We start from the raw sequence: 288,358 nt of genomic DNA, 5'->3' as shown, positions 1-288,358 counted from the left end.
AAAATTTTGGCCAAGCTGCCAATGCATACGTGCACACGCGCGCACACCCGCACGCCCGCGTGGGCATCCACCTATGCGCATGCGCACCTACGCACACCACACTGCCACCGCATGCATACGCCCGTGCATCTGTGCAAACGCCCAGCCACTAGCACTGTAACGACCCAGATTTTCAAGACTCAATAATGCGGAAATATAAATGTTTTCATTTAACAAAAAGTCTCAAAAACTCGTATAAAAAAACTTTTTTAAAAAGTCGTATGACCATACTTAACATTTAATCATCATATTTTATAACGAGTAGAGTGAGCTTAGCATAGGAAAATTACACAACATTTCCAAAAATAAAACAACTTCCCGAAAGATCGGTCCACATGTACATTCGCAAGGTAGACTCCAGCGCTCTCTGCTCTGCCTTGCCGTTGCTCTTTCCTACAACAAGAAACAACTAAGTAAGCAAAAACACTTAGTAAGTTCAATCTTAAAACAAAAGCATGCAGAGAATTAGGGTTCCGGATCCATCCGGACCCTACATAATAAATTTCAAGAATGCAAAGCGTCCTGACAAACTTATGGTCATGCCTGATAACCAATGATAAATTATTTCATATAACCAGATAAATTCCTGCACTTAGAAAATCCCAGAACAACCAGATATATTATACCACAACTATATCTTATCAACAATTATATATCCCTGCACTCAGAAAATCCCTGATCAAACAGATATAATATATCACAATATAATTCGAGACCAACGCTCGACAATTTCCAACAATTCGGGCATAACATGCCCTCCCACATAAATGCTAATCTGTAAGAGAGAACCGAGTCTCAACACTAAGATCTTGTCAATAAATATCCCCATCAAGGGTAATTATCATGTTACCTAGTGCATCACTACTTATTCAAGAATAAATCCCTCACAAGGGAAACCATCAAGTTACCAAGGGCATCACTACTTATCCAAGAGTGTAATCGAATTTACACGGTCTTACAGAGACTTCTATGTTAATCAGTGGTGCTAGTGAGCAATTGCCCCTAGGGTGTTCAACCTCACTCAAACTTGGCAACCCCAAGTATCTCTAGGCACTCTCACTGAATGGCCAATATTCACGGCTGCTATCCGAGAATAACTTATCTAAGCTTTACACTTTTTTTATTGAATTTCTTTTTAAGTTTTGATGTTCTTGAGCTTTGAGGTTAAAGGTTGTGAATTGGAGTTTTGGGTAGAGTTTTGAGTGTGTTGAGCTGGGGTTTTGTTGCTGGTATTATGCTGAATCTGTTATGGGGCTTGAATTGTGGTTCTAGGATGGATTTGGGGTGGTTTTGATTGAGTTTGGCTGAAGAGAAGAACAGAGAATTCTGGGTTCTTAGGGTCAGGTCGCGACCCTGTTCTTGGGGCGCTGTGACCTAAACGAACCCAGGGCCTTTGGGGGCTTGTGTCTGGGAGGTGCACTGTAACCCTCAATGGCAAGTCGTGGCCCATGTCCTGGTTCCAGGCAGGAGGGGCCTCTAACTTGGGAGGTGCGCCGCGACCCTTAGGGGCAATTCGTGGCCTGCCTGGGCTATTTTGACCATCATAGGTTTCGAGTGTCGGGAATTTAAATCTAAGGGCTCGGGATCGATTCTACTACCCAATTTAGTAGAATTCGAGGTCCCGAAGGCTAGGACTCGGTCCCGAAGCCTTTATTTGCTAGTTATTGAAAAAATCCTATATTATGGTTGGGACTTGGTTATCGATAGGGGCTCAGAATCGGGATCATGCTCGAGGGTCGTCCTTATTTTACGCTATACTCAGACCTGAGCTAAAAAAACTACACCCAATACGTGATATATGTGATTTGGCCTTAGACCGATTGTTGATTATAATTATGAATAAGGCTTGGGCCCCTGAGAATGTACGTGTTTGAGTTATGATTTCGCTTTTTGATTAAACATACTTTAATATTCTATTCCTGATTAAGTGTTATATGACTGTTCGCATGGTTTGCGTAGCTAGAGCTTGGCCCTGTTAAGTAACACTATTATTACTAAGTTTGCATTTAATTTATGGTGTTATATGATTAATATGTATGCATGCTTGTATTGTCTGAAGTATGCTTATTTGCATATGTATCTGAACACCTGGTTTAGGGCTTGATTTATTAGTCAAGGGTGCTAATAACGCGCCGCGCGCTGGTCAAAAGGCTTAGGCCCAAATCAGCAACGTACTATTACATTGGCCAACCCTATGGTCATAGGAAAACGAAGTGTTTGGCTAGCTCTATTTCTAGTTACTCAGAGCTATGGCCAAGGGCCCCAAATGACTCTATGGTCACATAACTAGGGCATAGGGCCCCGGGTTGACTTTATGGTCAACAAATCAGGGCAGCCGCCCAAATTGATCTAGTAATCATTTATTTGTAATTGTATGCATGGATGAGTGGGTTATCACTACTTGGCATGCTAGACATGTATATAGAATCTGTACTTAGTATTCATGCACGTGTTTAGGTTTCTTGCTGAGCCTTGGCTCACGGGTGCTATTTGGTGCAGGTAAGAGGAAAGGAAAGCTTGACAATCCATGAGTTGGAGAGCTTTGTGATTGATTGGAGTGTCTAGGGCACCTTATAGGATGGCTCCAGCTGAGCTGAAGGAACTAAAGGTTCAACTACAAGAGTTACTAGTTTTTAGTTTTATCAGGTCCAGCTTCTCGCCATGGGGCGCACCAGTTCTCTTCATGAAGAAGAAAGATGGTTCTCTGTGGATGTGTATTGATTATAGAGAACTGAACAAGTTGACTATCAAGAACAGGTGTCCTTTTCCAAGGATTGATGATCTGTTTGATCAGAGTCAGGGTAGGATGGTATTCTCCAAAATAAATCTTGGATCTAGTTATCAGCAGTTGAGGATCAGGGAGGAGGATATACCGCAGACAGCTTTTCTCACCAAGTATGGGCATTGTGAGTTTTTGGTGATGTCATTTGGACTAACTAATGCCCCATCGGTATTTATGGATTTGATGAACAGGGTGTTCAAAGATTACCTGGAACAGTTTGTGAACGTCTTTATCGACGATATGTTGATATACTCCTAGTCAAAGGCAGAACAAGAGCAGCCCTCAGATTGGTTCTACAGAGGTTGAGAGAACACAGGCTGTATGCAAAATTTAAGAAATGCGAGTTCTGGTTGCCATAGGTGAGTTTATTAGGTCACATAGTCAGTAAGGATGGAATTATGGTGGATCCAACGAAGATTGAAGCGATCAGAGATTGGAAAAGACCGAAGAACGCTTCAGAGATTAGAAGTTTCTTGGGATTGGAAGGTTATTATAGACGCTTTATGGAGGGGTTTTCCAAGATTGCATCATCACTGACAGAATTGACATGCAAGAATCAGAGATTCATATGGTCAGAAAAGTGTAAAGGCAGCTTCCAGAAGCTAAAGAAGAGTTTCATCATCGCTTTAGTTCTGAGTCTTCCTATAGATCAGGACAAGTTTGTGGTTTATTGTGATGCCTCGAGGTAGGGCCTAGGTTTTGTCCTTATGCAGACAGGGAAGGTGATTGCCTATGCATCACGTTAGCTGAAGGAGTATGAGAAGAGGTACCCCACACATGATTGAGAACTTGCAGCACTGGTTTTTGCACTGAAGGTGTGGTAACACTACTTATATGGTGAGAAGTGTGAGATATACACTGACCACAAGAGTTTAAAATACTTCTTCACCCAGAAGGATCTAAATATGAGGCAAAGACATTGTTTAGAGCTGGTAAAGGATTAGGATTATGAGATCCTCTATCAACCTGGGAAAGCCAACGTTGTAGCAGATGCCTGAAGCCGGAAGGCTCCAGGACAATTCTATAGTGGTAGGCAGATATCCAGGGAGTTGGCTAATGATATGACCAGAGTATGATTTGAGTTAGTGGTGGGCCAGTTAGCCAACATCACCCTGTAGTCTACTCTTTTCGAGAGAATTAAGGAAAAGCAGTTAGGTGACCCATAGTTGGGGAAAATCAGTGGGGACGTCCTAGCCGGAGTAGCTAAGTACTATATAGTGTAAAGCATGGGCATGTGGAGATACAAAGATCGGATCTACGTTTCGATGGACACTGGGATTAGAAAGAAGATTCTGGATGAATCTCATACTACCCCTTATTCTCAACATCTGGGCAGCATGAAGATGTACCAAGATCTGAAAGTTTTATATTGGTGGCATGGGATGAAGTAGGATGTGACTGAGTACGTGGCAAGGTGTCTGACCTGTCAGTAGGTCAAGGTAGAGCATCAAAGGCTAGCAGGGTTGTTGCAGCCTCTGGATATCCCAGAGTGGAAGTGGGAGGACATCATGATGGATTTCGTGGTAGGATTGCCCAGGACAGTGGGCCAGCATGATTCAATTTGGGTCATCGTGGATCGGTATACAAAATCAGCTCACTTTCTTCCAGTGAGGATGAATTATACGGTTGACCAGTATGCAGATCTCTATGTGAGAGAGATAGTTCCCCTTCATGGACTCTGAGGTCTATCGTGTCTACTAGGGACCCTATCTTTACTTCCAAGTTTTGGGGAAGTTTACAGAGGGCGATGGGTACACAGCTGAAGTTTAGTATAGCTTATCATCCTCAGACTGATGGTCAGTTTGAGAGGACTATCCACATATTGGAGGACATGTTCACAGCATATGTATTGGACTACGAGGGGTCTTGGATTAAATATTTTTCCTCTAATAGAGTTTTCCTATAACAACAGCTACCAGTCAACTATTGGAGTGGCACTTTATGGATGTTGTATGGTAGGAAGTACAGATCGCCAATTCACTAGGATGAGATGGGTGAGAGAAAATATTTGGGCCCTGAGGCATTTCAGAGGATCACTGAGGTTATTGAAAAGATTAGAGCTTAGATGCTCGCGTCTCAGAGTAGACAGAAGAGTTACTTAGACCCATAGCGAAAGAGGGTGGAGCTCCAGGTGGGAGGCCATGTCTTCCTTAGGATTTCGCCACTGAGAGGGGTTAAGAGATTCGGGAAGAAGGGCAAGTTGAGCCCTAGGTTTGTGGGACCATTTGAGATCCTGGAGAGGATCAGTCAGGTGGCCTAGAGGTTGGCCTTACCCCCTTCACTATCTAGTGTGCACAACATATTTCATATTTCCATGCTGAGGAAGTATGTATCAGATGGGACTCATGGATTGAGTTATGATGATATGGAACTGGAGGCAAATTTGTCCTATGAGGAGCAGCCAGTTTAGATTTAAGACAGGAAGGACAAGGTCCTGAGGAATAATACTATACTTTTAGTTAAGATATTATGGAGGAACAACAAGGTTGAGGAAGCGACCTGGGAGCTGGAGGTAGATATGCAGACTCAATATCCCAAGTTGTTCAGGTAAAATTTCGAGAACGAAATTTCTGTAAGAAGGGCTTAGTTGTAACGTACCAAATTACCTAATAAGGCTTAGGGTCTTGATTAGGGGGGCAAGATAGCAATATGTGGAATTATATGCTTACATGAGTTATATTTGTGTAATTATGTGATTATGTAAGTCTTATAATAATATGACTAGATATTCATATTTAGGAGTATTAAATATGCATGTCCCCAAGTTTTTTATTAGAAGAGCAATTTTCGTAATATGGCTCATTGTGGGCATAATTTTATATATGTACATATATGTGATATAGGTGAGAGACAACATTATTATGTGGGTTTATTTGGGTTATTCGGTACGAGACGATCCTAGGGAGCAAGTTAGCGGGAAAGTCACAACGAGACCCAATACCCGACTCGAGGCGAGTCAAGGGGCATTGTGGGTAATTGATACACTATTGGGTTATCGGGGTAACGGGAATAAGTATTCGAGGATATATTTGGAGTTAGTGAGATTTGGAGGGGATGTCAAGGATTTTGACCATTTTGCCATCGGGGACGTTTTTGGTACCCCGAGCCTCGGGATTAGCTTAAGTGACTTAACCCTTAAGGAAACAAAACATAAACACAACAAACACCTGTAGCAGCTCACTCAACCGACTCTCTCTCTCTCTCTCCCTCATTTTATTTCATTTTTCTAAGTGAATTGCATGAAGAAACCAAGGGATTTTCTAAGTGAATTATTACATTTGGTTCATCAATTAGAGCTGGTCAAGGATTACCGTTTTACCCTTCTAATTACCTCTTGTTTTGTAAGTACCATTAATCAACTAGTGAATAATTAATCTATAATCATATTACAGATTTGAGCTCAATAACTATTCAGTCCCAGAATTAATCCTTAAGGGAACTAATATTCGATTTGTCACGAAAGGATGGATTCCACTATTGTAAAATCATGTTCCCAGCAATTCAAATTATTGAATCTCCAAAAAAAATCTCACTAGCCTCATTATATTAAGAGACCTTAACGAATGAATCAAAAGATCTAATAGACATGAATAGGAGTTCATGACTACACATGATTTAGACTGATCTACAAATGATCATCTTTCATGATATGAATTAAATATTTATGGCAAACGGTAAGTTTATAAGGAAATTAATTCACATCAATCCTTTCATAGATAATTTTAATTATATAAATGACATTTACTAAGATGTCTATTTACGTCAGTAATCCAAATCTAGATTACTTGCATCCATCTATATGCTTAGTAAACCATACTAGCAACAATTGATTAAAGATTCCGTACTTTTATATGTTGTTGACTATTTTATTCATTATATATGATCTTAATTCTCTCATATGCATACAAGATCATATTCACATAAATGAATATAGAATTTTCTAATATTTATGTATAAATTATTCAAACAATTATTTCGATAATTAAATATAATAAAAATTGTACTTTTATTTAAATCAATAAAAATGTCTTTTAGGACACTAACCTTAACAATCTGCCACTTGCCCTTAAAGCAAGTAAGGCATCTCTCTCAATCCCATATTTCGTACATGACCCATAAAAGACTTTGCAGGAAGTGTCTTGGTAAACGAGCCTGCCCGATTTCGCTCCAACACTGTCTTCATAATTGTCACATCATTTTTGTGCACGGTCTCTCTTACCAGATGGTATTTTCTTTCTATATGCTTTCCTCTCTTGTGGCTTCTAGGTTCTTTTTAATTAGCTATTGTTCTACTTTTGTCACAATACATGATTAGTGGTTTCTTCATATCTGGAATTACTTCAAGATCAGTGTTGAACTTCCTTAGCTAAACCATTTCCTTAGCTGCTTTAGAAATTGATATATATTCCGCTTCCATGGTTGAATCTGCAATACTAGATTGTTTGATACATCTTCAGACTACTGCTCCTCCACAGAGAGTGAAAACTGACCCAGACATTGATTTTTGAATGTCTTTGTTTGATTCAAAATCAGAATCAGTGTATCAAGTAGGGTTTAACTCACCCCCTGAATAAACAAGCATATAATCTCTCAGTCTCTGAATATACTTGAGTATGTGCTTTACCACAATCCAGTGTTCTAAACCAGGATTTGATTGATAATGACTGGAAATTCTCACTGCATAGCATATGTCAGGCTTGTACACAACATAACATACATCAGACTCCCAACTACTGAAGCAAAGGGATACTTTCTCATGTCCTCTTTTTCCTGAGGTGTCTTTGGACACTGCTCCTTGGAAAGAATAATTCCATGTTTGGTCAGTAACTGGCCTTTCTTGGAATTCTCCATTGAGAAACTTTCCAACACTTTATCTACCAAATTTGCTTGAGAAAGTGCCAAAAGCTTGTTATTCCTATCTCTTAGGATTTAGATTCCAAGAACATAGCTCGCTTCGCCCAAACCTTTCATTTGGAACTTTTTAGATATCCACTTCTTTACATTTAACAGTGTCTCTACATCATTACCAATGAGTAGTCATCAACGTATAGAACTAAGAAAACTACTACTTTCCCTTTGATATATTTATATACACATACTTCGTCGACATTATGTTTGAAGCCATATGTTTTAATTGTCCAATGAAAGGTAATGTTCCAAGATCTAGATGCTTGCTTCAATCCATAAATGGATTTTAGCAATTTACACATCTTATGATCTTCCCCTTTTTGCACAAGCCCTTCTGGTTATACCATATAGATACTTTCATCAAGGTATCCATTTAGAAATGATATCTTGACGCCCATCTGCCATATCTCATAGTCTTAAGTGGTTGCTATGAATAAAAGAATGCGTATGGATTTTAGCATGGAAACAGGAGAAAATGTTTGTTCATAATCGACACCCTCTCTCTGTGTATAGCCTTTGGCTACAAGTCTTGCCTTGAAAGTCTCTACTTTCCCATCAGCACCACTTTTCTTCTTGAAGATCCATTTGCACCCAATGCACATAACTTCTTTAAGCGAGTCTACAAGTTCCCAGACAAAATTGGAAAAAATAGATTCCAGTTTTTGGTTCATGGATTTTTTCCATTTCTCCTTTTCATGGTATTCCATTACCTTTAACGGTCAATAACTCGTCCTTGTCAGGGTCAGAAACAAGGACGTATGCTTCATGTACATAGCGAATAAGTTGTCTCACGGCCCTCCCACTACGACATTGCACCGGGGTTTCTTTTTTCAGGAACTGTGGTTTCTTTGGTTTGTCATTTATCATTTAATGATGATGATGATGATGATGATGATGGAATTTGATCAATAGTGAGTGTATGCCCTAAACATCCATGGGCTATTAGCAAGCAGAGAAAGGGCATAATTATATCAGCCACGTGGATGCCACGTATCCGGAGCTGCTGTTACAGGTCCTACCTCTTTAGCTCGAGGTAACCAATGGCTTAACGAGATTACTAAGGAGTCAGGTCAGAAGTATGGACACCACGAGCTGAGGGTACATCAAGCTCGAGGTGCGAGCTTAAGTTTTCACCTCTGACCCCTTATAAAGTCAACCACGCGATGTAAACGTGCATGTATCAGACATCACGTGTTTGATCCATCCCCGAATTCTTGGACACGCAGCATAAACGTGCGTGTTCAGGCACCCACGACTGGGTTGGGTCGTGCGGCCCATTATCCCCCTTTCCTATTGATTAGACCACACTTCATTGTCAGGTCTTAGGAATTAATCATGAATGTCACAGAAGTGACATGATGGGTAAGAAGGTCACGGGATGACCTCCCTTGCCAACCCCCAGATGTCCTCTCCCTATAAATATGGAGATCCTGGGAGTTGCAAAGGGTTGGATTCTATTTTGTAAGGAAATAGCCCGTAAAGAATATCAGAGAGATATCAATAATATTGGCTGGTGGACTAGAAGGATTTTAACTTTTGAACCACCTAAAAAAGTATTCGTGTTATCATTTTATTTTGAGATCCTTCATCTATTACGATTCATTATTTAGCACTAATCCCGTTCTTTATTCTATTAATTATCTGTTGCCGAAGAACCGCGTCAACAGTGAGTTCCTCAAAAACTACTTTGCTCAGAGGTTTATAGTTAGTCGTATAGTCATGCTCACAGAAGGTTGCAATTGTAGACACAAATACCTTTTGGTCATTTTGACTATAGAAATAATCAACTCGTGTCTCTAATGTTGGTAACTAGTTTACCTTGTGCGCAGCGGAAAGCACGGGGTGTTGGGCCCAAGATTTCAAAAAAATTTATTTAAACAAACTTTAAATAATTGGATCCATTAACATGCAATGCATTAATCATAGAGAAAAAAAAAAGATGAGGATTTATCAGCTGAAGAACTATCAAGAATCCTTGTTATCTTTTTGTATTTCCAAAAAACATCCAATCCAAAGCAATTCTTCAAAATACTTAGACCAAAATCTTCCAAGATGTATCTCCACACCTCAATACGTGTGTGGGCATGTAGCGTAATGGTAGGAAAATTTTTCTAATTCAAAAGATATTCTCAACACATGAGATCTTCGAATATTAGGTCTGAGACAGTTTTCAGGGATAGATAAAATAATACAATCTATTTTATTTCTTTCAAAAGTCTTATGTTAAAAATTATTTCCACTGATAAATTTATAAAAGAATTAATTAACTTTTTGAAATTCAAAATTCAAAAAATTCAAAATGAAAATTATAAATCAATTATTAAACAATTAAATAAAAAAAAAAGAAATCTCCAAGACCAATTCTTGGACTCTCTTACATGCCAACTACAATGCATGCACTATAGTTGGCGTGTAACACATCCTTGTTTTTAGGGATGTGTTCCAATCATTTTCTTTTAATTATTATTTAATAATTAATTATTAAAAAAATATCTAAACCTCATAAATATTTATTAGATTAATTAAAGAATAAATACCATTTCAAATTCAAATCCAATTTGAATTATCAAAATATTCTTTTTCACTTTATTTAAATAAATAAAGCTAATTAATTCTAAATTAATTATCTTAATTATTTAAATGTTATTTTAAAAAATGCCATCTCAAATAAAAAATAATTTTTGAAAATATAATTAATTAATTTATTACTTTCAAAAATAAATATATTAATAAATCAATTTGTCTCGATTACATTTTTGACCCTGAAGAACAAGTTTGTTCCAAATATGTCATTTTCCTAATTTTTTCCAATTTCAACTCTTACCTTGAATAGTGTTGACAGATTCATCTTGGGACCTATGGACCTATAATTTCAAGCTCTAATTAATTTAAATTATTGATAAAAACTCTTTAATATAATAAACTTAATTTATTAATCTCAATATTTTTCCACTAAAAATATAAGATTGGACTCTTGTAATTATAGACATTTATTTATTGAGTACTTTTAAAACATAAAATTATCCATCAATTTAATCACTACATACAATTCAATCCTCTATTAATTTTTCATAATTAAAGTAGGAATTAGTTACCGTTTGACCTCTTTAATTATATCTTGTTTCCTTATGTACCATTAACATTACTAGTGAAGGTTAATTCAAAAAATAATTTATGAATTTGAGCTCAATAACCTTTCAGTTCCAAAAGTCAACCCTTAAGAGAACCATTATTCAATTCCTCTCGGAAAGGAATAGAATTCATATATGTATATTATTTCCCCAACCATTTACATTAAAGAATTCCCATAACAAATTTTTTTAGCCTGATCATTTTGCCAAACCATAACGAGTGAATCAAAGAAATTAAGATCAATTTGTATATGATCATCTTATGAATATAATTAATTAATACTTATAAAGTAAACAATTTATTAAGTATTAATAACACGTTGAGTCCCGTTCATGTATAACCACTTTATACAAAGTACATCTACTAAGATGTCCTACTACATCCGTAATCCGGATCTAGATTACATATATTCATAATACTAGTGAACTGTAGTTACAATATTTAATCCAAAGATTCTATATAATTTTGTTTTACTGAAAACTGTTTAAATTTGTTCCCTACAATCTTAATCCACTCGTACCAATACAAGATTGTAGTCACAATAAGGAATTTGAAATTTTCTGATATTTATATAATATTATTCTAATAATAATAATAAACAAAGAATATATGGACAAATTCATTTCATCAATATTTTTCAAAACATGTACTTTAAAGGGAACTAATCCCAACAGTGGTAGTGGGCACCTCAGAACATTCATCGGTGAGGAAAAATTTATGGTTCTCACAAATCAAAATCAGATTTAAATTTGATTTCTATCTTACAAAATTATCACCATTAAGTTTTTCAAGTGAATGTTTTTCCTGATGCTTTCGGGCCTACCATCCACGTCAGCATCTGACGACACATGGCGGTACATGTGGCACACTTCTTGAGACAATCTCGGAGGAGGAATACCAGGTCGACAAGTGAATAGTGTATAAGCTAATGAACCCTTGAGGAGGGGTCTCAGGACCCTTCGTATATTCTTGAAGCATAACTCCTCGAGAAGTCCCCGAGATCACGTCTATGGAAAGCATTTTCACGTTGACTTCTCGAAGACCCTAAGAAGTCCCCATAACTGCCTAGCAATATTTTCAGAGATTTCCAGCACAGTACGTCCTCAAGACTCAAAAGTAATTGGCCTTCGAAACTAGATGGTAGCGCAACAAGCAGAGTTGGAAACCGAGCGGACCAACATGGCCACCATGATGGAAAGCCTTAACGCCATGCGAGTCGCGCAGGCTCCATGAGGACTCCCCATGAATCTTCCGGCTCCAGAGGTGCCACAAGTCCAACAGGTACCCTTGGCGATCCCTCTGCTACCTAGTGCCAGAGGGAGTGGTGCTCAAAGGGCCCAAGAATGTGTCCAACAACCAATGCAAGAGCCCAAAAACCCTCAGCCACGGGCAAGGCATCAGCATAGAGTGAACAGGGTGGTGAGTGTGCAATCAGAAGCTCGGGTACGTCCGACACGTGGTCATCAGTTACCTAAGGAAAACCTAGTAATAGCAGCCCGCAGGAACGACCGAGTTCCCCCACACCATCCAAACACTAGTATTTTTGTCAACAATTATTTCATGCATGATGAGAACTTAGATGCGGAAGAACATTACGCAGCTCCCGAAAACCCAGACCTCCGAGAAGGATTGAATACTAGTTGAAGATGTGCTCGTCCACCTAGTCAAAATGGGTACGAGCAGCCTTGCCTGCGAGAGAGCTTGATCGCTCGTAGGGGAGGGGTCAAGCCCGACAATGACCTAGGTGGCAGGCCCGAGAACCCCAATCTATGAGACAATTAAAATGCTCGAAGGCAAGCTCAATAGCCTAAGTGGCCCGGGAACATGACATATAATCCAATTTTCACTAAACTCGTAAGAATGCAACAACAAATGGATAAGCTCTTGAAATGCCAAGGACGGGACACAGACTCCGATGAAGGATGAGGCGAGCCTTGTGCTCGCCACCTAGTCGAGGTGCCTATGCCTTTTGGATTTAGGATGCCCGTAATGGAGTCCTACAATGGGACTACGGATCCTACCGAGCAAATGGAAAGATTCAGCAGACAAATGATGGTACACAAGTGTCAAAGGAGGCCTGATGAACATGTTTTTCATTAACTCTCACCGGAGTAGCAAATGAGTGGTTTAAGAAGTATAAGCTTGGAACCATACATTCTTGGTCCCAGCTGTCCTCAGAATTCAGAAGACAATTCGTGGCCGCAAGGAAAGACAACTTTGAAGTTAATGCGCTAGCCTGGTGAAACCTTGAAACAATACATCAACCGCTTCAACTAGGAGGTTGCTAGAACTAAACTGGTAGATGGTAGACAACAGTTGATGGCCTTAGAGGCAAAAATCCTCCCCCGACTCCTCTGTGGGATGACTTGCGAAGAGAATGTTGTCATCCACTAGAACATTTTGCTAGGCGAGTCCAAGCATTTTTTAACAAGGAAGATGCTTTATTAGAGTTTTCAGGAGGGTATAGCACTATCCCAGGGTCCTCGACTCCCAGCCTGGGGTACTTTGCAGACCACTAGTATAGCCAAATCCTGACACCAAGTTTTGGGGGGGTCCTTAATTCCCAGTACAGCTTTTCTGCCCGTCAGGCCAGTTTTAGCGCCATACCAATGGCCTAAACTCAACCAACTATACAAAGAAATAACCAGGAGAGAGGGAAAAGGGGCAACAAAAACCAGTCTCAAGGAGGAAACAATAGGGGTAAAAAGAATCAGGAAGACAAATATACCCCTCAGTATGATGAATACACCAAATTGGTGGACACTCGCAAGAACATTTTTGTGGAAACAGAAAGGCAAATCATATATTGGAAGCCTCAACCACGTAGGAGAGATTGGGAGATGAGAGATCACTCCAAGTTTTGAAAATACCATAATGACATTAAACATAACACAAACGATTGTCGACAACTCAGAGCTGAGATCGAGAACCTCCTAAAGTTGGGGAACCTCTGACACTATGATCAGGGGCAACAACAAGGAGCTCCAGTTAGTCCGTACCAAGGACCACCTGTTGCTGAAGGGGTGCAGTTGTCGCCACCTTCTTTGGTAGCGCCTTAGCACCTTGTAGCAAACAATCCTTTACTAGTAGGGGACCAGGGACAGCTGCCTCTGATCCATCCAAGACGTAATGGTTGAGTGAATACCATATCTGGAGGACCGCTTTTGGGAGGTCAGTCAAGTTCTACACATAACAGGTATGCCCAGGCCCTCAATCATGATGAGGAAATCCATGCCCTTGGGCGATATCCCGTATAGATGCTAAAGATGGCTGACCAAGCAATCACCTTTACTTAAGAGGATGAACGAAAAGTTCACTTTCCTCACCATGATCCATTGGTAATTGAGCCTCAAATAGCCATAAATAAAGTGACGCAAATCCTCATTGATAATGGAAGCTCAGTGCACATATTGTTTAAGTGGGCTTTCAACAAGATAGGGCTCGAGGCCAAGGACTTGCAACCATGTACTTCTACATTATTTGGCTTCTTGAGAAAATGGACGGTTCCTGGTGGGCAAATCAAGCTGTCGGTTATATTAGGCGAGGCCCCAAGGAAACCCTTTAAGTATTGAACTTTCATAGTGGTCGAATACCCCTGGGCATACAATTTAATCTTAGGTCGACCAGTCCTCGTAGAGTTCAGAGCCATTAACTCTATTAGACATCTGTGTATGAAGTTCTCGACTGATGCGGGGGTTGGATTGGTCTGACGAGACCAGAAAGAGGCCCGACAATGTTATAATATGTCAATATGACTTCCAAACCAGCCTAGTCCCTCAGTCATGTTAACTAAAGAGATACATGACATGTAGGCGCCCCGCCCCAATGACCAAGTCCCTGAGATTCATGGAGAAGAGGAGGATCTAGACCCCCATATGGGAGATGATTATTTGGCTGTGGATCCAGGGGAATAGCTAGAGGAAATACAACTAGATGAAAACTATCCCTGCAGAGTGGACAAAATTTGAAGGGGTCTAAGTTGGGATCACATGAAGACATCCTTGGGCGAGGACCTTGTCTCTTTCCTTCGTGAGAACAAGGATGTCTTCATGTGATCCCATGCTGATACGGTCGTCACCAATCCACATGTGATCATTCACGCCCTCAATATTGACAAGAACGCCTCCCCCATCCAACAAAATAGAAGGTTGATCAATACCGACCAGTTCAAGGCCTTAAATGCCGAAGTACAGAAGCTTTTGGCCAATAATTTCATCTGTGAGGCCTTGTATCATTTCTGGGTAGCAAATCCAGTCCTATAAAAACATCCAAATGGGACTTCGAGAACCTGCATAGATTTCACGGATGTCAACAAGGCATGTCTGAAGGAATGTTTTCCTCTGCCACACATCGACCAGTTGGTAGATGCCACCTCAGGGCATGAACTATTAACCTTCATGGATGCCTACTCTGACTACAACCAGATCACCATGCATATCCCCGGTCATTGGAACACTAGTTTCTTCATAGATAAAAGAGTGTACTGTTATAAAGTGATGTCTTTCAAGTAGAAAAATGGAAGCGCGACCTAGTAGAGGTTGGTCAACAAAATGTTTAAAGATCTGCTCAAACGCAACATGGAGGTGTTTCTCAATGACATGTTGATAAAGTCGAAGACCTTAAGGGAACACGTCCTAGACATGAAAGAAGTTCAACCTTCAGAAGTGTACTTTTGGAGTAGCTTCAGGAAAAGTTTTGGGTTTCATTGTGAGTTTGCGAGGCATAGAAGTGAGCCCTAAGAAGATTAAAACACTCATTGACATGTTTTCCCTTCAAAAACGAAAAAGACGTCTAGAGTCTAACTAGAATAATTACCGCCTTGAGTGCTACCATTTTTTAATTTCCTTTGAGGAGGTCAACAGTTCGAGTGGCCCAAGAAGTGCATGGAGGCTTTTAAGGCCCTTAAAGCTCACAGTTTTCAGCCACCAATCCTCTCGAAACCAATAGACAGAGAGGTATAATTTTTTATTTGGCCATCTCCAAGCATGCAATTAGCATAGCCTTGGTACGCGCTGAAAGGAAAATGTAACATCCCGTCTACTACATTAGCAAAAGACTGCTAGGGATTGAATCTCGATACCCTCTGATGGAAAATTTGACCTTTTTCCTAGTGGTGGCTTCTCGGAAGCTCCATCCTTATTTCCATGCAAATGATATAAAGGTTCTGACCAACCTTCCCTTGTGACAAGTTTTGCAAAAGACAGATGCCTCAGGAAGGCTACTGAAGTGGGAAATAGAGCTCAGCCAATAAGATATAGCATAATGCTCGAGAACAACAATTAAAGGCCAGGTCCAAGTTGAATTTATTGCCGAGTACACAAGCATATGTGACAAGTCAGAGGCAAGTGGAATAAAGGGGCCTATATGCCTTCTGGGGCTAGCCTTATTTTGGTATCACCTGCTGGCCATCAAGTCCACAGTCCACAGTGGAACCGAGTAATGATTTCAATCTACACTATGGAAGCCTGAGAGTGTCGCAAAGCCTCAGTGCCAAAATTATGTGTGCGGAAATCATAAAAAGAAATTGTCTAAGTTGAAGGGAACAAACATGCAAATTAAAAGAGTTGTATATTACGTTACAAATTATATACAACTTATGAGCAATTTTAAGTTTGAGCTCAAAAGGCCCGAAGACCTGTAAAAAAAATTATATACACAAAGAAAAATTTATAAGACTACCGTGGAGGAAGCCCATCACAACTGGTGGGAGCATTCAAGGACCTGGGGGGTAGCTCGACAGAAAGGACAAGTACATTCTCGAAGCCAGTAGGCCCGGGACTAGTCAAAACACTGTTCTCAAGAGCCTCCCCGACTTTCAAGTGTTCTTCGCAGCGGCCTCGAACATAGGCTTCGTCATCCCCAAGGTAGCTTACGTCCGGGTCTAGATTACAAAGCCACACATTGAAAATAGCATCCATACCGAATGAATTGGATTACTCACGATGCTTGGCCACCACACATTGAAACACTTATTGTTAGGGTTTTATGCCCTAATTAAAACCCAATTTCTTTGTAATCTCATTTGTTATCAAAAAAAGAATAGAAGTCATTTTTTAACTTTGTCAATCACTTTGCTCACATATTTTATTTTCATGATTATTTGTTTAATATAAACTTCTATTAAATCCCGAGCATATAGCTAATCGTATTTATAGTGACGTAATCACAGTGGAATATAAATATGATTATATGTTCAAAATAAGTTAGTCCTAAGATTAGTTAGTGCACAGAATTTACACTGACTTGCCAATCAACGATATGATCTACTTACACATTGTAGTGTTATGTTCTTTCCAGAACATTAGCACAGTATATAAGATCAGATGTATTTGTTACATCAAACTGGATCGATATTGACAATTAATAGGATAACTAAACATACCGTTATTATCTATTCTAGTCAATTCAATCTCAATTTTGAGTGGTTAGTATTCTAACTGATTGTTGTTGACGGTGAGAACTCGTCAACGAAATTAAGTTGGAAAAATTATCAAATCAATATCACTGATCTGAAAACTATAAAAACTTGAACAATAACTCAAGAACAATGATAGAACAATAATGGAGAATTCAGTCTTTCATTCACACTCAAACCTCTGCTACAGTCAAATTTCCAACCCCCTTTCAGGTGGTTTTAGAGTTCATTTTATAGTAGGCTCTAATGGCCTTAGGTACATAGTGGTCCAGGGGACCAAGTGGTACATACGTACTGTGTCAGGGGAGTGGCTCCAGAGGCTGTGGTCGTACACCCCGTACAGGAGCAGGTGTCAGGAGGATGTCTCCACTACTTGTCTGTATCCATGTCTGATGCGTGGTGGCAGGCGTAGTGGCGCAGGAGGTAGTGGTGTCGGCTCTGACCTATGGCCGTAGACGTACGAACCATAACTCCTATCCTTGCATACCCACTCCTGGCATTCCCACTACTTGTCTGGTAGGGGTACTATATCCGTACTCTGACTTCTTTAGGTTTGTAGGCACATTCCATATTCATGCATGTACCTTGCCCCTTGTGAGTATTCTCACCACCAAGGCCATGGACGAGGCCGTGGGCGAGGCCGTGGGCGAGGCCGTGGGCGAGGCCGTGGGCGAGGCCACGGGCGAGGCCACGGGCGAGGCCACGGGCGAGGCCACGGGCGAGGCCACGGGCGAGGCCACGGGCGAGGCCACGGGCGAGGCCGTGGGCGAGGCCACGGGCGAAGCCATGAGCGAGGCCACGGGCGAAGCCATGAGCGAGGCCATGGGCGAGGCCATGGGCGAAGCCATGGGCGAGGCCATGGGCGAAGCCATGGGCGAAACCATGGACGCATCTCGCGAGGCCACTTGGGTGGCATGGCCTAGGCATCTCGCGAGGCCACTTGGGAGGTGCGGCCTAGGCGTCTCGCGAGGCCACTTGGGTGGCGTGGCCTAGGCATCTCGCGAGGCCACTTGGGAGGCGCGGCCTAGGCGTCTCGCGAGGCCACTTGGGTGGCGTGGCCTAGGCATCTCGCGAGGCCACTTGGGAGGTGCGGCCTAGGCATCTCGCGAGGCCACTTGGGAGGCGCGGCCTAGGCATCTCGCGAGGCCACTTGGGTGGCGTGGCCTAGGCATCTCGCGAGGCCACTTGGGAGGTGCGGCCTAGGCGTCTCGCGAGGCCACTTGGGTGGCGTGGCCTAGGCATCTCGCGAGGCCACTGGGGAGTTATGGCCTAGGCATCTCGCGAGGCCCTTTGGGAGGCACGGCCTAGGCGTCTCGCAAGGCCACTTGGGTGGCGTGGGCTGGCGGGGCCAAGCGAGGCCATGTCGCCTCATGCCTAAGCATCCGAGCGGGGCCGTGCGAGGCCATGACATCTTAGCACCCACACCTTGTAAACCGCGTGTTTTCCCTTGATGAGATTTTGAGCATCAACAATTGTATTATTTGAGTTCTTTGACTTGTTTGTTACTAGCTTACCCTACGGACTAGCCCATACTTACATCTTGGGAGCTCGGTAGTATAATTGAGTGGGAGTGTTAATCATAGATATGAAAATCTATAGCTTCTGATGAAGAAGTGAAATGATGGTTTCCTTTTAGTTTGGTTCAAGGTGTTAAATGATAGGATCTCATTTCAGTAATTAAATTAGTTTACTGAAGTATCATTTACAAGGAACTAAGTGTTTTAAGGATAAAATACAATGAAGGGTAAAACAGTATTTTAGTCCCATCTCATTGTAGACCGTTTATAGAGGATTGAGTGACAATTATGGTTGTAATAATTGATAATTAATAGCGTATCTATATTTTTTATAGAGCGTTCTATGAATTCATGAGTGCAATTCTGAGTCTTTATTGGAGTCACGAGGAATTAATAAGTTAGTAAATTTATTTGTTAGATTTATGATAACTTATTGGAGCTTGATTTCATAGGCCCATGGTCCTCACTGTACCTTGGATAAAATCATCTAGATAGTCTCAATTAATTGATTTAATTATCAATTAGAATTATCAAAGTTGACCAAGTCAATTTTTGATAGTTTCATAAAGTTATACAATTTTAAGAAGAAAAGAGAAATAAGGGCAGATTTATTAATTAAGATAAATTGGTATCTAAATTAATAAATAAGTTTAAATCAAGATTCCAATTATAAATAATTAATTTGATAAAAGAATTAAACAATTATTTAATTAATTAAATCAATAGAAAATAATACATGCCTTGATTTTAAGCCCAATGGGCTTATAATCAAATGGGAAATTTCACGAACCTAAAGCCCATGATAATTTTGACCTAGGGCTATTAATTGGTTGTTATTTTATTGCTTTTTTAATTAAATAAATAACCTAATTGAGTCTATAAAATGAGTGTTAAGAGAGAAGTCAAAGAAAAGTTGAAACGCAAGTTTCTAATAGGTTTTAGATTCTCTCTAAATATAAGTCATTTCTAAGCCTCAATTTTTCTCTTCTATTCTTCTTCTCTCTTTATCTATCTCATGTGTTGAGAATTGCCCACTCTAGTCTAGGTGATTCTAAGGATACTTTGGATGGCTTTGAAGAAAATTGAAGATCGGTTCAGTTTCTTGGTAATACTCTACAAGAGAAAGGATACAAGGGTTAGAGAAACTGAAGGAATGACTCATTCATTCCGCTGAGTATAATGTAAGTATTCTTATCATATTAACTTTCTCTTTAAATTCAATTTTAGAAACACGTTCTGGGTTGTCTCATATTAACTTTTTTAATATTAGATCTACATGAAAATAAATAAAGAACATGTATAAGTTTTCCCAACAGAACGACGCCATCACCTTTTAGTTTTGGCAACTCTGCTTCAGACTTGTTCAGTAGGGCGGTATAGTTTTTGAGCTCCTTATGATGGTGATGGGTGTCCCACATCAACCTCACTTTCTTGAATAGTGAGGAGGGCCATCTACAGAAAGGATGAGCATCGAAAGTCAGTAATATGTGGGTAAAATTAAGAACTAGGATACCGTTTAAATTGAAGACAACTTACCTTAACGAAAGTCACCGATTGGCATTAAGAAAGATAGGCAATGTTCTGCTCCCTTAGTTGGCCCGTCGGCGAGGGGTATACTCCCCATCATATCTCCCACCATTACCAGTAGGCCTGTGACCAAGGGGGAGACCTCCTCCTCAAGGTCCCGGAGGTATTCTTTGAAGCAAGCATGAGTCAAAGCCTCAGCGTCATCCTGGTTCTACTTAGTAGAAACTATGCTCGGCACCCTCGTCAAGGGGGCACGACACAAAGAAGCTGCCAGGGATGGTGCAGACTCCTCAGTAATTGCCTTGCCATGTTGCGCTACCAGTTTGAAGGCCTCTTTGGCCACAGGGAGCCTCCCCACATCTGCTAGACGTAGTCCGAGAGGAGCAGCCACGTCCTGGCAAGGACCCGCCATCAAGGCCAAACTCATTATTGTGGATGGAACCTCGCTGACAAAGACGGTCACTCAGTCAGCCCAAGCAGCCGTGGGGGCATCAACGATTGTAACTCTTTGTGTTTTTATGCATCTTCGAGGGCTTGCCAGCCTGTTTCCTTTTTCAGGCCTCCATAGCCGCTTTCTTCTTGTCGATAATGAGGGGTGCAAAGTACATTTGGCCTAAAACACAATAAAAGGTAAGAGCTATTCGACGAAGAGCAAGGAAAAAGAAAAAAATATAGGGACACAGCCTAGCTTGGGGAATGTCATCATACCATCAAAGACCTCCTCGATGACAGGGGACCTCTCGGAGAGAGGATTTCTTTGCAAGTCATCCAAGTCCGCCTCACTCCCCGAAGAGACCAGTTCCTCGGCCGTCCTCTTCGTGGCATCAAGAAGTAGACTCTGATTCAGGCCTGCATTGGTGTTGTATTCGTCAAATCCTCTGGCCCATATTGCCAAGATTTGGTCCACAACAGTTCTCCCTATGAGATCCCCAGGATGGTGGTGATGAACCACCTCATCGATACGGTCGAGGTAGTCAGCATAATGCTGCCTCGACCAATGTCCATCGACATACCCATACGAACGTAAAGTATGTGTAAAAAAGGAATGTCCCAGACTGTGACCCTCGTCAATAGTTCAGGGATCAAAGATAGAAATCTCCTCACCATAGTTCTCAACTTCAAGCTTCCTCAAGGTACACAGGTGACGGGTAGTGCGTTGGACGCGGATGACTTCGAAGACCTCCTCAACCTCGTCCTCTAGCTTGATCTGGGGCTCAGGAGCTAAATGGCAAGGACAACCATCCTCGGATTGAAAGCCTCCTCATCGACAATCTTCAAGGGAAATTATCGAGAGTTCTCGGCAGCCTCATCAATATCCTCCTCTAGGGGCCCAAGTTCTGGTGCGTCCAAGTCAGCAAGCTCGTCAACCACAATCATAGGGAAGATACGCCTTTCACTACAATGCAAGTTAACTATCCCCATCATGTCAAGACAATCAACTCTTTTCTTGGCCTCGATAAGTTTTGTTTCTCTCAGCCAGGCAGTTGTGGTCAACAGTTGAATATCCCTCTCTTTGTGAGAGAGGGCATGAATGGCTTGTGCCCACACCAAGTACTCGTCTTTCTATTGGGGGCTCGAGGAGTGACCTACAGAAGAAGAGGCTACAGTTGGGTGAGACAAAGAATGGACCAATGGACCACAGAAAGGAGGAGTATAACAGTACAATCACTTACTGGCTTGGTTGAAGGCCAAGCGAAGTAAGTCGTTATTGTGGGTGTTGAAGCTTGTTGAGAAGAATAATTTTTTTTTGGATTCTCAGGGTTTTTTCTCATTGTGATGGAGATTCAGTAAGGTGACACCCACTTTTTCAGCTGGTAAAAGTTGTCCTCCCGACCGCCCTTTTTAGGAACCGCTTTGCGTTGAAAGTTGTAATGAAGCTCTTCGAGGCTCGGGAGGACCCAGTTCCTCTTCTTGCACAAAACATAGAATGCCTCAAGTCTTCGATAGGCATTGAGAATAAGTTGAAAGGTCAAGATCCGTATCCACAACACAAAATTCATGAAATAATGGTGGAGTGGAAGGGTCACCCCTGCTTCCAACGGGCCTTGCTCCATGCGGAGAAAACCTGTTGTAAGAATTACAGGCCCTCTATGTCCTATTAGTGATCATGTTAATGAATTTGAGGGAGGAGATTCCATAATGCTCTTTGATAACTTCGAGCACATCCACAGATGTTAACTTAGAGACTGTGTTCACTGATTCGAAGTGTGTGGCTCTAGGAGGAGGTGCTCGGGGGTTTAACACAAGGCCTGGGGATTGTAAGGAAGCTGAGGGTCTTGGTCAGTCTTGTGAATATTGAGCCATTAGACCAGGAAGTGCCACAATAGTTCTACCAGATGAAGAGGGTGGACCGATCCGTTTAATGAACCCCCGATGCCTTCCTTCGCGGAGCCATTAGACCAGGAAGTGCCACAATAGTTCTACCAGATGAAGAGGGTGGACCGATCTGTTTAATGAACCCCCGATGCCTTCCTTCGCGGAGTTCTCTAAACTTGTGAGTTGTGTTCTCCCTTGATATAGATAAGTCTTCCCACTCTCGATTCTCCCTCTATAAGTGTAGATTCCTCGATAAAGGATAATCATGGACAAATTTTTCTTCTGGAACATCATGGAGCAGGGACAAAAATCTAGAATCGAAGGAGTGATATCCATCTACACGCAATTCTTCGAGTTCGGAGTCATGGGATATCTGAAACAAAAATGAGTTGTTAAGTACTTGGCCAAAGAAGGGAAAAGAAAGATACTCTGACTAACATAAAAAAGGAAGACACTGTTCACAGAGGGCAAAGAGAAAAAGTGGAAAGGGCCCAGAAAGGAAAAGTAAACCCTAGAAATCCCTAACTTCAAAAATCACAAAAAACTATCGTGTAGGGACTAAACCTAAGGCAAGCCCACAAATCATGGACCATGTAAAAAACATTGAAAGAGGAATCTCAGGGAAAATAAACTTATGTTATAAGGAGCGCCAGTATGTCTAGTATGTAGTCCTTACACAAATAAATCGACGTCCTTTGACTTCAAATATCATTGTCTTACTGTTGGGGTGATTGATTGGATCCAGGGCGAACAGTAGGTGAAGGTTGGGGAGTCTTTTGATGAGAAAAGATGGAGGGAGTTTGCAACTCAAAGGAAAATTGAAATGGCAAAAAAATTCGGATGAAGGTGGAAAGAAGAAGAATCTCGGGTTTTAAATAGGCTTTTTCTAAATATTGAATCAATGACCAGATCGTTATTGCAGGTACTTGAGTACCATACGACGGCTCTCCTTGAAAAGTACAGTCTTAAGATGCCTGACCAGTCGAAATGTGACATATGCACCCAAATTTAATGCATTCGCAATAGTCCGTTCTCTCAGCTAACGCTAGGTGTCTCATCATTTAAGGCAATCACAGAGGTTCCACCACTAGAAAGCCTACACGTGTCCTATAGTTAGTCCACGACACAACCTCCAAAATGAATCTCATTCTTGACATGCGTCTAGCAAAGAACAGGGTTGCCGACCAAGTGCCTAAGTAGTTTTTACCATGTGTCGACTGGCGATAAGTCTCCACCGCATGAAATACGCTAGAGACTTGTAGGGGAAATGGCTCCAAAATATTTATGGTTCTCACAAATAAAAACCAGATTTAGTTTTGATTTACATCTTATAAAATTATCACCATTGAGTTTTTAAAGTGAAAGTTGTTCCAGGCCTTTTTCGGCCTACCATCCATGTCAGCATCTGACGACACGTGGTGATACATGTGGCATACTACTCAAGAAGATCTCAGAGGAGGACTACCAAGTTGACAAGTGAATGGTGTATAAGCTACAAAACCTTCAAGGAGGGGTCTCGGACCCTCTGTGAATTCTTGAAGTGTACCTCCTTGGGAGGTCCCCGAGATTAGGTCTACGGAGGTCCCCATAACTGCCTAGCGAGATTTTTAAAGATTTGGGGGACCGCATATTGAATGAGTGGTCCCAAGTGCCTTTTTCATTAGGATTTTGGGACCACCCCCTTTTTAGGCTACGGAGCCGCCCAAATAGGCCTATGGCCAGGTGACATGTGTAATATACCTAATATGTAATGAATAATTTCTAAAGAATTTGAGAATAGAATGTAAATGTATCTTTCATTAAGAGTTGACAACCCTTTTATCTGAAACCTGAGATTTTGGACTCTCATTTTACCTTGGAGCAAGACTATCCTCTGCCTAAGCTGTAAACCCTAAAAAACTCGTGATTTCGGTGAGCTTTCCTTTATACAAGTGACTCGTGGACTAGACCTTGTTAATAGTCGAACCATATAAAAACATGTGTGTTGTGATTCATTTTGTTTGAAGTGCATAACCCCAGAATGTGAGAGGAAGAGATGAGTTGCTTAACACAGACCTGACCATGTTCAACAAGGTCCTATTTCTTCTCTTTGAAATACCATTTTGTTGTGGTGTACCATGTACTGTGAGTTGGAATAGAATGCCATGCGCGAGCATGAAATTTTGAATCTAAATCCAAATATTCTCTACCTTGATTTGATCAAAGTGTCTTAAGAGATTTACCTAATTGCTTCTTAACTTAAGCATTGAAGTCTTTAAACTTGCCAAAAGTTTCTGACTTCCTAAGTTTGGATGCCAAAAATCCACTAAAGAAAAACTCTCTAGTCCCCGGTCGGAACACATGGATAAAGGTAGCTTAGTCATGTTATTGGGCTTGAGCTTGTAGGCCTTTCGAAAATGGGAGGTTGCCTCAAGGGAAGAAACACATTATGAGTCATGGGGTTTGGCCCTACTAAGCTAAGGGGCCAAAATAAACATTGCAAAAGAATAGGTGTACAAGGCACTCAGATAATGAGGTCTGGAGTGCCCGAGCGAGGTTGACATGCTCATAGGTCAAGATGTACTCACATACGTGAGAGTTGACAAAGGCACCTAAGGCATGTGCCTACCTATGTGCAAAGGACACTCAAGCCATGTATGGCGAAGGCACCCAAGTCATATGCCTCGGCCATGCTAGCATCCCGCGCGGCAAGACATGCCACACCATAGCTCCGTGCGCGTCTCGCGAGGTATGGCCTCGCGACGGAGCCTCGTACAGCGAGGCACAACCCATCTCGCCTACGCGCATCTCGCGGGGGACAGCCTACCAAGAAGCCTCGCACAGCAAGGCACAACCCATCTTGTTCACGCGCGTCTCGCGAGGTACAACCTTGCCAAAGAGCCTCGCGCAGCAAGGCACGACCCTCCTCACACCGCGCGCATCTCGTGAGGTCCGATAGCACCCAGGAGTCGCGCACCATCCCTCAGACAGCCTCGCATAGCGAGGATGAATGCTACGCCCCTTCCATTGAACAGCCTCGCATAGCGAGGATGTGTGCCTTGTGCCTTGTATCTCGTCCCAAGCCTCGCGCCTAGCATCTCGACGGAGCACCCCTCGGCCATGCACCTTGGGCCTCGTGCCAAGCACCCCTCGCCCATGCATTAGGGCCTCGCACCACCATGGTCTTGCGCCACCAGCCTCGCACACCTGGGCATCAAGTCCTCGCGCACCCATGTGCAAGGGCCTCGTACCACCATGGTCTCGTGGCCCCCTAAGGCGTCTCGCGCTACCAACCTCGCGCACCTGGGCGTCAAGGCCTCGCGCACCCATGTGCAAGGGCCTCGCACCACCATGGTATCGCGGCCCCTAAGGCGTCTCGCGCCTGCATCCTCGCGCACCTAGGCGTCAAGGCCTCGCGCACCCATGTCCAAGGGCCTCGCACCACCATGGTCCCACGGCCCCCTAAGGCATCTCGCGCCACCAGCCTCACGCACCCATGTGGAAGGGCCTCGCACCACCATGGTCCCGCGGCCCTCTAAGGCATCTCGCACCACCAGCCTCGCACACCTAGGCATCATGGCCTCACGCACCCATGTGCAATGGCCTCACACCACCATGGTCCCGCGGCCCCCCATGGTGCCTCGCACCAACATAACCATCAGGTACAAAGTACCCGTACGTGTATGGGTGTAGGACGTACGACCATGAGGAGGACAGAAGTGTGACCCTGACATTGGTATCATGCAGGTAGTGGAGGTACAGATTTGTCCTGAAAGTGGAAGCACTATGTGTATGCCTCTGACCACGTACCAGGCCGACACCATGACTTTCTGCTCCACCACGACATGTGCCATTACCCAGACAATGTACCTATGTACAGTCTTGTCCCCTGGGACCACAATGTATGAGGAGCCATTAGAGCTCCAGTATAAATAGATCATTACCCCTCCAGAAAAGGAGTTGGAAAATTCATTGTATGCAGAGGCTATTAAGCAATATACATTTTTTTACTCCATTGTTGATATGTGTTTATCCTTCTATAAGTTCATTCTAAGTTCTTATCTAAACATCGCCACACTTACCTTTGAGTTTTTCGATCTAATTTTTGTGACGAGATTTCACCGTCGACACTAAGCATTAGGTATGACCATATCTTGAGCAGTCATCAATTAAAGTTGCGAAATACTCATAACTACCTCTAGCTTGTATATTAATTGGACCACACACAACGTGGTGTACAAGCTCTGATGGTTCTTTGGCTCTATTACCTTTCACTGCGAAAGGGCATTTAGTCATTTTGCCTTCTAGACAGAATTCACAAACCAGAAGAGGTCGTTTAGTTAGTTCCTTCAATGTTCCATCTTTTGTTAACCAGTTTATTCTATCTAGACTAATATGACCTAGACTTAGATCCCATAGATATGTGTCATCGTCTTTATAAACTTTTTGTCTTTTGTTACCTTTTGGTTTAGCTACTTTAAATAACTCATACATATTAATTGATCATTCATTTGGCTTGAGCATATACATTTCGTTTGTTTGTTTAGCCTCACAAATATTGAAACTGTTGACGCGGTTCTTCGGCAACAGGTAATTAAGAGAAGAAGAGAAAGAGATTAGTACTTAAAAGTAGAACCACCGCAGATATGAAATCTTTGTGAGAAGAACTAGGTGACCCTAAACACGTTTTTTAAGTGGTTCGAAGGTTAAAATCCTTCTACTCCACTAGTCAATATTATTGATCTTTTCTGGGTAATTGGTTTACAAAATATATAGTTCTTACAAGACTATTTTTTCCAACCCCTATCAATTCCCAGGGTCTCCATATTTATAGGAGAAGGCACCTGGAAATTGGTAGGGAGGTCATCCCGTGACCTTACCATTTGTCATATCAAGTCTGTGATATTCATGATTACTTCCTAAACCTGACACACAAGTGTGGTCTAATCAGTATGGAAGGAGATAATGGGCCGCACGGCCCAACCCATCCGTGGGTGTCTGAATACGCACGTTCCTGCGGCGTGTCCGAGAAGTCAGGGGGATATCGGACACGTGATGGCAGGATTATGCACGTTTATCTTGCGTGTTGACCTCCCATAGGGTCAGAGCTTCCTGAGAAGCTCGCTACCGGAGCAATCCATAACCCGAGCTGATCCTTCAGTGGTCGTCGGATGTTGTTCCAGCTCCTGGAACAACAAGAAGGAGCAGGAAACTCCATCCCCTCGAGCTAGAAAGGGCCCGTCCTGAAGATAAAGCCTCTGGCCTGTGGGAGCCTCGGGCTAAATCATGTTTAGTCCGAGGATCGTCCTGTTAAACAGCCTGTGGGAAATCCAGGGCGTACATCTGCCCCCCAAGCTCCTGCTCGTGGTTCATGACGTCAGACATGGGAGACCACAGTTGGAGCTTTTAGACTTCTCCCACAACCCTTCGCATTCCATGATTTTCGCATGCGTCTGATACGTGGAACGCCGCGGGTGGCGACGGTACATTCTACGAGAACCGCATTAAATGGCCTAGCCTACTGTCCAGCCGTCGTTTCACATTTCGAGTGGAGGGTCTCCCAGGAGCCTTTTACACGTGATCCCCCCTTGTATAAAAAGGGGGTGGTCATCCCACGCACGGACCACCTTACTATTCAGAACCTCTCAAATTTCCTTCTTTTCTCTCTGACCTTCCGAAGAGCAAAACCCTCATTTCCATTGCTCTCATCTTCTCCGTTCACGAAGCTTAAGCGTGCGAGTTCCTTCAAGGCCTTGGAGACTACTGTGCCAACGAAGCCCCTACCCGCGCAGCAACCTCGCTCACCATCCAACCCTACACTGTAAGTCTTCTGTCCCCATTTATTTTTGAAAGCATGCCACTGTAGCCTAGGTAAAAAATTTTACTGTAGCCACATGCAGAGGTTTTCTGGGTCGCGCGGATATGGAGGGTGATGGCCCTTCTTTGATTAGGGCACATTTGCCATGGGACATCGCCTTAGAACATGGGTTCCATGATTCTTTCTTAGGAACAATTTCTGGTAGGATCCGTAGGAACTTTGGGTGCAAAAACCGGGTAGCTTAGGGAATACGCCTTAAAAGCGGTTTTGCCACGCCTTGCCTGTTGAAACTTTCCCCCCAAGGCAAAATTTTTTTTTTCTTACTCTGAGCCATCTGACACACGAATTCCGAGTAATCTGGGATCTGTTGAGGGCATAGGCGCGTGTTCCTTGGAACGCGTGGCACCACTCTCCACGGGCTGGGCTTACCCCAGCTCGTGTACTTAATGCTTGCCTCACTCTCCTGCTTGGGTCACCTTTTCTAAAGTGTTTTCTTTTGTTCGATAGGCGACCAGATGGCTCCAAAGAGAAATCTGCCACAGAAGAATGTGGGAAGTTCGGCCTCCCAGAAGGATAAAGGAAAGGCGGTGGTGACCAGCTCGCCAATTCCTCACTTTGGACCGGCGGTGGAGAAGCAGGCCGAGGTGGCTCCTGACGCGTTTTTCGAGGCGGAGAGAATCATCTCGAAGATAACCAGCCAGGCAAAGATCACCAAAATCTTCCTTAACCACAACATTCCTCTGGGGAAGACCTCCGTGATCGCCCGACCTGCTGCGGATGGGGAGAGGAGCTGTACGCCGCTCGACGAGTCTTTCGCGGCCTGGAGCGGGGAACACTTCAAGGCAGGGGCCTTCCTCCCCCTGGATCAGTATTTTGCTGATTTTCTGAACTACGTGGGGTTGGCCCCATTTCAGCTCCCCCCCAATTCCTACCGTCTGCTGGCGGGACTGAGGTATTTGTTCCAAAAGCATGAGTGGGAGGTCCCCACTCCTGCTGATATCTTGTATTTCTTCTGCCTCAAAGCCAGCCCGGACCAGCGGGGGCGAGGCGACGGGTTCTATTACTTAACCCGCTTCCCTAACACAGCAGCAGTGATCGAGCTGCCGAGCCATCCAAACGACTTCAAAGACCAGTTTTTTATGTCTACTGGGTTCCGAAACTGCGATCATCATTATTTCAACCGCCCTCGTAAGTAATCCTCCATTTAGCTCGCCTTTTAACGGTTATCTTATTTTAGCCCGTCCCTTATTCCAATTCTGATTTCGACCAACCTTGCAGCCATCTACTCGAGGACCGAAAAGTCCGTGACCCTCGGGGGTCAATACGATACACTGGCGAACCTGCCTCCCAGTGAGAAAGACTACCGCGTGCTCGTGACGGACGAGACGATGGTATTCTGCAAGCTGATTTTCCCAAATCAGACTTTGAATTTGAAAAGGCCCCGGGGGCCTCCCCCAGCCCGCGACAACAGGCCGATCGTCGCGGAGGAGGTCGCAGATGACGAAGGCGAGGAAGAAGGTGAGGAAGTTCCTCTGGTGAGGAACAGGAAGCGGAGCTTGGAGGTCGCCCAGGGGATGATCGAGGAGAGGGCCCAATCCGGAGCAGCCGCGGGTCCTTCCGGTCAAGGTAACTTTTACTTATTTAAGAACGTAGATAGGGCCACTGCAGACCCCCGGCTGGTTAGGTTCAACCCTAGGCAGCTCGTCCATCGTCACCCAAGGAATCCGGACCTGGACACGCTTCTGCTCCACTGCGTTGACCAGCTCGTGCTGGACAACCAAGAGAGTCGGCCCAAGGGTACCGTAGTAGTAGATAATACCCTAGCCTTTAGGTCGGCCATTTTTGTGGAGTATGGGACCAATTTACGCACGTGGCCTGCGCTCCAGAGGGGCGTCTACGCTCCGGGGATTAGGCAGTACGTAGAAGAGTCCAGCCCTGATTCAGAACCGGACCTAGAACCTTCGCCAGTTCGTGAGATAATCGTCCTAGGCTCTTCCAGCTCGGGGGGTAGGGCTCCCTTAGTATTTGCTTTCTTATTGCCTTTATTTCTGTATGATTGCTGATAACCGTGTTTTTTGCTCTTTGGCAGAAGAGATGTCTCAGCCCGGGAATAGTCTGCGGGGCGTTGTGTTTGGTGGGAATCCCCCAGCGGGGCCGAGGTTAAAGAGGCTTCGCGAGTCCAAGAGCTCGACCGGGGTCTCCACCAAATCCCCAGCTACGGAGAAGGGGAGAGACCCGTCATCCCAGGTCGCGGGGGCGAACCTCCCTGTCGCCAGGACAGGACTCATGCATCCGCCACCCCAGCGATCTCCACTGGCCGCCCAGGACGGGGTAATAGAGGTCGGGAATCTGGCCGCGGTAGCCCCGGACGTGCGTATCCCGGTCGACCCCCGGGCTCTGGAGAAGATGCCCGAAGCATTCCGGGGTACGGTGTACGAGTCGGCCAGCTACGCCGTCAGCCACTATTACAATATCAGGGAGAAGGAGCTCCGGGCCATCGAAACAACGAGCCCGGTCCGAGTTATAGAGTCCGCTATGGACATGACTTTAACGGTAAAGTGCCCCCTTCCTTCAAGGCTTTGACACACACACGCCGCCTTTCTCCTTCCAGTTTGCTAATTTATCACTCTTTTCTTGCAGGGCATGGCTGCCGCCTATAGAGGCATCGTTAGGACCAAGGCCCAGCTCGAGGGTTTGGAAGCAGATCGCCAGACTGCCCTCCAGGAGTCTCAGGAGGCGAGAGACGCCTTGGCGGCCTCAAAAGCCGAGCTAGAGAAGGTCCGCTCGGAGAACCAAGAGCTTAAACGCTTCCTGGCCGCATCCGAGCTAGAGAAGCTTCGCTCCGAGAACCTAGAGCTTAAAAACTCCCTGGCCGCATCGCGGGCAGACCTTGAGGTGGCGAAGGCCGAAGTCCAGACCTCCCAGACAGCCCTGAAAGACGAGCGGGCCGTGTCGGAGCAGTCCTTACAGGACCTATTCTATCACTGCTGGTCCCACAATCCGGACGCGGACTTCTCCTTCATGCCGCCGGACCTCTGGGCATTCCTGTTGCCGCGGCTTCAAGCCCGTCTGAATAAGGAGGCTCCTCCATCGGAGACTGGAGAGGCCTCTGCCGCGGCGGAGCAGGGTGAGACCGCGACCTCCAAAGGGCCAGCTGATGGGGCTTAGGATGCTTCTTGTTTTCGTATTTTGAACTCTTTTTTTTTTTTTATTGTAATTCTCTTTTTTATGTGAGGCGTTTCCGCCTCGAGACAATTTGCTCAACCAGTTTTACATATATATTTTCATGTATTTGGTCATAATTTATCTCTTTATTTTTATGAACGTAGTTCGAGTTAACTTTATCCGTATCCCGGGCTCTTTAAATAAGATCCGCGTTCAACAATTTTCTAGTTCACTCCTAAGTTTTCTGACCTGGTTAAGACCAGGAGCTTATTTTGAAAAAACTCAGATCGCGTCAACTTTTATCCGTATCCCGGGATCTTTAAAGAAGAACCTCGGTCAACAAATTTTAGCTAACTTCTAAGTTTTATGACCTGGTTAAGACCAGGAACTTATTTTGAAAAAACTTAGTTCGTGTCAACTTTTATCCGTATCCCGGGCTCTTTAAAGAAGAACCTCGGTCAACAAATTTTAGCTAACTTCTAAGTTTTATGACCTGGTTAAGACCAGGAACTTATTTTGAAAAAACTTAGTTCGTGTCAACTTTTATCCGTATCCCGAGCTCTTTAATGAAGAACCTCGGTCAACAAATTTTAGCTGACTTCTAAGTTTTATGACCTGGTTAAGACCAGGAACTTATTTTGAAAAAACTTAGTTCGTGTCAACTTTTATCCGTATCCCGGGCTCTTTAAAGAAGAACCTCGGTCAACAAATTTTAGCTGACTTCTAAGTTTTATGACCTGGTTAAGACCAGGAACTTATTTTGAAAAAACTTAGTTCGTGTCAACTTTTATCCGTATCCCGAGCTCTTTAATGAAGAACCTCGGTCAACAAATTTTAGCTGACTTCTAAGTTTTATGACCTGGTTAAGACCAGGATAGGACTTAGTTTGTGATAACTCTTATCCATAGATAAAAATTAACACCTAAGTCGTTAAGGAGACCTGGATATATCCGGGTACCATATGCCCCCCAAGTAACTGGGAAAGGGTCTTTCGTTGTTACTTTAAAATTACCCTTGCAAATAACGAGAAACATTTGATTTTTATTTATACATGGGAGGTGACCTTCTAGGTCTTACACATGTTTATTGATAATATTTATTTAGGTGGATTGCATTCCAAGTCCGCGGGACCGCCCCTCCACCAAGTCGAGCTAATTTATACGTCCCTTCTTTGATGACTTCGATGACCTGGTATGGTCCTTCCCAGCTTGGTCCCAGAACCCCATCTTTGGGATCTTTCCCGGCCAGGAAAACTCTCCTCAAGACCAAATCGCCGACGCTAAAGGCACGTCTTTTGACCTTAGCGTTGAAGTAGCGAGTGATTTTCTGTTGATAATGGGCGAGCTGGAGTTGTGAATCCTCTCGCCTCTCATCCATCAAGTCTAAGGAGTGGCATAGGAGCTCGTGGTTCTTGTCCTGTTCGTAGGACCGGACCCTGTGCGACAGGACCTTTACCTCCACGGGGAGGACCGCTTCACTTCCAAAGGTTAGGGAGAAAGGAGTGTGACCCGTGGGAGTCCGATGTGAGGTCCTATAGGCCCACAGAACTTGGGGGAGCTGTTCTGGCCAGATCCCCTTTGCCTCATCTAGCCTCTTCTTGAGGCTTGCCTTCAGAGTTTTATTGACAGCTTCGACCTGGCCGTTCGCCTGGGGATAGGCCACGGATGAGAAACTTTTCACAATTCCGTTCTTTTCGCAAAATTCGGTGAACAGGTCGCTGTCAAATTGAGTGCCATTGTCGGAAACGATCTTTTTGGGTAGGCCGAAGCGACAAACGATGCTTTTAACCACGAAGTCTAGCACCTTTTTCGATGTTATTGTCGCCAACGGCTCTGCTTCGGCCCACTTTGTGAAGTAGTCAATGGCTACCACGGCGTAACGGACCCCGCCCTTTCCGGTGGGCAGGGCGCCTATTAGATCTATGCCCCAAATGGCGAAGGGCCAGGGAGACGATATCATTTTTAGCTCGGTCGGGGGTGCTCGTGCAACCGCGGCGAACCGCTGACATTTGTCGCACTTTTTTACGTATGAGATCAAGTCTTTGGACAGAGTCGGCCAGTAAAAACCCTGCCGAAGGATCTTCAAGGCCAGGCTTTGCCCCCCAGTGTGATCTCCGCAGAATCCGTCATGAACTTCCTGCAGGATGGCCTTCGCCTCACTTGGAAGAACACACCGGAGGAGAGGTAATGAATGCCCACGTCGGTACAACACCCCCTCGACTAGCGTATATCTCGGAGCTTGATAAAGGACTCGCCGTACGTCGTTGCGCCCTTCTGGTAACTTGCCCTCGACGAGGTACTCAACAATGGGAGTCATCCAGGTCGGCCTGATGTCAATCATCTCAATATCCGCTCGATCTCCGTCTATGCTTGGTTTGTCCAAGAACTCAATTGGCACCAACCCCAGGGTTTCTGCCTCCCCCGAGGTGGCGAGCTTGGCGAGAGCATCTGCATTGGCGTTCTGCTCCCGAGGTATCTGCTCGATCGACCCTTGCCCAAACGTAGATAATTCAGATTTTACCTTAGCCAAATAAGAGGCCATCTTGGGACCCCGCGCCTGATACTCGCCTAAGACCTGATTCACCACGAGCTGGGAGTCACTGAAGCACTGGACAGAGCTTGCCTTTAGCTCGCTAGCTATCCTAAGTCCGGCTAACAAGGCCTCGTACTCTGCCTCGTTGTTGGACGCCTTGAACCCGAATCTCAGCGCCGAATGGAATCTATGTCCTTCTGGGGATATCAGAATAATTCCGGCCCCGGAGCCGTTCTCGTTAGATGAGCCATCAACGAAGATCCTCCACGATGAGCCTGAGGATGTGAGCTGCTGTGAATCTTCCGATGGGATCTCACGGAATCCCGCGCATTCTGCCACGAAGTCGGCCAAGGCTTGACTTTTTATGGTAGTTCGGGGAGTATAGAAAATCTCGAACTGACTGAGTTCGACCGCCCACTTTAGCAAGCGTCCCGAGGCTTCAGGCTTTTGCAAAACCTGCCTTAGAGGCTGATCGGTCATGACGTGTACAGAGTGGGACTGGAAGTACGGCCTGAGTTTTCGCGAGGCCGTGATTAGGCAGAACGCCAGCTTTTCCATCAACGGATACCTTGACTCAGCTCCGAGGAGTCTCTTGCTGATGTAATAAACCGGTTTCTGAGCCCGGTCCTCTTCTCGCACCAGAACGGCACTAGCTGCGTCCTCAGTCACGGCCATGTAGAGGAAAAGAGGTTCTCCTACCCTGGGCTTTGATAGCACAGGTGGCTCAGCCAGGTGCATTTTTAGGTCGAGGAATGCGCCCTCGCACTCTACTGTCCATTCGAACTTCTTGTTTCCGCGGAGCAGGTTGTAGAAAGGCAGGCACTTGTCGGTCGATTTGGAAATGAACCGGTTCAGTGCCGCCACCCTTCCTGTGAGTCCTTGGACATCTTTCCGCGACCTGGGGGATGGAAGCTCGAGCAGTGACCTGATCTTGTCGGGATTTGCCTCGATTCCTCGGGTATTGACTATGAAACCCAAGAACTTCCCCGATGCGACACCGAAAGTGCATTTCTGAGGATTGAGCCTCATGCCATATTCTCGCAGTATGTTAAAACATTCTTCCAGGTCGGCAACGTGGTTGGTGGCAGTCTTTGACTTGACAAGCATATCATCGACGTACACTTCCATGTTCTTCCCGATCTGATCTGCGAACATTCTATTTACCAGCCTTTGGTAGGTAGCTCCGGCGTTCTTTAGAACGAACGGCATCACCTTATAGCAATAGACATTAGTCGGGGTCATGAAGCTGGTGTGATCCTGGTCTGCTGGATTCATCGCGATCTGATTGTAGCCCGAGTACGCGTCCATGAAGGACATGAGCTCGTGCCCCGCCGTGGCATCCACTAGTTGATCGATCCTCGACAACGGAAAGCAATCCTTGGGGCAGGCTTTATTCAGGTCGGAAAAATCAATACAGGTCCGCCACTTGCCATTGGGCTTTGGAACTAACACGGGATTGGCAACCCAAATGGGAAATCTGGCTTCGCGGATAAAGCCACATTTCTTGAGCCGGGCCACTTCTTCTTCAAGGGCCTCGGCTCGGGTTGTCCCTAAACGCCTCTGCTTTTGAGACTTTGCAGGGACGCTTTTGTCTAGGTGGAGCGTGTGCATGATTACGCTCGGACTGATCCCTATCATGTCCTCGTGCGACCATGCGAATACGTCTAGGTTCTTTTTCAGAAACGCGGTCAGATCCGCCTTTCTTCTATCGCAGAGGTTCTTTCCGAGCTTCACCGTCCGTGAAGGGTTTTGTTCATCGATGCCTACCTCCTCGAGATCTTCAATAGCTTGGAAACCCGAGGTTTTTCAATCTCAGGGGGTCAATGTCCTCGCTTAAGGCGAGCCTTTCGTCTTCGGAAACCCGAGGTTTTTCAATCTCAGGGGCCGCCTTGGGTCCCTGCGATTCCTCTTCATCCTGAATGGCCATCGCCACCTGCCCGGGTTTAGATTTTCCCTTCATGGAAATGCTGTAGTATTCCCTGGCAGCGAGCTGATCGCCCTTGATAGTGCAAACCCCTGTCGAAGTAGGGAACTTCATGGCGAGGTGCCGGACGGATGTGATGGCTTCGAAAGCAACGAGCGTTGGTCGGCCCAAAATTGCATTGTAGGCAGCGGAGCAGTCAATGACTACGAATTCGAGCAGTTTGGACACTGTTCGGGACTCGTCGCCTAGGGTGATCACCAGCTCGATCGTTCCTATCGCTGCTGACCCTTCGCCTGAAAAACCATATAGCATCATCGAGGTTGCCTTTAGCTCGGAGACGGTCAGACCCATTTTTTCTAAGGTTGAACGGAATAGGAGATTCACCGAGCTCCCATTGTCCACTAACACCCTCCTTACTCTCCGGTTGGCGAGCTGGACTGCTACGACCAAGGGATCGTTATGAGGGAATTGGACATGGCCCGCGTCCTCCTCCGTGAAAGTGACTGGTTGTTTCTCTAACCTTTGTTGTTTTGATTGACGCTGTTCCGGGACGAACTCCCCTCCATTGTGGGCCTTCAACTCATTTATGTACCTCTTCTGGGCGCCTCTGCTCGTGCCAGCCATGTGTGGCCCTCCAGAGATGGTGGAAATCTCTCCCTCGACCACGGGGGGAGGGACGTCCTGATCTACTCGAGGTCCAGGTTGACTGGCTGGGATCTCCGGAGCGGGTCGACCTGTGGGGACCCTGTTCCGCGAGTATTGCGCCAACGGACCTGCTCGGATGAGAGTCTCGATTTCATCTTTGAGGTGCCTGCAGTCGTCGGTATTGTGCCCGACGTCGTTATGAAAACGGCAGAATTTGGAAGCGTCTCTCTTTCCCTTAGGGTGCTTTATTGGCTCCGGTCTTTTCCAGGGGACTCGCGTAGCGTTGGCCAGGAAAATATTCTCTCTGGTTTGGGTGAGCTCGGTATACGCTGTGAACACGGGCTTGAATTTATCCACGGACTTATTCTTCTTTTGACCGTGCTGGACGTTTTCACCATTTCCTTTTCTTTTTCCGCCACCGGGCTGGTTGCTCTGCGTGACGTCGGGAGTCGCTACTACGATCTCTGTTCCCGCCCCAGCGGGCTTCTCGAGGACCTGGCTGGTCCCCGCGGCTGAAGCTTCAGCTTCCTCCAAGTTTATCCATTCTTGGGCTCTGTTGAGGAATTCACTAACTGAGCTGACCCCCCTCCTTTGAATATCCTTCCACAGATCTCCGCCTACTAGGATCCCGGTCCTCATAGCCATGAGTTTGGAGCTGTCGTCGGCATCTCTGGCTCGAGCAGCGACATTTGCAAATCTGCTCAAGTAGGCTTTTAGCGTTTCTCCAGGTTGCTGTCTCACGTTAGCTAGGGAGTCGGCCTGGACCCTGGCGGCCTGAGAGGCGCGGAATGCCCTCTTGAAGTCAGCCGAAAAGGTCTTCCAGGAGCTGATTGACTGCCTTTTACTTTGTTTGAACCACTGCCTGGCAGGTCCAGTTAGGGTGGAAGGAAAGATCAAGCAACGAAGCTCTGGCCCGATGTTATGAGCCATCATTAGGGTGTTGAACATCCCTAAGTGGTCAGATGGGTCTCCATCCCCGTTGAACTTTGACAAGTGAGGCATACGAAAGCCAGAAGGGTATGCCGTTGCTGCTATGTTGGGGGCGAAGAGCTCCATCTCATCCCCTGAATCATATTCGTCTTTTTCTTTCTCTGACAGGAGCTTCTTCATCAGCTCCTCCATTTGAGTTAAGCGCTCTAAGGTTTTGTCCTGAGATCCTGGGTTATTCCGGGGCTGTTCAACAGCTCCGGACCCGTTGTACATATTAGGCGGGTTATTGCCCCTCCTATCTGGAGATAGGTCATTTGGGGCATTCCCGCCATTACGTACTTCGGATTGGACCCCAACTGAGCGGGCCTGGCTACCATCCCTAACTGGACCCTCTCTGTGAGAGTTGAGGCGATCTCGAAGGTCGCCTCCATGGGAATTATGGTGACTTTGTGCTGAACTTAGTCGCTGTCGCAGGTCCCCTCCTGAAAGATCACTCCGTGCGCTACCGGTCCAGTGACTCCTGCTGGACAGGCTCGATGTGCGTCTTTGGCGGCTCCGACCTGCTCCTCCTCCCGGCGCCCTGCTGCGGCGGGAAGGCCCGGCCGATGGCGGGTCTCTCCTACTATTTCCGTAGGTCGGGATGTCTCGGATGGTTTGAGGAGACGGATATCTGATGGGAGAGGGAGGATGTCTGACCGGAGAGGCGATCCTAGTGCCGTCTGGACGGACTAAATTTGGTGGGGGCCTCTCGGCCCTGCCAGCTTGATGGTTTCGCGCTGGGCGATCTGGACGAGGAACTGGACGCTCTTCGGGGACGGGCTGACGTCTCCGGATCTCCTCGGCCCTCCTTTGGGAATTTCCCCTATCTCTTCTGGGTGTCCTCGAGGAAGGCTGAGAGCTAGGGGTTGATGTCCTAACCGAACGGCTGTACTTCTGCGGTTCGGTCTGAGGCATTTCCCTGGAGTTCGCCTCTTGATGGCGTGATGAAGGGGTGGAGTTGGCTGCAGGGAGTCTACCCGAACGGCTATACCTGGATCGATTACTCCGGCGAGACTGAGGAGCCTCGCCTTGCCTCTCTCCAACGTTACCGTTGGTTGTGAGAGGGGGTAGTCGACTCAGAATATCCTGGATTTGCTGACCAGCTGCTGCTAGCTGGCTCCTCAGTTGAGCATTCTCCATCTCCACCGCAGTATAATAACCTGGATTCGGATTAGGCGGCCGGGGCGTCGAACTACCAGTATCGTCTTGGCCGGCCGGCTGCTTTCCTGGCCTTTGCTGGACTTCAGGAACTTGCTCCTCGGGGAGGGCAACATGGCGGGCCTCCTGCCCATCATGCTGTTCTGTCTCGTTGCCATGTTTGGATCGAGTGGTCACCATAGTTGTATGTTTGTGGTAGTACTAATTGGATTCGCTCTCAATGAAAGCACCAAACTGTTGACGCGGTTCTTCGGCAACAGGTAATTAAGAGAAGAAGAGAAAGAGATTAGTACTTAAAAGTAGAACCGCCACAGATATGAAATCTTTGTGAGAAGAACTAGGTGACCCTAAACACGTTTTTTAAGTGGTTCGAAGGTTAAAATCCTTCTACTCCACTAGTCAATATTATTGATCTTTTCTGGGTAATTGGTTTACAAAATATATAGTTCTTACAAGACTATTTTTTCCAACCCCTATCAATTCCCAGGGTCTCCATATTTATAGGAGAAGGCACCTGGAAATTGGTAGGGAGGTCATCCCGTGACCTTACCATTTGTCATATCAAGTCTGTGATATTCATGATTACTTCCTAAACCTGACACACAAGTGTGGTCTAATCAGTATGGAAGGAGATAATGGGCCGCACGGCCCAACCCATCCGTGGGTGTCTGAATACGCACGTTCCTGCGGCGTGTCCGAGAAGTCAGGGGGATATCGGACACGTGATGGCAGGATTATGCACGTTTATCTTGCGTGTTGACCTCCCATAGGGTCAGAGCTTCCTGAGAAGCTCGCTACCGGAGCAATCCATAACCCGAGCTGATCCTTCAGTGGTCGTCGGATGTTGTTCCAGCTCCTGGAACAACAAGAAGGAGCAGGAAACTCCATCCCCTCGAGCTAGAAAGGGCCCGTCCTGAAGATAAAGCCTCTGGCCTGTGGGAGCCTCGGGCTAAATCATGTTTAGTCCGAGGATCGTCCTGCTAAACAGCCCGTGGGAAATCCAGGGCGTACAGAAACCATTCTTTGAAATAACAATCACATTATAATCAAAAGAAATATCGAAATTTTGTTCAAGCAGCATAGATAAAGAAACTAAGTTTCTAGTAAATTTAGTAATAAAATAAACATTATTCAAAATAAGAAAATTATTCCCAATGCTCTTTCTGACATGAGCGCTCCACTTCTAATTCGCATAGTCACCTCGCCGTCAGTAAGTTCCCTTGACGACTCAAGTATATGGATAGAAGAACAAATGTGGTTAGTGGCTCCTGAATCAATGATCCAGGATGACATATCATCTTCCATTATTCAAGCTTCAAGTACAAGTAAATAAGATTTACTTTTCTTTTTCAGCTCAACGAGATACTTGTTACAATTTTTCTTCCGGTGACCTACAACTATGCAGTGGAAACACTTTCCTTTCAGTCCCTTCTTTTTGGATTTATTATCATTCTTGTTCTCCCATAGCCTTTGGTGCCTTCTTGCCTTTCTTGGACTTCTTTCCCTTACTCTTGTCTTTGTCATTATTTTTCTTTCTCTTCTTGGTTTTATCGTCAAAGGATGGAGGTTAATCTTTAGTGACATTTTCCTCTGCCTCGTAAGTTATAGTTTTGTTAAGAGACTTAATTGCCTGCAGTTCATTCAACAGTTGTGTAACGCCCTAAAATCACTAATAAGACTTAAGGGCCTTGATTAGTGTGACGGGAGGGCACAATTGGTTTATGCGTGAATTAAGTAGTTTAATGCATGATTTTGTGATAAGCATGCTTGTATGATTATATGAATATATATGAAATGCATGTCTACGAGTATTAGTATGCTTGTAGGCCCCGCTTAGCTCAGAGGGGGTATATTTATAATTTTAGCCCATTGAGGGCGTAAATGTGATTATATGTTTTAATTGTGGGGACCACATTATTATGTGGGTGAATTTTCAGCATGCGACTTGAGGCGATCCTAGGGAGCTAGTTAGCGGGAAAATCACAACGGGACCTAATACTTGACTTGGGGCAAGTCAAGGGGTATTTCAGGAATTAGATGGTTATTTGGGTTATCGGGTTATGGAAATAAATAATTGGAGATATATTTGAGGTTAGGAAGCTTAGGTGGGAATACTAGAGAATTTTACCATTTTGCCCTAGGGGAGGCTTCCGGTACCCCGAGCCTTGGGATTGACTTAATTGCTTAAGGATGGACTAAGTAAACTTTAGAAAATAGTAGAACAAGAGCTAAACCGACCCTTCTCTCTCTCTCTCATTCTCTCTCAAGGAAAACTATAGAAAATTAACGGAACTTGGCTAGAATTCAAAGAATTGGAGCTGTGATTTGGGAGATTAGCTCAAGGATTAGCAAAGGATTCAATCAAGAGTTAAGGTAAGCCATAAGTTTATTGCATGGTGGTTAAATTCTGTGATTATGGCTGAGTTTTAAAAGTGTTTATGGGTTTTGGCATTAAAGGTTGAATTTGGGCAGAAAGCTTGGGAGTTAGCTCAGTGAGTGTTTGGAGGATTGATTCTTCAGTGAAGGTAAGCTCCAATTTATGATATAGTGTTTGAATTCTGAGTTTGTATCACTAGTTTTAGTGTTCTTGAGTGTGTAAGTTTTAGAAATTAAAATGGTGTTTTGATGAGTTCTTAGATTAGGTTTCTACTGGCCTATGCTTTTGAAATCATGCATCAAAGTTTATGACAATTGAGGTATATTATTAGGATGGTTATGGTTGTTTTTGAGTGAGGTTTGGGTGTTAAAAATGGTGGTTTTTCTGGGTTCGAAGGGGTCGGGCTGCGGCATAGATTTTGGTGTGCCGCGGCCCTCTGAAGCTGATGAGTACTGGAGATGGAGGGCGGGCCGCGGCATGGGGCATGTAGGGCCGCGACCCGTGTCAGTTTTTGGCCGAGGTTGAGCCTCTGGTTGGGGCCATGCCACAGCATAGGGGGCTTAAGGACATTTGTGGCCTTTTGGAGTTTTTAAGTGTGGGAACCTAACCTAGGATGCTCGGGATCGATTCTACTACCGTGTTTGGTGGAATTTGATGTCCCGGAGGATAGAACTTTATTTGGAAACCTTTTTAGAATTATTAATGGTATCCCTTATCTTGGTTGTGACTTGGTATAAGCTAGGGCTCGGGAAACGGATCGTGCTTAAGAGGCATCTCTCGTAATCAATACACTTGGAAACTAAAGGTAAGAAAACTGCACTCGGTTGTGAATTTATAATGGGACTAAGGTTTCCCTATTTTGTATGCTTTATGAAGGATGGTATTATGCCATGTAAATAATAATCAAACGACCTAAGAGTGCCGGAGTTTACATTGGCGCACAGGGCGCGGCTCAGGCACTGGTAACTGAGGATAGCTTATTATTCACTGGGCTCGGTTTAAGCGGACCGGAGTCAGTGGGGTAAACAGAGGGTGCGACCTAAGGGTGTCGACCCTGATTATCATGTGATTTGATTGTTATTAATGATTGAAGGATTTTTCGTGCTGAATAGTTGAGTGTTGATTTGTTGATTCTCTGGTTATGTATGTAGACTATGTTCTTAATGTGGTATGCCAAGTATATGAACATGCTTTAAGAATTATTCAATTGTTTCATTGTTTGTACTATAACGTTATGTTTTCTTGCTGAGTCTTGGCTCACGGGTGCTACGTGGTGCAGGTAAAGGCAAGGGCAAACTTGATCAGCCCTGAATCGGAGAGCTCTGAAGGCAGAATGTACATGATCAGCTGCTCGACTGCCACGGTTGAGGGGAGACAGGAACAGGAGAACCATAAACGTTGGTTTTGCCTTTAGAGTGGCTAGTGGTTGTTTGTACTCTGGAAATTTTGTAAACTGACTTTCAAACATTGTTTCTTTTGGGATCCCTTGTGTAAAACGTTTAACCATATGAAATGTTTATTTTATGACCAAAACCTTTTAACCCTAGTTCATTGGTGATGTTGGTGACACGTTTTTAACTAAATGACTTGATTAGCAAGTCTTGCACCTTTATAAATACACAGTGTAAAGGTCTTGGCTATCCAGGGCGTTACAAGTTGGGTCTTGTTGAATACCAACTTATTCATAATATATTTAGTTGTGAATGCAGAGAAAACACGAGTGAGCGGTTCAAGTATGATCCTTACTTGAGTACGCTCATCAATGACAGCCCCATGTTTTCTACTTCATGCATCACGCTAATCATGCTCAAGACATGTTCACGCACAGAAACACCTTTCTTCATCTTAGTATTCATGTAGGTTCTAGTAGCCTCATGTCGACTTTGATCATTTTGCTGCACAAACATGGCCTATAGAGTCTCCATGGGTTCATGCTTTGTTCTCAGAACATCATTCATGCTCACAAGCATGTAACACTTGGCCTTGTTGTTGGATTGAATCCAAGCATCATATTTGTCCCGAACATTTTTCAAAGCAGTGGCAGCAGACTCTTCAGGACATTCCTCAGTGAGGACAAATTTATGGTTCTCACAAATCAAAATCAGATTTAGATTTGATTTCCATCATTTAAAATTATCACCATTAAGTTTTTCAGGTGAAAGTAAAGCAGTAAACGAATTGCCTATGTTTGACTTTACTGAAACAAATAAAAAAATTACAAAATATTATAATTTGAAAAATAAATATCTAAAACTTTGAAGAAAGTAAACATGCTGCATGAATGCAACAATTAAAATACATAATTTTAACATTTATTATTCAACGATAAAACTACCCGACAATTATAGTGTCGCCATAGGGTCAGTCAAGTTAATTTTAGACAGTCTATAAGACGATCTTATCTTTATTATTTAAAACTCAAAATAACTCATATTTTCTCTTTTAAAAATAAAGTACCGTTTGTTTTGTCAAGATACAATTACCCACTACAAAAGCTTAATTGTATTTTTGTGAGTGTAACCCATTATTTTGTAATCTATGACTTAACTTAGAAAGTATCGCCTTAGGGTCTATCAAATCTAAAAAACATCACTCTTTTCTATCTTCGTAAGAAGTCAACCATGATATTAATATGACTAGAAACCTTCCTTAGGGGGACAGACATAAAGCCGCCTTGAGACCCTAATTATATTTCAAGGTGTTGTAGTAATAATGGAAACCATAGGTCACATTGAGATGTCAACCTTCTCCCACTCACTATTTTAGAATGCATGTGTTTATTAAACTTATCAATTAATTATAAATTAATTACTAGTTGATTTATAACCCTATGAATGCAATTAATTATAAAATCATTCAGTTATAAAAGAGCTTGTTTATATAATTTAAGTTATCTAGAATAATTACCCATTACATTTATCAAGCATTACTAAAATATTTTTAAAATAAAGTTGATTATCCTAAAATGACTATTTTAATTATTGCATTTATTATGGTGTTATTTACAAAGTTTTAACTAGATTAAGACTTAGTAGTTTACATGAAATTGGTTTAACTAAAACAATACACATAAACATATAGGAAAATCCTAGATAATCATGTTTCTACAAACGAGATACAAGATTAATTAAAATTGTGTGGGGTTTCATGTATGGCATGTAATGGACTAATGCATGACCATGTTATCAATCCACATTAATTAATATTTATTTAAATAAATACAACAAATAAATAAATAAAAAATAAATGATGAACCGAATAGCTATTGGGTATTAAATTTGCAACCTTTGAAAAAATTAAAATTACAAAGTGGGCTTCTAGTTGATTACAAAACTCTAATCTTGCTTCTACTTCTCTTAGGCCCATTTTTATAATCTTTAAGTATTGAGAAGGCCCCTTACCTAATTAGATACTTTTTTTAATTATTTATATAATTAAAACTAATTTTTAATTAAATAACCTTTTATTATCTTTTAAGTTTATTTGAATTTAAATAATTAAAAAAATAATTATTTAAACTTAAGATCTTTAAAATCTTAACAAACTAAAATATATATTTTTTGAATAAAAATAAAATAAGACAATTAATATTTCAAATTCAAATAATTTAAAAAACCAATTAAATAAAAGATATTTTGCAAAAATATAGGGATTTGATTGAGCACCTAACTTGGTGCTCAAGTGTAGCATCCCAAATTTCCTAATAAGGCTTAGGGCCTTGATTATGTGGCAAGGATGGCAAATTATGGAATTATGTGATTATGTAAGTTATATTATAATAAGACTTGATATGCATGTTTAGGTGAATTAGATATACATGTGGGCCCATTCCTGTGTAATTGTGCAATTTTCATAATTTGGCCCGTTTTAAGAATATTTGGCATATATGTGATATATGTGTGTGAGACCATATTATTATGTGAGTATGTTTAGGTTACTCAGCACGAGACGATCCTAGGGAGCAAGCTAGTGGGATAGTCACAACGGGACCCATACTTGACTCGGAGTGCGCCAAGGGGTATTTTGGGTATTTAGCACAATACAGGGATATTGGGTATTGGGAATGGTTATTTGATGATATATTAGGAGTTAGTGAGATCGGGAGGGAATTATGGGAATTTTGACTATTTTACCCCCAGGGGCGTTTTTGGGATCCCAAGCATTAGGATTTTCTTGAGGTTACTTAAGCTCAAAGTAACCTATCAGAAATAAAAAGAATGTTCAGAACGTTCTTTCTCTCTCTCACGTTCCCTTTATGACACCGATCACATTTTCAAAGGAGACTCGAGTTTTAGGACTCGAATTTAGGCAAGGATCGATGTATATCAATTCTAGGGAAGATTAGAAGCTTATTAGCCAGAAGATTTAGTTGGGAAACGACTCAATCAGAGGTAATCTGAGTTTTAAGTTTTAAGTTTTAAAGTTTTTAAGCTTTGATTGGATTTTATGTTTTGATGAATTTTTGGATGGTTTGAGATTTGGGTTTTAATGGTTTTGGATCATTGGGATGTTTGGTAACTTTGATTTTGGGATTTGGATATTTTCGATAGGTTTTTGGAAGGTTTTAAATGGGAGAAAACATAGAAAATGGCTGGGTTCATGGTCAAGTCGTGACTTGAGTGAACCCAGAACCAGGAGGAGTCTGCCTGGGGGGCATTCCAAGACTCTAGAGGGCCAAGTCGCGTCCTGCACCCTGAAGCCCAGGTAGAGGCTCTTTGTCAGGGAGGCAAGTTGTGAACCTCAGGGCCAAGTTGCGACCCACCTTTGCATTTTTGGCCAGATTTCATTTTTAATCGTGGGAACTTGACTCTAAGGGGGTGTTTGGTATGGGGTAAAGTGAAGATAGGAATGGGAATCTAAAACACTTCCCATGTTTGGTTCAAATTTTTAGGGGGTAAAGTTAATCATTTTTGTGGGCCCCACATGTATTTTAAGGGTAAAGTAAACCATTTTAATACACTTGAGTTTAACATTACCTTCATCATAAGCCCCTCTACACTTTCCAATGTGCCTCAACTACTCAAAACAAATACCCTGTAAGGGCTTGGGATTGGCCCTACAACCCAGTTGGGTAGGATTCGACATCCCAGAGGCTAGGACTCGGTTCGTAAGTATTTATTTACTCATTTTTTATGGGATTATATATTATGGTTGTGACTAGGTGATCGCTATGGGATTGGAAACAAGATCGTGCTTGAGGATCGTTTATTGGTAACCTGTGCTTGGACCAAAGGTAAGAAAAATGCACCCAGTCTGTGATGCATGTGATACATGTGGTTATGGCATGGCATGAATGTTGAATATGGAATTGATCATAGCTTGAGTCTCTGTAATTGTGCATGATTATGATTATGCTTGTGATTATTGATTAAGCATGTTGAATGCCTTATATATGGATATTTGACATATGATATATGTCTCTTCGCATTACCTCATTGAGGAAGCACTAACTTATTAGTAAAGAAATGACAATGGTGTTTAGTATTGGTTGTGAAGCTCTTACTTATCAGTCATGATCAGCAATTGTACTGAGCGTTGGTCGTATGGAATCGACTTATGAGTCAAGAGCGGCATTAGAGTTTTTAACACATGCCGAAATGATTAGATCTAATCAACATGAGCATTAAATTCTTAACCAGCCTATTGTTCGAAGAAAACTAAGCGCTTGGCTTGCCTAAGGCTATTTACTCAAATCCAAGGCTAAAAGGCTCAAGCGATTGGAAAGTCACATGCCTTAGGGTGCAGGACTCCAGAGAGAATTACTAGTCATCTATTCAGGGTGCAGGACCTCAGAGAGACTTATTAGTCATCTATTCAGGGAGCAGGACCCCAAAGAGACTTATTAGTCATCTATTCCGGGCGCAAGTCCCTATAGAGACTTATTAATCATCTGTTCAAGGCGCAGGTCTCCAGAGAGACTTATTAGTCATATAATCAGGGCACAGGACTCCATACACACTTACTTGTACTTTCCTGCATGCATGAATAGGGTTATTACTTCTAGGCATGGTTGTAACGATTTGGTGACATGTTATTGTTTGATTTTGAGCATGTTTGAGTTTTCTTGCTGAGCCTACCTCACGGGTGCTGTGTGGTGCAGATAAAGGTAAAAGAAAGCTTGACCATCCTTGAGTTAGAAAGCTTAGGCGACGATGTGTAGTGTCCCAGAATATTTACTTAGCTAGCTAGATAGTAGTAGTAGTTAGTATTAGTTTGTAGTATGTTAGATTCCGTGAATTTTGGTTCAAGCCGGGACTTAGTTAGAAACTCATAGCAACAGTTATGGATTTTATAAGTTTAACCTATAGTTTAAGAATATTAATTATAACATAAGGTTTGATTAATATTGTTGGTTCTAGAAATATATTTATTATAACCTAAGGTTTAGATAGAACCATTAAGAGCATGACACTTGTCATAATCATGTTTATTAAGGATTTAAGTATTTTGATTAAATGAAAGATATAGAAGCTCTAGAACCTTCCAGAAACTGTTAGGAAAGTATTATGACTTAGTCAAAGTTGTTTACTCAATTCAAAATATGATGAAAAAGTGCAATTACGTGTTTGATATATCAACGTATGCCGATATATCGCAGCTATAGGGGTCGATATATCGCCTACGAGAGATACGGAAAACACGTCGACTTTGCACGAACATTCGAACAGGGCTCGGGAGAATGTTCTAGGCGATATGTCGCCCCTGGTGATGTATTTTTGAATTTTGAGGATTTTTTTAATTTTAAAAATAGCCTTAACCACTTAGACCTGCCTTTGAACGATTTTGACTGAGTTTTGGGTGTCTGTTGAACAAAAATTCAAATATTTTTCATTTTATATTCATTTATTTATTCAAATTAAAAAGAGGTTAGTTTCTGTAACGCCCTGGTTACCCTAGAACAGTTACGGTGAACGTTGGGCCGGAAATTTGACTCGCTACTCGAGTCCTTTGGTCAAAAACATGCTCTAAGTGTAATTAATAGGTTAAGGTATGAAAGCAGTAAAAAGGAAATGGAGATTTTCATTACAAACTGCTCTGTAGAGCTAAACAAAACGTTTACAAGTTGTTCTCAGTACAAAATGGTCACCACTATTTCAAATTTACAATCCCGCTGACCTAAGCGGCAAAAGTAGGGTAAACCCCCTAGTTCCTCTGAGAACTCCTTGGCCGTGGTGGTCAAGCGGCCGCATATGTACACATCACCACATCAGCTCTCCACTCAAGGCTAGGTGAGCTTTTCTTTCCCTTTACCTGCACCACATAGCACCCATGAGCCAAAGCCCAGCAAGAAAACATTACACTTTGCATAAACATTATCAAATGATTATCATTATAATCACACTGAGCATAAAGCTTTCAAACAAATGAGCGAACAACACATGAGGTCCTGATAAACCATACTGGGTGACTAACAAGCAAGTCACTAACTCAAGTGGGAGCGTGGCTGCTTGGTAAGCCACTAGCCTCCAACAGGTTCTGGTAAACCATACTGAGTGACTGGCAAGCATGTCACTGTTTCAAGTGGGAGAGTGGCTGCTAGGTAAGCCACTAGCCTCCAAGCGCTTATTTCAATCATCGACCCTCGGGGTCGGTCTGGCATTAATGCTCTTTGAGTCACTCAATGCTGATAGTCGATTAGATCTAATCTTGTTGGCTTGCGTTAACACGCTAAGGCCGTCCTGACTAATGAGTCAGCTCAATGTGACCAGTGCCCAGTATCACTGGCGAACCTGACTAATAAGTCACAGCTTCACAGTTGACACTAGCACCTTTGCCAAATCTGACTAATGAGTCAGTGCCATGCACAAGTGAGCAACATATGCTAAGCATTCTATATTCAATCCATGTCCATATTCTCACAATCAACATGCCCCATGAATATCCATGCATGTCACACTTGGGGTGCAGTTTCCTTACCTCTGGTTCGAGCGAGGATGAATAAAAGAACGAACCTGAGAACGATCAAGCTTTTGGTCCTTTAGCGGTTACCTGGTCATAACCAATTATGGGATTCCATCAATAAAATGAATAATAAAAGGTTCCCAAACCAAAACCTAACCTCCGGGACATCAAACACTACTCAATCGGGTAGTAGGTTCAACCCCGAGGCCTTAGGCTTGAATCCCCATGCTAAAAACACTTTTCTAGCCAAAATTTCCCTGATGGGCCACGACTCACCCTCCTGACAGAGTCGTTTCCACCTCTGAAGCCAACTTAGGCCGCGGCTCAATATGCTAAATAACCCAGAATTCAGCAACGCACCAGCAAACTCCCCTGCGTTTTCCCTTTCAAACCAGCTCTTCAAACCAACTCAAAACCTCTCCCAAACACCCATTTAAACCACTAGGCATCACCCATAACTTCCCCTCATCAAAACCCAACCTAAACTTCAATTAAAACCTCCTCAAATCCATATTTCCATCAAGAAATCAAAAGCTAAAAGCTTAAAACTAAAACAGAGATAAACCAGAAAGTTATGGCTGAAACTCACCTCAAATTTGAAATCAAACCCTCTTCAATGGCTGAATTAAGTCTATAACCTTAGCCCCTTGATCTCCTAGCTTAATTCCACACCTTGAGCTCAAAAACTCCAAAGAAGAAAATGAGAGAGATGGACATACGGGAAGGAAGAGGAATGCCTTGTTTTTGCTCTGTTTCGGTACGGTTTCTACAGCCCTCCTAAGTCATATATATCCAAACCCCAAATGACCAAAATACCCTTAAGTCACCTTAAGCCTCTAAAACCACTTCAAGGGTAAAATTGGTACTTTCCACTAATCCCGTTAATCATAATTAACGCTTCCCAATACCCGCTAAACTCAATATTCTCAAACACCAATATTTCACATCTCGTTACCCTTTAATGCCCGGCAACACTCTAATCATTAAAACACCCCGAGACTCACTCCGAGCCCCGAGCTTAAGCCTGTTATGACCAAACCGATATTAAATTCACCATGATCGTCTCATGCCGAATGGCTCGAACAAACCCACATCATAATGTGGTCTCAAAATATATCACCAACATGCATTCAAATAAATAATTTACCCTAAACGGGTCAAATTACCATCACACCCCTGTAATTAAAAATATGGACTGACATGCATGCATTTTACATCATATTATAATATAATCAACATATACATGCATTTTATCAATTAATAACATAATTAAGCAAGTATGGCCCTCGCGGCCTACTATTCACGCCGTTAAACACATCGGAGAATTCGGGGCATTACAGTTTCACTCCTTGAACTCTATAAATAGGACCTAGTACTCAGCCATTTTCTTCATTCTTCAAGCAATTTTTTAGAGCCTCCAAGTTGCTAGTGTTACTATAGAGAGAAACACATGGGTTTTGGGTTAAAATCTTTATCATTCTAAGCTTTTCTAAACACTTGGGAAGTGAGATATAGTGAGATTTTGGTATTGAGGTTTAGATCAATTCATAAGATCATTCAAGGTATTCTTATCCTTAAGTTTAGTTCTTTATGGTTCTTTAGTTTTCTTTATTTTCTTTCTTTCAGATCCTAACTCTTGTTTATGATTCTTAGTAAGGTGTTTAAGTTTCTGGAAACTTAAGGTTCTTCATGGTAAGTTTCTTCTTGATGGTTTAGTTCTCTTTTCATCTATATTCTTTAGATATACTCATTGTTTTATTGTTGGTTTTTAGGAGTGTTACAATCCCATTCTTGTCTTCATATCCCGGTTTGTGGTAAGGAAAATAGGATAGATTATATGTGTTTATATGTTTGTGCTATGACATGTTTTATGTATATGTTGTAGTCCTTGGGCATATGACTTGCTTAGATAGCAAGCCCCAAGGATTTTTATCATTTTCATGGTTTAGAGTTATGATTTACCCTACTTCGATTAGTAGACAGAGGACCTAGATGGGTTATTGTAACGCCCTGGATAGCCAAGACCGCTACACTGTGTACTTATAAAGGTGCAAGACTTGCTAATCAAGTCATTAATTTAAAACGTGTCACTAAAAATGAATGAGCTAGACATAAAAAGTTTTTGGTCTCAAAAGTTTCATTTTATATAATTAAAAAGTTATATGCATGGGATCCCACAAGAAACAGAGTTTAAAAGTTGGATTACAGACTCCCCAAAATACAGATAACTGTCAGCCATACTACGGCAAAATGAGCATTTTTGAGTCTTGCGTCCCTGCCTAAATCTCAACCGGGGCGGCTGAGCAACCGGTCATGTACATTCAGCTCGCGGAGCTCTCCAAATCAGGGCTGATCGAGCTTGTCCTTGCCTTTACTTGCACCACGCAGCACCCGTGAGCCAAGGGCCAGCAAGAAAACACAATACACATCATATACAATATTAGCAAACAAGTAATATTTTAAGCATGTTAAATCACTCAATATTCATATCAACTCTATGGCATGTAATCATAATCCAAGATACAAGTAAACACCATTAATAATCAGGTTACTCAATAGCCACAATAATGATCATTAATAGCCAAAATACACAATAATCAGGGCCGACGACTTAGGCCGCACCCTCTGTTTAACCCACTGACTCCAACCCACTTAAACCGAGCTCAGTGCATAATAAGATGTCCTCGGCTACCAGTGGCCGAGCCACGCCCTGTGCGCTAGTTTAACCTTGGCACGCTTAGGCCTTTAGTTTACTATTTACATGGCATAATACCATTCTTTCAAATACACATATTAGGGAGCCCTTAGTCCCGTTTCAAATGTACAACCGGGTGTAGTTTTCTTACCTTTAACTTCTTCGTTTATTAACTACAAGCGACGTCCCTCGAGCACGATCCTATCCCAAGCCCTAGCTTTAGCACCTAATCACAACCAAGGTATCGGGTTCCATTAATATCCAAATATAGGTTTTTGGGTACCAAACTATCCTCCGGGAGATCAAATCCCACCAAGCATGGTAGTGAAATTGATCCCAAGCACACTAGGCTCGACTCCCGCGCTTAAAAACCCTAAACGTTCAAGTAAGCATCTAAGGGTTGCATCCCTTGAAGCCTAGCTATGGCCCTGTCCTTAAAATAGAACCAAGGGCATGCTTGAAAGAAGACACGCACCGCGACCCTTGCTTTGGGCACCGCGACGCTCACCCTAGGCCAAGCCCTCCTGGCTCACCTTCATCCTAGGGCCGCAGCCCTCTAGAACAAAGCTGCGACCCTTCCCTTCGAACCCAGAAATCCCTCCATTTCCAAGCTTAAAACCTTACCCAAAATCACCCTAAAGCTTCCTAATTCAAAACCAATTAATCCCATCACTTTTAGAGTGACTTAGACAACATAATTCAACTAAAAACTCAACCTAAAACTCATGGAAATCCCATCTTCAATGCCCGAAACTCAAGAACTTCAAACACTAAAACCAGCCATGTAAAGCTCGAATTCAAGCCTCTAAATCATGAATTATAACTTACCTCTTCAGCTGAACTCCTTTTCTAAGCAGAATCCCTGTTAATTCCCAAGTTTTCCAGCTCTAATTCAACCTTAAACATCAATATCACAATCATCTCATTACTCAGCCAAAAGCTCAAAGTTTCTAACTTCAAAACACAGTTTAATTCTTACCTTAGCCTTGATTAAATGTTCCCTCGATATTCCTTGAGCTAGCCTCTAATTTCCCCTCTGAATTCTTCTGAAATCCCAGCTCAAACTCCAGCAATTTCTCCAAAATTCTCAGTGTCCCTTGAGTTTTCTTCTTAGTTTTCTTGAGAGAAAGAAAAGAGTTGAGAAGGAAAAAGGGTCGGTTTATTTCTTTCTACTGTTTTCTATTTTTTTGCAAGTTTAACCTTATCATTTAGGTCAAACCCGAGGCTCAGGGCGCCGGAACCGTCCCCGAGGCAAAACGGTAAAATTCCCCAATATTCTCGCCTAGACTTCCTAACCTCAAATATATCTCCATATATTTATTTTCGTAACCCGATAATCTAAATAACTACCCGATACCTAAAATACCCCTAATGTAACGTCCTGGATAGCCAAGACTGCTACACTGTGTACATATAAAGGTGCAAGGCTTGCTAATCAAGTCATTAATTTAAAAACGTGTCACTAAACATGTATGAGCTAGGGTTAAAAAGGTTTTGGTCTCAAAAGTTTCATTTTATATAATTAAACTATTATATACACGGGATCCCAAAAGAAACAGAGTTAGAAGTAGGCTTACAGACTTCCAAAAGTACATAAACAATCATTAGCCATACTAAGGCAAAATAGACAATCTTTAGGTCTCGCGTCCCTGCCTAAACCTCAACCGTGGCGACTGAGCAGCTGGCCAAGTACATTCCGCTCGCAGAGCCCTCCAATGAAGGCTGATCAAGCATGCCCTTGCCTTTACCTGCACCACGTAGCACCCGTGAGCCAAGGCCCAGCAAGAAAACATGTGCAACACAAACAGTAATAACAGATAGCAAACTCACTAAGTTTGAACTCTCATCAAGTAATCCACATAATATCATTCAGCATATATTCAGAATCATGGATGCAATCAAACACTTATAACATTCATATCACATAATAATCAGGGCCAACACTTAGGCCGCACCCTCTGTTTACCACACTGACTCCGGCCCGCTTAAACCGAGCTCGGTGCATATTAAGCTGTCCTTGGCTACCAATGGCCAAGCCGCGCCCTGTGCGCTAGTTTAACCCTTGGCACCCTTAGGCCGTTGGTTCACTACTTAGCTTGCATGGCATAATACCATCTTTTCAAGCATACATAATAGGGAACCCTTAGTCCCGTCATAGATATTCAACCAGGTGCAGTTTTCTTACCTTTAATCTTTGCAGTTATTGTTTACGAGCAACACTCCTCAAGCACGATCCGTTCCCGAGCCTAAGCATTTATCACCTAGTCACAACCAAAGTATTAGGTTTCATTAATATCCAAATATAGGTTTTCGGGTACAAAACTAACTTCTGGGAAATTGAATCCCACCAAGCACGGTGGTGAAATCCATCCAGAGCAATCTAGACCACATTCCCATGCCTAAAATCCTCAAATATTCAAGTGTGCACCCAAGGGCTGCGACCCTGCCCTCAAAACAGAACCAAGGGCTTGCCTAGAAGGAGACACGCGTCGCGGCCCTTGCCTTGGGCGCCGCGGCATCTACCCTTGGCCGAGACTCCTTGGCTAACCGTCATCCTAGGGCCGCAGCGCTCTAGAACAGAGCCACGGCCCTTCGCTTCGTGCCCAGAAAACCCACCATTTCCAACATCTAAACCTTATCTAAAGCCATCCCAAAGCTCCCCAATTCAAAACCAATTAATCCCATCACCTTTAGCATGACTTAAACAACATAATTCCACAGAAAACCCTGCCTAACACACACTATAATTCTCTTTTCAATTTCTGAAACTCAGGAGCTATAAACACCCAAACCAGCCATTCAAACTTCTAAATCACGAATTGAGACTTACCTCTTCTGCTGAATCACTTCACCAAGCCAACTCCAAGCCAATTCCCAAGCTTTCCTCCTTGATTCTGCCCTTAAACATCAAAACCATATTTACCTCAAAACCCAACTAAAACCCAGAATTTCTAACCACAGAAAAGGAAATTCAGTGCTTACCTTAGTCCTGATTAATTCCTGAGTTAATCCTCTAAATCATTCTTTCAAGCCACCAAGCTTCAGCTAAATGCTAGCAAATTCCCTTAGGATTTCAGAGTTTCTTTTCCTTTGTGGTTTTTCACCTAGTTTTCCTTGAGAGAAAAGGGAACAAGCTGAGAAATAAAGTTAGTTTATTTCTTTCTATGGGTTTCCTTAAGTTTGTCTTATTCATTAAGTTAATCCCAAGGCTCGGGGTGCCAAAAACGTCCCCAAGGGCAAAACGGTAAAATCCCCCAATATTCCCGCCTAGACTTCCTAACCTCAAAAATATCTCCATATATTTATTTTCATAACCCGATAGTCCAACTAGCTACCCGATATCTAGAATACCCCTGACTTATCCAAAGTCAACTGTTAAGCCCTGTTGTGACTTTTCCCCGCCAACTAGCCCTAGGATCGCCTTGAGTCGTGCTCTGCAGACCCGCCCACATAATAATGTGGTTCTCACAATTACCATGTACACATATCACATTAATACCAACATCGTCATACAAGCATTATTAATCATATAATTATGCATTTAAGTCAATATATTCATGCAAACCACATTTAACCCAATAATGCCCTCCCGGCACACTAATCAAGGCCCTTAAGCCTCATTAGCGAATTTGGGGTCATTACAACTATCCCCTCCTAATGAGAATTTTGTCCTCGAAATTTACCTGAATAGCTGGGGATATTGATCCCGCATCGCTGTCTCTAATTCCTAGGTCGCCTCCTCGACCTTGCTGTTTCTCCACAATACTTTCACTAACGGGATTTTCTTATTCCGTAAGACTTTGTCCTTCTGATTAAAAATCTGAACTGGTCGCTCCTCATAGGACAAATCTGTCTGCAACTCTTAGTCCTCATACTTCAACACATGTGATGCATCCGAAACATACTTCCGCAACATGGAGACATGGAACACATTATGAACTCCTGATAGCGACGTTGGCAAGGCCAGTCTATAAGCCACTTGTCCAATCCTCTCTAGGATCTCAAAAGGTCCAACAAACCGAGGGCTCAGCTTGCCCATCACTCCAAACCTCCTCACTCCTCTCAATGGTGAAACTCGCAGAAACACATGGTCCCCAACCTGGAACTCCATGTTCCTACGCTTAGGATCAGCGTAGATTTTCTGTCTACTCTGCGAAGCAAGCATTCTAGCTCGAATCTTCTCAATTTCCTCATTGGTCTTCTGAACCATGTCTGGCCCCAAATACCTTCTCTCACCCATCTCATCCCAGTGAATAGGTGATCTGCACTTTCTTCCATATAACATCTCATAAGGAGCCACTCTAATCGTGGACTGATAACTGTTGTTATATGAAAATTCAATCAACGGTAAATACTTACTCCAAGACCACTCGAAATCAATCACACACGCCCTAAGCATGTCCTCCAATACCTGAATCGTCTTCTCAGACTGTCCATCAGTCTGAGGATGAAAAGCTGTGCTAAACTTCAGCTAAGTCCCCATGGCTCTCTGCAAAGCTCCCCAAAACTTGGAGGTAAAGATAGGGTCTCGATCAGATACAATAGACTTTGGAACCCCATGGAGATGAACTATCTCCCTCACATATAACTCTGCATACTGTTCCACTGTATAGGTCGACCTCACTGGTAGAAAATGAGCTAACTTGGTGTATCTTTCCACTATCACCCACACTGAGTCATGAAGTCCAACTGTCCTGGGTAATCCTCCCACGAAATCCATCGTAATATCCTCCCACTTCAACTCTGGGATACCCAAGGGCTGAAGCAATCCCGCTGGTCGCTGATGCTCAGCCTTAACCTGCTGACATGTCAAACATATAGACACATACTCTACCACATCCTTCTTCATCCCGGGCCACCAATATAACGTCCGTAGATCCTGATACATCTTCGTGGTACCCGGATGAAGTGAGTATGGCATAGTGTGAGACTTCTCTAGTATCTCTCGTCTGATCCCTTCATTTGTTGGAACACAAATCCATCCCGGATACCGAAGCAAACCTGTCCCAGAAATAGAATAATCCTTAGCTGCCCCCGCTAAGACATGCTGTCTAACTTCATGCAACTGCGTGTCCACTAACTGACCCTCCTTGACCCGCTCTAACAGGGTCAACTGCAAGGTGATATTAGCTAATTGGCCTACCACCAGTTCTATCCTTGCCCTGGTCATCTCAACAACTAATTCCCTCGAGAGCTGGGTGGAACAAAACAACTGCCCTGGGCCCCTCCGGCTCAACGCATCTACCACCACATTGGCCTTCCCAGGGTGGTAAAGGATATCACAATCATATTTCTTAATCAACTCCAACCAGCGTCTCTGTCTCATATTCAGATCCTTCTGAGTGAAGAAATACTTCAAACTCTTATGATCAGTGTATATCTCGCACTTCTCCCCATACAAATAATGACGTCACACCTTCAGTGCGAATACCACTGCTGCTAGCTCCAAATCATGAGTCGGATACCGCTTCTCATACTCCTTCAGCTGCCGAAATGCATAGGCTATAACCTTCTCATTCTGCATCAACACACAGCCTAAACCCATCCTCGATGCATCACAATAGACCACAAACTTTCCTTCCTCCAAAGGAAGACTCAACATAGGTGCAGAAATAAGTCGTCGCTTCAACTCTTGGAAACTGTTCTCACACTTCTCTGACCAAACGAACTTCTGATTCTTCCTTGTCAACTCTGTCATTGGTGAAGAAATCTTTGAGAACCCCTCTACGAACCGTATGTAATAACTGGCCAACCCAAGGAAACTTCGCACCTCCGAGGCGTTCCTTGGCCTCGGCCAATCCTTTACTGCTTCTACCTTGGTCGAATCAACCTTAATCCCTTCTGCCCCAACTATGTGTCCAAGGAAAGTCACCTTTGGCAACCAAAACTCACACTTCTTAAACTTAGCGTACAATTAATGCTCCCTCAACCTCTGCAAAACCTGTCGAAGATGCTACTCATGCTCTGCCTCTGAACTAGAGTATACCAAAATGTCGTCGATGAGACAATGAAGAACTGATCCAAGAAGTCCTTGAACACCCTGTTCATCAGATCCATGAAAGTCGCTGGGGCATTGGTCAAACCAAAAGACATGACCAAGAACACATAATGTCCCTACCATGTCCGGAAGGCTGTCTTCAGTATATCCTCACCCTTGATCCTCAGCTGGTGATAACCAGATCGAAGATCAATCTTTAAGACCACCGTCTTTCCCTGCAGTTGATCGAACAAGTCATCAATCCTTGGTAGAGGGTACTTATTCTTGATGGTAAACTTGTTCAATTCTCTATAATCTATGCACATCCTCAGAGTCCCATCCTTTTACTTAACAAACAACACTGGAGCGCCTCATGGAGAATAACTAGGCCTGATGAATCCCAAATCCAGAAGTTCTTGCAACTGTATCTTCAACTCTTTCAATTCTGCTAGTGCCATTCTGTACGGTGTCCTGGATACTGGTTCTGTCCCCGGTGCTAACTCAATCTCAAACTGAATCTCCCTGCGCGGCGGCAACCCTAGTAAGTCCTCAGGAAATACGTCTAAGAACTCACACACCAATCTGGTCTCTCCCGGCCCTGCCAACATAACTCTAGTAATATCCACAACACTAGCTAGAAAACCTATGCATCCCCCCTGCAACAAGTCTCTGGCTCTCAATGCTGAAATCATGGGTACGCGGGTTCCACATACTGCACCCACAAAGACAAAAGGGGTCGTGCCTTCAAGCTCAAAGGTAACCATCTTCTTCCTACAGTTAATCGTAGCCCCATATCTAACCAACCAGTCCATCCCCAGAATCATATCAAAATCCTCCATATCTAACTCAATCAGATCCACCGAGAGTTCCCTACTATCAATCATCACTGGCAGAGCCCTAATCCATCTCCTAGAAACTACCAGTTCCCCTGTAGGAAATAAAGTCCCAAACCCTGCAGTCCAATATTCACTAGGTCTACACAATCTATCAATCACTGTACTAGAAACAAAAGAATGTGTAGCACCAGAATCAATCAATACTGTAAAAGGAAAGCCAGCACTAGAAAGTTGACCTGTCACTACTGAGGCACTAGCCTCGGCCTCTGCCTGGCTCAAGGTGAATACTCGAGCTGGAGTCAAGCTATCCACCTTTCCTACTTTACCTTTCTTCACCGTTGGGCAGTCTTTCCTAAGATGCTCTACTGCCCCACACACAAAGCATGCCTTGGCCCGATACTCACCCAGTTGTCGTCTTTTACACCTCAGGCAATCTGGATAGGTCCACCATGCCTCACCGCCACCCTGGCGGCCAGCCTAACCACCCCAACCTCTCCTATCAGGACCAGCAGCGGTCGAAGTGTCAGGAGCCTTTCTCTTGAAGTCACTGGGGCCTCCGCCCCTACCTGTCCCCGAATAAGGAGGCACCGCTCTGTGGCCCTCGCGCCTCACCACACTTTCCCTCCATGTATTGTTCTCTGCTTCCTCAGCAATAAGAGCCTTCTCAACGGCCTGGGCATAAGTTGTTCCTTCAGGTACCGTTGTGATCCTAACATTCCGGGCTATCATAGCATTAAGCCCTCTGATAAATGGATCTTTCCTAGCAGCATCGGTAGGCACAAGTTCCGGTGCAAACTTTGCAAGCCTATCAAATTTTAGGGCATATTCAGTAACAGTCATATTGCCCTGCAAAAGACTCACAAACTCATTAACCTTTGCTGCTCTGACAACAACATTGTAGTACTTCTAACTGAACAAGTCTCTGAAACCTTCCCAACTCAAAGTAGTAACATCCCTGGTCCGCAATGCCACTTCCCACCAAATACGAGCATCCTCTTTCAACATATAAGTGGCACAGGCCACCCTATCATGCCCCTCTATCCTCATAAAATCCAGAATTGTGGTGATCATAGTTAGCCATTGCTCGGCATTCAGTGGATCCGGTCCACCCTCAAAGATTGGGGGTTGTTGTTTCGTGAACTGCTCATATAACGGCTCCCATCTGTTACCAACCTCCTCAGACTACACAACTGATACCACTGCAGGTGGTACAATAGGGGCAGCACTCCCTGATGGAGCCTGCTGTCGCAGAATACGGATCTGCTCGTCCTGACTCTGTAATCAAGCCTGCATATCTACCATTAACTACTGCCAGTTCTCAGGGATTGGGGGAGGATTCTGGCCCTGATCATCACTCCCGGTCCCAGACCTAGTGCTGGCTAGTCGTGTAGATTTTCTAGGACGCATAGATATCCAAGTAAATCTACAAATAATGACTCGTCAGTCGGACCATGATGACAGGGTAAAAAACTTCTCCAAGATTTATCAATAGAGCATAGGCAATCACAAACAACATATAAGCATCCATCCCCATGCACTGGCTGCTAATAAGCATGCCTCCAATCTCATTATACAATTGCAATAAAACAGGCATTCACCCATACACTATATACAATTAATCATCCATATATTCATTTACATGCACTGCAATGCTAATAAACATGCCCCAATATTCTCACATAACAGTCAAGGGCCAGGCCCTATTAGTATCTCATGCTTCCTAATAATCCAATAAATAACAGCATTCATAGCTCATTTCAGGCACATAAGCACATAAACACATATACACATTATCGAACCATGATTTGAGCTTGTCTCTAGCAGCGAATGTACATGTCCAGCATGTCTTCAGGAACCCTTAAACCTAGGATGCTCTGATACCAAGTTGTAATGCCCTGGATAGCGAAGACCGCTACACTTTGTACATATAAAGGTGCAAGGCTTGCTAATCAAGTCATTAATTTAAAAATGTGTCACTAAACATGTATGAGCTAGGGTTAAAAAGGTTTTGGTCTCAAAAGTTTCATTTTATATAATTAAACTATTATATACACGGGATCCCAAAAGAAACAGAGTTAAAAGTAGGTTTACAGACCTCCAAAAGTACATAAACAATCATTATCCATACTAAGGAAAAATAGACAATCTTTAGGTCTCGCGTCCCTGCCTAAACCTCAACCGTGGTGGCTGAGCAGCTGGCCATGTAAATTCCGCTCGTAGAGCCCTCCAATCAAGGCTGATCAAGCTTGCCCTTGCCTTTACCTGCACCATGTAGCACCCGTGAGCCAAGGCCCAGCAAGAAAACATGTGCAACACAAACAATAATAACAGATAGCAAACTCACTAAGTTTGAACTCTCATCAAGTAATCCACATAATATCATTCAGCATATATTCAGAATCATGGATGCAATCAAACACTTATAACATTCATATCACATAATAATCAGGGCCAACACTTAGGCCGCACCCTCTGTTTACCACACTGACTCCGGCCCGCTTAAACCGAGCTCAGTGCATATTAAGTTGTCCTTGGCTACCAATGGCCAAGTCCCGCCCTGTGCGCTAGTGTAACCCTTGGCACCCTTAGGCCGTTGGTTCACTAATTAGCTTGCATGGCATAATAGCATCTTTTCAAGCATACATAATAGGGGACCCTTAGTCCCATCACAGATATTCAACCAGGTGCAGTTTTCTTACCTTTAATCTTTGCAGTTATTGTTTACGAGCAACACTCCTCAAGCACGATCCGTTCCCGAGCCTAAGCATTTATCACCTAGTCACAACCAAAGTATTAGGTTTCATTAATATCCAAATATAGGTTTTCGAGTACAAAACTAACTTCTGGGAAATTGAATCCCACCAAGCACGGTGGTGAAATCGATCCAGAGCATTCTAGACCACATTCCCATGCCTAAAATCCTCAAATATTCAAGTGTGCACCCAAGGGCTGCGACCCTGCCCTCAAAACAGAACCAAGGGCTTGCCTAGAAGGAGACACGCGTCGCGGCCCTTGCCTTGGGCGCCACGGCATCTACCCTTGGCCGAGACTCCTTGGCTAACCGTCATCCTAGGGCCGCAGCGCTCTAGAACAGAGCCGCGGCCCTTCACTTCGTGCCCAGAAAACCCACCATTTCCAACATCTAAACCTTATCTAAAGCCATCCCAAAGCTCCCCAATTCAAAACCAATTAATCCCAACACCTTTAGCATGACTTAAACAACATAATTCCACAGAAAACCCAGCCTAACACACACTAGAATTCTCTTTTCAATTTCTGAAACTCAGGAGCTATAAACACCCAAACCAGCCATTCAAACTCACATTATTACTTCTAAATCACGAATTGAGACTTACCTCTTCTGTTGAACCACTTCACCAAGCCAATTCCCAAGCTTTCCTCCTTGATTCTGCCCTTAAACATCAAAACCATATTTACCTCAAAACCTAACTAAAACCCAGAATTTCTAACCACAGAAAAAGAAATTCAGTGCTTACCTTAGTCTTGATTAGGTTCCTGATTAATTCCTGAGCTAAGCCTCTAAATCATTCTTTCAATCCACCAAGCTTCAGCTAAATTCTAGCAAATTCCCTTAGGATTTCAGAGTTTCTTTTCCTTTGTGGTTTTTCACCTAGTTTTCCTTGAGAGAGAAGAGAACAAGCTGAGAAATAAAGTCGGTTTATTTCTTTCTCTGGGTTTCCTTAAGTTTGTCTTATTCATTAAGTTAATCCCAAGGCTCGGGGTGCTGAAAACGTCCCTGAGGGAAAAACGATAAAATCCCCCAGTATTCCCGCCTAGACCTCCTAACCTCAAAAATATCTCCATATATTTATTTTCATAACCCGATAGTCCAACTAGCTACCCGATATCTAGAATACCCCTAACTTATCCAAAGTCAACTGTTAAGCCCTGTTGTGACTTTTCCCCGCTAACTAGCCCTAGGATCGCCTTGAGTCGTGCTCTGCAAACCCACCCACATAATAATGTGGTTATCACAATTACCATATACACATATCACATTAATACCAACATAGTCATACAAGCATTATTAATCATATAATTATGCATTAAAGTCAATATATTCATGCAAACCACATTTAACCCAATAATGCCCTCCCGGCACACTAATCAAGGCCCTTAAGCCTCATTAGCGAATTTGGGGTCGTTACGCCTGACTTATCCAAAGTCAACTGCTAAGCCCCGTTGTGATTTTTCCCGCTATCTAGCTCCCTAGGATCGCCTCAGGTCGTGCTTTACAAACCTACCCACATAATAATGTGGTTCTCACATATACCATATATATATCACATTAACATCAATATAATCATACAAGCATTACTAATCATATAAGTATGCATTCAAATCAATAAACTGACTCAAATCACATTTAACTCAACTATGCCCTCCCGGCACACTAATCAAGGCCTTAAGCCATATTAGTGAATTTGTGTCGTTACAGTTATCATATACTACCATGTGATTTAACCTACCCCGATTAGTAGACAGAGGACCTAGATGGTTTAACATATTCCATGTTAATGAGTTAATGGCCATTAATATTGTAGTCATATATGATATATATTTGTATAGTCATATGTTTTGTTTATGATTTAGTCTTATGTTTATGATTTATGTGTTAGTAGATTTTCCTTGATGGGCATTAGGTTCATTCCTTTATTTTTAGCTTGATGCAGGGAAATGATTTATGGAAGGCAGAAAGGTTCATGGCAGCTTGGCTTGTGTGTTGAGGAGGAATGGATTGAATGGACTATGTAACGATCGAGGCTGACGTTGTTTTTAAGTCTTTTTATTTATGTTTTTATGTTCGCATTTAGTATTTAAACAAACTAAAGTTATGTTTTTATGTTTTGTAAACAATGGGATCCCATACCATATCACATTTTATTTTATATTATTATGTATTGGTACAATATTTTGGGTTTTAAATAAAGTTATGTTATTCCTTATGTATATTTTTCCCAAAATAGTTGCTATGTCTAGTAGTTTTAATGGTCCAAGGTCTTAGAAATAGTTGGGTCATTACACGATGTGTACATATGCGGCTGCCGACCACCACGACCGAGGGTTTAAAGAGGAACTAGGGTTAAACCCTATTTTGCCGCTTAGGTTGGCTGGTTGTAACTCTTTTATTGTAATTAACCTTTAAAATGTATTTTGGGATCCCAATGTATACAGTTTAAGTTTTAGTGAAACGTTGTATCTTTGACCAAAATTTTTAACCATAAACTGTTAATCACATTTAGTTACACATTTATGGCCAAATGACTCAGTTAGTGAGTTTAGCATTATTTAAAATACACAGCATAACGATCTCTGGGTAGTAGGGTGTTACAACTTGGTATCAAAGCAAGCCAAGGTTAAGGGTTCCTGTAGACAAGCTGGGCATGTACACTCATCACTAAAGAGAAGCTTCACTCAGGGTATGGTAACTATATATGTGGTTATATGCTTAACTACTTAAATAGAATGTAAATGCTTTACCTGCATGCCTTATTAAGGAGCATAAGATTCCGTTAGGGCTTAGCCCTTGACTATCGATATGATTATATGATTACTTGCTCAGTGATAATATGAATATGTTATTTGTATGCTGGAGTTAAGAGCATGGTATGTATGTTGGAAGAGCAGGGATTATGATTGATGTATGAATGTTGTGGTCGTGTTTTTAGCACTGCAGTGGTTTGTGAATGTGGTGTTGTGTGATTGTTCCTATGGGAGAAGGCTTTTGAATATGCTAATCATGTTTAATGGAAGAAGTTATTGATTGCAGATTCAATCAGAGGTTATGTACCCAAGGTAATTAATGAGACCTGGTCGTGGTTATACCAAGGTTGGGAATTAGAGCCAGGGCAAGAGTTCTTCACCTTCCCCTCATAATTTGCAGTAGGTGTTTACAGATATGCAATTAAGATTGCAGAGGCAAGAGGATGAGATCAAGTGTTTAAAACAGCAGCAGGTTCTGTCAGGGAACACCTCTTCCTTTGTTATGCCAGGAGTGGCACCGATATTGGCTCAACCTAGGGTTGAGAACAGGTGGGAATTTCTTAGTGGTAGATTCTAGGAATATTACCCTCTAGTTTTTGAAGGAGTCATAGATCCATTTAGAGCTAAGCAATGGGTGGGCATGATCAGTTCCATCCTTGATAGTATGGGGGTGGTAGGTCATGATAAGGTGATCTATGTGACATATGTGTTGCAGGAAGATGCTTGGACATGGTGGGAAGTGGTATCCCAGAGACGAGATACAACTGCGATGGACTGGAAAAAGAATTTAGGTAGTTGTTTAATGAAAGATATTACTGTGATGCAGTTAAGATTGTTAAGACAAATGACTTTCTGAACCTGGTTCGGGGAAATGCAACAGTAACCGAGTATGTTAATAGATTCGATGAGTTGGCCAAGTTTGCTTTTGATATGGTACCCACGGATGTAGCTCGAAAGGAAAGGTTTATCTAGGGATTGAATCCAATAATAACTCAGGATGTTAGAGTCACCCCAGTACATGAAATCTCTACCTACGCTTAAGTGGTAGGGAAGGCTCTTGCTTTTGAGAGCACAGGAAATGAGAATGTGAAGGAGAGTGCTGGAGAGCATAGTGCTCAAGTAGTGATACCTCCATTGGTTGGATCAGGTAGGGGCAAAGATCCCAGCGATCAAGAAAGAAGACTTATCAATGTATTCAATACCTCTGGTTTAGGAAAAGGGTTCCAAAATGCTGTGGTACACCACCAGGACAAGGACAAAAATTCGAAATTTTACCTGAAATGCACTCAATGCAAGAGGCATCATCTGAAGGAATTCCGAGCAAAGGCATGTTTCTTTTGTAGAATGGTTGGGCACCACATTAAGGATTGCCCAAGACTGCGGACAGATGAGGAAAAGGGGGCGGACAGCTCGACTCCAGCTCGAGTGTTCGCTCTGACACAGTCAGAGTCTGAGACTGAGACTGAGACTGAGGCTGGTTCCTCAGTAGTGGCATGTCACCTTCCTAGTTCTGTTTTTTGTATTATGCTGACTAGTTTTGGTGCCATGCTGTTCTTTGCTTGTTGCATCTAGAGAGGTATAGACTTGATATGCAGATTACATGGTTATGTTGTGATGAGAATGTGATACTTTATTGGTAATTTTAAGAGATGGGTTAGGTTATGGTGAGAAGGACTCATTAGTTGATTTGATAGAGTTGGTTATGACTGACTTCGATATGATCCTGGATATGGATTGGTTAACCAAGTATGGGGCAATAATAGATTGCAAGGAAAGGATCGTAACCCTTGGACTTGAGGGTGAAAACCCCTTGTACTTGTTGGCACTATGCATGGACCCCGTATGCTTATGACATCTGTACTTAGAGCTAGAGACCTATTGCAGGAGGATACATAGGACTCTTAGCTAGTGTGGTGGATACCACTTAGGTCGTGCCAGTGAGACCAGGACAGACTAGATTAGTTTGTGAGTTTATGGATATGTTCTAGAGGATTTTCCAGGGTTACCTTTACACAAAAAGATAAAATGGTTATTAGATTGGTGTCAGGAACAGAACCAAGTCTAGGACACCATATTTGATGGCTTCAACAGAGCTGTAAGAACTAAAGGTTCAGTTATTGAGTAAGACGATATTCTTTAAGGTGGATCTTTGATCAGGTTATTACCAACTAAAGATCAGGGAGAAGGATATCCAAAAGACTGCTTTTTATATTAGATATCGACACTAGGAGTGGTGAGTTATGTTTTGTGGATTTGATTAATGTCGAGTTTTTTTATGGATTAGATGAAAAGAGTATTCAAAGATTATCTTAATTGGATTTTTGATCGTCTTGATCGACGGTATTGTGGTATACTCTAAGTTGGAGATTTTCCGAGGTCAAGGAATGCCTCAAAGGACAGGAGTTTCCTTAGACGGGCAGGATATTACATGTGCTTTGGGGAAGAGTTCCGATTCTTTCTACAGATCAGAACCAGTTTATAGATTATTATGATATCTCATTGACAGAAAAGGTGATTGCCTAAGCAACATGTTAGTTGATGGATATGACCAGAACTAAAGCAGAGTTACTGGTGGGCCAAGTGGCCAACATTATGCTTAAGTTTACTCTTGTAGAGAGGATCAAAGGAAAACAGTTGAGAGAACCACAAATTGAAAGAATTGAGTGGAATGTCTTAGCTAGATTAGCTAAGGATTATGAAGTGCTAGGTATGAGTTTATTGAGGTATAGGCATCAGACTTGGGATCTGGTGGACACTGGAATTAAACGGGGGATTCTAGATGAATCTCATACTACCTCTTATTCTCTTCATCCAGGCATCATGAAGATGTACTAGGATCTGAAAGCTTTATATTGGTGGACCGGGATGGAGAGGGACGTGACTGAATACGTGGCAAAGTTCCTAACCTGTTAGCAGGTCAAGATTGAGTACTAGAAACCAGTAGGGAAATAACAACCTTTGTGTATTCCATAGTAGAAGTAAGGAAACATCACGATGGATTTCGCGGTGGGGCTGTCTAGGATAGTGGGCCAGCATGATTCGGTTCAGGTCATTATGGACAAGTATACAAAGTCAGCTCACTTTTATCAGTAAGGACGAGCAATACAGTTGATCAGTATACAAGTCTCTATGAGAGAGGGATAGTATGCCTTCATGGAATTTGAGGTCTGTCTTATTAGATGAGGACCCTGCTTTTACTTCCAATCCTTGGGGAAAGTTATAGAAGGCGATGAGTATACAGTTGGAGTTTAGTATAGTTTATTATCCTTAAATTGATGGTGAATCAGAGGGAGTTATCTAATTATTGGAGGGGTACCTTATGAGATATTGTATGGTAGGGAATGTATATTGCCCATTCATTAGGATGAGATGGGTGAGATGTTATATTTTGGTTCTGAGGTAGTTTAGGGGACCACTGAGGCTATTGAAAAGGTTAGAGCTCGGATGCTTGCTTCTCAGAGTAAACGGGAAAGTTATGTTAATTTGAAGTGAAGGAATGTGAAGTTCCAAGTGAAAGACTATATCTTCCTTAGAGCCTCACCATGGAAAGGGGTGAGGAGATAAAGGCAAGTTGAGCCCTAGATTAGTAGAACAGTTGGAAATCCAGGATAAGATCGGTCAAGTTGCCTATGGATTGGCCTTAGCTTTGGCACTATCGGCTGTATACAGTGTATTTCATATTTGCATGTTGTGGAAACGTGTGTTAGAAGAGACTCATGTGTTGAGTTATGAGAATCTGGAATTAGAGGCTAAGTTATCCTGTGAGGAATAGGCAACTCAGATATGAGACAGAAAGAACAAGGTTCTGAGAAACAAAGTTGTACCTTTGGTTAAGGTATTATACAAAACAGTAAGGTCAAAGGAGTGACCTGGGAATTGGAATCAGATATGTGGGATTGATATTCCGGGTTAATCAGATAAAATTTCAAGGACAAAATTTCGATAAGGAGGGGATAGTTGTAACGTCCCAAATTTCCTAATAAGGTTTAGGGCCTTGATTAGGGGGCCAGGATGGCAAATTATGGAATTATGTGAATATGTGATATTTATGTGCATCATTATGTGATTATGTGAGTTATATTATAATATGACTTGACATGCATGTTTAGGTGTATTAAATATGCATGTAGGCCCATTCTTTTTTAATAGGGCAATATTCATAATTTGGCCCGTTTTGGGAATATTTAGAATATATGTGATATATGTGTGTGTGAGACTACATTATTATGTGAGTATGTTTAGGTTACTTGGCACAAGATGATCCTAGGGAGCAAGCTAGTGGGAAAGTCACAACGGGACCCATACTTGACTCGGAGTGAGTCAAGGGGTATTTTGGGTATTTAGCACATTACCGGGATATAGGGTAATGAGAATGATTATTTGATGATATATTGGGAGTTAGTGAGATCAGGAGGGAATTCTGAGAATTTTGACTATTTTACCCCGGGGGTGTTTTTGGGACCCCTAGCATTAGGATTTGCTTGAGGTTACTCAAGCTCGAAGTAACCCGTCAGAAATAAAAAGAACGTTTAGAACGTTCTTTCTCTCTCTCGTTCCCTTTTTGACACCGATCACATTTTCTAAGGAAACTCGAGTTTTAGGACTCGAATTCAGGAAAGGATCGATACATAGAAATTCTAGGGAAGATTAGAAGCTTATTATTTGGAGGATTTAGTTAAGAAATGACTTAATCAGAGGTAATCCGAGTTTTAAGTTATCTAGTTTTTAAGCTTTTATTGGATTTTATGTTTTGATGAGATTTTGGATGGTTTGAGACTTGGGTTTTGAAGGTTTTGGATCATTGGGATGTTTGGGAACTTTGATTTTGGAATTTGGATATGTTTAGATAGGTTTTTGGAAGGTTTTAAATGGGAGAAAATAGAGAAAACGGTTGGGCTCATGGTCAAGTCGCAACCTTGTTCTACGAAGTTGGGACCTGAGTGAACCCAGAACCAAGAGGAGTCTGCCTAGGGGGCACACTGCGACTCTATAGGGCCAAGTCATGGCCAGCACCCTGAAGACCAGGAAAAAGGCTCTCTGTCAAGGAGGCAAGTCGCGACCCGCCTGTGCATTTTTAGCCAGATTTGGTTTTTAGTAGTGGGAACTTAACTCTAAGGGCTTGGGATCGACCCTACTACCAAGTTGGGAATCATTCGACATCCTGGAGGCTAGGACTCAGTCCGAAAGTATTTATTTACTCATTTTTTATGGGATTTTATTTTAGGGTTGTGAATAGGTGATTGCTAAGGGCTTGGAAACAGGATCATGCTTAAGGGTCGTTTATTGGTAATCTGTGCTTGGACCAAAGGTAAGAAAATTGCACCCAGTCTGTGATGCATGTGATGCATATACATTTGGTTATGGCATGGCATGAATGTTGAATATGGATTGATCAGAGCTTGAGTCTCTGTAATTGTGCATGATTATGATTATGCTTGTGATTATTGATTAAGCATGCTGAATGCCTTATATCTGGATATTTGACATAAGATATATGTCTATTCACATTACCTCATTGAGGAAGCACTGACTTATTAGTTAAGAAATGGCAATGGTGTTTAGTACTGGTCGTGAAGCGCTGACTTATGAGTCATGATTGGCAATAGTATTGAGCACTGGTCGTATGGAATTGACTTATGAGTCAAGAGCGGCATTAGCATTTTTAATGGAGGACGAAATAATTGGATCTAATCAACATGAGCATTAAATTCTTGACCGACCTATTGATTGAAGAAAACTAAGCGCTTGGCTAGCCTAAGGCTAGTTACTCAGAGCCAGGGCTAAAAGGCTCAGGTGACTGGAAAGTCACATGGCTTAGGGCGCAGGACCTCAAAGAGACTTATTAGTCATCTATTCAGGGTGCAGGGCCCCAGAGAGACTTATTATTCATCTATTTAGGGAGCAAGACCCCATAGAGACTTGTTAGTCATCTATTCAGGGTGTAGGTCCCCAGAGAGACTTATTAGTCATCTGTTCAGGGCATAGGTCCCCAGAGAGACTTATTAGTCATCTACTCATGGCGCAGGACTCCATAAACATTTATTTTTACTTGCTTGCATGCATGAATAGGGTTATTACTGCTTGGCATGCTTATTACGATTTGGTGACATGTTATTGTCTGCTTATGAGCATGTTTGAGTGTTCTTTCTAAGCCTTGACTCACGGGTGCTATGTGGTGCAGGTAAAGTTAAAAGAAAGCTTGACGATCCTTGAGTTGGAGAGCTTAGGTGACGATGTGTACATATGAGGCTGCTCGACCACCACAACCGAGGGTTTAAAGAGGAACTAGGGTTAAACCCTATTTTGCCGCTTAGCTCGGCTGGTTGTAACTCTTTTATTGTAATTAACCTTTAAAATAGATTTTGGGATCCCAATGTATACAGTAAACGTTTTAGTGAAACGTTGTATCTTTGACCTAAATTTTTAACCCTAAATCATTAATCACATTTAGTTACACAATTATGGCCAAATGACTCAGTTAGGGAGCGCATCGTGCATGGGCACGTGGCGCATTGGCGAAGAGTGCATAGGCGCATGGGCTCGGGCTTTGTGCCTTAGGTGGTGCATGGCTCAAGTCCCTTTTCTTTATTTTCTCCTTGTGACTAGAATTTTTACAAAAATAGTTCACAAATAAAATTACAAAAATTTATGTGCCCCAAAATGGCTTACATAAGATCTAAGAAAAATTAAAATTCAATTCCTAACCCAATAGTACCATATTATTAATGACTCATCATTCGAATATGCATTCATAAAACAAAATCATCCATTCAATAAACATATATATATATATATATCATCATCATACATATAAAAAATGCAAGAAACTCATGCAACATTTAATGTATACATATATATAGATCACTTTGGTACCAATTGTTTGTGTTAAATTAGAAAAAACAAGGTCGTAGCGAAAGGGGTGGTGATTTAAAAATCATAAATATTGAGTCAGGATCAATACATATATTTTTACATTAATTCAATACACATAAAAAGAATAGAAGAATACCTCTCGAAACCATTAAGAATCCTTGAGTCTTTTCGTAATATCAAATGATCTTCCTACCCATGTGTAGATCTTATTGAGACTCGCACAAAAGTCTTCCAAGGCGATCATCTAACACACAAGTACGTGTGTGGGCACATGAGATTTAAAGATTTGATTATTTAGGCTCTCTAGATATTCTCAACACATGAGATCTAGAGAGTTTGGAGAAGAGAACGCTTAGAGAGTTTAGAAAATTTTCAAGCTTAGAAAATTTCTATTGACAAATTGCTTCTGGCTTAAGACTTGTCACTTGTTTTTAACCTAGAGATAATAATAATATTTATATCTCTAATTCAAAATGGATACTTTATGATATTTTGATTAATTATTTATTTTAACCAAAATAAATAAACAAATAACTTTTGAATTTAAACAATTCAAAATCAAACCACAGGCACATGGCAGTGCCTGTGTGGAGCCACTCACTGTGCATGCATAGTGACTGGCATGTGGCACACTACACTGCCCCTAAGTTTTCTTATTTGTTTGTTTAGTTAAAATTAAAATAATATATTTATTAAAAATAATGTAAAAATTATTTCAAAATTAAATATCAGTTATGTTAACGCGGATTTTCACCAATAGTAGATTAAGAAATCTGAACAAAAGTGATTAGGCTTTTGTAAACCCTAAATTAAGAACACAAACAATATTATCCTGGTTCAGTGGTTAAAATCCATCTAGTCCACAAGTCAAGACTATTCTGTCTGAACACTCTTGGAGAAATTATTTAAAACAATTTCTACAGAGTTCTTGCATACAAAATTCGGTCCCTTTTATTATCAATTCCATCTGCATTTATATGGGGGTTGATGGACAATGTTGAGTAACCGAACAATATTTGGTAACTTACAAGAATGGGTAAATTCACAAATACATAAATTCCTTAACCTTGATATCGAGCAATTATTAGATAAAGGTTACAAATACTAATTGCGCATATCAATCACTGAGGCTGCCGCGAGCTGAATGTGTTCCTTGAACTGGAGGTTATAAGCCAGGTGATCTGACCCGAGTGATGCTCGAAGCTTAATGAGGGCGATTTAGAGGGTCTCTAAATAGCCAAACCCAATGACGTACCCTTGAGCTAGTTAGTCTGGAGTTAATAATACATCTTGAGAGTCCAGTAACCTTCATTTATTGCTAACTGGTTGTACCCAAACAAGACGATTGAGCTCGTATTTTTAGGGTACAAAATTTTCCCACTAAGCCCCTACTCGTGTATGACATTGTTGACTGTATGAACTCATCAACAGAGATAAGTCAAAGAATTCGTAAGTTTCCAATAAGATGAAGAGCTTAAGAATAAAACTTAAAGTAAATGGTAGAAGAAGAATATAGAGAAACGCTTGTATTGCTCTACAATCTCAATTTAGAAGTGAATTTTCCAACCCCTTGCTAAGCTCCCCCCCCCCCCCAGGTCACCCCAGGCTGAGCTCACCCCCAGGTCACCCCCCTGGGTGAGCTTGCTCGTAGGGTCCTTGTGGGTGTGGGCTATGTCTTCCTGTCTTTCCTATCCTCTCACAGAATCTCTTGGACGCTTGATTCTTGTTTGGCTTCCCTTGTCATTTTTGAAGGCTCACAGATGTCACTTCTTACAGGCACAGTATGGGCTTTTCTACTTCTGTTGTGGGAAAACATGCCCACCTACAAACTCAAGTGTAGAACATGTGTCTGTTTGATATAGGCATCTATTCGGGTTTCGAGTACTATGACATGTGTCTTGTACACCTTTCATTGTCGTTTGGTTCATTTAATATTAGCCCTTAGATCTTGAACTACCTTGATTGTGTGGCTCTGGTTCTTTCCCATGTTTATATATATGGGTATAGAACCTAATTTTCACCACCTTTTCAGTTCTAACTTTCTTCTTTCTTTCTTCTCTTTGAAAAACCCTTAATTTTTCCAGCACACTTTGGTGATTTCTTCCCAGAAGCTCTTTGTATTCATAACATTACTTAACCTTCCAAGCTTCGATCAAGAACCAAATCGTAAGTATATATTTCTTCTCTATTCTAAACTTCTTTTATGCGTTTATGCACGAGTTTATGAAGTTTTCTTTTTCAATTTTTCTTTTCTCATTTTGTTCTGTCAGGCTTGATTTGAGTTTGGTATGCCAAAATAGATTGGTCATCTATAAGACCCAAAATGTCTGAATGAATGTATAAAAATAGGTCGAATCCAGGGTGGTTTCAGGGTTTTGAGAATGTTTGGATAGCAATTTAGGCTATTAGTTTAGGGATTTCAGGTCTGAAACTAGGTAGCTTAAGAGAAACAGTTCTGGGGTAGTTTTGTATTAAAACCACCATTCAAAACCATTGTTCTGACACGCAATTTTTGAGGTGAGAGTACTTCCTGAGATTCAGGCGTGTGAACTAGGGGCACCTGTGGATACACGTATTAGGACTTTAGATACGCTTTTAGTTCGCGTAGTATAGTTTTCCATCCTTAGGTCGAGCTTTTCTTGCCCTATATTACATAATCCCTAGGTCGTCTTAAACGCTCGGTTTGTAACTATACGAACTAAACCATTTAAAAATGAGCAACCAAAAAGGAAAAGTTGTTGTCAGATCCTCTTCCCGGGACAAGCAAGTCTCCAAAACCCTCATTCCCCACTTCAGACTAGTGGTGGAGCAGGAGGTCGAGGTAAATCCAGGCAGCTTTTAAAAGGCTGAAAGGATCATGTCTCGTATAATCTCGATGACCCAAGTAAAAAAAATAATGAGGAGCCATGGGATCGAGACGGACTCCAAGTTTTACGCCCGGCCTGCAATGGACAGTGAGCGGAGCTGCACTCCCCTAGAGGATAACTTTGGGGCATGGAGCAATGAACACCTGAAAGCAAGGGCGTTCCTCCCTCTAAGTTTGTATTTCATGAACTTTCTAAAGCTAGCTCTATTCTAGCTTCCCCCAAACACTTTTTGTCTCCTCGCGGGGCTTAGGTATTTATTCTTCAAGAACGAGTGGGACGACCCCACTCAAGAGGATATTCTTTATTTTTCTGCCTAAAGGCCATTTGGACACTAGAATTGGAGGTGATGGTTTTGACTACCTCACCCAGTTTCCCAAGACCGCCGCATCATCAACCGCCAGAACCATCCAAACGATTATAAGGACCAGTTCTTTATGTTGAATGGGTTTCAGATCTGTGACTACCGCTACTTCAATCGACCTTGTAAGTATCCTTGCCTATAACCTTGTCTTAGTTTTCTTTTGCTAAGTCTCTTGTAGATTCTAATCGATTTATTTCCTTGTACAACTATCTATAAGAGGTTTGGGGCATCTCAGGTCCGCTTGGGCTAGTACCAATCCCTTGCTTCTACTCCTACTGCTAAAAAGGAATGCCAAGTAGTTGTAAACGATATCACCATGGTGGCTTGTGTTCTAATCAAGGAGGGTCAGACTTTAGCCATAAAACCCCGAGGATCTAAGAGGCTTATGGCTGCTATTGAGGATGAAGAAGAAGTCGCACCCCTGGTGCACAGATAGAATGTCCAGGGCAACCAGGATAATAATCAAGGTTGAGCAAATTCGGGGGCAGCAGCCAGCACTCCGGCAAAGATAACATTAAAAGTGAAATTAATCGAGCTGCTACAAGTTTTGTACTAACCCGACATGATTCAAGGAAGGTTGTTACTAGGCACCATGAGGATCTCGACAAGGACGTCACTATGCAACAATATGCCGACCTCCTGGTCCTTCACTACGATTTTAGCCACCCAAAGTGTACAGTAGTTGTAGGGCCCACCCTTCCATTTTAGGCCCACCCTTTTTAAATAACATGGAAAAAACATGATTCATGGGTACTCCTTAGAATACAACGCTTTTACCCCGTTTTTTAGGCAGCTTGAATAAGATCCTAGCTCGAATGAAGAGATCGAGCCAAAAAAAGTTTCCTAATAAAATTTTGATAAAGTCCCCCCCCCCCCACCCCCCTATAGTTTAGGAGTAAGAGGTTCCCACTATAGCTAGCCCGGCCCCCAATCCGGAGCTAGCCATTGTTGTTTCCTCCTCTTCGGGGGGTAAGACTATTCTACTTTTTCTTCTTGTTGTTTACTTAATTAGAATTTTCTAACTCTTCTGATCGTTTTGCAGAAGACGACATGAACCTCGAGAATGCCTTCACCATCTCTAGCCCCATTATTAAGAGAAACAGGTCTTGAAAAAGGTCATTCTCGAGGCTGAATTTTTTACGAGAACTCCGGCCAAGGCTAACAATCCCAATAACCCTGAGCTTCGATGCTAACAATCAAGGATACTCCCCTACATGATCCCCACTTAATCGAGTCCTCAGCTCCGCAGGCTATCCAAATAGCTCATCCTGTCACAATGCCACCTCCCCACATCGAGATGGGCAAGCATCCAGAGCACCTGCGAGTTCTGCTCCAAAGTATTACCAGCCACATGGTTAGGCACATCAACCAGCTCACCTCAAAGGAGCTGGAGGCCATTGCAGGAAATCCTGCCATGTCTGTCCTCGACTCTCCACAGGGGATATCTTTGATCGTGAGTTCTCTTACTGTCTTTAAAGTTCCCAATATTTTTTCGTAAACTAACTCTTCATTTAAATTTCAATGTAGTCCTGCTTAACCTAGATATAGGCGGGAGAGAGGATTCGCTCTACCCTCGAAGAGGTCAAGTCAGACCAGGAGACCTCTCAAAACAATAAACAAATTTCCAAGGCACAGGGCATACAGCTGATCCAAAATGTCGATCAAGTTCAAAGGGAGGTTGAGAGGCTTCAATTGAAGGCCACAAAGGACGCTACCCAAATCGAAAAACTTCAGGCGAAGGCCAAGGAAGATGTCGCTCAAATCGAGGAGCTTACATTGATAATGAAGAGAGCTGACGCCGAGTTGGAGGAGGCATTGCAAAAGATCTTTAACCGTGTCTGATGTTTCAACTAGGATGGGGACTTCTCTTTCCTGTACACCGAGCTCTGGGGGCATTACCTCGCTAAATTTCAAGATTTGCTGGAGAAGGAGCCGACTGAGACCATCGACACGACCTTAGGAGCTGAAAGAGAAGGCGAGGAGGATGAGGTCTCATCTTAAGAGAAAGTTGTCGAAGCTCAAAGTTGAGAGGCTCGTCTTTCAATTATATTACTTCTTGTTTTTTTTAGATATTTTTTATCCCTTGTAATCAAGCCTTATAGGCCGAGACAATTTCCTTTGGGCTTACATCGAGGTTAATTACCATTGTTTTAAATATATATTGTTTAACCACAATCTTTACACTTTTTCCCTTCTATTTATTTATTATTGTGCTTTTAAACTTTCTAAGTTTTTATACACTTGCATAGTTATAGGGATTGTGTTTAGATCGAGGAATATGCCTGATGGCTGACCAGTTAATTTTAGGTCACGGGCTTGGTTTTATCCAGTGTTTTTATTTCCTAATCGCATGTACTTGTTATTATTCAGCCCTCATACCTGGTTTAGTCCATGGTTTTTGTACCTGGTTTAGTTCAAGGATTTTTGCTTTGAATTTTCTTAACTTTGTTTATGTTCGAATTACTTTGAAAACTTGAGCTTTATAAAGCCACAAGATTTCCAAATTTCCAAATTCCAAGTTGCAAAAATTTTCCTTGAATTTGCTGAATTTTTCAAACACTAAATTAATGGTTATATGCCCCCCAAGCGATCAAAATTTATGAATATTCCAGATTGTTTTAAAAAAATGAACTCGTACAAAACAAGATTTAATGAAAAATTCAGGTACTGTGTTTAAACTACACAACCACCTCTTTATTAATTCAAAAGTAAATTAAAAGAAATGGCTTTTATAATCAAGTCGTACAAAATGATAACATAAGTTTAAAATTAGAAGAAAACAATATTACTGGTAGTATTTCTTAAAATGCAAGGCGTTCCAAGTTCGCGGAGTTGCCCCTCTATTTAGCCCAGCTAATCTGAAAGCCCCTTCTCGCAAAATTTCCACAATCTATTATGGTCCTTCCCAATTTGGTCCTAAAACACCATCTTTATGGTCCTTGTTGGCTAGGAACACCCTTCTAGGCACCAAGTCTCCTAGTTCAAACCTTCATTCTTTGACCCTTGAATTGAAGTATCGTGTTACCCTTTGCAGATAATGGGCTAGCTGTATTTTTTATTCTTCTCACTATTCTTCAATTAGGTCCAAGGATGCATTCAACACGTCGTGATTTCGTTCCTGGTCAAAGGTTCCTTGCCTATGTGAGGTCACTAAGGTCTTGACTGGGAGCATGGAATCACTTCCAAAGGTTAATGAGAAGGGTGTATGTCCAGTAGAGGTGCGATATGAAGTTCTATAAGCCCAAAACACTTGTGGGAGCTGTTCAAACCACAATCATTTAGCATCCTCCAATCATTTCTTTAAGTTGGTCTTGAGTGTTTTATTCACTACATCGACATGTCCATTAGCCTGAGGGTATGCTACAGAAGATAAACTCTTGATTATGTTGTATTTCTCACAAAAGTTTGTGAAAAATCGCTATCAATTGAGTCCTATTATCTGACACGATCTTCTTCGGTAGTCCAAAATTACATATTATGCCCTTTATCATGAATTCAAGTACTCTCTTCGAGGTTATAGTTTCCAATGGTTCGAGCTCAACCCACTTTGTAAAATAGTCAGTCGAAACTATAGCATAGCAAACTTCTCCTTTGTCGGTTGGTAATGAACTAACTAAATCTATTCCCCAGATGGCAAACAACCAAGGCAAGGAAATCATGGTAAGCTCCATAGGCACAGCTCAAGCAATCATTGAAAATTGTTGGCATTTATCACATTTCTGAACATATGACATCGATTCTTACTTAAGAGTGGGCCAGAAATAATCCTGTCTCAACACCTTTAGGGCCAAGCTTTGCCCCCCAGCGTGGTCTCCAAAGAATCCTTCATGGATTTATTTGAGGATAGCCTGTGCTTCTTCAGGCAGAACACATCTAAGGAGAGGCATGTAATGACCCTACTTGTAAAGAACTCCCTCGACCAGAACATACCTTGGGACCTAGTACAATAATTTTCGAGCAACCTTGCAGTCTTCGGGCAGTCTTCCAAAGGTGAGATATTCAAAGATGAGGGTCATCGAGGTTGGGCCAACATGGATCGTCTCGATCTATTTTGATCCTTCCCTTATACTGGGCTTGTCCATAAACTCAACTAGGACTGCAATGTGTCTGCCTCTTTAGTGGTGGCAAGTAGGGCGAGAGTGTCTCCATATGTATTTTGCTTGCATGAGACCTGTTCGATGGAGTAGAATTCAAATTTGGACAATTCCCTTTTTACTTTAGCTAGATAAGTTGCCATCTTGCTTCCACGAGCTTGATATTTTCCTAACACCTAATTCACCATGAGCTGATAATTACTGAAACACGCCATTTCTTTTAACTCCTTATAGAACCAGATTTCGACAAATAACGCCTCGTACTCAGCCTCATTATTGGAGGCATCAAACCCAAATCTAAGTGTTTTGTGAAATCGATGTCCTTCATGTTTGATTAGTATTATTCTATCTCCAGATCTGTGTTGGATTGATGATCCATTGGAGAAGAGCTTCCACAATTCTTGAACCAGTTCTCTCATTGGCTCATTCTGGAATCTAGTACACTTGGTCACGAAATCAGCGAGAGCTTGACCCTTTATAGTACTTCGTGGCTTGTATAAATTCTCGAATAGACTGAGTAACGTTCCAAATCATCTAATGAGGCTTAGCGCCTTGATTAGTGTGCCTAGAAGGGCATAATTGAATTTTATGTGTATTAAATATGCTTATGAACCCATTTCAGTCAGAAAGAGCGAATTCATAATTTTGGCCCGCTGAGGGAATATCTGTAATTTTATATGATATGTGATTAAGACCACATTATTATGTGGTTATATTTGATACATTCGGCACGAGGTGGTCCTAGTGAGCAATTTAGCAAAAGTCACAACGGGGTTAAATACTCGGCTCGAGTTGAGCTTAGTGGTATATTGGTAATTTGGAAAATTACTGGGGTTTATTGGTTAATTGGGAATTAATTTCGTGAGTATTTGAGTTTAATGGATTTAATTGGGAATTTGAGGTTAGTCGGAATTTCGGGAAAATACTAAAATACCCTTGGTTTGGACAAAGGGCATTTGAGTGCATAGGGGGAAAATTAGTCATTTTGATCATTTGACTAAGCCAAGCTTAGTGGTATGCTGAACACCTTAGGGGATTGCACGTTACTCTCTCTCTTTCTCTCCATCGGGAATTGTCTTGAAACATTAGAAACAAGCCAAGGCCTGGAAGTTTGGAAGCTAAGACCAATCTCTACAACATTGAGGATTCTAGAAGATTTTTGGGCTCAAGGAGTAGGGATAGTTCCAGGTAGAATCATCTGTAGTCAAGGGAAATTTGAATTCTATCTCAGAGGTAAACATTTCTCTATTGTTCTTGGTAGTTTCTTAGTGTTCTTGAGAAGGGGTGGTTTTTTATTTTGGTTTCAATTTGTATTTGGTGACCTTAGGGTGGTTTAAAGGTTGGATTGATTATGGAAATTGGTTTATAAACTGATTTAAAAGCTTGTATTAGCTATTGGTTCTTGGTTTGGGCTTTGAATTCATGAATTGGAGAAAATTTTGAGTTTCAAGAACTCGAATTGTGATTTTTTTCATTTCTTGATTTTCTGAGTGCTTTGTGGTTGTTTGTGAGTTCTTGGACACTTGGGTAACCTATTTAGGGTCAAGGTTTAGCTAGAATTTAGTCAGGAAACTTGGATTGATGAGTCTTGAGGGTCTTGGGTCGATTTTTGGCAATTGGGGTCGGTGAAATCGCAGAAAACACAACCCAAAATTATGGGTTCGCGTTGTAGTGCCCTTGCGCTTGTTTTGGGTGCCCCTGCACTATGCAGGGGAAGTTTGGGGGCTCGGCCTGACCTATCCTCCAAATGGGCAAACCATGTGGGCGGCCCTGGCCTAGGGGGGTGGCGGCCCTGCCATATGCCCATTTCAACATATGTTATTTTTAGGGCTTGGAAAGAGCTTGGGGGCTCGGGGGAGGATTCCAACACCCCGTTTTGTGGAATTGGAGGTCCCGAGAGCACGGGATTGGTCCCAGAATCTATTTTTGGAGTTGAATCTTAACGAGAGTACCGTTTATGGTTATGACTAGGTTTACCGCAAGGCTCAGGGAAGGATCGTGCTTAGGGTCGTACTAGTTCTTCTTCACAGGACCATAGGTAAGAAAACTAGTCTAAGAACATAGACATAAACGGTTGGTATGCTCATTAGCATTGAGAATTATGAACATCAATACCCTACTCATGATTTGGAGTTAGCATCAGTGGTTTCAAACTGAAGGTGTGGCGACACTATTTATATGGAGAGAAGGGTAAGATATACACTGATCACAAGAGTTTGAATTACTTCTTCACACAGAAGGATCTGAACATGAGACAGAGGCATTGGCTGGAGTTGGTGAAGGATTATGATTTTGAGATCTTGTATCATCTAGGGAAAGCCAACATGGTAGTTGATGCTCTGAGTCAGATAGGTCCGGGACAGTTATTCAGTTCGAAGCAGATATCCAAAGAGTTGGTAGAGGATATGACCAAAGCACGGATAGAGTTAGTAGTGGGCCAGTTGGCCAATATTACCTTACAATCCACCCTTCCAGAAAGGATAAAGGAAGGTCAGATGAGTGATCCCCAGTTGTTGAAGCATTGAGGGGACATCCTAGCTAGAGTGGCTAAGGACTATATAGTCTTTGAGATGGATCTAATAAGATATAAGGATCGGATTTGTGTTCTGATAGACGCTACTATAAGATGGGAGATTCTAGATGAATCTCGCACTACACCGTACTCGCTATATCCGGGCACCACAAAGATGTGTCAGGATTTAAAGACTCTATATTGGTGGCCTGGGGTAAAGAAAGATATCATTGATTATGTGGCTAAGTGCTTAACATGTCAGTAAGTCAAAGTTAAACACCAAAGACTGGCAGGGTTATTACAGCCTTTGGGTATCCCTGAATGGAAGTGGGAGGACATCACCATGGACTTCATGGTTGGGTATCCTAAGATAGTGGGTCGGCATGATTAAGTATGGTAATTGTGGAAAAATCAGCTCACTGCTACCGGTGAGGATGAACTTTACAGTTGATCAGTATGCAGAGTTGCATGTGAAGGAGATTATGTGCCTTCATAGGGCTCCATAGTCTATAGTGTCAGATCAGGATCCCATTTTTACTTCCAAGTTTTGGGAATGTCTACAGAAACCTATGGGTACACAGTTGAAATTTAGTACAACTTACCATCCCCCGACAGATGGTCAGTTTAAGAGGACGATTCAGATACTAGAAGACATGCTTCGGGCGTGTGTACTGGACTTTGAAGGGTCCTGGAGTAATTATCTACCTTTGATAGAGTTTTTCTACAACAACAGCTATCAATAGACCATTGGAGTGGCTCCATATGATATTGTGTATTGTAGGAAGTGTAGATCACCCATTCATTGGGACAAGATGGGTGAGAGGAAATACTGAGGTCCTGAAGCAGTTTAGAGGACCACTGGGGCCATTGAGAAGATTAGATGTAGCATCCCAAATTTGCTAATAAGGCTTAGGGCCTTGATTAGTGTGTCGAGAGGGAAATAATTTATTTAATTTTGTTAATATGTGAATTTGGTGATTATATGATTAGAAATGCATGTTTAGGTGAATTAAACATGCATGTGGGCCCCATTTGGTTATTAGGGGCATATTTGTAATTTTAGCTGTTGAGGGGATAAATGTGATATATGTGTATATTGTGATCGATACCACGAGTGAATGGTGATATATTTGTGATGCACGATCTGTGATGGTCCTAGGGACCAGTTTAGCTAAATAGTCACAACGGGGTCGAATACTGGCTCGGGAGGAGCCTAGGGTATTTTGGAAACATAGTTGGTGTTCAGGATTTACCGAGTAATAGGTAGTAATTTAGCAATTATTTGGACATGTCGAGATTTAACGGGGAATTCTAGGAACACTCGAGGACTTAGTGGGATGTGGCATACGACGAAACTGCCCTTGGTGGCACTTGAAGATTAAGATAGACTTAAGGGGGTATTTTGGACTTTTTGGCTAAGGGATAGGCTTAAGCTTAGGCTGCTGAGATTCTAGGAGGTGTAGAAGGAACGGAAGGAAGACTCTCTGTTATCCAGATTTCCGGATAGCGTTTAGATTGATGTCCTCGGGGAAGAAGAATTATCGATGTCTTTCACGGTAGGTGACCAGAGCTCGCAGATGGACAGAAAGGCTTCGCCTCTCCTGTTTAGTGTCCGAATTACACTTCCAAGCAAACACAACACGGAAACTCATCAACTCTCCCGGACTCCCGAAGAGGTATCCTTCGGGGAAGCCCCTTCCAGGAGAAGCTCTTCGAGTGGTCTCCGCGGAAACAGTTCCGTGCCTCGCACGGAACAAAACCAAACGGTCGAGTCCTGGAGGAGGCATATTTGGAATGATATCCGCCTGACACAGGATCCCGCCTGACACACCCGTCAGGTCAAAGCCGCACACATCCCAGCACGCCTAAGGGTACCTTTTCGCCTACTGTTCCGCTGACAACTTGGAAAAGACGGCTAACTTTGTGTGTTCCCCATACTTTCACGTAAGTATACCCACATAGAGTTTTGTAGCCATGCTACGACAGTAATTGTATCCCCTATTTATGGCTGGTGTAATTAAGACTCATATACGTAGAGAAAAACCCTAATCCGAAACCCTAGCTATAAAGACCCCTTCATTTTACAAGAAGAGGGGGAGCAAACAGATCACATAGCAAAAACTCTACTAAAATCTCTCTAGCTTCATCTTCTTCAAGAGAACCCGAGAGAAACACTATGAGTGTGTGAAGTTCTTGTACACCAGCCATCTTACTGTAACCTTTTCCAAGTATAATAACATCGACTCGTGGACTAGGGCTTGTTAACGCCTGAACCACGTAAAAACACTGTTTGTTTAGTTACATTTCAGCACTTCTACAGTTCTTGTCTTTTTATTATTCTGTTTGTATTCGTTTCCGAAAAACTCGGTAAACATTTTGGTGCTTTCATTGAGAGCTGTAGGAAGTTGTTAGTCAGCTCTTTTTCTGTGTACGTTTTTTGTATTCACTTCGTGCTAAAGAGATGGTGACTACGAGAAAATCCGCTGTTGATAAAAATGCTACGGTCAACCCCGATACTGCGATGGAAGATGTGGTGCAAAGCGAACCCTTGGACTACCAAGGTGAAGACCCGACATCCCGCCAGGATCGGGTCAGTACCGAAGATACAACATACTTAGAAGACGAAGAAGAGTATGTCCAAGACGGCTATTACAAGGACGGCTGCTACTATGAGAAGGACCCAGAATTGGTCCAAGTAGCCGAAGAACTGGAGGTCACCAAAGCCAAGCTTGCTGAGCAGGAGCGCCTCTCCGAAAAAATGCAGCGCATGATGGAGCGCCTCCAAAGCAAGTTCGGAGACCTAGGCGACTCGGACGAGGACGCCTCTGTTTTAGGTGGTGCTGATGCCGCTATGCCGGATCCAGCCGCTGCTGGACCATCCAAAGCCGCCCCTAACAAGGGCAAAGAAAAAGTTGGAGAGCCTGTGCGCGCTGACGCCCCTGCACCTCCTAAAGGCGTGAATCACAAGGCCGACTGCCCCCCCCGCGCGCAGAAGGTCTCTGGCGCTCCTAAGCCCAGACGTCCTTCAGCCCCAAGGGGGCACTCCGTGCCTAAAGGGCCCGGTGCTAAGGCACCCGGGCCTAGGGGAAGGAACAACCGCCCCAGTGATTCCGTCAACCAGGACGGTCAGGCTGCGAACTCGCACTCCGAAGATAGCTGGTCCACGGTGGACCTAAGAAGAAGGTTGGAGGCCAAGTATGAAAAGGCCAAAGGAGAAAAGGCCCGGCCTCGCGGAGATGACCTCCGAAATCATATTAATGACAAGCTCCGGGGACGTGACCTCCCGGAGAGTGATACGAAGAGGCTCGAGGAACAGATTGCTGCCTTGACCAAGCTGGTCCGGAAGCAAAGTGGGGCCCTGTCAGACTCTAAGGAGGAAGACCCGGAACCATGTATTCGGAGGATCGCAGAAACGTCCCTCCCGGATAACTTCAAAATGCCCCACATAGAATTATATGATGGGAGGACAGACCCGCGTACCCACCTAGCTAAATACAACAAAATGATGCAAGTGGCGCGTGTCAGTGAGGACGCCAAATGCATGTGCTTCTCACTCACCCTTACCAAGTCCGCGGAGGACTGGTGGAAAAGATTAGCTCCCGGATCAATCCACAGTTGGAAGGAGCTACAGTCCGCATTCAGGAGGCAGTTTATTGCTGCCCGCGACCACGACATGGAGGTTGGTTCCTTAACCAACATCAAGCAGCAACCCACTGAGAACCTCAAAGCTTTCATTCAGAGAATGATGGAAGCTGCTGCAAAGACCAAGGTCAGCGATGACATGAAGCTGATCGCCCTCCAATCGGGCCTTACTGTCGGCTCCCTGCTATGGGGGGAAATGCAGAGGAGACGGGCAGAAACGCTGTCCGAATTCATGTCAAAGGCTCAGGGAATCATCAACCTTGAGGATGCCTACCAGCAGGCCTTTGGAGTTCCCCCAGCTCCAACGCCTTCCGTGACTGCGCCGAGCTTTGCTTCGCAAGTTCCCGCACCAGCCCTCATGCTTCCAAGAGCCCAATTCACTCCAAGTGTGTATGGGCCTTCCGCGTCTGCTCAGACGCCGAGTCAAACCCATTTCTCTGGGTACGGAGCTGTACAAACCGGATGTAGTATCGCTCCTGGCATGCCACAGCCGCAAGCGGAAGCCCCAGAACGAAATTTGAGCCAATCGCGGAGCAAACGAAGCGGAAGAAACTCCAACCGGGGAGACCATTCAAAGAAGCCCCGGAAGGACTATGAGCCCAAGTTCACGGAATATACCAGTTTGATAGACTCGCGAGAGAATGTCTATCGGGCGACCTGTAATATGGTCAACTACAGGAAGCCCCCGAAAGTGTCTCACGGAGGAAGACGTCCGCGAGACTCCAATAAAATGTGTGAGTTCCACGGAGACGTGGGGCACACCACGAACGAGTGCCTTCAGCTGAAGGATGAGATCGAGTCCCTGGCAAGAGCGGGACACCTCGGTCAGTGGGTGAGGATACCCATTATCTATCCCAGACAGGGGGTAGTTCACGGAGCTGCATATTCCCCGGGACAGAGGGGGACCGCTAGCGCTCCTGGAGCCGGTCACCCCCAAGCTCCCAGGTCTCAGTTCCCAGCGCTTCCTGCTCCAGCCGCTCCAGCACCCATTGCCTTGTTGGCTCCAGGGCCTGGCAACCCATACCCACCCGGCCTTGCTCCGCCATCCGTTGATGGACACGTAGCCACCATTTTCGGAGGACCGCACCTTGCCGGAGGCACCCGCAACTCCCAGAAGAGGTACTTGAGGGAGTTAGAACACACCGGGGAGATGTGCGCCTTGGTTCAATCACCTGCTCAACGTCCCCGAATGATGGATCTTCCCATCACCTTCATGGAGGACGATGCTCGACATGTGCACTTCCCCCACAACGATCCCCTCGTGGTGGAAGCCCAGATTGCCAATAAGAAGGTCTCACGGATCTTGGTCGATAACGAAAGCTCCGTAAACATCCTCTTCAAAGCGGCTTTCCACGCGATCGGATTGACCGAGACAGACCTGGCCCCATGCCCCATCCAGCTTCAAGGGTTCAATGGGGACGCACTCATGCCATTAGGCAAAATTCAACTTCCAGTCACCCTCAGAGGAGAAAGCGACGCTTGTGCCTTCAAGCATAGCACATTCGTGGTGGTCGACTGCCCCACGGCGTATAATGCCATCTTAGGCCGACCGGTCCTAATCGATTGTGGGGCCATAACCTCGATACGCCACTTATGTTTGAAGTTTCCATGCGATGATGGGCGTATTGGCACCCTCCGAGGAGACCAAAGAAGTGCACGGAGCTGTTATAACGTCTCCGTCCGATCTGTCTACACGGTCCAAGAGACGTTTGCTGCCATTCCTTTGGCGGAAGAATTACCAGAAACTGGGGGTGCTCAGGAGGCATACTTTGACGAACTCGACCCAAGAGTGGGAATCGAGAAAGCAATAGAGCCGATGGAGGAAGTCGAAGAGGTGATCCTCAACCCGGGAGAACCCACCAAAGTCATTCAGGTGGGGAAAAACCTGCCGTCGGCCATTCGAGATAAGATCGTGGCCACTGTGAAGGATAATCAGGATATCCTGGCATGGTGCCACGCTGATATGACGGGGATTAATCCCAATGTTGCGTGCCACGCACTCAACATAGACCCATCTGCAACTCCAATTCGCCAAAAGAGGAGGCCGTTGGACCCAGTGAGAGCGAAAGCCGTCAAAGCTGAAGTGGACAAATTGATGTCCATAGGCTTTCTCCAGGAGTCGCACTATCCCGTGTGGTAGGCCAACCCAGTTCTGGTCCCGAAACCCGATGGGTCCTGGAGAATGTGCATTGACTTCACGGACCTAAATAAGGCCTGCCCGAAAGATTGTTTCCCTCTTCCGCGAATCGATCAGATGGTAGACGCTACTTCCGGGTACGAACTCTTATCCTTCATGGATGCGTACTCCGGATACAACCAGATCAAGATGCATGTCGCGGACCAGGAACACACCAGCTTCCTCATGGACAAGGGTGTCTACTGTTACGTGGTCATGCCTTTCGGTTTGAAGAATGCTGGGGCGACGTACCAGCGTCTAGTAAACAGAATGTTCAAGGACCAACTGGGGAGGAACATGGAGGTGTACGTGGACGACATGTTGGTAAAGTCCAAGACCTCCGGGGACCACAGTGATGACCTTGAGGAAGCTTTCGCCGTGATCCGAAAGTACGGGATGAAACTAAATCCAAAGAAATGTACTTTCGGGGTCTCGTCTGGAAAGTTCCTCGGTTTCATTGTCAGCTCCCGCGGAGTGGAAGCCAACCCTGAGAAAATAAAGGCGTTCATAGATATGCCTTCCCCCCGGAAACATAAGGATGTCCAGAGCGTTACCGGAAGGATAGCTGCTCTCAGCCGCTTCGTATCCAAGGCCACTGACAAGTGTATCCCCTTCTTCAATGTGTTGCGAGGAAACAAGAAGTTCGAGTGGACCCCCGAATGCGAAGCAGCCTTCCAACACCTCAAAGAACATTTAACCCGAGCTCCCATTCTGTCCAAACCTGTCGAAGGAGAGGCGTTGTTCTTATACTTAGCTGTGACTGAGCACGCAGTGAGTGCCGCTCTCGTCCGGGAAGATGGCCGTATCCAGCTCCCTGTGTATTACGTAAGCAAGAGGTTATTGGACGCCGAGTCCAGATATTCAATGATCGAGAAACTCTCCCTCTGCTTGCTAATTGCTTCACGGAAGCTGAGGCCATATTTCCAGGCGCACACCATCAAAGTACTCACCAACCACCCTCTCCGACAAGTCCTGCAGAAGCCCAAGTCTTCTGGCAGATTGCTTAAGTGGGCCATGGAACTGAGCCAGTTCGACGTCCACTACCAACCACGTGTTTCCATAAAAGGTCAAGCTCTCGCGGACTTTATTGTGGAATGCTCGGGAATGAATGACCTCCCGGAAGATCCTGTCCCGGAACTTCCCACATGGAAGGTCTATGTAGACGGAGCCTCAAATGAAAAAGGAGCTGGAGCGGGGGTCATCCTAATATCTCCCCAAGGGCATTAGCTCCAGAGCGCCATCCGTTTCGCGTTCCCAGCATCCAACAACGAGGCAGAACACGAAGCCATGTTAGTTGGGTTACGACTGGCCAGAGAAGTCGGAGCCCAAAAAATCGAAGTATACAGCGACTCCCTACTTGTGGTAAACCAAATATCCGGGGAATACCAGACGAAAGGCGAAAGGATGGCTGCCTACGTGTCTCTCTCCCGCGACCTACTGCAGCATTTCAAAGGCTACCAAATCCGCCAGGTCCCCCGAGACCATAACTCACTCGCGGACACGCTGGCCAAGCTTGCAACGGACCCGGAGATTGAACAGTATGGCTTAGTCCCCATCGGGCACTTAGAAGCCCCCAGTACTGAGACACGAAGGATAAACGCCATCATCGACCATTCCCACTCCTGGATAGGACCCATCCTCAGATTTCTCACCACCGGAGAGCTCCCCACTGATAAAGCTGACGCAAGGAAGCTCCAATATCAAGTTCCCCGATACGTGGTTATGGATGGAAAGCTATACCGCAGGGGGTTGTCCATACCCTTCCTTAGGTGTGTTGCCGGAACCGAAGTCAGCACCATCATCCATGAGGTTCACGGAGGCTTCTGTGGCGATCATACCTCTGGGCTGAGCCTCTCCAAAAAGATCCTTCGACAAGGATACTTCTGGCCCACCATGAAGAAGGATTGTGTGGATTATGTCAGGAAATGTGAGCAGTGCCAGAGGTACGCCAAGGTTCCGCGAGCGCCGCCTACAGAAATTACCCTAATGACCAGCCCCTGGCCGTTCGCCGTTTGGGGCATTGACCTAGTAGGTTCCCTCCCAACTGGAAAGGGTGGAGTGAAGTATGCCATAGTCGCGGTAGACTACTTCACCAAATGGGCTGAAGCTGAACCTATGAACACGGTCACATCTAAAAAAGCACTGGACTTTGTCATCAGGAATATAGTGTGTCGTTTTGGGCTTCCACGAAAAATTGTGTCCGACAACGGAAAGCAATTTGACAGTGAACACTTCACGAACTTCTGTGCTTCGCATGGAATTATCAAAAGCTTTTCCGCAGTCGCCAGACCACAGGCTAATGGGCAAGTGGAAGCTGTAAACAAAATATTAAAGACCACGTTGAAGAAAAAACTCCAAGCCTGCAAGGCTCACTGGCCGGAAGAACTTCCGCGAGTACTTTGGGCCTATCGCACAACAGAGAGAACTTCGACGGGGCACACGGCTTATTCCATGACCTTCGGTTGCGAGGCCATCATCCCAGTAGAAACTATGATCCCCTCTCACAGGCAAGATACCTACGACCCTACCCAGAACCATGCCCTTCTCCAGGAGTCCTTGGACATGATCGAAGAGCTCCGGGAGCAGTCGCAGGTCCAACTAAAAATGTACCAAGGCAAGATAGCCCGACACTTTAACACGAGAGTCAAGAGCCGTACATTCGAAGTTGGGGATCTTGTCCTACGGAGAGTATTTCCTGCAACGCAGGATCCGGGAGTAGGAGTCCTCGGACCCAACTGGGAAGGCCCCTACGAACTCCAAGAAAAAGTGGGCCATGGGACGTATCACTTAAAGAGACTCGACGGATCTAAAGTCCCGCGCGCCTGGAACGCGGAGCACCTCCGCCGTTACTACCAGTAAGCCCCGGACCATCCAGTCGGAAGTCCTTGGTGAAATTAGCAAAAGTGAAAAATGTGGAAATAGTCCTCCCTGTTGTAAAACTCACGCCTAGCAGGCTAATTTAATGAAACACGGAGAGATTCACTCCGCTTTTACTGCACTTTTTATCCCTGTGTTCAAAGCTGCGTTTAAACAAGTGACCACGCGGTCCGGAGACGTCCGGACCCCACGCTCACTTGGGGGGGTATACATGGCTAAGGCATAGCCATACGCCCCTTGAACAAAACGTACCCAGAACACCACTTATGTGCTAGCATTGTGTTTGAAATTTTTAAATTGTTTGAAATGTTTAAATTGTTAAGCTTAGGTTTATTTGTTGCCATGAACATGCTTGCATTACGTGTCATATGTGCATTATGTGCTTATGTGAAAATTGCCATGGAAATGCCTGCCAGTATGTATCATGAAAATTATCTCCTGTGTAGCCCAGCGATGGACAGGACTGGGGGTTGAGGGACGTTCATAGAGCTACGCCAAAACACCCCCAACTCCCTGACAAGTCCTTTGTAGAATACCCCGCGATCGCTATAGAGCTTTGCTTCGCAAGCTCCAGCTCCGGGTCCCGCAAGGCGAAAGATGGCAAGATCCGTGATCACTGTAGAGCTCTGCTTCGCAAGCTCCAGCTCCGGGTCCCGCAAGGCGAAAGATGGCAAGATCCGTGATCACTGTAGAGCTCTGCTTCGCAAGCTCCAGCTCCGGATCCCGCAAGGCGAAAGATGACAAGATCCGCGACCGTTGTAAGCCTTGCTTCGCAGGCTCCAGCTCCGGATCTCACAAAATAATGCATGGCGAGCTCCTCGACCATTGCAAGATTCAGCTCCAGGAGTAGATATGGTCGATCCCCCACTCACAGCAGGCCTTGCTTCGCAAAGCCCCTGCTCCAGGATCACACCTGGTGGGCGTGGCAATTTCCCCGACAGCAACGAGCCTTGCCTCGCAGGGCTCCATGCCAGGTCCCTGAAGTCAGCCACCATGAGGTTCGCAACAACAGTTAGTTTTGCTTCGCAAAGATCTAACCTTAAGTCTAGCGACGCTCACCAAAAGAACTCCCGTTCCAAACCATGGAACGGCTCACCTTAGCAATCCCAGCGAACAGTATAACTACAAGTCCCTTGATTGGCTATTTGCCTTAGGAAAGCTAAAATACGGTGAAAGGAGCCTGGCCGTTGGAACCAGGAAACCTTCATAACCTAGAAACTACGTGGGAAAAGACATCATCCGTTAGAGCTTCAAGTGGGAAGTGCATAGGTTTTGGCCGTTGGAACCAAAACCTCATGCGCCCCTACAACAGTTTCTACCGTATAAAAGTCTACCCTAAGCGCAAAGATAAATAAAGAACTCGGCAGAAAAGAAAGGAGAATGCTATAATTATGGCAAATATGTCCGCAATGAAAAACTCAAAATGAAAAATAATTAAAGATAAAACCCCTTCAAGCATTGGGGGTAGCTGCAGCTTCCACGACCGCGGCTTCGGGGGCATCGGCTTCAACTGAGGCTGGCAGAGTCGGCTCATTGGAAGGCGGAACTTTGTCACGGGAAGGGTCAGAGGTCCCCGCCTCTCCGGGATCTCCCACCTCAGGGGCTACAGCGCGTTCGTCAATGTTGAAAGTTTGGACGTACGCCTCTGGGCCTTGATCCCACACGAGTAGCTTCTCCCTCATGGCTTCGACATCATCTCCCAGATAGCCTAATACCTCTGGGTTCACTTTCCAGAGTTGATGCATGAGGACCACATGCGATATATTAATCGTCCTGTTCAGTATCACCTCAGTATCCTCCTTCTCCTTCAAGCGCTCCGCCTCGGAGGTTGCTAGCTGTGCCTCCGCGACAGTTAGTTGAGCCCTCAATTTTTCCATTTCGGCCTGGGAGGCATCCCGCTCCCCCTTAAGAGAATCAATCTCCTTGCGCTGCTCCCTATTTTGGTTCAGCACGGATTGCTTCTCGGTCACATGCCCCCTGGCAGTGAATTGCAAGGCCCCGATCTCTTTATCCTTCTCGGCGAGCCCCAACTGCAGCATAGACACGAGATCCCTGCTCCTCTTATGGAGTTGCTCCTCCTCGTGCAGCTTACTCGAAAGAGTGGAATATTCCTCTTGTTTCTTAAGGAGGAGATCATTTTTTGACTGCAAGCGAGCTTCCAAGGTGTCCTTCTCCACCCTGGCTTGGGAAAGCTCTTCCCGGAGCTTGGAGTTTTCGGCCTTCATCCCATCCGACCGCTGTCTAAACTCATTCTCTGCCTTGGCTCGGTACTCTTGATATTTGGCAAGATATTTCTTGTCCGCCTCTTCTTCAGCCGTGCGCCGGGCCTGATCAATCTTCTCCGAGGCCCCCAAGGCCTGTTGGGCCAGTTTCTGCTTCTCCGCCTCCAAGGCCTGGCGAGCCAGCTGGCTCTCCTCCAGCTGAACCAGAACTGCACCAACCTCCCGGAACGAGCGTTCCGCGATCATAGAGGCCTGCAAGGAAAGACAACAGAATGAGTTAAGCCGGACCAAAAGACAGATGATTCCAAAACACAACAACTGACGGCTTACCCCGGACAGTTGCTGCTTCACAGCGTGTGTCAGCAACAGCGGATCCTTACTGCTACTGATGGCCCATTTCTCATAATTGAACTCGTACAAGCTCAGGGCCATGTCCTCCATCATCTCAGCTCCGAACGGCGCCAATGCACGTCCGAGCCTAGGCACCAGCCTCTTCTCCAAGGCTGGGCCATCCAAAACCGCTCCGGCCGGGTGAAGGGATCTCACCCCCTCGGCCAGCTCAGCCCTCTTCACGGCAGACAAGTTATCTGCCCTTCCCTGCATAACAGCCTTCTCCGCCTCTAACCGCCTCTTCAAAAAACTATCGGCCCGTCTTACACCCTCCAGGAGGGCAGCGGGGAAACTGGTTGGCTTCCGAGGGAAGTGGAATTTCAAGCCAGGCAGAGGAAGGTTTGTTGGCTGAGAAGAAGGAGACCCCGAAAGGGTGGACTCCCTTTGGGCCGGAGGAGGAGGCAGACGGGGTATTAAAGCCCCAGTCTGTTGCTTTTGCTGCTGCGGCAGCAGAAGTAATTGCCCTTGTTGCGGCTGCTGGTTTGGATGTTGTGGTTGCTGCAGCTGTGACGTTGGTGATTGTCTCTGTTGTTCTTGTTGCTGCTGTTGTTGTAGTTGTGCTTGCTGTCGTTGCTGTTGTTGTTGCCTTCGACCAGGAGAAGAGTGTCTAAGGCATTTCTTCTTAGCGCCCTCAGCATCTTCTCCGGGACGCTTGCTCACCCCAGTTGTCTTCACGGGGAACACAAGCCCTTCCCCATCGCTGCTGCTACTCGAGACCATCATAGTCTCGGAAGGCCCGTCGGCAGGAGACTTCTCTGCCCTCGGAGACACTTGCGCCTCGCCACTTGTCTTCTTGGGGGAGGCAGTTTTACCTCCCCTACCAGCCTTGGTCTTCCGTCCTTTCCCCGTGGACGGGTCTTGGCTAGTGGCAGCCTTCTTAATGAGCAAAGTAACCCTCCCCAACATCTTGGCTTCTGGATACTCTGCAAGAAACGTACAAAGCAAGGTTAACGAACCAACAAGCAATGAGAAAGAAGATAAACGGAAGACAAGACAATCAACAACATAAAAGCACAAGCAAGCCCGCCAGCAGGGAACAAGAAACAAGAAAAAGAAAACTTTGAAAGGGACGACCATGCACGAGAAACGTGGATGGCCTTCCCCGAGCAAAACAAAACACCGCTTCCTGCTCCAGGAAGCTCCCGTACTCCTTGAAGTCCGGGAATGACATGCTGAGGGAAGAAGGGTCAACCATGATGACACCTTCTGGCAGACTACCGTCACTCAGACACCCGAGAAGCTCATCTACCCTATCGCAATATCTGTCAAAAGGTATCCTACGCGGATCTAGCCTAAGGAAGCGGGGATCTAACCCCATCTGAGAGGTCCGGGAAACCTCAGACATGCTGGGGGTGTGGATCAATCGAAAACTAGTCTTACCTCTCCCGGAGGTACTAGCCCCCGGAGCCCCTTCGTTAGGGTAAGTCGCGGCGTGGCGAGCCTCGATCTCCTCTTCCTCTGGCTGGGGGTCAGGGAACCTCTCCGCCCAACTAGGAGATAAAGTATTTTCGTCCCGAGCTGCTTGGGTGATCACCTTGGACAGCTCCAGGGCAATCTGCTCCCGGATGTCAGCTCACACCTGACTTTGCCCCCTGCCACTCACTGGCTCGATGTTTTGGAAAGAGGAGAGTAGCCCATACTCCCTCAGCGATTCGGAGGTCACAAGTCCCTCCACTTTCAATTCTTCCTCAGAAAGCCCTTCGTAGAACTTGGACCTCCTTATCATCTCCGCGCAGCGAGGTGTCCGCGGAACGACTTCTGCAAAATTCAAATACAAGCATTAGAGATCCTCCCAAAAGGCAAATCAAACGCAAAGAAACAAAGTTGAAAAGGAGAGGAAGGAGCACTTACCAGGGATTTTGAAGTCCAAGGATAGGGCTGGCACCCTCTTCAGCGGGAAGCCGGTCGTCAGGAACCAGTATTCCCGGAGGTCTGGAACCCTCGCAGTATGACAAGTGGGGCACATCACGTCCGGGTGCCTTTCCAGCCTGTAAAACCCCACCTTGTCTGAATGACCCCTCATAGGCTGAGACTTCAACCCGTAGAAGTACAGCACCTCCTCCGGGGTAGGAGCTTCCAGTTTCCGGGACTTGCAAAAGTTGAACCACCCTGCTAGGAGCTTGTAGCTGGGAGGAATCAACTGGAAGGGGGCAATCCCTGCCTTCACACAGAAATTAGCAAAGTAACTCCTTAGGGGCAAGTGCGCCCCACACACTATGTGTGCCCAGCTCCAGGCACCAAAGCCCTCGTGACTCTGGCTAGCCGACTCGCCCAGCACCGACAGACGGTGCCACATCAGACCTGGGATGTTCTTCAGGCCTGCCTCGGAGGAATACAGCTCCAGCATGCCATAATTCCTGAAAAGGTTCGGCTTTTGGTCCATCTCCCAGATTGAACTATTGGAAGTCGGTGGGCTAGCCGCGACCACTTTCGCCTTTCCTTTCCCCTTTGCACCAGCGACAGGGGAACCCTTCTCCTGGGCAGAATCAGCCTCCCCCACAGCAAGAAGTTGTTCCTTTGAGATGTTCGTCACTGGACAAAAGAAAGAAAGAAGAAAACACTCTAAGCAGTCAGCACCCTTGTCATACCCTAGTGGTATCAAAGGCGTCGGGGAGACCCTCCCCGAAAACTGCTTGGAGAGGCTCCCACCGAGCTTACCGAGGGATTGGCACCATGCCACCCGAAGGGCAGCAAGGAACCAGACTCAGACTCCGAGCCTAAGCCCACCAAAAGAAGTGTTTTTCCAGAGAAAGACACCCTAAAGGCGTTCATGCTTATGCCCTAAAACAGCAAAACAAGGAACGACTTTCCAAACGCAAATCGCCAAAGCATGCAAAAAAAGGCTACTTATCGACTCACATCAATCAAATGCCTACCAAAGCCCTATTCACGCATGCACATAAGAGATAATGGCAGAAACCTCTACTCTAACAACTACCAACAACCTAAGGTTTGGGAGGAAAGAGCAAAGTAGAAATACTTACTGATATTCGGGTAGTTGGAGGTTGAAGGAGTAACTGGATCACTGCACAGCACGATCGCGAGAAGTAAGAGCTGAAAAGACGAACGGCGATTCAAACCAAGAACTTCGGCGAATAAACCCACTGCCAAATCAAAAGAAAAAGTTTCCAGATCCTTACCAAAAGAAGTGGCAAGTTCGGAGGAACGGAAGCTGGGAAGCCTGAGAGTTCGAAGGTTTGGAAATCTGAAAATCCGAAAGATAGAGAATTTGAAAGCGTAAAGAGGAAGAAAGGTCCTTTCCCTCGTTTTTATAGCAGGGAAGAAGTCGTTTCGAATTCCTCAAATGGACGGTCCCGATCTTCCCATTCCGTGTGCATCAGATCCAACGGCTGGAGATGAAGCGACGATCCTATTTATGACTCCTCGGATGGGAATAAAGTATTTATTTCCCATCATTACACCACCTCGGGCCCGGAGTACCATTAAAAATCGTCAAATCATTACTCAGATGACTGACGCACGCATACTCAACCAGTCGCCTCACGCACACGTCTTGGTCGCAGAACCATTCCCAGAATGACACGTGGTCCTTGCCGCACTTGAGTACTTGAGTTCAAACAGAAGAAATTCCCTTTCTTTTTCATACTAACACTCAGGCGGGAAAAAGGAACCCTTCCGGGAACACAGAAGGTGGCCCCTCGCCTAATCTAAGAGACCGAAATACCCGGAGGACTGTACAAGCTCCCGGATCTCTCAAAGCTCCGTGACCTTGGGGGGTAAATGTTATCCAGATTTCCGGATAGCGTTTAGATTGATGTCCTCGGGGAAGAAGAATTATCGATGTCTTTCACGGTAGGTGACCAGAGCTCGCAGATGGACAGAAATGCTTTGCCTCTCCTGTTTAGTGTCCGGATTACTCTTCCAAGCAAACACAACACGGAAACTCGTCAACTCTCCCGGACTCCCGAAGGGGTATCCTTCGGGGAAGCCCCTTCCAGGAGAAGCTCTTCGAGTGGTCTCCGCGGAAACAGTTCCGTGCCTCGCACGGAACAAAACCAAACGGTCGAGTCCTGGAGGAGGCATATTTGGAATGATATCCGCCTGACACAGGATCCCGCCTGACACGCCCGTCAGGTCAAAGCCGCACACATCCCAGCACGCCTAAGGGTACCTTTTCGCCTACTGTTCCGCTGACAACTTGGAAAAGACGGCTGACTTTGTGTGTTCCCCATACTTTCACGTAAGTATACCCACATAGAGTTTTGTAGCCATGCTACGACAGTAATTGTATCCCCTATTTATGGCTGGTGTAATTAAGACTCATATACGTAGAGAAAAACCCTAATCCGAAACCCTAGCTATAAAGACCCCTTCATTTTACAAGAAGAGGGGGAGCGAACAGATCACATAGCAAAAACTCTACTAAAATCTCTCTAGCTTCATCTTCTTCAAGAGAACCCGAGAGAAACACTGTGAGTGTGTGAAGTTCTTGTACACCAGCCATCTTACTGTAACCTTTTCCAAGTATAATAACATCGACTCGTGGACTAGGGCTTGTTAACGCCTGAACCACGTAAAAACACTGTTTTTTTAGTTACATTTCAGCACTTCTACAGTTCTTGTCTTTTTATTATTCTGTTTGTATTCGTTTCCGAAAAACTCGGTAAACACTCTCAGCTCTCTCTTTCTCTCTCCCTCCCTCCCTCCCTTAAACTTTGTGAAGCTATGAAACTGTGGAGAGTTCAAGCCTAGGAATTTGAAGCTAGAGGTTTGTTAAGCTTGGGGAGAATTAAAGGCTGTGGCAACTGGAATTTAGCTCAGCCGAAGCTAACATAGAGGTAAGGGATGTTTTTTGTTTAACTTTCTCTGGTTTGTTAGAGTTTATGGAATTGGAACTTGGGTGATAGAATTTAGGCTATGATGAAGCTTTTTGTTGGATTTCTAGATGTTAAAACTAGTCATGTTATTTGGATATGAATCCTAGGCGGAATTTTAGGATTAAGGCTCGAAATTAGTAAATTTCAGGGAGGTTAGCTCGTAAAAATGAATGGGAATTCTGGGGTTTAGAGGCTCAAGTCGCAGCCCTGTTCATCAGGCGCCGCAGCCCACTTGAACATTTAGGCCAGGGGGCCTCAGAAAATTGTCCAGGCACCGCGGTGCAATGTGTAGTGCACCGCAGCCCGCGTCCCTCAGCAGAGAGGCATTTTTCCTCTGACTTGAGCATGCCGCGGCCCTTAAAGGGTATGCTTGCGGCTCAAATGCAAAATTATTGTTGTTTGAGGGTTTTAAGCTCGGGAACCCGAATGTTGAGGCTTGGGAAGGGTTCTACTACCTGGTTTGGTAGGATCCAAGGTCCTAGAGGATAAATTGATATTCCAAAGTTATTTATTGCTTTGTAACTTGATGGATGGTTATTATGAATGCATTGTGACTAGGTTTTCAACGAGGCTCGGGTTAGAGGACTATACTCGGGATCGCGGTATTCAGATAGCTCAAGACACAGGTAAGAAAATTGTTGTACCCGTCGAGCAGGGTGTGGCCCTATTGTTTGTATTGCAGGGCGCGTCCCTATTGTTTTTGCTTAATATGCGTTTAAATATCTGTGAATATTATGCTATGTGATGCATGTTTGTGAGTGATCGGTGAAGGCCGAGAACGGCAAGAAGCTGGGTACGCGAAGGGGTCGGGATCGATGTTGATCCCGCAGAGTGCAGGCCGTTAGCACGAGACCCTCCTAGGATGCTGGAGCCACCCTCTCGGTGAAGACCACGAACCCAGGGCCTGATAAAACACCTGGGACTATGTTGGCCAATATGTGTTTAGCCTGTTGGCTACTTGTTGTATTTTGTGGATTGTTATGCATATGTTATATGTTTTGTGTTGAGTTGTCTTGGTGGGCTTCGGCTCACGAGTGCTCTTTGGTGCGGGTAAGGGCAAAGGAAAGGTCGACTAACCATGAGTATGTAGAGCGTTGAGCGATGGGTACATGTTTGGCCTACCCGGCTACCACGGCCAGGGTTATTTTGGGGAAAAGCACTATAATGGTTGTTTTGTCTCCTAGGTCGACCCTGAATGTAACTTTGAGTTGTAATGAATTTTTTAAACAGTATTTTGGGATCCCAAATGTATAACTCTTTATGATTTTAATGAATGACCATTTTTTTTACTTAATGTCTTTAAATGACTTTTATTTCAGTTTAGTCACACTTTTTACCTAAAACCTTGATTAGCAAGGTAAAGGCACATTTTTAACCCACATAGTAACGTCTCTAAGGATGTAGGGCGTTACATTAGAGCTCGGATGCTCATATCATAGAGTAGACAGAAGAGTTATTCAGATTTGAGGCATAGGAATGTAGAGTTCCAAGTAGAAGACTATCTTCCTTAGAGTTTAACTGCGGAAAAGGGTGAAAAGGTTTGGGAAGAAGGGCAAGTTGAGCCCTCGGTTTGTAGGACCTTTTGAGAGCTTGGAGAGGATTGGATAGGTGGCTTATAGGTTGGTCGTACCTCCATCATTTTCAGGTGTTCACAATGTGTTTCACATATTGATGCTTCAGAAATATGTATAAGATGAGACTCATGTGCTGAGTTATGAGGATCTGGAGTTACAGACAGGCTTGTCTTATGAGTAGCAGCCAATCCAGATATTACACAAGAAGGACAAGGTCTTGTGGAACAGACTATATCGTTGGTTTAGGTATTATGGAGGAACAACAAGGTTGAGGAAGAGACTTGGGAGTTAGAGTCCAATATGCATGATCAATTTCCCGAGTTTTTTAGATAAATTTTGAGGACAAAATTTCTATAAGGAGGGAATAGTTGTAACTTCCCAAAACCTCTAATGAGGCTTAGTGCCTTGATTAGTGTGCTGGGAAGGGCATAATTTAATTTTATGTGTATTGAATATGCTTATGAACCCATTTCTGCCAGAAAGGGAAAATTCGTAATTTTGACATGCTGAGGGTATATTTGTAATTTTATATGTTATGTGATTGAGACCACATTATTATGTGGATATATTTGAGATAATCGGCACGAGGCGGTGCTAGTGAGCAATTTAGGGGAAAAGTCAAAACGAAGTTAAATACCCAGCTCGGGTTGAGCTTAGGGGTTTGTTGGTAATTTGGAAAATTACTGGGGTTTATTGGTTAATTGAGAATTAATTTGGTGAGTGTTTGAGTTTAATGGATTTAATTGGGAACTTATGGTATGATTTGATGTTAGTGGGAATTTCTTGAAAAGACTAAAATGCCCTTGGTTTGGACAAAGGGAATTTGAGTTGATAAAGGGCAAATTAATGATTTTGACCATTTGAATAAGTCAAGCTTTGTGGTATGTTGAACACCTTAGGGGATTACACGTTACTTTCTCTCTCTCTCCTTTGGGAATTGTCTTGAAACATTAGAAACAAGCCAAGGCTTTGCAGTTTGGAAGCTAAGACCAATCTCTAGCACTTTGAGAATTCTAAGAGGATTTTTGGGCTCAAGGAGAAGGGATAGCTGCAGCTAGAATCATCTGTGGTCAAGGGAAATTTGAATTCCATCTTATAGTTAAACCTTTTACTAGTGTTCTTGGTAGTTTCTTTGTATTCCTGAGAATGGATTGTAATGACACAAAAATGCTAATAAGGTTTAGTGCCTTGATTAGCTTGTCGGGAGGGCATAACTGGATATGTGTGTGATTATTTGATTTAAATGCATGACTATGTGGCATGCATGATATATATGTGATGATGTGAATATACTATATGCATGTTTTTTAGTATTAGATATGCATGTGGGCCCTTTATTGTTTATAAGGGCATATTTGTAATTTTGGCCCGTTAAGGGCATAAATGTGATTATATGTGTTAAATGGTTGAGACTACATTATTATGTGGATATATTTGTAGTATACGGCTCGAGACGATCCTAATGAGCGGATTGGCAGAATAGTTACAGCGGTGAATAATACCCGACTCGGGGTGAGCTTAGGGTATTTTGGGAAGTTCAGTGTATATTTGAGATTTATTGAGTAAATAGTAAGTATTTGGCAATTAGTTGTCATTGATGGGATTAACTGGTAATTTTCAGGATGACTTGAGGAATTAGCGGGAATTAGGAAAAAGACCATTTTACCCTTAGAGCAATTAGAGGGTTGAGTTGTCTTGAGGGGTATTTTAGTCTTTCGGTTAAGAAGTATGATCATCTAAGGTTTTAGGAAACCACCAGAGTTATTAGGAATACACTTAATCTCTCTCACATATACGATTTCTCTCTCTTTCTAGAACCTAAGGGAAACTTGAAGCTTGAAGAAGGAAAACTCAAGGAAATTATGCTAGGATTTGAGCTGGAAACCAGGGGGAATCAAAGCTAGGATAAGTCAAGAAGTTTTGAAGAGATTAGGCTATCAATTGGGGTAAGATTCTAACTTGTAATTGCTTAATTTTTCTAAATTATGGTTAGGACTTAGAGCTTGCATGAAAGTGGTTTCCAAAACTGATTTTGGGTGTTTGATGAGTGTAAGGTTAATAGGTTGGTTATGATGGTTAGGCTATAAGGTTAAGGATACTGGACTTAAATCTAAGTTTGGCTGATGTTTGAGGCTGAATTTTGAGGTTTAGGCTCGAGGAAAAATGCAGGAAACCGTGGCTCGTATGGTCGAAGAGGCTGGAAGGCCTCTGTTCTGTCTATGCGCGCCGCAACGCAAAGTGTAGTGCGCCACGACACGTGTCCTTCACCAAAGAGGCATTTTTCCTCTGACTTGAGTGCTTCGCAACCCTTAAGGGGCCAGCCGCGACTCAAATGCAAAACCAAGGTTGTTTGAGGGTTTTAAGCTCGGGAACCCAAATGTTAAGGCTCGGGTATGATCCTACCACCCAGTCTGGTAGAATCCAAGGTCCCAGACGCTGGATTAATATTCCAAAGTTTATTATTGGATTGAGATTTGATAGTTATCTATACTTCTTGTGACCAGGGTTACCGTTATGGCTCAGGACTGAGGATCGTGCTCAGACCGTTGTTTATCTATCGCTCGGGACTCGAGGTAAGAAACATGCACCCATGTGGTTGTGTTTGGGACTAAGATTCCCTGTAATTGAACATAGGTATTGTGTAATTGTATGGATGTTGTATGCGATATGAAAGTACGACCTAATAGTGTCAGGGCTGATGATAAACGTACTGAACACAGCTCGGCCTAAGCAAGCCAGGATCAACTAAATAATCCAAGGGCTCAGTCTAAGGGCGCCGATACCTAATTGCTTGTATTACTGACCAGAATATATGTTGAAAGTATATGTTTATCATTCTCGAGCTTTATATCTGTATTATGCAGATTAGTTGAACTAATTGGATTGAAATTGATTATAGGCTCTTGTTCTATCTATGCTTGTTGTTTATGATTTTCTTGCTGGGCCTTGGCTCACGGGTGCTACGTGGTGCAAGTAAAGGCAAAGGAAAGTTGACCAACCATGAGTTTGAGAGCTCTGGGGGCAGAGTGTACATCGTCAGCTGCTCAACCACCACGGTCGAGGGAATTTACAGGAATTAGAGCTCTAAACTGTATTTTGCCATTTAGACTGGCTTTTTGTTGTACCAACTTTTGGTGGTTGTCTTTCCACCATGTAAATACTATTTTTGGGATCCCATGTATCAAACAGTTGGGATGCCCGTATTTGGTGGGAGGTGGCATCACGGACGCGAGATATTTCTGCTATGAGTTGGGATGGGTTCAGAGATCTGTTCAAACAGAAATATTATAATGTTGTCGTCAGGGTGGCGAAGGTGAATGAGTTCATTGGGTTGGTGCAGGGCAGCATGACAGTTACTGAGTATGCCTTGAAGTTTGATAGGCTAGCAAAGTATGCACCAGACTTAGTGCCTACAGATGCGGCCAGACAGGACATGTTTATTCGAGGGCTTAATGCTATGATAGCCCGAGATAAGGATCACATCAGTTCCTGGGCAAATGACTTATGCTCAGGTGGTTGAGAAGGCCCTCATTGTCGAGGAAGCAGGGAACAAGATCTGGAGGGAGAACGCTGCAAGACGAGATGTTTGCAGGGCAGTGCCTCCATATACAGGGTCTGGTAGGGGCAGAGGCCCCAGCGATCAGAAGAGAAAGTCCCCTAATACTTGGACCACTGTTGATCATGATAGGAGGCACCGGATGGCCGCCAGGGAGGCGGTGAGTCATGGAGGAGCAATCCAGAGTGCACTAGATGCAGGAAGCATTGTAACGCCCTGGATATCCAAGACCGCTACGCTATGTATTTATAAAGGTGCAGGACTTGCTAATCAAGTCAACTAGTTAAAAACGTGTTGCTAAAACTATTAATGAGCTAGGGTTAAAAGGTTTTGGTCTCAAAAGATACTTTTCATATAATCCAACATTTTACACAAGGGATCCCAAAAGAAACAACATTTAAAAAGTTAGTTTACAAAATTTCCAGAGTACAATCAACCACTGGCCCTCTGAGGGAAAAACAGACATTCTGCTCTAAGAGCTCTCCGAATCAGGGCTGATCAAGCTTTCCCTTGCCTTTACCTTCACCACAAAGCACCCGTGAGCCAAGGCCCAGCAAGAAAACATAACATTATATAACAAATGATGATAACAATTGAATAACCCTTTTAGCATGATCATACACTTATCATACCACACTAATCACATAGCACGTAGATATAACCAAAGATTCAACCAATCAACACTCAGTTATTCAGCATGACAAATCCACCAATCAATGATAACAATCAAATCACATGATAATCAGGGTCGACACCTTAACCGCACCCTCTATTTACCCCACTGACTCCGGCCCTCTTAAACCGTGCTCAATGCATAATAAGCTGTCCTCAGCTACCAGTGGCCGAGCCGCGCCCTATGCACTAATGTAAACTCCGGCACTCTTAGGCCGTTTGTTTATTATTTGCATGGCATAATACCATCCTCTATAAAGCAAAAAAAATAGGGAACCCTTAGTCCTATTATAAATCCACAACCGAGTGCAGTTTTCTTACCTTTAGTTTCCAAGTGTACTGGTTACGCGAGATGCCTCTTGAGCACGATCCGTTTCCCAAGCCCCTAGCTTATACCTAGTCACAACCAAAATAAGGGATGCAATTAATAATTGTAAAAGGGCTTCTAGATAAGGTTCTAGTCTTCAGAACACCGAATTCCACCAAGCACGTTAGTAGATTCGATCCCGAACACCCTAGGTTAAATTCCCGTGCTTAAAGTCCCAAAAACCCAAATTCCCTTAAGGGTCGCAGCTTAAGCTTCCTATGCTGCAGCATGGCCCCTGTAACGACCCCAAATTCGGTATTAAGGCTTAGGGCCTGAGATAGCGTGCCTGGAGGGCATAATGGAATTCTGTGTGGGTCTTAATGGGTTTTATGCATGATTATGATTTAGTGCACGTTTATGATTATGTGATTAATTGTGGTGCATGATTATGAGAATTAATATGCATGTAGACCTGATTGAGCATATTTGTAATTTGGCCATGTTGGGCATGTTTATGTTGATACCTGTGATCTATGACTCGAGACGATTCTAGAACGAGCGGGTTAGCGGAAAGTCAAAGCGGGAACCTGTACCAGGCTTGGGTTAAGCCTGGGGAGTTAATCGAGAATTTGGGAATGTATTTGGTGATTTATTAGGCATTGGGTAGCGAACGGGAATAATTAGGAACACTTGAGGAATTAGTGGGAATTTGGGTATTATGACTAAAATGCCCTTTATGGACATAAAGGCTTAGAATTTGTAAGAGAGGGTATTTTGGTCATTAGGCTTGCAAGAGATAAAATAAAGAAGGCCTTTATACTTAGTGGATTTAGTAGAGAAAATTATAAGCTGAAAAGAAAGAAAGAAAGAAAGAAGAGAAAAGGAAGAGAGGGAAAGCTGAAGGGTTGGCTTGGAAGATTTGGTTTGTGGTTCTCCCACCCTTCTTCTTTGATTTTTCTTGAGGTGAAGCTCAGTGGTAAGCTAGGTTTGTGGATTTGCAAGGGATTAGCAAGATCAAATCTGAGATTGAGGTAAGTTCTTGAGGTTTTCGGTTTTAGGGTTTTTCTGGTTTTGAACTGTGTTTTTGAGCTAAATGGATGGGGTTTTTGGGGAAAACAGGTCAAGGTTGTGAAGGTGCAAGCCAAGGAGGTCTAGGGTTCAGTTCAAGGTCGAAATTCCACCCACGGTATGATTTCTAAGACCCTATCCTTGTTGTTTGATTGATTTTTCTGGTTTTGGGGTTCATTGGGTTAGATTTTGAGTTGTGGGTTGCTTGAGCTTGGGATTGAGTTCTTGGGGTGCTTGGGATGAGTGTGTGGTGTATATATGTTTGTTTTTGGGCTTGGGAAAGAGTTGGACAAGTTTGGGTTCGAAATGGGGGAAGAAAATCGCAAGATGCGATTTTTGGTTTTTCTGTGCTGCAACTAGCGCTACAGCGCTAGGTGTCACGGGCCGGCTATTTGGGGATTCCAACTAGACGGAACGTGCGGCACTTGCAGACTCTTCAAGCTAGCAAGTCAGCCTACAACACACACCTACAGGCAAACAAACTCAGCGGTTAGCCACATACACATCTCGGACATGCAACGGGCAATAACGAAGTATGAGCAAGCACAAAGCAAGTCATTCCTAGGAACGTCCACACAACACAAAGCACACAACAAGGAAAGTGGCACACAAAGGCCCAACGAAGGTAACAAACAAGTAACACATAAGCAACAAGGAAGTACACAGGGGCAAGTATGGATAAATGTTATTTCATTAATATATAGCCTTGATAGGGCAAGGGAGTACACAGCTTTGGCCCCTATCTGCTGATGGCCATGGTGCTTCCCTAAGTCACCAGGTCACCTCCCCCTAAGGAGCCTTCTAGGGAAATAAAGTCTTCCCAGGAACATATATGATTTTTGTCTGGGAGACATATGCAATATTACAAAACTGCCACTACCCTATCCCATGAGGTTGCTTGGTGCAAGACTTGACTAATGATCAAGCACCAAGGCATGCTCATTACAAAATGGCCCCATGTGGGTGTGCCAAAGGGGCAGCACGCCACACTCTCCCCCACTTAATCTTTCGGCGCCCTCGACGAAGTAGCTTGTAGATCTTCAATCTTCTGCGTGAGCTTCTTCAAGTCTTCCGCCCTTTCCCAGCTGATTTCGTCATCAGCGAGCCCCTTCCATTTTACCAGATATTCCTTATGCTTTTTACGGTCAGTGGTGACCGTTCTTTCCGCCAGGATTTCTTCAGGTTGACGCTTGCTCCTTGGCTGAACACTGACTCCTCCTCTGGTTGACTGGTTGCGCTCTGGATTGGCTGGATCTTCATGATACGGCTTCAAGTTGCTGACGTGAAGGACCGGGTGTATCTTCATCCAAGCGGGTAGGTCGACTTTGTATGAAGTTAGGCCAACTTTTGAGATGACTGAGACCGGACCCTCGTACTTGCGGACGAGTCTGATGTCTTTGTCCCCTCGGAATCTCAACTGTTCGGGCCGCAACTTGATTAACACTAAGTCACCTGCTTTGAACTCCAGTGGTCTACGCTTCTGATCTGCCCACTTCTTCATTCTTCTTGAGGCTTTCTCTAGATAAGCTCGGGCAATCTCTGTTGTCTTCTTCCAGTCTTTGGTGAAGTGAAAGGCTCGCGGGTTCCGACCGCGATATTCGTCCACTGTGTGGGGTAACAGTGGTTGCTGTCCATTAACAACTTCAAAAGGGCTCTTATTCGACGAAGAACTCTTTTGAGAGTTGAAACAAAATTGAGCTACATCGAGTAGTTGCGGCCAATTCTTCTGATTGGCATTGACAAAGTGGCGCAAGTACTCTTCCAACATCCCGTTGAATCTTTCTGTCTGCCCATCTGTCTGCGGATGGTAGCTCGAGGAAATATTCAGTTGTGACCCCAAGAGATTGAATAATTCGGACCAAAACGTCCCCGTGAATCTTCCATCTCGGTCACTGACTATGTTCTGGGGCACTCCCCAATATTTGACAATATGTTTGAAAAATTGTCTGGCTGTCTCTTCTGCCGAACAGTACTTCGACACTGGGATGAATGTTGCATACTTCGAGAATCTATCCACGACCACCAAGATCGCACTTAAATCTCCTGTCTTCGGAAGACTGGTGATAAAGTCAAGCGACACGCTCTCCCACGGTCGGCTTGGGACTCGCAAGGGCTCCAACAACCCAGGTGTCTTGTTCCTATCGACCTTGTCTTGCTGGCAGACCAGACATGTCTTGGTGTACTCCACTACATCGTCCCACATTTGTGGCCAGTAGTATCCCTGCTTCAAGAGGGCATGGGTTCTCTGCCACCCTGGATGACCTGCCCACAGAGTGTCATGACACTCGCTTAGTAATGTCCTTCGCAAATCTCCAGCTTTTGGAACATACAAGCGTCCCCCTTTAGCCCACAGAAGGTCATCCTCAACCCAGAACTGGCGAGTCTTGCCTTCTTTTACGAGCTTCAGGATGGTCCTGACAACTGGGTCTTTTTATAGGTTTTCTTTAATGCGTTCCTTGAGTGGAGTGTTCACCACGCTAGCCGATAAACTAGCCATGATCTTTAGAGTCGCCAACTCCGCTTTACGACTCAAGGCGTCAGCTGCCTGGTTCAAGCGTCCTGCCCTGTGCTCAAAACGGAAGTCGAATTCCGCCACAAACTCCTGCCATCGAGCCTGCTTAGGGGTCAGTTTCGGCTGAGTAAGGAAATGACTCACAGCTGCATTATCCGTCTTCACCACGAACTTTGACCCCAGCAAGTAATGCCTCCACACTCGCAAGCAATGTATAACTGCGAGGAGCTCCTTCTCCTGGGCAGTATACCTCCTCTCAGCTTCAGACAGCTTGCGACTTTCGTATGCGACTGGGTGGTCCTCTTGTACTAGTACCCCTCCCAGAGCATAATCTGATGCATCTGTCTGTACTTCGAAGGGCTTGCTAATAGTTGGCAAGGCAATAACAGGATCCTTCATCATGGCTTCTTTCAAACTTCTGAACGCTTCAGCACACTTGTCAGTCCACGCCCAAATCACACCCTTTTTCAGAAGCTCGGTCAAGGGTGTCGCCCTTCTTGAGTAGCCGTCCACAAATCTTCTATAGTAGTTGGCTAGGCCCAAGAAGGAGCGGAGTTCTTTCACGTTTGTGGGGGCTTTCCATTCCTGGATTGCCCTCACCTTCTCCAGATCCATACGAATACGGCCACGTTCCACCACGTGGCCTAAGAACTTGATGCTCTCCTGTGCAAACGAGCATTTCTCTCGCTTCACATATAGCTGGTTCTCTCTCAACTTCTGAAACACTTGAGCCAAGTGTTCTTGATGCTCTTCTATCGTGGCGCTATAAACCACGATGTCATCCAAGTACACCACCACGAACTTATCTAGATACTCGTGGAATACTTGGTTCATTAGTGTACAGAAGGTAGCAGGTGCATTTGTCAACCCAAACGGCATTACTCGAAACTCAAATGCTCCGTATCGAGTAACACACGTAGTCTTTGGTTCATCCCCATCTGCAATCCTCACCTGATAATAGCCCGATCTCAAGTCCAACTTTGTGAAGTATTTAGCTCCACTTAGCTGGTCGAACAAATCAGCGATTAGAGGAATGGGGTATGTGTTGCGAACTGTCACCTTATTGAGAGCCCTATAGTCGATGCACAGTCTCAAGCTCCCATCGTGCTTCTTCTGGAATAGCACCGGTGCGCCATATGGCGCCTTCGACGGTCTGATGAAGCCTGCCTCCAATAGCTCTTTTAATTGCTTCCTCAATTCTTCTAGCTCAGGGGGTGCCATTCTGTATGGCGCTTTTGTTGGAGGTTTCGCTCCAGGCACCAGCTCTATCTGGTGATCAATCCCCCTCTTTGGTGGCAAGGCTTTGGGGAGTTTATCTGGCATCACATCCCCATACACCTTCAAGACCCTCGTAATTTCTAGTGGAACAATTTCTTCCACTACTTCTTCGAACACGGTGGGCACAGCTACATAAGTCGGCTCCTGCTTCCTCACACCCTTCTTGAACTGTAAAGCTGATAGAAGCTTCACAGCAGGGGGTGGCTTCACCTTTGCAGGTACCATTGAAGGAGTCTCTCCCATTATGAGTAAGCTTCCAGTGGCAGGAATTGGAATGGCACCTTTCTCGGTTAGAAAGTCCATTCCCAAAACTACATCGAAGTCGTCCATATGGACGACCACCAAATCAGTCTGCCCTTCCCACGTGTCGATCTTCACTTTTACCCCTTTAGCCACGCCAGATGTGGCCAAGGCTTTGGAGTTGACCGCCTTCATGCGGCCTGCATCTTTCTCCAGCTTTAGTCCCAGTCGCTTTGCTTCGAGTTCAGAGATGAAGTTGTGGGTGGCGCCAGTATCAATCATCACGCTTTTGGCAGGCTTGCCATTGATAGCGGCATCCACGAACATTAGCCCTTTCCCCAGGGTCTTCTTCCCTTTCTCGCCATGCTTCTTGAGAGCGTTCAACAGGCGGACAGCGCCCATGTGCGCGTACTCTTCTTCTTCCTCTTCTCCTTCACCCTGTTGTTCTTGGCCAATGAGGGCATTTATCTGGCCCCGGAATTTGCATACTGCCGACTTGTGTGGGCCTTTGCAAATCCAACAAGCTAGTGGCTTCTTCCCTACAGCAGCATCTGTCCCACTGGAAGAATTGGACTCAGCTGTCCTCTTCTCTCCCCCACTCTTGCCCTGCCAGGACTTCCCAAACTTCTTACTCCCGACGCTACTTGAGCTGGCTGGAGGGGTAGCCTTTTTCGGCAGGCTACTCTCCGGAGTGTAGTCTGTTAAGCGTTCGGCAGCAGCTTGAGCGGTGGCTAGATCAGTCACCCGCTGTCTTTGAAGTTCTTGCTTGGCCCACGGTTTCAGTCCCTCGAGGAAGCAGAAGAGCCTGTCCACTTCGGACATGTCTTTAATATCGAGCATCAGTCCCGAAAATCTCTTTACATACTCTTGGACTGTCCCGACTTGTTTAAGCTCTCGTAACTGGCGACGAGCTATGTAAGCTACATTTTCTGGCAGAAACTGCATCTTTAATTCCCTCTTCAGGTCCGCCCAAGATGTGATGGTACACCTGCCATTCTCTATATCATCATATTTGGTCCTCCACCACACTTTGGCATCCCCCGACAAATACATGGTAGCCATGGCGACCTTTCCATCTTCCGAATCGGCCCGCACGACTCTAAAGTAATGTTCCATGTCAAAGAGGAAATTCTCCAAATCCTTTGCATCTCTGGCCCCATTATAGGGCCTCGGCTCGGGTACTTTGGCTCGGCCATATTCCATACCTATCGGCCCTGTTGCAGGGGCATTCCCAACCGCTCGCATGGTCAGGTTTACCTTGGCAGTTAGCTCAGCCATTTCTTCTCTGAGCACACCGACTGCCTCCCTGCAATCTTCCGTCGTGTCATTTATTGAAACTTCTTGTTCCTTTAGCATGCGCTCCACTGCCGCGATGCGTTCTTCCCACCGCGGGGAAACAGAAGTACTTGTTGGAGTGTTTCTTTTCTCCAACGCGATAATTCTGGATAGAAGAACATCATTCTCCTTCTCCAACGCAGCTATGCGATTGTATGCATCAGACGAACCCGAGTCCTGACTTGCAAAGGAAAGATCCCTGACCCTCTCGTCCAGGCCATCCAGTTCCCCAACTCGCTTCTCAAGAGCTTCGATCCTCTGAGTGTGGTTCACCATAGTGTGTTTTTGCCAAGCGCTTTCTAACTTGGCTCTGATACCAACTGTCACGGGCCGGCTATTTGGGGATTCCAACTAGACGGAACGTGCGGCACTTGCAGACTCTTCAAGCTAGCAAGTCAGCCTACAACACACACCTACAGGCAAACAAACTCAGCGGTTAGCCACATACACATCTCGGACATGCAACGGGCAATAACGAAGTATGAGCAAGCACAAAGCAAGTCATTCCTAGGAACGTCCACACAACACAAAGCACACAACAAGGCAAGTGGCACACAAAGGCCCAACGAAGGTAACAAACAAGTAACACATAAGCAACAAGGAAGTACACAGGGGCAAGTATGGATAAATGTTATTTCATTAATATATAGCCTTGATAGGGCAAGGGAGTACACAGCTTTGGCCCCTATCTGCTGATGGCCATGGTGCTTCCCTAAGTCACCAGGTCACCTCCCCCTAAGGAGCCTTCTAGGGAAATAAAGTCTTCCCAGGAACATATATGATTTTTGTCTGGGAGATATATGCAATATTACAAAACTGCCACTACCCTATCCCATGAGGTTGCTTGGTGCAAGACTTGACTAATGATCAAGCACCAAGGCATGCTCATTACAAAATGGCCCCATGTGGGTGTGCCAAAGGGGCAGCACGCCACACTAGGCAGGGGGCGCTGTAGCGCTAGCCCCTGTCTGGTGTGGCTGGTTCTGCTTGTAGCGCTACAGCGCTACCTTTTGAGCGCTGTAGCGCTGCACTGTTCACAGAGGGGATTTTTGGGCTTTTGTGAAGGGATTTTGACCTAGGGTTCGGGGCTCAATTCCGCCACTTTGTTTTGGGGATCTAGGACTTCCCGGGGGCTTGGGATTAGTCCCGAGACTAGGTTTTGGACTTGAGGATTGGTGATGACTTTGACTTGTAGATTTTGCTTAGGTAAGCGCTAGGGCTCGGGTAGGATCGTGCTCAAGGAGTCCGGTTGATCAAGGCTGCTGAATCTAAAGGTAAGAATACCGTAACACCCGAGTTTAGGGCATGGCCCCACTGTGTGATTGTTGGGCACGGCCCTAGTTTGTATTGTGTGCAAATGTGTAATCTTAGATAAACTATTGTATGTTTGAATGGTTATTTCATAATGTATGATATGTGTGATTGTAATTGAATGAACGGCAAGGCCGAGAGCGGCAAGGGCCGGGTACGGCAGTGGGGCCGGAAGCAACGCTCAGCACATGGGATGCTAAAGCGAGGGTGGGACCCAAGGGATACATGAGTTATCCTACGGTAATGACCGAGACCCCAAGCTTTGGTAAGGCCTCTGGGGCGGCATGGCCGTGCTTGTTTAAATTGATGATTTTCTTATTTATCAGTGAATTATGCCAGCGATATTATTTGCATATGTTATGTGCTATTTGGGTTTTCTTGCTGGGCTTCGGCTCACGGGTGCTCCGTGTGGCAGGTAAGAGCAAGGAGTCAGTCAACCGGCCATGAGTATGGAGAGCGTGGGAGCGGCGCGTACATGTTCGGCCTGCCCGACTGCTTTGGTTGGGGGCATTTTGTATATGGCTGTATTAAATCATTCTTTTGATAACTGATCAAGTGTAAACCTATTTTTGAGTTGTAAATATTTTGTAAACCTTATTTTGGGATCCCAGATGCTTTATATTTAACGTTTTAATGAAGTTAAACATTTTCAAAGAGTATAGCCTTAAATTCTGATTTATCCACACTTTTGGTTTTAGAAACCACTTAGAGTCAGTCAAAAGCACAATTTCTAATTTAAACTCACTAAGTAACGGCTCTAAGGTAGTAGGGCGTTACAACTTGGTATCAGAGCGAGCCAAGGTTTATTGGTTCTGGAGATTGACCGAACATGTACACACGCTGCCATTGAAAAGCTCGACTCAGGGTGGTTTGGTATGGTCGATTGATATATTCTTGAATATGTGATTGAATGCTTTGTATGCCTGCTTGAATTATTAGGAGCATGATGATTGTAATAACATATGCATGATGCTAGGGCATGGCCCGTTGTATGCTGTATGATAATTGTATGTCATTTTGGTCGATTGAACATGGTTGTTGTTGAGATTGAGAGGTGGAAATTGGACCTTGTCATCATGCCTAATGAGCGGTGTCACTGATTGCAGGCATTTAGTGCAATGCCTCGCCAATCATCGAGACTCCGCGGCATTCAGGCCGAGGATGATAACCAGGGGCAGGACCCTCCACCTGCTCCTCAAAACTGGCAGCAGATCTTAGCAGAGATGGAGGCTAGGTTGAAGAAAACAGAGGATGAGCTTAGTCAGTACAGGCAACCAGCTCCTCCATCGGCCCCTGTGATACCACCGCCTAGTGTGGTACCGGCTCCGGTTCAACCTGTGACTGGGAACAGGTTGGAACCTCTATATGAAAGATTCAGAAAACAACAGCCTCCTACCTTTGAGGGGGGAGCAGACCCACTGCAGGCTGAGCAATGGATGAGTACAATGTCAGTAATCCTGGACTTCATGAGGGTTGAAGGAAGGGATAGGGTTGATTGTGCCAGTTATATGCTTAGACATGATGCACGAATATGGTGGGAGGTAGTAGGGCAGCGAAGGGATACTGCTACTATGACTTGGTAAGAGTTCAAGGGCATTTTTAACGAGAAATACTACAGCGTAGCCGTCCGAGCTGCGAAGGCGGATGAGTTCAACAACCTGACTCAGTGCAGGTTATCCGTCACCGAGTACGCCCTGGTATTCGACAGATTGGCGAAGTTTGCGCCAGAGCTAGTGCCGACTGATGCGGCCAGAAGGGACAGATTTATACGGGGATTAAATGTAATGATCGCCCGTGACGTGAGTATCACAATGACTCCAGAGTCTACCTATGCACAAGTGGTAGACAAGGCCCTCACTGCTGAGAGGGCTGAGGATCAGATCTGGAAGGAGGGCGCTGCTAGGCGTGATACCAGGAGAGTAGTGCCTTCTTCTTCTGGGCCTAGTCGGGGTAGCGGCCCCAGTGAGCAGAAGAGGAGAGTACCCGACTCATTTGCTCCTTATGGTTCTGACCGGAGGGTTCGCGGTTCTGTGGGTGGCCGCCAGAGCGGAAATGACAGCTGGAGAAGCCTTCCGATGTGTCCTCGATGCAGGCGACGCCATCAGGGCGAGTGCCGGACCAGGGCCTGCTTTGTTTGTGGGAGCACCAGTCACTTGAAGAAAGATTGCCCGCAGGCTAAGAAGGAGGAGCCTAGGCAGGGGGACAGCCTCGCACCTGCTAGGGTTTTCACCTTGACTCAGACTGAGGCTGAGGCCAGTCCTTCAGTGGTCACAGGTCAGATTTTTAGCGCTGGATCCTTGTTTACTGCATTGATTGATTCTGGTGCTACGCACTCATTTGTTTCTGTTAGGGTGATTGATCAGCTGTGTAGACCTAGTATTTTGTATGCTAGGGGTTTTCAGACTATATTGCCTACAGGAGAGCTGGTAGTCTCTAGGAGGTGGGTTAGAGCCTTACCAGTAGTGGTAGACGGTAGAGAATTGTTTGTTGACCTGATTGAACTAGATATGGACGATTTTGATATAATACTAGGGATGGATTGGTTGACGCGGTATGGAGCAACAATTGATTGTAGGCGACGAATGGTGACCTTCGAACCGGAGGGCGAGGCACCCTTTGTGTTCGTGGGAACGGTGGACCGCGGGTACCTGTGATCTCGGCACTAAAGGCTAGAGACCTGATGCAAGAGGGTTGCATAGGATTCCTAGCAAGTATAGTGGATTCCTCTAAGGTGGCAGCAGTGGGACCGAATGAAACCAGAGTCGTCTGCGAGTTTTCAGACTTGTTTCCAACAGATCTACCGGGGTTGCCGCCACAGCGGGAGATTGAGTTCGTCATAGAGTTGGCTCCGGGAGCAGAGCCAGTTTCCAAGGCACCTTACAGAATGGCCCCAGCAGAATTAAAGGAATTGAAGATTCAGCTGCAGGAACTACTTAATTTGGGGTTTGTCAGACCGAGTTTCTCGCCATGGGGTGCTCCAGTTTTATTTGTTAAGAAAAAGGATGGATCGCTCAGGATGTGCATCGATTACCGAGAGTTGAATAAGTTGACCATCAAGAACAAATATCCATTGCCTAGGATCGACGATTTATTTGATCAGCTTCAAGGGAGTACAGTGTTTTCGAAGATTGATCTCCGATCAGGCTACTATCAGTTGAGGATCAGAGATGAGGACATACCAAAGACTGCATTTCGGACACGGTATGGGCATTATGAATTTCTGGTTATGTCCTTTGGATTAACCAATGCCCCAGCAGCATTTATGGATTTGATGAACAGAATTTTCAAGGATTACTTGGATAAGTTCATGATTGTGTTTATTGATGATATCCTAGTATACTCCCAGTCAGAGTCAGAACATGAGCATCATCTGCGCCTGGTGTTGCATCGGTTAAGAGAGCATAAGTTATATGCTAAGTTTAGCAAATGCGAGTTCTGGTTATCGCAAGTTTCATTTCTAGGCCACATTATCAGTAAGGATGGGTTACTAGTCGACCCAAGCAAGACGGAAGCAGTAAGAGATTGGCCTAGACCCAGCAATGTTCCTGAAGTTAGAAGTTTCCTTGGACTAGCAGGTTACTACCGGCGGTTTGTAGAGGGGTTCTCCAGAATTGCTACTCCGTTGACAGAATTGACAAGGAAGAAAACCAAGTTTGTGTGGACAGATCGATGCGAGAATAGCTTCAAAGAGCTGAAGCGGCGGTTGATTACTGCACCAGTGCTGAGCCTGCCAACAGATAATGAGAAGTTTGTGGTCTACTGTGACGCTTCCAGACAGGGTCTGGGATGCGTGTTGATGCAGGCTGGGAAAGTGATAGCGTACGCATCAAGGCAATTAAAGGAGTACGAGCAGAGGTATCCCACGCATGACCTGGAATTAGCTGCAGTGGTATTCGCACTTAAGATTTGGAGACACTATCTGTATGGAGAGAGGTGCGAGATATACACTGATCACAAGAGTCTAAAGTATTTCTTTACCCAGAAGGACTTGAACATGCGCCAGAGACGGTGGCTAGAGCTGGTAAAGGATTACGATTGTGATATCCTATACCATCCTGGGAAGGCTAATGTGGTGGCTGATGCATTGAGCCGGAGGGGCCCAGGACAGTTGTATAGTTCGAGGCAGATATCTGACAGACTAGCAGGAGAGATGACCAGAGCGGGTATAGAGCTAGTGGTTGGTAGGTTAGCCAACATTACTCTTCAGTCCACGCTCCTCGAGAGGATTAAGGAAGCACAGGGAAAGGACCCTCAGTTAGTTGAACGTAGAGAGAATGTCCTATCGGGTGCAGCTAAGGACTTCTCTATTTCTGAGATGGGTTTGTTGAAGTACAAAGGACGGATTTGTGTTCCGATTGATCCAGACATTCGGCGAGAGATTCTGGACGAGTCTCATACCACTCCTTACTCCTTACACCCAGGTTCTACGAAGATGTACCATGACCTGAAGGTATTGTATTGGTGGTCAGGCATGAAGAGGGACGTGGTGGATTATGTGGCTAGATGCCTAACCTGTCAGCAGAACACCAGAGGCCAGCAGGATTATTACAGCCTCTTGGGATTCCCGAGTGGAAATGGGAAGATATTGCCATGGACTTTGTGGTAGGATTGCCAAAGACCGTGGGTCAGCATGACTCGGTATGGGTGATTGTGGACAGGTATACGAAGTCCGCCCACTTCTTACCTATGAAGATGACTTATACTGTGGAGCAGTATGCAGAGCTTTATGTTAAGGAGATTGTTCGACTTCATGGGGCTCCGAGGTCGATAGTATCCGACAGAGACCCCACTTTCACTTCCAAGTTTTGGAAGAGCCTGCAGAAGGCTATGGGCACGCAGCTTCGGTTTAGTACCGCTTATCATCCTCAGACGGATGGGCAGTCTGAGAGGACAATTCAGATACTGGAGGACATGTTACGGGCTTGTGTGTTGGATTTTGAGGGATCTTGGAGTAGGTATCTCCCTCTGATTGAGTTCTCGTACAACAATAGCTATCAGGCGACTATCGGGGTGGCTCCGTATGAGATGCTGTATGGAAGAAAGTGCAGATCGCCGATTCACTGGGATGAGGCAGGTGAGAGAAGGTATTTAGGTCCTGAGATGGTTCAGAGGACCAATGAGGCACTTGAAAAGATTAGAGCTCGTATGCTCGCCTCCCAGAGTCGCCAGAAGAGTTATTCAGATCTGAAACGCAGGAACGTGGAATTTCAGGTTGGTGACCATGTATTCCTCAGGGTTTCACCCCTGAGAGGAGTAAAACGATTTGGCGTTCGGGGCAAGCTGAGTCCCAGGTTTGTTGGTCCATTCGAAGTTCTAGAGCGAGTTGGGGAGGTGGATTACAGGTTAGCAATGCCTCCAGCTCTATCAGGGGTTCATGACGTGTTTCATGTATCCATGCTTCGGAAGTATGTTTCGGACACTACTCATGTGTTGAGCTATGAGAACTTGGAGTTGGATCGGGATTTATCGTACAAAGAAAAGCCTGTTCAGATCCTTGATAGGAAGGACAAGGTCTTGAGGAGCAAGACAATCGCCTTGGTTAAAGTATTGTGGAGGAATAGCAAGGTCGAAGAGGCGACATGGGAACTGGAATCGGATATGCGGGAGCGGTATCCCGAGTTGTTCAGGTAAATTTCGAGGACGAAATTTTCATGAGGAGGGGATAGTTGTAACGACCCCAAATTCGGTATTAAGGCTTAGGGCCTGAGATAGCGTGCCTGGAGGGCATAATGGAATTCTGTGTGAGTCTTAATGGGTTTTATGCATGATTATGATTTAGTGCACGTTTATGATTATGTGATTAATTGTGGTGCATGATTATGAGAATTAATATGCATGTAGACCTGATTGAGCATATTTGTAATTTGGCCATGTTGGGCATGTTTATGTTGATACCTGTGATCTATGACTCGAGACGATCCTAGAACGAGCGGGTTAGCGGAAAGTCAAAGCGGGAACCTGTACCAGGCTTGGGTTAAGCCTGGGGAGTTAATCGAGAATTTGGGAATGTATTTGGTGATTTATTAGGCATTGGGTAGCGAACGGGAATAATTAGGAACACTTGAGGAATTAGTGGGAATTTGGGTATTATGACTAAAATGCCCTTTATGGACATAAAGGCTTAGAATTTGTAAGAGAGGGTATTTTGGTCATTAGGCTTGCAAGAGATAAAATAAAGAAGGCCTTTATACTTAGTGGATTTAGTAGAGAAAATTATAAGCTGAAAAGAAAGAAAGAAAGAAAGAAGAGAAAAGGAAGAGAGGGAAAGCTGAAGGGTTGGCTTGGAAGATTTGGTTTGTGGTTCTCCCACCCTTCTTCTTTGATTTTTCTTGAGGTGAAGCTCAGTGGTAAGCTAGGTTTGTGGATTTGCAAGGGATTAGCAAGATCAAATCTGAGATTGAGGTAAGTTCTTGAGGTTTTCGGTTTTAGGGTTTTTCTGGTTTTGAACTGTGTTTTTGAGCTAAATGGATGGGGTTTTTGGGGAAAACAGGTCAAGGTTGTGAAGGTGCAAGCCAAGGAGGTCTAGGGTTCAGTTCAAGGTCGAAATTCCACCCACGGTATGATTTCTAAGACCCTATCCTTGTTGTTTGATTGATTTTTCTGGTTTTGGGGTTCATTGGGTTAGATTTTGAGTTGTGGGTTGCTTGAGCTTGGGATTGAGTTCTTGGGGTGCTTGGGATGAGTGTGTGGTGTATATATGTTTGTTTTTGGGCTTGGGAAAGAGTTGGACAAGTTTGGGTTCGAAATGGGGGAAGAAAATCGCAAGATGCGATTTTTGGTTTTTCTGTGCTGCAACTAGCGCTACAGCGCTAGGCAGGGGGCGCTGTAGCGCTAGCCCCTGTCTGGTGTGGCTGGTTCTGCTTGTAGCGCTACAGCGCTACCTTTTGAGCGCTGTAGCGCTGCACTGTTCACAGAGAGGATTTTTGGGCTTTTGTGAAGGGATTTTGACCTAGGGTTCGGGGCTCGATTCCGCCACTTTGTTTTGGGGATCTAGGACTTCCCGAGGGCTTGGGATTAGTCCCGAGACTAGGTTTTGGACTTGAGGATTGGTGATGACTTTGACTTGTAGATTTTGCTTAGGTAAGCGCTAGGGCTCGGGTAGGATCGTGCTCAAGGAGTCCGGTTGATCAAGGCTGCTGAATCTAAAGGTAAGAATACCGTAACACCCGAGTTTAGGGCATGGCCCCACTGTGTGATTGTTGGGCACGGCCCTAGTTTGTATTGTGTGCAAATGTGTAATCTTAGATAAACTATTGTATGTTTGAATGGTTATTTCATAATGTATGATATGTGTGATTGTAATTGAATGAACGGCAAGGCCGAGAGCGGCAAGGGCCGGGTACGGCAGTGGGGCCGGAAGCAACGCTCAGCACATGGGATGCTAAAGCGAGGGTGGGACCCAAGGTATACATGAGTTATCCTACGGTAATGACCGAGACCCCAAGCTTTGGTAAGGCCTCTGGGGCGGCATGGCCGTGCTTGTTTAAATTGATGATTTTCTTATTTATCAGTGAATTATGCCAGCGATATTATTTGCATATGTTATGTGCTATTTGGGTTTTCTTGCTGGGCTTCGGCTCACGGGTGCTCCGTGTGGCAGGTAAGAGCAAGGAGTCAGTCAACCGGCCATGAGTATGGAGAGCGTGGGAGCGGCGCGTACATGTTCGGCCTGCCCGACTGCTTTGGTTGGGGGCATTTTGTATATGGCTGTATTAAATCATTCTTTTGATAACTGATCAAGTGTAAACCTATTTTTGAGTTGTAAATATTTTGTAAACCTTATTTTGGGATCCCAGATGCTTTATATTTAACGTTTTAATGAAGTTAAACATTTTCAAAGAGTACAGCCTTAAATTCTGATTTATCCACACTTTTGGTTTTAGAAACCATTTAGAGTTAGTCAAAAGCACGATTTCTAATTTAAACTCACTAAGTAACGGCTCTAAGGTAGTAGGGCGTTACAGCCCCCAAACAGAACCCATCCACGCTTAGAACTAGCACGGGTCGCGACCCTACATAGCCCATGTCACGGCCCGCCCTCCCTCTCCAACATTCATCAACTTCAAAGGGCCGCGACTCACCAAGAACTATGCCGCGGCCCGAGCCCTTCGAACCCAGAAAAACCTCCATTTTTAACTCCAAATCCTCACTCAAAACAATTCAAAACCATCCCAATAACATACCACAATTATCACAAACATCCCTGCATAATTTCAAAGGCACAAGCCAGCAAAAACCTAATCTAAATACTCATCAAAACACCTTTTCAATTTCTGAAACTCTCACACTCAAGAACACTAAAACCAGTCATAAAACTCATAATTCAAGCATTAAAACTTGAATTGGAGCTTACCTTGATTAAAGACTCAATCCTCCAAGCAATTACTGAGCTAACATCCAAGCTTTCTTCCTCAATTCAAACTTGAAGTTAAGAACCTAGAAACTCTTAGAAACCAGCCCCAAAATTATATAATCAACTGATCAATAATGCATTTCAGTGCTTACCTTAGTTCCTAGTTAGGTTCTTTAGCTTCCACTGAGTTAATCCACCAAATCCTCCACCCAAATCTCTGTGTTCCAGCCTAATTTCCTTTAGTGTTTCTGAAATTTCCTTGAGAGAGAAAGAGAGAGAAAGGGAAGGATCGATTTAGCCTTTTGATTCTATTGTTTTCTAAAGTTTCCTAGTCTATCCTTAAGCAATTAAATCAATCCCGAGGCTTGGGGTGCCGGAAACGTCCCCGAGGGCAAAATGGTAAAATTCCTTAGTATTCCCACCTAAGCTTCCTAACCTAAAATATATCTCCAATTATTTATTTCAATAACCCGATAACCTAAATAACCATCCAATACCTGAAATACCCCTTGACTTGCCAAAAGTCAAGTATTAAGCCCCGTTGTGACTTTCCCGCTAACTAGCTCCCTAGGATCGCCTTAAGTCACATGCGGCAGATTTACCCACATAATAATGTGGTTCTCACAATTATAGCATATAATCACATTTACATTCATATAACCATACATGCATGCTTATTATATAATCACGAATTAAATTAATAAATTCACACATAAACCAATCATGCCCTCCCGGCACACTAATCAAGGCCCTTACGCCATATTAGTGATTTTGGGTCGTTATAACTATCCCCTCCTACTGAGAATTTCATCCTCAAAATTTACCTGAATAGCTCGGGATACTGATCCCCCATCACTGTCTCTAACTCCCTGGTCGCTTCCTCGACCTTGCTATTTCTCCACAATACTTTAACTAACGGAATCATCTTATTCCGTAGAACTTTGTCCTTCCGATCCAAAATTTGAACCGGTCGCTCCTCATCGGACAAATCTGTTTGCAGTTCTAAGTCCTCATATTTCAGTACATGCATTGGATCTGAGACATACTTTCACAACATAGAGACATGGAATAGGTCATGAACTCCCGACAACGACGCTGGCAAGGCCAATCTACAAGCCACCTGTCCAACCCTTTCTAGAATCTCGAAAGGTCCAACAAACCGAGGGCTCAACTTTCCTTTTACTCCAAACCTCCTCACCCCTCTCAGTGGTGAGACTAGCAGAAACACGTGGTCCCCAACCTGGAACTCCACGTTTCTACGCTTAAGATCAGAGTAGCTTTTCTGTCTACTCTGCGAAGCAAGCATTCTGGCTCGGATCTTCTCAATAGCTTCATTTGTCTTCTGAACCATATCTGGCCCCAAATACTTTCTCTCCCCCATCTCATCCCAATGAATGGGCGACCTACACTTCCTTCCATATAGCATCTCATAAGGGGCCACTCCAATCGTGGACTGATAACTGTTGCTATTCAAAAATTCAATCAATGGGAGATACCTACTCCAAGAACCCACGAAGTCAATCACACACGCCTTAAGCATATCTTCCAACACCTGAATTGTCCCCTTAGACTTTCGATCAGTCTGAGGATGAAAGGCTGTGCTAAACTTCAACTTGGTCCCCATGGCTCTCTGGAAAGCTCCCCAAAACATGGAGGTAAAGATAGGGTCTTGATCAGATACAATAGACTTAGGAACCCCATAGAGACGAACTATCTCCCGCACATACAACTCTGCATACTGTTCCATTGTGTAAGTCGACTTTACTGGCAGAAAATTAGCTGACTTGGTGTATCTATCCACTATCACCCACACCGAGTCATAAAGTCCCACTGTCCTGGGTAGACCTCCCACAAAATCCATGGTAATGTCCTCCCACTTCCACTCCAGAATACCCGAAGGCGGAAGCAATCCCGCTGGTTGCTGATGCTCAACCTTCACTTTCTGACATGTCAAACATCTGGCCACGTACTCCACCACATCCTTCTTCATCCCGGGCCTCCAATATAATGTCCGTAGATCCTGATATATCATCATGGTACCCGGATGATGTGAGTATGGCGTAGTGTGAGACTCATCAAGTATCTCTCATCTGATCCCTTCATCTGCCGGAACACAAATCCGCCCCTGATATCTAAGAATACCAGTCTCAGAAACAGAAAAGTCCTTAGCTGTCCCTGCTAAGACATGATGTCTAACTTCCTATAACTGTGCGTCTCCTAATTGACCATCCTTGATCCGCTCTAGCAGGGTCAACTGCAGGGTAACATTGGCTAACCAACCCACCACCATCTCTATCCTTGCCCTGGTCTTCTCATCAGCTAACTCTCTGGAAATTTGAACCGAACTAAATAACTGTCCCGAGCCCCTCCGACTCAATGTATCTGCCACAACATTGGCTTTCCCTGGGTGGTAAAGAATGTCACAATCATAATCCTTAAATGACTCCAACCAATGCCTCTGTCTCATGTTCAGATCCTTCTGGGTGAAGAAATATTTCAAACTCTTATGATCAGTGTATATCTCGCACTTCTCCCCATACAAATAATGTCGCCACACCTTCAGTGTGAATACCACTGCCGCTAGTTCCAGATCATGGGTAGGATACCGCTGCTCATACTCCTTTAGTTGTCGCGATGCATAAGCTATAACTTTCTCATTATGCATCAATACACATCCTCGACGCATCACAGTATACCACAAACTTTCCTTTTTCTGAAGGAAGACTTAACACAGGTGCAGTAATAAGTTGTTGCTTCAACTCTTAGAAATTGTGCTCATACTTCTCTGACCAAACGAACCTCTGATTCTTTCGTGTTAACTATGTCATCGGTGAAGCAATATTTGAGAATCCTTCTACAAACTGCCTGTAGTAACCCGCTAACCCGAGGAAACTCCGCACCTCCGAGGCGTTCCTTGGCCTCGGCCAATCTCTCAATGCTTCCACCTTGGATGGGTCCACCTTAATCCCCTCTACGCCAACTATATGCCCAAGGAAAGTCACCTCTGGCAACCAAAATTCACACTTCTTAAACTTTGCAAATAACTGATGCTCCCTTAACCTCTGTAAGACCTGTCGAAGATGTCGCTTGTGCTTTGCCTCTGAACTGGAGTACACTAAGATGTCATCGATGAAGACAATGACAAACTAATCCAAGAAGTCTTTGAACACCCTGTTCATCAAATCCATGAAAGCTGCCGGGGCATTGGTCAAACCAACAGATATGACCAAGAACTCATAGTGCCCATACCGTGTTCGGAAGGCCGTCTTCGGTATGTCCTTGTCCTTGATCCTCAGCTGGTGATAACCAAATTGAAGATCAATCTTTGAGAACACCGTCTTTCCCTGCAACTAATCGAACAAATCATCAATCCTTGGTAGAGGGTACTTATTCTTGATAGTCAACTTGTTCAATTCCCTGTAGTCTATACACATTCTCATAGTCCCGTCTTTCTTCTTAACAAACAAAACTGGAGCGCCCCAAGGAGAGTAACTAGGCCTGATGAATCCCAAATCCAGAAGTTCTTGTAGTTGTATCTTCAATTCCTTCAACTCTGCTGACGCCATCTTGTATGGTGTTCTTGATACTGGTTCTGTCCCCAGTGCTAACTCAATAATAAACTGAATCTCCCTGCGTGGCGCCAATCCTGGTATCTCCTTAGGAAATACATCTAAAAACTCACAAACCACCCTGGTCTCTCCCGGCCCCGCTGGAAACACCCTGCTAGTGTCCACCACACTAGCCAGAAAACCTATACATCCACCCTGTAACAAGTCTCTGGCCCTCAATGTTGATATCATGGGTACGTGGGGTCCACACGTCGCACCCACGAAGACAAAAGGATCTTCGCCCTTAGGCACAAAAGTCACCATCTTCTTCTTGTAGTCAATAGTAGCCTCATACCTGACCAGCCAATCCATCCCTAAGATCATGTCATAATCCTTCATATCTAGCTCAATCAAGTCAACTGAAAGCTCCCTACTATCAACCATCACTGGCAGCGCCCTGATCTACCTCCTAGAAACTACCAGTTCCCCAGTAGGCAATAAAATCTTAAACCACGCAGTCTGATACTCACTAGGTCTACACAGTCTATCAATCACTTTACTAGAAACAAATGAATGTGTAGCACCAGAGTCAATCAATACAGTAAAAGGAGAGCCAGCACTAGAAAGTTGACCTATCACAACTGAGGGACTAGCCTCAGCCTCTACCTGTGTCAAAGTGAATACTCGAGCTGGAGTCAAGCTATCCACCTTTCCTTCTTCCCCTTTCTTCACTGTTGGGCAGTCTTTCTTGAGGTGCCCCACTGTTCCTCGCACATTGCAAACCTTGGCCCGACATTCACCCTGATGGCGTCTTCTACACCTCGGGCACTCCGGATAGGTCCGCCACGCCTCGTCGCCACCCTGACGGCCACCCTGACTACCCCGACCCCTCCAATCAGAACCAGCAGTGGTCGAAGTGTCAGGAGTCTTCCTCTTCGCATCACTGGGGCCTCCACCCCTACCTGACCTAGAATAAGGCAGCACCACTTTGCAACCCTCCCACCTCGCTACACTTTCCTTCCAAATCTTGTTCTTCGCTTCCTCAGCGGTAAGAGCCTTCTCAATGGCCTGGGCATAAGTTGTTCCCCCAGCTACCGTTGTGATTCTTACATCCCAGGCTACCATAGCATTAAGCCCCTTAATGAATATGTCTTGCCTAGCAGCATCAGTAGGCACAAGGTCTGGTGCAAATTTTGCAAGTCTATCAAATTTTAGGGCATACTTAGTAACTGTCATGTTACCCTGCACCAACCCCACAAACTCATTAACCTTTGCCGCCCGGATGGCAACATTGTAGTATTTCTGGCTAAACAAGTCTTTAAATCCTTCCCAACTCAAAGCAGTCACATCCCTGATCTGTGATGCCACTTCCCACCAGATGCGGGCATCCTCTCTCAACATATATGTGGCATAGGCCACTCTGTCATATCCCTCTATCCTCATAAAGTCAAAAGTAGAAGTAATCATAGTCAGCTATTGCTCGGCCTTCAGTGGGTCAGGTCCTCCCTCAAAAGTTGGGGGATACTGCTTTCAGAACCGCTCATACAATGGCTCTCACCTGTTCCTAACCTCTGCTGACTGAATAACTGGTGCCAGTACTGGTGGCACAATAGGGGTAGCACTCCCTGATGGAGCCTGTTGTCGCAGAATACGGATCTGCTCATCCTGGCTCTGTAGCCGTGCTAGCATATCTGCCATAAGTTACTGCCAGTTCTCTGGGACTGGCGGAGGAATCTGGCCCTGGTCACCACCCCCGGTCCCAGACCTAGTGCCAGCTAGTCGTGTAGATTTTCTTGGACGCATAATATCCAAGTCAATCTGCAATCAACGACTTTGCAGTCAGACCATGAGGACAGGGTAAAAGCTTCTCCAAAATCCACCAATGAATCGTAATCAATCACTAACAACCAAGATATAAACATTTATCCACATGCACCAACATTGCTAATAAGAATGCCCCAGCATCACCATGCAACAATTAAGATATAAACATCCATCCATACACAATATGCAGTTAATCATTCAAATATTCATTTACATGCACGGCGATGCTAATAAGCATGCCTCAATATTTTCACACAGCAGTCAAGGGCCAGGCCCTATCAATGTCTCATGCTTCCTATTAATCCAAAAGATAACAACAATCACATTTCTTTCCAAGCATTCAAGCATATAAGAATATATACACATACCAAACCCTGAATCGATCTTGTCTCTAGCAGCGAATGTACATGTCCAGCCGGTCTTCAGGAATCCTTAAACCTAGGATGCTTTGATACTAAGTTACAATGCCATGGATAGCCAAGACTGCTACACTGTGTATTTATAAAGGTGCAGGACTTGCTAATCAAGTCAACTAGTTAAAAACGTGTTGCTAAAACTATTAATGAGCTAGGGTTAAAAAGTTTTCGTCTCAAAAGATACTTCTCATATAATCCAACATTTTACACATGGGATCCCAAAAGAAAAAATGTTTAAAAAGTTAGTTTACAAAATTTCCAGAGTACAATCAACCACTGGCCACTCTAACAGCAAAACAGACATTTATGGTTCTCCTGTTCCTGTCTCCTCCTCAACCATGGCGGTTGAGCAGCTGATCATGTACATTATGCTTTCAGAGCTCTAGGAATCAGGGCTGATCAAGCTTGCCCTTGCCTTTACCTTCACCACAAAGCACCCGTGAGCCAAGGCCCAACAAGAAAACATAACATTATATAACAAACGATGATAACAATTGAATAACCCTTTTAGCATGATCATACACTTATCATACCACACTAATCACATAGCACGTAGATATAACGAAAGATTCAACAAATCAACACTCAGTTATTCAGCATGACAAATCCATCAATCAATGATAACAATCAAATCACATGATAATCAGGGTCGACACCTTAGGTCGCACCCTCTATTTACCCCATTGACTCCGACCCGCTTAAACCAAGTTCAATGCATAATAAGTTGTCCTCAACTACCAGTGGCCGAGTCGCGCCCTCTGCGCTAATGTAAACTCCAGCACTCTTAGGCCGTTTGTTTATTATTTGCATGGCATAATACCATCCTCTATAAAGCATACAAAACAGGGAACCCTTAGTCCCATTATAAATCCACAACTGGGTGCAGTTTTCTTACCTTTAGTTTCCAAGTGTACTGGTTACGCGAGATGCCTCTTGAGCACGATCCGTTTCCCAAGCCCCTAGCTTATCCCTAGTCACAACCAAGATAAGGGATGCAATTAATAATTGTAAAAGGGCTTCTAGATAAGGTTCTAGTCTTCAGAATACCGAATTCCACCAAGCACGGTAGTAGATTCGATCCCGAGCACCCTAGGTTAAATTCCCGTGCTTAAAGTCCCAAAAACCCAAATTCCCTTAAGGGCCGCGGCTCAAGCTTCCTATGCTGCAGCATGGCCCCTAAATAGAACCCATCCACGCTCATAACCAGACACGGGCCGCGGCCCTACATAGCCCATGTCGCGGCCCACCCTCCCTCTCCAACATTCTTCAACTTCAAGGGGTCACGACTCACCAAGAACTATGTCGCAGCCCGAGCCCTTCGAACCCAGAAAAACCTCCATTTTTAACTCCAAATCCTCACTCAAAACCATTCAAAACCATCCCAATAACATACCACAATTATCACAAACATCCCTGCATGATTTCAAAGGCACAAGCCAGCAGAAACCTAATCTAAAAACTCATCAAAACGCCTTTTCAATTTCTGAAACTCTCACACTCAAGAACACTAAAACCAGTCATAAAACTCAAAATTCAAGCATTAAAACATGAATTGGAGCTTACCTTTATTGAAGACTCAATCCTCCAAGCAATTACTGAGCTAACACCCAAGCTTTCTTCCTCAATTCAACCTTGAAGTTAAGAACCTAGAAACTCTTAGAAACCAGCCCCAAAATTATATAACCAACTGGTCAATAATTCATTTCAATGCTTACCTCAGTTCTTAGTTAGGTTCTTTAGCTTCCACTGAGTTAATCCACCAAATCCTCCACCCAAATCTCTGTGTTCCAGCCTAATTTCCTTTAGTGTTTCTGAAATTTCCTTGAGAGGGAAAGAGAGAGAAAGGGAAGAGTCAATTTAGCCTTTTGATTCTACTGTTTTCTAAAGTTTCCTAGTCTATCCTTAAGCAATTAAATCAATCCCGAGGCTTGGGGTGTCGGAAACGTCCTCGAGGGCAAAATGGTAAAATTCATTAGTATTCCCACCTAAGCTTCCTAACCTCAAATATATCTCCAATTATTTATTTCCATAACCTGATAACCAAAATAACCATCCAATACCTGAAATACCCCTTGACTTGCCCAAAGTCAAGTATTAAGCCCCGTTGTGACTTTCCCGCTAACTAGCTCCCTAGGATCGCCTCAAGTCGCATGCTGTAGATTTACCCACATAATAATGTGGTTCTCACAATTATAGCATATAATCACATTTACATTCATATATCCATACAAGCATGCTTATTATATAATCACGCATTAAATTAATAAATTAATACATAAACCAATTATGCCCTCCCAGCACACTAATCAAGACCCTTAAGCCATATTAGTGATTTTGGGTCGTTACAAGTGCCATCTGGGCGAATGCTGGGCAAAGGCTTGTTACTTGTGTGGGGTGGTTGGATACCTAAAGAAATATTGCCCGACATTGAAGAAAGAAGAACCAGGGAAGGTGGACAACTTGATTCCAGCTCAAGTGTTCACCCTGACACAGGCAGAGGCTGAGGCTAGTCCCTTGTTAGTGATAGGTCAACTTAAGAGCACCGACTCTTCATATACTATATTGATTGACTCTAGGCAAGACATTCATTTGTTTATAGTAATGTGATTGATAGATTCTGTAGGCAGAATTACACAAAATCAGCTCACTTTCTACCAGTGAGGACGAATTACACAGTTGACCAGTATGCAGATCTCTATGTGATAGAGAGAGTTCGCCTTCATGGGACGCCGAGGTCTATCGTGTCTGATAGGGACTCTATCTTTACTTCCAAGATTTGGGGGAGTTTGCAGAGGGCAATGGGTATACAACTGAAGTTCAACACAGCTTATCATCCTCAGACCGATGGTCAGTCTGAGAGGACTATCCAGATACTTGAGGACATGCTGAGAGCATGTGTGTTGGACTTTGAAAGATCTTGGAGTAAGTATTTTCCTTTGATAGAATTTTCTTATAATAACAGTTATCAGTCTACCGTCGGAGTGGCACCTTATGAGATGTTATATGGCCATAAGTACAGATTACCCATTCACTGGGATGAGATGGGTGAGAGGAAATATCTAGGTCCGAATGTAGTCCAGAGGACCACTGATGCTTTCGAGAAGATTAGAGATCAGACGCTCACTTCTCAGAGTAGGCAGAAGAGTTATTCTGACCTGAGGCGGAGGAACGTGGAGTTCCGGGTGGGAGACTATGTCTTCCTTAGGGTTTCACCATTGAGAGGGGTGAAGAGGTTCGGGAAGAAGGGTAAGCTCAGTCCTAGGTTTGTGGGACCGTTTAAGATCCTGGAAAGGATCGGGCAGGTGGCCTACGGGTTGGCCTTACCCCCTGCACCGTCTATTGTGCATAATGTATTCCATATTTCCATGTTGAGGAAGTATGTGTCAGATGGAACTCACGTACTGAGTTATGAGGATTTGGAATTGGCGACAGACTTTTCTTATGAAGAACAACCAGCTCAGATTCTTGACAGGAAGGACAAGGTCCTGAGGAACAAGACCATACCTTTGGTTAAGGTATTATGGAGGAACAATAGGGTCGAGGAAGTGACCTGGGAGCTGGAGGCAGATATGCAAGCTCAGTTTCCCGAGCTGTTCAAGTAAAATTTCGAGGACGAAATTTCTGTAAGGAGGGGATAGTTGTAACGTCCCAAAATTACCTAATAAGGCTTAGGGCCTTGATTAAGGGGCCGGGATGGAAATATGTGAAAATATGTGATTAATTGCTATGTTAATTTTAATTATGTGAATTACGTGATAATATTACTAGATGTGCATATTTAGGGATATTAAATATGCATGTGGGCCCGCTTCTTATTAGAAGGGCGACTTTAGTAATTTGGCCCGTTGCGGGCATAATGGTGTATTTATGTGCATATATGTGATATATGTGAGATACCACATTATTATGTGGGTTAATTTGCATTGCTCGGCACAAGGTGATCCTAGGGAGCAAGTTAGTTAGAAAGTCACAACGGGACCCGATACTCGACTTGGGGCGAGTCAAGGGGTATTTTGGGTAATAGACATTTATTTGGGTTATTGGGTTATGAAAATAAATATTTGGAGATATATTTGGAGTTAGAGTGTTTAGGAGGGAATATTGGGGAAATTTACCATTTTGCCCTCGGGGACATTTTTGGTACCCCTAGCCTTGGGATTAACTTAAGTAACTTAAGTTAGATAAGACAAAACAAAAAGAAACACTTAGAACTCTGCCCCAAAACGACCCTATCTAACTCTTGTTTTCTCTAGATACTTTCCAAGTGAACCATTGAAGCTAGAGAATTTTGGGCTAGAAACACAAGGATTTGGGAAAGAACTTAGTAGCAACTTGGTGGATTCATTCTTCAGTAGAGGTAAGCTTTTAACTAAGGTTTAGCATTTAAATTCTGAGTTTTCATGGCTGGGTTTTAATGTTCTTGAGCCCTTGAAGTTCAAAGATTGAAGGTGGGATTTTGATGAGTTTTGAGTCTAGTTTTCTGTTGGGTTTTGCTACTGGGGACATATTAGAGTGTTTGTGATGATTTAGTGGTGTTGTTGGGATGATTTTGGGTTAAATTGGATAGGATTTGGCTGCTGAAAGTGGAGAAATTTCTGGGTTCAACTGGCCAACTCACGACCTTGTTCTTAACAAGTCGCGACTTAGCTTTAACTAGGTGCCTTGGGAGGTTTCTGCCTGGGGGGCGTGCCACAACTTGATAGGCCAAGTCGCGGCCCGTGCCTTTGGACATAGAGGAGGATGAGGCTAGACAAGGGGTGCGCCGCGACCCACAAGGGGGCAAGTCGCGGCCCGCCTCGGCAATTTTTCCTTGGGGAGTTTCTTTTAGAATGAAACTTTTTCCTTAGGGCTCGGGATTGTTTTTACTACCCGGTTTGGTGGAACCTGAGGCCCCGAAGGCCCCGGAGGCTAGGATTTGGACCGGAAGCCTTTGATCGCTCGATATTAATAGAATCATATTTTATGGTTGTGGCTTAGGGTATCGCTAAGGGCTCGGAACTGGGATCATGCTCGAGGGTCATTCTTAGTTACGCTTGCTTAGACCTAAGGTAAGAAAACTGCACCCAGAACGTGTTGTATGTGATTAGGGCTTGGCCTGTTTGTTATATATTAATATAATTAGGGCTTGGGCCCCAGGATTGGTTATGTTAGGTTATTGCTCTAAATGCTTGTTGATAAATGCTTAAGTGCTTATATTCATTACATGAATTCTATGGATAGGGCATGTGGCCCCGTTATGTGAATATGTTTAGTGTTGTGGAAATGGTTATTCAATGGGATTATATGATTAGCATGAATATGTTCTTAGTTTTTTGGGATGTGCCTATCCACAACTGTTCCTTATAAGTAAGGTATGAAATCCTGGTTCAGGGCTTGACTTATGAGTCAAGGACGGCAATTGCGCGATGTGCGCTGGTTGAAAGGCATTGGCCTAAACCAGCATCGTATTATTACGTTGATCGACTCTAAGGTCGAAGGTGAACCACGAGGGTTAAGCTAGCTCTATGGCTAGTGAGACAGAGCTAAGGACGAGGCCTCAAGTGACTCTATTCTCACATAGCTAGGGCATAGGCCCGGGAAGTGGCTTAAAATCCAACTGAATAGGGCAGCGGCCCCAGGTTGATCCAATGATCATGTGATTGAACTTAAGTGATATTGGATATGAATTAATGTTACAGATTTTTATTGAGTGATTATTTTATAGTTATGTTTTCTGTTGTCGCGTGTTCTGTTTTCTTACTGAGCCTCGGCTCACGGGTGCTTTGTGGTGTAGGTAAGGGAAAGGGAAAGCTTGACCAGCCATGAGTTGGAGAGCTTCAGTGCTGGCATGTACATATGCAGCTGCTCAACCATCACGGCCGAGGTTTATCTCAGAGGAACTAGGATTGTAGCCCAGTATTGCCGCTTAGGCCGGCTAATGTAACTTTTGATATGTGTCTATCCTTTTTAACAGTTGAGTGGTAATATTTTGGGATCCCATGTTATATAAAACTTTTGGAATAAAATTCAATGGTTCTTTAATCAAAATTTGTAACCCTAACCCTTGTCACTAAACTTAGTTACACGTTTTAAGCCAACTGATCTGATTAGCAGGTCTGACACAATTTTAAGTTCACAGTGTAACGGTCCTTGATTAGGAGGGCGTTACACCATATTTCTATGATATTAGCGTTGAGGGCTAGGGACCTATTACAAGGAGGTTGTATAGGTTTTCTTGGTAGTCTGGTGGATGTTAGGAACGAGTTTCCTAATACGCAGCGGAATGGTGGTGGGGTTGGCCAAGTGTACAACAAAATTTTTGTAACATATTTAAACTACCTTTAAATATGCGGATCCATTAATATACATGCATTAATCATAAGCAAGTTAAGAATATAATTCATACCTCTTGAAGCCTATCAAGTGTCCTTGCCATACTTTCGTAATAAGAACGATCTTCCTATCCAAGCTGCTCCCAGGTACTCACACCAAGATCTTCCAAAGCGTTCTCTACACCTCAAGAAGTGTGTGGGCACTTAGAGAATGAAGGATAGTTTATTTGTGATTCTACTTGATGTACTCAACATATGAGATCAAGAGAATAGGCCTGAGAATTGGTTCTTTATTTTTCAGGGAGAGAAAACTATCATTCTATTTTTCACAAAGCAAATCTTCTCAGTTTTCTGAGATTGGTTGGTTATTTTTAATTATCTTCTGATAAGTCATACTTAAAAGAAAATATTCAAATTTAAAAAATAAATATGTAACCAACTTACAATTTACTTTTTAATTTAATTAATTATTTTATTAATGAAAATATCCAAAAACTAATTTTTGAATTATCCATTAATTAATTAATTAAATAAAAATAAAAATCATATCCCTGAAAATAGCAGTACACACCGGACTGTGTGTGCACGTGTAGCATCCCTATTTTTAGGGATGTTAGTTTTTTTCAATTTTTATTTAATTATTTATTCAAACTTCTTTGTCAGATAAGATCTAAAAACCTGATAACTAATTCAAATTTAAATTAAATATCTTTTTAACTAATTATCAAATATAATTAATTATTTGAATAAATATTAATTTTTTAAATTCAAATCAAATTTGAACTTATCAGATTATTATCTCCCACTCAAATAAAGATATTTAATTAATTCTACCAATTAATTAAATCCAATATTTTTTAAAATAAATATTTAATATAATTTCGAAAATTATACAATAATTAAATATTAATTAATTTTGTTAAATACAACTAATTTGTAATTAATTAATTAATCATTATTATCATATAATTGCATATTTGGCCTGAAGAACAAATTTCTTCTTAAATATGTCTTTAAACTATTTTTCTCTTCATATCAACTCTTACCTCGAATAGTGTTGATAGAGTCGCTATGGGGACCTATGGACCTATAATTCCAAGCTCCAATAAATTTGAGATTATTAATTAAACTCTTTAATTAAATAATATTAATTTATTAATCTCATGATTATTCCACTATAAATATGAGACTGTACTCTTGTAATTATAGACATTTCATTTACTGAGTACTTTATAATTATAAAGCATCCATTGATATAATCATTGCATACAAATTGACCCTCTAATAATGGTTCATAACTAATCGGGAATAAAATTACCGTTTTACCCTTTTAATTATCTCTTGTTTTCTTAAGTACCATTGACTTTGCTAGTGAAGGTTAATTCATAACTAAATTATGAATTTGAGCTCAATAACCTTTCAGTCCCAAAAGTCAACCCTTAAGAGAACCATCATTCAATCTCTTGCGGGAAGGCATAGATTCCATATCTGTATACTATGTCCTAAGCCATCTACATTAATGAGTTCCCAAAACAAAAGTTTCTAGTCTGATCATTCTGACACACCCTAACGAGTGAATCAAAGAACTCATACAACATAAACAGGAGTTCATAGTAACTTCAGGATTAAGATCTATTTGTATATGATCATCAGTTGATATATTTAATTAATACTTTGAAACGGTATTTCACTAAGTATTAATAAACATATCCACTAAGTATTATTATGTGGATATATTTTCAGTATACAGCTCGAGACGATCCTAGTGAGCAAATTGGTAGAATAGTCACAGCGGTGAATAATACCCGACTCGGGGTGAGCTTAGGGGTATTTTGGGAAGTTCAGTGTATATTTGGGATTTATTGAGTAACGAGTAAGTATTTGGTAATTAGTTGTTCATGAAGGGATTAACTGGTAATTAGCAGGATGACTTGAGGAATTAGCGGGAATTGGAAAAAAGACCATTTTACCCTTAGAGCAATTGTATGGCTATTTTATGCGATATGAAAGTACGGCCTAAGGGTGTCGGGGCTGATGATAAGCGTAATGAATGCAAGTCGGCCTAAGCGATCCAGGATTAGTTAAATAATCAGAGGGCTCGGCCTAAGGGTGCCAATACCTAATTTCTTGTATTACTGACCGAAATATATGTTCAAAGTATATATTTATCGTTGTCAAGCTTTATATTTGTATTATGCTGATTAGTTGAACTGATTGGATTGAAATTGATTATATGTTCTTGTTGATATCTATGCTTGTTGTTTATGATTTTCTTGTTGGGCCTTGGCTCATGGGTGCTACATGGTGCAGGTACATGCAAAGGAAAGTTGGACCAACCATGAGTTAGAGAGCTCTGGGGGCGGAGTGTACATCGTCAGCTGCTCGACCACCACGGACGAGGGAATTTACAGGAATTAGAGCTCTAAATTGTATTATGCCATTTAGACTGGCTTTTTGCTGTACCAACTTTTGAGGGTTGTTTTTCCGCCATGTAAATACTATTTTTGGGATCCCATGTATCAAACACATGTTTTAATGAAACATAACCGTTTATGATCAAAATCTTTTAATCCTAACATGTCAGTTGACTTTAGAAAACACATTTATGTTCAAACGACTTGATTAGCAAGTCTTGCACTTTTTTAAACACAGAGTGTCACGATCTTGGTTATCTAGGGCGTTACATGGACGATTTTTTTTTAGTTTCAATTTGTAGTTGGTGCCCTTAGGGTGGTTTAAGGGTTAGATTGATGATGGAAATTGGTTTATAAACTGATATAGAAGCTTGTATTAGGTCTAGGTTTGGGTTTGGGCTTTGAATTCATGAATTGGAGAAAAGTTTGAGTTTGAAGAACTCAAAGTGTGAATTTTGGCATCTCTGATTTTCTTAGTGCTTTGAGGTTGTTTGTGAGTTCTTGGGCAATTGGGTATCCTACTTGGGGACAATGTTTCACTAGAATTGAGTCAGGAAACATATATTGATGTCTCTTGAGGGTCTTGGGTTGATTTTTGGCAATTGGAGTTGGAGATATCGCAAAAACCACAACCCAGAATTCTGGATTTTGTCGTAGTGCCCAAACACTTGTTTTCGGAGCCCCTGTGCTATGCACGGGAAGTTTGGGGAGTGTCTTCCCATTTGTGCGCCCCTGCCTTATGCCCATTTGAGTTTGTTGTTTTTAGGTCTTGGGAAGAGCTTGGGGGCTCGGGGGTCGATTCCACCACCCATTTTGGTGGAATAGAAGGTCTCGGGAGCACGGGATTGGTCCCAGAATCTGTTTTTGGAGTTGAATCCTAACGGGAGTACCATTTATGGTTGTGACTAGGTTTACTGCAAGGTTCAGGGTAGGATCATGCTCAGGTTCGTACTAGTTCTTCTGCATAGGAACTTTGGTAAGAAAACTAGTCTAAGCACAATGACCTAATTGGTTGGTATGGTCATTAACATTGAATTATCTATGAATATGTGGTTTAATTGATATTCAACCATTGTGTTGAACATGGGGTCGGACGACCATTGCATTGAGTGTGGGGCTGGTTAGTAAAGCGTGTGGAACGCAGGTCGTGAAGGCGAGTCCATTATAAGGGTGCAGTCCCTACTCACCCCGCCTGAACCGTGAGTTGAGTGCTTGAGAATGCATCTCGCTCAGTTAGGCCAATCGGCAGGACTATTTTCCTAGGCTGTGTAATTAAGGGCAAGTTGAATTTGAGGGTGCGGTCCCCACTCGCCCGGCATGAACTGTGAGTTGAATTCCTGTGTATGCTTCTTGCTCTATTGGGCGGTTCGGCAAGGCTATTTTCCTGGGCCTTGTAATTGATTATTCAATTAAAATGAATACTTTTGTAAACTATTGAACATGTTTACAGGTTATATGATTTGAATGGATGTATCTGATATATGTGAAGCATGTGTTTGTTGCTTTTGAATATTTGAATTGTTCTTATACTTTGTGGGGTTTTCTTACTGGGCCTCAGCTCACGGGTGCTCTATGGTGCAGGTAAGGGCAAGGGTAAGCTGGACCAGAGGTAAAAAAACTGGTCTAAGCATATAGAGTTAATCAGTTTGTATGCTCATTAGCGTTGAATTATCTGTGAATATGTGGTATAACTTATATTTGGCCATCGTGTTGAATGTGGGGTCGGACGACCATCGCATTTAGCATGGGGCTTGTCAGTAAAGCCTATGGAACGAAGGTCATGAAGGTGAGTCTAGTATGAGGGTGCAGTCCACACTTGCACGACATGAATAGTGAGCTTAGTGCCTGTGTACGCATCTTTCTTGGTTGGGCCGCTCGGCAGGTTTTTTATCCTGGGTCGTGTAGTTGCGGACATGTTCAATTTGAGGGTGTGGTCTCCACTCACCTGCCACGAATTGTGAGCTAAATGATTGTGTAGGCATCTCACTCGGTTGGGTCGTTCAGCAAGGCTGGTTTCCTGGGCCTTGTAATTTATTATATTATTAAAATGAATATTTTTGTAAACGGTGGAACGTGTTTATAGGTTATATGATTGGAATGAATGTATCTGATATATGTGAAGTATGTGTGTATTGCTTTTGAATATTTGAATTATTGTTGTACTTTGTGGGGTTTTCTTACTGGGCCTCGACTCATGGGTGCTCTATAGTGCATGTAAGGGCAAGGGTAAGCTGGACCAGCCATGAGTTGGAGAGCTTCAGGGGTGATGTGTACATATGCAGCCTGCTCGATCACCTCAATCGGGATCTTTTATGGATCTGTAACTACTAATCATTTTGCCGCTTAGGACGGCTATTTTGTATATTGTTTGTCTTGTATCAGTTTATAAACTCTTTTCTAGGATCACATGTAATTATTAAACTCTTTTTAATGAAAAATATTACTCTTTTGGCTTAACTTTTTAATAACTAAACCAATAGTTAACTTTAATTACACGTTTAAGTACAAATGACTCGCTTAACGAGTCCAACACTATAACACAGTGTAATGGTCCTGGATTAGTAGGGCATTACAAACAGAGTTCGATGGCACACTTTGAAAAATGTCCTGATGCTTCAAACTTTTTCAAGACCTACCTTAAAGGTTGCTCGGTTAAGACGTGTATGGCGTGGGACTAGAAATACGGCCTAAGCTTCCTTGAGGCCAAAATAAGATAGAACATGAGCTTCTCGATCAAGGGATATCGGGATTCGGCTCCCATAAGCCTTTTGTTTATATAGTATATTGGATTTTGTGCCCAAATTTTCTCCCCAACTAATACATCACTGATTGCGTTCTCGGTTATTGCCAAGTAGAGGTATAAATTTTCCCCAACAGCATGCTTTGACAGGAAGAGGGGTTCAGCTAGATGCCTTTTTAAGTCCTGAAATGTCTGTTCGCACTCTTCAGTCCATTCAAATCGTTTATTTCCCCTGAGCAAATTGTAGAAGGGAAAACAGTTATCAGTAGACTTTGACTCAAACTGATTAAGAGATACAACTTTCCCAATTAGGCTTTGGACCTCTTTTCACAACCTGGGTGATGACATCACCAACAACGATCTAATTTTCTCAAGATTAACTTCAATCCTCCTTGAATTGACAATGAAGTTAGGAACTTCCCCGACGAGAACCTAAAGTTACATTTTTGGGGATTTAACTTCATGTCATAGTTCCTTAATACGCTGAAACATTCTTCCAGGTCGAATACATGGTTGTTGGCATTTTTTGACATGATAAGCATGTCTTCAACAAACACTTCCACATTTTTCCCGATTTGGTCAACGAACATCATGTTCACCAATCTCTGATAGGTTGCTCCATCATTCTTAGCCTGAACGACATGACTTTGTAACAGTAGATGTTGTGCTCTTGGTCCACAGGTTCTTCGCGATCTGGTTATATCCAGAATACGCATCCATGAAGGACATGAGCTCATGACCTGATGTGGCATTGACTAGCTGATCAATTCTTGGCAGAGGAAAACAGTCCTTCGGGCAGACCTTATTGAGGTTGGAGAAGTCGATGCAGGTCCTCCATTTTCTCTTTGGCTTTGTAACCAGGACGGGGTTGGCTATGCAAGTCAGGTACTCTGCCTCCCTGATGAATCCACATTTTAAGAGCCGAGCTACCTCTTCCTCCAAAGCTTCTCCTTTTTTCTTTCCCAATAGACTTCCTTTCCACTGCTTTGCAGATACATTCTTGTCCAAATTCAGTGTGTGCATGATCACACTCGGACTGATTCCTACCATATCCGTATGTGACCAGGCGAAGACGTCGACATTTTTCCTTAAAACTATATCAGATTCCTTTTGTGTTCAGCACTAAGATTCTTTCCAATTTTTATGATTTTTGAAGTTGTTTCTGGATCGAGAATCACCTCTTCTAGCACCTCCAAAGCTTGGAGCTCAGAACAATCTTTGCCTATCCTCAAGTCATTTTCTTCATGTTTGGTGACCCCATTTACTGCCACTTGATGCTCTTCTACCTCCTCAGCAACTACCATTTCCTGAGGCTCCTCGACTTCTTCAACTACCACCATGGCCTGTTGCCCGGGTTGTAATTTTCTCTTCATGGAAATGTTGTAGCATTCTCTGACAGTGAGTTTGTCCCCCTTTACCATGCATATCCCTGAGGGCGAGGGGAACTTCATGAATAAATGGCGAACAGAAGTTATGGCTTCAAACATCATTAATGATGGTTGCCCCAAAATGTTTTTATAGGCAGTCAGACAATCTATTACAACAAATTCGAGCATCTTCGCTACAGCCCATTCTTCATCGCAATGGTTAATACAAGCTTGAGCATTTTGATTGTTGCCATTCCTTCTCCCGAAAACCCATATAAAGTTGTACAGATCGGCTATTGATAGCCCCATCTTCTCTAGAGTGGATATGAATAGAAAATTCACTAAGCGACCATTATCGATCAAAATCCTACTAATTCATTGGTAAGCAAGTTGAATGGTTATTACAAGCATATCATTATAAGGGAATTGGACGTGGTTAGTGTCTTCTTCCATAAAAATGATGGTTGTTTGTCCATTCGCTGTTGATTTGAGAATCGCTACTCCAGGGTGAAAACTACGCCATCGTGGGTTTTTAATTCCTAGATATATCTTTTCTGGGCCGCATTGCTCGTGCCGGCCAAACGAGGTCCACATGTGATCATGGTTGTCTCTTCCCTCGACAAGAGGAGGTATGAGTTGGGTTTCTGGAGCTAGGAGAGCTGGCGGTGAATTCACTTTATGTCCCAATTTCGATTGTATTGTTCTAACGATCCAACTCGGGTGAGTGTTTTGATCTCATCCTTGAGTTGAAAACAATCGTCTGTATTGTGGCTGATGTCATTGTGATAACGATAAAACTTGGCTGGACCTCTTTTTGCCTGCTGATTTCTCAGATGTTCAGGTTTCTTGCAGGGAAGGCAGGCATAATTTGCCAGGTATATGTGTTCCCGTGTATCTGTTAGGTCAGTATAAATGATGAATTTTGAAGTGTACTTCTCTCCGGCCTTGTTTTTCTTTGACTATGCCTGGTCACCTTCATTGTTTCCCTTTCTCTTGTTATTATTCCTTGCATGGTTGTTATGGGTAGCGAACTGAGCCATGTCTGCAGTATTCGCTACCACTCTAGTGGGCTAAGTGGGAATTTGGTTAGTCCCTTCCATTGCAGATTCTGCCTGCTCGAGGTTTATCAATTCTTAAGCTTGGGCCAAGAACTCATCTGTATTCTTCACTCCCTTCCTTTGGAGCTCTTACCACAATTCACCTCCCACGGTGATTCCTGATTGCATGGCCATGAGCTTGGAGTTGTCATCAGCATCCCTAGCTCGAGCTGCTATATTCGTGAACTGGTTGATGTAAGCCTTGAGATTCAACTAGTTGGTGATTTATATTGGACAAGGAATTGTATTCTACTAACACTTCTTTGGCAGCTCGTAACTATTTTTTGAACTCGTTCGACAGATGTTTCCAGTAAGTGATTGAGTTCATTTTAAATTTATTAAACCACAACTTTGGTTGGTCCTGTCAGTGTAGCTGGGAACATGACACATCACATATCGATGTTAACATTATGGGCTCTCATGAAAGTATTGAAAATCCCAATGTGGTTCAATGGGTTGGTAGCCCGATCGTAGGAGGTCATGTTCGGCATTTTAAATCCTATCGAATACGGAGCTGAAGAAATGTGAGGAACGAAGGGCTCGAGATCCTCGTCAAAATCACAATCGTCTTGATTTTTTCTTGACAGGAGATGCTTCATTTGCTCTTCCATCAGAGCTAGCCGCTTAAGGGTTTGATCCTTCACTTCTAGGTTATTTGGGAGCTGATTATTAGCTCCCATCCCGTTATGCACGTTGTTTGGGTTATTGTTCCTCCAATCTTGAGCATGGATAATCAGGATGTTCCCATTTTCACGCCTGATAATAATTCAAATCGTTACCACGAGCTTGTTGTCCCCATTGGGTGTTCAAATGATCATGCAAGTAGGACTAATGGTTAGAGCAAAAAATTCTGAGTTGAATTTAAATAACTCCTAAGGTCAGTTTTCTACCTTCGAGACTGTACTTCTTACACTTTCTGACCTACCCTCATGACAGATTTCCATCCAGTATTTGTCTTCAATGAAGCTTACCATTCACGGATGAGGTCGCGGTGCTTGGTTGCTCATGCGAACTCGGATCCCAGTATCTTGAGATCACGAAACATATGTATCTTCTCTAGGAATAGAGTTTCTTCAGTTTTTTCCGCGAGCTGATGTGTTACCTTGTGCCCGCGGAGGTGTTGGATGATTAATTGGTGATGGTGGGTGCCTTATTGGCAAGGCATTTCTTGGGTTGGTGATGGTAGGTCACCCGTTATCCACTCCAATATCTCGGGTTGGTAGTAAAGTTTCCTCATTTCTTTGTACCTGACTAGCTGGTTGGGCAGGTGCTGGAGGATTCATGGGGACTTCTGCTCGCCTATATATAGTCCCTGCTCATCTCGTCTCATTGGGCTGATTTCTAGCAACGTGAGTTATCTACTCATTTCTGTGATTGTGAGCAGGCTGGTTTTTTTGGGAGTCCGTTCAGATGGCATGGAGCTCGGAGTTGTGGTCCGAACAGTGCGGCTCACAGTAGGATGGTTACGTTTGTGGGATCTAGTCCTATGGGACCCACTTTCTCTCCGTCCAACATTATTGTTGGTTGTAGGAAGGGGTAATCGTGCCATAATTTCATAAATTCACCTGTTAGCTTGGGCGAGGTGGCTTCTAAGTTGAGCATTATCCATCTCTATAGTAGTGAGATAACCTAGGTTATGGTTGTGGTGGGGCAAAGCTGAGCTGCCAGTATCACCGTGGTCGCTGTCCTGGTTTTGGGGTTGTTTCCCAGCATGTTGAGGTACAGAGGTGCCCTCTCTAGCAGGGTCAACCATACTAGATTCTCCTTGATCTCCAAGTCTCTCAAACTCATTTGTCGCGCATTGATCGTGTCACCACCATACTAATACTGGGATGAAAATTTCTTGAAGAATTGTCAGCAAGCCTAATCTACCTCTCAATGAAAGCACCAATCTATTGACGCAATTTTTTTTGCTAACAGTAGATTAAGAAATATGAACAAAGGTGATTAGGCTTTTGTAAACCGTAAATAAAGAACACAAAATTTTTTACGTGGTTCAGTATTTAAAACCTACCTAGTCCACAAGTCAATATTATTTTGTCTGAGCACTCTTGGAGAACAATTTCTGCAGAGTTCTTGCATACAAAATTCGATCCTATTTACTGTCAATTTCCTCTGCATTTATAGGGGTTGATGGATAATGTTTGTAACGACCCGAATTTGCTAATAAGGCTTAGGGCCTTTATTAGTGTGCCTGGAGGGCAATAAATGGATTATTATGTTAATATATGAATTAATGTGAATATATGATAATGATGCATGTTTAGTTGAGTTAAATGTGCATGTGGGCCCCATCTGGATATTAGGGGCATAAATGTGGTAAATGTGATAAATGCTATATATATGTGATATGTCTGTGCAGCACGATCCGAGACAGTCCTGGGGAGCGGTTAGCCAGGAAGTCATAACACGGTTGAGATTCCGACTCGGGGCGAGTCGAGGGGTAGTTCGGCTTTTAGATGTGTTATGGGGTTATCGGGTTGTGAAAATAAATATTTGGAGATATATTTGAGGATAGAATGTCTAGGAGGGAATATTGGGGAAATTTACCATTTTGCCCTCGGGGACGTTTTGGTACCCCGAGCCTTGAGGTAACCACATAGACTAAGTTAAATAAAACAAAGGAAGGAAACATTTAGAAGCCTAAGAAACCGACATTTACTTCCTCCCAGCTGAAGATAGTTTTTATCTCTTTCTCTCTTTCACTCCCTAAGACAAAACTCAAGGAAAATTTTGGTGGAAGCTAGTTAAAGCAAGGAATTGGGCTGAGAAATCTTAGGAGCTAAAAGCTTGAGGATTAAGGTTCAAACTCAGGGACTAAGCTCAGCAAAGGTAAGCTTTAATTATAAAGATTATGTTTAGATTTGCTGCTGGTTTGTTAGAGTTTGCATGTTGGTTAAGTTTGATATGTTCTTGAGTGTCTTAGTTGAGTTTTGGAGCAGATTTTGATGGGTTTTGATGTTGATACTGAGCTGGATGTTTGTGATGATTATCTGGGACTGTTAGATAAGTTTTAGTGTGAATTGGCTTGAGGAAAATATAGAAAGTTGGTGAATAATTCTGGGTTTGGAGGAGAGGGTTGCGGCCCTAGGTGGGGCGCGCCGCGACTCGTGTGCGCGCGCGGCCATGGGAGGCCGAGAAGTTCATGCGTGCCGCGGCCCGTGTGGGTGTTGGTGGGATGCTAGCCTCTATTTTGAGGCTAGCCGCAGCGCTTGTGGGCAGGGTCGTGGCTCTTAGTGCCAGTTTGTGTTTTTAAGGGTGTTTAGGTTTGGGAACTCAATGGTTAAGGCTCGAGATGGATTTTATCACCCGGATTAATAGAATTCAAGGTCCCGGAGGTTAGACTTATGGCTTGAAGTTATTTAATGGATTAGAACTTGATGGATGGATATGGTTAATGTGCTGTGACTAAGGTTTCGGCGAGGCTCAAGTTAGAGGATTGTGCTCGGGGCATCGGTGATCGGAAAGCTCGGGACTCAGGTAAGGAAACCCTTATTCCCATAGAGCTTGTATGCAGGGCTGAGCCCAATGTGTTTTAATAGAATCGGTATGCATGGTTGAGCCCAAGGTGTTTTAATTACAGGGCGTAGCCCTTTGATTGTATTTGCTAGTATACCGTATTTGTTTAATATGCTATGAGTGCAATTATGTGAATGATCGGCAAGAGCTAGGAACGGTGTAGGCCGAGGTCGGCAGGTGCCGGAAACGGCAAAGGGTCGGGAACGGCATTAGGCACGATGAGTGCAAGGCCGAGTATGGCAAGGGGCCGGGAGCAGCGTTGAGCACGTGGAGTGCGAGTTGCCAGGGCGAGTCCCTGAAAGGATACCTGAGATATCCTCGCGGTGTGGACCGCGAACCCAGGGCTTGGTAAACACTTGGGACGGCTAGGCCGTAGGTGTTTAGCCCATTGGTGGCCTGTTTATATGCTTGATATATGTGTTGCATATGTTATCTATTTGTGGGTTTTCTTGCTGGGCTTCGGCTCACAGATGCTCTGTGGTGCAGGTAAGGGTAAGGAGAAAGCCAACCGACCATGAGTGTAGCAGGCGTGAGGCGGCGTGTACATGTTTGGCCAGCCTGGCTGCCACAACCAGTGGATTTTGGGAGATGTTTATAAATAAACCTAGATTTTGTCGTTTAGTCGACTTGGTTCAATTTATAAGTTATAAACATTTCTAAACTGTATTTTGGATCCCAAGTGTTAAACTTTTATGATTTACATTGAAATGGAATTATTTCTAAAGTTTTTCTCTATTTATGGCTTAATTACACTGTTTGACTTAAAACCTCGATTAGCGAGTTGTAAGCACGGTTTTTTAAACTCACTTAGTAACAGCGCTAAAGAGGTAGGGCGTTACAATGTTGGGTAACCGTACAATATTTTGTAACTTACAAGAATAGGTATCTTTCCAGATACATAAATTCCTTAAATATGCTAGTTCCCTTAATATCGAGCATTTATTAGATAAAGGTTACAAATACTAATTTCGCATATCAATCTTTGATGCTGTTCTGAGCTAAATGTGTTCCTCGAATTGGAGGTTATACGCTAGGGCAATCTGACCCGAGTGATGCTCGAAGCCTGATGAGGGCGATCTGGAGGATCTCTAAATAGCCAAACTTGTTGACGTACCCTCGAGCAATTTAGTCTGGAGTTAACAAGACATCTGAAGAATCCAGTAACCTTCATTCATTAGTCTCCTGCTATACCTCTAACAAGATGATTGAACTCGTACTTTTAGGGTTCAACAAGTTAATTCAAAATCAACTTTATCTTAAATTATCTTATTTGAATAATTTTCTTATACTAAGATAATATTAATCCAAAAACTTATTAATATTAATTTCAACTAATATACAATTTTTCAAATAAAAACTAATTACTCAAATAATTAATGAATTCACAATAAATTAATACACATAATTATCACTATGCCCCGGAAAATTAATTCCTTTGCAATTTAGTCATCTTCTCCATTAATCTTGCCTATGACATCTTTACCCTTGACAGTGTAGTACAGAAGTGACTCGGAGACCATGGACCTATAATACTAAGCTTCAATAAACTAGCCTATTAATTAAACTCTTTAATTAGATAATCTTATTTATTAATTCTATTATTACTCAATAATAAATATGGAATTGCACTCTTAGTTATTATAGAATTATATTTATAGAGAAATCTCTTATAGTCCGTTGATATAATCAATACGTGTAGTTATGTCCTCCCATTATTGGTAAGTTAATTAAAGTTGATCAAGGATTACCATTTGACTCTTCTAATTACCCCTTGTTCCTTAAGTACCATTAATTCACCAGTGAATAATTAATCTATAATAATTTGAGCTCAATAACTATTCAGTCCCAGAATTAACCCTTAAGGGAACCAATATTCGATCTATCAGGAAAGCATGGATTACATTATTATAAAATCATGTTCCTAGTCATTCATGTTATTGAAACTCCAAAACAAAAGTCACTAGCCTCATTATAATAAGAGACCTTAACAAATGAATCGAAAGATCCAATAGACATGAACAGAATTTCATGACTACTCAGGAACTCTTTATGGCAAACGGTAAGTTTATATTTAAATTAATTCACATCGTCATGTCATATATAATTTTAATTATATAAAGCACATTTACTAAGATGTCTATCCACATCACTAATTTGAATCTAGATTACTTGGATCCATCTATATGCTTAAAATCCGTACTAGCCACCATTGACTAAAGATTCTATAATTTAATATGTTGCTGACTATTTTAGTCATTATATATTATCTTAATTCTCTCGTACGCATAGATGATCATATTCTCGTAAATGAATATGGAATTTTCTTATATTTATGTATAACTTATTCAAACAATAATTTCGATTTCAAATATAATAAAAATTGTACTTTTATTTAAATCAATAAAAATGCTTTTTCACATGCTTTTAGGGCACTAACCCTAACATAAATTACATGTCTGTACGAACAAGTCAAGCGATGCATAGCATGACTATAGGCCAGGCGATGTGTCGCCTACTAGCAGACGATGCATCGCCTACTACGTCTCGCCCAAACCTTAAGGCTTTAGGCGATGTAGCCAAATGGGCCGGTCTAACTTCTCAAAAGTGATCTTAAACACATCCAAATGCTCCCAAAAATTTTGGCCATCCTTAGATACCTCAGTGTATCACTTTGGACCTAAAAAATAAAATTTTTAATTTCTTACAACAAAATGTCCAATTTCACATTTTCACTATGTGAAACTGTTTAAGGTTTTACACCTAGCTTGTGTAAGACCACTTGAACTTTGTATTTTAACTAATCCTAACGATAATTGCTTCATTTAGGAGACTCATTTGGGATCAAGTTCTTGGCCGTCCAGTGTTTCCTTTATGGTTATATAAAGGTTTATTGTCTAAAATTTTTAGAACATCTCTTTCTCATGTTGTTTGCTTTGTTTACAAAGAAACCCATGGTTTAGTATGCCCTTAGGTTAGACAATCATACTTTTTAGTTGAAAAAATTTCCTCTAAATTTTCTTTTCAATCATAATAGTGATACAGTCTATTTCATTAAAAAAAAAAAAAGGTTAGCACTAAAATTTAAAATTGACCTTAATTAAATTAGGTCATATATACAAACATGGGAACATTGTACCATCTTGAACAAATCAATATCCCATACCATTTTAACAATAAATGTAATAGTATTGCTAAGGGGCACTAGTAGTGCCCAACAACATATAATGTGTACGCCCTGATTTTCCCACAGGCTGATTAGCAGGACGAGCCTCGGACTAAACCTGATTTAGCCCGAGGTGCCCGCAGGCCGAAGGTCCTATTTCCAGGACGGATCTTCTCAGCTCGAGAGGGGGCATCAGAAGGCCACGCCAGGAGAACAGCTCGTAATACTAGCTGTTCGTGTCACGAGGAGCCCAGGAAGCTCTGAGCCTTTATGAAGTCAACGCACGCAAGATAAACGTGCATATATCTGACATCACGTGTCTGATATCCCCCTGACTTCTCGAACACGCAGCAGGAACGTGCGTGTCAGACACCCACGGATGGGTTGGGCCGTGCGGCCCATTATCTCCTTCCATGCTGATTTGACCACACTTATGTGTCAGGTTTAGGAATTAATCATGAATGCCACAGAGTTGATATGACAAATGGTAAGGTCACGGGATGACCTCCCTACCAACTTCCAGGTGCCTTCTCCTATAAATATGGAGACCCTGGGAGTTGATAGGGGTTGGGAAAAATAGTCTTTGAAGAACTATATACTTTGTAAACCAAATACCCTGAGAGGATGAATAATATTGACTAGTGGAATAGAAGGATTTTAACCTTCGAACCACTTAAAAACGTGTCTTGAGTCACCTAGTTCATTATATAAGATTTCATATCTGTGACGGTTCTACCTTGAGTGCTAATCTCTTTCTCTTCTTCTCTTAATTGCCTGTTGCCGAAGAACCGCGTCAACATAATGTATCATACTGTTGGTAATATTTAATATCAGGTCCCACATTCTGACAAAAAAATATTGGGTCCCACATATTTTAAATTAATAAGAAATATTTAAAACTGCTAACCACTCGTATGGTGTCATCTCAAATGGTGTTGGACATCTTAAGTGTTATATTATTTCAGATAATATAGTGTTAGATTAAATAATGTGACAAAATGTGATTTGTCACACAAATGTGATTTGTCCCACCTTGTAACATATTATTGAAAGTCACAAAATTAGACACATGTATGTGCCCAAATGTGACATATTTTGGAGTTACAAAATCAGTTACAAATTTGTAACTCCCAAATATTATCCAATAATGTGTATATTATATGTTACATATTTGATATTGGATTTCACAAAGCCATGATGAAATATGGTTGTTGGAGACATGTTTTTAACTCCCAATAGGTATTTGGAGGTTACAAAATCATGTGGGAAATGATTTGGGACATTTTGGAACGTTTTGGAAAAATGACTTTTTTGTGCTGAAAATGGCCTGTGGCCGCAACCTGAGGGACAGAAGCCAGTGGCTGCGACCACTGAAAATTCCTGGCCGCGGCCAGTGAGGCTGACAGCCTATATGATTTTTCAGTTTTTTCCAAATTGAACGGTTCTAAAATCCCAAATAACTCACAAATCTCCATTTTAATTCGATAAACATCCAATTAAACATTGGTAACAACCATGGGGGTTGGTGGAATTTGAAATTCAAAGGGTTATCTCAAACTCTATAAATAGGAGCCTAATGCTCACTTGTAAGACACACCATTTTCCATCCACAAAGCACTTGGCTGGAAAATACACCTTGAGGCTTGATTATTCCAGAAAGCATTTCTAAAAATTTGTGTGAAATCTCTTAGTGCTTGAGTTAGGGGGAAATAAGCTTTTAGACAAAGGTTTTATACCTTGTTCAAGTTGGTGATCCCTAACCCTCTTCACTTAGATTGTGTAAGTGAGAGTTTACTAATGTTTTGTTCTTACATTTTTTCTCTATTGCTTTTCTTCTTATTTTCATTTTCTATTTACTTGTAACTTTTGTTTAGAGTTGTAATCTTCTTTTCTTTTGTTTCAAACACCTTTCTTTTACTTGTAATCTTTTGTTTAGAGTTGTATCTTTCACCATTCTCTTCTTCTCCTTCTTCCTCTTCCTTTCTTTGTTTGTTTGTATTTTCAGTTATAGAGTTGTAACACTCTTTTTAATCAATCATTATTTATTTGTAATATTTTGCATAGAATTGTATTATCTTACCTTTTCCATTGAGGCAATAACATATATTCTCTAACATTAAGGTGTCAAACAACAACACTCTAAATATACAACTCACCATCTCATTTGATGTTGTGTTACCTTTTGTAATTATTATCCTATAATGTTTTAAATAAGTTCCATATAAATGTATATATATATATATATATTAAATTGTGAATAAAATCACAATTAAGTGATTTGAAACTCAACACAGATGCAACTATCAATATTAGTGAATAGAAAGTTGGCTTCTAGGCCATAATACAGGATAACTCAACACCGTCGTGGCTTCTGACATATGGTCGTTAGTTGCTACTTATCAACTAAACATCGTTGAATCCCTTTGCTATTCTTTATGCTCTTTGCCTTGCCTATATGCTACAACCATCTCTTTGTAGAGTCGGATTGTTTATTAGCTATTAATGCAAATAAACAGCATTGTTTGCCTTCTTCTTATTTAGGTATTATTGTTAGAGATCATTTCCCTATGCAAGAATTTTATTACTTTATCCTTTGATCATTGTCCTAGAATTGCTAATAGTATTGCTCACTCTTTAGCAAAACTAGTTTTGTCACTACTACCAAAAAATGGTCATTTGTGACAATTCTTAGCTGCCACAATTGATTTTTTGCGTTAGTTTTAACAGTGACGCAGAATCTCATGACACAAACCTGCTTGATATTTGCGTCAGTACCCAACTGTTACAAACGTGGCATTTGTGGCATTTTGGAACTTACGCAAATGCTTAGCATTTGCGTGAGTGAGAAACTGACACAAATATAACATTTGTGGCAGTGCTCCACTGCAAACCACCTTAACATTTGTGGCATCCTTTGTGTCAGTTTTGCACTGACATGAATATTATTAAAAAAAATAAAAATAAACTCAAAAACCGAATTTGAATTAAAAAAATCATTTCACCAAAATATAGTTCAAGGAAATTCAGAAACTCACAAATATTAGTCCAATAATATAACATATTTGAATTTAATATTCCCATAATACAATATTTAAAACATTATACACAAAATTTACAAATAACAATCTAATTCGCATAAAGTCTAAAACAGAATAAACAAATAACTTTTATCTTCATTCTACATTTTTCTCTTTTTCAATTTCTTGGTCTTCAATGAAACATTCCATGTCATGTAAAGAAAACCAAATTAAAGGTCAATAACATAACCATAAAAAGAATATAATTTACAAAATAAAACTTAATTATCATTTCAGACTCCAATTTAAATCAAACAATAGTAAAAAATGATCTACAATCACAAAATAAAATTAATGTCATACAACCCCAACCTAGAAAATTGCTTACAACTCCAACCCTGAAACCCCTGACCTAGAAAATTGCTACAAAAAATTCCCAAACCCCGAACCCTCCCCACCTCATTGTTCACAGCCCCAACCTCGAAACTCCCTAACCTCACAGCCCCAAACTCATGCCCCATGGACCACCCACAATCCTGATCCCCCTAACCTTAAACAACACAGTGAGAGAGAGAGAGAGAGAGAGAGAGAGTCACCCTTTTGTTCGAAGAAGACCCACGAGCCCTCGTCGTTTGCCTAAGACCCACGAGCCCCCGCTGTTTGCCCAAGACCTGAGTCCGTCGTTTGTGCTGTTTTCCAAGCCCCTTGAGCCCCTTACCTTAAACAATACATAGAGAAGGAGAGAGAGAGAGAGTTACATGCCATTTGCCCAATACCCACGAACCCCCGAGCACGTTTTCCCAAGACCTCGAGCCCTTGTTATTTGAGTCGTTGGTCCATGACCCCCGAGCCCTTGCCGTTCGCCACCGTGAGTGAGAGAATGACCGTGAGGGAGAGAATGTGTGTGAGAGAGATAGGCTGAGAAAGAGATGAGAGAATGACTGAGAAGAGAAAGAGATGAAAATGGGAAAATTAGGTTAAATTGAAATGGGTTTCGACAAAGTTTTTTTTTTAATATGGGATTTAGTGTCAGTAGCCCACTAACGCAAATAAGCATATTTGTGACAATGCAAAACTAGCGCAAACTAGAAAAATAAATATTGTCAGTTTTAGTACTGACGTCGTTACTGCTTTTTTTGTGCCACCTCCCAACAAACGCAAATACCAATATTTGGTTAACGGCGTTAGCCGACTCTGTTGACTGACACGTTTGACCGACACAAAATGTCTTTTTTGTAGTAGTGTGTTTATGAACAATATTATGTATGATGACTTGGCCATCCCCCTTGTATTGATTTTCTCTTAACGGATGATGCACAATATCAACCTTTTAAGCTTTTTCCTATTGGGTTTTGCTCTTGGGGCTTTAACAATGCCAAAATTCTTTAAAAAAAGCGGTTGCGGTGTCATACATCAAAAATAGACATAGGAAGTTTTTATCCAAATAAATTCACATCCATGTGCAACTAACATAAAGTGAAACTACCCAAAAAAAATTAAAGTAGACAATATAAAAATTAGATATCAAAAACCAAAGCACTAAAAAAATACAATTTCTAAACCAATAAAATTGGAAAAAAAATATATTAACTTGTCTTAACCAATACTAGTGTGGCAATAACTACTACAGTACTGCATAAGTATACTTAAATTATTATTATTTTAATACTATTTCTTAACGTACAATTTAAGCCATTTAAATTCTTTCACTTCCCTTCAAAGCTAACCATCTCATTACTTTCTTATACTTTATATACATAAAATAAATAAATAAATCTCTACGCGTCACTAGCTACTTTAGAGAAAAACCAGCAAAAACGTAATAATGTGTACCCTATTCTTATTGGGGCATCTCATGGTTGGAATGTTAATATCAACCCAGTCCAAATTCGCATAATTGTATATTTTTTTACAATCTTATTTATCTCGTTATCTGTTTGAATTTTATGTTTTGATAAATTATTTTTTGAATTTTATATTTTGTAAAATAGTTTAAATAGACCTTTAAATCTAATTTTGATAAAAAAATATATATAACAATACAGTTATTAAGTAAAATAATTTTATTTTTGTTTTAAATTATTAATTTGATGAATTATTTATAATTTTAGTTCAGAATTTTTTTATCAAAATCAAATTTAAGATTCTATTTAAATTATTTTATAAAAATATCTATCTAAAAATTTATTTATCAAAATACGTAATTATAAATCATTCTATTATATATAATTGAGAGCTCTTTATAATTGAAAAAAAAAACGAAGAAGATATTTTCAAGTTCAGAATATTACACCCATACATCATTTTAGATTATAAAGGGTGATAATTGCTTTTTTTTTGGGGCTGTATTACGTATGATGATACCCGTTCCATGTAAATTTACATTACATAATATTCTCGTCTACTAATGTTATTTTATTTTTCACTATTTCGAGTGTTTTAAATGAATGGATATCAAATCACATTAAACACAATTTATTATTACAATAGCCAATAAAAATAATGTTATGTTTTAGAGCGTTCATAAGTAATAATAATTGTTCAAGTACTTTTTTTCAATTATTATATTTTTTCAATAAAATTCTTTACAAAAATTTCGTGAAAAAATTACTTAATTCTCACGTTAGTTTGTTTCATATCCCTTCAAAGGTTAACCATCTCGTTACCTTTATTTTATATATTCTTTAGAATAAGTAAAAAAGAAAAATCTAAACTTTTAATGGATATCAGGTAAAAGCAACTTGCAATGGACGCTTGCTTGTAAATATTGTCTATAATTTTAATAAAAATCAGTTCATTATTTTTTTTAAATATAATAGAATGAATTATAGTTTTATAAAATATATATAAATATTTATATAATTAATCTGTACATATATGATATATAAACACAACGTTGACATAGATATATATTTAAATAACTACATGACATATATATAAAATATAATAATATATTTAAAAATAAATTAATAATTGAAATAAAATAATAATAGAAAAAGTCATAGTGTAATTTATGCATCAACTATTTTTAGTTTATAATATATCTCTCAATGTCCTTTGGTGAATTTGATAAAGGAAAAAAACTCCAATACAAACAAAGTATCATATAAATTTATAAGATAAAAAAATGATATGTATGCATTTATTATTTTTAAATAAATATGATTTAATTATTTAAATTATCATAAAATATATTTAAAATGTCATATTTTAATTATTTAATTTTTGTTTAAGTTTATATTTGTTCTAATTTTTTAATTTGACGGTGTACGTCCTAAATATCCACGAGTTATTAGCGAGCTGGAAAATGGCATAATTCAGTCCGCCACGTGAAAACCGTCTACCCGGAGCTGCTATTACGAGTCTCCACCTCTTTAGCCCGAGCTAATCAAAGGGCTAGCAAGTATACTCGAAGGCATCGGGTCAGCAGTATAGCTATCACGAGCTAGCGCTACATCAAGCTCGAGGTGCGACATAGATCTGGCACCCCCGACCATTTGTGAAGTCAACCACGCAATGTAAACATGCGCATGTCAAACATCACGTGTCTGCTCCATTCCTAAATTCTCGGACACGCAGCATAAACGTGCGTGTTCAGGCACCCCATGACTGGTTTGGGCCATGCGGCCCATTATCCCCCTTACCTATTGATTAGACAACACTTCATTGTCAGGTTTTAGGAATTAATCATAAGTGTCATAGAGGTGACATGATGGGTAAGAAGGTCACAGGATGACCCCCTTTACCAACACACAGATATCCTCTCCCTATAAATAAGGAGACCCTGGGCTTTGCAAGGGGTGGGCATTTTGATTGTAAAGAAACACCCTGTAAGGAATACTCAAGAGATATCAATAATATTGACTGGTGGACTAGAGGGATTTTAACCTTCGAACCACCTAAAAAAGAAGGAGTGATAACCTTCCCACCATACTAATTTCGCCAGTTTGGAATATAATTATTTACACGTTACGGTTCACTATTTAGCACTAATCCATCCCGTTTATTTGTATAATTACCTGTTGGCGAAGAACCGCGTCAACAGTTTGGTGCTTTCATTGAGAGGATTTAGATTGGTGCTATTGCAGAAGCCTAACCATGATGGTTACTCGTTCGAGGCATGGTAATGAAGCGGATCAACGTGATGGGCAGGAGGCCCACCATGCCGCCATATCCGATGAACAAAACCCTGAGGTTCAGCAGCAACTGGGAAAGCAGCCAATGGGCCAGGGAGACACCGGAAGTTCGGCTCCCCGGCCGCCAAATCTGAACCCGGATTTCTACAAGGCGATAGAGATGGAAAACGCACAGTTGATAAGTCAGCTGTCGAAAGCAAACAAGCAAATCGAAGAGGTCTTGGCCCAATTGCCCCTCTTACAACTGACGTTAACGTCGGAAAGAGGCATAGTGGGACTCATAAGTCCCGCCGGGCTAACTGGTCCTGACCCAGCCGGTTGGTCAGAACCTCGACTCCGAATTCTGCTCCCACGTCACACCACCAGGAAACTATGTTTGAGGAACTTCCTAGGGTCGATCAGCAATTCAGCCGATTGGTCCGGACCTCAACCCCTAGCTCGGTTCCACCCTCGAATGCACCCAGGAGGGCCCGAGGCAGCTCGCGAAGGAGATCCGGGGAGGGCTCGCGACGAAAGTCTGCCCCGTCCAGCCGTCCTGCACCACGGTCAGACCGCCAAGCGCAGGACGCGGGGAATGGTAGAGCGGAGTGGCCGTGACCTAGCTTAATCCGCCCTGACAGGACTAGGATCGCGTCACCAGATAGGCATTCCTCATCACCAATAAGATACCCATCTCCTCCCCGTCCAGTCCGAGACATTCCGGCTCATGGGAGCAGCAAGAGAAATCCTCCTTCCGCCGGTCCTTCCCATCGCAGCCGGGCACACGAGGAAATCCCGAATCCTCACCCTCAACGGCGGGCTCCGAGTTGTTCAAACGGAAGTTACTGGACCGGAAGTCACCGAAGTGGCATGTCCGGCGAAGACATGCGCCATCGTTTGAGTTCAGCTCAAAGCCTTCGGTCCACCCCGAGGGCCGACCTCCGAGATCGCCTCAACTCTCAAAGAGGAGATCAAGCTAGAAATGGTAGTCGTGCTCACCAAGGGGAGGGTCTGTCGGAAGTACGTGACAGCGGGAATGTCCCGCCTAACCTAGCTCAAGCTTGGAGGGACAATAACCCGCCTAACACTTACAATGGAACTGGAGCTGTTGAACAGCCCCAGAACAACCAAGGAAATAAGGACCAAACCCTAGAGTGTCTAGCTCAAATGGAGGAGCTGATGAGGAAGCTCTTATCGGAAAAGGAAAAAGATGAGTACAACTCGGGGGGACGAACTCGAGATTTTTGCCCCTAGCATAGCAACCACGACATATCCACCAGGTTTCCGTATGCCCCACTTGTCCAAATTCGATGGAGACGGAGACCCGTCATATCATTTGGGTATGTTCAACACCCTGATGATGGCCCACAACATCGGTCCCGAGCTAAGGTGTTTGATATTTCCTTCCACCTTAACTGGTCCAGCCAGGCAATGGTTCAAGCAGAATAAAAAGCAGTCCATTAGCTCGTGGAAAACCTTTTCTGCCGACTTCAAGAGGGCATTCCGAGCTTCTGAGGATGCCCACATCAAAGTCGACACCCTGGCAAACGTAAAGCAGCAGCTCGAGGAACCTTTGAAAGCTTACCTAAGCAGATTCGCAAACGTCGCGACTCGAGCCAGGGACGCAGATGATAGCTCCAAGCTTATGGCCTTGAGGACTGGGATCCTCATTGGAGGCAAACTCTGGGAAGAGATACAGAGAAAAGGTGTCAACACTGTGAACGAATTCTTAAATAAGGCCCAGGGATGGATAAACCTGGAGGAGGCGCGAGCATCGGCCGCGGGAACCAGCCAAGCCCCTGATCAGCCCGCTGGAGTGGGAACGGATGTCGTGAAAACGACCCAAACCGTTACACAGAATAACCAATTGGGTGGAGGCAAGAGAAAAGGGACCAGCGAGGGCGGCTAGCACGGCCCAAAGAAGAACAAAGCCGTGGAAAAATTTAAACCAGTCTACGCGACTTGCACCAAGCTCACAAACACTAGGGAGAACATTTTCCTAGCAAATTCTGCTCGCCTTCCCTGGAAGAAGCCGGAGCCTTTGAAGCACCAGAAGGCTAAGCGGGACCCCTCCAAAATTTGTCGATTCCACAACCACATTGGCTACAACACTGATGATTGTAGGCATTTGAAGGATGAGATCAAGACTCTCATCAGAGCCAAACCCTTGGCTCAGTATGCGCGGAATAGGATTCCCGCCGGTCAGCCAACTCCAGAAGCTCCGATAGGTCAGCCCGGGCCCCGGATAAATCAGTACACCCCTCCTCCTGAGGAGAGATCTCCATGATCTCCGGAGGCCCCCATCTGGCCTGCACGAGCAGAGGTGCCCAGAAGAGATATGTCAATGAATTGAAGGCTCATAACGAAGTGGAGTTCATCCCAGAGTAGCATCTACCCAAACAGCAACAACTGGAGAGGCAACCAATCATATTCACTGAGGAAGATGCCAGTCACGTCCAGTTCCCCCATAACGACCCTCTGGTCATAGCCGCCCAGCTCGCCAACCGGAGAGTTAGGAGGATACTGGTCGATAATGGGAGCTCGGTGAACCTGCTGTTCCGGTCTACGCTGGAAAAGATGGGTTTATCTGTCACCGAGTTGAAAGCCACCTCCATGATGCTATATGGATTTTCTGGAGAAGGGTCAGCAGTAATAGGAACAATCGAGCTGGTGATTACCTTGGAAGAGGGACCCCGGACTATCTCAAAACTCCTCGAGTTTGTGGTCATCGATTGTCCCGCTGCGTACAATGCTATTTTGGGCCGACCTACATTGATAGCGTTTGAAGCCATAACCTCCATCCGCCACCTCGCACTAAAATTCCCCTCTTCCACGGGTATATGCACAGTCCGAGGTGATCAGCTCGCTACCAGGGAATGCTATAGCATTTCTATGAAGGGGAAATCAAGACCCGGGCAGCAGACGATGACCATCCAGGGCAGGAGTGAGGAATCTCAGGAAATTGTACCTATTCCTGAGATAGAAAAACCTTAGAATGCCAGAGGGAAAGGTATCATCTTAAATAATGATATCGACCCCAGAATAGGCGATGATAGATCCGAGCTCCAGGCCATCGAAGAGCTCGAGGAGGTGAATATCGACCCACAAGACCCCTCGAAGGCGGTAAAGCTCGGGAAAAACCTATGTAACAAAAGGAAGGCGGAGCTGATTAGGTTTCTACAAGAAAATCTAGATGTGTTCGCCTGGTCTCATGGAGACATGGTAGGGATCAGCCTGAGCGTCATCATGCACACCCTCCACTTGGATAAAAACGTGCCTGCAAAGTCCCAGAAACAAAGGCGCCTAGGAACGGCCCGAGCTGAGGCCCTAGAGGAGGAAGTAGCCCGGCTCTTAAAGTGCGGCTTTATCTGTGAGGCAAAGTTCCCGATCTGGGTCAATCCTGTGTTGGTCCCGAAGCCCAACGGGAAATGGCAGATCTGCATCGAATTTTTCAATCTGAACAAAGCCTGCCCAAAAGATTGCTTCCCTTTGCCAAGGATTGACCAATTGGTAGATGCCACAGCGGGGCACGAGCTCATGTCTTTTATGGATGCGTACTCGGGCTATAACCAGATCGCCATGAATCCGCCAGACCAGGAGCACACTAGCTTCATGACCCCAACTAACATTTATTATTACAAGGTCATGCCTTTCGGGCTGAAAAATGCAGGAGCTACATACCAGAGGTTGGTAAACAGGATGTTTAGCAATCAAATCGGGAAAAATATGGAAGTGTATGTTGACGACATGTTGGTCAAGTCAAAAACTGCTGATAACCATGTCTCCGATCTGGAGGAATGCTTTAAGATTTTAAGAGAATACGGCATGAGGCTAAACCCCCAAAAGTGTACTTTCGGGGTTGCGTCAGGAAAATTCCTCGGTTTCATTGTCAATACCAGAGGAATAAAAGCGAACCCCGATAAGATCAGGTCGCTACTCGAGATGCCCTCGCCCCGGTCGTAAAAAGACGTTCAAAGTCTGACAGGAAGGGTGGCGGCCCTTAATCGGTTTATTTCTAAATCTACCGACAAGTGTTTGCCATTCTACAACCTGCTCCGGGGAAATAAAAAATTCGAGTGGACTGAGGAATGCGAACGTGCCTTCCTCGACCTGAAAGCACATTTAGCCGAGCCGCCCGTATTATCCAAACCAACAGCAGGAGAACCTCTTTTCCTTTACCTAGCTGTCACGGAAGATGCGGCTAGCGCCGTACTGGTCCGAGAAGAAGACCGGTCTCAAAAGCCAGTCTATTACATCAGCCAGAGGCTTCTCGGAGCTGAATCCCGGTATCCGTTGATGGAAAAGATGGCCTTCTGCCTTATTACGGCCTCCCAAAAGCTCAGACCATATTTCCAGTCCCACTCAATACACGTCATAACCGATCAGCCTTTAAGGCAGGTTTTGCAGAAACCTGAAGCATCAGGACGTCTGTTGAAGTGGGCTATCGAGCTCATCCAATTTGAGATATTGTACATGCCGTGAACTGCTATAAAAAGCCAAGCCCTGGCTGATTTTGTGGCAGAATGCACTAGATTCCAAGAAGACCCGGTAAAAGAATCAACTCAAACCTCATGGAAAGTCTTCGTGGATGGCTCGTCTAACAAGAACGGCTCCAGGTCCGGAATCATATTGATATCCCCAGAGGGACATCGATTCCACTCGGCGTTACGATTCAAATTCAAAGCGTCCAACAACGAGGCTGAATACGAAGCTTTATTGGCTGGGCTAAGGGTGGCCTAGGAGCTGAAGACCAGCTCCGTCCAGTGTTACAGCGATTCCCAGCTCGTGGTAAACCAAGTGTTAGGAGAATACCAAGCACGGGGAACCAAGATGGCTGCTTACCTGGCCAAGGTAAAGAAAGAGCTATGCGCATTTGAGCACGGCTTAATCAAGCAGATACCCCGGGAGCAGAACGCCAACGTTGACGCTCTGGCGAAGCTCGCCACCTCCGGGGAGGCAGAGACTTTGGGCCTGGTGCCGGTAGAGTTCTTGGAAAGACCAAGCATAGAGGAAATCGGGGCGGAGGTCGAGATGATTGGCACCAAACCGACTTGGATGACTCCCATCCTCGAGTATCTCACAGCAGGGAAGTTACCCGAGGAGCGAAATGACGCAAGGAGGGTACTTTACTAGGCTCCGAGGTATATAGTGATAGATGGGATATTGTACCGGCGTGGCCTCTCTTTACCTCTCCTACGGTGTGTTCTGCCAAGCGAGGCGAAGACCATTTTGCAGGAGGTGCACAAGGGCTTTTGCGAAGATCACACTGGGGGGCAAAACCTGGCCTTGAAGATTTTGAGGCAAGGGTATTATTGGCCCACTCTGTCAAAGGACTCGATTTCCTACGTCCGAAAATGTAACAAGTGCCAGCGATTCGCCATAATTTCCCGGGCTCCTCCGGTCGAGCTGAAGATGATCTCGTCCCCATGGCCGTTCGTGGTCTGGGGGATTGACCTGGTTAGTGCCCTCCCCACTAGAAAAGGAGGAGTTTGCTACGCGGTGGTGGCTATCGACTACTTCACAAAGTGGGTAGAAGTAGAGCCCCTGGCGACGATCACTTCAAAGAGGGTCCTCGACTTCGTGGTCAAGAATATTGTTTGCCGATTCGGGCTACCAAAGAAGATCGTGTCAGATAACAGAATGCAGTTTGATAGCGATCTCTTCACTGAATTCTGTGAGAGGCACGACATTGTTAAAAGCTTCTCCTCCGTGGCCTATCCCCAGGCCAATGGGCAGGTCGAGGCTGTCAACAAGACGTTAAAAGCAAGCCTCAAGAAGAGACTGGATGAAGCCAAGGGAGTTTGGCCCGAACAGCTCCCCCAGGTACTGTGGGCATACCGGACCTCGCACCAAACTTCGATGGGTCACACACCCTTCTCCCTGGCTTTCGGGAGTGAGGTCATCCTTCCTGTCGAGGTAAAGGTAGCCTCGCACAGAGTCCAAACATTTGACCAAGATTGGAACGACAAATTGCTCTGCGCGTCCCTCGACCTAATTGACGAAAAACGAGAAGCTTCACAGCTGCAGCTCGCGAATTATCAACAAAAGATCACTCGTTATTTCAACTCAAAGGTCAAGAAACGAGTCTTTGGCATAGGCGACCTGGTACTCAGAAGAGTCTTCTTAGCCGGTAAGGATCCCAAGGACGGAGTGTTGGGACCAAACTAGGAAGGGCCCTATCAAATAACAGAGGTCGTGAAAGAAGGAACCTTCAAGCTAGCTCGACTTAATGGAGAAGTAGTCCCACGGACTTGGAACGTGATACATCTGAAGAAATATTATCAGTAATACTTTTGTAAGGCTTAATTAGAAAAGCCACCTTTGTTTATAAATAATGAGAGATATTCTTTTCGCGTTGTCATATATGTTTGTGAATGTAATGTCAAAAAAAAAGGGGGATACATTTCAAGTAACCACAAAAGGTCCTTTCCTGATTACTCGGGGGGCATATATCCTGGATACAACCAGGTCATAAAACTTAGAAGTTGGTTCAAATTGATTAATCGATGTTTTTCTTAAAAAGCACAAGATATCAATAAAGGATTAACGCGAACTAAGTTTTAAAGTTAATGTCCTGGATACGACCAGGTCCTCAAACTTAGAAGTTGGTTCAAATTGATTAATCGATGTTTTTCTTAAAAAGCACGAGATATCAATAAAGGATTAACGCGAACTAAGTTTTTAAAGTTAATGTCCTGGATACGACCAGGTCCTAAAACTTAGAAGTTGGTTCAAATTGATTAATCGATGTTTTTCTTAAAAAGCATGAGATATCAATAAAGGATTAACGTGAACTAAGTTTTTTAAGTTAATGTCCTAGATACGACCAGGTCCTAAAACTTAGAAGTTGGATCAAATTGATTAATCGATGTTTTTCTTAAAAATCACATGATATCAATAAAGGATTAATGCGAACTAAGTTTTTAAAGTTAATGTCCTGAATACGACCAGGTCCTAAAACTTAGAAGTTGGTTCAAATTGATTAATCGATGTTTTTCTTAAAAAGCACGAGATATAAATAAATGATTAACGCGAACTAAGTTTTTAAAGTTAAATTGATTGACCAAAATTTTTATAAAAACACTAACAGAAACTAAGTTCTTACCAAATGCGTTGATAATGAGTAACGATAAAGGTAAAAAATAGATTAAAATGAAATCCGAGAAAACCAATTGTCTCGAGGAGAAAAAACCTCGTGGCAGAAGATTACAAATAAAAAATAAAAAAAGGGATCAAAAGTCCTAGGCCCCTTCAGGCCGCTCCGACGAAGTCACCCCCTCGGCATCCTGCTCGGCTGCAGTGGAAGTCTCCCCAGTCTCAGAGGGCGCCTCTTGTTGAAGTCGAGCCTTAAACTTCTCAAGGAAGGGCTCCCACACCTCCGGTCCCAGGAAGGAAAAATCACCATCCTGGTTGAAGGCCCAGCAATGATACAGCATGGCCTCCATAGAGGAGCTAGAAGATGCCCTCTCTGCCACAAGGGTGGCCTTGGCCTCCTCAAGTTCGACCTTCGCAGCATCCAAGGCGACCTGTGTAGCCTCGGCCTCCAGTAGCTTAGCCCGGTTTGCCTCCAGATTAGCCTGCGCAGCGGCCAAGGCGGTCTGCGTGACCTTCTCGCTTTCCCTGGCAGTCGTCAGGGTAGCCTTGGCATCTCACTCTTGTTGTTGAGCAGACACAAGAGCGGCCTTAGCAGTCTGGAACTCGCCCCTAACCTCGTCAAACCTGGCCTGAGACCGAGCTATGCTTCAGTGTAGGGCCAAAGCCGCCTGCAAGGTCAAAAGATGATAAGGCATGTGCTTTAGAAAAAGCAAAGAGAACCATTGATTAAGCAAACTTACCGTGAGGGTCATCCCCAGTGAAGACTCCATAACGTTCTCGGGGCTCCTCGTCTCAATCTCCCGCAAATCCCTTGGGGTGGCATTGTTGCAGTGATCCACCATATCGGTCGCGGTTTCATAAACCGTCCCTCGAAAGGCCTTGAGGATTTTCTCCAGGGCCTGAGTGTTGACTGGGATGCGCACGGTGGGAACCGGAGCTGGCAAGGTCCCAGTTGGTACCTCCAGTTCCCGGTTAAAGACTGGAGGTCGCGGGGGAGGTGGGGGCATTTTCTTTACGGCAGGAGGATCCTGGCCCTTCCCCTTGGCGGGAGACTTGGAGGTGGTCCCGGGAGGGGGAGTTTTCTTGGTCAGCCGGAGCTTCTTTACGAATGGTCCAAACGGCCCGGAGGAAGGATTCCCCCCTAGAACATGGATCGCAGAACGTTGTCCCCGGGCTGTGACATCTCCTCGCCAGAAACAAAACTGAGGAAGCGTTAGTAGACATATAAAAATACTTGATAAAAGTCTAAAGAATCTAAAGAATGTATTGAAAAGGTCCTACCCTCCGAGCTAGAGGAGGAATCTATTGCCACGACCTCCGGCCGCGGAGCTTCTACGGGGGAGTCTAAGGTTATAACTTCACGAATGAGAGGGGGCTCTGGGTCCGGATTCGCCTCAGGACTGGACTCCTCTACATACTGCCTAAGCCCCGGAGCTACTACACCCTCCATAAGGGAGGGCCACGACATAAGGTTGGTCTCGTACTCCTCAAAAAAGGCTGACCTAAAGGTCAGGGTATTGTCTACTACTATAGTGCCCCTAGGGCGGCCCATGTCATAGCGCAACACTAGTTGATGAACGCACTGGAGTAGAGTTATGTTACGATCTGGGTCATTTTGATGACGATGTATGAGTTGGTTGGGGTTAAACGTAGCAAGCCGTAGGTCTGCGGCAGCCCTGTCTAACTCCTTAAACAAGTATGGGTTACCTTGGCCAGAGGGGCCGGCTGCTGCCCCGAACTGGATCCGCTCTGCATTGACCCCTTGGGCGATCTCAAGAGCCCGCTTCCGACGCACGAGCGGCACCTCGTCTTCCTCGTCCTGATCCTCTACATCCGCAGCACCCCCCTCGGGGATGGGCGCCATCTCGCGAGCTGCTGGGACGGTTCGTGGCCTCCTCAAGGCCAGGGTTTGGCCCAGAGAAATTAACTTACACGCCAGCATCGTCTCATCAGACACGAGTTGGCGGTAACTTACGAGGATGGTTGAAGTAGTGGTGGTCGCAGTTGCGAAACCTCGTCGACATAAAGAACTGGTCCTTGAAGTCGTTGGGGTGGCTGGGTAGCTCGATGACTGCGGCCGAATTGGGAAAACGGGTCAAGTAATAGAACCCGTCGCCTCACCCCCGTTGATCTGGGCTGACTTTGAGGCAGAAGAAGTAGAGAATGTCCGCCGGTGTAGGGACCTCCAACTCCTGCTTCAGGAACAGGTACCTCAGCCCCGCTAACAGGCAGTAGGAGTTAGGGGGGAGTTGAAAGGGGCCAGCTTCACGAAGTTCAGGAAGTCCGTGAAGTACTGGTCCAGAGGAAGAAAGGCCCCGGCCTTAAGGTGTTCATCGCTCTAGGCCGCGAAGTCCTCGTCGAGCGGTGTGCAGCTCCGCTCGCCTTCGAGGGGAGGTCGGGCAACAAGAGCACCTGTCCCTATTTCGATGTTGTGGGATAGCGGGATCTTGTTGACCTTCCCCTGAGTTGAAACCTTTGAGACAATCCTCTCGGCCTCGAAGAAGGCGTCAGGTCCCTCCTCGACCTCTTTCTCCACGGTGGGACCGAAGTGGGGGATAAGGGATTCTGCTTCCACCTCCTTCCCCTTGCTGGCCTGCTGAGATGACGAGCCGGCGGTGCTCTTTTTGTGCATGTTCTTCCTGGGTCCCATCTGGTCGCCTAACGAACAAAGATGAAGAAAGTTTAGAAAGGCGACCTAAAATTAGGAAAGGGAATCTAGCGCGAGAAATGATTTTCCTTACACGGGCTGAGGTAATCTCAGCCCGCAATGCGTGAGGCCACGCGGTTCTATGTACACGCGCCTGCGTTCCCAACGGGTCCTCGATTGCTCGGGATCCGTGTGTCAGGAGGATCAGGATAATGCTTGCCTTGGAGGGAAAGTTTCAAAAAGAAAAACCGCCTGGGAAGCGTGACCCCTAAGCTACCCGGTTTTGCACCGTAGAAACCTATCACCTTCCCCTCCCCAAACAGGCATTTCAGAAGATTACCCAGAAAAATTACCCGAGAAATATCTTGTCCTATGCATCACATTCCTAAACATATTCTCATATGGTCGATACCCCTAGGATAAAAACCTACGCACAAAACACCAGCCAAAAAGAAAAAACAACATACAATGGGCGACTAAGAAAGAAGTTTACCTAAACAAGAGAAACGAAAACATCTAAACGTACAACAGGCAGAGGACTTACAGAGTTTTTTGCTATGTGAAAATCGAAAAAGGCATAGGAGTCGGAATCCTAGTGGATCCTTTAGAACCGGAAGTCACGGAGAAACCCTTGTGTCTGGAATGCAGAGACTTCTGGAATGATAACCGGAAGGAAAAAGGCTTCTGAGGCTAAGAAGAGAGGAGATGAGGAAAAAATTTCAAATAAAGGGTGGCTCATGCGAAAGGTGGCCAACCTTATATATACGTAAAAGGCAAAGGAGCGAGGGTCGTTCGATCGTCTTAATGCGAGATACGAGGATCACAACTCGAAAGATGAAACGACGGTCGAAGATAGGCTAGGCCATTTAATGCGATTCTCAAAAGACGGACCGTCACCAACCACGATGCTCCACGTATCCGATACCAGCGCAATAGGCGGGACATGAAGAGTCGAAAAAGAAGCCTAAAATCCCCCACTGTGGCCACAGGTGACGTCACATGTCACGAGAAAGGGCTTGGGGGGCAAATGTATGCCCTAAATATCCACGAGTTATTAGCGAGCTGGAAAAGGGTATAATTTAGTCCGCCACGTGAAAACCGTCTACCCGGAGCTGCTGTTACGAGTCTCCACCTCTTTAGCCCGAGCTAATCAAAGGGCTAGCAAGTATGCTCGAAGGCATCGGGTCAGCAGTATAGCTATTACGAGCTAACGCTACATCAAGCTCGAGGTGCGACATAGATCTGGCACCCCCGACCATTTGTGAAGTCAACCACACAATGTAAATGTGCGCATGTCAAACATCACGTGTCTGCTCCATTCCTGAATTCTCGGACACGCAGCATAAACGTGCATGTTCAGGCACCCCACGACTGGTTTGGGCCATGCGGCCCATTATCCCCCTTACCTATTGATTAGACAACACTTCATTGTCAGGTTTTAGGAATTAATCATAAGTGTCACAGATGTGACATGATGGGTAAGAAGGTCACGGGATGACCCCCTTTACCAACACCTACATATCCTCTCCCTATAAATAGGGAGACCCTGGGCTTTGCAAGGGGTGGGCGTTTTGATTGTAAAGAAACACCCTGTAAGGAATACTCAAGAGATATCAATAATATTGACTGGTGGACTAGAGAGATTTTAACCTTCGAACCACCTAAAAAAAAAAGAGTGATAACCTTCCCACCATACTAATTTCGCCAGTTTGGAATATAATTATTTACACGTTACGGTTCACTATTTAGCACTAATCCATCCAGTTTATTCGTATAATTACCTGTTGGCAAAAAACCGCGTCAACAGACGGTAACAATAAAAGATTATATATTATATGTTTAATATAATATTAAGTTTAATTAAATTTTATTTAAGTTATAAAATGTATAGTTTTATTATTTTTAAATATTTATCATTATAAAATATCTCAAAAATATCATATTTTAATTTGTTTAATTATTTATTTAATTAATTTTATTTAATTTTAAATCAAGTTTTTTTGTTAAAATTAATTGAAAAATAATAAAAAAACCGTCAAAATAAAAAAAATTCGTCATCTACACAATTATTTTTTATATTGAAGAAATATCTTGCACATAACAATATCTATCAGTTATAAAAATAATAAAATACGCCGCAATAAGTTATGAATAAAAACACATAAACTTTATGTAATTCAACAATTTATCTATGTCGATGGCAAATATTATTAATAAAGATTGAGAAAATATACAAATGATAACAAATTTAACACAGATAGCATAACTCTCAAACTCTCTCTCAAATAACGCTTTTTCTTTCTTTTCCCCCTACTTTCTAATATTTCTTTAACATACAAATCTTTTATTTATAAAAGAAGAGTTTGAGAGGAGCTACAAAATAACAGGTATTTATTCTTTATTAACCTTCACCAAACCAAGTAATAACTCTTCTTACCAAATTAATATCCTGTTGAACTTTTAATTATTACTAGTTAGATGATTAATTGTTACTTTAATATTAATTATTAAATTAATTAAGATAAATAATTCATATTTATAATTATTAATTAATATTTATAAAAATAAAATTTGATTTTACTAAATTTTGAGAAAGATTATCTGATAAAATATATATTTATTATGAAAATATAATATTAATTTTTTTTTATTTTTTAAATGTATGTCAATTTCTAAATAAAATTAGTGTCTTTTTATGGATGAAAACAATATTAATTATATGACAAAAAAAAACTAAATTTCAAATTAATATAAAAAAAAAATATTTACCCACAAGTTTCTATACCAAATTCCATATACCATATAGAATAGTAACCGTTAAGAAATCTTAAGTCTATTTAGAAATCATCATGTATATATAAATATGTCATTTTGGTGAAAAGTACAGCCAAAATAAAATAATAATGCATACTCTAATTTTGTGGCTCATAGTTGGCATCCTACTCGACCCGGGCACAAGGAGGTGGGCCGGTTCCGGTTCAACCACAGTCGCCATGGTGCCGCCAGATCCAATTCAATGCAAGGACCAGACCGGCTGCATTCTCTCCAACTCCTACGGTATCTGGGGAGACCGAAAGGACTGCCATGTTCTAAACGTCACGTACCCAAAAACCGAAGAGGAGATTCGGTTGGCCGTGGCCCATGCAAACAGGAACAAACTCAAGGTCAAAGTGGTGTCCAAATTCTCACACACCATACCAAAACTGGCCTGCCCGGCCGCCGGACCAAATTCCCTCAACTCTTTTCTTATTAGTACCCAAAACTATGATTCCGGGATCGAAATCGACACGAAGAATCTGGCGGTCACGGTGGAGTCCGGCGTCGGACTGCGGCGGCTGATAGATGAAGTTGAGCGAGTTGGACTGAGTTTGGTGGCTTCACCGTACTGGGAAGGCGTTAGTGTTGGTGGGCTTATTAGTACTGGGGCACATGGGAGCTCTTGGTGGGGAAAAGGTGGGGCCGTACATGACCATGTTATTGGGGTTAGTATGGTTGTTCCAGCCAAACCATCAGAAGGGTACGCAAAGATCATCAAAATAGAAGCCAGTGATCCACTCCTTGATGCAGCCAAAGTTTCTTTGGGATTGTTGGGTGTTATCTCTAAGGTAATAATTATTATTAATTGCTACCTTAAATAATGTTCTTTTCATACATAGTAATTTTGGTAAATTAATTATCAGCACATAGATAGAATTATTGCTTATTATTTTCTTAATTTATTCATGTTAAATGTTTCGACCACCATTTTCGAGCCAAAAGAATTAATTTAAATAGTGAATGTTACTCTTTCATAATTAGTAGTGGATGCATTTTTATAATAGCTCCCTCAATTATTGAACATATCTTTTTCTTTTTCTTTCGCCGTGTTTCTTTTTCTTTTTAACTTATTATAACATGGAGCCAGCTACTATTTCGTGGAGAGTTGTTTTAATATTATTAGGTATTTTTATTTAAAAGATGTATATAACATGTAATTCTAATTAAAGAAGATTTGTTAGTAACTTCACATTATACACTAATTAATTTTTTGAATAATTAATTTAATTATCATTGTACGTGTGTATACAATAATTGGGAAAGATTAATTCATATCAATGTTAATATTTGATTGATAAGTCTTAATAATAATAATAATAATAATAGAAGTTGAATCAAATAACAGGTAAAGTTCTCCCTAGAGAAGGGGTTTAAAAGAAGCATAAGCTATAACTTCACGGACGATGGTGGCATTGAGGACACATTGTTGGACCATGCAAAGAAATATGAATTTGCAGACATAACTTGGTATCCATCAAGGCATATAGCTGTATACAGATACGACAATAGAGTTCCTTTAAATGCCTCTGGAGACGGCACCTTCGATTTCATAGGTTTCCAGCCTAATTCTGTCGTTATCTCCAAAACCATTAGAGCAACAGGTAATAATACGTACGTTTCTTTTATTTTACATTAATTATTTATAACAGTTAGATCAAATTTAATTATCTAATGTTAAAAATTATATATATATTATGTTCAAGCTAGTTCCATGTGTACATCACTATAATGATCACTATATATGTGTTTTTTCAATTACTAGGCATGTCTGGTGTGTAAAAATGAGAAAAAGTTAAAGAAATGAAAGGGGTAAAAAAGGGCCAGGTGCGGAAAATGAAACTTCAAGCCAATAAAAAAAATATGAAAACAAAATTGGAGATGAATATAATTATTTTGGCTGCCAGAAAAAGGAATAAAATTAATTTGTACGTATCCATTTTGGAGGGATAAAAAGCTATTATATGGCCCCACATCATGTACATTTACCCTCTTAATTTATTTTCCCCAAGGAAGGAAGTATCTTTCCATAAAAAAAAAAAAAAAAAAACTAGCTATGTTGAGCATTTTTCTATATTCTCTTTACAAAAAGAAGAACCCAAATGTCATCAAGTCACCATATCAGAATCTATTGATATATGTATATCCAATTAATTATAGCATGTAATAATCTATATTATATATATATTTATATATATATGTGAATATGCATGTCATATATATATATAATACTAAAGTACTTTTGAAATAAGGAGTAATTAATATTTATATATATATATATATGCATGCAGAAAAAACACTAGAAAATTCTGGAAACTCAAAGGGAAAATGCACAATGGCAACGACGGTGGTGGGTTACAAAAAACTTGTGGCTAATGGTTTGAAGAACGGATTAATCTTCACGGGCTACCCCGTAGTGGGTCCTCATGCCAAAATGCAAACCTCCGGCTCATGCCTCTACTCCACGCGAAACGACATCTCATGTGCTTGGGATCCAAGAATAAACGGCCTCTTCTTCTACGAAACGACAGCCATTTTCCCTGCTTCGGTCTTCAGAGGCTTCATAAACGACGTCAAAAAACTGAGGGACCTAAACCCAGTAGAAAACTTTTGCGGGGTCGACGTTTACAACGGTTTTCTCATACGCTTCATTAAGGCATCAACGGCTTACCTCGGTCAACCCGTTGACTCCGTTGTCGTTGACTTCAACTACTACCGGGCGAACGAGGCGTTGACTCCGAGGCTTAACCAAGACGTGTGGGAAGAGGTTGAACAAATGGCCTTCTTTAAGTATGGAGCGAAGCCCCATTGGGCTAAGAATCGGAACTTGGCGTTTCTTGGTGTAAAGGATAAGTACCCGAGTTTTGGTAAGTTTACTGGGAGAAAAAAGGAGTTGGACCCTGGGAACATTTTCTCGAGTGAGTTTTCTGATGAGCTGTTGTTTAGGAGCCGAGAAAGTAGTACTGAGAAAAGAGATGGGTGTGCTTTGGAGGGACAGTGTGTATGTACTCAAGATCGCCATTGTAGACCTGATAAAGGGTATTTTTGTCAACCAGGGCTCGTTTATAAGGAGGCTAGAGTTTGTAGGTTTGCTCACTCGTCTGTGTTCTAACACGAACGATCTATATATATATATATATATATATATATATATATTTATGACCTCAATAATAATTATTTTTCTTTTTTCCATCGAAAGACCATTCTCATTAATAAAGTACAAAAAGTGTGTATACACAAGGAAGAAATTATTAGTTAAACTCATTAAGGAAGGAAGTAAATTTGAATTATTTTATCATTGTGAAGCTGATAATATATCTTATAAAATGTATAAATACGAATAATAATTAATATAAATATTTTAGAATATGAGTAACTACTACACATACATATAGAAATATGTTTAAGGAAATTAATTTTCACTCACGGTTAAATGAAGTATAGTCATGCTCAAAATAAACCACACAAATCTCACAAAAGACATAATCAAATAAAAGTTAACCAAACTGAATACAATAATAGAGCAGATCAACCTAAGACCTTAGTTCATCACTAATAAAGACAGACACAGACTCAAAATAATAATAGGTAAAACAAATTAAGTCCATCACCCAAATACATAGAACAATAATACATTTTTAAAGATCGTGCAATTGAGTGATGGTGTTCAAAACCAATCAACAACACCACCCCAAATGTGATCTTAATCGATCACACAAAATTAGAACAAGCAAAAGTTCTCCGAGTAAAACACCATTATTTCCAAAGTAACCCAAACAAAAACAAAACAAACTGAAAACCATAAACAAGACTAATGAAACGAAACCTAGCACAACAACATCACAGACTATAGAAGGATTCACCGTGACTAGTGAACTCATCCCGACCAAGGCCGAGACCCACACTGGCCCCAGAAAAACACCGCAATCCCAGGGCTACCAAGACAACGTCGCACTCCGAAGCCGTTTGGAAGCCCACAATCTACCAAAATTCGTCGACCGTCCAACCCCGAAACCACTGTAGTATAGGACAAACGTCAGCCACTAGATATGGAGACTGGAGAGGACCCCACTGACGGAGAACCCATGTAAAGGAGGGTTATGCAGAGCCGAGCGCCACACGAACAAAGCCAACATGAACGAAGATGTTAAATTACTAAATCCTAAAAAAAATTGCAGAGTTTCATTTATTTATTCAACATATTCCAATTTCAAAATAACTTACAAATTCAACACAAATAAACACAACAATCAAATATGCATAATATTTCATTATTATATCACTGCAACATTCAATTTTCCACAACTTATTTTACTAATCTTCAATCCTAATTTACACTAAATGATTTTAACTCAAATTCTATAGGTAAATATTGCAATATTAATAAATAAAATTAACAAATTCACTTACCGCCAATTTATAATCTTCAAGATAGTTATCACCAATGAAAAGCAAAATACCACCAAAATAGCAGCCCTGCTCAAAATTTAAAAAAGAAAACAATCAAACTTAGTTACATATATAATTATTATAAATTATAATTACGTACAATTTTTAGTGTACACAACAAAGTTTCTATAATAAAGTAAGCATCAAATTTAAACGAGAAGAAATTTTACAATTTAATTAACAAGCAAAAATTAACATGTAACAGTGATAAACACACATGATTTAAGACAAAACTTATTATAAATTATTAAATTTTTATAGAATAATATAATGAATAAAGAAATGAGAAAATTACTAACAAATTATAAATAAATTCAAAATAATATATAAAATAAAAAAAACTCAAATTTTTTTAATGCTCAAAAACACTTCTAAATCAGGATTAGAAATTTATAAATCCTATAGTTGATAAACTCATTATATATTAAAGAAATTACAAATCAATTAGGAATAATGTAAAAAAAAATCAAACAAATAAACAAAAATTTAGTGATCCATAACTATCATGAAGTTCAAGAACACCTTTGAATGCTCAAAATCCAGTCAAATCCGACAAAATCACCCATGGCTGGCCATCTTTTAAACACATGGCCAAACTCCACTTTTTTCTCTAAAAAATGAAAATAAACTAGTTCTTATGATCTATTTCAATTTTTAATAAGAAAAATGGAAGAAAATGATGAAAGAGAAGAAAAAATGGTGAAAAATGGCAAAACCATCATCTTCCGTAGAGTGAAAATGGAAGTTCTGTGTTTTTGCCTCTGTTGTGATTGTGGATAAGTGACGTGAAGTGTCAAGGGTTAGGGTAAAGTTAAAGATTTTTAACTTCGGTTATTAGCTAATAATCGAAGTTAAAAGTAGTCAAGGGTCGCATTTGGTTAAGTGGAATTGAGGACTTTTAACTTCGGTTCTTAGCCAATAACCGAAGTTAAAAGTCTCTAATTCCACTTAACCAAATGCGGCTCTTGTTCTTTGAACTTATGACTTCGTTTTTTCTATATAAACCAAAGTCGTAGCTTATTGACCTTGAAGCGGGACACCTAAAACCGAAGTAAAAATTCATGTAAAGGCTTTAACTTCAGTTTTTTGTTATTCCAGAGGATTATTATGTGTAGGAATCGAAGTTAAGGCTCAATTTTCTAGTAGTGTGGAAGGGTGGGCCTCTCGGCCAAAGCAATTACTATATTATTAATAATATATATTGGTAAAATAACTTTCTCTATAAATTTAATATTTGTCGTGTAGATGTTATGTGTCGAGTATTTTATGGAGAATCTATTAATGCAATTTTATTTTACTTTTGACAATGAAAATGTTTTGTGAAGGAGGGTTTATAAAAAGAGAAATACTAAGGGTCATCCAAGGAAGTGACATACTAATATAGGGTCCCACACATTTTAATTTAATAAGTATTATAAATGTTTTCCTAAGTATTATGGAGAATCTATTAATGCAATTTTATTTTACTTTTGACAATGAAAATGTTTTGTGAAGGAGGGATTATAAAAAGAGAAATACTAAGGGCCATCCAAGGAGGTGACATACTAATATAGGGTCCCCCACATTTTAATTTAATAAGTATTATAAAGTATCACTAACTAATCATAGGATGACACGTCATGTGGTGTTAGGCACCTTAAGGTACCAAATAAAAACACTCATATAAAAAACATTGCTATATACTGCCCACCACCAATTAATTTTGATTGGTTCAATTTAGTGGTGGGTCTCACATAATTAAAATATGGATTTGATAATAAATTACACCAATAAAGATATGTCTTGTAAATTGTAAAATGATGTTGGACACTACACCTTAACAATATTCTTATATAAAAGTCAAAAAGTACATCGTTGACGAGCAAAAGACCTTTGTTGAGGTCGTTTTGCATCGACAAAATCCACCACATAGGAACAATAGTAAAATTTTACTTTCTTATGCAAATTCAAAGTCTTAGGCAAAACCACTTGTTCACACTAATGGCTTACACATGGGCAGAAGTTTTAACGAGATCTTTCTCTACATATGTTTAAAGTGTTGACAAAGCTCTCTTATTTAAAAATAAATAAATAAAAATTTCTAAGAAACAAAAATATATATAATTAAAAACTTTGAAAGTTAAATTTAAATAATTTAAAAGATAAAATAAATAAATCTGAATTTAAATAATATAAACACAATTTAAAATATGTTTAAAATTTATATACTTAAGTTTAATTAACTAAATTATTTTTTAGAGGACGTAGGGAACGGACTTAATCTAAGGTCCTCGCGTGGGTTTTGTCTCCGAGGATATATAGATGTAGAAATATGAAAACCCGGCACATACTGCTACAATGTCTAGTAAATAAGTCTCTTAGACCCTTTAAACATTTTAGAAATAAAAAACTAACAATTTGTTTTTTGATTACAAATACCAACAATTTTAAAGCACACAAAATCCTAAAAACGTGGTGAAAAATAATGGAAAATTTGAGACGTGCGAATGTAGACTATGTCGATGTTGTTATCAAGTATTAACATCTTTTGTTGTCTATGCCAACACTGGATATTTACAGTGTTGACATAGACTTCTAATATGTGTTGGAAAAACTTCAAAGTGTTTGACCACTACTTGTGTTGACACCCTCTTTTCGGAGAATCAGCAGAATTATTTTAATGAAGCTTCACCAATTTTTTTTTTTTAAGTCTTGTATTTTGTAGTCAAGAAAAATAACTTTTTTGTTAACCAAACAAGTTATTTACGAAGCCAAAATGCATCCATACTAACAAATTCAAAATCTATTATATGGATTATGGATATTCTTAAAATTAAACATCCATCTCAAAAAAAATCATCAAACAAGAAACCTAACTCAATGAAAATATATAAAGATAAAAATTTGATTCAGCAAAATCTACTCAAAGAACCACAAATTGTGTCCAAATCAAACCACTCATTAATTTTGTTTCAAAAATAGCAAATTAAGCTATATAGGATTTTTGAGCAAATGTATGTTAAATAAGGGTATGAATTGAAAAATAAATAAATATATACATACGTATATATTTATATCTCTTCAATATAAAATATATATAGATAACAAAAATAATTGATTTTAAGGATTTGTTTTCTAACTTTAATAGAATATTTTAAATATTTAACGAAATATATCTTTAAAATTAATTAAAAATAAATATTTATTAATAAAAAATTTACATAAAATGATAAAACTGACAACATATTAACTTTTTTCCTGACACACGACTTTTTTAACTTTTGTACTATTCAATGTTTTGTTTTCTCAGTACAGACTTTTCAGTTTTGTTTTTAACATAACATTTATTCATTAAGTTATACATATATATATAATGTTGACTCAAGATTTGACCAACTGACACGGAGTCAAAATATGCTTGATATGACTGAAAAAGATGAAAAAAACGTAATGACAAAAGTAAATAAGACACAGTATTTTATAGTGGTTCGGCCCCAGGATCTGGTAATGACCTACGTCCACTTAGAATGATATTGATATAAAAACCAGAAGAGTGATCAAAGAACTAGGGCTCAATGAGTTTCACCACTTTCTCAAGAACAATACGGTATTTCTAGGATAATTACTATAATCTCTCACGTATCAAAAGCCAAAAGTCCCCTCCCTTGAGCTATCTCTTGCTATTTATAGGCTCAAGGGGGATTACAAAAGATTGTTACAGATATTCTTTCCTGAATAATCGGATACTCAGGAGATTGTGTGAGATAAATTCGGGATTCATAAAGATCTTCCCATGAATGTCGCCTTGTACACGGAACTATCGACCAGGCTGGTCGCGGGTAAGACAGGCTCACGCTGCTTCTAATGTGTCCTCTGGTCGATACTCTAGCAGAACGTTTCCAGGTGTCAGCCACGTGTCCAGGGATCACTTGCCACGTCACCCATGCTAATTTTATGGATAACATTTGCCCCCCAAGTTTATTTGCCACGAGCAGTAAATAAACTTTTGGACGAACGACTCTTCGGTAACCCCACCTGACGTGTCAGAACCCTTCGTGTGTTCTTGAAAAAAGCAACCTACCTCTGTCCAATCACGTCCTTTCGGTTCCCCAGAAAAGATTTCGACGGCCATCCCGCTTCCCCATACTTTGAAAAAGGGAAACTAATGATTATACTTTTTACTATCAGAAACAAACTTATATAAGAGCTTCGAAGCCTTTATTATCTTTTTACGCACACCATCGTTTCCACAAGAAAACCTAAAATCCAGAGCCCTTAACGTTCCTGAAGACCGCTCCGTCTGCACTTTCAGGACCCCGTCTGAGAGCTCCTTGATCTCCGAAGATCTTTCTTCCATCTCCACGATCACTTTTCTTGGTAAGTTTTCGAGTTCCCACGCTTCTAATTTTTTGTGATGCATGCTTCTGATTGTGCACTGTTTGATTTTATCTGCTTCTGGTTTGAGACGCTTGTAGACAGAATATTTTGAAGGCAAAATAGGGTTACGAGTTAGTTTAAAATCCGGGATCATGCTTTTTAGGACGTAAAATCGAAGTAAAAATTTAATTTTTAGGCTAGTTGAAAAATAAATTTTTCCCGCCCTAAGGGGAGTTGAAAAAGCTTTTTCAAAAAAACTTTTTACTTTCACCCTTTGATCCGTTTTTCAAACTGTTCGTATAGAAAAATTTAGCCTTTCATTAGAATGCTGTTGTATAAAAACTTAATTTTTATACTCGACCAGCGTTATTCTAAAAAGCTTTTAAAAGTTTTCTATCCTCACCTCCCCATTCTTCTGTATGCAGACCTTAATGCCAGATTTGTGGGGAGGTGAAAGGCCTATTGACGACGACCTCCTCGCCCAGCTGCTCGAGGGAGAAGAACAACCAGCTGACCGTGTCAGGGAGATACCTTTTTCGCGATCCTCTTCCAGACCCCATCCTTCTCCTTCAATGGCCCGTTCCAAATCTTCAGGCAAGAAAAGACTCGAGTCTGAAAACAACCCAAATTCTCCTGCCCATCCTGATTCGCAGGCAAGGGCTCCCTCGACTAGTGGTCGAGAAAATCTTGTTCCTGACCCTAATATCCAAATTAGGGCCAGCCCTCGCCATCAGAACTTGCCTGATGTCGAGTGGTATACTTCCCCAGCCAGTTCAGTAACTCTTCGAATGATTGCTAACTGCTTCAGAAGATCCCCCCTCACAGGGGTTTCCATTATACAACCTGCCGCAGACCAGAGGGCTAACCTCCCCGGAGGTGTCAACAGCGCCTGGTCTCGATATCATATTGAGGCGGGAGCTTATCTCCCTCTTCATCCCTTTTTTGTGGGGGTGGCCAATTATTTCGGTGTCGCCCCCTTCCAAATAACTCCAAACGGATATAGAATGCTGGCCGCACTCTATATCCTGTATAAACTTAAGAAATGGCCAGAACCTTCACCCCACGAGGTCAACTATCTCTTTGACATCAAGTCTAACCCGCAACAACATGGAACGGGTTTCTTCCATTTTTGTCACCAGGAAACCAATCGAACATTCCTGAGTGACACTACGCATATCTCGAACGTGGGGCAGTACAATAAGGAGTACTTCCTTACTCCGGACATATCCAGCAACAACCTGGCCTTCGCACGAGGAGGTAAGCACCGTTTCTGACTGGTCGATACTTTTACTCAAGATGTCTCCTTTCGTTTTTCTTAAACCATAATCTGTTTTTCAGGCCCTTGGTTACGTCCAACCCCAACACCAGACATGGTGTTGAGGTCTAACACCCTGGCCAGGATGTCCGACGCAGCAAAAAGCGTCAAGATCCTGGTGACTGAAGAAAACTTGAGGCGGTCTGGCCTCCTGGCTCCTCGCCATGAAACTAGAGGGTTCGTGGTGGACGAAGCCACTGCCGAGGGGGTTCCCGAGCAGCAACCTCCCGTGTCTCCTCGGAGGAGGAGGCCAACGGGGATTACTATTAGGGAGCCCACGGGAAATCCTTCCGCAGAAAGGCCTTCTGCTCCCCAAGGCAAGGGGAAACAAAAGGCCAAAGAGCCAGCTGTGGACTTGGGAGAGTCCTCTGATGATAATGGTAACACTATTTTACTTTTAAATGGTTTGCCAATTCCCTGTCATTTTTCGACGGGGAAGGAAATTTTACGTATACTCCAAAATTAGGGCCAGACTTCTTCATGCCAGATAATGAGTATATGACTAATAGAGTCAATAGTGTAGCGACCAGTAGTTGTAGCTCGGGTATTCACTTTGTTGCCTTTCTTCTGTTGCATATAATATATTTTCATCTACCTCTTATTCTTATTAGTTTCCTGTGTTTACTTGCATGCAGATATGGCCACTCCCAATATCTTTGACATGTACCAGGCCGAGGAGGAAGAGGAGGTTCCCCAACTCCAACGGAGATCCAAGAGGAGAACTGGCGAATCTAGCCGAGGCCCTCCGGCCAAGAAGGGTCGAACAGAAGATCTTCCCAAGGACGCGCCAACTGGGCAGACTTCTGGGCCAACGGGGCAAACTCATCCACCAGCTCCTACTGAGAAGCAGACTCCTCCTGCCCCACCAAATCCTCCGGCGGCGCCCTCCAGAGAGGAAATTATTCGTGACGAAGCTCTCGGGGCTAAACTCATGAGCCGTACCCTTCGATCAGCCAGGGATCGCCTTGACTGCATTGGCAAAGGTGACCGTGTCAGGGATGCAATGGTCGAGGCTGAAAACTTAGGGGCTGACCAGGTTCTGAATAGGGCCCTGAATGAAATCTCTAGTGTGAGTACTTCTTCACTTTTTTAAGCCTTAGTCTTTTATTCTTCACAGCAGGCTCTAACTTTTTCCGTTGTTCACAGGCCTTGCTATCTGCTATCACTGCTCGTACCCGTATCCAGGCTTCTATCGAGCAGGCCAAGGCAAAGGCCACTGAGAGGCATCAAGTGAAGGCGGCTGAGGAGCTTTCGGCTGCTGAGGCTAAGCACGCCAAGGAGTTGGAGGCAATGGCTCGAGAAAGGGATGCTGCGGTGACCAAATTGTCAGAGGCTGAAGCTGCAAAAGATGCCGCAGTAAAGTTGAGGCAGCAGTATCGAGATTCCAACCAAACCCATCTTCGCGAGATCAAGCATCTGGGAGAGACACTCAAGTCCAAGGATGAGGCTATTGTCACTCTTGAAGGCAAGGTGAAGCAGCTGGAGCTTGACAACTCCAAAAATCTTGAAAAATACAAGAGGACGACGCTCCAATGTTTCTACAACTTCTGGAAACATAATCAGGGTGCCGACTTCAGCTATCTTTCGGAAGAAGTCAGGACTGCTGAGTTGGCTCGCTGCACTGCCCAACTGGCCGAGGAGGAGGCAAGATTGAGGGTCCCTGCCTCTCCAAGTATCGTTGGTGTGGAAGAAGAAGAAGTTGTCGAGGACGCAACCAACCAGGATGCTGCCCAGGACCCTCCGGCCCCAAATGCCTCTTAAACTTTCTCATTTATTTTTTCTTTCTTTTTGGCTATACGACCCACGGGTCGTGATGTAAAGACAATAATTTCTTTTTAAACTTTGCTGCACGGGCAGCAAATCTTTTTTTCCTTTATTCGAACAGTTACATCCAAGCAGCGATGCTTGCGGTGTAAAAGCTTAAATCTTGATGCTATAATATCTTTATTTATTATAACATTTGTCCGTATGACCGAACTTAGCATAGTACTTTGGCTTGACTTAACAAAATATAAATTTTGAAAAATATTCTAAGTACTGTAGCATGCTTTCACTCATTTTGTTCATGTGTTTACATACCTTTGAGAGTATGCTTTGCTATCGATGTGCCTTATATGCCCCCCAAGTGATCGAGGAGCTTTAGGTCCTTGGTCACTTGCCCTGACCATGGCCTGTTCAAACATTCCTGTTTGTGCTAAAAATGATACTTGTAATACAGCAAAACAACACACGTAATGAACAAATACTTGTAAATGTAAATTCACAATGGTTGGCAAGAATGACTGGCTGCGCACAGTCCCTTATAATCTCGTATTAAAAATGGACTAAACATGTCTTTACGAGTGATTCTATAATAGAACCTTACATATACGAGCAGTTAGCCATACAGCGTGGCTAACCCTCTTTGCAAAACTTGTAAAAATTAAAAATTTTAACACAAGATAGTTCTTTAAAAAGGATTGTTCATTGATAATACTTGCGCAGGTGTTCTCCATTCCAGTAACGTGGAACGAGATCTCCGTTTAAGCGTGCAAGTTTGTATGTGCCTGGGTGAAGGATTTCTTCAATCTGGTAAGGTCCCTCCCAATTGGGTCCGAGCACTCCAGCAGTAGGGTCGCGGGTATTTAAGAAAACTCGTCGTAGCACCAAATCTCCGACGTTGAATTTTCTTTCTTTAACTTTGGAGTTAAAGTACCGGGCGACTTTTTGCTGGTATGCAGCAACTCGGAGTTGAGATTTCTCTCGTATCTCATCGATTGAGTCTAGGGACTCCATCATTAGCTGGCTGTTCTGATCTTGGTCGTAAGTCAAACGCCGATGTGAGGGGGGATCTAACTCGACAGGCAACATGGCTTCATATCTGTAGGCTAATGAAAATGGAGTATATCCTATCGCTGTTCGGTGGGACGTTCTATACGACCATAGGACTTCAGGCAGCTGCTCTGGCCACGCCCCTTTAGCTTCTTCAAGTCTTTTCTTCAGGGTGTCTTTAAGAGTTTTGTTTACGGCTTCGACCTGCCCGTTTGCTTGGGGGTGTGCAACTGAAGAAAAGCTTTTAATAACTCCATGCCTCTCGCAGAAATCGGTGAATAAGTCGCTGTCAAATTGGGTCCCGTTGTCTGAAACTATCTTCCTGGGCAAACCATATCTGCATACAATGTTCTTGATGACGAAGTCAAGAACTTTCTTGGTCGTGATGGTTACGAGTGGTTCAACTTCGGCCCATTTGGTGAAGTAATCAACTGCCACAACTGCGTACTTTACTCCGCCTTTCCCTGTAGGCAGGGATCCAATCAAATCTATCCCCCATACTGCAAAAGGCCACGGGCTCTGCATCTGCTTCAGTTCGTTTGGAGCTGCTCGTGGAATCTTGGAGAACCTTTGACATTTATCACATCTTTGTACATACTCCATCGAATCCTCGTTCATTGTTGGCCAGAAGTAGCCTTGCCTTAGAATCTTTTTTGCCAAACTCTGCCCCCCAGCGTGATCCCCGCAGAAGCCTTCATGCACCTCCTTCATGAGTTCCTTAGCCTTTTCTGGTGTAACGCACCTGAGTAGTGGCATTGAGAATCCTCTTCGGTACATAACACCATCGACCAGTATGTACCTAGCAGCTCGTCTTTGCAGAGTTCTGGCTTTGTTCCTATCTGTTGGGAGCGCACCATTTGTCAGATACTCCAAGTAAGGCGCCATCCATGTATCCTCCATTCGAATCTCCATACTGGACTCAGTTGCTTGTATGCTCGGCTTACTCAGTCTTTCAACTGGCACAATGTTCAAAGTGTCAGCGTCCTTTGCGCTCGCGAGTTTGGCTAAGGCATCCGCGTTTGAATTCTGATCTCGCGGGATCTGCTGGAGGGTGTACTTCGTGAACTGGGCTAGCAGGTCCTTTGTTTTATTTAAGTAGGCTACCATTTTCAAACCTCGCGCTTGATATTCTCCAAGGACCTGATTCACCACCAGCTGTGAATCACTGTAGATATCAAGCGTCTTTATGCTCATATCCTTTGCCATTCTCAATCCAGCGAGGAGTACTTCGTATTCTGCTTCATTGTTTGATGCAGTGAAGTCGAACCTGATGGCGCAGTGAAATCGATGCCCTTCCGGCGTTATCAATATCACTCCCGCTCCAGCGTGGGATTCGTTGGATGAACCATCCGTGAATAGCTTCCACGAAGGAGTTTTGTCTTGAGGCTCGGGCGCTTCAGGCTGTTTGCACTGCTCGCTATCTGGGAGTTCGGTGAACTCTGCAATAAGATCGGCTAAGACTTGTCCTTTTACTGCTGCTCGCGGTGAATAGGTTATGTCGAACTGCCCCAACTCGACTGCCCATTTTAACAATCGCCCAGCCGCCTCGGGTTTTTGGAGGACTTGCCGAAGGGGCTGATCAATTAGAACCGTGATAGGATGAGCTTGGAAGTAGGGGCGCAGCTTTCTAGAGGCAAGGATTAAGCAATATGCTAACCTCTCGATTGGCGGATATCTCAATTCTGCCCCGATCAGTCTCTTGCTGACATAGTAGACTGCTTTTTGCGCTCCTTCTTCCTCTCTCACTAGCACCGCGCTGGCAGCAACTTCAGTAATCGCCAGATAAATAAACAAAGTTTCTCCTTCGATCAGCTTTGATAAGATGGGAGGCTATGCCATATGAGCTTTCAGTGCCTGGAATGCTTGCTCGCAGTGTTCTGTCCACTCAAACTTTTTGTTCCCCCTAAGTAGATTGAAGAATGGGACGCACTTGTCCGTAGATTTCGAAATGAATCTACTTAGGGCTGCGATTCTTCCGGTTAAGCTTTGTACATCTTTGATCCTTTCTGGTGACTTCATGTCGATCAGGGCCTTTATCTTGTTGGGGTTGGCCTCGATTCCTCTTGAATTTACGATAAACCCCAAAAGCTTCCCCAATCCGACTCCAAAGGAACACTTGAGGGGATTTAATTTCATTTGGTACTTGTTTAACACATTAAAGCACTCTTGTAAATCCCTCACATGCCCTTCTGCTTTCTTAGATTTTACCAGCATGTCATCCACATATACTTCCATGTTTAGACCGATTTGCTCCTTGAACATGTGGTTGACTAGCCGCTGGTAAGTCGCACCTGCGTTTTTCAGTCCGAAGGGCATTAATCTGTAGCAATACAAGCCCGTATTGGTCCGAAAGCTGGTGTGATCTTCATCAGGGGGATGCATGCTAATCTGGTTATAGCCCGAATATGCATCCATGAATGCGAGGATCTCGTGCCCTGCAGTAGCATCGACCAGTTGGTCGATCCTTGGGAGTGGGAAGCAGTCTTTTGGGCAGGCTTTATTGAGGTCTATAAAATCCACACAGGTCCGCCACTTGCCGTTAGGCTTGGGGACCAGCACCGGATTGGAGACCCACGACGGATAAAAAGCCACCCTTATGAATCCATTCTCCTTTAGCCTTTCGACTTCTTCTTTTAAGGCTCGTGATCTGTCTTTATTGAGCAGCCTTCTTTTTTGTTGCACGGGTGGAAAGGTCTTGTCTATATTCAGGACATGGCTGATTACTGTAAGATCTATCCCAACCATGTCTTTATGTGACCAGGCGAAATCTTCCTGGTTCTCTCGCAAGAATTTCACCAGTGCGTGCTTCGTGGTAGGCTCTAAATTTTTCCCAACTTTTATGACTCTGGTTGGGTCTTCTTTGTCAAGTTGGACCTCCTCCTGGTCCTCGACGGGTCCAACATTTTCTTCAAAATCCCCAAAGCGAGGATCCAAATCTCCATCCTCACTTTGGGCAACACCCTATTTGGCGACTTCATCACCTGATTGGGCTTTCGTATCAACTGCCATCTGCAATCTATCTGGGGCAGTGCTCCTCGGCGTTCCACTTTTCGCCTTTGTGATCGAGGCGTTGTAGCACTCCCTGGCTTCTCTTTGGTTTCCCAAAACGCGTCCTACCCCCGCGTCTGTTGGGAACTTCATGGCTAGGTGCCACATAGAGATGACAGCCCGTAGATCAACCAGTATGGGCCTCCCAATAACGGCGTTGTACGCCGAAGGGCAATCGACCACTACAAAAGTGGCGAGTAATGTCCTTGTTGCAGGCATTGTACCTGTCATTACTGGGAGTTTGATCATTCCGGCTGGAGCGAGTCCTTCTCCAGAGAAGCCATATATCGTTTGATTGCAGGGCTCCAAGTCCTTTACGGACAATTTCATGTGTTCCAGTGTTGATTTGTACAGGATGTTCACTGAACTTCCTGTATCGACCAGTACCCTCTTTACCATCATATTGGCCATCTGGATGTCCACGACCAGCGGATCGGAATGTGGGAACCGGACATGTTGGACATCGCTATCAGAGAAGGCTATCTCACCTTCCTCTGACCGAGCCTTCTTTGGTGCACGGTCCTCCACAGTCATCATCTCGATGTCCTGGTCGTGGCGCAGAGTCCGAGCATATCGTTCTCTGGCCTTTCCGCTGTTTCCCGCGAGGTGCGGGCCTCCACAAATGGTTAATTGTGTTCCAACCATGGGGGCAGGCTGTAATGGTGGCGAGCGTTGGCGTGTGGACGCCTGCTCGTTGCCACCTGGAGCTTCTCGTTGGGAATTTCCCGAGGCCCGTACGTATCTTCTCAAGTGTCCTTGTCTAATAAGGAACTCGATTTCGTCTTTTAACTGGTTGCATTCATTAGTGTCATGTCCGTAGTCGTTATGGTAACGACAGAACTTGGTGGTGTCTCTTTTTGAAATGTCCTTTCGAATGGGTCTAGGTTTCTTGTAAGGCACACTTGAGCTTGTGGCTTGGTAAACCTCTCCCCGAGACTCAACGAGGGCAGTGTAGTTAGTGAACCGAGGCTCATAACGATTACCCTTAGCTCGTTTGTTATCGGAGGTGGAAGGCTCGTTATACGGCCGTTTTCCACCATTCTTGCCATTACCGTTGCCGTTCCCGTTGCCTTTGCCGTTTCCATTAGGTTTGGAACCATTGGCGGCTTTGGCGGGTTCGGCAACCTTCTTACCCTTGTTCGAGGGTTTTCCATCATCAGCAATGGCTTCTTCGAGCTTGATGTAGCGGTCAGCTCGGTCTAAGAATTCTTGGGTAGTTCTCACTCCTTCTTTTCGGAGACTTTTCCAGAGGGGAGAGCAACGTTTAACCCCTGCGGTAATGGCCATCATCTTGCCTTCGTCTCCTACTGTTTTTCCTCCAGCCGCCGCTCGCATAAAGCGCTGGACGTAATCCTTTATTGACTCCCCGTCCTACTGGCGAATTTCGACTAGCTGGTTTGATTCGGTTGGGTGCACGCGACCAGCATAGAACTGCCCGTAGAACTCCCGTACGAACATTTCCCAAGAAACAATGCTCGCGGGAGGGAACTTAAAGAACCACTCATGCGCAGCTTCAGAAAGTGTTGCAGGGAAGATCCTGCACCGAGCGTCTTCGGACACTTTCTGAATGTCCATCTGAATTTCAAACTTATTGACATGCGAGACTGGGTCTCCATAGCCGTCAAAGTTTGGAAGCGTAGGCATCTTGAATTTGCTGGGAGTTTCGGCGTTAGCTATCCTTTGTGCGAAAGGAGTGCCTTTTCTCCTATCGTGGTCGATGTAAGACGTCCTTCCTCCGACCAGCTGCTGCACAGCCTGGTTGAGTGCGTCTATCTGGGCCTGCACTGCGGTAGGAATCGCGATGGCCTCTGTTGCTGGGGGGACATTCTCGCCATGCCTCTCACGGCGATCATTGAGTACATCTCTCAGGTCCTCTTCTCTTCTCCGCTGCTCGCTACCACCGAGCCGGTTGAAGACATTATTTTGTCTGGGCTGCCCCCCAGCATCCTGTCTATTTGGTTGGTCACCTTGAGGTACCTGGCTCCTGCTTTTACCTCTTTCTCCATTCCTCCCACAATCATTTCCCTTGCCTGAGTTGGCCTCATTGTATCTGTGGCCATCTCTGAACCTCGACTGGCTATGGTGAGATCGACTGTTCCCTCGATGTCCATTCCTGGCTGAACCATCCCGAGCGTTAGAGGGTGGTCTGCGCTGGTCGTGGTGTCCCCGTGCATCATCGTGCCGTGGGGGGCCCCGGACCGCAGAGCCTAACTCTGAGTCTCTCCTGTTGCCAGGAGGGTACTGACCTCTGTTCGGTAGGTTCGACCCATCATCCCTACGGCGTCTAGGGTTGCGAGGCTGATGCTCGGCCCTATTCTGCCTCTGTTGCGGGGGATTACCCCGAGCAGCTTGGGATGGTGGCTGCGCCTTAGAATCCTGTGGGACATCGTCATGGGGCATCTGAGGCTGCTTGGGCCTTTGCGGACTCGAAGGCTGAATTGGTGGGCTCGGATTAGGACCCCTCTGGGGTGGCCCATTCACCGGTTGGTCAGGCTGCGAGGCAGGTGCAGTCTGATTTCTGGCCAATAGCAAGGCTGCCTCAAGGGCTGCCATGGCTTCGTTCTGGCGGCGGTCCACCTCCGCCTGCCTTTCGCTCAATTCTGCGCGCTGCCGTTCAATCTCCTACTGCTGCCGCGCCATAACTTCAGCGGCAGTCTCCTGACTGGCTCTCAGACTAGCCAGCTCTTCCTGTAACGCGCCCAGGGTACTCTTTAGCGTTGCATCATCCATTTCCTCCTCCTCAAAGTCCAGTTGTGGCTCATCCTCCGCCATGCTTGCAGGAGGAGGAGGAGGTGGCGGGTTTGACGGTGCAGCGGCGGTCGCCTGTCCAGTTTTTTTTCCAGCTTTCGCCATTAGTTTTCTCAACAACGATAAATCAAGCTCTCAATGAAAGCACCAGAATGTTGACCCAAGATTTGGCCAACTGACACGGAGTCAAAATATGCTTGATATGAATGAAAAAGATGAAAAGAACGTAATGACAAAAGTAAATAAGACACGGTATTTTATAGTGGTTCGGCCCCAGGATCTGGTAATGACCTACGTCCACTTAGAATGATATTGATATAAAATCTAGAAGAGTGATCAAAGAACTAGGGCTCAATGAGTTTCACCACTTTCTCAAGAACAATACGGTATTTCTAGGATAATTACTATAATCTCTCACGTATCAAAAGCCAAAAGTCCCCTCCCTTGAGCTATCTCTTGCTATTTATAGGCTCAAGGGGGATTACAAAAGATTGTTACAGATATTCTTTCCTGAATAATCGGATACTCAGGAGATTGTGTGAGATAAATTCGGGATTCATAAAGATCTTCCCATAAATGTCGCCTTGTACACAGAACTATCGACCAGGCTGGTCGCGGGTAAGACAGGCTTACGCTGCTTCTAATGTGTCCTCTAGTCGATACTCTAGTAGAACGTTTCCAGGTGTCAGCCACGTGTGCAGGGATCACTTGCCACGTCACCCATGCTAATTTTATGGATAACATATAATATATATTAATTTAATAATTATATATATTAGATATATAATATGTAACTAACTAATAACATTGTATACAATGTATATATATTCAGATATAAATTGTATAAATAATATTATATGTATAAGTTACGTTTACGGTCTTCTTCCTCACCAACGGTCGATGAGCACCACTATAGTGGGTCTCTAGTGATCGACAACACTTCTCCTCTTCTCCTCAGCGTCGCCTCACGGTGGTGACTTGTACAAGACCGAGAGAGTCTCGACGATGTAGGCCACCACCAACACGACACCCTCCTGGCGCCACCACCACGATAATCTTCTTGCCACCGCTGTCACCACAGGCTTCCTCCCATTGTTAGCAACCATCTCCTGCCACGTAAAAGGGCGTTTGATGTTGCCTTATTCTCGGAAGTTGCTTGAACTTGAAGGAGCGTTCGACGTTCTTCCGAGATGATCTTGGTCCGAAAAATCTCACCTTGACACCACCATCTTCGGCGGAATCCGACTAGGTTAGACCCAGAGGTTATCGGGATTAAAGAGGAGAACCTTGAAAATGAAAGGATTAAGTGGTGGGTTGGTAATGGTGGAATGGAGAAGACGTGGGAGTGTACAACATCAAACTAGGAAAGTCTTTATTGGGCTTAGAAGGAAAAAAAAATCTTTATTGGGACCCACTTTTCTTTAAGGTCTATTGGGACCCACTTTTTACAAGGAAAAATCTCATTTTTCCTCTGGTTCACATTTTATATTGATTATTTAATTTCTTTAGTTAGGAAATTTAAGTTTTTTAAGTATACTTATAATTTTAGTTTATATTTAATATATGTTGAATTGCTTTTGTGTTGTTCTTTTTAGTTGTTTAGATTAATGTATATTTGTTTTCACGTTGTTTTTAGTTGTTTAGATTTATGTATAGTTGTGTTTCACATTGATTTTTAGTTGTTTTAAGTTTAATATAGTTGTTCTGTTGTTGTGTTGATGTCTAATTATTGTTTATTTGTTTCAGATATATTTTGATTTTTTTATAAATAAAAAAAAACATGTTAGTATACAATGGGTTGACTTCTAGTTGTTTTTCATTTGTTGTTCTTAAATGTGTATAATATGAAGTGAGTTAATGTTTAGTTATTGTCTTATTATTGTTTTTGTGTTGTTTAGATTTTATGTATAGTTGTTTTTATGTTGGTTTTTTGTTGTTTAAGTTTATTTATAGTTGTTCTGTTATTGTTTATTTGTTGGTTAGTTATTTGCAGATATATTTTAATTTTTAAAAAAAATAGGGTTAATGTTTAGTTGTTGTCTTATTGTTGTTTTTAGTTGTTCTATTGACATTGTATTTTTGTAAATATAAAACTTTCAAAACGTATTTTCCGAAATCTTAAGGTAGTATTTATTTACAAAAAAAAATCAGGGTCCGTAAAAATATAAAAAAACACCAGAAAAAATATCTTTATTAATTATATTAATATAAAATCAAATATTATAAAATATCATTATTATAATTATATTTAATATAAGACTACATATATAATAATTATATTAATATAAATTCAAATTCAAATGCTATAAAATATCATTATTATGATAATATATAATACAAAACTAGATATTTAATAATTATATTAATATAAATTTATAAGTTATAAAATATTAATATGATAATAATATATATTCTTAATTTTTTACTAATTACATTAATATGAATTCAAATATTATAAAATATTATTATTATAATAATATTTAATACTTATATTAATATAAAATATCATTATTACAATAATATATATTACAAAACTAGATATTGAATAATTATATTAATATAAATATAAATATTATAAAATATTATTATTATTATAATAATATATGTAATCCTAATTTTTTACTAATTATATTAATATGAATTCAAGTATTATAAAATATTATTATTATTATAATAATATTCTATACAAGACTAGATATTTAATACTTATTGTTTACTACTTTTTTCGCTATCAACCTTAAGAATAGAGATTAAAGGAATAAGCAATAAGAACACAATGACTTTTACGTGGGTCAGGTTATAAAAGAACCCTAGTTCACGAGTCTCTGGTATTAAGAGGATTGGAAGCTTGTGATGGCAAGCTCCAATGATGTATTCTCAGGCAACGTTTAGATTGCTCTAAGTACAAGGTGTTTTCTCTTTAAAATATCGAATCCTTTACCGTGAGACTCCTAGCCCTATTTATAGAGGTTGGGGTTATTAATACTAATCATTAGTAATTAATACACATTCTTCCCATTATTGGGGGATTAATACCAATTCAATGTTTTGGGCCGCATTAAATAGAGACCACGACCTAAACGAGATTTGTGGGGCCCACTGCAGAAAAGAACCTACTTTTTAGGTAACTTGCCCCAGGTACTATCAAGGCGTGCTGTAAGTACCTTCATGTCAAACGGCGTAGTGGAAGTGCAAATTGTCGAGTCGTAAACTCGACAACACTGTTGACGGATCGCCCATAAAGGTTGTCAGACAATCCTCTGGTTCTGCAAACCCGCATTTGCTAACACATTGCGCCTTATCTTAGGTCTGAGAACCAGAACCTCGGATCTGGGAGACGACTGGGGGACGAGAGCCCTCGCCTCAATTGGCCAAGCTAGAGAACCTCCAGCTTTGATGACAAACCTCATTGAGTAATCTACTAAGGCACCCACGACCCACTGTCAAATGAAAAGTCTCACATAGGAGGATCCTTGCTCTGACTAGAGGCCTCGGGCAGTAACATGCCTCGATGATGTCTATGAACGTCTGAGCCAGTCACTAAGGGTTGCTAGGTGTCGGAGGTGAAAATATAGACAACATTTGCCCCCCAAGTCTCTACTCATCATCGGGCATTGGAGAATTAACTTAAGGGTGATTTGAAAAATAGAGGAAAAACGTTTGGGCTTTCCTCTGACATCACACTTAAAAGCGAACCCACGTGTCAACGCCCAATTTTTGGGCCCATCAGTCCATGCATATAATTAGGGGTCAACTCTGAGATCCCAAACGTCTACTTTGCACCTAAGGCATCTTTTCCCAAAGAAACAATGATTGCAATCCGCGCCTTTTGAACCCGGACCGTTGGATCACCCTCATGAACTCACCAGGGAAAGCCACCTGACAGTCGTGGGGAAGATGCTTCCCTCATAAGTTTTACTGGATATAAAAACCCAAGAAAACTATCTTCAGCCTCACACGAAAACCATACGAAAATCAGAAACCCTCTCAGAACACTCTCTTCTCTCTCGTCTGCCCCTCATCTTCAATCCTTTTTTCAAGGAGGTTTGGAGGATTGGCGTGAATCGTCATACTTCTGGGCAGACGGCAAACAATACTTCAAGGTTAGGACTCGCCTCAGCAACTACCTTCGTTTCATCTCGGGTAAATACCTTCAACCCACCTTTCCGTTTTTGTGTGTGCTTGAGGTTTCTTGATATATGATTAGGAATGCCAGTGGTATGAAATTTTAGAGTCTATTTCTAGTTTTCACTAGTCATTTTAAGCACTTTTTGATGTTAGGGACGTTCCAAATGGCCCTCAAAAGTCTTTATGTCAACCTTGCGTTTCTGAGCCTGTGACCGAAATCTGGGGAATTCCCAGATTCTGGTAGGTACATCCCCTCTGACTTGTCCTTGGGTGCCGAGGATACCCCACATTTCTGAAACGTTTTTCTTCTTCCCGAGCAATATCCCTAGATTCATTCGTGTTTTGGTCATGTTTCCTTCGGTCAGAATACTAACTGCTTGGTTTTTATCTTAGATGTCCGAGGAACTCTGACAACTACATGAACGCGGGTTTTATGTCTTCGACCAGGAGATCTCTGATATGGCCTGGACACAAGATGCCTCCGAAGGCCATACAAGGACGGGAGCCCAAGAGCCAGCTGGGGAGCTAGTCGTTCGTCCCAACACCCAAGTGGCGGAGAGGCCTGAAATGCCTGGAGACATGGGTTTAATTATGGAGGAGGTTAACATGCTTCACTTCCACACCTTTCACAAAAGTACAAGGCGACGCGTTTGAAGCAGAGGATTACCACTCTCTGCTTTGACACTCCAATGCCATCAAGGCCATCATGAGATATTATTCGGTCGGAGACAAGTGCCTCATCTGTTTCTGTTGGGAGTCCGAGAGGTCGCACCGTAGCGTCAACGGCCTGGCTTGGAGCCAGGCCCACCTGATGGTAGGGGCTACCCTACCCCTCAAACAATACTTTGTGAACTTCCTGAAGTTCGTGGGGATGGCCCCTTTCCAGCTTTCCCCCAACGGATACAGAGTGCTCGCAGGGATGTACATTCTGTACTGGAAGCAGAAATGACCCGAGCCTTCGCCGGCGGAGATCCTCTACTTCTACAGTTTTCGCACCACTCCTTGAGGAAATATGCGGCCCCGTTGCTCGACTACAAGGATCCTCGCCATAATGAGAATCATTCTCATAATTACAAGGATGACTTCTTCTTCACGAACGGCTTCTCGACTCTCAGTAATCCGACCTTGATTCTCGACTTCGCCCGAGTTGGTGAGTATCTTCCCAAATGCATTATCCTTCACCTTATTAGGACTTTTTGTGTTCGATACTTAGTCAATTCCTTTTAAATAGATCCTTTCTGCCGAACTCACTTCATCCAACTCTTCGAGGATGATCTCCATGTGATGAAGGCTCTCCCCGAATGAGACTTGGACCTTAGCATCCTGGTAACAGAAGCAAACCTCATTAGGTCAAGGCTTCTTAGCGTAGAACAATGAATCAACAACTTGGATCTGACCAGGTATCGCCAGTCCAAAAATTCTCAGGAGTTGGCGTCCCGTCACATCAACTACATAAACAGGTTGGCCAAGAAGGCGTTACAGAAACAGCTGGCGGAGGAGAGGTTGGCGAATGCACACATTGCAGAAGAGGCCCTAGAGGATTGGGAGCTTGAGGAAGAGCTTCAGGGTGGGATGGAAGCTTCCCATCTTGACTCAGGTAAATCACCTCTCACCCTGACTTATGCTTCCCCAGTAGATAATAGGATAAGTCCCGAGCACATTTAGGCTTCTCCAGCCCTCCTCCATTATGGTAAAATTTCACATCGGCGCTGGACTAAGGAAGAATTCCAGGATTACCTAGATTTATTAGACGTGTATCTCCACCGCCCGAGGAGGCAATCAACTTCTCAGGGCTTCGTACCTCTAGACTGAGTTACTTCTTTCAACTAGAGATGGTTTTTCCAATATGGTACCAACATTAGTTGTGAGGTCAGGAATAGGATAATACACTTTCACTGTTTTCACCGAGGCTAACTCACGGTGGGCCACTGAGTAGATTATGTTATTGTATTACCCTATTGTGTAGAATGTATTCTAACTATTTAATTTGTTCCTGCAGCTAACATTGGATTGGCAGACATTGCTCAGTCTGTGCTAAGGTTAGGAGTGTCCTCAAGCTCTTCGGTGGGAGAGGGGTTGTCGCGTCCTCGGGAGCAACCCGAACCCTCTCCCCCGCCCAAGAGGCAAAGAGTCTCCACTCACCCTACAGAGGTCACTGCAGAAGACTTGCCCCCGGTTGTGGAGATCCCTTCCTCGCCCGGGTCAAACAAGGCGGTTCAAGAGCCAAGGCAGGAGGAGGTCCCAGAACAAGACCAAGGGTCGATTCAAGACTCAGAGCAAGAGGCGGTGCCACCCCAAATCCGTATCCTGGTGTACCCCGAGAAATATTGAAGGGGCCTTGCTGGAGCAATATGAGAAGATGGTTCAACACTTTAGAGCAAGGCTGGAGGAGGGTAACAAGGCCCTACACGAGACAGCCAAGGCCCTTCACCAACTCCAGCTACCTCGAGAGAGGCCCATCATCCCTCCGATTGGTCAGGCTGAGCTGGAGACTTTGTTCTTCCCCAAGCTAGGGGAGATCGTCGCTCCTCTCGGCTCCAAGCTCCTTCAGGGGGTTAGCTCCACTATATGCGAGTTAACCGCCCAAAGCTTCTCCCAACTGGGCAACAGTAACGAGGCTTCTTTCGTGGCCTCGTGTTGGTATGCCTCTGTCTGGGTAAGTTACTTATTCCTGTGCTTGAATTCAACTCAACAAGGCTTTATTAGGCCAACACTTTCCTTCTTTTCACTTTTTCATTTTGTAGTCTACCTTGCTTGCAGTGCGAGACATCATGATGGATAAGTCGTACGCACTCTAGAAGTCCCATGAAAAAAATTTCTCCTTTAAGGAGAAAATGAAAGGCCCTCGGGAAGTGCTTGCCCAGGCCAAGGCTCCCCTCGAAGCTGAGCAAAAACGCTATCGGGAGCTTGAGGAAGTTGTCTAGAAAGCCACCAAGGACATGCAATGATCCAAAGAGGAGATGAAGGTGGCCATGGAGAGAATGCATCGAGCCTAGGAGGAGGCTAAGAATGCCACAGTTAAGGTTGCCCGAGTGGTCCTGGAGAACTCCCAACTTCAGGAGCAAGTTAAGGTGGCCATCGGCTGAGCTGAGTTAACAAAGAGAAAATCCCTCCAAGACATGTAGTTGAACAGGTCCACTCGGTGTCAGGTGGAGAAGCTTAAAAGAGAAACTGAGACTATCGCCGAGGACACCTTCTACGTGGCCTGGTATCACAACCAAGAAATGAGCTTGGATTTCACTGGGGAGCTCGAGAAGTATAGTCTCCTCTTCAATGAGTGCCTTTGAGTGACCCAGGCTGCAGAAGCGACTCCAGCTGCCGAGGTGACCTAAGTGGCTCCAACGGTCGAGGCGACTCCATATGCTGAGGCCACCCAACCAATTGAGGTGACTCTAGCTGCCAAAACGGCCCAAGCAGAGGGTTCCCCGAGTGGAGATCTGATTATTGAACTGGTGGTGGAGGTCCCGGAGGACTGATTATAATTTTTACATTTATGCCCGCGTGCCATAAACTTATTGAGGTATAGACAAACAATCGCTCAAGCCCCCGAGCATAGTTGTAATTATTTGCCCGTTTAAGAATTATGTAGCTTGTCTTGCTTTTTATTTGGTTTGGTTCTATGAATTCACCATAACTTAAATTGCCATGAGAATAAGCACCCAAACCTCTTTATTTACTTGGTTCTATAACTCCAACGTGGCTCGACTGCCAGGAGAACAAGAACTCATATCTGTTTTTAAACAATTGGTTCTACAAATTCAACATAACACGAATGCCACGAGAACAAGAACTCAGACCGTTTTATACACTTGGTTCTATAAATTCAACATAACACAAATGTCACGAGAATAAGAACTCAAACCGTTTTATACATTTGGTTCTATAAATTCAACGTAACATGAATGCCACGAGAACAAGAACTCAAACCGTTTTATACACTTGGTTCTATAAATTCAACGTAGAACGAATGCCACGAGAACAAGAACTCAAACCATTTTAAACACTTGGTTCTATAGATTCAATGTAACACTTATGTCACAAGAACAAGAACTCAAACAACTTTAAACACTTGGTTCTATAAATTTAACGTAATAGGAATGCCACGAGAACAAGAACTCATGTCTGTTTTTAAACAGTTGGTTCTATAAATTCAACGTAACACGTATGTCATGAGAACAAGAACTCAATCTGCTTTAAAGGTGGTTCCATCATTTAGTCCCTTGTAGGTTCATAGTCCTAGAAGTAACCTTGACGCAAAATTTACCATTGGTCCTAACTCGGCATTGTATGCCCCTGCAACCCAAAGATTTGGGCTTTCAGGGGTCCCATCACATGAAACTGCCTGTCCCCCGAGTATGCACTACTCGGGAGGTCGGGCGGGGGTTTCAACACTACTTTTTGAGTGTATATCTCGTCATTTCCAGACCATCTCGCACCTCCTTGAGAGGTGATGTTAATGAGGTGCCCAAGCATGGGCAGCCTGGGCATTCGCCCGTATTTCACAGATTAGGATTTGGTTATTACTCTCTGGGCGCACGCTGTCCTCGGGAGGTAACCTGAATTCTTAAGTCTACGTTATACTGGGTTTTATAGCTATGGGATATAGTGACATTAGGGGCGCTTCGCTCGTCAACTAGCCAAGCTCCCCATGTCACGGATTTCTCGAGGCCAAGTATGGGGTACTTGGCCTCTCGTTCGCATCTCGAGATCAAGAGACTTTGTCAGATCTCCTCAGGCTCGGTGTCCACGGGAGGTGACAAAAGTCTATTCTCGCGCTACTTGGATTATCTAGCCCCTAGGTGCTAAGCTCAGTTCTGCCTAGAACAAGCTGCCTTCTAGGGTAGAATTGACTAGTTTCCAAGGATTTTCTATTCTCGAGATGGTGACGCTAGACTTACTCCTCTTGAGAAGTTTAGTTTCCTAGGTCGTTCTTGTGACGCTGCCCTAACTCCATGCCCCCTAAGTAATCGGAGACTATTTTGCGATCACTTGTCCAGGCAAGCGGGTGCTCTTACACAACATTAATAGAATATAAAGGAAACCAGAGAATATAAGCAGACAATAAATTTCTTAGCGTGTTTTACATACACGGTTTCCATTACATGTGCTCGAAGGCTACATGAGGTATTATAGAAATAGACAATATTTACTACTTATATTACTGGTAATACCGGCAAAGATGCTCGACATTCCACGTGTGAGGAATCAGCTCCCCACTTATTCGGGCTAACTTATATGTTCCCGGACACACAACGCTCTCGACTTGGTATGGATCCTCCCAATTAGTTCTCAGCACTCCTGCACCGGGGTCTCGGGTGGCTAAGAAGACTCTTCACAACACCAGATCTCCGACCCCAAACTTTCTATCTTTCACTGAGACAAGGACATGTAGCCTTCGAGCACATGTAATGGAAACCGTGTATGTAACTACCCTGGAGGAGCTACGCAAAGCTTCTCAACTTCGAGTAGCGTCCTACCAACAGAAGGTAGCTAGGTGTATGTAAACTCCCCTGAGACGAGGTATTTAACTATTGGATCCATCCACCCATCCTGAGGTTGTATAGATTCCAACTCGTCTGCAGCCAAGATACTCGGAGATTCCAAGTAATCAATGGGGACTACATTGATTAACTCAACATCTTTGGTTGTGGCCAACTTAGTCAGGGCGTCAGCATTGGAATTCCGCTCCTGCGGTACCTGCCAAATAGTGAATCTTTAGAATTTATGCAACATTTTGTGAACCTTTTCCAAGTATGCTGCCATCTTTGTTCCCCAAGCCTGGTACTCTCCGAGAACTTGGTTCACCATGAGTTGGGAATCGCTAAAGATCTCGAGTCCCTCGGCCTTGAGCTCCAGTGCCACGTGGAGCCCAGCGATTAAGGCTTCATATTCTACTTTGTTGACCCTTGATATGGCCAATAACACAGAGTCAGGATAACAACAAAGAAATAAGAAGGCAATCGATAATGTAATCAAATGGTAAGAAATGACACAAGTAATTTATAGTGGTTTGACCCCAACAATGTGGTAACAACCTACGTCCACTTAGTATTATTATTGATGTTGAATCCCAATGCCTTGATCAAAGAACTAGGGTTCTTGAGTTTCACAAGCCTTAGGAGAATTACAACTTTTCGGTGGATAATTACACTATGCTTTTCTCTCTGAATACAAAGATTAAAAATGTCAAGAGTTAAAAGTCCAAAAGTCCCTTCCTTGAGCCTTCTCATTCATATTTATAGGCTTAAGGGGGTTACATGGGCCAATGGGCCTTAATTATCCTTAATATCAGCATATCAAGGAAATAAAGAGAAAAGATATTAAATGTAGTTATTACAAAATTACAAATCTTTAAAGGAAAGAAACTGAAGCATGCGACCAGACTGTTCACATCTAATCACGAGATATGATGAAGCAACAAGGAGCTGGTCGATAGTCGAACAACACCTCTTCACCTCGACGCTGCCACGTGCCAACCACGTGTAACAAGTTCTTTCCACGTCATCAGGAGCCATTTTTGGGTAAACACGTTTCATTGTTAGAGGCGCTAAACCCAAAGCGGAGGGCACTATGCACCATATTCCCCTCGAGGGAAACCAAAATAAGCTTCGCCTCAGCGCCATTTTTGTTCAAAGACCCATCCACGAACAACTTCCAGGCTGGTTCGACCACTGGGGTACCCTCAGTCTTCTCCTGATTCCCTGTGCACTCAGTGATGAAATTGGCGAGTGCTTGACCTTTTATGGAAGTCTTCAAATGGTAGGTGATGTCAAATTGATTCAGTTCCACCAACCACTTCAAGAGCCTTCCCGATGACTTGAGCTTTTGAAGGACTTGTCTGAGAAGTTGGTTTGTAAGGACCTTAATCGGATGCGCCTGGCAGTCAGGTCTTAGCTTTCGAGAGGCCACCATTAAGCAAAAGTTTAACTTCTCGATCAGCGGGTACCTAGATTCTGCCCAGAGGAGTCTTTTGCTAACATAATAGACGGGGTGCTGAACACAACTTTATTCCCTTACCAATGTGGCATTGATGGAACCTTCGAGACAGCCATGTAGAACAGTAGAGTTTCTCTGTCTACTGGCTTGGACAGAATAGGAGGGTTTTCCATGTGCGCCTTGAGCTATTGGAACGCTTGTTCGCATTCTTCCATTCATCCAAACCTCTGACTCCCTCGGAGAACATTGAAGAAAAGGATGCACTTGTCCATTGCCTTGGAGACAAAATGGCTCAAAGCTGTGATCCTCCATGTCAAGCTTTGAACGTCTTTATGTTTCTGGGAGATGGCATCTCGATTAGGGCCTTTATCTTCTCAGGGTTCACCTCAATTCCTCGAGCACTAACAATGTAGCCTAGGAACTTGCCGGAGGCAACCCGAAATGTGCACTTTTGGGGGTTTAGCTTCATCCCAAAACGGCAGAGCATTGTGAAAACCTCGGTCAAGTCCCCCACATGGTCAAGGGTGGTCTTGGACTTGACCAACAAATCATCCACATAGACCTCCATGTTCCATCCCAATTGGCTCTTTAACATCCTGTTAACTAGCCTCTGGTAGGTGGTGTCGGCATTTTTCAGCTCGAAAGGTATCACAATGTAACAATAGACACCCTTATCGGTTCGAAAGCTAGTGTGATCTTGATCGGCGATGTGCATGGATATCTGGTTATAACCCGAGTATGCATACATGAACGACAAAAACTCGTAACCAGAGGTGGCATTGACCATCTGATCTGTCTTGGGGAGCGGGAAGCAGTCCTTCGGACAAGCCTTGTTAAGGTCCAAGAAATTGATGCATGTCCTCCAAGTTCCATTCGACTTTTCCTCAAGAATAGGATTGGATAGCCACCTGGGGTATTGGGCTTCTCGGATAAACCCGTTAGAGGTCCACCTCAGCCTTCAGAGCCTTTTTTCGAGTTTGATCAAACGTCTGTTGCTTATGCTGGACGGGGAAAATGCTAGGATTGATATTCAAGGCTTGGCATATGATATTTGGATCAATACCAGTCATGTCGGAATGTGACCATGTGAACACGTCTTGGTTTTCTCGGAGGAACCCATCAATGCCTCTCAGACTTCCATTTTTAAGCTTCCCCCAACTTTTATTTTTCTGTCGGGGGTGGAGGTATCAAGAACTATCTCCTCCACCTCCTCTATCGGTTCGATGGAACTCTTTTCTTGAACCCTTGGATCTAACTCATCGGGCCTTGTCTCCTGGACAGCTTGTACCTCTATGGCCTCAGACTTCTCGGGGCCTACCTCTCTTACCATCATCACAGGAGCCTTGAAGGATACATTGTAACACTGTCTTGCCCCTTTCTGGTCACCACAGACCGTGCCAATTCCTGCATCCGTGGGGAACTTCATACACAGATGACAGATGGAGGTGACAGCTCTGAACTCCACCAACGCTGGTTACCTCAGGATGGCATTGTACGCCGAGGAACAGTCCACCACCACAAAGGTGCAATATTTGAAGGCTTGGCGAGGCACCTCTCCAAGTGTCACAGGGAGCTTTATGTATCCTATCGGGATGAGGGCCTCTCCAGAGAAGACGTAGAGTGTCGAGATGCACGGGTACAAGTTTGTCATGGCCAGCCCTATCTTCTCGAAGGGTGACTTAAATAGGATGTTCACCAAACTCCCATTGTTTATTAGAATCTGCGCCACCATTTTTTTGGAGATTCTCAATATCATCCTTGAGTTGGCGGCACTCATTGGCGTGGGTCCCTATGTCGTTGTGGAAAACACAAAATTTGCCATGGTCCCGCCTATCCCTGTCTCTTTGGATGAGCTGCGGCTTCTTATAGTGAACGTGTTGTGTCATGGCCACGAAGATATTCTCTCGGGAGTCTACCAAGTCAGTGTACTCGGAATACTGTGAGACATACTTCTCGCCGGATGTGACACCATGCTTGACCTGTGCGGTTCTGTTTCCCCTGGGCTTCCGGCACTTACCTTCCCTCCACACCTATTGTTGTTGGGAGCTCGGCTGGATTTGGCTGACTGGGAGGGGGCAACAACTCCAACACTAAATGTAGGCTGAAAAGCGCTATACCCAGTGGGCGCTGCCCCGAACCCTGCTGGAGCCATACTGAATCCAGGATCGGACACGACGCTATAACCAGAAAGTGGGGTGCTTTGGTTGGGTTGGACTCCCCCCGAGCTCTGTTGGATGGGAACAAAGGGGGAATGTTTGATTCCTGAAGCCACGGGGCCAGGCACGGCCGAAGTAGGGAAAATGGTAGATGCTCCAAATGCCTTGATCTGGGCATCCTCCCAACTGATGTATTCTTGTGCTCGATAAATGAAGTCGTCGAGACGCCGGCATCCCCTCCGTTGCAGATCATCCCAAAGCGGGGACCCTACGTGGATGCCCACTTGTAACACCATCAAACCTTACCTTCTGAACTCCTATGAATTGTCACAGGAAGGCAGGATGATAACTGATGCCATGATTGAATGGACTCTGGTCGGAGCTTTTTAAACCATTAATCTGCTAGCCCCGTCAGGGTGTTCGAGAACACATGAAACGTAGCGTCGTCAGAGACACGATGCACCGACATTAACCTATTGAACTTAAACATGTGGTTCGTGGTATCCCAACCACCATCACAGGGTGGTATGGATGGAATTTTGAAGCATGGTGGTAGTGGGGCCTCAAAAAGGTGAGGGGCATATGGCTCCACCTCCTTGTCCTTCGAGTCAGATTCATGGCCTTCCCGCCTGGCCATCCTAAGCATTATCTACTTTAGAATTTCTAATTCTACACGGAGCGGCTCACGATCTCGGTTGACACTCTGAGTCGGGTTATCTCTTCTGTGAGCATTGAGATTATCCTGGAAGTCTAATGGATCTTTCCCAAGGACTCGCATCCTCCGACCTTATTGCATCTTCGGACATTGAGGTTGTCTTGCAGGTTAGTATGTCCTCAAACCGCACTGTTACCCTCAGGACGAGCCACTTCGGTCTGTCCATCGGACTCGAAGTTTTCGTTTACCGAGATACTGATGTCACGTTCTCAGCTTTGTGGGGCATTCCTCAGGCAGATCCCTGGATCGTTATTCTTACGGGGCTGGTTAGGTCCCAAGGGAACACTAGCTCCAGGCCTCGCGCGGTCTGTATAGGTGTGTCGAGGCGTAATGCCCCGAGCTCCACGGGCGCTAACTACCTGGCAGTGCCCTCGAGCCCCTGGGTCATTACCTTTGCCAGCCTGTTAAGGAACCTGGTGGCCACCGGGTTCTTAACGAGCCCTTTTCTGCTTTGGAGCAGGATTATCGTCAGTCTTTCTCTTACCATAGTCTTGCAATGGCATCGGGGTTCCAACTTCTACTGGGTTCTCGGCGGGCACCTCAACTGGCGGATCTCGCACCTCTATAGTATGGGTGCTCAGAAGGCACTCTAGCTGCACTGACAGGTGGAACTCCAATGGGGCGCACATGTGGCATGCCAGTTGGGTGCCCAACAAGTACGTTGCCCTTGGGGTCCACTCGCAACCCCTGGGTTGCAAGAGTGGCCTTCATGGTAGGTACCAACTCCTGTAGGGCGACGATGTTACCCTCTTGAGCATCGATCTTTTGTTGCTGGGTGGCCACCTACTCACAGAGCACCACCACCTCCAGTGTCTCCTTCGGATCAATGGGCTGAGGGTATTCTTCCTCATAATACCCTTGGTCGACACCATTATCTCCGTCTTTGTACTCGACATCTTTGTTGTAGTCCTCCATCATCTCAAGCATGTCCTGAGGTGGTTGTCAAATTGATTCTCCTCCTTCAACTTCGGTAGGGGGGAGCACGTCATCTGTAACATTTCTTCGAGTAGTTACCATGGCTGTAAGTGTTTCAAATGCTTTATTCAAGCTCTCAATGAAAGGACCAAAATATTGATTGTCTTTTTTGTTATCAACCCTAAGAAGAGAGATTAAAGGAATAATCAATAAGAACACAAGGATTTTTACGTAGTTTGGGTTATAAAAGAACCCTAGTCCACAAATCTCTAGTATTAAGAGGATTAGAAGCTTGTGATGGCAAGCTCGAATGATGTATTCTTAGGCAGTGTTTAGATTGCTCTAAGTGCAAGGTGTTTTCTCTCTAAAAAACCGAACCCTTTAACATGAGACTCCCAACCCTATTTATAGAGGCTGGGGTCATTAATACTAATCATCAGTAATTAATACACATTCTTTTCATTATTGGGGGATTAATACCAATTCAATGCTTTGGGTTGCATTGAATAGACACCACGGCCCAAATGAGATTTGTGGGGCCCACTGCAGAAAAACACCTACTTTATAGGGAACATGCTGAGGTACTGTCAGGGCATGCTCTAAGTACCTCCATGTCAGATGGTTTAGTGGGAGTACGAATTGTCGAGTCATACGCTCGACAACACTGTTGACGGATTACCCATAAAGGTTGTCAAAAAATCCTTTGGCTCTGCAAACCCGCATTTGCTGACACATTGCGCCTTATCTTAGGTTTGAGAACCAGAACCTCGGATCTGGGAGACGACTGGGGGACGAGAGCCCTGGCCTCAATTGCCCAAACTGGAGAACCTCCAGCTCCGAGGACAAACCTTAGAGAGTAGTCTACTAAGGCACCCACGACCCACTGTCAAAGGCAAAGTCTCACATAGGAGGGTCCTTGCTCCAACTAGAGGCCTCGGGTAGTAACATGCCCCGATGATGTCTATGAACATCCGAGCCAGTCACTGGGGGTTGCCATGTGTCGGAGGTAAAAATACGAACAACACTTATGTTAATATATATGTAAATATTATAAAATATTATTATAATAATATATAATACATAATCTTAATTTTATTAAAAAAACAATCATTTATGTTTAAAAAAGGTATCATATTATATATATTTAAAAAATCATAAACAATGTTTTGGTTTAATTTTTCATTTAATATGTTTATGCCATTCTCTTATATATAATATTGTTTATTTATTTGAAATTTATATGACAATGTTACAAATTTAATAAAATATTAATATATTCTATAAACAAAACTAAGCAAATGTGTATTGGACGTTGCTTGTATCTAGTATATATAAAAAATGTGTAGATAATATAAATTCTTGGTTTTAATGATTTCTTATGTTAACTTTAATAGAATATTATAAATATTTAACAGAATATACTTTTAAAACAAATTAAATATATATTAATATAAATTCAAATATTATAAAAATATCATTATTATAACTAAATATTTATTTATTATATTAATATAAATTCAAATGTTATAAAATATCATTTTTATAACAATATTTGATATTATATATGTAAAATCTCATATTTTAATAAATAAAATATTGTTTTTTTATATAAGTGGTGGGACCCGGCCACTTCATAATTAAGAAAAAAAATTCTCCTCTTCTTCCAGGAGACCATTGATGCTAGTGGTGATAAGGTGATTTATTGGTGGAGCCAATGTAATTTTAGTCTAGTTCTATTTATAGTTATAGTCTTATCTTTTAAATACGATTTATGAATTTAATTTGGAGCGGTATGGTCTAAATCTCTTAACTAGCTATGTAATACTTAGGAATGAGGAATGATGGATAATAAGTATTATTTTGGTGTTTTATGATTTATTAAATTTAACTGTTTGGTGACTACATAACTATGGAGATATTATTGTTGTTTTATGTATAATGATAGATGATCATGCTTTTATCATCAATATTTTTATATATAATTATAAGAGCTATTCCATTATTTTTGAAATTATAATTATGGTATTATATGGTATAAACTAAATGATCATTTATAAGACTTATTTTCTAACAAGGATCAAAGTTTGACCTTTGACCACCCAAGTTATGGATATTACTTATCTGCCATAGTCTAGGCTCGAGTCATGACAGAAAAATTGCATCAGAGCACCAGGTTAAAATTTCTCGGAGTGTGCCACCAAATAGATTAAATTTATTTTAAAATAAAGTATGTTGATGTATAAAGGCATGTGTATATAGAAAGCATCCACATTGGGGTTCCTCCTCTGCCAGTTGCATTCCTTATGAATGCCATTCTTGAGGCTTTAAGAGGCATTCCCATGTAACAGATGGACCCAGCTACTTGACAGAGTCATCACTTCTAGATTTTTCATCAGATCACTACAACAAAAATAGAGGTTTTATGACTCTATATGGGAGTCGTTGTAGATTTATAATGTCTCCCATAAGAGGAGACGTTGAAACACGACAAGAAAATTGGGCTTTTACTTCGGCTTTTATGCTGGATTCACTTCGGTTTTTGCAGAAATTCGCAACCGCAGTAGTTCGGGGCAAAGTAAATAGTAGATAAAAATCAAAGTGAAAAATAGGCTTTCTACTTCGGTTATTATGTAAAAACCGAAGTAGAATTGTTCTTCGGTTTTTACATAATATCCGAAGTAGAAAGTTGTGAACAACTGGGCGCGTTTCCAATTTTAAAACTTACTTATTCGATTATTATGTTGGTAAGTGGCAAGCTGCCATGAATCAAGAAATGGAATCAATGTATTCTAATTCTGTCTAGGAACTTGTAGATCTGCCTGACAATGTTAAAGCCATTGGATGTAAATGGATCTACAAGAAGAAAATGGGTGCCGATGGAAAGGTAAAGACTTATAAAGCAAGGCTTGTGGCCAAAGGCTACACACACAGAGAGGGTGAAGATTATGAAGAAACACTTTCTCTTGTAGCCATGCTTAAGTCCATTCGCATACTTTTATCCATAGCTGTCATCTATGATTATGAGATCTGGCAAATGGACGTCAAGACAGCCTTTCTAAATGGCCCACTTGATGAAACCATATATATGGAACAACCAGAAGGGTTTATTAAGAAGGATCAAGATCAAAAGGTATGCAAGTTGTTGAAATCCATATATGGATTGAAACAAGCATCAAGATCTTGGAACTTAACATTTGATGAAACTATCAAAACATATGACTTCGAACAAAATGTTGACGAAGCATGTGTTTATAAATACATCAAAGGGAAAGTTGTGGTTTTCTTAGTTCTTTACGTTGATGATATCCTACTCATTGGGAATGATATAGAGACATTATCAAATGTAAAGAAATGGTTGGCTGACAAATTCCAAATGAAAAATTTGGGAGAAGCGAGCTATATTCTAGGCATTAAAATTCCAAGAGACAGAAAGAACAAGCTCTTGGCACTTTCACAAGAAAATTATATTGATAAATTGCTTGAAAGATTCTCTATGGAAAATTCTAAAAAGGGTAAATTGCCGACCAGACATGGAATTACTCTTTGCAAAGATCAGTGTCCAAAGACACCACAAGAGCAAGAGGATATGAGAAAGTATCCCTATGCATCAGTTGTAGGGAGCCTAATGTATGCAATGGTATGTACTAGACCTGACATATGTTATGCAGTAGGGATTGTCAATCGTTATCAGTCAAATCCAAGTTTGGAACACTGGATTGTGGTGAAACATATTCTCAAGTATCTCAGGAGAACGAGGAACTATATGCTAGTATATTCGGGTAGTGACCTTGAACTTACTGGATACACTGACTCAGATTTTCAATCAGACAAAGATAGTAGAAAATCTACTTTTGGGTTAGTATTCACTCTTGGTGGTGGAGCAGTTGTATGGAGAAGCATTAAGCAATCCAGTATAGCTGATTCAACCATGGAAGCTGAATACATAGCAGCTTGTGAAGCAGCTAAAGAAGCAGTTTGGCTGAAAAAGTTCTACACAGATTTGGAAGTGGTTCTAGAAGTGGAGAAACCACTTGTTCTTTAATGTGACAACAGTGGAGCAGTGGCTAATTCTAAAGAACCAAGAAGCCACAAGAGGGGAAAGCATATAGAGCACAAATAACACTTAGTTAGAGAAATCATACATAAAGGAGATGTGTCCATTCTGAAGATCGCATCAGAACACAACCTAGCAGACCCATTTACGAAGACACTTCCTGCAAAGCAATTCGAGGGTCATGTACGTAATATGGGATTGAGAGAAATGCCTTACTTGCTTTAAGTACAAGTGAGAGATTGTTAGGAGTATGTCCTAAAAGTATGTAAAAGACGTTTATTATTTCAATGAATAAATAAATACAATGATCTATTATTGTTATATTTAGATTATTAAATTATTGTTTGAATAATTTTTTGTAAATATCAGAAAAAATCCAGATTCATCATTGAGAATGTGATCTTGTATTAGTACGAGAGAATTAAGGTCACATGAATGAATAAAAATAGTCAACAACAAATTGAAGTTATGGAATTCTTTAATTGGGGTTGTAAGTACGATTTACTGAGTATCATGTTGACACAAATAATCTAGATTCAGATTATTGATGTGGTAAGACATCTCGGTAAATGTGCTTTATATAATATGATCATATATGATAAGGACCGATATGAATAAATGTCTTTATCCAAAAACCATTTAATAATAAAGATTTGTAATTCATATCATAACTGATGATCATTTATAGATCAACCTAAATCCTGAGTGTTCATGAACTCCTGTTTATGTCTACTAATTCTTTTGATTCATTCGTTAAGGTCTTTTCATAGATTGAGGCTAATGAATTTTGTTTTGGAGATTTAATATCATGGATGGCTTGGAACATGTATCAACAATACGGAATCTAATATTTCCTAACGGATCGTATATTGGTTCCCTTAAGGGTTAATTCTGGAACTGAATGATTTTGAGCTCAAATCTATAATTAGATTATAGATTAATTATTCACTAGTGAATTAATGGTACTTAAGGAATAAGAAGTAAATTAGAAAGGTAAAATGGTAATTCTTCCATTCTAATTTATGAACTAATTAATTATAGGGTTGAACTATTGTAAGATGGTTATATCAATTCTGAATTTATAATGGAGAAATATTAGAATTAATAAATTAACTATTATGATTAAAGAGTTTAATTATTTAGTTTTAATTTATTGGAGCTTAATGTTATAGGTCAATGGTCCCCGAAATGGCTCAAACAAACACTAACAAAGATAAATACAAAAATGGGCAAAAAGGACTTATTTGATAAGTAAAATATTTTTCTATGTACTAAACATAATTATTGTATAATTATGTGTAATTAATTAATTGAGAATGAATTAATTATTTGATTTAACAAAAATATAATTTATTTTGAATTAATTTATTTTTGGGATTTTTGCTATTTAAATAATGATGAAAATTGGGAAAATCACATGCCCTCCCTGACATGAGTTTGGCGTGTAACATAGTGCACAGTCACTGTGCTACACGCACAAGAAGGTTCTAGAAGAATCTTGGTTCAATAATTTTAGTTATTTAAATATTAAATAAATAATGAGATATTTTAATATGATTAAAATATTACTATTTAAACAAAAATATGATAATTGATTAGTTATTTTTAAATTGTTTAAAATAACTAATATTATTTATTTTTAATATATTGGATATATTAAATATAGGAGATCAGTTTTTTCAGAGTGATACCTTTCAAAGATAGAAAATATATCGTGAAATCTCCCAGAGAGAAATAGAACAGTGCTACAAGAATAGGTCACTGTTCTTCACAAATTTAGGTCCAAACTTTATCAGATCTCGTGTGTTGAGAACATCTGATAAATAGATTTTGCCTATTGTTTTGTATAACAAGCCCACACTCGTTCTTTGTGTGTTGAGAATATTTTGGAAGATCCTGGTGTGAGATCTCAAGGATTTTGCCGTACAAAAAGATAGCAGCAAGGAAGGACTTGAGGTAGTTTTCTATTCATCTCTTTGTGGGGTTAGATTAACAATTTTGATTGTTGTTCCGCTGCGTATAATCTCTGATTTGATCTATAAAAACCAACATGTCATACATCAGCATAGACACAAGTACTTAAGTAAGATAGCTAGCCTAAACATTAGTACATTTACTTAAAACTAAACTTAGAACTAAACGAACTTATAAAAAAAAAATAGGCTTACTAATAAATTTATGTCATCAATTGACTTAACCATTCATGTTGGATTGGCAAGAGGTCTGCAATCTCACAATATTCCATTTTCCCATCAAACTGTAAAATTAACAAATATCAATTAATTAATAACAATATTGATTATTTTATAGGTTATCGATACCAAAATATGTTATAAAAAAATAGACTTACTTTTTCTTTTAGGGTTTCTATTGCATTTGATGCCCGTACAAGATCTCTAATGTACTTCAACACATAAAAACCATATTCATGACTTTGTGGTTGTTTTGGACATGCAACATTAAATATCTTTGTAGGATTGCCTAGTAATTCATTGGAAGAAGCCTTATAATATGCACTATATAAAAAGAAAAATTACAAAAGTTATTAAAATGTAGTACATGTAAAAGTTGTTCTGTATTAAGATTTTTTTAAAAAAAAATTTAAAACTTACCTCATTATTATTGAATTAATTTCTTCAAGACGCTTGTGTGTTTTCAGTGGATCCAAGAATATGATTTTTCCTTTTGGCATAGAAATCACCAACATCCAATGTTCCCTAAAATAATAAGCATGTTAAATAAAATAATAAATTTTTTAATATGAATAATCAAATAAGAAAAGTTTCTAATATTTCTTACCGTATGTTCCAAGGTGTTGTACCCTAAAATTAGAACGAGTTCAATTACTCAGCTTGGGTACAACCGGTAGATGAATATGTGGAAAAATAGCCAAGTATGATATCTGGTTAATAATGATGTGAGCAGCTCGAGATTCAAGCTAGTTCGTACACAACATACATGTGCTATCAGACCGCCTCTTAGGATAACAATCCAGTTCGAGACTTATAATGGCCAGATCCACATTTGGGCACTCTCAACTTAATGCGAACTAAGGTTCACATAGTCTTTAAACACCAGCTAAGGTGAAATATCAAGGTCATGGAAACCAGGTCAGAACGCATACTGAAGGATCCCAAGAGATTCGGAGGCTCCTTATACACTCATTAATGCCCAGACTGTATTGCATATCTATCATTTATTATCTGAGATAGCAGGAGTATGTTCTATTTTGTTATCAAATCATATCCCAATGTAAATGAGAATAATCAGTATTAAATGTATATCTTATTTATTAACGCTGTTACCCAAACATGTCTAGGAAATTCCCCTGTAAATATCAAGGATAATGGACAGAGAAGGGGACTGCCTTTTTGTATTACTAAAACTCTGCATAAATTGTGAGAAAAAAGTAATAATACTGTCTTGTGGACTAGGAAGATTTTAACCATTGAACCACGTAAAATTTGTGTGTGTAAAGAGGGTTCTTATCATTTCGTTACGGTTTACAATTTAGCATTAATATCCATATTAGATTTCTTAATCTGTCGTTGGCGAAAAATCGCGTCAACACAAGGTATAAAGTATAGTTGACCAACTCTATTCATGGTCATAAACCAATTTGCCAAGATGGTTGATCATTCTATATCTTGTGCATTATTAATGCTAAGACATCCAGTATCAAAAAAGACACGTTGATTTGCAAATAGGGACTCCCAAATGCATCTGCAAATTTTTCTTAAGTATTAAATATTTTTTTAAAAAAATTCAGTAGAATTTCCCCTATAAATAGAACTACCAACATCGGTAAACATTCATTTTACTATTAAAATATTCAATTGATCACAAAGAAATACTCATAATTGATAAGCCTCCAATCATATGCAAAGTGGGAACTTGTTCTACATCATTTGAAGTTAGAAAGATTGAGCCATGATTCATGAATGATGGGTCCACTAAAACTGAGACTACTATGTTTATTCCTTTAACTCTGCGAAATTCCCTCACCATGAATTGAAGGATAACATGGATGTGATTCATGATGTGATCGCCAAATGGTTGGCCTTCTATCAGGCGTCTCCTGGAATGATGTGAGATCCAGCTGATGATAGATGTGGGCTGGACATAGAATTACGGTTCCTCTTATTAATTTAAATATATATTAAATTCGAAATTTTATATATTTAAATTAATAAATATATTTATGAAATTAATAATTTATTCTAAATTAATTATTCAACCTCAATTATCATATAATTGCATACTTGACCCGGAGAACAAAATTTTTCTCCAGTTCCCAAATTACAGTTATACCTTTGTATCAACTCTTACCTTGATATGGTGTTGATATAGCCACCCAGGGGGCCTATGGACCTATAATATCAAGCTCCAATAAATAATATATTATTAATCAAATCTCTTTGATTAAATAATCATATTTATTAATCTCATGATTACTCCACTAAAAATATGAGATTGAACTTTTGATAATTATAGACATATAATTACTGAGTACTTTATTAAGAATAAAGTGTCCACTGATATAATCATTACATACGGTGTTAATCATCTATTAATGGTTCATAATTAAAAGGGAATAAAATTACTGTTTTACCCTTTTAGCTATATCTTGTTCCTAGAGTACCATTGACTTTACTACTGAAGGTTGTGTCACAACAAGTTTGCGACGTGAGCGTTCATAACCTTTTCAGTTACAAAATTCAACCCAATAGGGAACCATTATTCAATCTATAAGAAGGTATAGATTCCATTTATGTTAAACTACGTCCCCAACCATATACATCATTGAGTCTCCAAAACAATTGTTCTTAGCCTAATCATTATGGCAAACCTTAACGCATGAATCAAAAGATCAGATGACATATATAGGAGTTCATAGCAACCTCAGGATTAAGATCATCATGTATATGATCATCATTTGATGTTGTTTGATTAATACTATGAAAGAGTGTTTAAACAAGTAATAACAAATCACACCTACACTAAAGTGTCCTACTACACTAGTAACCCGGATCTAGGTCACATGTACTCATAATACCAGTGGACCGTACTTTCAGTAATTAATCTCAAGATTCCATAACTTTATTTTACTACGAACTATTTAAGTTATTATCTTAATCTCGATCCTCCCATACCAATATGAGATTAAGACCACATAGATAAACTTTGGAATTTTCTGATATTCACTTAATATTATCATATAATATCGGACATAGTCTATATATATAATAATTCAATTCAATTATTTATTTCATTTAAAACATTTGTCAACTACAATTTTTTTAAGGGCATTATTCCCAACAATCTCCCACTTGCCCTAAAGAAAATTGAGGCATCTCTTTTAATATTTCAATCATATTCTCCTGACCGATTTTGTCTAACAAAGTCTTTGTAACAGTTTTATAAATAACTATTTTGAAGTTATCTTCAAGATTATTAAATCAATTATGTAAAATTGTCTTGTATTCAATGATACTTCATTTCATGTGCTTTACCCTCTCATGATTTCTAGTTCTTCTAGAATAGTTGTATCTCCATTGCTTTCGCAATGAGATGCTAGTTGTTTATTCTATTCTGAAAGCCTTTTGCAGAATGTCAAAGAAGTCAACTAAATCAAACAACCTATTTAACTACTCGTAGCTATCATATTTCAGCTTTCGTGGTGGCACATACAAATCTGAAATGTCTAACACCTTTCTAGATTAATGTGTTTCCTCCACACCTACGGAAGATGATTCTGATATCAACCTTGAAGGTTTAATATCAGTTCATTCATTAAGATTTTAGGACTTTGCCTAAATGCACGTACATATAATCTCTATTATATTTAAAATACTCAAAATTAAGTCCTTATAATTTTTCAATGACTCAATCCATATTGGATTGATAACTACTAACTATTCTCACCAGTTAGCAGATGTCAATTCGAAAATATAACATTCGATACATTAAACAGTCTATCACTGAGTTGTAGGAATGCTGTCTCATGTCCTCTTTTCTAGTAAAAGAATGAATGGACATTTATTATTTAGATAACACATCCTCCTCACCGGGAAGGCAAAAAAGCCTTTCTTGGATTTTTGTAACTAAAGTTTTTAAGCTTCTTATCTATATAAGTTGCTTGAGACAGAGCCTAAGGATTGTTCTTTCAATCTCTACAGAATTGAATGTACAGAACATTCTTGGCTTTTCTAAATCCAATATTTAGAAATGTTCAACTAACCATTTCTTTTCTATTGACGATTTCTCTGCATCATTCCTAATGATTAGAACGTTGTTAATATTAAGAATAAGAATCACAACAGAATCTTTCTGGTCGAGATCTTCAAATGATTTTGTTATGTCAGTCATTCTAGTAAAGACTGCTTAGACACTAATTTAAATCAATCTAATAATCCATGCATAAAGCAGTGGACAAGAGTATGTAAAAAAAATTCAAGTTTGCTTGCAGTAGAAGACATCTATTCAAGTAATAAATTCTTCTTTCTGTTCATAGCCTTAGGCTATTAACCTAACTTTGAAAAGTCTGTACTTTCCTCTATTCTCCTCTTCATCTTGAATATCCTATTTCAAACTGAAGTTCAATGAACTTTAGTTGGATGTTCAAGAATCCAGATGTCATAGAATTTCAAATTCCATTTATGGATTCATGGTGTTGCAACTATTGTTTTCTGTAAAACCTTTTTCATTTCATATACTAGTATGTAAATGAAGTATAGTTAGATTGTGTTACACACAATTTAACTATCTTTACATTTGTAATGGAGTAGTTACTAACTAACGCTCCCACTACAACAATGCTTTACAGAATTTGTGATATTCATTGGTTTTATCATTGTTAATTATCAGTAACTCGCTTACTTGACTTGTAGTCACTATTTCTAGTACAACTTAACTAGAAAATATAGTGATTATAATAATCATGCTTCATTAAAGTAGCATTTAAATAGATACAAACTCTTTTGTAATCTTTTATGATTATTAAACGGTTTCACTAAATGACTTCATGGAAAATTTTCAATTTTTCATTCACACAACCACTTGTGAATCTCAACTTCTAAGTCTTCGATGTTGTACAATCAAACATGTACAGAGTATAACAAGTGTTAAAAGTATAGAAATAATAAAGACGATAATGACTACTCATTATCTATTTAATCTTCTCCAATATGATTATATTCCATTTCCAAAATACTAATTTGTTTAGCATTCTAGTTGTATGTGAGTTGGGTTTGAATTCCAAGTTCACATGCAAACTACTTGAATTCCAAATTCAAGTTTAGACTTCCTTTTGATAAGATCAAACGAGTCTCTAAGTAACTTAACTTTGAATGTTGCATAAAAATTTCTAGAATTTTTCTTTGCATTTGATCAAAGTTAAACATATCTAAAATAGATGTCAATCAATATTGACTTACTATTTATTATTTCCTTTAGCTTTGAACATTAAAAGGTTCAACATACATCTCTATGTATTAGCCAAACGATTATGTGATTTTTGAGCCTTTATTAGAGAAGTCTTTTGGTTTAACTTTAATTAACAGATTATACAAACAAGGAGAGAACCATTGAATGGTTGCAATAAAAGACTGTCTATTATTTGTTTTATGAGTCTAATTAATTACAAGCCAGTCTAAAAAATAATTCACATATATGTTTCACTTAATTGGGGATGGAATAAAATGTCTTATTAGATCTATGATTTGCACAATAATGAATAATTCATAATTATCATTTATACACATTGATGAAATAGGTGGAACAACTATATTTCAAAAAATAACAACTAAATTTATTATTCAAAAGAAATACTAAACTTGTTCATTCATCAAATAAAGAATCTAAAAACATAGATTCTAGAAGAAAAAAAACTTTATTACATAGTTGAAATTGAAAAACTAATTTCCTTGTCAGTTATCTCTATGGTCTACCAATCTGCAATCCTTTTCTTGTTTTTCTTTCGCATTCTTTTTCTTTCTTGAATAATGTGTTCCTGATAACTAGACAAAAATATGGTGGCATAAAAATTTGAATAAACTATTCAAATCTATTAAAAAAGAGATGAGCAAATCATATTTACCCTTTCTTCTTGCAAACTTCTTAAGTGATCAAAAGAATCTCTTTTGATCCTCTTCCATATATCGTATGTAGATCTGAGGTTCACATATCTTAATTTAAGATCGTCTGACCTAGTTTTTAGTATGCAATGACGAGCCAAATAATCAAATCTCATCCAATTCGCATATTTTTTATGACTATCATAATCAGATAAAAGTTGATGGCTCATCTGAAAGCACATCAATGATTGCATCATATACCTTTAGTTCATCTAGAATTATGTGTATGTTTCTGTACCAAATATCTAGATTATTGAAATCTAAATGAAAAGTACTTAGGAAGCAATCACGAGGATTAACTGGTTCTTTCTCATTTTGAGGTTCTTGATCAGGATTAAGAGGATTAGTCATTGTTGCTGGAAATAAATAAATAAAATATAATGAATTAAAACATATAATACATATCCGATTTTTATTTGGAAAAGTAAATATGATGCATGAATGCAACATATAAAAACACATAAAAAATATACTAATCCACGATAAACTAATTTGAAAAGTTAATTGACCGCCTTAGGGTAGGTCAGACTAACCCCAAATTAATTTTGAGACAAATATCAATTTCATAAGTGAAAACTTAAAAATGCATTTTTCTCTTTTGACTTATGAACTACCACTAGTTTGGTCAAGATGCACTAGTCGTGCTCGAAAGCCTAGATACACCTTTGGAGTGTAACCCATTAAGTTCAATAAATGACTTAACTCAAGAGTGTGCCTTAGGGTCAGTCAAACTTGAAATACATCTCTAATTATATTCTCATAAGAGAAGTCAACCTTGAGATAAAATAAACATATTCAGAAGCATTTCCTTAGGGAGGCCTCAAACGGAGGCGACACGAGGCCCTTCCTATGCCTCTCGGTGTTCAACCAATAATAGAGACCATGGGACTTATTGTCATAACTCCCTCTCCCACTCACTATTTTTGGAAAAGTATGTTTTTCACAAAATCAATATTTTTTAATTTAGTTGTAAAAATAAATTTAATTAATTTTACCAAATGATATTCTATTAATTACTAATTCAATTAAGCAAAAAATTAAAATTGTGCCCTTAATTCTAATTCTAATTTTTCTTTCATTAACAGAATACCATTTATGTTTTAATAAAATATTTTTCATTAAAACAATAAATTAAACAACTTTAATTTTGATTTACCATCTTAAATAATTAAGATTGAATTTATTATTATATGAATTATAAAATATTGTCATATAACAAAACAAATATAGGACGTTCCTAATAGCATGTTTCTACATGAATGTAATGCATGCTAGTTGCATATTGTGTGGGTATATGAATGACATGTTACAATGCATGACAACATATTAAACATTTTAATCACATTCAAACATTTATAATAAATAAATAAAATATAAGCGGATATGGTAACTTTTCGGTATTTCTAGAAAAAATTACAACACTTGCAAAATATACATGAAAAAAGAAACCTAGACTAATTAAGGCTTGATGAAGAGAACTTTGATCTTCAACCTTGAGATGTAGTCTTTTGAGCCAATGTCACCCTTTTTCCATATCCATTTTGAATTATTTAACTTTTTAATTATTTTAAAAAATTACATTTTATATGGGATTTTTAATAGAGTGTGCAAAAATATGAATTTTTTTTTCAAAAAAAGTTAATTTATGGTTTTTTTTTTTAAGATTTGTCACTTTTATGGGTTTATTTTCTCATATTTTTGTATAAAAGTTGGTTTATGCCATAGTTTTACTCTTAATCAAGTTTTCTTAATTTGGAAGGGTATGTTTATAATTTGATTTGTTAGCTTATTTGATATTTTTATATAACTAATTTTATATTAAATTTTTCTTTGGTTGTTTTGAATTTTTTTTAAAAAATATGAATTGTGTTTATTATTATTTTTATTTATTATAAACATTTTTCCTTATTTTTATATTGTACGTTTCTTTTTTCAAATCCTGGGTAAGATAACCAGTTACTTGATTGATCTTTGACAATTATGTAAAAAAAAAATCCTAGAGCTAGGTTAAATAACATGTACCAAGAGGAGTAACCAATTATCCTGAGAGGAGTAACATTCTGCCATAAGAGGGGTAACCAGTTACCATAAGAGGGGTGACGGGTTACTCATATTAAATATGAAAAGAAACATCAAATCTGAATGAAAAAGAGGAAGAACACTTCATTAAAAAAAGGAAGAAGCAGCTATGATTTTAGTAACATAGGTAACCAGTTACCATAAAGAACCCATAAATATACACACACATCATAACGTGAAGGTAACCAGTTACCCCCAGAAATATACACACAGAGAACGTGAATGTAACTAGTTACCCCCAAAAATATACACACAAATAACAGGAAGGTAACAAGTTTCCACAAATTTGAAGATAGAAAAAAAAATCAAATCGACCCCCTTTCCCTTCTCTCCCATCTTCTTCATATAATGTTTTTTGTCTATATTTGAATGTTCCCATCAGTTCCCATCAGCGTAACTGGTTACCCATTCATGTTTTTATATTTTTATTAGTTTTCTTTCCAAAATTTGGTGTTCTTATAAGGGTTACAGTAAAAAGAAAATGCTGAAAAAAATTGAATTAAATTTTCTTACATATAGTAGAAAAAACTATAAAAAAATACAATAATAAAAGATAATAAATAAAAAATAGTAAAATAATTACTTAATGTTAATATATGTGTGAAGAAAAATGGAATGAGAAAAGAATAAGTACAAAAAAAGAAGAAAAAAGGAGGAAAAAAAACTTAGGAAAGAAAACTAAAAAATATATGAAAAAAACAAAACAAAAGAAATGATGAAGGAAAAAAAAATAGATGAATGAATAAAAATGAATAGAAGAAGAAGAAAAATAATGGAAAAATGGAAAGAAAAAATGTGAATGAAAAAATTGGTAGAAAAAATGAAAAAGAAAAAATAGAAGGGGGAAAAAAAGCTCATATATGTGAAAAAAGAAAAAAAATGGGTGGAGAAAATAATAAATACAAAAATGAAGAAAAAATAGAAGGAAAAAAGTAAAAATAAAAAGGAAAAAAAAATAGAAAGAAAACTGAAAAAATATGAAAAAAAAAAACAATACAAATGAAATAAAAAAAATAGACAAATTGATAAAAATGAAGAAGAAGAAGAAGAAGAAGAAGAAGATGAATGGAAAAATGGAAAGACAAAAATAGAAGAAAAAATAAGGAAAAAAAGAAAGAAAACATTACTGAAAAAATAATTAAAAAATGATGGAAAAAAATTGAAAAAAATAAAATAAAATCACTTTCAAAATCAAAGAAAATATAACTATGATAAAAAATGTGGCATTTTCATATTTTAGTTAGCTACTAATTGTGTTTCTCATATTTCCATTTTATCTTTAATAAATTTTCCCATACAAATTAAGAAAAATATAATTCACATATTTTTGCACATTAATAGTATAAAAGCCATATTTTTGAAAAATTCCCTTAAAATAATTAAACTTTGGGTTTTATCACCCAAAAGATTCTAAGTCCCAATTTGAATTTGGGTGATTTAACTCAAAAGATAAAATTAAACAATTTAATTTTAATAAATTAAAATTCAAGATAATTTTAATTTTGGATATTGTAATTGAAACAATTCTAATTATGGAAGATAACAATTAAAACATTTTTAATTAGGGTAAATAATCACCATTATTTCAATTATAGAATTTACCAAATTAAAACCATTTTAATTAAATTTCTGATTTTTAATTAAATGAATAATTAAAATTATATTTATGGTAACAACGCGGTGGTAGGTGGGAGGCTCAGCTGGGAGCTGGCGGGGGCACGACTGGGCGTGGAGGTGCAGCAGGTGCGCACGGCTGGAGGGCGCAGGGGTGCGGCTGGGCGCGGGGCTGGCAGCTAGCAGGTGTGTGCAAGGACGCAAGTGGGGTGCGTAGGGGCGCGGCATGGGCAGCAGCTTAGGGTCGGGGCTCGAGGTCACAACATAATTTTATACCCTTAATTTTTATAGAAAAAATTACAAAAATCCTATGCCCCAAATTAGCTTACATATTTCATCTAGAAATTTAAGAGCAATTCCTAAACCCAGAAACACCATAATAAACAAACCCTTAAGAGTTGTTACACACGGATTTCGAGAATGGAAATCTAGATCTCGAAACTCAGGGTCATAAGGTGTTAGCTTGAAACAAGCATAGTTTTCATGTGATCAGTAAGTCAGGAATGGTCTCGTTGAGCAGTAAATGTGACAATGTTGGGATAGGCGAGCTCGGAGGTGTTTCGAGGTTATAAGTTAGGCTCGAAACTCACAATGGCAATGATTCAACACTTGTATAAATTTCTTGATTCATTTCTTGCCCTAAGACAAGACGATTTGAGCTCGAGTATTGAGAGCTCGAAGAGGATGGTCTCGTCAACATTATTTGTCGACAACAGAGGCGAACCAAGGTGATGAGCTCGTGATGGGTGAACGGTCTCGAAGGTGTGTGAGTCAAATGCCTAAGCTCGTAAGCTATGTGTGGACATGTTTATTGTTGTAAAATCCCTATGTTTAAGGGATCTGATGTAATCTGTTAGTGAATCCTAAATATCATGGGATATTACAGCGTACGTAGTAACTAATGCATTTAATGACATTTATTTTAATTGATTTGTATTATATCAACCCGAATTCTGTGGGAAGATATTTAGAAAACCACTCTATAAATAGAGTGGGATGATTCATTTGTAGAGACGAAGAAACGGAGACTGGGAAAACTTTGTATAATTGCTTTCAGAAAGCTTTAAGAGAATTCCAAAGAGCTAATAACACAGACTTGTGGACTAGGCTGATTTTAACTGTCGAACCACATAAAAAATCGTGTCTTTTCATATTGTTTCCTCTCGTATTTTTTCGTTTAATTGCTTTTCTTTTCTAATTTGACGAAATATGACATCAACAGTTTTGTGCTTTCATTGAGAGCTATTAAACAAGACGTGAGCCTGTTTAATCAAAAAGTCTCCCGAATCATTAATGGTCGCTGCAAGTGACCCCAGTACGGCTGAGCGCCTAATGCCCAATATACCTGAGGAGCAGATTCCTCATGCTTACGATTACCCACGAAGGCCTGGAAAGTAGCCTATGGCAGATCCAGATCCTGAAGAAAGGAGCAATTCGTCTAACTCTCGGGGGCCACTTGCCCCCAGGCTTGACGAAGATATGTATTATAATCCTGAAAGATATGTTCCAATTGTGGAACTTGAAAACTGCCAACCACGCAAACAGTTGGCAGAGGCCACGAAACGCAATGAAGAATTAGCTAGATAGGCTGTTAATGCCCAGGCACCTCCTCGGAGACCTGGGGGACGTCCTCGTGGGAGCACAACCGCCAGGAGGGCGGAGCAAGTGTTGCCACCAGCATCTCAGCCAGCCCAACCAAGACCCTAGAGGAGTAATTGGGCTGAGGCTACTGCCAACCCAACTGTAGAAGTACCTGCAGGAACGGGTAATAATCGAGCCCCCTCGGCGACTCGGAACCCGAATCCTGATGCTGCACGTAACAACCCGGAGCCTGATCGGGCGAACTCTGGACCATCCAAGCCCGACAATGGGAGACAACCACTGTCACCCATAAGGCACCCGCCATCGCCAATAAGGCACCCCTCACCGGTCCAAGAGGTTCCACGACCTGCACATCGAGATGGAAATCGATGGGCTAGGCATGGACATGGGAATGAAAGAGAAGCTACTCGAGATCGTAGGACTCCTCAGCCTTTGGGAAGCCAAATGTCAAGATCAAACTGCTGGGACAAGGAGGCCAGCAGGGGACCTACCTCATAATCACCGAGCTACGAGTTATGTAAGTGAAAGCTCCGATTACACTCGGTCCGTGAGTATTTTCAACATGGAACTAAGGCATGCACGGAATTGAGAGAATCACCCTGATCTGCAAGAACACCTAAACCATAATCGGGGTTGAGATAATCCTCTGAACCCGGATCTGTGAGACCATCTGCATGGCTGCAAACAGTTAGCGTATAACCCTGTACCGAAACAGGGAGCTAGAGTTTTTATTAATGATAACCAGCCCCCTCAGGTCCAGACTCGACCTCCAGTGGATTTAGTCCAGGAAAGGATTGATCAATTAGAAAGAGCATTCAGGCTCCTATAGAACGAGCGTAATAGCGGAAGAGTACGATGAAGAGCTTGAGCATTTTGCCCCGAATATCTCCAGCACTGTGTTTCCTCAGGGATTCAGGATACCTCATGTCCTGACATTCGACAGAAACTAAGACTCGTATAGTCATCTGAGTACATTCAACACCATCATGCGAGCCAACAATGTTGGGTACGAGCTCAGATGTATGCTGTTCCCTACCACACTTACAAGACCAGCAAAAAAATGGTTTGAGAAGTATAAAAGGCATTTGATCTCATCTTGGGATCAGTTATCTAGAGACTTCAAGAAGCAATTTAAGGCTATGATTGGCATCAGGCCCGAGGCCTCAGCCTTATCAAATGTCAGACAACAACAAAATGATTCATTAAAGAGTTACCTTACGAGTTTAACCTAGAAGTGGCCCGAGCTCGAGATGTCGATGATAGCGGTCACCTGATGGCTGTTAGAGCGAGTATACTGTCAGGAAGTCCCCATTGGGAAGACTTACAAAGGAAACCTATCAAGTCAGTAACCGAGTTCAATAAAAGGGCCCAGAGGATTGTTAATGTAGAAGAGGCGAGGTTAGCACTGTACATGACCTCTCAGCCCATAACTACAATGACAAACATAAACTCTGCCTCGACCTCAATAGCCCCATCAACTTCGAAACCCTCTGGGGTCAACCCTTCCAAAAGGAAGAAGAGCGAAGGGAATAACCCCGAGACTGATGGAGGGAAGAAGAAGAAAGGGGGCAAATATTTCTCCGTATACAAAGTATATACCGAGCTTAACGAGTCTCGGGAGAATATTTACCTGGCTAATGAGAACTAGGTCCCATTCAGGCGACTTGACCCCATGAGGAACCAAAAGGAAAAAAGGGATCCAAATAAATATTGTAGATTCCATAGAGATATCAGACACACAACCGATGAATGTCGAGCTCGGCCAGTTTGAGAATACATACCATCCGATAACAATCATCAAAGGACAGGCCCTGGCGGACTTTATTGTCGAGAGTACTGGAGTATCTAACGATGAAGTTGTAACCCCAGTCTGCGAGCTGTGGAAACTTTACGTTGACGGGTCCTCCAACGAACATGGATCAAGGGCAGGCATTACACTGATCACCCCAACAGGAAATCGATTTCACTCAGCTTTAAGGTTCAACTTTGAGGCATTGAATAACGAGGCCGAATACGAAGCATTGCTAGCAGGACTTCGAATAGATGAGGAGCTCAAAGCTAAGGCTATACACTGCTATAGTGACTCACAACTGGTGGTCAACCAAGTTTTGGGGGAATATCAAGCTCGGGGAATAAGAATGGTCGCGTACCTAGACAAAGCAAAAGCTGCGCTTGGACAATTCCAATTCTATGCTATAGATCAGGTTCCCCGAGAAAAAAATTCGAACGTAGATGTATTGACCAAGCTCGCTACGACTAGTGAGGCTGATATACTGAACGTGGTCCTAGTAGAGTTTCTATCGACCCTGAGTATCAGCGAGCCCGACGAAGAAGACGTGTGCATGATCGACTCTCAACCTACCTGGATGACCCCAATAGTCGATTACCTCGAAACCGAAATTCTCCCAGCAGAATGGAACGAGGCTAGGAAAATGATGTATTAGATCCCGAGGTACATTATTATGGAAGGAAGGTTGTATCGAATAGGGTATTTTATGCCATTACACCCCGATTTTGAGAATGGAAATATTGATCTCAAAACTCAGGGTCGTAAGGTGTTAGCTCGAAACAAGCATAGTCGTCATGTGGTCAGCAAGTCAGGAACGGTCTCATTGAGAAGTAAATGCGACAACGTCGGGATAGCTAATCTCGGAGGTGTTCCGAGGTTATAAGTGAGGCTCAAAACTCACAATGGCAATGGTTCAACACTTGTATAAATTTCTTGATTCATTTCCTGCCCTCAGACAAGACGATTTGAGCTCGAGTATTGAGAGCTCGAAGAGGATGGTCTCGTCAACATTATTTTTTGACAACAGAGGTGAACCAAGGTGATGAGCTCGCGATGGGTGAACGGTATCGAAGGCGTGTGAGTCAAATGCCTAAGCTCGTAAGCTATGTGTGGACATGTTTATTGTGGTAAAATCCCTATGTTTAAGGGATCTGATGCAATCTGTTAGTGAATCCAAAATATCATGGGATATTGCCGTGTACGTAGTAACTAGTGCATTTAATGGCATTTATTTTAATTGATTTGTATTATATCAACCCGAATTCTGTGGGAAGATATTAAGAATAAAATGTCCATTGATATAATCATTACATACAGCGTTAATCCTCTATTAATGGTTCATAATTAAAAGGGAATAAAATTAACGTTTTACCCTTTTAGCTATATCTTGTTCCTAGAATACCATTGACTTTACTAGCGAAGGTTGTGTCACAACAAGTTTGCGATATGAGCGCTCATAACCTTTTCAGTTCCAAAAGTCAACCCAGTAGGGAACCATTATTCAATCTATAGGAAGTTATAAATTCCATATCTGTTAAACTACGTCCCCAACCATATACATCATTGAGTCTCCAAAACAATTGTTCTTAGCCTGATCATTCTAACAAACCTTAATGCATGAATTAAAGGATCAGATGACATATATAGGAGTTCATAGTGACCTCAGGATTAAGATTATCGTGTATATGATCATGGTCTGATGTGTTTTATTAATACTATGAAATGTTGTTTAAACAAGTATTAACAAATCACATATGGTTCAATTCAACATACTCTCAGCATGCAAAGTACCTCCACTAAAGTGTCCTACTACACTAGTAACCCGAATCTAGGTCATATGTATTCATAATACTAGCGGACCGTACTTGCAGTAATTAATCTAAAGATTTCATAACTTTATTTTACTGCGAACTATTTAAGTTTATTATCTTAATCTCGATCCTCCCATACCAATATTAGATTAAGACCACATAGATAAACTTTAGAATTTTATGATATTCACTTAATATTATCATATAATATCAGACATAGTCTATATATATAATAATTCAATTCAATTATTTATTTCATTTAAAACTTTTGTCAACTACAATTTCTTTAATGGCACTATTCCCAATAGGTCAAGCGGCCGCATATGTACACGTCGCCACCTAAGCTCTCTAACTCATGGCTGGACCAACTTTCATTTCCCTTTACCTACACCACATAGGACCCGTGAGCCATTGCTCAGTAAGAAAACCTAATACAAGTGGATGAACAATATATATATATATACAGATTCAAATGTATATCTAGCAAGCCCATCAGTAATAACCCACTCATGCATGCATACAAGTACAAATAAATGATTATAGAATCATTCTAGGGCCCGTAGCCCTAATCTGATGACCATAGAGTCAACCTGGGGCCCTTTGCCCTGAATAGATGACCATAGAGTCAACCTGGGGCTTTTATGCCCTAGCTATGTGACCATAGAGTCACCCCGGGCCCTTTTCCCTAACTTATAGTAACTAGCCATAAGGCTAGCCAAGTGCTTTGTATTCCAAGCGACCATAGAGACGGTCAACGTAATAGTACATCTCTAATTGAGCCCTAGCATTTCGATCAGTGCGCAATGTGCTATTGACTCTCTTGACTAATAAGTCAAGGATCTAACAAGTATTCGAATATCCTACTATAGATGGATATACAAATACAAATAAAGATACAGATAGGCATACAGGATGATCAAATATTTCAACCAATTAAATACAAATATAGTAAAAACCATGTTCCTTAACGGGGCCGAGCCCTAATTATGCAGAAAATGTAAACAATCAGTGAACAATTATCCAGACACAGAGCATTCAAGCATGCTTAATCAACAAGCACAAACATAGCCTTAATCACGTTCATTCTTAGGGGCCTGAGCCTTATTCATAGTTATAATCAACAACCGGGCCAAGCCTAATCACATATATCATGTATTGGGTGCATTTTTCTTGCCTTTGGGTCTAAGAACAAGTTATATATAAACGACCTTTGAGAAAGACCCCTTCCCGAGCCCTAGCAGTAATGTAGTCACAACCATAAACGATGTTTCAATGAGATTAAGTTCCAAAACCCAATCCCGGGACCAATCCAGCTCTCGCGACCTCCAATCCCACCAAACATGGTGGTGGAATCGTCCCCCAAGCCCTCAAGCCAAAACCCCAAAATGTACAAAAATTTATTCCTTGGAAAATAGTACGACGCTGCCTACCACACACTATGGCGCCATAGTCAAAGATGCCAATCGACCACCCGACCTGCGCTGTAGCGCCACCTACTTGGCGCTACAGTGCCAAAGCCAGAGAACCTAAATTTTTGGGTTTTTCTCTGCGTTCTCCGAGTCTCAAACCTCAAATCCGACCCCAAACTTATCCCAATCCCAGAAACAGACCACAAAGCAGCTATAGTACCTCCAACATAACTCGAAAATACAATACTCCAACAAAAATCACCACTAATACTTAAAATCACTACTTGAGTTTTTGAAACTCAAGAATACTAAGAACATCAACAGAAAAATCAGAAATTTAGGGAGATCAAGGTCAGAATCATTACCTCAATAGCTTCCTAGCTTCCTAGCTTTACCTTAACAAATTCTTAGCTCAAATCCATCAAAAACCCAAGCTATTCAATGAAAACTTTCAAGAGCTAGAGAGAAAGAGATAGTATAAACCAAGAGAGAGGGGAAGGAGTGTTAAGAAAGATAGTACTTTTCCTTCTCCCGTGCACACTAACATCTCTGCACATACACACACCGAATAGTACCTGTTCTATAACTAATTCTTCTCTAGAATATTCTTGGCACTAGTATAAAAATTATGTTATTGCTCGGTGTAATTCTTCTTTGCTTTCAATGATGTACTGGTATTGTGCCACTTATAAACATCATAGAGGTACTCATCCTAATTGTATATTTGACCCGCATATAAATACAACACTATTCTCCAACCTCCAATGTGTTGAGATTTTTCAATTACTCTACTCCATGTGATTTCTAAACTTGGTATTAGAGCAACGATCACGGCCTACGCCAACCATTTTTACCGAAGATAGTCCTGGGAGCCAAGCATCTCAGATGCAAGGAGAGAGAGCTCAACCGATGATCAGAGCACCCATGGTTGCTGCTCAGCAAGCACTTGTTGCTGCACCTTTGTAGGTGACCATTCCACCCTTCTACAGCACTCTTAATCAACCCTTCCCGTTGAAGCTTGACAAGAACAACTTCTCACTATGGAGAACCATGATCTCGACCATCATCCGTGGCAATCAACTGTCGGGATATGTTGATGGAACTAAAGTCAGGCCACCAGAGCTCTTACCAATAAGCAACAGAGCAACTGATTCAGAATCTCAAAGTAATCGAACCTTCGAACAATGGATTGTGAATGATCAACTTCTAATGGGATGATTGTATGGGTCAATGATGGAGCAGATTGCAATGGAAGTTATGGGTTGCAACTCGGCAGCTGAACTTTGGAGAGCCCTTGAGTTGCTATATAGTGCCCACTCCAAAGCCAAGATGGATGAAACATGAACTAAGCTGCAAACGACTAGAAAGGGGAATATGACCATGGTGGAGTACCTTCAGAAAATGAGAGTGTGGGCCAATGTCTTGGCTTTAGCAGGTGACCCATACCCTAAATCTCATTTGATTACTAATGTTTTGAATGGTTTGGATATAGATTACCTGTCCATTTTGGTGCAAATCGAAGCAAAGCCAAACATCACATGGCAGGAGCTCCAAGATATATTGCTCAGTTATGACAGCAAGCTTGAGAGACTCAACACTCTAACTCCTTCCAACAAACTGCTGAAGGATATTGGACCTCCATCTGCAAATTTTTCCAACAAGCCAACTGCTTCAAACATTAGCAAATGACCAACACAGGGCTACAATCCAAGTAGTCGATTCTCAAATCAAGGACAACCCAGAGGAGGAAACAATAGGTCTCATGGAAGAAATGGAAGAAGCAACGACTCAAAATCCACATGTCAGGTGTGTGGAAAATATGGGCTTTCTACAACTATCTGTTACAACAGATATGGTGAAACATTCATGGGAAAAAATCCTACTACTATTGGACACAACGCAGAAAAAGGAAACTCTTCTACCTTTATTGTAACACCAAAAGTTGTCAGCAATGAAGGTTGGTATGCCGACAGTGGTGCAAGCAACCATATAACCTCAGATGTTGACAGTCTTGCTAGTAGGTCCAAGTACAATGGTAAGGAAAAACTGACAGTTGGAAATGGTAAAAAACTGCCTATTGCTCATATTGGTGTTGGTACTTTGAAATTTGAAAACTATAACAATCTTGTTTTGAATCAATTGCTACATGTCCCAAAAATATGCAAAAATTTGATCAGTATTTCGAAATTGACTACTAATAATAACATGTTTGTTGAATTCTACTCTGATTGTTGTTTTGTGACAAGGATACAAGGAAAGTGGTGCTGCAAGGGAAGCTTAAGGATGGCTTGAATCAGCTTCAAACAACTCGGCCAAAGTCAGAAATCAAGTCCAAACCAAGTTGTATAGAGTCCTTTTTATCTGTTGCCGAAGTGTTTGCAACAGATGCAAATGTGAGTCAGTCCAGTCATGTTGAGTCTTTGAATTCCCTAAAAGATGTGTGGCATAGGCGTCTAGAACATCCCTCTAGTCGAGTCTTGAATCAAGTGTTGAAAAATGCAAATGTAACAAGGTTAATTAATGAGAAAACACATTTTTGAGATGCCTGCCAGTTTGGGAAATCCCACTCATTGCCTTTTAAAATTTCTATCAGTAAAGCCAAAGCACCATTAGACTTGATTCACACTGACATTTGGGGGTCATCTCCCATTATGTCACACACCAACCTGAGATTTTACATACACTTCATAGATGACTATAGCCGAAATACCTGGATTTATTTTCTCAAATGAAAATCAGAAGCACTAAATGCATTCATTCAGTTCAAAACACTTGTGGAAAACCAATATGAGAGAAAGATTAAGAAATTGCAAACCGATTGGGGAGGAGAATACCAAGCATTTAGTGACTTAGTCAAATAAAGTAGCATCATCTTCCAACACTCATGTCCCTATACCTCTGCTCAAAATGGTAGAGCAGAAAGAAAATACAGACACATAGTAGAAATGGGCTTAACCCTCTTAGCTCAAGCCTCAATGCCTTTAAAATATTGGAGTGAAGCTTTCACCACTGCTACCTTTTTAATTAATAGGTTGCCTACCCCCATATTAGAAGGAAACTCACCTTTTGAAAAGCTTAACTAAAAGAAACCTGATTATAATTTTCTGAAAACTTTTGGGTGTGCTTGGTTTCCATGCATTAGACCTTACCAAACTCACAAGTTCCAATTTCATTCTATCAAATGTGTAAATCTGGATTATAGTGAGTCTCACAAAGGGTATAAGTGTCTAAGTCCTAGTGGTCGACTCTATATATCCATAAATGTAGTCTTTAATGAAGAAGAGTTTCCTTCCAAGAGTGGTTTCCTAAATAATTTTTAGAAAGAAAATTTTGTGTCTATCCAAACTCCTTTGTCCTGATTAGTCTTGCCAAATACACACTCATATACACAAGAAAACACATCCAAATAGCACCTTTCAGTAGCTGATACATGTCATCCTGATGCATCCCAAGCAGCATCGTCAAACTTACATTCTGAGTCCTATCATGAGGAAGATCAGGCAAGAGTTTCGGATCCCTTGGATATCACCTTTGATTTTTCTGACATGAATTCTCAAAATGCTGAATCAAAGTCTCCTTCAGCCAAAAACAATAGGAGTGACAATGAAGTTACACCAAAAATAGCAAAGGAAATTCGTCCCTCACATCCCATGCTTACAAGATCCAAAGATGGTATCTTTAAGCCTAAGGTCTATCTTGGTCAAGCAAAATGGGAAGACAAAGATGATGAACCAGCCTCGGTAGAAGAAGCACTTGAACATGCAGGCTGGACGCAGGCCATGACAGAGGAATTCAAAGCCTTGGCAGCAAATCAAACTTGGACTTTGGTTCCAAAATCAGCTGAACTTAACATAGTAGGCAACAAATGGGTATTCAAGAGGAAATTCACTAGTGATAGGACTTTTCAGAGATTTAAAGCCAGATTGGTTGCGAAGGGGTTTCACCAAAGACCAGGAGTTGATTTTGGAGAGACTTTCAGTCTTGTTGTCAAAGCTTCAACAGTCAGAGTGGTCCTTACTATTACAGTAGCAAATAATTGGGACATAAGGCAGATTGACATCAATATTGCCTTCTTAAATGGGCATCTCAAAGAAGTTGTTTACATGAACCAGCCAAAAGGATTTGTCAATAATTCCAAGCCTGACTACATTTGCAAGCTCAACAAGTCGTTGTACGACCTAAAATAGGCACCAAGAGCCTGGTTTAATGGAACTTTGAAAACTCTAGAGCAGACTCGTCACTATTTCTGCTCAAAACCAAAGGGTATATCTTCATGGTTCTTAACTATGTAGATGACATTATAGTTACTGGGAATGATGGAAAACAACTGGAAATTTTCACCTCAAAACTTCACAAGACATTTGCACTCAAGGACCTTGGACCAATTCATTATTTTCTGGGCATAGAAGTTGTTTGTAACTCAATTGGGCTGTATCTATCACAGGGAAAATATATCACTAAGATGCTCAAAAAGTTCAACATGCTAAATCTGAGACTGTGTCCTACTCCCATGACAGCAGGCAAGCCAATGTCAATTGAAGATGGAGAATTACTTGCAAATCCAACAGCCTATAGACGTCTCATTGGAGGTTTACAGTACTTAGCACACACTCGACCATACATCTCTTTCTCTGTAAATAAAAGCTAAATTAGTTCTTGAAAGCACCAATTCACTATGGGCTACATATCACTTATAGTGAGAGACTCTCTTTCTTAGATATCTCAAAGGAACAATTCACTATGGGCTACATATCACTTATAGTGAGAGACTCTCTTTGACTGGTTTCTCAGATGCAGACTGGGCTTGCTGCGCAAATGATAGAAAATCAGTTGCAGGTTACTGTGTATTTCTGGGAGACACACTTGTATCTTGGTCATCAATGAAACAGTCGGTGGTTTCTCGGTCCAGTACCGAATCAGAATATAGAGCCTTAGCTCAAGTAGCTGCTGAAATCTCCTGGTTGGAAGCATTATTGCAAGAGCTTAAATTTCCTCTTCCTTCCTCACCAATAATATGGTGTGACAACATGAGTGCAAGTGCTTTGGCATCCAACCCAGTATATCATGCCAGAACAAAACACATAGAACTTGATGTTCATTTTGTACGAAACAAATTTATGGAGAAGAAGCTTGACATTCGGTATATAACTTCACATGATTAGATAGCAGATTGCTTAACCAAAGGTCTATCTCATTCAAGATTTAAGTTTCTGGCAGACAAATTCAGAGTGACATCTTCACCCCTTCATTTGAGGGGTGGTGTTAAGAAAGATAGTACTTTTCCTTCTCCCATGCACACTAACATCTTTGCACATACACACAACGAACAATACCTGTTCTATAACTAATTCTTCTCTAGAATATTCTTGGCACTAGTATACAAATTATGTCATTGCTCAGTGTAATTCTTCTTTGCTTTCTATGATGTACTGGTATTGTGCCACTTGTAAACATCATAGAGGTACTCATCCTCTATTGTATATTTGACCTGCATATAAATACAACACTATTCTCCAGCCTCCAATGTGCTGAGATTTTTCAATTACTCTACTCCATGTGATTTCTAAACTGGGAGTGCTCTGTTTTGCTGCTGTTTGAGGTTTCCTTCAGCCAAGGGAGAGTGACTAAGTCACTAATTTAACACCAAGACGACCATTTTTCCCTTAAGCCCATAATTTGCCACTTAATGCCCTTAAGGCCATTTTGGTCTTTTACCACCACAATTCACCATTTCTTTAAATAAGTCTCAACTATCTCCAAATATATCACCAAACATTTAATCCCATTACCTAAAACCCCAGTAATGTACTAATTACCAAATTACCCCTAGGCTCACCCCGAGCCAGATATTTGACCCCATTATGACCAAACTGCTACTTTGCTCACTAGGATCATCTCGTGCCGAATAATCCAAATATATCCACATAATAATGTTATCTCATCGTATATCACAAATATATAATCATATATTAAAATATACCCCTAACATGTCAAAATTACGAAAATGCCATTCTAATAAGAAACGAGCCCACAGGTATGCAAATACAACCATATAATAATACAACTCACATAATCATGCATATTATCAAATAATAATATATTAAACCAATTATTTCCCTCATGACCCCTTAATCAAGGTATTAAGCCATATTAGGGAATTTGGGACGTCACAACTATTTTCGAAGGGAGATTGTACAGAAGAGGATATTCGATGCCATTACTTTGATGTGTAACTCCACCCGAGGCTAAGAAAATCCTGAAAGAAATTTGCGAACAATTTTTTGGAAATCATGCTGGGGGGCATAGCCTCTCGAAAAAAGTAATAAGGTAGGGGTATATCTAGCCTACGGTAAAGGCAGACTCATCTTAATACGTGAAATGTTGTGACAAGTGTCAACGGTTTTCCTCGATACTTCGAGCTTCACCAACCGAACTCACCATGATGAGCTCCCCTTGGACATTCGCAGTATGGGGAATCAACCTCATCAGATCCCTACCAACGGGAAAAGGTGGAGTCAAATATTCAGTAGTTACCATTGACTACTTCACTAAATGGACTGAGGCTGAACCTCTGGCCACAATCACCTCGAACAAAGTTATGGAGTTTGTGGTGAGGAACATCATTTGCAGATATGGGATATGGAGAAAGATAGTCTCGGACAATGGAACCCAGTTTGACAGTGAGTTGTTCACACAGTTCTGCAAGAAAAATGAGATTATTAAAATCTTCTCCATAGTGTCCCATCCCCAAGAAAATGTTTAGGTCGAAGCTGTAAACAAGACTCTCAAGAGTTCTATGAAGAAAAGGCTTAAAAAGGTTAAAGGAAGATGGCTAGAAGAATTACCACAAGTCCTTTGGGCTTATAGGAAGACAACTTGAACCTCAACTGGACACACACCCTTCTCCCTAGTCTATGGTTGTGAGGTGATGTTGCCAATTGAGGACGAAGTTCCTTCTATACGGCATGAAGCATATAATCAAGAATCAAACTAATCCCAACTCGAAGAATCCCTATATCTAATTGAAGAAATGCGAGATAAAGCCTAACTTTAAAAATGTTGCATACCAGCAAAGGGCTACAAGATATTTCAACAATAGGGTTCGTGGTAGATACTTTGGATTGGGAGACATGGTGCTAAGGCATGTATTTTTGGCTATATGAGACCCCTCTTTAGGCGTGCTCAAACCTAATTGGGAAGGACCTCACCAAATTGAATCCATCATTCAACCTGGAGTCTATAAACTAGCTCATTTAATTGGAGAATTGGTCCCACGAGCTTGGAACGTTGAACATCTACGACCATGTTATCAATAAAATATGGAATGATGTTTATTTAGTTGTAACCAAGCTTGTATTTTTCCAAAGGCACTCTTTTCCTTTCTTGAGATTTTCCCACAGGGTTTGCTCTTGAAGGTTTTAACGAGGCCTTTTATCAATAAAATGTTATTCATTTTGATTGTTTTTATTTGTTAATTTTCGCAAGCTCTCAATATTCAATAGCCTAAGATTTCTCAATTATAGGAATTTAAGGGGGCATAAATGGTATACCATAAGCTAATTTTTTTATTTTAAAACATGGATCACTAACCAAGCACGAGCATAAAAATAAGTGCATGGATCAATAACCAAGCACGAGCATAACTCCATTACAAGTATGCATTATTCAGTACAAATAAATATATACAAGGATAAAGTTGGAATTCTAGATTAACCGACAATATTCATAAATTGATATATAGTTGGAAGTTTTTGAAAAATAGTTTCAACCTCGCAACATTGAAACCATACTTGAGGATGAGGAAAAGTTACTATCACTAAGCAGGAAATAACTAGGCTAACGAGACTACACGCCAAAAGTGCTTTTTTTTTAAAAAAAAAAAATACATGGTAGAAGTAGTGTTCAACCTTGAATATAACGAGGTCAAAAATGAGCAATCGAATGAACTAAATATGATTATATGGAAGTCCGAACTTAAGCTCAAACATGTACTTGTGTGAGTAAGAAAGTATAAGAGCAAGCCTTTAGTAATAAGCTCGAAATGTTTCGATATAGAAATATGATGCATACTATTAAGGAAAAAAGATAAAAGTAGATAATGTGCAAAAACATTTTCGAGTTAGAAAATTAAAAGCATAAAAACTACTATTAATTTAAAGTAAAGCATTCATAAGATAATAAAAATAGCTCAAAATTGAGGTATAAATTGTCTTCGTCCCAAGGGCATCAAAAATGATAATTACAATTGTTGTCTGTGTTTCCACTACCTGACACGTGACAATTAGGAGTAATTAGCGACAAGATAAGTCGTGAGGTTCTCGAAGTGTGAACTCTTCGAGGAAACCTAATCTAGCCAAGTTGTGGATGTCTCCAAGTGAGGCCATGCCCCAAGGTTTGCCCTCGAGTCGAGGATGTATCAAGGTGAGGCCACGTCCCAAGCACGTTTCGAGCCAATCTCCAAGTCATGGATGTCTCTAAGTGAGGCCATGCCTTGAGGCTTGTCCTTGAGGTGAGGATGTCTCCATATGAGGCCAAGTACTGAGAGGCACTCTTCACTCACCCATCTCTTAGGTCTAGGATTTTGGTCCTCGAACCTAGACTAAATGCCAGGTGTCAGTCACTACGGGTATGGGCCACTAGAAGATCATCTAATAACTATAGGCGAGCCTCGATTAGTGGTGTTGAGTCGTACACTCGACAATCAACATTTCCCACTACATTGCCTGACATGGGGAAAACGTTTAGCCGCACCATGACACCGTCAGGGGCATATTTCCCATAAAGTTGGTAGACAACTTTCTGCAATGGGCCCCGTGCAGTCTGCCTGGGTCGTAGCCTCTATTTAGTGTACCCCTTTTGTATTAATTCAGGGGAATACACCAGCAATTGGGGAATTTTGTTTTAATGACCCGACCTCTATAAATAGGGCTGAGGTATCTCCTTGTAAAGGGTCGAAATTTTAGAGGGAGAAACTCTGTAACTCAGTGCAATATATACGCTGCCTGAGGACCACCATTGAAGCTTTCTAAAATAAGCTTCAAGATCACTAAATATTAAAGACTCGTGGACTTAGGCTCTTTTATAGCCTGAACCACGTAAAATCCTTGTGTTCTTGTCTATTATGTTCTATAAACTCTTAGATTAGGTTGATAGCATAAAAGGCAGTCAACAACAATTATAAAAAAATGCCATGGGTTGCAGCTCAAGTTTGAATCCTCAAGGAATTGTGGCTCTAGCATCCCTCGTTCCAACTTGTTCCTTGGTTTTTCATAGCCTCCTCAGCTTCGAGCTTGGCCTCCTCATCCTCCAATCAAGCTTGCCATCTCTCCAGACATTCTTCCTCTTTGCTGGCAATAAAGCTGGTGTCAAGGTTGGGATTCATTGCCCAAATTAAGTACATGGCAAGGTCAATGGCGCTTTCTTTTTTGTCCTTGAATTCTTCCAGAAGACGAGCCTTTTTGCATTTCATGACCTCAAAGGTGGTGGCATTTTCCTCCTCGAGCTTGGTGTTGAGTTCCAAAATATGTTTGACCACAATTGTTTTGGAAGAAAATTCTAATGTTTTTGTCTCCAGCTCCGATGACTTTATTTTTATCTCCGATGTTCTTGTGTGCAGCTCCTTCTTGATCTCCTCAATTTCTTTCCTCACCTATTTGAGAACATCTTCAGCTTGTGTTTCAGCAACTTTGGCATCATGAACATGCCCAAGACTGGTGACTGCTTCATGGCTTAAAATCTAGAATTGGCGAATGAAGGTTAAAAGGCTCTACATAAAGAAAAAGCATTTAAGGAAAGCAAAGGCGAATAAAAGTACTTTTGAACTCCACATGCAATGATACTTACTGAGGTGAGCAGCTCTCCAACCTTATCAAAAAGAGTGGTGGCATTGTCACAACCCCTCAAGAACTCCCATTGGGGACCTTGGAGATTGCTGCATGCACGGACCATGGGGTAAGGGCCTCAGAACCAAGCTCGACACCAGAGGTGCCAACCTTGTTGTTAATCATGAATTCAAGCTCGTGGGGAGATATGGTACGTTTTTTGGCTAGTATTTGAGTGTGAGAAGAGAGGACTTTCTTCCTTTTGCTGGGAGCTTTTCCAAGAGAAGGAAGAGGACCAGTCGAGCTGGGAACAATTGGAACCATGACTTGTAGTAAGGGAGGGTCCGCTAAAGGAATGGCTGCATGACCTAAGGAGACAGCAGGATGATCCAAGGTTTCAGGGAGAGTCTCGGACTTCTTAAGTATCTTTGAAGCCCTGGTGGCCTTCGAAGATACTCTGCCCTGTTTCGAACCCTTTGAGATGGTGGGTTGGCTAAGAAGATTCTCGAGATGGGAGTCCATCTCACTTGAAAAAAAAGAATAAATATTAGTATTCAAAAGTTTTTGTAAAAAGTACGAACATACTTCTAAGTAAAGAAACCTAATTGGAAGATCCCCTCTGGCTCGAGCTTGGGGACCAAGAAATCCCTCTATCTTTAAAAGATCTATGGGAGTTCCTTCTTGATAAGTAGGGGACAACCCAACAAATCCCTATAGTCATTAGTCCCATGTTGGACTACTATCCCTTCCTAAACCTCATTTACACTATACATGGTTTGGTATTTTCCTAACCAGCTATTGTCCCTATGTACCTTAAAATCTATCCCCAACTAGGTCATAAAATTATTCTGGGGATCATAAAAAAGGACTACGATGTTGGGTTTTTGTTTTAAGAAAGACAGAGACCACATTTACATGTCTAACATGAATTTACCTCAATCAGACGGTGTTGTAGAGGCCTTATTTTGTGCTTCAGTCACCGAGCTTGAAGGTTCAATTAGGCGAGAAATGGAGGCTCAGGAACACGAGCTCGAATGCTTCCTTTTGAACGGAAGCTTGGCGGTTGGAACCGGGATATCTTCCCTTCTCGCATACTTACGAGTCCCAGTGTAACGCCCTACTACATTAAAGTCATTACCACGTGATTTTAAAATGTGCAATTAACTCGCTAATCTAGGTTGTATACCAAAAAGTGTGATTAAGTTAAAATAAGGATTCATTTAGTAAAATCTTTCATAAAAAGGTTTAAACATTCATTAAAATCATAGAAAACTTTCATGGGATCCCAAAATGTTATTTAAGACACATTTACAACTCAAAAGTCTTTACACAGTCGACATAGGCAACAAAATCAGTCGTTCATATAGTGTTCCTCAAAAATACCCCAACCGTGGTGACCATGTAGGCCAAACATGTATGCACCACTCTATGCCCTCTAACTCATGATTGGTTGGCCTTCCCCTTTCCCTTACCTACACCATAGAGCACCCATGACCCAAGACCCAGCAAGAAAACTCCACAAACATAGCATATGACAATTCATTTTAGTAAATGCATAACTAAACAAACACAATAGATAATTCACAACAACGGCCTAAGCCGATCAAGGTACGTTACCAAGCACCAGATTCATAGTCCTAACCTAGCGGGTGAGTACAGAACCCTAGATCGCCATGCCATGGCAGCCTACATTCAACATGCTTATTGTCGTTTCCAGCCCTTGTCGATCCCAACCCTTGCTGATCCTGGCCCTTGCTGTTCAGTCTCAACATATATATAACATAGTAGTTGCAGACATATACATATAACACTAAGCATAAAATAAACATAGAAATCAGGCCATGCCCTGCTCTATGGGCACATACAGTTTTCTTACCTGAGTCCCAAGCTGGCAGTACAAGGCGATCCCGAGCATGATCCCTAATCTCGAGCCTTAGCGGTAAAAGCAAGTCACAATGTGTAACGACCCAAATTCGCTAATAAGGCTTAAGGGCCTTGATTAGCGTGCCAGGAGGGCATGTTGGGATTTATGTGTGATTTTATGTGTTAAATGCATGGTTATAATTTTGAGCGTGTTATATGACTATTTGATTATTTGTGATGCATGGCTATGTATATTAGTATGCATGTGGGCCCGGATTGTGTTAGAAGGGCATAACTGTAATTTTGGCCATTTTGGGCATAACTGTATTGATATGTGATGATTGTTGAGACCACAGTGGTATGTGGGTGTATCTGTGATCTGTGACTCGAGACGATCCTAGAATGAGCGGGTTAGCGGAAAAGTCAAAGCGGGAATTTATACCCGGCTTGGGTTAAGCCTGGGGAGTTTAAATGAGAATTTGGAAATATATTAAGATTAATTTTGATAATGGGGAATATTATTTGGTGACTTTTCAGGTATTGGGAAGCAAGCGGGAAAATATTAGAGACACTTGAGGATTAGCGGGAATTGAGTAAAATGACTAAAATGGCCCTACTTGGACAAGAAGGGTTTAGAATTAATAGGGAGGGAATTTTGGTCAATTGGCTTTTAGAGATTTATTTATGAGGCTTTATACACTTAGTGGGATTTATAGAGAAAGTGTGTTGGCTGTGGGGAGAAAGAAAGAAAAGAAAGAAAAAGGAAAGAAAGAAAAGAGAGAAAACAGAGGGGTTTTACCAAAGGATCGGTTTGGGCATTCTTGCACCATTTCTCTCCATTTTTCTTGGGGAAAAGCTTAGTGGAGAGCTAGGATAGGCTGAGCATCAAGGATCTTAAAGCTAGGCTGAAGATTTGGCAAGGATTAGCAAGAATACATCAATGTTTGAGGTAAGTTTTTTAGAGTTTTCAGTTTTAAGGTTTTGGCTGGTTTGAGCTGTGTTTTGAGCTGAGATGATGGGAATTTTAGGGAATTTCTGGGCAAGCTTTGAGGAAGAGCAAGCTATGGAGGTCTAGGAAATGAATCAAGGTCGAAATTGCATCAACGGTATGAATTCTAAGCCTTTAACCTTGTTGTTTGACTAAATTTCTGGGTTTAGGGTTGATCATGGTGAATTTTGAGATTTGGGTTGAATGTGCTTGGGTTTTGAGTTCTTGGGATGCTTGGGGTGAGTGTGAGGTGTTGATAAGTTTGTTTTTGGGTTTGGAAAAGGTTTGGACAAGTTTGGGGTTGAAATGGTTGAAGGAAAATCGCTGATGCGATTTTTGGGTTTGGTCTGGCTGCAACTAGCGCTAGTCAGTGGACGCTGTAGCGCTAGCCCCTGCTTCTGGGGGTGTGGTTCTGCTTGTAGTGCTACAGCACCCTCTTTAGAGTGCTGTAGCGCTACACTGTTCACAGAAGGGGATTTTTGGGCTTTTGCTAAGGGATTTTGACCTAGGGTTCGGGGCTCGATTCCACCACTTTGTTTTGGGGATCTAGGACTTCCCGGGGGCTCGGGAGTGGTCCCGAGGCTAGGTTTTGGACTTGAGATTTGGTAATGACTTTGACTTATGGATTTTCCCTAGGTGAGTGCTAGGGCTCGAGTAGGATCATGCTCAAGGAGTCAGGTGATCAGGGCTACCGAATTGACAGGTAAGAAAACTATAACACCCGTAGGATAGGGCATGGGCCCATAGTGTGATTGCGGGGCACGGCCCTATATTGCATTACATGTTAGGGTGCAGACTTGATTGAATTGATATATGTTCAAATGTTATTTGAGTTAGACTATCTGTGATTATAGTTGAATGATACGGCGATGAGCCGAGAACGGCAATGGAGCCGAGAACGGCGAAAGGCCGAGAACGGCTGTGGGACCGGAAGTACCACATAGCACGTGGAGTGCTTGTAGTCAGGGTGGTACCCCATGGATACATGTGATATCCTTACGGTGAGGACTGAGACCCCAGGCTTTGGTAAGGCTTCTGGGGCGGCATGGCAGGGTTGCTTAAGCCAAATGGTTGACCTGTTTATCTGTGGACTATCTGATATGAGTAACTGTATAATTTGCATATGTTATGTACTGCTTGAGTTTTCTTGCTGGGCTTCGGCTCACGGGTGCTCTATGTTGTAGGTAAGGGCATAGATTGAGTCAACCAGCCATGAGTACAGAGAGCGTGAAGCGACGCGTACATGTTTGGCCTGCCCGACTGCTTTGGTTGGGGGTTTATATGAGAAATGGCTGTAATAATTTGTGATTTTAATAATTATCGAATGTAAACTTATTTTAAGTTGTAAATAGTTTTCGAACCTTATTTTGGGATCCCAAATGTTAAATACTTGAAGTTTTCAATAAAGTAAACCATTTTCAAAAGATTACAACCTCAACTTTTGCTTAGTCACACTTTTGTTTTAAAAACCTCGGTTAGCGAGCGAATTGCACAAAGTTTTCTTTAAAAACTCACTTGGTAACGGCTCTAAGGTAGTAGGGCGTTACACAATGTAATAATGAATAAACATCACAATCTAAATCGATTAAAAGCATCCGAATAATATAATAGCCTCCGGGACCTCAAATTCTACTAAACCGAGTAGTAGGATCCTTCGCGGGGCCTTAAGTTTGAGTTTCTGAGCCTAAAAACCCAAATTGGCTAACGTTTTCCATTTGAGTTGCGGCCCTCCTCAGAGGAGCCGCGACCCTCTACAAGTCAGAGAGCAACCTAGGCATTTTTCCAGGACATGAGTCGCGGCACTGGAAAGGGCGCGCTACAGCGCCAAGGAGGTTCAGCAAGCCCCATTGGCCCTTTTGGGTTCATGCGGGTCGTGGCGCCCAAGAACAGCGCCACGACGTGACCCTACGAACCCTGGAACTCCAACATTTTCCCTGTGTTTTCTCGAGCCAACTTCACTAAACTTCAACCTAAACATTAGCCAAACCCAGAATTCAGTGTGGAACTCCCAATCACACAACATAAGCATTATAATTACCCCTAAAACTAACCAAGAATCCTATCCCAACTTAACAACCAAGGCCAGAATAAAAACGCAGTTAAAACCTATTCAAATCAGGAAAATTCACCGAGAGAACATGTTCTAAAACTTACCTCAATGATGATTTCGACCCTCAATTGACTCCAACTTACTCCTACCTTGATTCCTCAATTCCCAGCCCCAAATTTCAGAGCTTCTCAAAATCCCATAATCTTCCAAGGCCTAAGAGAGAGAGTGTGTGTTACACGACAGAGAGAAAATGAGGAATAACTAAGAGTGTTTGCTTTTCTTTTTCCTAAGTGTTATGCTAAAGTCTAGATCCTAACCAAGTCTACCCCTTGGCAGCAAAATGACCAAAATGCACCTAGATCAATTCCTAGTCCTTTAATGCCATTAAGGGAAAATCCATCATTTGCCACATTCCCGCTAATTCCTCAAGTAGTCCTATAACTCCCCAATTAATCTTGACATACTCAAATAATCGCTAAATAACTATCTGTTACCCAGTATTCCTAGATACGTACTACATTCCCAAATTACCCCTAGGCTCACCCCGAGCCGGGTATTTGACCCCGTTATGACTATTCTGCTAATTTGCTCCCTTGGACCGCCTCGAGCCCAATATTGAAAATACACCCACATAACAATGTGGTCTCAGTCATAACACACATAATTACAAATATGCCCTTATTCACAAGAACGGGCCCACATGCATATTTAATATACCTAAACATGCATATCTAGTCATATTTTGTTATAACTCAAGCAATCACGTAATGATGCACATATATCATAATTAATTCATCTAATAATGCAATTAAATCAATTATTGCCCTCCCGGCACGCTAATCAAGGCACCAAGCCTTATAAGAAAATTTGGGACGCTATAAGTATCTCCTCCTTACATAAATTTCATCCTTGAAATTTACCTGAATAGTTTGGGATGCTGATCCCGCATATCTGACTCAAGCTCCTAAGTTGCCTCCTCTACTTTGCTATTTCTCCACAACACTTTCACTAAGGCAATGGTCTTGTTCTGCAAGACTTTTTCCTTCCTATCTAGGATTTTAACCTGTTTCTCCTCATAAGAAAAATCTTGGTCCAATTCTAGGTTTTCTTAAATGAACACATGTGCAGGATCTGATATGTACTTCTGGAGCATTGACACATGAAATACGTTGTGAACCCTTGATAAAGCTAGAGGCATAGCTATTCTATAGGACACCTCTCTAACTCGTTCTAGAATCTCAAAGGGGACAACAAATCTAGGACTTAATTTGCCTTTCACTCCAAATCATATCACTCCTCGCAAAGGAGAAACTTTGAGAAACACATGATCACTAACTTAAAACTCTACACTTCTACGTTTCAAGTCTGAGTAACTCTTCTGTCTACTATGAGAGGCGAGCATTTGAGCTTTAATCTTGTCAATTGCCTCATTAGTTCTCTGAACTGCCTCATGACCTAAGTACTATCTCTCACGCATCTCATCCCAATGAATGGGCGATTTGCATTTCCTCCCATACAACACTTCATATGGTGCCACTCCGATAGTCACCTGATAACTATTATTATAAGAAAACTCCATCAAAGGGAGATACTTACTCAAATATCCCCCAAAATCCAGCACACAAGCCCACTACATATCCTCTAGTATTTGAATCATCCTCCCAAACTATCCATCCTTCTAAGGATGAAAAGCTGTACTGAATGTCAACTGTGTGCCCAAAGTCTTCTTTAGGGTCTCCCAAAACTTAGAGGTGAAGGTGGGGTCCCTGTTGGACACTATCGATCTCGGAGCCCCATGGAGACACATGATTTCATTTACATACAACTCAGCATACTGCTCCACCGTAAAATTTATTCTAACAAGCAAAAAGTGGGTTGATTTGGTGTACCTATCCACAATCACCCACACAGAATCACGTTGCCCCGCTGTTCTCAACAATCCAACCACGATGTCCATGGTAATATATTCCCACTCCAACTCTGGAATCCCTAAAGGTTGCAATAACCCTGCTGGCCTTTGATGTTCAGCCTTCACCTGCTGACAGGTTAAACACTTGGCCACATAATCCACCACGTCCTTCTTCATTCATGGCCACCAATATAAAGTATTTAGATCTTGGTACAACTTCACTGTACCCTAATGTAGAGAATAAGGAGTGGTATGAGACTCATCTAGAATCTTTCGCCTAATACCAAAATCCATCAAAACGCCAATCCAATTTTTATTTCTCAACAGATCTGCCTCTAAAATAGAAAAGTCTCCAGCCAATCCAGCTAAGACAGTCTCCCTATGTTTCCTTAATTGAGGATCCTCCTTCTGCTCCTGGTGCCAATTCTATGACAAATTTGATCTCTCAGTATGGTGGCAATCCTAGTAGGTCTGTAGGAAATACATCAGGAAACTCACACACCAACCTAGTCTCACCTGGTCCAACCGAAACAACCTTAGAGGTATCTACCACGTTTGCTAGGAATCCTATGCAACCTTCTTGCGACAGGTCTCTAGCTCTCAATGTAGAGATCATATGTACTCTTGGTCCACTCACTGTCGCCACAAACACGAAGGGTTCCTCTCCTTCCAGCTCAAAAGTTACCATCCTTCACTTGCAGTCTATCGTTGCCCCATACTTTGCCAACCAATCCATCCACAAAATCGTATCAAAATCATCCATCACCAATTCAATCAGATCCACAGACAACTCCCTACTATCTATCTCTACTGGTAACGCTCTAGCCCACCTCCTAGAGAATACTAGTTCCTCAGTTGGCAACAAAGTTCTAAATCCCCTAGCATACAGATCACAAGGTCTACACAAATGGTCTATCACTCTAGCAGATACAAATGAATGAGTAGCTCCTGAATCAATCAATGCAGTAAACAAAGAACCAACACTAGAGATCTGACCTGTCATGATCGAGGGACTAGCCTCAGTCTGGGTCAAGGTGTACACTCTGGCTGGAGTGAGGTTGTCGCTCCTTTTTCATTCTTCTTTCTTGACTTGAGGACAATCTTTCCTCAAATGGCTGACACTCCCACAGAAAAAACAAGATGGCGTCGCTTGCACCATGCACATTCTGGGCAGCTTCTCCAGTTCTCTCCCTTGCCCAGTCGGCCACCAAAGGCACCTTGTGCTCTCCTATCTGGACCAGGAGGAACAAAAGAATATGGGGCCTTTCTCTTCTGCTCACTGGGCCCACTACCTCAGCCAGAACTAGTGAAGGGATGCACCATCCTCCGAGCATCACGCCTTGCGGCGCCTTCCTTCCATATCTAATCTTCAACACACTCAGCAGTAAGGGCTTTTTCCATTACTTGAGCATAGGTAGTAGTCCTTGGATCCAATGTTATCTTGATATCCCAGGCTATCATTACATTCAAAGCGGTCTCTTATTTCCATATCAGTAGACACAAAATCCAGTGCGAAATTAGCCAACCGGTCGAATTTAAGGGGATACTCAGTTACATCTTTTGTTCTAAGTTAGATTGGTGAATTCATCCACCTTTGTAGCTCGAACTGCAACATCGTAGTACTTCTCATTAAAAACATCCTTGAATTCATCCCAAGTCATAGTAGCCACATCTCTCCTCTGAGACACAACTTCCAACTAGGTGTGGGGGTCATCCCTTAACATGTAACTGGCAAAGGCTACCCTCTCGTTTCCTTCTACCCTCATAAAATCTAGTATAGAAGAAATCATGTTCATCCATTACTCTACCTGTAGTGGGTTTGGACCGCCCTCAAAGGTGGGAGGGTGCTACTTTCTAAACATTTTATACAGAGGCTCCCAACTATTCTCCATCACAGGCTGGGCTGGCATTGGTGCCACAACCTATGGGGCTTGTAATCCAACATCCCGAGGAGGAACCTGCTATCTCAGCTCTCGAAGTTCATCTTCAGTTCTCTGAAGTCTGGCTTGCATTTATGCAAATATCTGTTGCTAGTTCTGTGGGGCAGGTGGAGGGTCCTGACCCTGGTTGTTATCTTCGGCCATATTGCCACGGAATCGATTTGATCGCCGAGGCATAACTTCAATATGCCTGCCATCAATGACGCTGCACATCGGGCATGATAACAACATCCAAAGAAAACCACCTGATAGCTTTACAAAATAGAGTTATTTTACAACTATTTATAAGCTAATTAGTGTTAAGTTCTTAAATTTTTGATTAATTTATTAAGTTTTTAAGTAATTTTGAATTTATTAGTCTTGTCATGATTTTATAGATTTTTTTGGGTTTTTATAGTTATTTTATTGTAATATGTTATAATTTAATTATTTGAAATTAGTATTATTAGATTAGAAGTAAAATTGTTATTTTATTGAACTTAATTGCCAAAGTAAATTCAATTTTAATTAATATCTTCATGGACTTAATATTATCTATTGTATAATTGAAAAATATTTGATTATGATTTAATTTATGTTGTAGGAATTATGTTGTATTTTTTTTATGTGTTTGAAAAAGAAAGAAAAATGGCATTTTGAAGAGGAATAAGAAAACACATGGCACCAGGCCCACAAGACCAAGCCTCCTAGCTGCCTCCCCAGCCCGTGCCCCAGGCCCACGCCACCTGCCTAGCCATCCCAAGCCTCCAGGCCCGCACGCCTCAGCAGCCTCTAGCTCCCCCAAACCCACAGTTTCCCTCCCAAGGCCCACGGTTTCCCTTCCCAATTACCTGAACTCTCCCCAGCCACTTGGGCTTGCACCCAACTACCTCACCCACGGGCCGCCTGCCCTTTTCTCGGCCTAGTGGCCTCCTGAGCTCGCTGCCAGCCCAGTAAACAAAAGGAGAAATGTGTCTTGAGCTCAACAATGTCTCTTTGTCCCCTTGTCCAAAAATGCCACATTATTACCCAAACTTTTCTTCAAATTTTACCCCAAAATCATCATTACACCCTAAAATTTACCCCTATATGCCATATTATTCTTCATTTCAAATTTAATTTAGTCAATTTAATTAATTTAAATTGATTATTTTAACACTTTTTTGGCTATAAATATGGGATTGGAGTGCTTATTTTTTGAGGAAGGTCACACTACAAAATTTCTACACTTTCAACACCACTCCATTCTCTTCATATTTTTTTTCTTTTTGGTCATTTATTCTATGAGTTTTTAGAAGAAAAATTTGGGGGTTCCTCCAAATTTTCCTATTTATGTTTGTCATTTCTATTATAGTTATGAGTTTTTAATCTTTTTAAGATTATTAAGGTGATGATGAAACAATATGTAACTAGATAGTATTTAATTTGTATGTTGATATCCCATTTTGTGCAATAAATTTTATGAATTTTCTTCTTCAAATATTTTATTTTATCTTAAATATCTTGTATTTTTTATTGTTAGAACATATTTACACTTTGTTCTTCATTAGTGCAAAATCATAATATTCTTTTATTAAGGTGTGCCATTAAATTGTGCACATCAAATGCTTAGAACAAAAATATTATGTTTTGCCATATAAATAATATTCATTGATTTATTTGCTATTTCATTTGATTGATTTACATTAAATAGTTTGAAATTATAATTTTAAAAGTGAAGATAAACCCTACAATTCCATGATAATTTGTGCTTAAATAGAATATCTAATTTGAATAAGTGATAGTTGATTAATTTCTACTATTAATGAAACTTGGGAATAATGTACTTATATATATTATTGAACTTATATTTTGTGGATTCTAATACCTTAATAATCTGTTTTTATCATCTTGATTTCTACTATTAATTTATTTTTATATGTTGTCTTTAATTTCTTCATTATTATCTTTTATTTTATTTTCATTATACAAAAATCTCATCAATCTTTGGAGCTAGGTTAGAATTTATTAATTTTGGTTGAAAATAGTTTTCTTTTTTATTTTGGACAACTCCTTTGGGTTTGACATCCTTGCTTACACGATCACTATTCTATATGAACGATTCGTGCGCTTGCGATATAAATATTTAAAACATACCCATTTTGGGCCATCAAGATTTTGGCGCCGTTGCCGGGGAGTTGCATGAAAAGAAACTAACTTTTTCTCAAGGTTAGTGAATTCTTCTGCTAGTTATTTCAATTTTTGCACTTAAAAATAAACTATATATACAAAAATATAAAAAATATTTATTTATATAAAAACTAAAATAAAAGAGATAAAAAGAAAATTTGTGACAGTTTTTGTAACGACCCAAATTTGCTAATAAGGCTTGGGGCCTTGATTAGTGTGCCTGGAGGGCAATAAGTGAATTATTGTTATAATATGTGAATTTATGTGAATATGTGATAGAGATGCATGTTTAGTCGAATTAAATATGCATGTAGGCCCCGTTTGGATATTAGGGGCATGTTTGTGATTTTAGTCCGTTGATGGCATACATGTGATATGTTTGTGATATATCAGTGTAGCACGATCCGAGACAGTCCTAGGGAGCCGTTAGTCAGAAAGTCACAACGGGGTTGAGAATCTAACCCGGGGCGGGTCGAGGGGTATTACGGGTATCAGATGTTTTATGGGGTTTCCGGGTTCTGGAAATAAATATTTGGAGATATATTTGAGGTTAGAATGCCTAGGCAGGAATATTGGGAAAATTTACCATTTTCCCCTCGGGGACGTTTTGGTACCCCGAGCCTTGAGGTAACCACATAGACTTAATTTAAATAAAACAAAAAAAATAGGAAACTCCCAGACTTCTCTAAACTGACTTTATCTCTTTCTTCACCTCTCTTCTAAAGATTTTCTCTCCATTTGAAGCTTGGGGAAAACTCTTGGTGAATCAAGCTAAAGACTAGGAAGTGGAGCTGGGATTTTGGGGAGATTAAAGCTTGGAACCTAGAGAATTAGCTCAAAACTTAATTAAGCAAAGGTAAGTTTCTTAATATGTTTAGTTATGTTGATTTGCAGCTGAATTCTGTTGATATTGGGTGCTAAGAATTAGACATGCATGGTTTGGATTCTAGAATGTGTTTTGATTGCTTGATGGGTGTGGGAATTGGTTCTTGAGTTAGTTGGTATGTTTAGGTTGCTTAAGTGTGAATTTTGGGTTTAAGTGTTGGGTTGAGGTGATTTTGGAAGTGTGGGCTTGAAGGTAATGCATGGAAAATGGTGTTTTTCTGGGTTTGGAGGCAAGGGCTGCGACCCTAGGAGGGGCATGCCATGGCCCGTGTGCACGCGAGGCCTAGGGAGGCCATGGAGCTCGAGGCGCGCCGCGGTGCTTGGCCAAGCATGCCGTGGCCCGTGTGTGTGTCCAGGGAGGTGTTAGCCTCTGTTTTGAGGCTAGCCGCGGCCCTTGAGGGATTGGGCCGCAGCCCTAGCCCAAGGTGCAGGGTGACTTGTAGGTTTTGACTTGGGAACTTAATTGCTATAGCTCGGGATGGATTTTATCACCCGAATTGATAGAATTCAAGGTCCCAGAGATTAGAATTGTGGCTCGAAGCTACTTAGTGGATTAGAACATGATGGATGGAATTTTTAATGCGTTGTGACTAGGTTTTTGACGAGGCTCGAACTAGGGAACTGTGCTCGGGACGTTGTTGCTTAGAAAGCTCAGGACACAGGTAAGAAAACTACTGTTTCCATAGAGCTTTGTTGCAGAGCTTGGCCCTATATGGTTGTGTTGCGGGGCATGGCCCTTTGACTGAATTTATGTGTGCTTGATATTTGTTTACTATATTATGTGTATGTATTAATGATGGAACGGCGAAGGCCGGGAACGGCGAAGGCCAGGAACGGCGAAGGCCGAGAACGACAAGGGGCCGGGTGTAGCGTTTAGCACGTGGAGTGCGAGTTGCTAGGGTGAGACCCCAAGGGATACTTGGGATATCCTTATGGTTTAGAATGCGAACCCAGGGCCTGGTATAGCACCTGGGACGGCATGGCCATACTGTATGACCTGGTGTTGGCTTGATTTTATATTAAGTGTTTGATATACGTTTATTACCTGCTTGTGAGGGTTTTCTTGCTGGGCTTCGGCTCACGGGTGCTCTGTGGTGCAGGTAAAGGCAAAGGGAGAGTCGATCAACCTTGAGTTCGGCGAGCGGGACGAGCGGCACGTACATGTCCGGTCTGTCTGGCTATCACGGCCAGGGGTATTTTGGGAGATGTTTGTACAAAACCTGAATTTTGTTGTTTAGCCGACTCTAACTAAATTTTGAGTTGTAAATATTTCTAAACAATGTTTTTGGGATCCCAAATGTTATATATCTTATAATTTTCAATGAAATGTTTATTTTCAAGTTTATGACTCTGATTATGATTTAATTACACTTTTGTCTTAAAACCTCGATTAGCGGGTTAATTTCACATTTAAACTCACTTAGTAATGACTTTAAGGCAGTAGGGTGTTACAGTTTTACCACCCATAAAAAAAACTTACTTATATATTTATATTTATTGCATTTTTTTTTGTTGACGGCACTTGTGCTTCCTATCTATCTTTTTAATTTTTTATAGTTGAGGGCACTTGCACCTCCTAATTTTGTTGTAATTTTCATTTCTTTTATATCTTTGTTAGTTGACAGCACTTGTGCCTCCTAACTCTTGTGTTATCATTATTTTTATTATTATTGTTATTTTGTGATAGTTGATGGCATTTGTGCCTCATAACTTTTTATTTTATTATATTATTATTAGTTGATAGCACTTGTGCCTCCTATTTTTTTTTTAATATCTTAACATTGTTTATGTTCTTTGAATTTTCTTTTCTTTTTCCTTTTAACATAATTGTCTTTTTTAAAAAAAACATTCTTGAGTTTTTCATTTAGTCTTTACCATATGAATCATTTTAATTATAGTTGGAATTCTGAGTACAACTATTATGCACAATTAAATTTAAATTATGGAGAAACCAATGATATGCATGATTATGGTGAATCATTTGATATCCCATTTACCCCCACCTATAATCCAAAATTTTCATGGAGCCATACCCAGTGTCCAATAAATCAAGGGCCTAAATTCAACATGCATAATCAAAGTCATGCCCAATCCTACCTAACATATCCCATTCAACAAGAAACGATTCCATCTTTAGAGGATACTCTACAACAGTTCATGCAATCAACCTACCAAATCTTACAAGCCCAGCTTTAGTCAATCTCAAAAAATGAGACAATAGTAGGACAACTTGCAATTGTTATAGAGTAGGAAAAACAAGTGTAACGCCCTACTTCCTTAGAGTCGTTACTAAGTGAGTTTAAAACGTGCAATTAACTTTCTAATCGAGGTTTTAGGTTAAAAGTGTAGCAAAACTGTAATAAAAGTCGTACAATTGAAAATATAATCATCCATTGAAAATTATAAAGTGATATAAATTTGGGATCCCAAAATACTGTTTAAAAATATTTACAATTCAAAAAAATAATTAAAGTCGACTAAACGACAAAATTAGGTTTAATATTGACATCTCCCAAAAATACCCCCGGCCGTGGCAGCCAGGCAGGCCAAACATGTATGCGTCGCTTCACGCTCTCCGTACTCATGGTTGGTCAACTTTCCCCTTGCCCTTACCTGCACCATAGAGCACTCGTGAGCCGAAGCCCAGCAAGAAAATAATATATGCATGACGATCAATTAACACATAACAAAACCACCAACAGACTAAACACATATGGCCATGCCGTCCCAGACGCTTTACCAGGCCCTGGGTTCGCAGTCTACACTGTGAGGATATCCCAAGTATCCTATAGGGTCTCACCCTGGCAACTCGCACTCTGCATGCTTAACGCTGCTCCTGGCCCCATGCCGTACTCAACCTTGCCATTCTCCGCCTTCACCGTTCCCGGCCCTCGCCGTTCTCGGCCTTCGCTGTTCCCAGCTCTTGCCATTCATTCGCATATATGCACACATAGCATAATTAAACAAATACTTAAACACGTATAAACATAATCAAGGGTGGCCACGCCTTACAACACAATCATATAGGGCCGTGCCCTGCAATCAAACTATAGGGCCTCACCCTGCTCTACGGGTACAACAGTTTTCTTACCTGTGTCCCGAGCTTTTCGAGCATCGATATCCCAAGCACAATCCCCTAGTCCGAGCCTCGCTGAAAATATAGTCACAACGCATCAACAACATCCATCCATCAAGTCCTAATCCATTAAATAACTTTGGGTCATAATTCTAGTTTTCGGGACCTTGCATTCTATCAATTCGGGTGATAAAATCCATCCTGAGCCTTAACTTTTGGATTCGCGAGCTTAAAACCTCCTCGAAGCCCAAAAACACACAGTGACGTGGCCCCATGAACCCATGCCGCGGCCCACCTCAACCAGAAACCCCAACCCCCAAAACAGGGCATGCACGCCGCGGCCCAAGCCAAGGTGTGCTGCGACCTGCCCTTCTTCCTGGCCACCAAAATGTTCTAGAGGGCCGCGACTCAGCAAGAACAATGCCGCGGCCCGACCCTTTGAACCCAGAAAAATCCTCCATTTTCTCCACCAAATTGAAGACAATTTACCCCAAAATCAACCCAACATTTCAAGTCAATCACCACAGAAGTTCTACTATAGTCTCAATAACAAAACCTAACAAGAATTAACCCCAAAGTTCATCTAAAACTCAAGAATGATTCTTCATCTAGCTTAGATGCATAACTTTGAAATACCAGCAGAAAATCAACATAATTCATCAAGTTAAATGCTCACCTTTGTGCTTAATTAAACCTCTGAGTTAATCCCCTAAGTTCCAAGCTTTTAGCCCCCAAAGTTCCAGCTTGATTCCTTTGTCTCTGGTTAGTTTTTCACCAGAACCTCCATGCTTCCAAGGGAGAAGAAAGAACCAAGAGAGAGAGAAAGAGAGAGTCGGTTCCTTAGTTTCTGAGTGCTTCCTCAATTTTGTTATATTTAACTTAAGTCTCTAAGGTTACCTCAAAGGCTTGGGGTACCAAAAAGTCTCAGAGGGCAAAATGGTAAATTTCCCCAATATTCCCTCCTAAACATTCTAACTTCAAATATGTGTCCAAATATTTATTTTCATAACCCGATAACCCAATAAAACATCTAATGCTCGGAATACCCCTCGACTCGCCCTGAGTCGGGTATTCAACCCCGTTGTAACTTTCTTGCTAAACAGCTCCCTATGACTGTCTCGAATTGTGTAACACAGATATATGACAAATATATCATGATATTAATAATTATTACATTTATGCCCTCAACGGGCTAAAATTACAAACATGCCCCTAATAACCAAACAGGGCCCACATGCATATTTAATTCACCTAAACATGCATCTCTAATCACATACTCATCAAATTCACATATTATAATAATAATTCACTTATTGCCCTCCAGACACGCTAATCAATGCCCTAAGACTTATTAGCAAATTTGGGACGCCACAAAAAGTTTATCCCAACCAACCCATTCCCAATCCAAATAATCAAATTGAAAGTGAAAAAGAGAATGAAGTTGTTGAAGAACTTGTAATATGCATCCAACCTCCTAATGAAACAAAAGGGTTGGATGAAATAATTTTCGAGGCTCATGAGGAAAATGAAAAAGATATAATTATATCTCAAGAGCCCATAATTGAATAAATTTGTATATTTACTCAAAATGAAAAAGATTCTAATATAGATATGCAATTTTCGTATTTCATTGATATTCCATCAAAATTGCATATTTCTAATTTTCTTGTAGGTGTGATATTATCAACTATTATTTATGGCATTTGCATCAAAGCCATAACTCACCCCACAAATGAAATTCTACATCATCGATTGGGTGAAGGATAAAAGAAATATATATATATAGTCGAGCTAAAGACTATAAACTAAGGCGCTTTGTGGGAGGCAACCCATACTTTCATGTTTCATTTTATATTTCACTTTTGTTGTGTGCTTTTGTTTCATGTTTTTTAAAAAATTTGAAGGAAACTTCTTGCCGAAAAAGAAAAGAAGAGAAGAAAACAAATGAGTCAAATCAAGGAAGCATACATCAAAGGGAGTAGTTCTTAATTTTTCCCATTTTATTAAACATTGAGGACAATGTTTCATTTAAGTTTGGGGGTAGTGTGTATGTGTTTTTTTTTTCTTTGTGTATATGTGTTTTTATTGGTGTTTATGCATGACTTTCGTTTGTTGTAAAATGTCAAAAGAAAAAAAAAATTGGTGATATTTTTTATGTCCAACTAAAAACCTTAACTAAGTTTAATTGTAGTTCTCTTAAGAATATGAATAGTTTTTAAGCTTTGTTTTTAATTATTGGGTCAAGTTTTCTAAAGTTTTTTATTTTTTATATATATATATTTTTCATAATAGAACACTTTTATTTCTTATAAGTTTATATGAAAAATAATATTGCTTAAATCTTCTTAGAAATCAAGATTGATCATTTGATAAGCTTAATCTATATTCATAAATTTTTTGAGAACTATTCTCTTTATGAAATTCTTGAGGAAATACGTATGATGTCACCAATAAAAAAAATTGTATGTTTTAATTTTCTTTTGCTTGAGGACTAGCAAAACTTTAAGTTTGGGAGTGTGATAACTCTACAAAATAGTGTTATTTTACCACTATTTATAAGCTAATTAGTGTTAAGTTCTTAAGTTTTTGATTAATTTATTAAGGTTTTAAGTAATTTTGAATTTATTAGTGTTATCATGATTTTATAGATTTTTGTGTGTTTTTATAGCTATTTTATTGTAATATGTTATAGTTTAATTATTTGAAATTAGTATTATTAGATTACAAGTTAAATTGTTAATTTATTAAACTTAATTGGCAAAGTAAAATAAATTTTAATTAATTTTTTCATGGACATAATATTATCTATTGTATAATTGAAAATATTTGATTATGATTTAATTTATGTTGTAGGAATTATGTTGTATTTTTTTGTGTGTTTGAAAAAGAAAGAGAAAGAAAGAAAAATGACATTTTTGAAGAGGAATAAGCAAACACATGGCACGAGGCCCACAAGACCAAGCCTCCCAGCTGCCTCCCCATTCCGTGCCCCAAGCCTACGCCACCTGCCCATCCAGCCCAAGCCTCCAGGCCCGCACGCCTCAGCAGCCTCCAGCTCCCCCAGGCCCAATGTTTCCTCCCCAAGCCCACAATTTCCCTTCCCAGCCGCCTAAACCCTCCCTAGCCACTTGGGCTTGTGCCCAATTGCCTCACCCATGGGCCGCCTGCCCTTTTCTCGGCCCAGTGGCCTCCTAAGCTGGCTGCCAGCCCAGCAAACAAAAGGAGAAATGTGTCTTGAGCCCAACAATGTCTCCTTCTCCCCTTGTCCAAAAAGGCCACATTTTTACCCAAACTTTTCTACAAATTTTACCCCAAAATCATCATTACACCCTAAAATTTACCCCTATATGCCATATTATTCTTTATTTAAAATTTAATTTAATCAATTTAATTAATTTAAATTGGTTATTTTAAACACTTTTTTGGCTATAAATATGGGATTGGAGTGCTTATTTTTGGAGGGAGGTCACACTACAAAATTTCTACACTTTCAAGACCACTCCATTCTCTTCATCTTTTTCTTCTTTTTGGTCATTTTTTCTATGAGTTTTTAGAGGAAAAATTTGGGGGTTCATCCTCCAAATTTTCCTATTTATGTTTGTAATTTCTATTCTAGTTATGAGTTTCTAATCTTTTTAAGATTATTAAGGTGATGATGAAATAATATGAAACTAGATAGTATTTATGTTGTATGTTGATTTCCCATTTTGTGCAATAAAGTTTATGGATTTTCTTCTTCAAATATTTTCTTTCATCTTAAATATCTTGTATTTTTTATTGTTAGAACATGTTTACACTTTGTTCTTCATTAGTGAAAAATTATAATATTCTTTGATTAAGGTGTGCCATTCAATTGTGCACATCAAATGCTTAGAACAAAAATATTATGTTTCCTTATAAATAATATTCATTGATTTATTTGTTGTTTCATTAGATTGATTTACATTAAATACTTTGAATTTATAATTTTATAGTTGAAGATAAATCCTACAATTCCATGATAATTTGTGCTTAAATAGAATATCTAATTTGAATAAGTGATAGTTGATTAATTTATACTACTAATGAAACGTGGGAATCAATGTACTTATAAATATTATTGAACTTATATTTTGTGGATTCTAATACCTTAATAATATGCTTTTATCATCTTGATTTCTACTATTAATTTATTTTGACTTTAATTTCCTTATTATTATCTTTTATTTTGTTTTCATTATACAAAAATCTCATCAATCTTTGGAGCTAGGTTAGAATTTATTAATTTTGGTTTAAAATAGTTTTCTTTTTTATTTTTGACAACTCCTTTGGGTTCAACATCCTTGCTTACACGATCACTACTCTATATGAACGATTCATATGCTTGCGATATAAATATTCAAAACATACCCATTTAGGGCCATCACCAACCCCCCAATATAACTGATGAAACAAAAATAACAAACCAACACGATGCACACACAACATAATCATATAACAATCAAAAGGGCCATGCCTCAGCATTATAGACACATCATGCTCTATATATATCAACATGCAAACAGACAATTCAGATAAGCAATTAAACAAATAGTTCACTTAATTCTAACCAACCCTAAGTCGAACTTGTCTCTGGCAGCGACTGTACATGTTCGATCAATCTCTAGGAACGATAAAACTTGGCATGCTCTAATACCAAGTTATAACGCCCTACTACCTTAGAGTCATTACCACGTGATTTTAAAATGTGCAATTAACTCGCTAATCGAGGTTTTAGACCAAAATGTTTGATTAAGTTAAAATAAGGATTCATTTAGTAAAAAATTTCATAAAAAGGTTTAAACATTCATTAAAATTATAGAAAACTTACATGGGATCCCAAAATGTTATTTAAGACACATTTACAACTCAAAAGTCTTTACACAGTCGACATAGGCAACAAAATCAGTCGTTCATATAGCGTTCCTCAAAAATACCCCAACCGTGGTGACCATGTAGGCCAAACATGTATGCACCACTCTATGCCCTCTAACTCATGATTGGTTGGCCTTCCCCTTTCCCTTACCTACACCATAGAGCACCCGTGACCCAAGACCCAGCAAGAAAACTCCACAAACATAGCATATGACAATTCATTTTAGTAAATGCATAACTAAACAAACACAACAGACAATTATCAACAACGGCCTAAGCCGATCAAGGTACGTTACCAAGCACCAGATTCATAGTCCTAACCGAGTGGGTGAGTACAGAACCCTAGATGGCCATGCCATGATGACCTGCATTTAGCATGCTTATTGTCGTTTTCGACCTTTGCCGATTCCGACCCTTGCCGATCCCGACCCTTTCCGCTTAGTCTCAACACACACACACATTTATATATATAACATAATACTTGCAGACATATACACATAACACTAAGATTACAAAAAAAGTAGACAATCGGGACATGCCCTGCTCTACGGGCACAAATAATTTTCTTACCTATGTCCCGTGCTAGTAGTACAAGGCGATCCCGAGCACGATCCCTAATCCTGAGAATTAGTGGTAAAACTTAGTCACAATGTAATAATGAATAACAATCACAATCTAAATTGATTAAAAGCTCCGGAATAATAAATTAGCCTTCGGGAACTCGAATTCTACTAAACTGGGTAGTCGGATGCTTCCCAAGCCTAAAAACCCTAATTGGCAAACATTTTACATTTATCCCGCGACCCTCTACAAGTCAGAGAGCAACCTAGGCATTTTCCTGGACACGCGCCGTGGTGCGCCCCCCCCCCCCAGCGGTGCAGCACCAAGGCGGTTCCCTTAGACCCCTTAGCCAGGAACAGCGCTGCAGTGTGACCTCGCCAACCTAGGAACTCCAACATTTTCCCTGCATTTTCCCAAGCCAAATTCACTAAAATTTAACCTAAATAGCAGCCAAACCAAGAATTTAGTCTAGAACTTCCAATCACACAACATAAGCATCATAATTACCCCTAAAAATAACCAAGAATCCTTTCCCAACTTTTCAACCAAGGCTAGAATAAAAACTCAGTTAAAACTTATGATAACCAGGAAAATTAACTAAGAAAACATGTTCTAAACCTTACCTCATTGAAAATTTTGACCCTCAGCTGACTCCAAGTTGCTTCTAGCTTGATTCCTCAAATCTCAGCCCCAAATTTAAGAGCTTCCTTCTTAAAATCCCAAAGTCTTTTAAAGCCTTAGAGAGAGAGAGAGTTGCACGAGAGAGAGAAAATGAGGAATAATTGAGAGTGTTTCCTTTTTTTTTCCTAAGTGTTCTGATAAATTCTAGAGCCTAACCAAGTCTACCCTTTGGCACCAAAATGACCAAAATGCCCCTAGATCAATTCCTAGCCCTTTAATGCCACCAAGGGAAAACCTGTCTTTTGCCACATTCTCGCTAATTCCTCGAGTAGTCCTATAAGTCCCCAATTAATCTCGGCATACTCAAATAATCGCTATATAACTACTTGTTACCCGATAATCCTGAATACATACTATGTTCCCAAATTACCCCTAGGCTCACCCCGAGCCAAGTATTTGACCCCATTGTGACTATTCCGCTAATCTGCTCCCTAGGATCGCCTCGAGCCCAATATCGCAAATACACTCACATAACAATGTGGTCTTAGTCATAGCACACACATAATTACAAATATTCCCTTATTAACAAGAACGGGCCCACATGCATATTTAATACACCTAAACATGCATATCTAGTCATATTTTAATATAACTCAAGAAATCACATAATGATGTACATATATCATAATTAATTCACTTAATAATGCAATTAAATCAATTATTGCCCTCCTTGCATGCTAATCAAGGCACCAAGCCTTATTAGTAAATTTGGAACGCTACACCCAGCATCATTTATAGACTCACCTACACCAAGGAGACTGCATAGGTGGAGCTTGTCCTCGTGTAGGAGGAAGTTGAGAGACTGCTGACCATACGGGAGCTTCAGAATTTCTTCCCTGTGGTCCTTTATGGCCTTAGTGGGCTTCGAGTGGTTGTAACTGGCTGCACAATTGACTTGGATGAGCATTTCGAGCTCGAGATAAAAGAATTCAAAACGTAAGCTGTGAGAGAATACTTACAAATTCGTTGAAATGAATAGAAACTGGACGGATCGAGACCGTTTGTCCAGAAAAATATGGTATTGTAGTTTAGAGGGTGGTTAGTTATGTCCTCGAGCAACTTATTTTTTCCCTTGGATAGCTCGATAGATAAGAGAAGCCATCCCCACCTTGAGCTTGGGTAGGGTTTCTTTTCAAATAGAAGAGAAACAAAATCTCATGTGTCAAGGGTCCATCCCATTTATTCTCATGATATAGAGACCTCAGTGCTGCTAGGATCCTGTATGAGGTTGACTGGAGATGGAAGGGGGCGATACTGTTGAAGTCAGTGAACTTCCTTAAGTGCTCCTTTAAGGGCAGTAGTGCCCCTGCTGGAATATGCTAGCGACTCCAGGCCGCGATCCTAACTATTCTCTATGGTTCGTCTTCACCTGAAGCAAGACAACTCCTTTTATCGAAGCTAGCAGGCCGACTCACCAATTTGTCAAACAACTTTAATCCATGATGAGACAGGATGTCCGAAATATTTCTCGTGGAGGTAATAGAGCTCTGTTAGTGTTTAGCCTCAAAGAATGAACTCTCCGAGGTTGGGGTAGAAGAAACTTTGGGGGTTATTTGGCTGGCTAGCTGGTTTGATGTACTCTCCCTGATTTTGAATGAGAGGCTACCCAGGGGAAATGCTATGGTAACCCTACATTTGGGATCTAAGGGAATGGGACAGATTTCATGCTCTGGGTCTAGATATATGGCGAACCGTAGTCTCCTTCTATTTCCTTCTTCAACCTCAACAAGTAGGCACCGAAAGTGAGCTGGAGTGTCTTCACATTTGCAGCGTTCCTCGTGTTCCCGAATTAACCTTTGATTGTGAGTAAACGGAGATTCAACTTGGGGAGACGGTGGGTGGTGAGGAATTGCAATCTCGGGCCCCCACTAATTCCCTGAAGACTGCATCATCTAACAAGAAAGAAAAAAGGTGAGAGCCCATCACTTAGAAATAAAAAATCTTGATAACTCGAGCTCGCAAGCTCAAGATAGCGAGATAGAGTAATTCAAGCTTGAAGACTCGAAATAGGGAGGCTATTTGAATGCCATAATTGAGTTGTTATAAGCTCGAGGCAACGAGAATAGATCCACGCGAGAGTGGAACGATTATTTCCGATTTCGGGTATCCCGAATTTCTAGGAAGAAATGAGCAATGACCCAAAATGGGGATATCATCGGTTTACGAGCATTAAAACCTTATTTCTGAAACCCTATTTTTTGTACTACACAAAACCTTAACCTATTAACTTATTATCCCATAACCTAAATAAAGATGTTATTTTTACAAATTTTCTACTGAATTTTTGCCTAAACAGATCTTTATCCATCAAGGTTATTCGCCCACATAAATAAAAAAACTCTCTTTTACAATAAAAATCTCAAGAACACATCAAGAAATAGAAAAAGTTTTTCTTTCTTTCCCGTGCATGAAAAGGAAAAGTGATATACAAGGAAAAGAAAGGTTTAAGAACTTACACAAAGTCGATCGTGGGAATGAAGAGATCGTTGATTGGAAGATTGAAAGCAGGAACGATCCTATAGAACCAAATGATTAAAGGATGCGTTGTTTTTTTCGACTTGGAGAACATGGAAAGGTTTGGAGCTCTGGTTCGTGGTTCTTTTCTGAAAGTTGAGCGAGTAAAAGTGAAGATGGAGAAGATGAAAAAGGGTTTAAATAGGTGAAAATGTGGCATTTGGGAGGGAATTTGAGCACTTGAATCAAATTAAAACGTGATTTGATGGACCATGTTTGATCTTGAAAACTGGAGGCAAAAAAGGAGAATAGGAAAAGATGTGTGCATAAAGAGAGTACTCGAGTACTCTTGATAAAGATTCCCATGTTGACACGTGGTCACACTCGAGTGTGGTAGGTGGGCACATTTCCTGAAAGTGAAGTTCAAAAGTTTCCTTCTCATAGGATTCGAACCAACACTTTTGAGGGGGAAAATGTTACACCAAAATTTCAAGAATAAATAAATGGCCTTGAAATGTAGGCTTGTAAAATGTAAGCTCAGAATTAATAATTATTAACATTATACTTGTACAAATAAACATGAAGTTCCAAAGATCCATATCATTTTCACTCAAGTATGAGTTGCAGGCTGAAGGCAACAAGAGTCTCCTCTGAAAGATGAGTTTGATAGATCATTCAAGCAAGGAGGTAGTGACATCTGGAACGACAGGCTCGAAGCTACATATGATCTCAAAAGCACGTTGAAGCAGTGTTCAAGCTCAAAGACGCATTAAAGTAATACACGAAGACACTATTAGGAAATCCCTATAATCATGGGGATTTAATTCAAACCGTGTAATCAACCCTATTGTTTTGGGATATTTATCTACAATTAATGCAATTGATTGTATTTTAATGAACAAATTCCTATTTCAAATCAAATCAGATATATTGTAATATCCCTAAGATTAAGGAAGTATTCTCGAAACCGGGTCTATAAATAGCCTGGATGTAGTCATTTGTACTCATGCACTATTTTGTATTGAGAAATGCTCTGTGAAATTGCTCTCAAAGCTTTAATACAGACCTTAATAAAAGTGAGTCGTGGACGTAGGCAAATTTTTACTACTGATCAATGTAAAAATCTATGTTCTTCTTTTCCATCTAAATTATACATTTGTTTAATTGCTCTTGTTTTTAGTTAATGAAAAACATCGTCAAAAAATATGTCTGTGGTATTTTTTATTGATGACATTTTGGTGTCTTCCAAGAAACCCGAGGACCATGCTGAGCACTTATCAATTGTTTTACAGACTTTGAGGTATCATTAATTATATTCTAATAAAGAGAAATGTGAATTTTAGATGGCAAAGGTCAAATTCTTAGGGCATATAAGATCTCAAGAAGGCATTATTGTGGATCCTGCAAAGATAGACTCTATCTTGCAGTGGGAAAGATTGAAGAACGTTACTGAGGTTCAAAGTTATCTTGGGTTAGCAGGTTACTATCGTCACTTTGTGGAGAACTTTTCTTGAATCGCTATGCCTTTGACAAAGCTAACAAGAAATGATTTAAAGTTCGTTTGGGATGAAAGTTGTTAAGAATCTATCAGAGAACTAAAGAAAAGATTGACTACGATGCTTGTTCTCTCTGTACCTAATAATGATGAATTTTACGTGGTATTCACTTATGCTTCTGGTATTGGTTTAGGAGGAGTTCTCATGTAGAATGGCAAGGTTGTTGCCAATGCTTCATGCCAGTTGAAGCCACATGAGAAGAACTACTCCACACATGACTTGGAACCTACAACAATGATTTTTTCCTTAAAGATTTGAAGATGCTACTTATATGGGGCAAAGTTTGAATTATATTCTAATCATAAGAGATTAAATTATCTCTTTACTCAAAGAGATTTGAAATTGAGGCAAAGAAGATGGGTCGAGTATTTGAAAGATTATGACATAACTTTGCACTATCATCCTGGAAAAGAAAATGTGGTCGTTGATGCATTAAGTAGAAAACCTCATGGTACTTTGGCTTGTTTGGCTCTTGAGGATTGGAAAAGGACGATCACGGTGGGTGATTATAGTTTGCAGTACTATGAAGGAAAATACATTGATGTTATTTCTAACGTGGTCAATACACCAGTGCTACTTCAGCAAGTTAAGAAATGTCCGGCCAAGATTAGAAATTGAAACTTATCTGGAATCGAATCCGAAATGGTGAGCAGTTAGATGGATGGGCAGTAAATGTCAAAGGATTCTTATACCATAAGGGAAAATTTCTTGTTGCAAATATACTTGATCTTAGAGAGTCTATTATGATCCAGGCCCATAGATCTAAGTTTGTTGTACATTCTGGAAGTACAAAGATGTACCAACACTTGAAAAGACAATACTGGTGGGAAGGTATGAAGAGAGATGTGATTAGCTTTGTTGCTAAGTGTATGGTTTGTCAGCAGGTTAAAGCTGAGCACCAAAGACCTTCAGGTTTGCTTCAACCTTTGCCTATATCAGAATGAAAGTGGGACAAGATCACAATGAACCTTATGATTGGATTACAATTTATATCTGTAAAGCATGACACTGTCTGGGTGATTGTTGATCGTTTGACCAAATTTTCTCATTTTATTCCAATTAGGAAGGATTACAAGACTTCCAGACTAGCTCAACTTTATGTGGATATTATAGTTTGACTGCATGGGTTGCCTTCAAGCATTGTTTCTTATAGAGATCCTCAATCTACATCAAGGTTTTGGTGAGGATTACAAAAAGCTTTGGGGATTGAGCTTAACTTGAGCACTTCTCATTATCCTCAGATAGATGGATAGTCTGAGAGGACCATCCAAATGCTTCATTCTTGTATTTTGGATTTTGGAGGTAGTTGGGGAGAACACTTCTCTTTTGTAGAATTCACTTATAATAATAGGTACCAGGCCAGTATAGGCATGACTCCTTACGAGGCCTTATATGGGAGACCATGCAGATCACCCTTGTGTTGGGCAGAACCAGATGAGCATGTCACTATTGAACCTCAAATTATTGCTAGTACCATTGAGAAGATCAAAGAAATCCAAGAGAGACTTAATGTTGCTCAAAGTCATCAGAAAAGTTATGCCAATCACCACTGACGAAAAGTTGATTTTGAGGTTGGTGACAATGTCTTCTTGAAAGTTACTCCTATGCATGGTGTGATGATATTTAGAGTGAAGGGTAAGCTAGCCCCGGGGTATATTGGACCTTTTGAGGTTGTTGAGAGGGTTGGGGAGGTAGCTTATCGATTGAACTTACCAACACGGTTAGGGCATGTTCACAATGTATTCCATGTGTCGATGCTGAGGAAGTATACTCTAGACCTGTTGCACATCATTGAGTATGAGGCTATCCATCTTAAAGAAAATGTGACATATGAATAACAACCTATCAGAATCCTGGTGAGAGAGTTAAAGGGGTTAAGGAACAGAGAGATTTCAGTAGTCAAGGTCTTATGGTAGAATCATAGAGAAGACGAGGTCATTAAGGAGTTAGAGTCAGAGATATATGAGAAGTATCATCTTTTATTTAATTTTCAGCTTGAGGTTGTACTTTGAAAATTTCAGGATGAAATTTCTTTAAGGATGGAAGAATGTAAAATCTTAGATTTCAATAAATAAAATATTATTTTTTAAATAAGTGGTGGGACCCATTTCATAATTAACTAAAAATTTCCCCTATTCTTCTCCTTCTCTCTCCCTAACACCACTCGCTTTCTCTTCTCTGTCTTTTTCTTTCTTTACTTCTCTCTTTCTCTCTTTGGCAAGCCACAGTGAGTTCCAAACCCAACTACCGCTGGACCCCACTACTGCCACGCACCGGAGCTATGCCACTAGTGATCAACAATGACCTCACTCCTAAAGTTTGGTGGAAATTGGAGCAGGGACACACTCGTACGGACACGCTAAAGTTTTGCTATCAAAACTTTGAGGATATAAATAAGCCAACTCCGACCTCCATTTGACGAGTGGTTGGTACTGTTAGAATCAGCATCGTGAGAGGAAGATTGCTAACTAAACCATTTTAGTCAACTCCCTACTTTTCTCCAGCGATATTTTTGGATCTTCGCACCTTTAGAAGATTTTTCCAACAACACTGGGGGTCATTTGGGCAAATGGGTTGTACTTCTGTGATGTACTCATCGAGCAGATCGTTTTGATATATAGAAATTCAATTTTTGTCACTGTTGTCAGAACACCGCCACCGGCCACCGCGAACCACCACTGTGCGTGACTGAGGTGAGATTTGAAACTTTCTTTCAATGATATCATACTCTATGTCATTGGACTCGGTTTGAAGAGTACATTACGATGATGATCTTAAGAGGACAAATTGACTTTGAAGCTGGCTAAGCAACTTTAAACCTTGGAATTGGGGGCTTAGGAGGTCTCTTTGGACAGAGGGTAACGATCATAAGAAGGTAGGAACTCAACTTAGTTATTGGACTTGTTTTATACATATCGTATAGAATTATACATATTCAAATTTTGTGATTTATGAAATGTTTGAATAATTGAAAACTTAGTCTGCATGCTTTTCTGGACTGTTATGAGAGCACTGAATGCCAAATATATTTTTGTATACTTATCTATGCAGGTTATAATTTTTGGATTTTATTCACATGCAACCGTTATGCTTCCCAATTTTCTAAAATAAAGAGAATATGTTCTTTTGTTATTCAATTTTCCTAGATTTAGTTATACTGTTGAGATCCATATTTGTAAAGACCCGAAAATACAAGACCAAAAGCAATGCGGGAAATAATATTTTTAGTATAAACATGTCCCAAAAATTCACGTATTTTTTTAAAAAAAAAAAGAGAAAGTTGTGTGCGCACACTAAACAAGTTACTTCTATTCTTAAACTTTCAAAGTAAACATAAATAGTGTAAACATAACCAATAAAATAGTGTTAGCCCCAAAAAGACATTTTCTGAAAATATTCCCCAAGGTTGGGCCACATGTACACTCCTGGAAGCAAACTCTAGGGCTCACTGCTCTGCTTTGCCCTTGCACTTACCTACAACATGAAACAACTAGGTAAGCGAAAATGCTTAGTAATTTTAACCTTGCAGAATGAAATCATAAAAGCCAATAGGGGTAAATGACAAAGTAATTGATTGGAAATCAAACCACTTATAGAATTAGGGTCCTGGATAAATCTGGACCCTTAATAGACAATTCAAGAGTGCCAAAGCGTCCTAGCAAACTTATGGTTATGCCTGATAACCAGAAATAATCAAATCAACCCTGCACGCAGAAAATCCCAGAACAAGTATATATATATAGGAAAAAAATTCATAAAAAAATCCTAGAAGCCAAATTGGGAGTTTCCAATAGAGTCAGGGCGTTTGGGAGCCCCCTTAAAACAAACAATAGTGGAGCCCAACTCTCAGTACTAATCGCCCTGCCCTAAATCCCCAATCAGGGTAACCTTCATGTTATCTAGGGCATAAGTACTATCAAGAGTGTAACGATAGTTACACCGGCTCTTCGAGACTTCTAGGTGTTACCAATACGCTTAACCCATAGCCAGATGTCATAAACTTGAACTGGATAGAGGGCCACAGACTTGAACCAGACAGAGGGTCACACACTTGAACAGAACAGAGGGTCACAAACTTGAGCCGGACTAAAGGAATCTCATAGGCAGAAACTGTCTACACTTTGCTAACATATGCGGGGTACCTACCGTACAATCCAAGAAAAGGTCTAAGCACCCCCTAGTCATTGTCTCTAATTGAGCACCTTCCAAAAACTAGTGTAATATCCTATTTCTAGCAATAAATACACTAGTATGTCTCATGTTGTAGCCAGAGAAGTCAAAGGTTGACTTACTTGGATTCCTTTGCTCCGAGCGTAAATCCTTAAACCACAGCTACACACTCCTTTTAGCCAATATTGTAATTCATACATTATACTCAGATTAATTATGACAATTAAGTTATTACTAAACCATTCAGGCATTTTAGTCGTTACAGTTTAATAAGCAAGGGTATCATCGCCCTTACTTAGCTTAGCCTTCTAAGCGGCATTTAAAACTTTTGACAAAACTTCTCTTAACATGTCTAGTTATTTGAAAGTCATCTTTTTACAATATTTCCCGCTCTGTTCTCACTATCGATCCTTGCCAGAAAAAACTTAGTTTTGACATTTCAAAGTTAAGCGATTTTACCCTTCATTTGATTTTTACCAACCAAATCACATATTTTCTAATAAAATCACTTTAATTGTAAACTTTGGTAATTTATTTGAATTAAAATAATTAAGAAAAAATTACAATAAATTTTGATTAATTAAGAGAAATTGGAATAAAAAGTTGATTTTTATTTAAAAAAGATTATTTTAATTTAAGCCTTGGAAAAATTTGGGTTTTGGACCCTTTTTAAAATTTTCTTAAACCAAATAAATAAAACATTCATAAAATATTAGCTTCTCATATAGAGATTAATCTTAATTTATTTAGTGGGTTAAACCTACACTAATATTTACTATAACTATAACACATTCCTGTATGAATTCTTCAGGTTGTTGTGTGTGTATTTCTTCATCAAGATTACCATGAAGAAATGTTGTGTTCACATAGTGTTGATCCAATTCTAAATTCAAAATTTCAGTGATAGCCAATATAATTCTTATAGAAGTGTGTTTGAAAATAGGAGAAAACACTTCATGATAGTCTATCCCTTCAACTTGAGAAAAGCCTTTCGCCACCGACCTTGCCTTGAATCGAGGTAACTCAGGTCCCTCAATCCCTGGTTTTCTCTGGTAACCCCATTTGCACCCTCTTACTCTTTTGTTCTTAGGTTTATCCACCAGAATCCATGTCTCATTCTTGGATAAAGGCTCCATCTCTTCTTTCATAGCATTATTCCATTGACTCCATTTAGCACAATTTTTGGCTTCCTTGTAGCAAATAGGCTCATGTAGCTCTAGCAAATCAGCTACACTAAGGGAAAAAGCAGTAATATTAGCATGTTTAAATCTTTAAGGAGGTTTTATCTCTGTCCTTGCTCTATCTCTAGCGAAGAGATAATCTGAAGCTTGAGTATCTCTGTCATTAGCTTTAGTGCCATCTGCATCACTTCTAGATGCATCTCCAAGTTCATTCTCCTGAACTCCACCTTGATTCCCATTCTGTGATGTATCTCTTAATTCAATCTGCATAGTATCTTTCTTCTCAACTTGTTTAGAGCTGGCTTGATCACTAAATTTTATGTTAGTTTTATAAAAGCAGTGCTCATTAAATATAACATCACAACTGATAATGCATTTTTCACATCTATTAACCAAAGTTTATAACCCTTGACACAACTTGGATAACCAAGAAATACAACTTTTATATACCTAGGATTCAACTTCCCTTGACTAATATTAACATAACCTATACAACCAAAAGGTTTCAGGTGATTGTAACTTGGTTCATAACCAGACCAAACATGTTCAGGAACCTTACAATCTAATGCAAATGAATGCGACCTATTAATGAGGTAGCAAGCAGTAGTAGCATCCTCTACCCAAAATGTTTTTGGCAAACCTGAATCAACTAGCATGCATCTAACCTTATTCATGATTGTTTTGTTCATTCTCTCAGCAAGACCATTTTGCTGAGGGGTGTTCCTAACCGTATGGTGCCTAACAATGTCATTTTTTCAGTGCAATAAGAATCAAACTCAACATTACAGAATTCCAAACCATTGTCAGTTCTAAGTTTCTTAACTTTCTTCATGGTTTGATTTTCTACCATAATTTCTACTCTCTAAACCTTTCAAAAGCCTCACCCCTAGTTCGAAGAAAATAGATCCACACTTTCCTAGACTAGTCATCAATAATAGAAAGGACATATTGAGATTTACCTAGAGATAATGGAACTTGGGATGAACCCCATAAATCTTAATCAATATATTCCAATAATCGTTTGGTTTTATGAGTTGAACTTGCAAATTTCAACCTATGAGCTTTTCCTACAACACAAGTTTCACAAAACTATAAGTCTGAAATATCTTTAGAGTTCAAGAAAACTTGCTTACCAAGTTCTACCATTCCCTTGTGACTCATGTGTCCAAGTCATTTGTGCCATAATTCTGTGGTATTAGGTTTTGTAGTTGAAACTCTAGTAGACCTAGTTATGGTCTCACCTTGCAGTATGTAAAGTCCTTGTCATAGCTCACCTCTGATAAACACCATTGTACCTTTCAATATTCTCAAGACTCCACCTTCAGCTTTGTAGCTGTAGCTTTTGTAATCTAAAATACCAAGAGACAACAAATTCCATTTTAGATCAGGCATAAATCTAACATTAGAAAGTACCTTTATGGTCCCATCTCTCAATTTGATCTTGATAGACCCAATTCCTTGAATTCTGCATGTGTTGTTATTTCCCATGAACACTTGCCCTGTAATTTCTTCATTTAAATCTAAGAGCCAATCTTTTCTTGGTGACATGTGAAATGTACACCCATAATCCATAACCCATTCATCCTTAGGATCACTGGTTGACACAGTGAGAACATCAACATCCATAGATCCATCTGTGACATGAGCTTCATCTATGTTGTCTTGCTTTTGTCCTTCATTCCTTCTCTGTGGACAGTTTCATCTGAAGTGACCTTCATGGTTACAAGTCAAGTAGGTTCTCCTTGGTTTTGACTTGAATCTTGATCTCCCTTTGCTCTTTCCATTTCTATGGTTGTTGCCATCTTTTCTTTCAAGTCTTCCTCTCACATTTAGACCTTCGACTTGAGATCTTGACACCTTAACATTAACTTTCAAATCTAATTCCTTTGAATATGCAGCACCAATCACTTCTTGCAATTACAATGTATCTTTACCATACTTCAAAGGGTCCCTCAGATTATCGTAGGCCTTCGAAAGTGAGTTCAATAGAAAGATTGCTTGGTTCTCTTCTTCAATCTTTACATCAATTGACTAAAAATCTAAAACTAACTTGGTGAAGTCGTTTATATTATCATCAATAGACTTTGATTCCTCCGCATTGAACCCATAGAAGCTTTGTTTGAGATAGATACGATTTGGTAATGCCTTGGTCATGTACATCTATTCTAACTTATTCCACATATCGTGAGTTGTTTCTTCTTTAATTACTTTCCTCAAAACTTGATCATTGAAACTCAGAATGATTGTGTTTGTTGCCTTTTTCAGTACCTCTGCCTTATTTTCTAGCTTAGGCATCTTACTTTCTTCTTGCAAGGCTTCTTCACATCCAAGATTACCCATATGAGCCATCATCTTTGCACACCATAGACTGAAATCATTCTTGCCATCAAATTTCTCCACCTCAAACTTGGAAGTCGACGTATTGAAGAGAATTTCTCATGGCCAGTGAACAAATTCTCAATTGTGGAAGTACTTTGAAATTCTTGAACGTTCTTGAAGAAATCAATGCAGCCACTCTAACTTTGGCTTCAGATACCAGTTGTTGGGGATTAGGACCTGTACAACACAGGCAATACAGTGCACAAAGAACAATAACAAAGAAGAACAAGTAATAAAGATTATTAATCAAACACAAAGTAATCAAAAGTAAAACACAAAAGAATGAACACCAAGGAATACATGGTTCAGATACAGCTAGTGTAGTTAATCCTACATCCAAGCCTAGGCAGCAATGCCTAAGTCAAATCCACTATATCAGAAAAGATTACACCCTCCAAGCTCTCAAGATTACAACAACACTCATTCAACTTCTCTTGAAGCACTCTCACACTTGAGTATGACAATACAATTCTTACTCTCAGCGAAAACTCTCAAACTTTGAATAGCACTAGGTTGATCAGGCCTAAAACTATATACAAGGATGAGATACAAGAACTAAAGAGCCTAGCAGAAACTAACAGCAACTAACAACAATCTGTTATTCTGTTACGAACTACTGATGTCCACGCAGATGCAACTAGAGTCTACGTAGTTGCAACTGAAACTGCAAATTACTTTGAGTTGTCATTTGAGTAATCTTTTGATTGGTTGAGGAAAGAAGTCACAATCTTCACAGTACTTGTAATGTAGATGGAATCCACAATGGATGCATTACTAATATGTTCCAGAGCTAAAAAAGTTTGGAAAATTACACCTTAATTTCTCTTCTTTTCTCTCAGGACATATGCATGTATTCTAATCTTCAAAGATATTATTTTTTGTGCTTGGAATCAGTTTCCAGTACATCAATTTGAAGTTTTCTTAACTTTGCTCCTGGTTGTTTGGAATATTAGAAATGATGTTTTACATAATAAAAAACATAATACAGGTTTTGTCCTCAGGATATTTTTGGTTAGGTATCTAATTACATTGAGGATTATAATAAAAGGGCTCACAACAAGTGTTCAAGAGTACGTTCTGAGATCTAATGCGTCATGGATTCCACCAGCTGAAAGGGACCCTAGAGTTCTTTGACCTATTGCTTCTGCTGTTGCTGCTTTGGAATAGGGCAATGGTCATGTACGTAATTGCAGGTTTATGTTCCCTAGTCTTAGCCAAGTAGGGAGTGATGGAGGCTAAAGCTTTACAATCGACAATCACTTGGGCTCATTCAATTCAGTTTCCAATAACTTGTTGTATTGTGGATAAAATTTTAAATGGTGTTAATGATCAATTTTTTCTTTTGTCTGATCATATTCTTAGACATGTTTGTGTGCGTGTGGTTTGCCTTTTTATTTCCCGGGACTTGTTGTTAAGTACACACTTTGGCTCATAGTTAGCTAAAAAGGCTCTAAGGCTAGAAAGTGTTATATTATCTTAAAAAATATAATGTTAGATTAAGTAATGTAACAAAATGTGATTTGTCACACCTTCTAACATATTATTGAGAGTTAAAAATTGGACACATGTGTGTGCTCAAAAGTAACATATTTTGGAGTTACAAATTTTTAACTCCCAAATATTACACGATAATGTGTAGATTGAGAGTTATAAATTTTGAGTTTGAATTTCACAAAGTTATAAGTGATATGGCTATTTGAGACATGATTTTAACTCCCATAATGTGTTTGGATGTTACAAAGTCAGGTGGGAAGAGGATAAAACTGTTTGGAAATGCAAAAGCTGAGTTTTGTTGAAATTGGAGTTGTGGCCACAACCACTGATTATCCCTGGTCGCGGCCTAGGGGATAGAGGCCAATGCCCGCGTCTAGGAACATCTTTGGCTGCGGCCAGGGACATTAACAACCAACTCAAACTTCTTTTTTCCATCTTGAACAGTTCTAACAACTCATTTAACTCCCGAAACTCTTTTTTAATTCCATAAACATCCAATTAAACATTGGTAACAGCCATGGGGGTTGGTAGAATTTGAAATTCAAAGGGTGTCTCAAAACTCTATAAATAGGAGCATATTACTCACTTGTAAGACACGTCATTTTTTAAGCACAAAGCACTTGGCTGGAAAATACACCATAGAGGCTTGATAATTCCAATAAGTTATTTCCTTGAGAGATCCCATAGTGCATAGAGAATTGGGGAAATAAGAGTTTGGACAAAGGTCTTGAACCTTGTTCAAGTTGGTGATCTCTACTACTCTACACTTTGTTTGTGTGAGAGTTTGTGTTCATTCTTCTGTTCTTCTTGTTCTTATTTACTTTTATTATTATTGTTTTGAGTTTATGATTTTCCTCTTCTACATATTTCTATTTACTTGTATTTTGTGCAATTGAGTTGTAACAATACTTTTATCAAATACCTTGTCTACTGTAATCTTGCTTAGAGTTGTATTTTGTTTTTCCATATTTCCATTGAATATTATATTATCTAACATTCAAAAGCTTATTCTTTCTTTTTCAATGGAAGGAGAAACCATAGAAATCTTATGAAAAAAATTGTAAGATAAGGTAATGTTCTTTTTTTTTTTTCTTAGAAGATCTAATGACTTTCATATAGTGATAGAAATGAGAAGAATAATTATTTTACAAATGAGGTTCATTGTTTTCTAATCTCCTTTGCTTTTGCAAATAGAGTGGTTAGATTAGAAGATATTTAAACATCTTGAATTTTATTAATATATATGTGTGATGAGTTACCATTTAGTGGATAAAAAGTTATTTGGGAATTTTAATTTTCCCACTAAAATAGATGAGCATCTCATTTTATGAGAAAAATGAACCTAAAGGGATTACAAATTTTGGAAGTATCTTGCTATTGCAAGAAAAAATGGTTCAAGGTGGATCCAAAATTTTGAGATAACATATTTTCCAATAGACTTGTTGTCTAGAGTGTGGTCAAATGAAAATATTTGAGAAGTATTTAGTGGCAATAATACTTAAATATTTAATGTCTCAATGAAGATACATTACAAAATTGGAGAAGCTTTAAACCAAAAATAGTGAATGAATTGATGAGAATTTTGTTCATTTTGCTTAAAGATAATGAAATGGTGATATGATTAATTTAATCTCAATGAGGAAACATTTTTAATTGTAAAACTAATTTTAAAGTATAAGAAATCAAAGTATTTAAATAAATCAATGAGGGTTTATTTTCTTTGATTTAAGTAATTTTTACATCTTCAAATTGATCTTAGTGATGAAAATCAATGGATGTCAATGTGGTGTTTTCAAAAGAATCTCAAAGAGACTACTAAAAAATGCACAAAAGTTGTTTACGTAATTTTGAGTTTATTTAGACTACTAAAAGTGAAAATTAGTGATTATTTTCTTGGGAAATTTTCACATGGTATTTGTGTTCACATATTTCATTTTGTGAAATATAAAGAAAACAAACCCAGTGAAGGTTACTTTCAAAGAAGTGTGTCTTGTTTTTGCAAGTAAATGAGTCAAAATAAACTAACATTGAGGTTTTGTTTATTTTGATCTATTGTGAGCTTGACATGTGGCTTGAGTACTCATGATGAACTTTGAGAATTATAAGTCTAGATTTATCTTGGATGATAAAGGACTTAATAGAAATAAAGAGATTTCTATTTTAAAGTGATATTTTATTATCACTATGTGAGAAATGTGGGGGTGATGCTCCAAAGTTAATCAATTTAATTTGTTGATAATGATATATTAATTTGGTCATCCTCTCAAATAGGTGATTTGAAATTCCACATTCTAAATTACGTTTGCTATATATGTATAGAATGAATAAATCTAGACATGTTTGATGTATAAATTTCTTGTTTGTGAGATATTTTGTTCAGGAAGGAATCAATTTAAAATATAAAGAGAATTTTAGAAACAAAGAGGTTTCTAGAAATAATATTCAAGAAAAAGTTTATCTTGAATATTGAAATATAAAATAATGAGGGTGTTGATTATGGTCAGAGTCAATATTTTATTGGTGTAACTATTTTAATCAAACTATAGCTAGCAACAAGGTTAGAATAAAATAACGAGAGAATGATTAAGTATGCAAAAATGAGAAAAGAAATGACTCAAATAGAATCATTTATACATCTCAAGGGATGAGACTTAGACTCCCAAAAGATATTCAAAGTTGATGGTAACATATCTTAATGCTAGTAACCAAACTAGTATTAGGTTCAATAGGTAATAACAAGTCAATCAAGTGAATAGTAGTAGAACTCAAAATTTTGTCCCATCTGAGATATGAGTACTAGTGTGTTACCAAAGATAAGGGTTAAAACCGAAAGGTTTTTTTAATAGAACTCAATCTTTAAAAGATAAGTATTTTAGGGTAACAAAATATTGTAAGAGTTCTACCTATATAGACCTAGGGGTGGTACCGCCCCTCATGAGAATTGGGAGTCATTCTCAAGAAAAGTCTATGAAGGGAATGTGCACATGGCCATTAACGGTGCAAAAGCGAGACATTGAGGTCTCAAGTGAACATAGCAAAGGTGTGTGTATTATCACCGGTTTGTTATCAAGGAATAACGGTTCAATGTTTCGGCATCCAAAATTTCAACAAATTTTGTGATAATTACACTAAGGTCAAATTCAAGTAAAAAGACATTATACTTTATGCACCAATGCAAAGGTTTCCATAGAGAGTAATAATTTAATCAAGTGGGGGAGTATTGTATTTGAATATAATGTTTGAGAGATTAATTCGTGTTGCAAAAGGTGATTATTTAATCTAAGTGGGGGAATGTTATATTATCTTAAATAATATAATGTTAGATTAAATAATATGACAAAATGTGATTTGTCACATCTTGTAAAATATTATTGAGAGTTACAAATTGGACACATGTGTGTGCTCAAAAGTAACATATTTTGGAGTTACAAAATCAGTTACAAATTTTTATGTCCCAAATATTAGCCAATAATGCATAGATTGAGAGTTACACATTTCGAGTTTGAATTTCACAAAGCCATAAGTGATATGGTTGTTGGAGACATGGTTTTAACTCCCATATTGTGTTTGGAGATTACAAAGTAATGTGAGAAGAGGATAGAACCGTTTGGAAATGCAAAAGTAGAGTTTTGCTGAAATTGGAGTTGTGTCCGCAGCAACTGATTATCCTTGGCCACAGCCTGGGTGACAGAGGTCAGTTGTCACGGTCTCTGACTGCGACCAGGGACACTCACAGCCAACTCCAACTTCTTTTTTCCATCTTGAATGGTTCTAACTCCTCATGTAACTCCCAAAACTCATTTTTAATTCCATAAACTTCCAATTAAACATTGGTAACAACCATGGGGGTTGTTGAAATTTGAAATTCAAAGGGTGTCTCAAAACTCTATAAATATGAGCCTATTGCTCACTTGTAAGACACACCATTTTCTATCCACAAAACACTTGGTTGGAAAATACATCATAGAGGCTTTTTAATTCCAGAGAGTTATTTCCTTGAGAGATATCTTAGTGCTTAGAGAGTAGGGGGAAATAAGCTTTTGGACAAAGGTCTTGAACCTTGTTCAAGTTGGTGATCTCCACTACTTTGCATTTTGGTTGTGTGAGAGTTTGTGTTCATTATTTTGTTCTTCTTGTACTTATTTACTTGAATTGTAATTGTTTTGAATTTGTGATCTTCCTCTTCTACATCTTTCTATTTACATGTATTTTGAGCAATTAAGTTGTAACATTAATTTTATCAAATACCTTGTCTATTGTAATCTTGCTCAGAGTTGTATTTTGTTTTTCCATATTTTCATTGAATATATATACTCTTTAACACAAAGTCAACTAGTTCCACTTGCTCTAAATTTTTAACTTCATCTTTTCCTTGATTTTTATAAAAAAAATGTGGTTTAAGTTTCTCTTTGACATCAACACTAATAAAAAAAACTAGGATTTTTAATTTTTACCTCAGTTTTTTTATGGCTAGTGCGCCATAATAAACATACACAGCTTAAGTAATTCTTCTTCTTTTTTCTATCTTCATATACTTCAATAATAATCGAAATCATCTGAAATTGGTAGGAGTTTTTTATTCCCTTTCATAAAATAGCAATTGGTTTGCTAACTATCCTATTTCAAATGTATAACACAATTGTCAATAAAAAACCCCAAAATACTAAATTGGAGCAATTTATATGACAAATAAGTAAGACGATCATAATTTTAATTTGTTTTGGATTTTTTAACCCAAAATTTAATAGGGTGATGTGGCATTTAAAGAGGACACGTGGCAGTAAACGACATCAAATTCTGAGAGCTGGTCAAGATAAGGTAGCTGCTCAAGTAGGCTTCATCAACATGAAGGCAACCCACCAAGTTTGTTGCTCGAAGGGAAGGAACTTGGTACCTTCTTATGGAGCTGCTTGAAGAGAATCCTGCTTGAAGAAGAAGTTGTTTAACCCAATTTTTACTTGATGATGTGGCTTCTACGAAAGAGACACATGGCGTCATACCACATTAAATTCAGAGAGCTGGTCAGAAGGAGTAGCTGATCGAGAAGGCTATGTCCGAATATAAAAGATAGTATAGAAAATATCCAGTAACCTACTCAATGATAGAGTAGGCTAGTACCATCCCATAAAGCTGCTCGGAGTACAAGACCTGGTAATTAAGCAGGATAATTTAACCCAAAGATCCGGGTTTCATGAGACACCATCAAATATCCCAAGATATTTAAGTAACTTATATTTAAATTATATTATTCCTATATTATTTGAATGTGTAACTGAATGTACTGATCCCACACCTACATGTGTAGGGCCTAGATTTTCTTGTAAGGACCCATAGCCCACTAAGACTCTTTATAAATAAGGAGTTCATTCAATCATTAAGACTAAGTGAAAATTATGAGAGGAAAAGCTATAGATTTCTTTTGTAAGCACTTTACGTACAAAACCCTTCGAATTGTGTTCTATTGTAAGCTTAAGAAACTTAATTGAACCCTGTTTCTCATTGATCTCGAGTGTGACACTTCTTTGATACATACAAGTGCAAGTGGACGTAGGTCATTTCCAACTCTTGGGGTCAAACCACTACAAAATCTTTTGTGTTGTTTTCTTGATTTCAGTTCGTTATAGTTGTTCTATATTGTTTAAATTGACTCAGTTTCGTTGACCAAAATGCTGGTCAACATTTTAGTTTTTTCGTTGAGAGAGGAACAAAAGATATTATTCTATTAAATCCATATGAAGTAATGGCTATCACAACTAGAAGCCAAAGTCAAGAGCCACAAGGGAGAAACCCTAACATTGCCCATCCTGACCACCCCTCGAGTAGTCATATCCCTCCTTTGTGCTCTGCTCATCCATTTCATCCTCCTGGAAACCTGCCTCCACCAGCTACATTATGGCATGATGAGCCCCATGTGGACTTAGGAGAAGAGCTGCACCCCGGCCTTGAACAACTGAAAGGGGTCGTGGGGTAGATGCAAGAGCAATTAATTTCCTTGCATGAAAGCCAGGCAACTGTTCAAGAGGCTATATATGAAGCCCTCAACAAACAACGACAAGATTTTCAAGCCTGGATGGATCAGAGACAACGAAACCTTGAATATCGCCAAGAAGAAGTTGAACATCGTAATGTTGAGGCAGCAAGGTTGCTTGAGGCCATCTTGTCACAGAATCAAGCATCAAGATCCTGGCGAGTGGATTCTCAGCCTGAGATCATTGGTCAGGCAAATCCTGAAACCTAGCGACCAATTAGTCAAGCCCCAGAGCCTACCCACCAATCATGGTCTCGTGACCAAGTGGTCCCCCTTAGACTTACTTGGAGTCATCACTCCTATTAGGGAGTTCATCCAAGGGTGCAGCGACCGCTCCATCAAGATGAACAGGTGCTTCCTAATAGGGAGCATGGTTGTGCCAGACAAGTGATTGGAATAGGAAGATCTACTAATGAGTACACTGGGCAAGCAACCTCAAGTGGTGGGCAACCTCCAAATTCTAAAGCTAGTCCTCAGTACCGACAACCAATGAATTAGAGACCCACTAGCTAGAATCAAGGCCAGCCAATCACTTTGCTGGACACAACTGTGGTCATAATCGTAGAAGAAACAAAAGGAGAAATGACCAAGAGGCTAGCAGTAGTTATCAAAAAAACTTACAGAGATGGTTATGATGGTGATGAAGGGGAGAGTCGGTACTACCAATCCCGTGACCATCAATAGTATAATGACTACTGACAGGACGAAAATCGAAGAAGACGGGTTGTTCCGCCAAGGCCACCTGGGCCTCAAGATATTCCACCTAGGGGGAATGTGCAGTCTGAAGGACCATTTGTCCTATCAAGGCGGCAAGAGCCAGCGAACTGTCCTGTGAGACCACCTCTGGGTCCTCCTCGAGAAGATAGTCAAAATGCTTGGGGGCGACCAAGAGGGGGAAGTGTCTTTAATAGACTAGGAAATAGAGAGCCTAACCTCTGCGATGTCCTTAATCAACTTAGGGAAGACAATGCGTCTAATGTTGTTGGACACGTTGCACTAGTAATCTTGCATGCACCACAAGCAGGGGCTACTGCAATCCTAGTTGCAGCACCAGGTGTTGTGCCACTAGTTGCTCCTCCAATCCAGGCGCAATTGGATGCCCTTACTCAAATTGTACAAGATCTAACAGCCCAAAATTCACATACATCGTATCAATGCTTTAATAGTACCACCCAAGTTCAAGATGCTAACTTGGAAGATGTATACTGGAAGGGAAGATACCATCGCACATGTTCACAATTTTGAAATACAAACGGGCCTCCAAGGGGTTAGAGGCGATGTTGGTTGTAGGATCTTTCCTGCTACTTTATACGATTCTACTCAAAAATGGTTCTTCAAACTGGAGCCAGGAACCATTACATCCTGGGATACATTTGTGAGGATCTTTTACTCACAATTATTTGCTTCTCATATCCCACCTGCTGAACTCAACGACCTTGTTTTCATTAAGCGAGGACCGAATGAGCCTCTAAAGGACTATGTGCAAAGGTTCATGAAAGAGGCTGCCCGATCAAAGACGGTCAGCGACAATGGAAAGTTGATTGCCATTATGGATGGAATCCAAGTAAAGGGTCCCCTATGGACTCACTTAAGGACGAAAATTGTCTACTCAACAGGGGAGTTCTTAGATCGACCAAACAAGTTCCAGCCAAAGATAATGGAGCTACAAACCAAAACCAAAACTAGACAACCAATGGTAATGGTAATGGAAATATTAATGGATAAAGAAGGGGAAAATGAAACAACAACTCGAACGGTGGAAGTAATAAAGACAACAAAAGTCCCAAAACCAATGATAGGCCACAATAGTACAATCCTCATTTTACCACTTACTTTACGCTCTTAAGATCACAAGCAGAAGTCTTTCAAGCTACACAAGCTAAGGTACCTTATAGGAAGTCTAATCCCATAAGGAAAGACATAAGTAAGAGAGACACAAACAAGTTTTGTCGTTTTCATAACGAATACAGACATGACACCAACGAGTGTAACCAGCTTAAGGAAGAAATTGAATTTCTCATCTACCAAAACCATTAGGCCATGAGAAGGTATGTTCAACGTCCTGTTGATCAAACCCAAGTGGTTGCGCCCAATACAGATACACCAACTCAACCATTACAGCTAGCTCCCATAGCTGGTCGGCTAGACATGATATGCGAAGGACCACACTTGGCAGGCGAAAGTAGAAAAGCCTTAGAGCGCTATGCTTGGACACTTCGCCATGGACTGGTGAATGAAGAACTGGCAGTCGAGGAGCTTATTCCCAAAATCGCTCTCTATGAATGTAAGCCAATGACATTCACATAGGATGACGACAGACGTGAGATTCCCGCATAATGACCCCTTGGTAATTGAGGCCCAGAATGCCAACATGATTGTGGCATGGATGATGATAGATCATGGTTCCTCAGTAAACATTTTGTTAAAAACAACCCTTGAAAGAATGAAGTTGTTTGTTTGAGACCTAGAACCGTGCACGCAAACTTTTTATTGTTTTACTAGAGAAGGATGACTCTAGCAGGAACAATCAAGTTTTTAATAACAATGGGAACTGCACTTACAAACAGCATGGTTATGGCAACATTTGTTCTGGTTGATATTCCCTCGGCCTTAATGCCCTCTTAGGAAGATCGATATTGATCGAATTTCGAGCCATAACATCCGTGTTTCATCTCATGATGAAGTTTCCTACCAATGCCAAAATCAGGTGTGCAAAAAGAAACTAGAGAGAGGCTTGCGAATGTTATAATTCTTCCATTACAACTGCTAAGAAAGGCTTGGTCACGACCAGCATGATATTTGCTGGATTAGCGATGAGCAAGCCAACAATAGAAATGGGAATGAGCAGCATCGTGCAGCAAGGTAATGCCTCCGCAGAAAAAGGTGAGCAGCTCTAAATAGGGATTTACCCAAAGCGAATGAGAAGATATTGTTCCTCGCTTTGGGGACTTTGATACTGGGGTAAGACCAATTGAAGACTTAGAGGAAGTCCCACTTGACTAGAACAATCCAACAAAGACAGTCAAGATTGGAAGAAATTTAGCAAAGGAAGTCAAGTTTGAACTTGTAAACTTCCTAAGGAATAATCAAGACGTGTTTGCTTGGTCGCACAAGGATGGTCGGCATAAGCCCCACAGTTATCAACCATGCTCTAAATATAGACTGTTTACCGAGTTTTTCGGAAACGAATACGAACAGAATAGTAAAAAGATAAGAACTGTAGAAGTGCAGAAATGTAAATAAACAAACAGGTTTTTACGTGGTTCAGGCGTTAACGAGCCCTAGTCCACGAGTCGATGTTATTATACTTGTAGAGAATTACAGTTAAACAGCTGGTGTACAAGAACCTCACAACCTCACAGTGTTTCTCTCGAGTTCTCTTGGAGAAGATCCAGCTAGAGAGATTTCAGCAGAGTTCATGCTATGTAATTTGTTGGCCGTCCCCTCTATCGTAAAATGAGGGGGTCTTTATAGCTAGGGTTTTTTATTAGGGTTTTACTCTGTCTCCCTGAGTCTTAATTACACCAGCCATAAATAGGGGATACAATTACTCTAGTAGCATGGCTACAAGGCTCTATGTGGGTATAATTACATGAAAGTATGGGAGTTGCCAAAAGGCAGCCGTCTTTTCCAGGCGGTCAGCGGAACAGTAGGCGAAAAGGCACCTTTAGGCGTGCTGGGATGTGTGCGGCCTTGACCTGTCAGGCGTGTCAGGCGGGATCCTGTGTCAGGTGAGTATCATTCCAACTATGCCTCCTCCGTGACTCGGCCACTTGGTCTTATTCCGTGCGAAGCACGGAATCGTATCCGCGAAGGTAACCTGTAGAGTTTCTCCTGGAAGGACCTTCCCCGAGGGATATCCCTTCGGGAGTCCGGGAGAACTGACGAGCTTCCGGGTCGCGGTTGCTTGAAGGAGTGTGCTTGACACTAAACGGGAGAAGCGAAGCCTTTCTGTCCATCCGCGAGCCCGGGTCACCCTCCGGGGAAGACTTTGATAATTCTGCTTCCCGAAGGCTACCCATCTAAACGCTATCCGGAAATCTGGATAACATTTACCCCCCAAGGTCACGGAACTTGAGAGGTCCAGGAGCTTGTACAGTCCTCCGGGTATTCTGATCCCTAGATTAGACGAGGGGTCACCTCCTGTGTTCCTGGAAGGGTTCCTTTTTTCCCGTCTGAGTGTTAGTATGAAAAAAGAAGGAAATTTCTTCTGTTTGAACTCAAGTACTCAAGTATGGCGAGGGCCACGCGTCATGCAGGGAATGGTTCTGCGACCGAGACGTGTGCGTGAGGCGATTGGCTGAGTTCGCGTGCATCAGGCGTCTGAGTAGTGATTTGACGGTATTTAATGGTACGCTGGGCCCGAGACGGTACAATGATGGGAAATAAATACTTTATTCCCATCCAAGGAGTCATAAATAGGACCGGCCCTTTACCCCCAGCCGTCGGATCTGATGCATGCGGTATGGGAAGATCGGGACCGTCCATTTGTAGAATTCGAAACGACTTCGTTCCTGCTATAAAAACGAGGGAACGAACCCTTCTTCCTCTTTACGCTTTCAAATTCTCAAGATTTCAGATTTTCAGATTCCCAAATCTTCGAACTCTCAAGCTTTCAAGCTTCCTTTCCTGCGAATTCGCCACTTCTTTTGGTAAGGAATCCTGAAACTTTTCTTTCGACTTGACCGTAGGTTTGTTCGCCGAAGCTCTAAGTCTAAATCGTTGCCTTGTCTTTGCAGCCTTTACTTCTCGTGTTCGCGCGGTGCAGTGACCCGGTTACTCCCTCAATCTTCAAATACCCGAATACCAGTAAGTATTTTTACTTTGATTTTTCCTTCTAAACCTCAGATTGTTGGTAGTTGTTAGGGTTGAGTTCTCTGCCGGTGTCATCTTTATGCATGCGTGAATAGGGCTTTGATAGGCATGTGACTGATGTGAGTCAATAAGTAATCTCTTTGCATGCTTTGACGATTTGCGTTTGGAAAGTCGTTCCTCGTCTTTCTTGTGCTGTTCTGGTTTGCTGTTTTAGGGCATAAGCGTGAGCGCCTTTAGGGTGTCTTCCTCTGGAAAAACACTTCTCTTGGCGGGCTTAGGCTCGGAGTTTGAGTTTGGTTCCTTGCTTTCCTTCGGGTGGCATGGTGCCAACCCCTCGGCAAGCTCGGTGGGAGCCTCTCCAAGTAGTTTTCGGGGAGGGTCTCCCCGACGTCTTTGATACCGTTAGGGTATGACAAGGGTGCTGACTGCTTAGAGTGTTTTCTTCTTTGTTTCTTTTGTTCAATGACGAACACCTCAAAGGAACAAATCATCACTGCGGTAGAGGCTGAATCTGCCCAGGAGCAAGGTTCCCCTGTCGCTGGCGCAAAGAGGAAAGGAAAAACTAAAGTGGTCGCGGCTAGCCCACCGACTATCAACAGTTCAATCTGGGAGATGGACCAGAAGCCGAACCTGTTCAGGAACTACGGCATGCTGGAGCTGTACTCCTCAGAGGCAGGCCTGAAGAACATCCCAGGCCTGATGTGGCACCGTCTGTCGGTGCTGGGTGAGTCTGCTAGTCAGAGTCACGAGGGTTTTGGTGCCTGGAGCTGGGCACACATAGTGTGTGGGGCGCATTTGCCCCTAAGAAGTTATTTTGCCAATTTCTGTGTGAAGGCGGGGATTGCCCCCTTCCAGTTGATTCCCCCTAGCTACAAGCTCCTAGCGGGGTGGTACATCTTTTGCAAGTCCCGGGACCTGGAGGCCCCTACCCCGGAGGAGGTGCTATACTTCTATGGGCTGAAGTCTCAACCCATGAGAGGTCATCCAGACAAGGTGGGGTTTTACAGGCTGGAGAGGTACCCGGACGTGATGTGTCCCACCTGTCATACCGCGAGGGTTCCAGATCTCCGGGAGTACTGGTTCCTGACGACTGGCTTCCCATTGAAGAGGGTGCCAGCCCTATCTTTGGACTTCAAAGTCCCTGGTAAGTGCTCCTTCCTCTCCTTTTTAACTTTGTTTCTTTACGTTTGGTTTGCCTTTCGGGAGGATCTCTAACACTCGTATTTGGATTTTGCAGAAGTCATCCCGCGGACACCTCGCTGTGCGGAGATGATAAGGAGGTCAAAATTCTACGAGGGGCTCTCGGAGGAAGAGCTGAAGGTGGAAGGACTTGTGACCACCGAATCTTTGAGGGAGTATGGGCTACTCGCCTCTTTCCAAAATATTGAGCCAGTGAGTGGCAGGGGGCAAAGTCAGGTGTCAGCTGACATCCGGGAGCAGATTGCCCTGGAGCTGTCCAAGGTGATCTGCCAAGCGGCCCGGGACGAGAATAATTTATCTCCTAGTTGGGCGGAGAGGTTCCCCGACCCCCAGCCGGAAGAAGAAGAGATCAAGGCTCGCCACACCGCAGCTTACCCCAATGAAGGGACTCCGGGAGCTGGTACCTCCGGGAGAGGTAAGACTAGTTTTCGATTGATCCACACTCCCAGCCTGTCTGAGGTTTCCCGGACTTCTCAAGCGGGGTTCGATCCCCGCTTCCTTAGGCTAGATCCGCGTAGGATACCCTTTGACAGATATTGCGATAGGGTAGATGAGCTCCTCGAGTGTTTGAGTGACGGTAGTCTGCCAGAAGGTGTCATCATGGTTGACCCTTCTTCCCTCAACATGTCATTCCCGGACTTCAAGGAGTACGGGAGCTTCCTGGAGCAGGAAGCAGTGTTTTGTTTTGCTCGGGGAAGGCCATCCACGTTTCTCGTGCATGGTCGTCCCTTTCAGACTTTTCCCTTTTTTCGTTTCTTGTTCCCTGCTAGGGGACTTGTTTGTGCTGTTATGTTGTTGCTTGTTTTGTTTTCTGCTTATCTTTTTTCACATTGCTTGCTGGTTGGTTAACCTTGCTTCGCACATTTCTTGCAGAACATCCTGAAGCAAAGATGTTGGGGAGAGCTACCTCTCTTATCAAGAAGGCCGCCACCAGCCAAGACCCGTCCAAGGGGAAAAGACGAAAGGCCGGAGCTGGTAGGGGAGGTAAAGCTGCCGCACCCAAGAAGACAAGTGGCGAGGCGCAAGGGTCTCCGGTGGTGGAGAGGTCAATCGTGCCCGTGGTGGAGAAGCCTCCTGTCAAGGGGCCTTCCGAGAACATGGTGGTCTCGAGCAGTAGCAGCGATGGGGAAGGTCTTGTGTTCCCCGCGAAGAGGGCCGGGGTGAGCAAGCGCTCCGGAGGAGAGGCTGAGGGCGCCAAGAAGAAATGCCTTAGACACTCTCCTCCTGGAGGTGATGGAGACCTCCGGGCTACGCGCAGTCCCCACCAGATTACCCCCAACCAGCAGTAAACACAACTCCAACAGCAAAAGCAAAAGCAACAACAACCACAAAGACAATCAACACCACCACAGTAGCAGAAAAAGCAACAGCAATATCAGCAACAACCATAAAGCGGGGCAGTAGTGTCTTCACTACCGTCTCCAATACCCCGTCTACTTCCTCCTTCAGTCCAAAGGGAGTCCACCCTTTCGGGGTCTCCTTCTTCTTCTTCTCTTCCACTTTCTCAACAAACAAGCCTTCCTCGGCCTGGCCTGAAGTTCCCCTTTCCTCAGAAACCAACCCGTTTCCCCGCTGCCCTCCTGGAGGGTGTAAGACGGGCTGATAATTTTTTGAAGAGGCGGTTGGAGGCCGAGAAGGCTGTTACTCAGGGAAGGGCAGACAACTTGTCTGCCGTGAAGAGAGATGAGCTGGCCGAGGGGGTGAGATCCCTTCACCCGGCTGGAGCGGTTTTGGATGGCCCAGCCTTGGAGAAGAGGCTGGTGCCTAGGCTCGGACGTTCATTGGCGCCGTTTGGAGCGGAGATGATGGAGGACATGGCCCTGAGCTTGTGCGAACTCAATTCTGAGAAATGGGCCATCAGTAGCAGTAAGGACCCGCTGTTGCTGACACATGCCGTAAAGCAGCAACTTTCGGGGGTAAGCTGTCAGTTGTTGTGTTCCGGGATCAATTGTCTTAGTACATTTGGTTCGGCTTAACTCATTCTGTTGTCTTTCCTCGCAGGCCTCTCTCATCGCGGAACGCTCGTTCCGGGAGGTGGGTGCAGTTCTGGTTCAGTTGGAGGAGAGCCAGGTGGCTTGCCAGGCCTTGGAGGCGGAGAAGCAGAAACTGACCCAACAGGTCGAGAGCATAAAGGGGGAGGCTGTGGAGGAGGTTAACCAGGCCCGGCGTAAGGCTGAAGAAGAGGCGGACAAGAAATATCTTGCCAAATACCGAGAGTACCGGGCCAGCGCAGAGAATGAGTTCAAGCAGCGGTCGGACGACTTGAAGGCCGAAAACTCCAAGCTCCGGGAAGAGCTATCCCAAGCCAGGGAGGAGAAAGATACCTTGGAAGCCCGCTTACAATCGAAAAATGATCTCCTCCTTAAGCGGCAAGAGGAATATGCCACTCTTCAGAATAGGCTGCACAAGGAGGAGCAAGATCATAAGAGGAGCAAGGATTTCGCGTCTATGCAGGAGTTGGGGCTTGCTGAGAAGGATAAACAGATTGGAGCCTTGCAATTCACCGTCAAGGGACATGTGACCGAGAAGCAATCCTTGCTGGATCACAATAAGGTGCAGCGCAAGGAGATTGATTCCCTTAAGGGAGAGCGGGATGCATCCAAGGCCGAGCTGGAAAAGCTGAGGGCTCAATTGGCTGTCGCGGAGGCAAAGCTGGCGACCTCTGAGGCGGAGCGCTTGAAGGAGAAGGAAGATGTCGAGGTGGTGCTGAATAGAACGATTAATCTATCCCACGTGGTCCTCATGCACCAACTTTGGAAAATAAACTCGGAGGTAATAGGCTACCTGGGAGAGGACGCCGCCGCCATGAGGGAAAAGATACAGGTGTGGGATCAAAGCCCAGAAGCGTACGTCCAGACTTATGACGTTGACGAGCCTGCTGGAGCCCCTGAGGCAGAAGATCCCATAGAGGCAGGGACCTCTGGACCTGCCAGTGATGAAGTTCCACCTTCCAATGAGCCGACTCCGCCAGCCCCGGTTGAAACCGCTGATCTCGAGGCCCCGGACGTGGATGCCGCTGCCACCCCCAGCGCTTGAAGGGGCCATATCTTTAATTATTTTTTTATTTATTTTTCTTTATTTTCCTTTGGGGCGAAGCTCCTTGTATTTGTTTTTTTTATTGCGGGAACATTGCAGATGCCCGGTCCGCAAGACCTTCATTATAATAATTGTAGAATTCTTCACTCCTTTTCTGCTGAGTTCCTTGTTTAATTTTTCGCTTAGAGTAGATACTTTTATACGATAGAAACTGCCGTATGGGGCGCACGAGGCTTTGGTTCCGACGGCCAGAACCTATGCACTTCTAACTTGAAGCTCCAATGGCTTATGTCTTTTCCCACGTAGTTTCTAGGTTGCGGAGGATTCTTGGTTCCAATGGACAGACTCCCTCTTTCATCGTACTCAGCCTTCCTAAGGTAAATAGCCAATCTCGGGACTTGTAGTTATACCGTTCGCGGGGATGGCTAGGGTGATCCGTTCCATCTCTCCATTGCGATCTTTACAAAGCTTACGAGGCAAACACTTAATACGTTTCCGCGGGATGGTGCCGGAACGGGAGTTCTTTTGGTGAGCGTCGCTAGACTTAGGGCTAGACCTTTGCGAATCAAAACTAACTGTCGTCGCGGAACCCACGGTGGCCGACTTCAGGGACTTGGCATGAAGCCTTGCGAGGCAAGGTTCGTTGCGGTCGGGGAAATCGTCACACCTACCATGTGCGATTCTGGAGCAGGGGCTTTGCAAAGCAAGGCCTGCTGTAATTGGGGGATCGATTATAACTGCTTCTAGGGTTGAAGCTTGCGAAGCGAAGCTTGTAGTGGTCGAGGGACTCGCCATGCGTTATTTTTTGAGATTCGGAGCTGAAGCCTGCGCAGCAAAGCTTACAGCGGTCGCGGATCTTGCCATCTTTCGCCTTGCAGGACCCGGAGCTGGAGCTTGCGAAGCAAAGCTTACAGCGGTCGCGGATCTTTCCATGCTTTACTTTATGAGACCGGGAGCTGAAGCTTGCGAAGCAAAGCTTACAGCGGTCGCGGATCTTGCCACCTTTCGCCTTGCAGGACCCGGAGCTGGAGCTTGCGAAGCAAAGCTCACAGTGGTCGCGGAATATCCTGCGAAGGGCTTGTCAGGAAGTTGGGGGTGTTTCGGCGTAGCTCTCTGAGTGCGCCCCAACCCCCGGTCCTGTTCATCGCTAGGCTACACAGGAGATCATTTTCATGATGCATAATGGCAGATATTTTCATGGAAATTTTCACATAACCACATAATGCACACATGACACGTAATGCAAATATGTTCATGGCACAAATCAACCTAAGCTTAACAATTTAAAATTTTCAAACACAATGCTAGCACATAAGTGGTGTTCTCTGTATGTTTTGTTCAAGGGGCGTATGGCTATATGCCTTAGCCATGTATACCCCCCCAAGTGAGCGTGGGGTCCGGACGTCTCCGGACCGCGTGGTCACTTGTTAAAACGCAGCTTGGAACAAAGGGGTAAAAAATGCAATAAAAGCGGAGTGAATCTCTCCGTGTTTCATTAAGTTAGCCTGTGAGGCATGTGTTTTACAGCTAGGAGGATTGTCTCCATATTTTACATTTTTGCTACGTCCACCAAGGACTTTCGACTAGATAGTCCGGGGCCTACTGATTGTAACGGCGGAGGTGCTCCGCGTTCCAGGCGCGCGGGACTTTAGATCCATCGAGTCTCTTCAAGTGATACGTGCCATGGCCCACTTTTTCTTGGATTGCATAGGGGCCTTCCCAGTTGGGTCCGAGGACTCCCATTCCCGGATCCTGCGTAGCAGGAAATACTCTCCGTAGGACAAGGTCCCCAACTTCGAATGTACGGCTCTTGACTCTTGTGTTGAAGTGTCGGGCTATCTTGCCTTGGTACATTTTGAGTTGGACCTGTGACTGCTCTCGGAGTTCTTCGATCATGTCCAGGGACTCCTGGAGAAGGGCATGGTTCCGGGTAGGGTCGTAGGTGTCCTGCCTGTGAGAGGGGATCATAGTTTCTACTGGGATGACGGCCTCACAACCGAAGGTCATGGAATAAGGTGTGTGCCCCGTCGAAGTCCTCTCTGTTGTGCGATAGGCCCAAAGTACTCGCGGAAGCTCTTCTGGCCAGTAAGCCTTGCATGCTTGGAGTTTTTTCTTCAACGTGGTCTTTAAGATTTTTTTTACTGCTTCCACTTGCCCATTAGCTTAAGGTCTGGCGACTGCGGAAAAGCTTTTGATGATTCCATGCGAAGCACAGAAGTCCATGAAATGTTCACTATCAAATTGCTTCCCGTTGTCGGACACAATTTTTCGTGGAAGCCCAAGACGACACACTATATTCCTGATGACAAAGTCCAGTGCTTTCTTAGACGTGACCTTGTTCATAGGTTCAGCTTCAGCCCATTTGGTGAAGTAGTCTACTGCGACTATGGCATACTTCACTCCACCCCTTCCAGTTGGAAGGGAACCTACTAGGTCAATGCCCCAAACGGCGAACGGCCAGTGGCTGGTCATTAAGGTAATTTCTGTAGGCGGCGCTCGCGGAACCTTGGCGTACCTCTGGCACTGCTCACATTTTCTGACATAATCCACACAATCCTTCTTCATGGTGGGCCAGAAGTATCCTTGTCGAAGGATCTTTTTGGAGAGGCTCAGCCCGGAGGTGTGGTCGCCACAGAAGCCTCCGTGAACCTCATGGATGATGGCGCTGATTTCGGTTCCGGCAACACACCTAAGGAAGGGTATGGACAACCCCCTGCGGTAAAGCTTTCCATCCATAACCACGTATCGGGGAGCTTGATACTGGAGCTTTCTTGCGTCAGCTTTATCAGTGGGGAGCTCTCCGGTGGTGAGAAATCTGAGGATGGGTCCTATCCAGGAATGGGAATGGTCGATGATGGCATTTACCCTCTGTGTCTCGGTACTAGGTGCTTCTAAGTGCCCGATGGGCACTAGGCCATATTGTTCAATCTCCGGGTCTGTTGCAAGCTTGGCCAGCGTGTCCGCGAGTGAGTTCTGGTCCCGGGGGACCTGGCGGATTTGGTAGCCTTTGAAATGCTGCAGGAGGCCGCGGGAGAGAGACACGTAGGCAGCCATTTTTTCGCCTTTCGTCTGGCATTCCCCGGATATTTGGTTTACCACAAGTAGGGAGTCGCTGTATACCTCGATTTTTTGGGCTCCGACTTCTCTGGCCAGTTGCAATCCAGCTAGCATGGCTTCGTGTTCTGCCTCGTTGTTGGATGCTGGGAACGCGAAACAGATGGCGCTCTGGAGCTGATGTCCTTGGGGAGATATTAGGATGACCCCTGCTCCAGCTCCTTTTTCATTTGAGGCTCCGTCTACATAGACCTTCCATGTGGGAAGTTCCGGGACAGGATCTTCTGGGAGGTCATTCATTCCTGAGCATTCCACAATAAAGTCCGCGAGAGCTTGTCCTTTTATGGAAATACGTGGCTGGTAGTGGATGTCAAACTGGCTCAGTTCCATGGCCCATTTAAGTAATCTGCCAGAAGACTCGGGCTTCTGCAAGACTTGTCGGAGAGGGTGGTTGGTGAGTACTCTGATGGTGTGCGCCTGGAAATAGGGCCTTAGCTTCCTCGAAGTGATTAGCAAGCAGAGGGAGAGTTTCTCGATCATTGAATATCTGGACTCGGCGTCCAGTAACCTCTTGCTCACGTAATACACAGGGAGCTGGATACGGCCGTCTTCCCGGACGAGAGCGGCACTCACGGCGTGCTTTGTCACAGCTAAGTACAAGAACAACGCCTCTCCTTCGACAGGTTTGGACAGAATGGGAGCTCGGGTTAGATGTTCCTTGAGGTGTTGGAAGGCTGCTTCGCATTCGGGGGTCCACTCGAACCTCTTGTTTCCCCGCAACACATTGAAGAAGGGGACACATTTGTCAGTGGCCTTAGATACGAAGCGGCTGAGAGCCGCTATCCTTCCGGTAATGCTTTGGACATCCTTATGCTTCCGGGGAGAAGGCATGTCTATGAACGCCTTAATTTTCTCAGGGTTGGCCTCCACTCCGCGGGAGCTGACAATGAAACTGAGGAACTTCCCAGATGAGACCCCGAAAGTACATTTCTTCGGATTCAGTTTCATTCCATACTTTTGGATCACGGCGAAAGCCTCCTCAAGGTCGTCACTGTGGTCCCCGGAGGTCTTGGATTTTACCAACATGTCGTCTACGTACACCTCCATGTTCCTCCCCAGCTGGTCCTTGAACATCTTGTTTACTAGACGCTGGTATGTCGCCCCAGCATTCTTCAAACCGAAAGGCATGACCACGTAACAGTAGACACCCTTGTCCGTGAGGAAGCTGGTGTGTTCCTGGTCGGTGACATGCATCTTGATCTGGTTGTATCCAGAGTATGCATCCATGAAGGATAAGAGTTCATACCCGGAAGTAGCGTCTACCATCTGATCGATTCGCGGAAGAGGGAAACAGTCTTTCGGGCAGGCTTTGTTTAGGTCCGTGAAGTCAATACACATTCTCCAGGACCCATTGGGTTTCGGGACCAGAACCGGGTTGGCCAACCACACGGGATAATGTGACTCCTGGAGAAAGCCTATGGACATCAGCTTGTCCACTTCAGTTTTGACTGCTTCGACCCTCACTGGGTCTAACGGCCTCCTCTTTTGGCGAACCGGAGTTGCAGATGGGTCTATGTTGAGTGCGTGGCACGCAACATTAGGATTAATCCCCGTCATATCAGAGTGGCACCATGCCAGGATATCCTGATTATTCTTCACAGTGGCCACGATCTTTTCTCGAATGGCCGATGGAAGGTTTTTCCCCACCTGAATGACTTTGGTGGGATCTTCCGAGTTGAGGATCACCTCTTCGACTTCCTCCATCGGCTCTATCGTTCTCTCAACACCCACTCTAGGGTCGAGTTCGTCAACGCATGCTCCTTGGGCACCCCCAGTTTCTGGTGAATCCTCCGCCAAAGGAGCGGCAGCAACCGTCTCCTAGACCGTGCAGACGGATCGGACGGAGACGTTATAACAGCTTCGTGCGCTTCGTTGGTCTCCCCGGAGGGTGCCAATACGCCCGTCGTCGCATGGAAACTTCAAGCATAAGTGGCGTATCGAGGTTATGGCCCCATAATCGATTAGGACCGGTCGGCCTAGGATGGCATTATACGCCGTGGGGCAGTCGACCACCACGAATGTGCAGTGCTTGAAGGCACAAGCGTCGCTTTCTCCTCTGAGGGTGACTGGAAGTTGAATTTTGCCTAATGGCATGAGTGCATCCCCATTGAACCCCTGAAGCTGGATGGGGCATGGGGTCAGGTCTGTCTCGGTTAATCCGATCGCGTGGAAGGCAGCTTTGAAGAGGATGTTTACGGAGCTTCCATTATCGACTAGGATCCGTGACACCTTCTTATTGGCGATCTGAGCTTCCACAACGAGGGGATCGTTGTGGGGGAAGTGCACATGTCGGGCGTCATCTTCCGTGAAGGTGATGGGAAGATCCATCATTCGGGGACGCTGAGCAGGTGACTGAACCAAGGCGCACATCTCTCCGGTGTGTTCTAACTCCCTCAAGTACCTTTTCTGGGAGTTGCGGGTGCTTCCGGCAAGGTGTGGTCCTCCGGAAATGGTGGCTACGTGTCCGTCAATGGGTGGCGGAGCAAGGCCGGGTGGATATGGGTTGCCGGGTCCTGGAGCCAACAAGGCAATGGGTGCCGGAGAGGTCGGAGCAGGAAGCGCTGGGAACTGAGACCCAGGAGTTTGGGGGTGACCGGCTCTAGGAGGGCTAGCGGTCCCCCTCTGTCCTGGAGAGTACGCAGCTCCGTGAACTACTCCTTGTCCGAGATAGATTACAGGTATCCTCACCCATTGACCGAGGTGTCCCGCTCTTGCCAAGGACTCGATCTCATCCTTTAGCTGAAGGCATTCGTTTGTGGTGTGCCCCACGTCTCCGTGGAACTCACACCTCTTATTGGAGTCTCGCGGACGTCTTCCTCCGTGAGACACTTTCGGGGGCTTCCTGTAGTTGACCATATTACAGGTTGCCCGATAGACATTCTCTCGTGAGTCTATCAAACTGGTGTACTCCGTGAACTTGGGCTCATAGTCCTTCCGGGGTTTCTTTGAATGGTCTCCCCGGTTGGAGTTTCTTCCGCCTCATTTATTCCGCGATTGGCTCAGATTTCGTTCTGGGCCTTCCGCTTGCAGCTGCGACGGGCCAGGAGCGATACTACATCCGGTTTGTACAGCTCCGTACACAGAGAAATGGGTTTGACTCGGCGTCTGAGCAGACGCGGAAGGCCCATACACGCTTGGAGTGAACTGGGCTCCTGGAAGCGTGAGGGCTGGTGCGGGAGCTTGCGAAGCAAAGCTCGGCACAGTCACGGAAGGCGTCGGAGCTGGGGGAACTCCAAAGGCCTGTTGGTAGGCATCCTCAAGGTTGATGATTCCCTGAGCTTTTGACATGAATTCGGACAGAGTTTCTGCCCGTCTCCTTTGCATTTCCCCCCACAGCAGGGAGCCGACGGTAAGCCCCGATTGAAGGGCGATCAGCTTCATATCATTGCTGACCTTGGTCTTAGCAGCAGCTTCCATCATTCTTTGAATGAAAGCTTTGAGGTTCTCATTGGGTAGCTGCTTGATGTTGGTTAAGGAACCAACCTCCATGTCGTGGTCCCGGGCAGCAATGAACTGCCTCCTGAATGCGGACTGTAGCTCCTTCCAACTGTGGATTGATCCGGGAGCTAATATTTTCCACCAGTCCTCCGCGGACTTGGTAAGGGTGAGTGAGAAGCACATGCATTTGGCATCCTCACTAACGCGCGCCACTTGCATCATCTTGTTGTATTTAGCTAGATGGGTGCGCGGGTCTGTCCTCCCCTCATATAATTCTATCTGAGGCATTTTGAAGTTCTCCGGGAGGGGAGTTTCCGCGATCCTCCGAATACATGGTTCCGGGTCTTCCTCCTCAGAGTCTGACAGGGCCCCACTTTGCTTCCGGACCAGCTTGGTCAAGGCAGCGATCTGTTCCTCGAGCCTCTTTGTATCGCTCTCCGGGAGGTCACGTCCCCGGAGCTTGTCGTTGAGATGATTTCGCAGGTCATCTCCGCGAGGCCGGGCCTTTTCTCCTTTGGCCTTTTCATACTTGGCCTCCAACCTTCTTCTTAGGTCCACAGTGGACCAGCTATCTTCGGAGTGCGTGTCCGCAGCCCGACCGTCCTGGTTAACGGAATCACTGGGGCGGTTGTTCCTTCCCCTAGGCCTGGGTGCCTTAGCACCGGGCCCTTTAGGCACAGAGTGCCCCCTTGGGGCTGAAGGACGTCTGGGCTTAGGAGCGCCAGAGACCTTCTGCGCGCGGGGGGGGGGGGGGGGGGGGGAGTCGGCCTGGTGATTCACGCCTTTAGGAGGTGCAGGGGCGTTAGTGCGCACAGGCTCCCCAACTTTTTCTTTGCCCTTGTTAGGGGCGGCTTTGGATGGTCCAGCAGCGGCTGGATCCGGCATGGTGGCATCAGCACCACCTAAAACAGAGGCGTCCTCGTCCGAGTCGCCTAGATCTCCGAACTTGCTTTGGAGGCGCTCCATCATGCGTTGCATTTTTTCGGAGACGCGCTCCTGCTCAGCAAGCTTGGCCTTAGCGACCACCAGTTCTTCGGCTACTTGGACCAGTTCTGGATCCTTCTCGTAGTAGTAGCCGTCTTTGTAGTAATCGTCTCGGACATACTCTTCTTCGCTTTCTAAGTATGTCGTATCTTCAGTACTGACCCGATCCTGGCGGGATGTCGGGTCTTCACCTTGGTAGTCCGAGGGTTCGTTTTGTACCGCATCTTCCATCATAGTATCGGGGTTGACCCTAGCATTTTTGTCAACCGCGGATTTTCTCGTAGTCACCATCTTTTCAGTACGGAGCGAATACAAAAAACGTACACAGAAAAAGAGTTGACTAACAACTCCCTACAGCTCT

The 288,358-nt window shown here is 42.0% G+C and overlaps 1 protein-coding gene across 1 annotated transcript; it reads left to right on the top strand.

Moving 5' to 3' along the window:
- The first annotated feature begins 165,311 nt into the window (after positions 1 to 165,311).
- LOC133804434 (L-gulonolactone oxidase 3) lies at positions 165,312 to 168,632 on the top strand. Its single transcript, XM_062242597.1, has 3 exons — positions 165,312 to 166,054; positions 166,612 to 166,867; positions 167,555 to 168,632. Exons 1-3 carry the CDS (start codon positions 165,353 to 165,355, stop codon positions 168,373 to 168,375), a joined length of 1,779 nt encoding a protein of 592 aa, XP_062098581.1. The 5' UTR covers positions 165,312 to 165,352; the 3' UTR covers positions 168,376 to 168,632.
- Positions 168,633 to 288,358: the final 119,726 nt, after the last annotated feature.

Source organism: Humulus lupulus, chromosome X (assembly GCF_963169125.1).
Source record: "Humulus lupulus chromosome X, drHumLupu1.1, whole genome shotgun sequence".
Taxonomy (NCBI): domain Eukaryota; kingdom Viridiplantae; phylum Streptophyta; class Magnoliopsida; order Rosales; family Cannabaceae; genus Humulus; species Humulus lupulus.
This window is presented reverse-complemented; position numbering and strand designations above follow the sequence as displayed.

Bases quoted from the DNA above. Each gene is read 5' to 3' on its own strand.
- LOC133804434 (XM_062242597.1), top strand. From the start codon at position 165,353: ATGCATACTCTAATTTTGTGGCTCATAGTTGGCATCCTACTCGACCCG. The intron at 166,055-166,611 runs GTAATAATTATT...ATCAAATAACAG, and splicing joins TGTTGGGTGTTATCTCTAAG to GTAAAGTTCTCCCTAGAGAA. The intron at 166,868-167,554 runs GTAATAATACGT...ATATGCATGCAG, and splicing joins CAAAACCATTAGAGCAACAG to AAAAAACACTAGAAAATTCT.